Source organism: Platalea leucorodia (assembly GCF_965183815.1).
Source record: "Platalea leucorodia genome assembly, chromosome: 3".
NCBI classification, from domain to species: Eukaryota; Metazoa; Chordata; class Aves; order Pelecaniformes; family Threskiornithidae; genus Platalea; species Platalea leucorodia.
Genome location: NC_138825.1, coordinates 27,479,327 through 27,726,631, shown reverse-complemented (window position 1 = coordinate 27,726,631; position 247,305 = coordinate 27,479,327). Strand labels below are relative to the sequence as shown.

Below are 247,305 nucleotides of genomic sequence, written 5' to 3'. Positions count from 1 at the left end.
ACAGCTGACGGTGGCTCGCCTGTGCTGTAACCCCCAGCGTTCCGCAGGCCCGGCCAGGGAGGAAAAAAGGAAAATGCCACGCGAGTGAGAAAACACTGGCTGATATTCCATAAGTAGAGCCATTCATTTGAGAATCCATTTTCCAGTCAAATCTAGTGGAAAGTGGTAACTCAGATGTACTGGGAATTATATACTCGTTAAATTTTTACAAAAGTATTTAAAAGCATGGTAGGTATAAGTATGTGTGTGTGTATAGATATATAAAAAAATGTTTTACAGGGTAGTTATACGTATATTAATCTGCATTTTAAATTTCTCAGCTATTTCTTAAACTAATTTCTTAGCATCTATTTTCTTAGATGAAAAAAAAATTCTTTTTATGTTGACACAACGTTTTGGAAATAAGATGTTGGGGATACTTTGGCAGGTCTAGACTATGGAGTTGTCTAGATTATTTCATTGGAACTACTTACAGAGTGAATCCTAAACACAGAGAGACTAAAAGTCTAGTCCGCAGTGTTTGTAACTTCATCATATTTCTTTACCTTTTGCCTCAACTGACAAGGCATCAGAAAAAATGGCTTCCTGGCTGCAGGTAAGCCTTAAGCTGTTTGTTCAAGAGGTTGAAAACATATCTTACGTATGGAAGAGATGAAATAGGTTCACTGAGAGCGTCTGGTTTCGACAAGTGAGGAATTTTGTGCTATTTTGTCTCTAAATGACCTGGTGATGGAGCACCTCATACATCACACTGAAGCAACCCCCCTTCAAAGAGAGTAAGGAGTGCGTCATGCCATGCCCTGAGCTGCCAGCGGCAAGTGGCCGGGCTCCTGAATTCCTTCTGAAGCTTGCCACTGAGAAATACTCAGAGGGAAGGTTGGGCAGAGTTCGTGCCGCAGCTGGTTTGAGGAGATGTGCCAGGCTGCCACTGTTCTCCTGGGTCAAGGAGACTTGCGATGCCAGCCTGGTCAGAGCCGCTTTGTCTCTCTGCTAATCGCAGCTTGGAGAAAGGAGGGCAGCACATGCTCGGTTTCTTCCCTCGGAGCGATAAGCAATGCTGACATGAAGAAAACGCCTGGCAGCTGCTTCTGGGCCAGGAGCCAGGATTGCTTTGTGTCTAACCTGCTAGGGAGAGCTTGCAAAAATCCCCTTCCCCAGAGACCCATGGGGGAAGAGGTGCTTTGTTCAGGAGGCTTTGTGCAAGCTGAGCAAGGTTTCATGGCTGAGCGGGTAGCAGGTAACATCAGGCTCATAGTCGTGCCTCAGGGAGGGCAGAAGCAGTCAGGACTGCTGTGAAAACAAGCTGGTTTCAAGCTACCTCGCCTAGTAGCAAGATGGAGGACTAAAAGCATGATGCAAGGGAGAAAACTATTCAAAGGAGCCTGTTGAATGACCATGTTCAGGGACAGTAATTCCCCGACCGGTTAAGAGCCCCACCAGCCTCGCTTTGCCCCCTCCTGCAGCAGTTTGTCAGTGTGACCCCCGTGGTGGCTCGATTCACGTAAGCTGCATAACGCAAGACAAGCAAAGTCTCCTCAAGAACTCTAGCTTTGGTTTGCACCTCATTGTCACCCAAATAACCAAGGAACTTCTTTAAAAAAAAAAAAACACATACCCTAAAGAAATTAATAATGCTAGGCATCAGAAGGAGCCAAAAAACAAATGCCTGCCAGGGACATGGTTGTGAAGATGTTACAAGGATAACAGAAACATCAGCACCATAAACTACATGCAAATTGGTCCTGAACAGAGGGCTAACTGGAAGAAAGTTTATAAAAACAGTGCAGAGCATTGAGGTATGGAACCATTTTGCACAGGGAGTCACAAGAGCAAACTCTTGGTTTAACCATTTTCGAAAGACAGCCTGGTTGGACAGCCCTCCTCCAGCTGACAGCCTTACCGAAATCTTTAAAGCCAGTGAAACATCCTTAGTTCACCACAGCGCTGTTACTCAACTTTTTAAAGCTCATATGTGTCTGTGAATGAAATAAAATAGTTTGATGCAAAAATACACCACAGCAAACCCACAGAAGAAAACTGAGGCCATTCTTCAGCACCACACAGAGCTTTGAGCGTTAGCATTTGCGGAGGCTGTGAGAGGTAGCACGGACCACAGCTTGCCGCCAGAGAAGCAGCTGAGCGCCTTGCTGCTGCTGCTGCCAGCGAGGCCACCATCTCACCTGGAGGTCTGGCCCGAGAGGGGCCGACCCCCTCGGTTCCCGCTGGAGTCCGGACATTTCCCTCTGTCTGCACCTGCTTCTCTGAATACCAGGAAGAAAAATGAAGCTCTTTTTGCATTCGCTCTTTATCCAGCCTTGTTTCATTTGAATAGATTCTGGTGTCGGCTCTAGCAAAATTGTTGTGTGAAAAAACAGGTAAGAAATGCATGCATAAGACAATTTCTTGTACTGTTATGCAGTATATTTTTGAGGGATTTTTTTTTTTTAAGTTTCTTTCTATTTAAGCAATAGCTATATTTAGACAAAGATCAAATCTCAGTGGCTTTACCTGGAATTGCTTCAGGTGTTACAAAATACTTAGAATTTCTTCAGTGGAAGGAGTTTTTGTGAATAGATACAATCCTTCCCCCGCCCTTCATATACATTCTACTTCTGTCTTTCAAGTGGATTTCTCCCAGCATATGAGTGGGATCCGAGGGCACACTTGTTGGATTTGAGAACTGTATGCGGACAAGCACATTTCTTTACCTCCTTTATGCATCATTCTTTTGCTGCTCAGCTCTGCCCCCTTACCTCCTACTTTCCATCAGGCTCCCCCCACTTCTTGTGGCTATGGCTTTCTTTCGATGCAGCATTCCTATTACGGCAATCAGATCTGCACGAGAGAGCTCATAGCCTGTACTCTACTAAAAAGCCAATTTCATCATATAAAGGGAAAGAAATGAATAGCAAGAAAAAAAAAAAAAATCTGTGCGACTTGTGGAATTTCAGCATTCACATTGTGATCTGATTTATCTGACTTACTTGAGGATCCATCTGTTGTGCTGAGATGTTTTCCAGCAGTAATGACTATTGTGAGCCTTTTGTAAGCTTCTTTCAGTTCCCAACAGATTTCTTTCCTGTTTCTGCAAGTACAAACATTGATTTATAACTCTTATTCTTTCAGCGGTGAGCACTACACCCTAGGCACCACAGTAATACAAATAAATACTCATAATGAGCATCTCGGGGGTCAAAGAAAAAATGTGTTTTCTGAACACATTACCCATACCGTGGATAAGGATGGCTGAAACGCTGGCAACTACCCAGAGCAAAACCGTGCTTAAACCCCCACAGTACGTGCTGGTGTAGTTGAGGAGCCACGGGGTCCAGTGGATCAGATTGCCCTTCCCAGGGCAGGCAGCAGCCTCAGCAGTGAATTTAGCAACTTGCCTCTGTTTCCAGCCTCAGGACCTGCAGGTACCTCACATGCCACAACCACAGTAGCCTACCAAGTTACTTGTGTGCGTAAGTGGGGAAAAAGAGAGAGTCATAAATCAGAGTTTTCTCCACCTGTAACCATACGATGCAGTGCAGCCATTTTATCACGTTGTTCCTCAGGAGTGTCCCTGTACACACCACAGTTACAAATGCAAGCCAAACCATAAACTACAGTGCATAAACAAACCTCTTATCTCTACACAATAACTTCCCATCATAGGTAAAACCAGACACCTTCATCCTTGCTATGAAGCCTAACCACTTCTAAGGAAAGAACAGAAAAAAGAACCCAAGAAAGCCACATGTTTCATATCAGAGCAGCGTGAAAGAAAGATTGGGCCAGGAAATTATTTTTATTACCAACTAAGAGCACTTCCATAGTTTAGGCACATAGGATATACCTACATAAAGGGAAATCACCTTTTATATGTCATATTCCTGAAGACAAAAGGATCATAGCTGGTCCAGGACTGGGCAGCAGACTGTATAGCAAATACCATGTTTTTAACGTTTGCTTTAAAACCAACTTTTCCCTCCCTCCTAGCATTAACTGGTAAGTTTGTGGGTTATGTTTAGGTTAGCAGGCATAGCTTTTGGGAAAGGTATCAGTATTGTATCGTTATCCATAGAAATTATAATTTTTTAACAGTATTTTGACTTTGAACACATTCACGGTGAGTTCTAGCAGATCATGGCAGGGCGATTGGAACCGGGTGACCTTTAAGGTCCCTTCCAACCCAAACCATTCTATGAATATTTCATTCTACCATTTTTTCTCCAAAATGGCATATGAATTATATATTTGAGCTAACATGCAACCTCTGAGGAGACCATTAACTCAAACATCCTTGCTGCAATTAGCTTTTGTTTGCTATGGATCAGTTTCAATATTTTCTGTTCAAAGTAGAACACAGTAGTAAGTCTGCCCAATTAAAGGTGAATCCCAGCCAAGATAAAGATCTGTAAGAAAAGCAGATGCCAGGCAAAACCAGGTTTCTTTTTTGTACTGTCCATACCCCACAACACTTCTCGATGATTCCCCATACCCTTTTTCTTCCTTAGGTTGCTCTGCTTGAGACAGCCCTCGGCTGATCAGTTTGTGCTGAAGCTCGCCCAGGGCTTGTCAGCTCTCTGTCTGGGATAAGCGGGAAGCATTAACCCTCAACTTTTAAAAGCATTAACTTCTTTTTTTTTTTTTTGAAGGAAGCATCAGAGTATAGCAGAGTTAACTAGATAGGTGCATAGTTTTTGCCACTGGAAGTCCGCAGCTGGTACTGAACCATTGAAACTACTTAAATAAACAGCAGATTTCCAAATCTGGGTTGTTTTGGTTGTGTTGATTGCTCTCCGCAATGACTTTAAAGGTACCACCTGAAGTCTTGAAAGTGTAATTAGTACCTGAGTGTCCCTTCCTGAGCATCAGGTGAATCACTGATCATCTCCCAGAAAACACTATTTAGGAGTGATTTATTAGGACCCCTCCTGTTACCTTTGTTTAAGGAGCAGAGTAAATTTGGAGGAATCAATGAGCCCTGAAGCATATGCTGCATGTTCTATTTCACTATTTTTATTCCTAAATTAACAGGAAACACCCTAGTGTATACAACGACATGGTTTTGCTGCATCAGATTTATCATGGACATCTGAATGTTAAATTATTAAGGTAGCGGGTATTCAGACTGTCATCTGTGCTCCTGAATACAAACTTCCCTATATCTGGAGCAGCACCAGGCTTACATCTGCTGTGGGCAGGTTTACTATTTCTTGTCCTATGAATTGCACTGCAGAACATATTTCACTGTATATCCTCAGACCCACAGACCTGATAGAAAATTCTTTTTCACTTTAACTAGAGTTTCACTCTGTTATCACTGACAAGAAAGGAAATAGTTTCAAGTTCATTTATCTAAAATTAACTTCAGGCTGTGAGATAAATACACCCTCCAACCTGTCTCGTGTTTCCTAGCTGAGCCCTGGAGGAGTCAGTGAAATGTAGTAACATGCACTGCATGGTTATGGGATATTTTGCTGAGAAGCCAGGAGAGATGTTATTTCAGTGCTATGGCTTTTTGCACAAAAATATTTAACAGGCTCTCCCAAGAAACAGCACTTTTCAGCCACTTTGTGGCAAGCAGAGAAGAGCCCCTGATGGATAATTGCTTTCCTCCTTTCCTCTTACACACTCACCCTTCACCTGCAAGGGCAGCAGCAATGCTAACAACCAGGCCTGCTTTAAGAAAATCCCCATTACTAGCTGCTCTCCGGGTCACTGCAATAGCACCCAGATGGGCCAGGAAAGGTCCACCACAAAAACCTTGTACTTCATGCAGGAAAAAGGAGCAGCTTGATAGCCTCTGTCTTTACTGAAGAGACCCCCGGCATCCCGGGATCTCAAACAGTAACTGAGCTGCATTTGCAGTACCACACAGCAACAGACCACCAAAATGCTATTTTTCAGTGCATTTTTTTAAATTTATTGTTATTATTTTTCACACTTGCCTTCCTCCTGGGCAGGTCCCTTCACCGGCGGACGGGTGCACCATGCCGCTGGCAGCCACCAGAGGATGCCCCCAGGGCACTCGGGCAGCAGCAAACAGGCCAGGTTGGCTCAGGTCAGGTCAGGGCAGAGCCTCCTGGTCCCTCTCCTGGGGCTGCTCCTTTCTCACCTGTGGCGTTGGCACCCACACCCTCACACACCTGCAGGTTAATTTTGCATTGCTTGAGGTTGCCCGAGGTTAATTTTGCATTGCCCTGGCAGGTGGTGAGCCAGTGCAGGACTTTCCCAATAGTTCTGAACCTCTGTGGGGCAGGGGGGGAGCAGGAGGTGATATTTCAAAGCAAGTAAAACTCCTAAAGCACTGGAAAGAGCAAAAGCCCAGCATCCATGCTTGCCTGAAGCGGCTGTGCGGCATAAGGAGGAAGGCCACTGCTGAAGGAGGGGTTTCATCCCTCCTTTTCTGCCTGCTATCGCATGAAAGTGGAGCCGGGCTGCAGGTCCCTCGGCAGACCCTGAGGACCCCAGGAGTGCATCCCAGGCACTGGCTGGTGACAGCGGCCCAAGGGTCCTTCCCCAGCCGCTGGGTCAAATTCCTCCCTGGTGTAAGCTCGCGGGTCTCCTTGGGCAGCCCTGCTTCCCTCCCTGGCCCCGTGATTATCCAGTAAGCTGCTCATGTCAGCTCGCTTTTTACAAAAGCGTCTCTAGATTTCAGGCTGGGGTTTATTTATTGAGTTTCTCTGAACTTTTCCTTTCTCCTTCCCTCCTGCCAAGGCCTGGAGATGGTACAAGCCCTGGAAGTAAATAGAAAATGCCAAGCTTAGGTTTTTTAGATCACTGTAAACTACCCGCTTATCTGCTTCCAGAACACATAAGCCAGGGGATGTCATCTCGGGACAACACAGAAGGATAAGGACTAGAAAGGTGGTTTTGGCTGTAGATATCAATAAATCAGGATCACGTAGGGGAAGTATATTTTTGTATTCAAGCAGCCTTTTTTAATCTTGGAGCCATCTTCCTTTTTCCTCAAAGGATCCATATTCTTCTGGCAACAAAGATCTTTTTGTATCTCTGGGTTTTCACATTCTGCCCAGCAGCCTAAAGCACAAATCTACTAAATAGTAAAGTGAGGGATTATTTCCACTCATCTGTTGACAGACATTTCTCCAAATTGGATCAAATGATTAAAGGTATTAGAATGACGTCTTGCAGATCCAGATCAAATCATTCGAAACCTTGAGACTGTTTCTCCTTTGCTTGGAAGGAACCACCAGAAATAGTTGTAGGTGCTAATTACCCTTTATTCTCACTAATGTGAAATTGTTAATTTGGATCTTTGAATATTTTACTTGCTTGAATCCTAACCAGGGGAGCTTAAGATGGAAGGACCGTGCAGTGGCTCGCTTCCCGCCGTGCCGTTCGGGGTCTCTTCCAACGCCTGAATGGTTCTTCCTCGAGTCGCTTACGCCAAGAAGAGGGGTCCAGGTTGCGAAATCTTCCTACATCTCACATTACGAAGATGGCACTGCTGAAAGTCAAATTCAACCAGAAGAAACGAGTAAAACTAGCGCAGGGACTATGGCTCATGAACTGGTTTTCAGTGTTTGCTGGAATCCTTGTTTTTAGCATGGGGTTGTTCCTCAAAATTGAGCTCCGGAAGCGAAGCGAAGTGATGGACAATTCTGAAAGCCACTTTGTGCCCAATTCTTTGATATTGATGGGTATATTATCCTGCGCCTTCAATGGTTTTGCTGGCAAAATTTGTTACGATTCTCTGGATCCCGCTAAATTTGCCAAGTGGAAGCCTTTGCTGAAACCTTACCTGGCACTATGTTTCTTCTTTAACATACTCATTTTTTTCGTTGCTCTGATTTGCTTTCTCATGCGGGGCTCTCTGGAGAGCACGCTGGCCCAAGGGCTCAAGAACGGCATGAAGTTCTACCGGGACACAGACACCCCCGGAAGATGCTTCATGAAGAAGACCATCGACATGCTCCAAATTGAGTTCAAATGCTGTGGGAACAACGGCTTCAAAGATTGGTTTGAAATTCAGTGGATCAGCAACAGATATCTGGACTTCAGCTCCAAAGAAGTAAAAGAGTAAGTGACTTTGTGGGGTTTGTATCACATAGTATCGTTCTTTGATCAGTATTATATTAAAGAAATGTACATCACAACAGGCACTGTCTGGAGGGGGTTTTGTATTTTCTCTGCTCTTGCTTAATAAGCATCCCAAATGTTCAGCTAGATTGCTTCTTCCCCTGACAAATTCCTCTAACGTTTTCCAGAACATATAATATAAAGCACCAAAATACAAATCTCACTCTTACACAGTGTGATGTAAACAGACTTAAAATATTATTTTTTAATGCCTTTTACCTTTTATAAACCCATTATTACCCCACGCATACCTACTCCCAAAATCAGCAGGAAAGTATCAGAACTTCACTATTCCTAAAGCAGATTTCAATGATGTGACTTATTAAGTTCATAAAAAAAAAAAATCCCTGGGTATATACTGCTGACACCACTTTTAAAACTCCACTTTAGATATTGGCAATTAATCAGTCTCATGGAAACAAACAGAAACAGTAATGCTTTAGCAATAACTAACTCATGTGTTTTAAATTCTTAAGATTTAGAGTTTTATTTTTGTATTCACTCAATGGATTGCTTCAGCACTGTGACACTATTGAGCCATCGACACCCGCTGACATTCCTAGTGTCCCTTGTAGCCAAATGCATTTTATGTTCTCTCCTGTATAAAAACATGTTCACTGTATATACTTGTGCCTAATTTTTATAAACCTCACATGAAAACAGCACTAGTTTCCTCTATACAAGCCAGAACAGGTTGTTGACCAGAAACACTTTAATGGCTCTGATGTCAGTGCCCAAAGAGGCAGTAATCTCAAAATCAGGTTAGGCGCAATAAGCGCAAGTAAAAAATAAACATGAGAACAAATGAACTTTTGAAATAGAAAAATGAGCATTGAAAATAAATACCCACAATGTTTTAAAAAATTAAGCATCGCGGGAAGAGATTGTTATTCAGAGTTCTTTCTTTGGGAATGTCATTCATTACCGTTCATACTCTGTGGTTACACAAAGGGTCTTGTGAAATGGAAGCAATCTGCCTTTTAAATATACTGCCTATGTTAAAAATGTCTGAAGTAGTTTTCAAAAAGCTTTGTGTATCTCTTGGGATCCCTGCCTGACTGTGTAAATGGTATTTCACTCGTGTGTCTCTCTGCATATTGTTTTGACGTGTTGGGTGGTCTGGTTGTTTTTGCAATTCTGAACTAGGACTTTATAGTGAAAACTGTTACAGGCTTAACCTATTGCACTGCGGGGTTATAACAAATACATTCGCCATTTAATAAGGGAGTATTTGCATTGCGAAGGTATGCCCGTGGGTATAACTAACTACTTGGAAACATAGTAAGTTCACCTTGCCAGCATTATATGGAGATTTGCGAGCTGTAACTTAATCCAGCAGCAGTGGAAGGGCAAAGCACAAAGGGAAAACAAGGTTATGTTGTCCTTAATAAATGATGTCTCGTTTGGGACTGAGACTCAGGGCAATTTCTTTGTTCTACTGAGGCAGGAAATAGGGCATTAAAAATCCACAAATGGATGTTAATGAGCGAATTCAAAGCTTGAACTACGCGGTGGTGCACAATCTCTGCTCACATTCCTGGTGGGATATTCTGGCCCCTTTGAAGTCAATAGCAAAATTCTCCTTCATTCCAGGGAAGGTGGGAGTCCGTCCTCCGCAATGTGATTTTTATATTATTTGTAGAGCGAAGGCCTGATCCAATCTCTCTGAAACTGGTGGAGCATTTACACATCAATGGGAATTAGACCCAACTCAGAGCACACTTTACATCTAGAGACAAAACCTCAACTGCATTTGGCATTTAAATATATTTAGGTCATGACTGCAAAGTGGAATTTTGCTTCACCAGGCTGTTGCAATCACTTCTCTCTCTATGACACAACTTTAAAATATCCATATAGAAAGCTACAAGCACCTCTCAGAATTTTGCACCTTTCTAGATCACCGGGGCTCTCCATTCTGTCATTTTCTAAGCAAAATGGCATTTGTTAGAGTTGCAGTCCTCTTATTATAGTCTTTTTTTGCAGTGCCAGTGGAACTATTTGCCTTCTAAATATCTATCATCTAAATATCTCATAAGGCACCAGACTAAATGGGTGTTTATGGAGAGCAACCACAGTCGCAAGTGAATAATAGGTGGGGAGCTCCTGCAAGGACTTCAGAAATTTTTCAACATCCTGTTGCTGAAGCACATCATTGCATGTTTTAATTACTGGCTACCTTCCCAAGCCAAGAACAAATGCACAACCCCTTCCTGGAGCTATCATCATCAAAGAGAAGCTATTAGGTTTGCTGGATCAATGATCTAGCTGGATATGGTGGGTCCTAAGGCTGTTGTGGGTCCTTTTCCAAGCTCAGATCGCCTCCAACATCTCCTTTCCACCCTAACTATGCTGTGATCACTCTTTTCTGACTACCCCTCCTGACATTTCTCTCTGCCATTTGCTTTTCTTAAAAATTAATTTCTTTGAAGAAGTGACCTGAGAGGGCGCGTTTCCATCATGAAGAGTTAATTACAGATTCAGTGTAGCTTTGACATAGAAAAGGATTTCAGAGAGGAAAAACACCCAGAACAAACACTGCTATATAAACAGGGGATGAGGAGAAATGGCACGGCCAGGAGGCACGGTGGAAAATCTGGGTTGCCTTTGCTTTCCTTTCTCGTGCAATTTTGCTCTGGTGTGTCTTTATACGTGTGCGTGTGTATACTCATGCTCCCTTCTGCCCTTGCCCACAGTCGGATCAAAAGCAACGTGGACGGAAGGTACTTGGTGGACGGCGTCCCTTTCAGCTGCTGCAACCCCAGCTCCCCGAGACCCTGCATCCAGTACCAGGTCACCAACAACTCGGCTCACTACAGCTACGACTACCAAACGGAGGAGCTCAACCTCTGGCGTCGTGGCTGCCGTGAAGCCCTCCTGCATTACTACAGCAGCATGATGAGCTCTATGGGTGCCGTTGTCCTCCTCGTCTGGCTTTTTGAGGTAACCCTCTCCCCTCCGCCCCGCTTTTCTGAAGCACCAGCTCCAGAGGGACAGAGCATTTTTCAGCATGGACTTTCGAGTTAAAGGTCAGATCTATTTAAAATAAATCATCCGCCGCCATTCTTTGGCTGAGAAAACATCTAATAGTGAACGGTCGGTCTCTTCTCCCTAGTAACAAGCGATAGGACGAGAGGAAATGGCCTCAAGCTGCGCCAGGGGAGGTTTAGGTTGGATATGAGGAAAAACTTCTTCACCGAAAGGGCAGTCAGGCACTGGAACAGGCTGCCCAGGGAAGTGGTTGAGTCCCCATCCCTGGAGGTATTTAAGACAGGTAGATGTGGTGCTTAGGGACATGGTTTAGTGGTGGACTTGGCAGTGCTGGGTTAACAGTTGGACTCGATGATCTTAAGGGTCTTTTCCAACCTTAAGGATTCTATGATTCTATCTGTGTAACGCCTGAAAGATCCCAGGCTGGAGACACAGCTGGGCAGCATAGGGTGGGTGTTAGATTGCAGCCCCCCCCTTCAGAGCAAGGGGGCAGAGCCTCGAGCATCCGACAGCAGGAGGGAAAAAGGGACTGATTTTCTGCCAAATGCAGGGTGCTGAGCAGGGAAGAGCATGCGAGGGCTCAGCTATGCAGATGCATTAATTTTACGTGTGTCGCCATTAGTGGGGAACGAAAAGAACACAAAGCAGTGCATCAGAAAGAGACGGCAGTAATTTGTGGGACAGAAAGTGCAATTAAGGGGTTTATGTGCTGATGAAAATAAAACCTAGAGCCATGCACATTGTCCAGCTTCAGGGCAGCATTTGGTTTAAGGTCCTTCATCAGCTCCATCAATGGTTTTGGTCACAAGAAGTGGTTTAGGTGAAGCAGATGGATTAATTTTATTTTATTCTGCTTCCCAAAACCACCATGCATATGCAAATAGGTGCAGATACCGCCCAGTGCAGGTGTATGTGGGCACCATAACCTGAAGTGCAGCTTTCCTGCTAAAATACCGTTCATTCGATGCAAGGAACACATGTCCTTCTGCCTCTGGGAGATGGCCAATTTTCTAGCCGGGTTGTTTAATCAATGCTAATACGCAGGGAGCGTGGGCTGGCAGTGGCACGAGGGCCAGCGCGTGAGGTGCAGGATGCAGAGGCAGGGCAGGACGGGATGGCACACGGGGAGGGTGCAGCTCACCGCGACACGGAGTGCAGCAGACCCTTTCTAACCCCCGAAATGCTGCTGTAAATGGCATTGCCTATTTAAAAAAGCCAGCTTTTTTAAAACTTAGATCAACGCAACTTAAAAAAAGATGCATTATATTTTGATACAAGCACTGGGCAACACCCTTTCAGGAGTGAAGATGCTTTTTAGAAAATAAACACCCACCCAAATAATCTATGAACTGGAAAAATAATATCATAAAGTTACTTCGTGTTGTGTTATTTTAAAAGCAACTACTCTGCATGGCTGAGAAAGGTACTACCTCCTTGTAGCACTGTTATTCTGGTAAGAAAAGAAAGAGGAGCTCATGTCTCAGCCCAGATTCAAATGAGTTCTTGAAGAGAGGGGAATTTCAGCTCTATATGAAAATCAGAAGGAAATTCAAAAACTCAAGGGAAAAATGCCCAGAAATACTAAATGCCAGCTGTGAAAAATCACGACTAGGAACCCGTAACATACCTCTGCTCACTTGCAGGAGATTAATGACAGTGATACGTTAACATTAATAGCAGAGATGAAAATACAGTATTTTATTTCTAACTCTCCAAAGTACACCTGGGTAGTATTTTCAATCTGTGGCGTAATGAGAAATACGATCTTCTCTTTTTTTCTTCATCGTTTTCAAAATAAAAGGTGAGATTTTTCTCGGGTAATCAGAGGACTCTCAGGGCAAAGCTTTAAAGAAATATCACAATCCTGGGTTATATTAATTTGCCCTCCTGAATATTTATGACTTGCCTGATATTGTACCATAAAGGGTCCAGATTTGGGTCTCAAACTCCCTCCACTTTTAAGGCAAACTTTGAAGGGAGGAAGCAAGGCAGGAAGCAGAGATTCATTTAGTCTCCCTTGAAATAGAACCACTTTCTTTAAATTGCAGTCAGGGTAGGAAACAATTTTATACCGAGCAGGAGCACAGCAGAGGTCCCGACTGCTGGCCAAGGTAAGATTTCGGACAGGCCAGGGTGCGACCCGGCAGGGAGTCAGCGTGCTGGCTCAGCGCTTCTCGTTTGCCCTTGGACCGGCTTGCTGAGAAGTTACAGAAAAGCGCAAAAGCACAGGAGCGCCCTGGTTCGCTTCGCGCCTGGAGCCGCCGTAAACTCAAGCCAGCAGCACGGCCACGGCGCCTCCCAGCAAAGCCCTTCTGGGGGCCAGGGCCGGACTCTTCCAGCTGGGCTGCTGGTATTGACCTGGGGGAAGTGGGACAGAGCGCGGAGGGAAACACTAATCGCAGCTGGGACTTCGAGCTGTAGAAAAACGTAACGTGCCAAATTGGTGTAGGGACCTCAGGGAAGACCATTTAGGTTTAGCATTTCCATATCAGGTGCAAGGAAGAATGAACCTATTTTGAAGTATTAAAACTTCTATTTGAAAAAAATGCAGTGTGTCATATTTTCTGGAAATATATTATTATCCACATGCTGCTTTTACTAGCAAAAGCTGTAGGCTTCCCAGGAGTGACAACCAGTCAAGAGGGTGACAAAAAAAGATCACACCCTGCTCTAGCTAAGCCGCCTCAGGCTAAACCCAGGCAAACAGATGGGCTTCGCTGCAGAAGGTCAAGCAGAGCAAGCCTGGCTGTCTTCTTGACCTGCCTCAGCCAGCGAAGAGGAAATGGGGGGTTCAAGGGTGCCCTGAATAGGGCATTTCAGAAGGAAGGGAGGGCAGCAGCCAGTTCCCGAGATGCTCCAGATCCTTCACCTGTATAAACACGTGGCTCTCGATAGGTCACAGCTACTGCGATGGCTGAGACCCTGAGATTCGTCTCACATGTGGTGCCTCAGAGGGAGCCCAGCGCTGAGCTGCAGGAGGTGGGAACCCAGGAGAGTGACGAGACACGAGCGGGAGGTGCATTGCGCATCGTGCGCTGGAGAGCAGCCTCTCCGATGCATTCAACATTAGGAGTGAACTCCCGATAACCTTCAAAAGCAGCCCACAAGCAGCCGGGGAACAGGGACCCTGCAGAAAGGCACAGTTTGCTCTGCCAGCGCAGAGCGAGGGGCTGAGCATGCTGTGGTGCAGGGGGATGCACCAGCCCAGCCTGGCCATGCCCAGCCCCAGAGAAACACTGTGGCCTTGTTCTTCCTAACACTTCAAAGTTGCTGTAAAACGGCAAGAGGTTTCATCACAGTTTGTCCTTTGGGCAGGGGAAATCATCCCTCAGTGAGACTGGACTAGCTGTGGGACCCTGATGCCCAGGCCTTCTCTGCTGGATTGTGATTAAGCACGGGTCTACAACTCAGAGCCATAGACTGGTTGAGGTTGGAAGGGACTCTGGAGGTCATTCAGTCCAACCCCTCCTGCTCAAGCAGGGTCACATGGAGCCGGTTGCCCAAGACCATGTCCAGACAGCTTTCGAATACCTCCAAAGAGGGAGACTCCACCACTTCTCTGGGCAACCTGTGCCAGCACTCAGTCACCCTCACAGTGAAAAACTGATTCCTGATGTTCAAACAGCAGCTCCTATGTTTGTGCCCACGGCCTCTTGTCCTGTCACTGGGCACCACCGGAAAGAGCCTGGCTCCATCTTCTTTGTACTCTCCCTTCAGGTATTTGTACACGTTGATGAGATCGCCCTAAGCCTCCTCTTCTTCAGGCTGAGCAGTCCCACTTCTCTCAGCTTTTCATCATAGGAAAGGTGCTCCAGCCCCTTCATCATCTCAGTGGCCCTTCGTTGGACCCTCTCCAGTATGTCCATGTTTCTCTTGTACTGGGGAGCCCAGAACTGGACACAGCACTGCAACTGTGGCCTCACCAGTGCTGAGTAGAGAGGAAGGATCACCTCCCTCGACCTGCCAGCAATGCTTTGTCTAAAGCAGCCCAGGATACCATTAGCCTTCTTTGCCGCAAGGGCACATTGCTGGCTCACGTTCAACTTCGTGTCCACCAAGACCCCCGGGCCCTTTACTGCCAAGCTGCTTTCAGCTGGTCACCGCCCAGCTTGTACTGGTGCATGGGGTTGCTCCTTCCCCGGTGCAGGACTTTGCACTTCTGCTTGTTGAACTTCATGAGGCTCCTGTCAGTCCCTTTCTCTAGCCTGTCTAGGTCCCTCAAAGTATCTCTACAAAGCTGAAGCGTGCTGAGGCATTAACATACATTTTTGAGGCAGCAGACACATCCAGCTGCCTTCCATAATTTTCCTGATAATATGATTTATGTATTGCATGCAGCTCTAAGTGTCCTGACCAGGACTTGCATATGGAGAGATGGGGCTATTGGAAAGCTGCCTGCATTAAAGGGTCTGGATAAATAATTTACAACACAAATTACTTCAGCAAAACTGATAGTCCAAGGCTTTATGCTATCATATAGGAGATACAGACTAATTTGCCAGATGATAGTTGCCTTCAGCTTCCTGGACTCTTCTCATCCAGCAGAGAAGGCAGGCTCAGGTCAGAGGAGGCAAGGAGAGCCTTTACATTTTGCATTGCTTTTAACAAATCTCAACCCCAAGGACTCAAAATCTTTCCGAGCAAGATTTTTAAGAAAATGAGGTCTTAAACTGAGAGAAATTGTCACAGAATCTCATCTGAGGGCAGGTCAGCTGCTCCCTTCTGCACAGGCACCTTCCTTTTTTAAAGCACGACCATATTTAATGACACAGAGCCATCCAGGAAGCCTGTAAGTACGGCTAATTTTGCTATCAAATAGTGGGACTTAGTAAGTCAGTCACAAAAAAAAGCTCCTGCTGACATACAGTGAGGTAGCACAAGTAGAGAGCAACATGGAGGCCATCTTTTGTGTCTAGTCCTATTAATCTTTACCTGCAACAGCCATTAATAGGAAAGCTATTAGTCCTGTGACTGATAGCAGCAAAACTGGGGCTCAGATTGAAAGGAAGATGTAAAGGGCTTTAAATCCCAAGACTAGCGTAATGTGATTTGTCGCTTCTTGTAACCTTTATAGGATAGTGTTTCAACTGATTTAAGTCATCATAGTACTGGGTAGATCCACAACAAAATGAGACTATTTCCAGATTCAAGGCCATTAAAACTTCTTTGAGGACCAAGGTGCTGCAAGTCACATGCTCCTCTGTTGAACAGGATGAAAATTTGCTTTTGGATATGAAACATTTGATGAAGCTTGCTTGTTTGACCAATGTTTTTTGCTTTCTGGTCTTGAGTGAAGGCAAAGAAACATCAACATCTGAAAATTCTGAGGGTAACCAGTGGTTACCCGTTAGTCTTCCAAGAGTTTGGAGACACTGATCGTACACAAGCAGGATGACCAGGGTAGATGATAGGCTAATGAATGGTCCACAGAAGCCCATGCTTGGGCAGTCCCATGAGTCCAAAAGCCAGATGTGAATTTTGCAATTGACCATGCTACATCGCTGAATCCTAACTTCAAATCTGCCCAGCTGCCCAATGCTGTAATCCTGCATGACGGTTTGCAAGCTTGCTCCATCTCTAGTTCAAAAGCCCCAACAGAGAGCAGCACCTTGCAGGTCGGGGGCAGCTCTTCGTGGGCCTCAGCTGTGCCACCAGGTAAGCAACACACAGGGATGCCGACTTCTTTAACCATTAGGGTTTACGAAAACCAGAGGTAATCACTTCCTTGGGAATTTGGATAGGGTAGCAGAGGCATTGTATTTCCCTGACAGAACAAATACTATGAGGTCGTTAACAACAGTAAGTGGTCTTGATATTAGCTTTACCTAGCACATGAAAGACTAAACTAGTCTTTTGCTTCCCTATCCTGACCACCTGCTCTACCACCTCATCAAGCTGGCTCTTCTGGGCACTGCCTTTTCTTTCTTTCTTTCTCTACTTTGCAGATCAATCACTTTTCTTCATAAGCACCATAAGAGGTCAGATTGTTCTCAATGAAGTTAGAAGGCAGGAGACTGGCTAAAAACATTCTCTCTGGAGGCAGGTTTGGGGTGTTGCAGGTGTCAAGGGTGTTACACCAGCATAGTACAATATAAAGAGTCTCAGTCAGGGCTGCTGGGACTGGTAAATATTTTATCAGGAATAGAAATTTGTTTTAGATGGAACCAGTGAGAGATACAGATCACCATCTGCCTTGGCTTCCTTATTTGCACATACCTACATACAAACAAAACCAGAATTTGAAGCAGACAAGCTGATGGCTCAAATCCTAATGTTGCTCTGTTCTGCACAGACGCCAATTCATGAATATCTCCTTGATCAGATCAACGTACTTGCCAAACGTATTAAGGTCAATATGAAGTAAAAATATTGAGAGTTAAAATTAAGTTGATGGTGGCAGAGCACGTTGTTGCACATATAAACGGCTTTATATACATTAGTGCACAGGAGCAGAGGTTTCATTAAAATTGCTCAGGAGGTGCCCACCCTGCGACGGGGTCCGTGGAAAGCCCCCCCTGTGCACATGGCCGCTGAAAGCCACTGTTTCACAGCAGGCAGCATGTACGTCCTTCCCAAGTTGATGCATCCACTCACTGCTTATCCACTGTCACCGCACTCTGATTTCAGACCTCCGCCTTCTCCTTTCCTACTTGAGAAGAGACATTTTCCTCCTGCCAGCTCCCCCCCGCCCCGCTGGCCATCCAAGGGGAAGGCTGCTCAGGATCTCCTCTCCTTTGGAGGATTCCCGCAGCCCTTAAGCTATATCTGTTTGGTGCTTTTGGCATTTTGTTCATGCCACCAGCCCGGGCTGCTGATAGCAGAGGACGGTGGAGACGTGGACAAAGGTATAAAGGTTTGCCTGATGCTCTCTGTTTTTTCCATTGCATGGCACAGATGTCAGTGATGGTTGGCTTGCGTCTTCTGCACACCTCTCTGGAAAGCATCGCAAATCCTGAAGACCCCGAATGTGAAAGCGAAGGCTGGATCCTGGAGAACAGCCTGAAGGACACTATGAAGTCCATGCTGGAGCATTTGAAAAAGATTGGTAAGTTCAATCAGGTGGAAGCAGATGCCGAAGGGGCCGAAGGAGAGGAAGGTGGGAAGACTCCAGCCATCACAACGGTCAGTTGAGCTTCTAATTGATGTGGACTTTTTATCAGAGAGGAATAAAAAAACCTGATATTTGTGAATATCTAAGTTTTAAAGGCTATCTATCAACCATCAGACTACACATTTCTGCGCATGCTGTTTTTGGTATTATGGGAGTATACAACATAGTGCACCTTGGGATAATACCTTTATCCACAAAGCGAGTACACCATATTCATAACTTCTGGGGGAAATGACCCCATTAGGACTTGCAATATTCACATGTTCCCTTATCAGGGATAGTTACTTTAAAAAAAAAAAAAAAAATTGCTGGCATCACACGGCGATCCATTCCATCTTATTTTGAAATTAAAAGCGGGATTTGAAAAGTTAATATTTTTGCTCAGGTTGTTTTATCAGCATTATTTATGTACTTCAACTTTTAAAGACAAACAGATCTGTTTTCTGGAGAGTAACATGTTAGAAGTCAAAGGAAGAAGGATTTCCAGAATTGTATATAATTTAGTATACAGGTATTTTGACAAACTTCTCATATAATGTGATTTTTGTTAATGTGCTAAGCAATGGTATTTTCTGCTGTATTCTTAAGGTTACATAGAACAAAATGCAAACTTATGCTGAAAATTTATGTACTAAGCAAAAATTGTAATTTAAAGAAACAGCACAAGCATCATGAAAACAACATTAAGGTAAGATTTATGGGTTTTGTTTCTCAGGGTTTTTTTCAGCCTGTATAACTTGAATGAGTGTGTTGTAGACTTATGCTTCACCTTGTATTTAAACAAGCAGAAGCTTAGGAGATTCCTCTTGTAGTGGGTAGAATTAACGCTATGAGCATGTGCCAGTTATGGTTATTCTGGACATTTTAAAAAGTATGTAATCCCATAGCTCGCTCCAGAATATTCAAGCCCAACTATTTTTAAGACAAGAAAAAAACAAAAAAACCCAAAACAAAACAGACTGCTTAGAACTGACACTTTAAATGTTTTCCAGGGTCCTAGCAAATGGATACCATTCATCCGCAAATACATCAAGCCTCAAACTTTGAGGCCAGGGAGAAGTAAGTTTAAATCAATCCCCAGTGTGCAAATTTTGCAAGTTTTATTTTTCTTTATCAGTGATTGGGTACCCTTCATTATATCTTTTAAGTCAAAGTGAAGGCACGTTTTGCATATGCTGCGTCTCTCCAAACACGCTGTCATAGCTGCAGGACCCTGGTCGCATAGGCAAAGTTGGAATAAGAAATGGAGTGAGTTTGCTGTGGTGCATGGCCTCTAGTAAGGGAACAGGGCATCATCCTGAGTTTATCTGCAGCTGCCAGGCAAATTCAGCTAAAGGGAAAGAAACCCGAGAGAGAAAGAAACCCCCAAGCCCCTGCACAAACAATGGCAGACAGCTCAGTCCCTCAGCTACGAGCCAGGCACCACACTTATTCTTACCCCGGCTGTGCAAAACCTCTGCTTCTCTGGGGTGTACCTGGGAGAGTTTTCTCAGCGGGTCCCTTCCACCGGGCTGGTGGCCGGTCTTCAAATGAAGCCACGTTTGCAGCTGCCTGACCATTGCAGAGCCCGTTGGCTTTCATTTTTAATCACTTGTGCACTTGCCCCAGCAGCACTCAGCTCCTCCGGCTTTTGTTCAGACTCCCTCTAGGGTGGACAGACCAGTTCACAGCGGGACAGGTAGGGACGTGTCTGTACATCAGGCCGTATCTGTATCTCGGTGGCCAGGCTGTTTCAGGCCATCTGCATGCAAGGTTTGATTTTGATGGGTATTTGTGGCATCCTTTCACTTTTTCAAAGCTGGTCAAAGCTTTTAACTTTAGTTTCAATAATGAATTTAGTGACAATAATGAATTAAAACGTCAACTCCGTTCTTTTGTGCGTAAGACTGACTAGGAAAAGGGGAACTAATGTAAAAGCCAACTTGCTATTCACCACAGCCTATCGTCTATTGCTTTGCTGAGGGACACTCTGCATGGCAGAACTGTACAAACCAGACCAACTCCTTCCTTCTCATAAGACATGGCTACGACCGGCTGCTCCTCTCAGCCGGTCCCTTAGGGAAGAACAGGATTGTGGATGGCGCGCAACGTGGCCACGCATATCAGAGAAGAGCTTCTTGGAGGAGTCAAATACGCATAGGAGCTGCATTACAAGGATTAATTACAGTTTTTCCTTGTGAGGCCTCAGTGTGCTGTGATCTATACTGGTTACTTGACTAGACATCTGATTTTTCAAAGAGATCTAGATTTATTGCTGCCCTAGAAATCAGGCTTAGGCCATTGCTTTAGACAGGACTCTCCAATTATTTGTGGTCTCTATTTTTTTTTTTTCCAGTCTATTGCTAGAGCAACATAACAAATTGTCAAATTATTCTTTCAACACCACATTGGAGAAGCCAGTTCCCAGAGCAAGGGTTTCACGGTATTAGATAGGTAGAGAGACCATCTGAGAATGGTCTATTTATGAAGAACAGTACTGGAATCGGGGTTTCGTACAAATAAGAACAAATAGTGGATATGATAATGCTGTCTAAAATAAAGTCTCCTGGTTAATGAAGATCTTTGTAACATCTTATGATTACTACAGGATTGTAATATGACTGCTTTGTAAAATATTACATGTAATATATCATTCGTCCAATCTTAAATATACTTTCTTGTGACATCGCAAATGCTGTTCTAGATAAAGATATCTCTGCTGCCTGCAAGTGTAAATCTAGGTATTAAAAATTACATTGCAAGTAAAGACCTCTTTAAAGAAAATGTTTAAATATATACGATTTAATACAGATTTCTTTAATTTGCATTACTGCTGACTTTTTGCTTCTGAATTCATTTTTTGGACCCATTTTATGCGTTCCTATAGATGGGAAGCTTTTTCCCCCTCTATGTAATGCTCTGAGAGAAAGGAACCCTTCCTCTTCTCCTGTGCCCAGCTAAGCTCAGGATTTGCAAACAGACCCCCAAATCACTTTCCTTTTCCTAGAAACAGAATTTGCTGGACCATTTTAGTAGTATCCTCTTGTAGCACATAGGAATTGCAACATCTTCATAGGCCTTAGCTTCCAGAAGTGCTCAACAAGTGAAACCACCAGCATCCTCAGGATCTTTGGCGATCAGCTAAACTGTGTGTATAACCTCTTTTTTCCCCACTGAAATCTAACTTGCAACAGACATTCAAAAGAAAGCATTGTTGTTATTTTAAATTTAAGTAGTACAGCTCACGTAGTCAAAGCTGCCTGCAGCAATCCAACAACTCCCAGAGCTGTGCCCTGATTTTCAAACTAATAAACTTCAGAAGGATGGGAGCTTAATTCATACAAACCAGGCCACTTCTTTTTAGGTAACTCCATATGGATTACTGGCTTAAATCCAAGTACACAGATCTGAGAGCCAGCCCAAAGCCTTGAAGTGCCAACTTTTAAGAAATATAGTTTGGTTTTTTTAAAAGAAATGACAGAAAGTGCACTATTTTACTGGTGACATTTATTTGAAGGGGCACAGAACATTCACTAAAGTGCTTTAAAGGAGGAAATATAAACAGGTCCCTTAAAGCTATTAATTCCTAAGTAGCCTTAATACAATTGATAAGATTAGCCTCCATGCATTACATGAGCTTGGACATTTTATAATACCAGCCAAATGCATGTGTGCAGCTTAGCAAAGGGCAAGGGAATGCTATATCGGGCTTGTAGGCACCACGCACTAACTAATGGTCAGGGAAGGTTTTCAAGGCTGATATAGAGAAAAAAGGGTCCCAGCAAAACACTTACTTATTTCCACTTGACTTGTTTGTTATGGAAAAAACCAAACACTGCTCTTGCCATAATCAACATAAAATGGGGACGGATCACAAATGCTTATTAAAAAAAAAAAAATAAAGAGCATTATTAGAGATTAGTTAATTAAGAGATAAGGCCAGAAAAATAGAATGGTGCCATGTGATAACAGCCCCCTGCGGGGAGACGAAGGCTTAGGCAAATTTATTTCTGGTAACAGGAGTGCAGCTATCTCAATGAAATCTGAAGTAATGCGTACGTGTAACTTTTTTTTTTTTTTAAATTATATCAGACCTATAGTGTTCACTGACTGACTGAAACACTGAAGTAGTAAAATACCTCTCTCAAAGCACCCACGTTTGCTGATCCTGCGTCATTTTACAGGTATTACTGAATTTTGACCCAAAGCACATTTGTGAGGTGGGAAAGCTGGAGGAAACCCTGGCCTGGAGCTCAGCTTTGTGGGCACCACCTCTGCAGCACCCTTCCCCGGGGAACGCACCCCCGTTTCGCAGCCTCCCCCTCGGGCGCGGTGCTGGAGGCAGGGCTGAGCCGGGCTCCCACCTCCCACCCCACCGGCCCCTTCCAAAGCAACGCACACAGAACAAGTCTTGCCTGATTAACCTGTTTCTGCTAAAAAAGAAGGATAGTGAGTCAACTACTAAGGTGCATTTCCATAGTTTGTTCTCAAAGCCAATTTTTCCAGAGCAAAGGGTGGTGCAGGAATCAGAGGGGCCAGGGAAACTCGGCAAAACAAGGACCAAAGGGCAGGTCTGCAGCCTGTCATCTGGTGAAGTCACATCGCTTCACGAGGCAAGCAAGCCTCCACGCGTTTTACATCACATTCCCAGGCAAAACAGGGTCAAACATCACAAATCAGAAATGGGGAGACCTGGGCACGTGAAAATCGGTAAGGCACAACACCAGCTGGGGTGGGGGGGCAATGAAAGGAGGAGACCAAAGCGTTGGCTTCCAAGCAGCGAAGTAGAAAGCATTAAGTTTTAGGCGGACAATTCCCCAGACTGACAGTCTTGTTAAGAGGGTGAAAGTGAAGTTTAATTCTTGAAAAAAGACCATAGAAATCCCTTTGAAATACGTGACGATACAGAATTTACCAGCAGCATCAAAGAACCACCATCCCTCCCAGCTGTGCCCCCCTCCCAGCTGGAGCCACACCAACCCGCTCTCCGGCCGGGCAGTAACATCAGCACACGCAAACTGGAAGAAGATCGCTGGCTGCACACATCTGTTCCAAGCCACACATCGTCCCCAAATGCAGGGTTTTCCTTTTAAGAATGGCTTTTTGCCCTCCCGACCGCCCAAGTAACCTGTTCGGAGGGTAGCACTGCCTTAGACACACGCTTTTTCAAATGGGTTTGAGTTTTCCATCTACACACGTGTTTTCTCTGACACGAATAAACTAAGGTTAAAGATGAAGAAAACCACAGGCGGAAAATACAAACAAGGACAAGGTGAATTCACAAGTTCTTATGAATGAATCTTTCATTAATTATAAAAATTAATCAAGAGCAGAAGTAACATTGATTCTGTAATATTGCTGTAGGCATATGTTAAGTAAATTATGACAGCATTTCTTATTTTCATCCCAGAATTTTAAGTGTAATTAGGTCCTAAATTTTACATTTATTCTCTACTTGTCTAAGTTTGTTTTTTTTTAAAAATTTTAGAGTAATATAGAATATTCTTGAGATTAGGTATTGTTAAAAATGGATTAAAATCATTTCAGGAAGCATTTTATTGAGGAATAAACTCACAATGCTGTATCTAGATTTCAAATAGTTACTACCGCAACACGTCCCCAACTCCAGCGGGACAAAATGACTTTCTGTCCCCTTCCTCTTTGCAAGCTGGTGCTCAGCCAGACATGCTGCTCACGCAGGTACGCATTCCCAGTGCCACAAACCCTGCTCAAATATTTCACAGCTAGGTCTCTGCCACTGGTGAAGACTTACAAGTGGGTCCTGAAGCTCTGAGAGCAGGGAACAACCCCATCCTTCTTCCACTACAATCGCTACCACTGCAGCCCTGCCAAACGGCGCGCGCCTCGCTAGTCGTGCCTGGAGCAGGGCTTCCCACCCTGAGCACGCGTTACGCTCCAGTGCAATGAAGCAACCATGTTTGTTCTTGGGTTTGCTGCCTTAGACGGATGCAACACCTTTCGACACCTGCATAACTTTCATTCCACATCAGCCCAACCATTTGAAATGCTACCTGCACTGAAGTGTTTTATTTAAATATCTTGCATATGTCGATATTAACAGTGGTTACGCCCTGGCCTCCCAGCTGAACGCTGTCTGCTTCTGCATGCTCCAAGTGCCACACATGCTGCTATCACATAGCATTTATCTCTCCATTAAATAAAAAAAAACACTCAAAATTTCTTATTTTCAGCTCCATCCTGTTCAAGCTGATAGTAGAGATAGAGGGGAGCTTAAAGCCTGCATTGAGTATACAGAAAAAGAAAATGCAATGCAAAGTACTTTGTTTCAGAGTTCATGCAACCTTCTGAGCATTCAGCTCCTACAGCATTTTATGAATTACCAAAACTTGACATGGAAAGATTTAAAACGCACAGATAAGATGCCTGACTAGTTCAACAGCATTAAATGGATGCCCAACAATGACTGCAAATTTTTTATTCTTCTTCCCAGTGTACTTTGTGCCAAATTGCACATTTGTTTCAAAAGACTCTGATGCAATCATTGCAAGAAAACACAGGCTCTTTAGAGCTGTCTTTATGGGGAACAAATGCTTCCCCTCTATGCAGGCATCTCTGGTTAGAAGACATCAGTGAATTACATCAGTGAACATATTGCTGATCTCCTTGCCTTTGTTATTTTTATATAACCTTTTCTCCAATTTATTAAAACGCTTTAGCATCCTCCATGTTTAAAGTACTGCAAGTGCAGAAATATGTTCCACACATTATTCCTCAAATACGGGGTTGATTTCAAATCAACACCTTGGTTTTATAAGTCACTGAAACGTCTCGCAGGTGTCTACACAGATGCCATCGCTAACCTGAGCTCAGCTGTCCCACCCTGCCCGGGGCTGTCTAGCCAGTCTGCCTTTCCTTCCAGGATCCTACGCAAAGAACAAGCTGGAAAACTTACCACCTCCGAGCTCATGCTGTCTGGAAAGAGACTGCGAAATATATATTCAGAAACTGATGAAAAAGTAACATTTAATCATTGCTGTCATGGAGACGAAGATCAGTACTTGCCATTTCTTAGCTCCTACACCTGGCGCGCTGCAGAAACTCCTCATGCTCTCCCTCTCCTTTTTTCTCTCCAAGAGAAGAGTGTTTGACAAATCTCTCCATCAAGACATAAAGATATAATATTTGGGCATCTAATGTTTGCATGCCAGGAGAGGCGGAAAGGTGGCAGAACCAGCAGGATACTCAGACAAAACATGACACCACCACAGTTAGTGCTGCATCCCCGTGGGTATAAAAAAACCTTTCCAAAAGCCGGTTTGCCATCACCAACCAAGGGGTACATAGGGAGGAGGTGGCAGCCACTGCTCCTGTCCTCTGTGGCGCATAGTCCTGGCCAGATCACTTGGACACACACGTCCCGGTGCCTGTGGGTGTAAGTGTGCAGGTGGATACTATGAACTTAGAAAGTTAAATAAGATCAAATCACCTTCCATAAGGTCTCAAGCTGAAGCAATAAGATATTTAATATGAGGCTTCTACCCATAAATACCTGGGCACTTCTTAGGGCCAGCCGGTGATAAGGTGTACTGAACAGCATCGAAACATTCCCTACGTGATCAGAGGGTTACAACACAGATTCAATGCCTCACATCCACAAGCCCCTGCTTTGTAAACATCTGAACTACTTTACTGTAGCTTATGTTCTTGTCTCAGCCTGTAACATGTTTAACAAAATAAGTATTGATCAGTAGAAGGTAAAAATAATAGTATTGACAAAACTAGCTCAATACCATTACACAAGAGTCACACCTGCATTTGCAATTGGGCACTGAGCTGACCCTCCCAGAACAGAACCAGGAATTGCTGTTTCTCCTGACCATTATGAGCCTTGGAATAAAAGAAAGATAATAATAAAACCCCTCCTCCCTCGTACTGGAAAAAGCTGCCTATCAGTCTGAAGAGTACAGCTCTGTGGGACTTTCAGCCAGGCCTCGGAGAGCTTTCCAGTGGCTGAACTCCCAGAGCCTGGTCTGGGGGCAAGCACTGGCTGGTCAAGAGCCTGAGTCAAGCCTGGGACCCCCAGCCATCCACGTGGCGCGGAGGTCTTCGCTGTCCCTTCCCCAGCGGTTCAAACTGCCACTACAGCAAACCCCCAGACTGCGCGGGCACTGCTGGCTGGCAGCAAGGAGAGGCAGGGAGGCTCCCGCTCCTTCTGGGCATGCCTCCGCGCTCTAGGGCTGCCTGCCGCCTGCGCTCTCACCGCGGTCCCACCAGCCAAGCAGGCAACGCCACTTAGTTATCCCGGGCTGATGGCAATGCCCTTCAGTCAGGCACTGCTGGTTCCCCAAATGAAGAAACAACACTCCAAGCTGAAGACACTTCCTGGTAACTAGAAGTTATCAGCAACTGGAAATTAAGATGTGCTGTCCTCACACACTTGACTTTCATCAGGCACTAAAATGACAGAGACTTTCTTGCCTCAGCAATACCTGTTTGCAATGTTCTTACTGTGGGACTCTTCCCACCTTTGCTTGAACACAGCCCAAAAGGAGAAGCCAACTCTACTCCTTCCCATTCTTCTAAACATTCAAATCCCATAACAAAAAACAAACAAAAAAAAAGGAATTCATGGTAAGGAGGGACATTTCCCTAAAGACAACTTGTCTGTAAGACACCCGATCACTGGTAAGCAACCTTTCCGTGTGCCTGTCCCTATGCCTACGCTGAGGATATGTTGAAGCAGTACCATCTAACCTGAACCAGTTAACCAGAGAAAGCGGACAGTCAGATGGCAACGTGTTAGCTACGTACAGAGGAGCGGTTCGCAGGCTCCCTGGCTGTTGTCACTCCTTGAGCACCTGGAAGCATTCCTGCAGAAGGCAAGCCTTGATTAATAACTGCATCCAGCATTGTTCCCGTGAAGTCTCCAACCTTCTCCACGCGGGGTCAAGCAGGACTCTGGGACACCCACTATAAGGAGCCGAGGAACTGAACAGCTAATGGTAGAGAAGTGGATGCCTCCCTAAGAAAGTGTTGCTTTAATGCCAGTTAAGATACGAAGAGCACCATCCCATTCCCACCAAGACGCAGGATTGGCCAGGTAACCGTCCTGGCTCACCAAAAGCAGAGCAGATTGCAATACAAAAATATGAAGATCAGAAGACCCATAGAAGCCCCACAAAGATCAACGCCATATCTCTTGCTATTATCAGAGATAGCCTCCCTATCCTGGTCATAGACAAAACCAACAACCGTTGCGTTAGTTTAAAGGCCTGTTCCTCTTTTGCTTCTTCGTAAATGAAAGTTGCTGTAAAACCACTTTCTCTGTACAGTAGATGTCTTACTTTAGAAAAACTTTCCATACGATTTCAGACAACATCCTCGTAACCAGTTTGGGGAGATGTAGACTAGACTGCAAGGTGGATAGAAACCTGGCTGGATTTTCAGGCTCAGAGGGCAGCAGTGAACAGTTGCACACCAATGGGTTACAACTGGCATTCCCCAGGGGCTCATATTCCAGCCAAAACTGTTGAATACTGTCATATTTAACTCGACAATCAATAATCTCAACAGTGGGATGGAAATACAGAGCCACTACTTCTTGCCAAAGGCAATTCCTAGAAAGCAGCAGAGAAAGAGAGTCCACGGCAGAAGGGAGGCAGACTGCATACGCAGTTGGATCATAACAGGACTCAACTCTGAAGAGATTCGAGATGCAACTCCCCTTGTGCAATTTAATCTTCCAGAAAGGAAAACAGCTGGGATTTTGTGCTGAAGGTACTTTCGCAGTAAGTCGAGCATCCAGCTTCTCCTTTACACATTCAGGTCACAGAGAAAACGATCATAGTGATGTAGCTTCTAAACAAAACACCAAGTCATTCAGCATAAAATAAAATGCACTTAAATGAGATGCCAGAGCTGGAGCCCGGGAGCTGGTAAGGCTTCACATCAAAAGCAAAAGAACAGAAGGTCTGCGTGGCCACACTTGTAGAGTAAGAAAGAGAGCCTCCTATGGCAGACTGGGGAGAGTAAAGTGTTATCTTGAAGTACAAACAGAGCAAAAAACATTACTGATGTGAACCTCAACCCTCGTCCCTTTATAAAATATAATTTACAATCCTTTAAAAGGACGATTAGACTTTTTGGTAGAGGTCAAGAAAGGTCTAGCTGACTGAAGCAAATGACACTAATAATATAATCATCTTACATTAGCCAGGGAATTGCAGATGTTGCATATCCAGGTATTTGTTAGCTTGTGATTAACAAGGTGACACACTTGAAGGAACAAGCTCAGCAAAATTCTAAAGACAACATTTAAAAAGTACTTACTTAATGTCAACACCAAAAGCAATTACTTGATGCCTTCAGCTTTGTTCTGTTTTCTGTTGTGATGGTTTCTGGTTTGGGGATTTTGTGGGGTTTTGTTGTCATTTTTTTCTCCCCCCCAAACACATAATACATTGTAGATTCTACACGTAATCCGCAAATATTAAAGTTATAGCCAATTTATTACAGATATTATTTCCCTGATACTGAAACAATGTTTTATATATATATATATATATAAATATTTCTACATTAATATAAATACATGCAAACCAAATCAGAAAATAGCAGTCTTGAGTAAAGAATGACTAAACTTGCAAAAAGGATAAGTTGTGTTCTTTGCAATTATTCGTGGTCATAATTTTACCAACCTATTCCAACTCTGATCCCAGAGAAAAATCCTTCTGGCTGTCAATATTTTGCTTTCCACAGAAAAATCTGGCAGTATCGTCAATTATCTTTTTAATATTATTCTTACAGGAAAAGAGAGTTTTTCAGTGCAGTTACACATTATTCGAAACTGTGGCACACAGCTTAAGAAGCAAGACTCTCTGCAAAGGAATAGTAACATCACCAAAAAAGCATGATTTTTAAGTACCATGCACAGAAAACTGTTGATATATCAACCACTTAAGTAGGGGAAGGCAGAGATGAAGCATTAATGTCATTTTTTCCTGCAGCTTCTGTATGTCTCTTTGTAAAAAGTGACAGCAATATATAAATGATTAGAACTATGACAGGTAGTAGAGACAAGAGTAGCCTGTACTGTTTTTAAGAAAAGGAAATCAACGTTGGCCAAGTTTCTTTATTTCATATTTCACATCTTCACTCAATACTGTTACTGAATGTTTGAAAAATTGTCCTGTACACCATGAATATACAAAATTTATCTGAAGCATTAAATCTGTAAAAATAGAAACAATTCAGTCAGACCAAGTGTAACTGAAGACACGGCAGACAGTAAAGGGATTGCTTATCTGGGCTGAAGACGTAGTCAGAAAGTAAGACTTAACTAAAAGAACCACAGATTATTAAGGAGATAGAACTATGTAAATTAAGATTTTGCTAATTTGTCAGAAGATAGGAGAGATAAAGGTAATGGATTTTATTTTAAATCAATAAGCGTAATGTCACTTTTTAGAGACACCTTGGCGGTCTAATTACACACAGCTAGAAAACTCCACTGCCTTCAGGCACCCTCATATCAAGTGCAAATCTGCGCAGTTATAGAATATATTTATAAAATATACTATATGCAAACATCTTTACAGAGCTTTAAATCAAGCCAAAAAGTAAATATACTTGATGGGACAACAGAAAAAAAAAAAAGAAACGATGCAAAAATGTGGGCAGTGTGACTGTGGCCCTTCAAAGCCAGAGGAAAGAATTCAGTTTGTCTGCAACAAAAAGGAGATGGGATTTGCACCTTAAAAGTTTACTGTTAACAAAAATGAAGAAAATATCCTCTGTGCTTCTGCAAATTAACAGAAAATTAGCTTTCATGACATTTTACGTATTGTCGTTATCTTAAAATATCTTCTAAAGCACAATGTCAACCCTTGAATACCAATAACCAATCACATAATTGAAAGTGAAAGGGTTTCCCAGCTAAATTCAAATTACAAACTACATAATTCTAAGGAGTGCAATGCTCTGGAAAAAGCTTTAAATTAAATTATTTTACTTGTAAAGCTAGTGTTAGGGTTTTTTTAGTTAAAAACAACTGGAAGCAAGAAAGCTGCAAGAGTACGAAGGACAAAATTGGTTTTAGATACACCAAGTGAAAGAGTGAATTATCCACTGATGCAGACTGAAACACCCATTTGCTACATTATTCGCTTCCTTATTTCATTCCATTGCAGGTACACACAGCTTAAGTATTAAAATGCAGAATAATAAATAAAACGGCTCAGATTACTAGCAAGGGGCAAAACACAATCCGTAATTGTGCTCTATCTAGTTTCTGTTTCAGCAGTCTTTTTCTCTTGCAGTTTATAAGAAAAATCATAGACAGACTTCCAAAAAGAGTCATTCTTTTTTATCAGAAACTCAAGTTCATTTGCCCAGGTTTATAACCCAAGACATTTCTGTGAAGGAAGCACAGTGCAAATTATATGACTAATAAAACTTGCTTACATAGAAAGAAGTTTACTTGATTAATGTTAACTGGTATCTTTATGAAATACATTGTAAAACAAAGATTAAATAACAGGACTGGGTTTGGTTTTTTTCCCCCCTCAGACTTTTTCTCCTAATCCCTCCTTTGAAAAGCTTACTGAGTTACAAAAATCTTAATAAAGTTCCAGTCTTCAGCAGATAACTATTATAAATGCTGCCAATCGATGCCAACTAGTGTTTGATTTGCTTCTTGTGCGTGTCCAATTTCCTCTGTGATACTGTGCTGCTGCCAGAGTTTTTGAATCTTTTTAAATCGTTCTTTGCACAGATGTAAGGGATTCCCACGTCTGAAAAGGAGATAATACATATCAGGGATGATAAAACACTGCAAACTAAGCACAAACACTCAGGTGCGACATACTAAATATTAGACAGCCCTTATTAAAATATGTTAATATTTAGATAACCCTTTAAGATTATTCTCTTGTCAGAACAAATCAACAGATATTCTCATCGGTAAACTGGAGTGCTACCTTGTCTGGTCCCCCGCCCTTACTGCTCAACAGTTCCCTCCTCCAGCCCTTGGGAATCTCATGTACGTCCACCAAAGTCTGAACGTAGGTTTTCAGCACTCTTTCCATGCTGAATCAGCCCATATTCTATGATTTTGACCAGTTTCAGAAGTAGCAAGCATTAAGAATATCAAGTCCCCAAACTATTCTCACAGGAAGCAGTGACAGGAATTAAGACAAAGAATTACCACATTAAATAAAATCATGTCTTAGTATTTTCACTTGGTATTAAATTAACACAGATTATACAAATAAATACACTATATGCAAATAAAATTTTCAGCCTTAGTTTCTAGGCAACTTCACAGATGCTAAAAAGATTTAAGTTTTTACACCTCAAGACAACTGTTTATAACCTGGGAAAGACCTTCCATTAAATATTTTGAACCTAAAAACACATATTAGCATTAAAATGTTTGAAGATACTAGATGCAACAGCAATGACAAAATATATTACCTATATAATTAAAATAAAAAGGTAACATAGAAAGTGTATTTTACAAACCAGATAGTTTTAAAATTCCTGTCTTTAAAAGATACATTTTTTTAAAATATTTACCTGAGTCCCTGGTCTGTCTCTCCATAGTCATCGAGATAAGGAGGAGGATAAAAGCAGCCCTTTGTTTTCCCAGCTAAAAATAGCACCTGACATTCTCGTACTCTAGAGAGAAAGACAGAGAAGATTTTAGGTATTGATTTTTAGGTGAATAGTTTCTCATATTTTCATAGACACCACTTTTCCAATTCTCACCTACTTTCATTCTGTATAATCTGCATGTACAGATTTTTAAAGGTACTTTTATTTTTTAAAACTGAAGACCTTATTCTCTTCCTGTTATAACTCCTCGGTAGCAGTTAAAAAACAATGTAGTTTTGTGTCGTATTATTTGCAGTCTTTGTAAAATACTCGACACAACCACAACAAGAAAATAAAACAATTTCACTTCTCACTAATCTTTGCCAAAATGAATACAGACATTATCAAGGTATTCACCCTCATTGTTTTGTAATACTTGAGTAGAAATAAACACACAGAGAAAACAAATTCACTTTAAAATTAAATTCAAATTTTGTATGATACCTTATCTTCAAGGCAACAACCTCTGAACCTTACACCAAAGTATAAGGAAGATGAATACACTCTAGTTTTTAGGCAACCCTGTTATTAACAAACCACTGCCTTACAAACCACCCTACAATCACATTTATAGAACTATTCATTTCATGTCCACACACCCCATCTAACCTAACGATGTAAGTAGAGGTGTTCAGTTCCTTACCTAAGGAATATGCCCACTCCAGAACCACAAGTGTATGTATGTGCAGTACAGGCTCCAACATCTTCTCCTTCTAATTCAGTTTGACAACAGTAACTCTGAGAACATAGCATGGTCCCACACACAAGGCACAATGTTGGGGCTCTGCTTTTATCACCACCCGATTTCGGACACCTTTTGTTAAGAAAAAAAAAAACCAACATTGTATCTATTAACTCTAGATGGTAAAAAAGATTCAAAAGTACTTTTGAACATTTATACAGTTAACAGTCATACTGTTGTCGTTCAGTGCAATTTCTATTGCACTGAAATACACGGCAGTTTTGCTGGAAGAGATGACAATCAATACATGCCATTAACTTTATGATTCTACAAACATCTTTCTGAGGCTTTCAGGTTTCCCAGTTCATCAAAAGGAGAAGACGACTTTAGGGGTCCTCACTATAATTGCATACAACTTACGAGAAATTGGATGCTTGGTTAATGAGGCAGCTGTAGTCGTCCGGAAGGTCTATTAATTTGTTGGATTCTCTTGCATAGCTAGAATAAAACAATCAAATTAACCACTCATATTTCAATGAATAATACACAGTGATTTCAAACTCAATCATGTTTTCCTGACTCATCTAAACAGTATCTGGAATAATTAAATTTTTAAAGTTTTCCTCTTCTTTGCCATTCATAGAGTAAAATGGCAGCACATAAAAAAGGAACCCCCAATATCTCTTGGCTAGACCATCTCCAGTTTTCTTAGTTACATTTTTTATGAATTTGAGAAAACACACAGGCAGAAAGTCAGAAAAATGCATGTTACATATATGCTTTTAGCAAAGCCTCATGATGAGGTTACTACAGGTTTAACTGAATATTTGTTCTGCTCCCTTATCAGTTTGCTTTGTATTTTCCTTCTGTCACTAATATTGACTGGAAAACAGTCTGATACAAGTTCAGAAAACTTGTATCCTGAAAAGAATGAAATATTGACACAATGAAGAGGACCTATTTAATAGCAAATATTTATATCTTTAGAAACAACAGTTAAAAGTTAATTTTTTTGCAGATGCTGGACACTAAATTTTAATAATCTTCAGCTCTAGGAATAATACAAATTAGACTGAAATGTAAATGGAGGTTTGTAACAGAAGCAATGTACAAGTACAAGCTGAGAGAAAAAAAATCACTGTTAAGTTAAACAATCTTGGGAAGAGCAGTTAAGAATCAGCAAAAGGAACACATGCAAAAAAATCCCAACAATCTCACATAACAGGAAATCAATTATGCAATCAGAGTACTCTTACTGTATAAGATATTCTGTTAATAGCCTGGTATTTAACAGATGAAGTGATTAATTTTTATTTTTGTCACTTAGCCTTATTGTATGTATGTACAATGTTGAAAGATTGACTTTATGTATTTAGCACAGGAGATTAAAATGCAGGGATATATTTTTAATGACAGCACGGTGAACCTCATGTTCATTTATAATTATCTGGATAATTGATAACCACTATTTTTACCCAACCTTCATAAAGAAAAACACCCCAAACACTTTTCTATGCCCACTAAGCATTAAATGCTTTCTGAATGCAAAATAATTGCTTAGCAAGTAGAAATGTATGAAAAGCAAATTTTATTTTTAGCAACTGCCTCCGTGATGATTTCACTGAAGAATCTGGATTCTTTACAAAGCTCTTCAATGTCTGGTATTTTTAAACAAAGGTCATATATGTCTTTTAGCAACAGCACACCTTTTGAAGCAGAAGGTACAAATCTACTATAGGAAACGTGAGAAGAAATATTATGGCCTCTGATTACTGCAGAGCAGTCTGAAGAAAACTGTAATATTTAACTTTCCCTTTAAAAATCTACTAATTTAAGCAATATTTCACTTTTCTTACAAAATTCAAAAAAACCTCTTTGCTTATGCCCTGACATCGTTGTAATTCAATAAAGCAGAATTGATACTATGTTATTATAAACACCCTTTAGAAAAAAAATATTCGGAGAAAACTGCAACATTAAAGCTTCTCCCCTGTCTCTGCTTAAAATTTCTCCATGTTTACCTGATAGCATGTCTCTTGCCTTCGAGATATCTTTTTACTTCATTGTTACTACACCAACTACAAGAAAGAAAAAAAATGGCTTTTAACTTCAATGGATGATACTTTCAAAAAACAATTAAGCAAAAATTCCAAAGTACATCTATTCAATAATCTCTAAAACCAAAATTATTTCTTTCAAAACACTTGTTTCACAAATGCTTTTCAAAGTCTATTATTCATTCCTATATATGCACTCCTGGGAGAATACTTATATTACTATCTTGTGCAGAATTCCTCATTCTATTTAAACTAAGCATAAAAACATGACTTACCTTTCTATTAACGTGTTCAGAATCTCACTATTTTCTTGAAAAAGGCAAGTGAGGTTGTTTGGCAAGGAAAGATAGCTACATAAGTGTTCAAACTGGTTTGTGCCATTTACTGTAAAAAAAAAAGTATAATTCTCAGAATTGCATTTTTTTAAATGACATTAACTATGATAAATGAAATACAGCCCTACATGGGACAGCTATTTTTCTTTTTTAAACTGTATTCCCCCACACGCAAAACGTGGTATGAAGTATGAAAGTGTTAGTAAAGGCACCAGACAGCTATATTGGAAAACTGCCAGTAATAAGAAGCGCCTTTCCTCAAACTTCCCCCTCTAAGCAAGTTTCAAGCCTGGTCACATAAGAACCACAACAGAGAGTTCAATGGTCTTTACAACTTAGTATGTCTTCATTTTAATATCATCCATTAAATGGCTACTTTGTGCTCCTTGTAGTCCGTGACACAAACTGAGGCAGGTGATCAGTGACAGCATACTAGTGAAGTATACCACAGCCTCAGAAACGCAGAAATTCCAAATGTCTGTAATGCTAAACTCATCAAAAATATTATGTAAGACACAACTGCTACGCTGCCATATTCACGATACTAGTCTATTGGTTTGAGTCGCTAGGCCTCTGCTCTCCCAACTTTCAGGACAAAGAGTGCCAGTACCTCTTCCGTGGCATGGCCTCTTTTGCTCCTGAATGAAGGAGTGAAGAAAATTAAAATGAAAGCTGTGCTCACTTCCCTCTCATGGCTAAGTGATTCCCATTTCGCAACTCCCAGTAAAATACTAGAGAAGAGCTCTGTGGGATCAGTGGGTCTTGGGGCCAGGGATTGGGTAGGGAAAGCAAAACACCCAGTGCTACAGCCACCATCAGGACATCCCTCGGTGACGGGGACCTGCGGTGCCATCCAAGCACCTGGGACTTGAGGATTGTAACAAAGTGAAGCAAAGCCGCCTTCTTCCCCGCTCCTTCAACCAACTCTCTAAAGGCCCATGGACCTACTGTCTGGAAGTACAGCTGCACTTCGTACCTCATCTTTAGAGTATCTGTAACAAAGAACTCAAGTGGTCACCACTGGTCCAGACTATGAATTTGAGAAAACTTGTTACAGAAAGTCGAAGTTCAGAAACAGAGGTTTCTTTTTTTTTTTTTTTTTTTTGACCCAAATGCTTAAGAACTGCTACTGTAAAATGAAAATAATATACATTTTAAACACAATTTGTCAAGAAGCTATGTATCAAGGAAACATTCCACAAGTTCTGTAGCTGTTCTCATGTCAGCTCAGCACCACATATACTTTGTTTTAAACATGGGAATCCTGAAGCAGTGTGAACCTACTTAGCATCATTATAAATAATATCTTCAGATTTACATTCAGTCCCCACATACACAATATGTGAAGGACAGTAGAGTATGTAATAACATTGACTATTTAGGGTGTAATGTAACATCAGTTTATTTGGAGATTTTAATTATTAGTGGATGCTGATTCGAATGAAATCAATGCAAGGAAAAGCAGGTCTCATTTGAAAACAGTAATCAATAGATTTGAAATAATATTTCACTTTTTAACAGAAGAGCATCAGTTTCTGTTTTAGGTAATGTAGAATGGCATTGGACTTGGTATTAAAAAATACAGCTTTAAAAAGGAAACAATTTTTTTTTTTCTTTTTTCATTACGCAGATATGATTCTGCACTGGTAACAAACCCACATTCATTCAATCAGCTTCTTCAGAAAAGAGAGTTCAAATGTAATTTATTTTGTCCATAAACATTTGTATCTTTTGAAAAGCTGATTTAGTACAAGGAAGACAGTACCTTGAATTTCTGGGGGTGCTGGGACTCCATTTAAGTAATGGAAGAACAAAGCAGAACATCTCAGGAAAGGCATGATTCCAGCTTTTAGATTCCTCCACAGGTGCCAGCCTGAGGAAATTTCTTTCAAGGCACTTAAGAGAACACAATAAAAAAGTTTGCTTTTATTTAATCATTTCAGTCAGAGCGCTATATTTAGTAAGTCTTCAGTCATACTTCATATTAAATTACTGACTACAGTTGAAACAAGCATTATGCAAAGTGTTTATTTCAAAGCTAATTCCAAGAAAAACGACTAAATAGAGAATAATAAAAATGTAACCAACTGGGATAGTAAATTAAGGAAAATTTTGCATAGACATTTCAGATCCTAACAAGTTTTCTGTACTCAGACATTGCCAATTCCAGATTCTACACATCTGCAAACTATAAACATTGTTCCAGAGCATAATCTTCACGAGCAGGTACCTTCATGAGCACAGAGGAATTTATAGGAATAGTTATTTGAAAATTGTATCTAGAAGTAGTGGATAACAAACAAGATGCAAGAGTTCCCAAGTTAAAAGCCTCATCTTTGACAGCATTAGTATGTAGAATCTAGTCAGCAGTTGAGTCCAGGAGGGAGAAAATATTATAAATTTTATCAAAAGATCTTCCTTTTACCTTCCTGTACACTGGCAAAGAAATTTATACAGTGTAAGCACAGCTACTTCCTCTTCACTGTTAGTGTTTTCTTGATCCATGCCATTCTCTTCTGAAGAAGAACAAAATAAAAAGCAAGTTACTTCATATATACATGTTTACACAGCGAGAATGTAATTTCTCAAGTTTTGAGAAAAAGGCCAAAACTAAGTGAAACATTCCACTGTACTACAATATGATGTATTGGAAAAAAGTTTTCTGCTGCACATCTTATGTTTTAAGTTTATGCTATTGTCAACTCCGGTGAGCTGTTGGTTTACTTCTTCAATTGATTGGGTTTCTTAATATACTTGCTTGGAGTTCTTTCATTTTGGCATACTATACCTTATCCAGTTCCTCTTGCCAGAAGATACACTGATTCCTTACTTTGCTAACTGCAACTTATTCATCATGCAATGCCTAAGCCAAGTCTCTGCAATAAACACTTCTAGGCACTGTTACGTTAGCTGGAAAGCTAAGGATTCACGACTAGCTATGCTCCAAAAAACCTCCAGCGCTAAGCAATAAAGACGAAAGACTGAACTTTGATGAGTACAATTTATCAGTACTTTCTATGGGCTGAAAGAGAGCACCAGCAATTTTATTTTGCAACTGAAAACTGCATACATTTACCGATAGCACCTTAGTGTTTTCCAAGTGTACATTTGAGGAATCATTTCAACAGAAGTTGAAAGAAAGTGGCTTACCTGTTGATGAGGTAAGTAAAATTTGTATTATGTGTGCCATAGTGACAAGATGAAACAGGTGAAGATCTCCAGTGCCAAGACTAACCCCTGAAAAATCCTGACAATGTATGGCAGGGAAAGAGAGCACCAAGCTTACCTGTAAAAGAAAACAAGAAAGCTGGTATATTTCTTTTCTTTTTGAATCTTCCCATTTTCTCTGCTCATGCTGCAACTATACCCTTTGAAGGCAGCATACCTCATAAGGCTAATTTTGAAGCTAATTAGCCAAATGATTAACTATCAGGAGTTTTTTTGGGTCTGTTTGTTTAGATTTTTTTTTTTTTTTTTGCTATTTTTTGTTTGTGATTTGTTGGGGGGTTGTTTTGGGGGTTTTGTTTTGTTTTTTAACATCCAAAGAGTATACATCCCACCTCACTTTACCCCTTTTTTATTTATAGATAAGAATACTTGAAATGAAAAAAAGGTCTTTAAATTGTATTAAGTAGTGAAAAAATACTAAAAACCTGAGCATTTTGAAAGGTTCCTAACCCAGAGTAAACAGAAAGCTTCCAATGAAGTTTTGACATAGTGCCTACTGGATCAAAACATTATTAATATGTATTATGGAATACTTACCAATAAATGAAACATGTCAATATCAAGTATGCAAGGAAGATTTCCACTTTTTTCATTAGGCACCAGTGCTGAGTATTTTAGAGAGAAAAACAAATTTATTAATTGAACATGAAAAGATTTTAGTGTATTTCAGTTACAAGATGAGAGCCATCTCCTTGGTTTATATGCTTTAAAAGTACTTAAAATACAAATGTACATGTTTTGGCCGGAAAAATGTGAATTCAAGAGTTGGTTAACATTATTGGAAAAGACTCTTGCCTACTTGACTATACTGTATTGAAATGAAACACACCCAAAGTAACTATAACAAAGTAAGTGCTGCCATTCACTACTCCCACAGTGACCTTTTTCTATTTGTTAGGTTTCCAGTGGGAGAAATAAGCTCAAACACCAGTGACTAAACAGAAACACTGATTGTTGTCTGTTGGACAGCTGTTGAAAGGAAACTTTTGCAATCCACTTAACTTTACAAGGTTCCCTAAATTTGCCTCGCATAACTCATTTGCCTTACAGCCTCAAAATGCATTGCTAAAGTGTCTTAAATTCATTATTTTATCTCTAATTAAGAAAGAGCTAGGTATTGGTCTCTCCATCTCTGTAGTATCCACATTCACAGTAACCACAAAGTACTAACTAAAGCACTCCCGCTGACAACAGAAATTCACACACTTAATAAATCCCAAGTAATAGAGTAAACTCCGTCTAAAACCAAACACAAATAAAGTGTCTTGAAAATGTTACAATGTATTTAAAACAACAATCAAGGAACAGTTACAAACTTCTTTACATCAAGCAGTAAAATCTAACTCACAATAAAAGAGTTCAAACTGCAGCTATGAGAATAGTTTTACAATGTAGCCATAAGCATTAAGCTGCCAAGTTTAAAAACGCTACTAAAGTGAAAAATAGCTCATCATAATAACTTAAAAATACTTCAGTTGAAGACTGCTGCCTTGCGGGCCAGAAAATTAACAGCTGAAGATCTGTGACATTTTTGAAGCTATTTCTATTAGCAAACATTTCACCACCACTCAGATTTCAAATGCTTTTACTTTTGTAAGCATATAGCCACACAACTCAACCCAAAAGTCTAAAAAAATGCTTCCATCAAAAATGTGACCAGAGCAAGGGACTTCCAAAACCAAACTTTTATTCGATAAGTTATCTTTATATATAAATAGTTCATAGAATACTGACGGATCAAAGGCTAATAATTTCCTTAGTCCTAGACTTGAAAAATAAGATAACCAACACTTTTCCTTCATAAAAATAGAAGCAGTACAGTTGCTTCTGTCAGCTGGAGGGAAGAAGAGCTCTGAAGAAACACAGGTTCAATTTCAAGAAAACCCAAACCATGCAGAACATCATATACTACAAAGTTCCAGTCAAACATCTAGCAACATTTTCTCTTTTGCTTGACATAGAAAATGGCTCAGTCATTACTGCTACAAACTGATGTCAACTAAATTCTTCCCCATAAAGCTGCCAACTGTTTGCTGAAGTAGGTGGTATCAATTCTACTAGTAATTTCAGTATATGAATACATTTTACAAGTATCCCTGCTCTACTGACTGTAAACATTAAAATGACCCCATTTTATAATACCCTTTCAGAATAGTCCTCTCATGTAATTATTGCATTACGCTGAACTTCAGTCTTTTCACCTGTATCTGCAAATGCTTCAACCTTGGAACATTCTGGCTGTTCTCATTAAAATTCTCAATTAATATATTACATAATAAGTCCTGTCTTATCACAGATCCTACTTCTCAAATGCGGAGAAGTTTGCAGATATATTACAGACCTCTGCAAATATCCTATTTCCTTTCAATACTACATTTATCTTTATTTCCTCCTCTTTAAAGTTCCAGCGTATCACTTTTCTTTTGTGAAGGCCCATGCTTCCTTCTCCTATGCTCTAGCTACCTTTCTAAAAGCAGCAATATAAATGCTGGGAAGAATCAACAGAACTCCTTCACAGCAAAATATCCATGCTTCTCTTGAAACGTATCTTGGAACTGCAGACCAAAAGAAATGTCTTTTTTTTCCCCACGGTATGATGAAATATGTATAGGTACACATGTGAAAATACCAGCTCTTGGTCTATTACTTAAAACCACTATACAAAACAATCTTCTTGTAGTCAAGACTAACAATCATTCTGTAAGCACCCTTCTATATCTGTATCTTTGTAAAAAACAGAATAAGGTGGTAAACTTACCTGCTAAGAGAGTACAAAAGTGACCCTGTACTGCCGAAAGAGATGAAACTGTCCAGTGAGCTGCTGCAAATCTTGTTAATGATGTAAGGCAGTCATCCTTTAAAAACAAAGAAAAAGAGACACCGCCAGTTAACGAAGTTCCTCAACATGAAAAGGTCTTTTAACTTACAGCATTCTTTTCAGGCCCCTCAGCTGCAGTTTATGGGAGCAGTTTCAGTGTCTAAGCACATGACAAAGATATTTATGTTTATGCAAATATACAAGTTCCCTTCAGTATTCTTATTTTGACTGTTACCATGAGAAACCCTGGCCTTACTAAACTATGTATTTATAGGAAAAAAACATAATAGTTTTGCTAGAGATGAGTTTTACATAGATAAATACTCGGATGCTGATTGACTAAACAGTGGGATCCAACAAATAAAACTACCAAATAACCGTTAACTTAAAATTTAGGTATTTTGCATTAAAGAAGCACAATTCCCTCTTTTTCCACTGATTCAGAGAGGAATTGCTACTTGATCCTTACCTGTCGACAAGGTAAATGACCAAATAATGGTTTATCTTCATCAGCTAAAATTCGTTCTGGAAAAAAAACAAAACCCCAAAATATTTCAATGCTCTGAATTTAACTAAATTCTGAAATTCACATATAAAGGAGCAAAATGAATACATTAGTACCTATAGTCTGTATCGTGTAAGCACAGCTTCCCCAGCACATTATAGGTACACGCGGATCTTCTTCATTTGGATGAACCTTCAAGCCTACTTTGTATGTTGCCGTACCAAAAGTTGTCAACATTTCTTTTATGCTCTCAGAATAAGGATTCCTGAAACAAAGAAAACAGTATTACTAATTCACTTTTTCTCCACCAGCAGTATAGTACTTTTAATGATGAGCATTCACCCCAAAGCTGAACACCTGGATTTTTAAAATTTAAGTGAGAACTCCAGTGTCTTTCTTTGGATCTGGCGTTCTGTAACATCTTTTCTGTGAAAGATACGCTCCCAATTATTTTTTGATTATTTGATTGGAGCCAATCTCATTTTTTAGCATTAAGAATATCCAGTCTTCAAAGGTAATATAGTTAAGACTAAATTAAAAGAACTGCGTATGACTGATGGCAAAATCTGTCATCAGCTGGGATAGGTGTCTTGCATTTTTGTGTGCAGCTGGCAGATAAATGTCTGCACCATGTAATGAATTTCATTACTTTCTCCCCAGGTGAAGAAGGGGTAGACTCAAATACAAACATACCATCGTAGCTGAAATTACATATTAACATACTCGCCATTTCATAGTCTTTCTTGATGTTTTACTTGTGGTGCTGAGCTATAATGACGAGTCCTTCATCCAGTTACAAGCAATAGGGAAAGACAGCTTAATCCTGACGTTCAAATTTATACAACAGCAGCGTCTTCTCTACACATCCACACATCACATCCGCCTCTGAAATTCTACTGCATTATTTACTACTTGTGGGTTGGACTTCAATACCATCATAATAATAGGATCAACTTTTCTAATGAAGGCAAAATTCATATTTTTGCCTTAATTAGTGAGACCTTATAGCACAGAAGTCACATTCTATTTTCATGTTACCATTTCATGATGAAGTTTTAATGATTTATTAAGATGTAAATACATACTTCGGCTTGAAATCTGGTCTAAATCCTTCAGGTAATTGTAGCTGATGCATTTTTTCTGAATTACCAGAATTGCCTGTACAAACAAGAAATAATAAAACACCAGTAATTCACATATACATAATTTTTACATTATAAAAAGGTGCAGGAGCACATCACCAGAAACTGAAAATCCAAGCTTCTCTTGCCACTTTTGCCACCATCTGTCAATGCTACTGTGGTAGAACCATAATACTTCGTCTTTTTCCTGAACTGGGTGGTTTAGTTTGGAGAAGAGGAGGCTGAGGGGAGACCTTATCGCTCTCTACAACTACCTGAAAGGGGGTTGTAGCGAGGTGGGGGTCGGTCTCTTCTCCCTAGTAACAAGTGATAGGACGAGAGGAAACGGCCTCAAGCTGCGCCAAGGGAAGTTTAGGTTGGATATGAGGAAAAACTTTTTCACTGAAAGGGTGGTCAGGCACTGGAACAGGCTGCCCAGGGAAGTGGTTGAGTCTCCATCCCTGGAGGTATTTCAAAGACGGGTAGACGTGGCACTTAGGGACATGGTTTAGTGGTGGACTTGGCAGTGCTAGGTTAACGGTTGGACTCGGTGATCTTAAGGGTCTTTTCCAACCTTAACGATTCTGATTTTCACATACAAATATACACGTTTCTTCAGACTTACTTGCAGAGTCTTCGTCTCGAAGTAAATACAGTGCTTTTATCTGCTGAGATATTGTTTTGATCCACTGAGATAGGTTTGGTTGGCCTGAAAAGTCTAACCTGTCCAAAAATATACATAAACAGAATACACACATCAGTTAAGAACAAACTATATACAGAATTAGTATTTCATAGGCATTCCATGTTCTTCTGTTTCTCAACAGGCTCCTTCTCTGTTGCCCACATATTTCTCTATCTTCAGTTCTTTTCCTGCAGGTCCTTCACTGTCCTTTCATACTCTAAATTCCATACTATATGATAACCAAGGAAGGTCCATAAACCAAAATAGGCAGGCAGGCAATCCATTTGAGATTATCAAAACAGAAGATAATAAATATTTTGAAAGGGGTTTTTGGGGTGTGGCTTATTTGGGATTTTGTTTTTACATTTATCAAGGACATTTATAAAGCAAACAGACCTGTTAAACAAAACTCTTGATGGAGGAAGCAGAGGAATAACAGTGTTGCTTAAACATTCACAAAGTGGACAAAGGAATTCACCATTTTCTACATCGTAACTTGTGTGTACTCGTAATCTTTGTTGTCTTCGTTGCTCTTTCGCTTGGACAGCATCAAAATACCTTTAGAAAAGAGCGAGATATTAATGACAAATTATTAAAACATTACTTTAACATATAAATTAATGAATTATCATGAAGATGCTGTTTTGCCTTTTCCCAGATATATGTAAGAGTACTATCTGAAGGAAAAAGCTCTACCCTCTGACTGATGAAGTATTACTAACTGCAGGCTATCCCCATTTTTTTGCAGCCAAAATACCCCAAAAATGCTGAAGTTCATGGAGCTGTCAAAATCACATTTAAGTCTGAACTTTAGCAATTTCCATCTAGGAAAAAAAAGCTGAGGGGGAAAGGTAGACAGAATATTGAAGGATTAAAAAAAAAAATTCTTCAGTTTTTACATAAAATTTTAAGGGAGGTGCCATGAGCATTATCCATGTGCATATTCCATTACAGGCCACAACAGAGCAGCCACTGGAAAAACTGGTGGCTGATCTCCGAATCCTATATGATAAGGAACTGAATTCACTGCGTTGCTAAACATAACTGCTACACCAGAAACCTCTGGGATGGTTTAGAGCGTGCCCGATGACCCAAAAATGGTCTGAATACAGGCTTCTAAGGACATTTCCAGGAGTTAATGGCAACCACACTGGACTGTACATGAGCTACACAAGAAGATGAAGAACACATCTTCAGTGAGCAGTGATATCAAAGACCACAAATGAAACCTGCATGAGGATCATTGCGTGGCTATGGCCACAGAATCTCTGGGAGTTCCTAACAGCCTTCACACACAAGGCAGAATCTGAAACCAGGCACTTCAGGAGCCATGCCAAGGACCAACGCAAGGGCCTAATCAAAAGTCAGAGGCTTGAATTGTTTGCCTTCGTCACACCATTGGCACCACATAGCACTAAGCACGTTTACCCCCCTCCAAAAATCAAAGAATAAAAATAAATGAGAAATGTTATATAAAAAACCTAAGAAGAAGGGATAAAATTGAGTGCATGTTGAAGATGAACTCGAAGTAGGTTGCAGATGTTTCTACTTTAAGTTTACATGATGGAAGAATTAAGAGTGCAAGGAATGCACCGTCATTTAAGACTTCAGTAGAGAGCACAAGAAGCAGCAGGAATATGTCTATTACTAAACTGTAAAAAAAAAAAAAAAACCCAACCAAAAAAACCCAACAAAAACAAAAATCTGAGCTTCAGTGTTCAGATATATGTGCGCCACAGAGGATTATGCATAGGGATAAACAACTAAAGCGAAATGAAAGCTGCCATGTGTGGCTTTGGATTCTTCTTTACCAAGATGACAGATAGTAAATGAAAATTATTTTGCACATGTTTCCAGTAGTTATCATAATGATTTCTACCTTTTGTTCCCCCCAACAGAAAGCTGTTTTAATCGCTTCATGACATTTCTTTTTTAGTTTACTACGTGGTAGTATTTTTGCCATTAAAATTAGTGCCATTAGGCAAACTGATGGCATGACATGTTATTTGGACTAAAAACTTAAATATAGCTTTTTACCTTTGCCAACAATGAGCGTGCATAATATGTCCACAACTACCCGTGTGTGTTCCACATGACAGATCTGGGTGCATGAATAATGGGTCATACTTTTCTGTATTTAAAATAAAACAAAACAACTTTGAAATAAACATTTATCAAAAGACTTAACTGCAGATAAATGTTACCACATTTGTGGTGTTATTAAACTCTATTACAAAAGTATAACTCATTTGATGAAGCATAAAACGTATTGCTAATCCACAACAACTTAAACTGTTTAGATCATTTACAAGTATCATGTCATTTTGTTTTGAGTGTATATACTGTACGTAGACTTCAAACCAAGCTTTCTGAGGTGTTGGGCCCTGGTAAAAGTCCCCAAGATCTACCTGCAGTTTTGGTGGTTCAGTACCATTAAACAATGAGTCTAAGAACATTAATCTTCAGAGTGAGAGTGCAAAATGATTCAGTGTAGAAATTTTCTATGTGTTTACATATACAGAATCCAGAGAAACCTTTGTAGCAATGCCACTGATCACTGTGATCTGTTTCACAAAGTTACCTAAATCCAAGCATGTTTTATTATTGCTAAGAGGCATTTCAGGTCATATAACCTAGAGGAAGGAAATGAGTATCTTGTGCTTTTACAGCACTACATCAACACCTCCTCTCTCTCTAATGTTACGGGCATAGGTTAAGAACAAACACTTCTGATTTTAAAGAGGTTTTAATATTTACAAATAATTTGTCATCAGTGGCTGGCAGAACATTTAGATAATGCTTTGCAGAGATTTTACATTATTTAGAGCACACATTTCTACCTCACGAAAAATATGGGAGTTTTGCCACTGATTACAATGAAGTCTTTCACAGTTAACATAAAAAAAGTGATGCTACTGTCTCAAAAGAAAGCATGCAGTTGTTACAGTGACTCCAACATTCATTAATATTAAAGACAACTACGAAATTTACTTACCAGGGTCTGGAATAATTTTGTTTCTATTTTTAGACAACACAGTTGATCGCTGAATAAATGCTGCCAAGACCATAGCCCTGCTGTCCACTTTAACTTCTTGCTCCTCCTGACACAATATACACATAACAACCTGTCTGTGTTCAGCTACTCTAGTTTGCTCTGGTCCCAAGGCTGTGAGTTTTGCATCTGAAATTACAGGGCTAGAATATTCAAAGAACACCAGTGAGCAAATTATTTGAAAAAAAACCATTACAAATCAGATCATGATTTAAGTGTGATTAATGAGCTTTCTAGCTTTATGACAAATGCTCTCCGACAAAAAATAGTTTTGGCATTTATACAACAATTCCTATGTCCCCAGAAATAGAACATATTTTACAGGAAAAATTCATGCCCTCCCAATAGTATTACCCACTCCAGTTTAACATAGAAACTGTATCTGCAACTCTCCATCACCACCATCCCTTAAGTGCCTGACATAAATTCTGAAAACGCTCTCCACTTCCCCACAAAATCATTAGCATGCTTCAATTTGTATTTCCAGCTACAAGCAGATTTTCTTCCAGATCCTCAACAGACACATAATTAGCTTTTTCCAATTTACTATGGTTAATAGCATAGTCTCTTCCATATTATTAACAATTTACTGGATGATTTTATACAAAAAATTATTTGTCTGTTTATGTTGAGCACTAAGAGGATGGGACAAGGGAGGAATCAATATTTATCCCATCATCTGGACAGAAAGGGGGAGGAAAGCATTCCATTTACTGCTGCTTTTTTGGTCTCAAAAAAAAAAAACTTATGAATAGTTTTCCATCAAGACTAAAAAAAGCACTTCTTTAAGCGGTAACAACAGTGCAATCTGATGTAAAAGTTAAAGGGAAAAAAATTAAATTATATTCCTTTACCTATTTGCATGTAGTCCGGAAGTCGAAGTATCTAGCTCCTCCAAAGTTTGCTGAAACAGTTCTTTGTTTTCATTAATGAAATGCCGTTGCATCTCAGACATCTGGGCCATGATCTTCTCCCTGCGCAGTCTGGCAATCTCAGCTTTTCGCTTCCTTTCAGCTTTGTCTTTATCACGTGAACTCTGAAATTGTATTGTTTGCTCAGTCATATTTAAAATCTTGTTACATCGGACAATGTATTTTAGCTACTGCTATGTGTAACATGTACTAACCTCCAAACAATGAAAATCTCATAAAAAGACAAAAGAAAAGTCTACCAAAAAGTTATTTTGTGCCCTTTTTTTGTCAGTTCATGTTCAGTGCAGATCCAGAAGGGTACCTCTCCCCCTCAACCTTTAACTGTATTTTGTATTTCTCTTCCCTTTGAGCATTCATAAGATAAAAAGGTAAGTGAGTGACAGGTCTCATCTCTAGTGCTGCTCTTCCTCCAAACTAGCTGTATTCCTAAATGCACCACAGTGCTCCAAGGTCTTTGTGTAGTACCTCGAATGTCATGTTGAGCTACACCAATCAGCAGAGCTTATCTGGAATGACCTGCACAGTAAAAATACATAGATACCATTTCTTTTAACAACTTTCCAAGGAGTCTGAAATTATGGGATGAGAAGAATCATTAAACGCTGTGATCAGTACTACAAACAGTTCTAGGGAATGAACTTGCAAAAGATTTGGAGACTACAATATATAAAGCAAAGAAAAATAGTCCAGGGACTCTCCCAATCAGTCTTTCAAACAAATGGGTTTGATCTATAAGCTGTGAGACAGAACTTCAGAAATCACTGATGTTTCCCATCTTTGATTTAGAGCTGCAATTAGAAATATAGCCTTTTGCTAGTCACAACCCAGACCTGTTCCAGATCAGCTAACTGTTATAGCTTGCTTTTACCTCCTCCATAATATTTCCCTCTGTCTCGGCCACAGGACTTGTAGAAGAGCTTTCTCTTAGTTTCTTAATAGTATTAAAAGTCTGAAAGAAAAAAAACAACAATTTGTTTGTGACATGTGAATATAACTGTGTATACTATAATGCTGGCCAGCTAATGCATAATGTTGGATTCCAGAAGAAAAAAAAAGTAGGTACAACAAATCAACATGGGAAATAGGGAAATCATCACAATATAATTAGGAAAGTTTCAAAAATCTTTCTGTGATTTTCAGCAGTTACATAAAATAGATTTACCTTCAATATCCATCTGATCATGTCCTTGTGCACTTCCAGATGAGGTGCATTTTGCAGCGTTTCTAGCATAGCTAGTATACTAGGGGAATTATTGGGTGCATCTCCTGGTCCTGAGGAAAAAAAAAAAATGTGATGACAATCGATTGTACTGTTACCTGACAAACTAATCATTCACTAACATTAAAAACAACACAAAACAAAACCCAACACTCATATGTTCAGCAGCTGAAGAATTCCTTCAACAAATAGGCACAACATGTAACTTTGATTCCCCCCTCCGCAAACATTTTCACAAATACCCTCTAAATCCTGAAAAGTTAGAGGAAATAGTCTTAAAAGTCTTGCTCACTGACTATATTTTCTTACAAGATAAATGCACTGTATGTGCTCCCTGGTTGTTTTCATCTTGGGAGCTGCCATGTAGAACTTCCAATATTCTAAATGGAAGAGTCTTAGCAACTTTCATGTCTTAGCAAAACTAGAGGCACTAGTCAGAAGATGCAAAGAAGAGTCAAGATTAAAAGACCATTTAAGACGTCAACTGCAGTTTTTGCAATTATAGCATCTGATCTTATACAGCATGTTGAGATGCTACGTAAAGATTATTAATAATCAGATTTACTGGGAATTATTCTACTTCTGGATTTCTGCTCTAGAAAAAGTCTTTACTATTGCTACTATCATAGAATCTACACATACGTAAAGCACACACATATAGGCAACGTGGTAAAACGTTGATGGATAAACAAATACACTCTTCTGCTAAATACTGTTTCAGAAGAATGAAATATGGGCTACTGGCATTTTCCGTTATTTAAAGTTTGCTATACATTTGAAAAGAAAGGCATACTTGATATTTTCTGAGTGAAGGTAAATGTTACAACATTCTCCTCACTGAGATTCTCCAGATGTTGTTTTTCTTCTTGTAGTGCCATTCCAAGCAAATGCAAAACCTAGGTAAAATAATTCATATAACCTCTTTATATAGTTTGGGTAATTCATTAAGAGACAAGGAAGTCATACAATAAAATTATATAATAAGAATATATTTTAAGTTATTTCTATATATGTAATTCCAAAGCTACATTACACAGGAGTAACAATGTTTGTTTACAAATTCTTGAAACTTTGCCAGATAAAAAACGCATTATACCACTTGTATCTTTTTGTTTGCTGTCCTGTCTAGTGAGCGAGAGGTCAGCGCTTCTTAGCTTTCTCCCTAGCAATTGCATGTTATTATCACAAATCTTTGGACAGAAGCATGATGTGCACTTTAAATCCTTTTTACATACAAAATTTAACTGACAAAAAGTTAGAATTATTAAACTAAATTTATTTTAACACTCTAGAAACACATTTTAAAATAACGTTAACTTTTAGGTCAGTAAAAAGCTGTAATTTCCTTGAATTTAAAAATTGAAATTACCCTATTTGGCACTAAAATAGTGCATGGCATTTTAAACCTGAAATATTTCAGTCTTGGTGGTGAATTCTGTCATGCTGAATCAATCACTTTTGCCACCTCATACAAATTGCCAGGATGCTCTAGACAAAAAGCATTACTGAACGCCTGGAATCAACACTGAAACGTGTGTAAGGAAAGGATAATCACCAGAAAAATCTGTAGCAGAACTGGAATGCAACAGTCTAAGATAACTAAAGTATCTATAGAAAAAGTGGTAAAACCTCATTTAAGTCTCGAAGGTTTTTATATTTGTTTTAATAAGTAAGTTGATTTTTCCTCAGCCTATCACATCTACCTAACCAGGTCTTATCAGGTATAGGCCACCTCTTCCAGATGCCTCATATCAACCTTTACGTGGTGTTTCCAAGACGAGAACGGTTAACTTGGGAAAGATGCAGTCCAACTGCATGGCACCAGTGAACACAAAGCACTGTTTCTGAGCAAGAGATAGGTCCCTAATGAATCTCACGTTTTGGAGAACACCACAGAGGTACTCATACAGCTGAGCGTGCTTTAGTTCTATTTCAAAAAAATAAAAATAAAATCTTATTCTACATAGTTATTCCAAAGTCTAGCATTCTCACATTACCTAAACGTAGCTACATTCTTCAACTTTTGTTGTGATTTATAATACTGATATATTGTTCAATTTTCAACTTTTTTTTGTGTTATACAGAATTGCTTATGTTAAACTTAGCTATAAAAGGTAATACACACTCAGTAAGACTGAATGTCAAAAAAAAAAATCAATACTCTGTTTCAGAGCTGGGGTTTTATTTCAAAATGTTATCTAAAAATCCATCAATATTTTTAAAAAGTTTGGGTTTGGACACTAAACCAACAGCCCTGACCAATACGAATAGCCTTTTGATGGCAGTTCAGCACTTATCTCTGCACACCCCACAAAACTACCATCATGGACAACAAAATCTACAGTAACCCTCCAGGTTTCTAAAGATCATTATAAATAGTGAGGAACAAACAGCTCGGTTGAGTTTCCCAAAGCTGATACATTTTCAAGTCAGAAAATTCTTTTCTGTACTTTTATGATTTTTACTGAAGTTATTTAACCTGAACTGAAAATAAGCAAAAGGAACATCAAGAAAAAGTAAACGTGCTTTACCTAATATGCAACAACTCAGATAAACTGGTTCTCTACCACAATAAACACTAGTGATTTCAACTGATTCAAGCAGAATTCTTCCCTCTCATGTGCATCCCATTAGAAATTTACCTCTGCCTTCCATTCACTTTTAAAAATAAATTGCATCGGAGGCAGAGCGGTTTCCCTAGTCTTGTATACTGGAAAACACCATTTGTTTCTCAGAGTATTCTGGATATATTAGATATGAAGTAAACAACCCAAATCTATAAACTCATGTTAAAATGCTAAAATATATATTCCTTCCTGTAGCATAAGCATAATTTTAACATACCCTTTGCAGCATGGACTCCGACCAGGCATAGCCATTGTGTTCTACTGCCCACTGCAGTATAGTTCCCATAATGCACAGCATGACATCAGACTGCAGAATATTAACCAGACTTGCAAAAAGTGGGCAGAAAGGAGGAAGAGCTGGTGGTGGAAGTGCTGAAAGGGAAATTTGTGTGTTTGACATGTCAGCATCCCTAAAATTTGCAACACCCATATAAAATGCTTGATTTTCAAACAGCTGAACAGTAAGCCAGGACAGTACACAGTTGCTTGATAAACAGTATTACAGGGAACGGGTTGTAACATTCAACATGGCTTGCGTGTAACAGAAAAGCCAAAGGAATAAGCCTTTCAGAAGGCTGGTCCCATGATGGATCAGATTCCTGTCTATAACCAGGGAGACATATGGGAAACTGCTACATTTTCACCAATTTCTGGCTAGCCCAACAGCAGGATGTTAGTCTAAGTGTCAGGGCAATACAGTTTGATAGGCTCTTCCCTCTTCTCCCATCTTCTCTCAAAGAGAAATACCTGTATCTTCTCTGTTCTGTCTTTTCAGCTTTCTTTGTGCTTCCTCTGCCTGAAATAGAAGACAGATGCCAACATTACTCAAAACCTGTACAAATATAAAACTCAAAAAAGCATTCATACTTTTTATTACACTGTTTCTGTTTTTTCCCCCCTTTTTCCCAGCCTTAAATAAAACAAGAAAGCTTCCACGTCTTTTCAGTTTGTCTTACATTCTACTTGTAAAGTAGGGCCTGCATCTTCAAAATGAATCTTTCAACTTGAGCCAGCCTGGATTCTTTTTCTAGCATAAAACTGTAAGACAAGTCTGAGCTAAAATGGTAATTTCCATAAAGGTAAGTGAAAATACAGACTGTTCAAATACTTTCACTAAAATAAGACCTAACAGAACCCACAGACAAGCTTCTGAAGCCCCACTGATTTCCACAGCTCCGTATAGGGCACAGGATCCCGTGGCACAGAAATCACTGCAAAATCTTAGGCAAATTTTGTCAACATTCTCAAATCAGTTAACTTTTAAAAGTTAACTTCTAACCAGCTGATAATACTTCTTCACAGAGTAAAGCTTTGGAAAAAAATAAACCAAAAAAGACACAAAATAAAAAACAGAAAGTTAAGTTACTAGTTACCTTTGATTGCTCTGCCCTTGAAAAGTGATAGAAATACAGATTGAAGTTCTTGGCACATTCTGGTTTTAGTTCATAGAGCCCTCTGCCTGTTAATCCAGGTTTCCTACAAAAAAAGAAAAATATATAAAAACTTATGTTCATTGGTTATTAACATCTGAGCATAAATGGTTAACTAGAACAGCATTCTAGAAATCAAATAAGTAACAAAATAAAGCCATAGGAAAACACCATGACCCAGCCCCCTTTCTTCTATTCTCTCATTTTCACTAATTTAGATATTCCATTTGTAAAGTTGACATGTTAAAATAAAGGGAAACATACTTGAAGCAGGCTACTTCTTCAATCACACTTTCCATTCCTGTCTCTCTGTTCTCCTATGTTGAGTGAAAAGGCAAGACAGTGTGTTACTGTAGTTCTTGGATTAAACACATTCGAATATCATACAATACTAGATAAGCATGCAAAAAAAATGTAGTACAAAGTAATTTTTCCGGCTCTCAAGAGAACGCTGAAGCACATAACATGAAAATACATTCAAGAATACCATGTCTGCAAGAAGTATTTTTAAAAAATCATGCCATTTTAAGTGCTTAATTTTTACTGTTTTTCCTTATCATAATCAACTTGGATGTAACAGTAACAGAAGAAAACTCTAAGTTAGCTTACTCAGCCTATCTTAGGAATATACAGTCAGTATTTCTGGTTTCTAGGCCTTTAAAATGAAATAAATATAGCAAAGCTAAAAAGACAAGTCACTGAAAAAAGGTAAAACAACCACAAAATGGAGCAGAAGAAATCAACTCAAATATGTAACACTACTTCATACACAAATTACCTTTTAACATTCCCATCCCCTTCCTGCAATACATATTCACAGCAGTTAAAAGGCCAGGGAAAATGTATTTAAGACTGACATGACAATTTAGAACTCTAGCTTAAATCCTAGTTTGCTCTTTCACCCAACCCTAAAATATTTTGTAAAAAATTACAATGCTACGCTAAAATTTGATTTTTAAATTGTTTAAGTTTAAAATACTTAGAACAATGAAAAATATTTCAGAATTTATCATTAAAAATACTACCAATATAGTAAAAGATTAACTTCTGAATTTTGACTGCCTTCAGAAATCATGTTTAAAAGATTACTTCAAAAATATTCTAAAAAAAAAAAAAAAACTTAAGATTTGCTATCCTACAAAACCACTCATACCAGAATTCAGATAAATACTTCTGTCCATGCAAATGAAGCATTTATGTTACACAAGTCATTATACTGTGTCTGATTCCATGTCTTTTCAATTATTGTTAGGCTTTAAAATATAACAGCTCATATTTCTGGATAGCTCTGACAACCCACTTCGATATGTCTATTCAGGGTTTACAAGCAGACTGCAGAGACCGCTGGCCAGATGGCCTGATAAGAAACAGTATTAAAAAGAGAAAAAAGCTGAAGAAGCTCTCAGGCCCCTGCCTCTTTCATATGTTGTTTCTTCTTCTATAGCTCTTTCCTACCTTCTCCATGACAACTATTAATCTGTACTCATGCTAACCTTACTCTTAGCATAATCATGCTGCTCCCATTCCATATTAAGTGGCAGAAACTTGCATAAGAAAAATTTTCAGCAATCAGCCTTATAAAGTTGAAGTTGCCTTTTTTTTTTTTTCCTTCCAAGTTACTTACATCTTCAGGTAATGCCTTTACCAATTCACTGTGAGCCATTGGCCTGATGCTCAACTGATGGATGATCTCTCGTTTGATTTCATCTGTTGCATTTACCTGTCCTATTCCAGGAGTGAATCTTTCGCCTGTAAAAATGAAATATAACTTTTTTTTTTTTAGGATTCTAAACATGTCTGTCTTCTTTTGTAACTTAAAGCAAACGACTGGAAAATAAGTCTCTTCTGTGAAATCTTGTGTTCACCCACCAGTGTTCAAAAATTCATTATGTTAATTTAAGCTAGTTTCAAGGCCTTTCTCCTACGTTTCTCCTAGGAAAGAAGTCATATCTACAGGAAGTTCAAAATAGAACTGAACTTGAGATGATAATGAAAAATGCTCATTCCAGACCATTAAATAGACTAAATTTTAAAATTAAGCAAATGTATTTTGAACTTACCAACAATCATTATAATGAGGTACAGCATCTCTTCTATAAGAGTGTTATTTTGTTGAACAACATCCTGAATTAAAATAAACAAACAAAAAAAGAATTTACATTTTTCAATTAAGGGTAAAAAAATTATTCCATATGCTGAAAATATTTTTTTGATGCTTCAAAACATTGCCTGTTTTCACCCTTAGCACTCCCAAATTAAGCTATGCTGAAATGCAATCACAACTGCCTTAAACTCTTAAACAATGCAAAAATTATGCATCAGTTTCTGACATTTACCAGTTTGACAGGTAAAAATATTTATGCATATTTCAAACTGGTCAAACTAAATTAAAATAGGATAGGTTTTGGTTTTTTATCAACAAATTGCACAGTGTTGGCACAACAGCATCTGGTACACTTTTGAAAACAAAATTGCAGATTTTCTATTGCAGTAGTACATAAAATACCTTGTTAGTATTTTCTGTGCTAAATCTTTTGCCATAGTCTGGAGTACTAAATATCTGGTAAAGTTCAAAGCGACTCAGCATTATCATCAAGAAGTGATTTGGATCCATCATAGACACACCTGTCTATTAAAGAAAAAAATTATAAACAGAAAATAGATTGGGTGTTATTACAGCATGTGTGCGTATTTATATACCATGTTCACAGTACATTCTTTATGAAATCCATTCCTCTTTCTATCCTGGGCATGAAGATTTAATTACTTAAGTTTACTCTCTTAGGACTCCTACAACACAAGTGACAGCACGTTTGAAAAGCAGGATCCTATGTTTTATCAATAATTTCTAATGCCCTTTTAAGTGTAAAATATTCTGGGTTATTCCTTCTATCTCAAATAGTCTAAATAAAATTCAATTAAAGACTTTTGGTTGGTTGGTTTTGTCTTTACAATCCTGTTCCTGCTGGTGCACCTTTTAGAAGGCATAATATCACTTAGTATATAGCGCATAAAGATTTTAAAAACAAATTCCAATCCTCAAAACTGAAGACTTCAGCAAGACTTCCCAAACCTTCTGGGAAAGAACAGTACTAATGTTTCAATGTAGCCACAAACATTTACTTCCATTTCTGAAAACTACCACACAAAGTTTTTTCTGTTTATTAAACAACGTATCTAAGTCAGCCAATTATAAATATTTGTTGTTGGCTTACTATTGCTAATGGGACCATCTTTAAGACAGAATAATTTCCAACAAAACTGAAGGATATCTATCCGAATGGGCAGCTGTAGGTGATCATTAAAAATTAGGGGCAGATCAAGCCTCAAGGAAATATGTCTGAAAACAGAACTCAGGACATATGCGTCATATTGGGTATTGCTAACTCTAGGTAAGATTTGAGGGAATTTCCAAGAAAAGATTTTGCTGTCTAGGTGACCTACACATGCAGAGCTGCAAATTTTAGCTTTCGTCACTCTCAGCGTAGAAGCAATGCATCAGACCTCTCTATGTCAAAGCTAAGTAGACTGCCAGATTTGTAAAATCTCTTCTGAAGGAAAAAAAAAAAATCACAAACTAGTTCCACTTTCTAGCCAGCATTTTAGATGCCAGCTTTGAAGGGAGGGAGAAGAGGCAACACACACATTGAGTACATTACTGAAGACCTGCAGACTCACACAACTGCCAGTATGGCACAATCCATTAGTTAAAATATTACATTCTTGAAGATGTAGCATTACGTATGTGTTACACAGAAACTCCTGCACTTTCCACAGTATATTTAAAAAACAAGGATTACAACAGTATTTCCTTTACAAACTATCCCATAAAGACAGAGATACAATAAAAATATATATATATATATATATATATATATATATATATATATAAAGTCCTTCCACCAAAAAATTACTTTTTTCCTTGCCATTTAAAGGTTCTGATGGAGCTAAGAACAAAAGCACATATATCCTGAAAATGCTTGATAAAAATGCAGACTGATACATGTGGTTACCTGAAGCATTACTATGTCCTTGTCAAACATCTCCCTCCTGCACTTCACATTATGATAGTAATAAATCTGAAACAAAAAAACAAACCACAATAATTAACAAACACCGTATTTAGTCTAACTTATTATTTTCATTTTGGAAAAGTAAACTTTGTTATACAGTATTAGTAAACAAAAAATGAATCCGTGATTTGAAAAAATATACAAATACAGTTGTATGCAAAAAGCATTTTCATAAACCACAAAACAAGCATAGTTGCTGGCTGGGGTGTATTGATCTAACGTCTAGATTGCATATACTTAAAAGGAAAAATATTTTGGACCTCTTTGGGCTACATTTTAATATATCTACTTGTTTAGCCATTAACTGTTTGAAATTCACAGGAGAGAAAGCCTTTGCAGTTGGAGAAATGTTCTTTCTTTGCTGCATGAATTGCTTTGAATTATTTGAGATATAATCTTTCAGGAATTGCCAGTCTCAGAAAAATGTTAATATTGTGACAGAACCATACTTAACCCAAACCCATCCTGGGAGTGAACTCAACAGTACTGCACCCAGCAGCAGCAACGCCACAATCACTGCATGGCATTGACATGTGGGAAAGGTTGATTCTACCACAATTAAGGGAAAATAAAGAGGGTTATCAAGTTTCTACATAGGATTGGGAACAATCTTCAGCATGCTAAACTTTCCTCTAGAGACATACCATTTCTCACCAGAATTACATGGAAGGGAGCTAGGCATGCCTTCCCTCTCTTCCCCATACTAATAATCCCCATAGATGCCCATTCCTATCTTCTGGGAAAATATCCAAAAGGATCTGGCTGAACATGAGCTCTCCATAGCCAAACGGAAGAGAAAGGACTTCCAGACTGTGGCAGCCATATTTCCTAAACTAAACCAGGCTCAACTTCAAGATGCTGACAACCAGGGGAAATTAACACAGAGACTTAGTTCTCCATCAAAAGCTATGCTGATATTTCAGATCTGATGTGTATCTACAGTAATATGGACACTGCTATAACTGTACATAAGTAAAGCTCCTTTGGCTTTAATAATAACAATAAAGGACATCACCTTATAAAGATCCTTTAGGTTAAGAGGCAAGAAGTGTCAGAACATAATATGTTTGAGCAGCTTAATTCAGCCTCCTAGTACACATGCACTGCAATTTTCTAGTGAAGATGGGGGCTTGCAGGAGGGAAAGAAGTTTCTTGCAAATAAATCAGGTTAACACCTCACAGAACTAAATCCTATTTCTGTTGTAATCTATGTCTTGCTGAGAAAATCACTTTAGACGATCACCCTGGTAGGTGGCACTGACACTACAGTACCCGTTTTATAGTTGTTATGCTTGAAACACCTAAAACCTAATTCGTACAACAGAAAGAACATAAGTTTAGAGATGGATGGAGCTAGTCGCCAGAAGTATCAAAGAACTATGCAAGGTAAAACCCAAGAAACACTCAGTTCTAATGCTCCTGTGTGGTCTTCGGATTTCAATTACTTCACAAACATAAATAGTAATAGTACTTCATAAACAGTAATAGTATCTTAATGGTGCATATTTTTATATTTGAGACACTTTTACGTGAAGGTGATGAATGCATTAGCAAAGATGCACAGACCTAATCCTGCACTTCATGCTGCTGTTGGACAGTACACAGTAAAAAGGCTAAGAGTCATTAACTGCATTATACTAAAACTTCTTTACGCACAGAGCACTAAGTTCACTGAGCATTGCAGCAGTCCTGAAACAAAAAAGCAACTTCTGACTAAGAAATCAAAGACCAGTTTAAAAACACAAATATTCAAATTACGTGAGTGCTGATATAAATGCCTACCTTGAATTGCCTTCCATAAGATTTACGTAAGTGAAATTTGAAATCAATACAGAAAGAGGAGGTTTTGTGGTCTGAAATTATCTTGGGGGAGTTAATCAGAAAACAGTGATTCTACAGCTACTATGTACTTACCTGATTAACAAGAGAGAACCCATTTCTTCTCCACATCCCTGCATGCACTTGGGCACATAGGACTAGGCATCGTAGAGGATGTTCTATTAACATAGGCGGGCTTAGTTCACTCTGCATTAAGAAAATGCAATATTTTTATGTATACAGAGAAAATAAAAGAAAATGGGACTGAAATGAAGGAGGATGATATTTGTGATCATTAAAATATTTTGGGAATACAAAAGAGAAGCAAATCCAACACACACATTACAAAAGTCTGATGACCCTATTCACAATCTATCCGATCGTTACCAACCTTACATTCTGTCTTTGCTCCAGAAGTAGTCCACAAGGGCTTTAGTTTATTCTTAAAGACAGGGGGGGTTGTGTTTTAAAACATCAACACTATCAATTTAATAACATTGTAATTTGCTTCCTTTCATTCAAAGGTTAAGTACTACTTCTTCCAAAAGACACTGAGATTTCTTCTCCCAGTTATGCTTTCTCCTCTTTTAACTTATCTTGTTCTTTTTAAATTTCCCTTAAAGAAAGAGCATATCAATAAGACCGTGCAGGAAGCAAGAAACAGCTGGGGAAGAAAATTAGAACCTAGGCCAAGGAGAAGGAATCGGATCCTGCCAGGAGTTCCTAAAACCAGTTTCTACTACAAAAAGAAGGTAATGCATGAAGAACAAACTACAAACCTTAAACCTGAGTCTTACGTTATTTAAGAGAGTGATTGCTTATGCTCCAGTCATGAGTATCTAGGTATTAATCTTTTAAGAGGTAGTTTTATCTACTAAAGACAGTCTCTCTGAACAGAGTTCATAGCAAAAAGGTCCTTTGTTTTATTTAATAATTTCCTACACTTACATGACCAATTTCATATTCAGCATTAATTATATTTAATGAATATGCTACATTTAATTACATACCAGGGGCAGCAGCTCTGGAAACTTATATGCCACTTCAGTTTTACTCAGCAAAACATGCAAGCCTACATAAATACATGAAACAAATACATACATAATATTACACACAGTATTTTATATAATTCAAATAGGACAAAAAAGGTCATCTAATTTACTACTGGACCATTTCCTAGACACAGCTACAACTAAGACTGCAGATTTATCATCCTGGAGCTACACAGCTATCTCCTGAAGACACATATTACAAAGCATACATTTTAGGAGAATTAAAGTTTTCCCATTGTATCTGTATAAAACTTGCAGTACAAGTGAGACTATTGCCTTTCTTTTGACTCTGCCATGTCTCCTCAGCGACAGTCAAGAGTCCTTGGTCTATCAGGACAAGTTATCAACAACAGATACCTCATCCTTTCTATCAGTCCTTAGAGGTTTATAAAATACCTCAGGAACTATAATGAGGCCCCTACAAAATACGTAAGGGTTTTCTGGATTACTTTGTTTTAAAGCTACAAGGATTCAAACACTCAAAGTTATTAACGCTGAGCTGCATAGTATTTTACCTAAGAATTACCTTTTTCACTTCATTACCCATGAATTTATTTTTATCGTGAGACTTTCTGATTCTGTAAACTAAAATTCATCAACCTTTTCGACACAACTGTTGAACAAGATAAGCACAATACAAAGACATAGCTTAATTTTCCAGTGACACATCTGTTTGATAAATCTGTTCTCTAACAGAATGTTGATTAGTTTATTCAATCTGACAGCTAAACATATTTCAAAACAGTAAACTACAGTCCATATTTTATTGCGTTTCTTTTGCATCACTCAAGTGGAAAAAGCAGCAGTAACTACCTACAACACACCCCACTGGCAAATCCAGAGGCATGGGACAATCTCCCCCAGGCCTGAAACGATAACTTCTCCAATACTCGGGAACATTTTGCCTAGATGCTATCAAAGAGCTAGAAAATAGTCAAAATGCATCCTATTCAGGCTTTAAACAACTGTTGTGTGGTTCCTTATGTACACACAAATACAAATCACTTTTATACAACATTTTTCATTTCCTGAAATATTTTTAAACTAGTTCATACCTGCAAGTAAACGAGAAACTGGGAGATGAATGCTAACTTTTTCCTGAGAAACACAGTATCTGATGGTCTCAACTGAATGTCCACACATACTGAGAACAATAGGCTGTTCTCCATCAGTAAAGCCACTATGACACTGCATCAACACGGTCAGGCATTTCTTGTAAGCTTCAATTAACACTTTTTCCTAAAAGAAAGATCACAGTTTACAGAGATTATGAAAAAAGAGAGCTCTGCAAAATAATACAGCCAATGTAAAAAAGTCTGACAGGTTTGGGGTTTTTACCTTTATTAACAGTCCTGCAAAATTAACATAAGGAATCCAACAAAAGGAGCTGAATTAAGGGGGACACAGATTGCGAAATTCATACAGGTATGTCTGATTAGAAAAACACCCACTAGTTGGGTTTGGTGTTTGGTTTTTTTTTGGTAACTTATATTATGGGAACTCTCTGAGCAATGATTATGCTAGGCTAGTAAAACCTGCACATTAACTAACAGTGACAGATTAAAGCCAGCTTGAATGTTCAAATATTCTAGGATCACTTGTTCCACAGCCATATTTTACCATGCTGAAGTTCTGTACTCCTAAAACTTGAAACACTTACGGAGTAGAAACCTGATTTATAATCAGGCAGAGAATCTGGTAGATCCAGGGCCTACTCCTCTATTCCCTCTTCTCTGAAAATTATAACCTGATAGTGTTGTGATGATCACAACTTTCAGATGCATGACAGAACTCTCTGCAATATTTTTTAAAAGGCTTAACCACATTCTTATGACTTGGTCAGTTCAAGCCATAAAAGATGTGTCTAAACACAGAAAAGATTTGCACTTGCTCAGAGAAGATGATCTTGGCTAATGGTGCAGTTATGTGTCTTGCTCAATTGTTACACATTTGTTTGGGTTTTTTTTCCCCCCTTCACATATTCACATGGAAAAACAATTCAGAAGGAACTTACATCTAAAGCACACCAGTCCTGCATCATTGAAATAACAAGTGTTAATTTCATCTGCAGTGTAAATGCTGCTTCCCATTCCGGTTCCATTTCTATGTGTTGTCCTACTTGACGAGTTATTGGATCCATACCCTAGAGCAAAAAGAATTACGTATTTCAACAATATGTAATTGAAATACGTTGACAACATTCGCATAAGTGTGAGACAGTAGCTACCTGTCCTTATAAATATATTGTTACTACAACAGGAAAAAATAAGCTTGGGACCATCTGAAAAGGAATTACACACATCAAAATAACGAGAAAATGAAACAGAAATTGGAAGAGAAGAATACAGGGACAAGAAAGGTTTTGGATATGAGCTCTATTTATTATTAACACCTGCAGAGATTTCAGTATTATGAGCAGTACAACAATGTTTGCATACATACATTATCTGACATACACATTTCGATTTTTAATGTGTTTTCTAAGGATGTACTATTAAATGCAGTTAAGTACTAACTAAAGACTGGGTACTATAGTACCTAATCAGCTTTTGGCATAAGAAGAAAAAAAACCACCATCATCTGAAGATTACAATATACTCAAGAGACTATCATGAGCAGACTAATGAAAGCTAAGTACCGAGAAAGGTATGCTACTGAGGTACTGAAACGTAGGAGTGATTCTGACTTATACCTTACTGATCATACAGTCAATTTGCCCTTGTAAAAGCTGCACCACTTTTAAAACACTCCTCTTAACATAGCACACGAAAAGGCTGGGGAAAAAAAACACAGTTAAGAGGTCTGTTTGTATGTCTATATATTCCTCAATACAAGGAGGAACTCTGCTGACGCTTAAGCAGTTACTGGAGCTCTCGCTATGAGGGAAAGTTGGTTAAGATGGACCAGATTTTGCTCACACGATTAGTTGTGTCTTGTCTGCCTGTATAGCTGCAAAATATGCCCAAAATGACATTTTTCTTTTTGAACCATTCTTCCTTTTTACTGCCCTCTACGACAAACTAAGTAAAAAAAGTTAAGTCAGATGTTATGTTTCAGGAAATATGATGACTCCAAAAGTTATACTGCACAGAGGTGAGTACATTTCCTCCATTTTTATATCATGATAGCTAACTTCCTGCTTTAATACAGTGCAAATTTTGTAATTCACAGATTTACATACCTGCATACATTTGAGTAATTCTAAGAAGGCATCAAAACCCTCTAGGAACTTGTGCCTCAAGTCATCCGACCACTCAGTTGGCTTACTTATCAACACATACCTGGGTACATTAGAAAGATACAAGTGTTAATTTTATGGTTTTTTTTCCTCCCCAATTGATCAAATCAGCACATAATTAATATACTTACTTGAGATCCAAAATAAGGCTCTGAACACGCCTGAATTTGAAAGCCTGCAGAGCAGTGTAACGTTCAAACTGAAACCTGCCTTGGATGTCACGGTGTCTTAAGTGGTCCATAAAAGTTTTGATGATAGTGGTCATGAGATTTTCTTCCGTTATTAGCATTCGAGCCTATGCCAAAGTACATTGAAATTTGCTGTAATTAACAGACACAGCTAACAAGAGTTTCATAATGTGCCACGAAGTTCATAAAATACAGGAATTTTTATCCAAAATAGTTACATCAATAATTAAAATAAAAGCATATTGAAAGCCAATCTTCCAGACATTCACAGAAGAAATAAAAAGTAATCCAGCCAGAAATTATCACAATCCAGATCTCTCTCCAGACCCCTTCTCTACAGAAGTTTGACTACGGTTAGGCTCCTGCTAACCTATATAATTATGACACAAGACGTGTGTTATTATGTATTGTATAATTACTTGTATCTCCCTTTAAGTATGTGTTGTCTTCTCTCATATAATTTAAGTATGAGCCCTTTAGGGCAGTAACAGCTTTTCTGCCTTCTGTTTACAAACTGTGAAGCACTGTGGCGAACGGCGCGTCTTCTGAACTGCTAAGGAACTTCAGAGTGCAAGTTCCACATGGAAATTATGTGAAATGACTTATGATTCCCCTGAAGGGCTACTGCATATATCCATGTGTTGTAGGAAACAAATCAGGAGGCATCGCGAAGTCTGACGAAGATCATCTTCCACACCCAACCTAACCTAACCCAACCCAACCCCACAACAGAGTAGGTGGCACTAAGAAGTTACTGCCATCTCCTACTTGTGAGCTCTTCCAGAACTCCCCCGTTCTGTTGGTTCTCCAAGGTAAATGGGATGAGTCTTGCAGTTTTCGGATCCCCTGAGGATTTTATTAGGTGGCTGGTAGATTCAAAAAGATTGGCTACTCTGATCTACCTCAACAACACTGTGGTTGTTGACTAGAGCTTCTGGGTTCTACAGTTGCTAATGATACTCCAAAATACAGTTTCTAAAATGCTACTGCAGGGGAGAAAAAGAAAAAATATCTAATGGTTAACATTTTCCCCCAGAAAATCACCATCAACACAACCACCCATCCTCCCTCAAACCAAAAAACCTCAGTTACTTGAGAGCTCAAACTCTTAAATTACGGAGATCAGTTTGAAAATGCTACTCGAGGGCAGTGGGGTGGTTTTACATTCTTCAGCTTATTCATTCAGTTAAGAATGAATCCAAATGGCTCTAAATATACAAAAAAATTTTCTTATTTCATATGGGAGGAGCTTATCATAATTACTTTCATGTCATGTCTATTCTATACTGCTACAAAACAGTTTATAAATTTTGTTTTAATTTTTTGTAGGCTTTTGAAATAGAAAATGTGTAAAAGGGACACTGCAATTACTTTCCTCTAAGGAAATGTTTGAAATCCCTTTTAAAGAAAAAACAAAACAAAAAAGGTATTAATACACATATTCCACCACCCCATCTGCCAAAGGAAAAAATAATACCATAGCCATTTGAATAATACCAGTTGGTTAAGTCTAACTGTAAATCTGAATACTGGCAACATTCTTATTGACAGCATCAAAATTAAAAGAAGTAACACAACATCGCCCTGAACCATGGAAACAAAATCCTGAGGTCCTGTTGAATTTCCGCGAATAACATCCATCCCTAAGAAACTGAAAAACAGCTTCGCTCAGCATCGTAACTGCCATGCTACTATTGAATTTTAGAGCTTGATTAAGTAGATTAAATTTGGAAGGATTCAGAAGCATTCATTTTTTTAAAACAATTCTGGCTATGAAAATCAGACTTTTATTTCCCATACAGCTCTAAAGTTTAATTTGTCTAGTTCATAGTGCAAGCAAAGACAGACTTATTTGGAGACTAGAGCAAAAAAAGACATTTCCCAAACAAGCATAAGCTGGTGAAAGACCAGCAGAGTTAGTGAGCTGGGAGAAGTAAGTGCCTGAAGCATTGTAATGAAAATTAACTGGAAGCCTGAAAGAAGGCATCATCTGAGTCTAGAAGTACCAAAGCAAGTAGGGAATATCATGAGACAATTCTTGCTTGCACTTGTGTTGATTGGAAAATTAACATAAAGTGGATCATTTATAAAACTGCACCAGAATGGTATGCTCTGAAACTGTGATATGCAAACCATAATGTAGATTTCTACAAAGAGTAACTGTGGCTCAGTATGAAGAGGAATTTAAATGTTATGTGTGTGTCTCTAAATAAACATTTAAGTACCTTTCTAAAAAAAGTAAAAGAAAAACGTAACAGGAAAAACCAAAAATACCCAGCCCACTCAGGGAAGCCAGACTCAAACTTTGCAATGCTGAACACTTTACCTTCTAAACTCACAGCAATGTATGTAAACTGTCTGACTGCTGTGCAGCAGCAGTGCCATGCATTTCCACAGTAATGTTAAAAGAAATCTGCAGTCTTGATTCAAGAACCTCAAGTTGCTTTTAACAAATAAAGATTTCCTTTTTTGGTCTTTTAGTACTTACAAGAGAAGGCACTGTGAATATCTGTATCGAGAGGTCAGCAATTGAGAACTCTCTGTCGTGGTCATCTTTCATAAAATCACTCTGCAATCGCTCATAGTTCTATTAAGAAGGAGGCAAAAAAAGGCAAGGAGTGCCAACTATCAGTTTTTAAAAGAAAGACAGGCACTACTCACCAGAGTAGGTACAGTGAAGAGTTGGACAGACAGAGCAGCCACCGATACTGCCCGCTCGTGATCATCCTCCATATAATCTCTCTGCAACTGCCGGTAATTCTAAACAACAAGGGGAAATTCACCTCTAATCCACACTGACCTGATTTTTTTTATTTAAACGTCTGCTCTGGGAAACTTTAATGCCATGATAAAGGGAAGAGTAGCTCTTATGGATTATTATATAGATATTTTGTACAAAGAACATGACAACTTAATCTGCTCACACATGAGCTCTGCTCACTCTCATTTTCACAATAAAGGCTAATATTTTATTTTCTACTCAAAAAAGTTATTTGTCTTCAGCAGAGTGAGCAGAATTTTGGAGTCCTGATTTAAAGCATTTCAAATAACTAGTTACTGCAGAAATACTAATCAGCATAACTGAATTTCAGCACTATTTCTGAGTAGTGCTGTAACAGCTTACACCTCAATAATGAGAAGCGATTAGGTCTTAAGAAGTCATAGCCTGCATAGTTGACGGTGAAGACAAAAACATCTGAACTGCTTTAGTTCTGGGGAGCCTGGAAAGCCCATTTTCTTCCCAGGAGATGAGAGGCCATTATAACTAATATTTTGAAGACAGAAATAAAGTAGTCAGCATTTCATTTCAACTTTTCACTTCCAAAAAAAGGAAAAAAATTCTGAATAACAGTTCATTTGAAGCACGGTATACTAACTAAACTCTCTTCGCTAGACAGTTTAAGCATTTAATGGCTCTTTGTAAGAAAGATACTTACTCTTGCAAAGCGGATAGCAAAAAGTTTCTTGCATTTCAAATCCATAAGTAGACTGCTCATGAATAACTGGTGATACACATTTCTAGCTCCTGTCAAGAAAAATGAATGAAATATTGCATGTCACTATTTTCTATCAACATATTATGGAAACATTTAGAAAAATAAACTTTTACAGAATGAGGTAAACGTGCATTTCAGAGGAGAAGCTGCTTTGATTAAGTCTGTCAGGTGGCAACAAAGGACAAAGAAGCATACATAAACCAAAATACTTCAAGTGGCGTTATTTATTACTCCTGTATAAGATAACACTGAGCTGTTGGATGGGAACATAAACCTTCAATATAAGGCAAGTCAGGCAAACAAGAACGGAACTCTGTTCCTCCTCAGGATAAACAGAGGATTTGGATGGCCCAGGGAAAAAAAGAGCACGCTATTATGAGCAGTCTTGGGAACTGCAATAAATTTTGTTAGTTGTGAGCAACTCCGCAAAATAATTAGCTTAGCTATCTCTGAATTTCTAGTCTGTCTGAGCAGCATCCCAGATAATATTATCAATACAAATGAGAAGTGACTGTATGTAGCTTGGAAATACATGCATGTATGTACCATTTCTTTCTGTAGGTCACTTTTGAGTCAAAAGCCATTACACTATTTCCTTAATGCAGAGTAACTATGAAATACATGAAAAAGTAGAGAAATATTGATGTTGAAATAGAAATGCAAAAGTTACTCCTTGCTAACATGAAGGACATTATCCAAACAAAACCTGTATTAAAAATGCTGTAATGGTCCACAAATGTAGTACCCTTCAGATCAAAAACTTTAAAAAAAAAAAAAAAACTTAAAAAAAAAAAAATCTGAGTGCCAGGAATTCATTCACACAAGACAAAGCTATTAGATAAACAAAACCTATAAGAATCATTTTGTCCATACTACATCCACTTTCCACCTTACTTCTTACTACTTTTATTGCTGCTCCAAGAAGTTCCCAAGATAGACCACAGAGAGATGTTACTACTCTCTAGGATATCTGTACCTCAGAATGGAAGAACAACAAAAAATACTGGGAGGAGGGTAGCAATCTTCAAAATACTATATTCGTGTTTAAATAAGGAAAGGACAGATATATTGCATCATTCTCTGCCTTCTCTTTTTGCTTCTCTTTCTTACACCTGGCCTTACATGCCCTTTCAAGGTATCAAATCAGACACAGAATCCATGATGGAAAAGAAATTAACTATCTCCACTTCCTCAAAATACAACTTTCTAACCAATCCCATTATATCAACCAGGCTTTTAAAATTCTAAGGGCTCTAAAATAGCAGAACAGTAGTTTTCAGTGAATATTCTCAGAACACTTAAGAATACCTCATGAACACAAAACCAAGTCAAAGTAGAAAACCTCTGTCCTATCCCTTAAAAAGAGGGACTTTGGCAGATATGATATACATGCTGAGATCCTATAAAGCACACAAACCTCAAATCACTCTATTATTTACTCAGTTTCCTTTAACTATCACTGTCATCCATGTATTCAAGTCAGCCTTAATTTCAGACTACTTTGAAAAATTAGATCTAACACCAACCCCATCTCCAGATGGTCTCCTTATGATCTTGTCTTCAACACAGCTGGAGTGCATCATGAATCATAGAACGGTTTGGGCTGGAAGGGACCTTAAAGATCATCTGGTTCCAACCCCCCTGCCATGGGCAGAGACGCCTTTCAATAGAACAGGTTGCTCAAGGCCCCATCCAATCTGGCCTTGAACACTTGCAGGGACGGGACAGATTATCACAAATCAGGCAATTCTATCTCTAATACACCACAGTGAAAATGACTGAACATTAGCAGATACAGTGAAGGGAAAATTATATGCGTAGCATTGTTTAGTATTTTCCAGAAGTTTGAGGAAACTCACCTTTCCACAATTTAGAATCATACAGCATCAACTTATCTACAAGAGAAGAATTTTCACCATCTGGCCCCTCCTGTAAGCCAACTTGACACAATATTCGACGAAGGCCATCTTAATGAAGAAAAATGATGTAAGTTAGTTATAGCTTAAACACAAACTTGTACATTATTTTTACACACTGGAATTTTCATAAGACAATAGAAGCCATAGGGACCTCTTTTCCTTGACAAGTAACACTGCTCATATTTTGCCAATAGAAACACAAATATTTTATACCTTGGAATTTCACACTAACCTTAGGGAACATTAGGAACCTTGTTAAAATTGCCAAACACAATCATTTGTTTCAAAGTTATCAAATAAAAACGTGCTCTCTTAAAAGTGCTGCTGGCTTACGAATATAAGAAATAATTATACAGCAGGCTAATTTTCTAGGTTATATTTTTCTTGCTTAGAGTCCTATCAAAAGGAAAATATAATTCATATATGAAATGACTCATATACACATATGAGTTTTTTGTTTACACTTACTAGCTGCTATTATTTTAAAGCTTCTCCACGTATTTTTTTCCTAATGGAAAGCAGTAATAATTGTTATATGAACATGTAAGTTATTATATGCTTGCAGACAAGCCTGCATCTGCAACAGAACACAACACAGACACGCTCATATTAACAATGTTCAACCTAGTTTTGCACTGCAGGTAATGCATATTCACTAACACAACTACATGACTTAAACGCATTAGCCCTTATGTCTGCACGCTACTTAGCCATCTTAGCTTCTTAGGTAGAGTTGGCAGTGGCTTAGTGCCACGTATACCATACCATGTGCTGCAAGGTGCAGTTCTATACAGTCTGTGAACCCCTATAGCAGTTGGGGGGGGGGGGGGGGTGTGCCTTGCAGAGTTCAATTCCAACTACTGTTATGAAGGGTAACAAATTAATGGCAACTATTGCGTTGTTTAACAAACAGCAAACAGATGCTTATTCCTGAAGAACTGACATTTGTTAGGAAGGATGTGGTAGTCAAGCTTGTGACAAAGTTCCACAGTAAGGTTTTTCCCTTTAGTCGCTGACAAGAGTTTGACACTCATTTCACAGCAATCATCAAACCTAATTTTGCGGCAGAGAAGACCCCTCCACCTGCCAGTCTCCCTTTGGTCAGGGATATTTAGGTGTAACTACCCAAGCAGTGCAATTCTATCACTCCATATTACAGATGAACGGTAACAGGCTGTTTAAAAGATTGAGCAGAATCTAGATGTTTGGGTTTGTTTGTTACAAAGCTAAGGGAAACCAACTTTTTCAAAAGTGCATTTCACAAAACCAGACTCCAGAGTACATTGCAAGACTGCATCCCAAGGTGTGTAAGGCATTTCAAGTAGTTGAGCACGTAGGTCACAGACAAAACCTATGCATATTGCTTACCATCAAACATTATTTTTGCCCTTCTGAATCATAAAGGACACTGCATTTAATGAAGTGAACTCTGCAGAATTTCAGAAACACCACACACAAATAAAACTATGAATTCAATGCTTTTATCTGTAATTTGATGCTCCATTAACATACCGAAGTTACTTTTTTGCAACTGTAATTTAGTGCTGAAAATTAGTGACATCGGTACCTGGCACAAATGACATGGCACAAAACTGGGCTCAAGGAATATGAGAAAGACAGTGCCTGCCTACATGTTACACTGAAAAGAAAATTTATCTCAGAAATTAAATATCTTCATGTCTCTCCTTTCTATTAATACCTATTATTTGCCAGCAACGCTGGTAAATAGTTGAACAAACTGCCACCATAACTTTTGAAAAGCTTGATTGATGTATCTTTAAAAATTAACTTATACAAACATAAACTACTTATCTTTCAAAAAACATAACATGATATACGGATCTTGCGCCTGAAATCTTAGCTAGTTTTTCAACTGTCTAATAAAACATGCAATCTCTGAAGAAATCTTGCACCTACACAGAACATATATGCAACATTACAGTTGAGAGTGCTTTGCTAATAATTCTTGTTAACATTTACAGATGCATAGAACACAGAAAGTGCATTGGAGACTATATCTACATTTCTACACATCAGCAGTTTGACACATTTTCCTTTTATTTCCCTTCATGCTCCACATCTTCAGAACCTTGTGATTCATCAGGACAAAGGAGGAACCAAGCCAAAATAAACACAGAGCCTTCCCATAAAAATGATACTGTGCATCTTGATTCCTTTGAAGAAACTTCTTTCTAAATATCTGATTAATACTTTGGTCGTTTCTATACTTACCCAAAAACCTCCACACATCCTTGCATTTTCTCTGTTCTACTTAGCAAAAAATCTGAAGCAATCACTTTCATCATCATTCATCAAATTACTTCTGAATAATTTTGTTTTATCAGACAGGTTATTTTCAGCTTACTGCATTCATTTAAAAAGAACTGGGGACTGAAAAATATAGCTTGTTGGCATACAGCATTTGACAGTGATTCTCAGCTTCTGTTCAATAGCAACTCAAAAGAAAACAGTATTCGAAAAGACTAAGTAAGACTGTTAGCACTTTCATAGGGAAGTTAGAACTCAGAACAGCACTCCAATAAGAGAAAACAGAATGAAGTCTGACAACTTATTAACAGCTTTGCCTTATATATCACATATCTGAAATAAGTAGACAATATTGCTTCAGGAATTCAGCTTGCCTCACAAATATTCTCTAACTTATCCCAAAAAAGTTCAAGTTTGCCCACCTGAATATCCAATAACACTGCCAAGCCAAGTTAGGAGCTTCAGACCAAAGCTCTGATGGGCAACAATAGATGAATGCATAACTTGTACTTTCAATGGCTTTGTCTGACGACTGGTATTTCTCTTAAAAAGAAAAGGAAGAAGGAGGTAATGCATATTTAAGTGAGGACTAGCATATATTTCTGTACAGAAACACAACATTCCTGTGATTAACTTCAATAGTTTGTAATATTAATACATATTCTAACACCTACATAGGGAAGAAAAAAAACCCAAAGAAGACTGAACTTTGTTTACCCTGTTAATATTTGAAGGACCTTATTATGCAATATCAACATATTTAGGCCAATCCATTTTCCACTCTTGGCCTCTTACCAATGTACACACCGATCTGCTGCATTTTACTAATAAGCAGTTCCACGCACAACCTAAGACAGCCACGCACATTTGTTCCTCACAACATGACATCTAAGTCACACAGCAGCCCACCAAGGAAAGAAACTGTCCACAGACTATTTTCAATAATACAAATTGAACACACAGAGTTAAAACAAGAAAGAAAGTATTTCTCCTTATCTCTGTGTTAATAACCTTAATAGTTAGACATTACACATAAAACCCATTTGTTCTTTGACTGCATAGGTAGCAAGTTAAAGATATTGTACAACTTTATCTTTAAAGATACATTAATGTTTTCAAAATACCCTAAATAGTTTAAGGCCAGTAACTCTAGTTACAGTATTTGTTTTTCAGTGGTAGCAGTATTATACATAAACTATTTATTTCATGTGATTAAGTACTGCACTGCAGCAGTTAAAGAAAAATTAAATAGAAAATATTATTCCCATGTTCTTACATGGAAGAACCCTGTAATATATAGATATTATGACTATATATATATATAAACATACACACGCAAAATGAAAGTTATTTGTAGTTTCACACTTGGATTCAACCAGTAACAATTTCCATTGCTGTGGCTGTGAAAGGGGCAAACAACTTCATACTACAGGAGAAAAACTAAAATAGTTTAACTTCACTGATCTGAACTGACATGTAATTCTAACAGATTAGATCTGAAGTTCCGGATCAAACTCAGCTTTCTGAATGGAAAAGTTGTCTGGGAACTTCTTTTTAGGAAATGATTTTGGGTGCAAGGTACACCATTGTAGAAAAAACAAACAAACAAAAACAGAGCATAAACCTGTATTTTGATACCTCTACTGTGCGTATTGTAAATAGTATCTCCAACACTTTGTATTATTGAAGAGTCTTTACAGTAACAATATCCCAAAACCGTGTAGCAAAGCCTCTTTTTGCTTAAGATGAGGCAAATAACTACATAATATTACTTACCACTATTACTGATTTTGCTTGATCGCAGTACTGGAAGTCTCCATATCGAACAGACCTACGTCCCTTTAAATTTGTAAAGAAGTAACATTACCACCAGCTTCTAAATAAGAACTTCAAATGCTGTGTTTTACGTTAGCATAAAAGCTACAGTAAAAGTTTCAGACGCACGTTAACTACTCTTGCTTTCATGCTATTTTCATTGTTTTAAATGACTGCATATAGTTACATACTTGAATTCCCAAAATGCACCCTGTACTTTTTAAAAGAAAATAAAATTATACCATATATGCAGTTACCTGTTACACTAAATTTTCTGTGTATAATATTGTTTTTAAGATGTAATCATCACACTTCTTTTATTTAAAATACCAAAACGTTATCTTTCATACTAATGCATCACTCATTAGTTTCACACATTTCAATGCCTTTTAAAAAAGTAGATATGAAAGCTAATTGGTCTTAAACATACAACTAAAGCACTTGGTTTATTTCAAACCTGGAAGGTTTCCATATTATATAAGTCTTCTATACTGTCAATACATACATTAAAATAGATAGTTATTCAATTTATAGTGCATTATAGACAGAATAGCTTATTGAGATTTTAGATCTGGTCTGATGCCAGATCAGTGTTTCAGGCATAACCTTCTCATTTGTTTTACATACATACACACGTGCACATGTATATATGCGTTCATGTGTCTATTTAGAAGTAGGACAGGGATCCACAGTAGGAAAAAATCTCCACAGTAGAAAAAAATCTCCACAGTGCATCCTATAATACACAGCATGTGCTCAGGTCAGCACACATTCAGGGATTAGACAGGAATCTTTTGGTTACTGATATCACAAAAATAGAGTAGTAATAGTAGAAAACCAAAATCTAGTGCAGTATTAAGTAATATGAAGTGGTTGTATTTCCTTTTCCACTGACCTTCTTGAACTACTTTAACAACCCAAACAACACTTTCATTGCCATTTTGGAAGAGACTTTCCTCCCCGATGCCAGCCCCCCCCAAAAAAAGCTGCCCAGGGAAGTGGTTGAGTCCCCATCCCTGGAGGTATTTAAAAGATGCGTAGATGTGGTGCTTAGGGAGATGGTTTAGTGGTGGACTTGGCAGCGTTAGGTTAACGCTTGGACTCGATGACCTCAAAGGTCTTTTCCAACATAAACAATTCTATGAAAACAACATAAAAGGACACTCACTTTCACAGCAACTGCTTACAGGCTCATGGCACAAATAAGATGCAGTTGTCCCTAGAAAGTTTCCCTTTCTAAAAAAAATGCACACAGCCAGAACACAAACACAGCTGGCACAATGCTTCTGAGACCAACATACTAGTTAAAATTATAGTCAGCATATAGTAATTCTGAACTCATTGTTCTATCTAAATGCTGTATGAAATGTTTTACCTCTTCCTGCCATTATCATCTGACAATTATGAAAAAGAAAAGTAAATTAAAAAAAAAAAAACACAAATAGTTCCACAAGCACCGGAACAAAAGCAGCCAATTACAGGTTTTATCCCTCACAGTTGACTGGTGTTACTCGGAGAAGCATTTCCCATGCTCAGAGCACTTTCAGTGGGGCTCTTTCAGTGTCAGCTCCCTGGTGTACAGTAAGGGATGAGATAAAGCTGCTGCCTGCCCTTGACAGAGGAGTGAGAGACATCCTGCTAGCCACACATTCTACCGGAATACAGTTACACTGAAAAGTATATTCAATATTAGGTCTGGTTTGGATTGGCCAATGAGTTAAGTCATTTTAGGGTGGCCTGCCACACAGGGCTCAATCACATTAACCACACTCTTTGGGAAAACAAACTAAGTGAGTGTAGTCATATAAAATAAGCATTAGGGTAAGTATAATTAAAAGTGCTAGCAATTAATTTACTTACATCTCTATCTACTGTTGTAGCAAAACCAATAGCTTCCTTCTGCGTACAGTTGACAGCCTTCTGAAGAGTATAAATGACTTGTTCATAGGTATGGACTTCATCATTAAACAGCATGCAGTAGTAAGTGTCACTCTTCTCACTTCAAAGCAAGGATTGAATTTATATAATTCAAAGTAATGTAATTATGTAATTTAAAAAAAAAAAATCAACTTCTGGTTTAATAAAGTTTTCCACCAAGCAGACAACCCAAGCCTGGGCTTCTTCTCCTATACCGGAACATACCTCAACAATTTATTTGAAAAGGACTGACCACCCCTAACTTCTATAGGAACGTGCATCCTTCCTGCAGAATTAAGTCCAAAATGAACAAAATTTTAAGACAGTACTTAAGTCTGAGTATTGTTTTTGAATATTTATTGATTATGAATTTATAGTTTCCTACTAAGGAAAATACATTTCCTTCCATTGCAGCTGTGCTCAATACATTCCCTCATAGCTTCTTAGAGATTTCACCGGTCTTGGCATTATTTTGCCACACCTGTTTCCCCAACACTGCATAAAGGTTCATTAGACAACAAAAACTTGGCAGTCTCTTAAAAAGCCCAAACTCCACAATCCTCAAAACCACAACTTAAGCTTACATAGATTCAGTGCAACCTTTTGATTCCCATCGTTTATTTACACAGCATTCTTACTCACACAACACAAAGCAAGTTACTAACAAGATGTCACAAATGAATCCATGATAACTATGATGCTACAATACGCTTAAATATTCTGTAATGCTTCAAAATTTGTAGTAAGTGCATGACCAAAATACTTTTGCCATCAGAATTTCAGTAACTTTGATCATAAGAAATTAACCCGCCACTTGTTTTAGGGTATTGTCTTTTGCTAATACTTCCTTTTCAATATTAAGAAAATGAACATGTCACAAAGACATTGTTTCATCACTGCTTTGAAGAGAAATGGGCTGTATAATCACAGAAGTAAAAAATATGAGAAAAAACAAATGTAAAAATTATTTTAGTCCATTGTCTACAAAATATTCCTGACAATTTTAGGAAAGGCAGAAAACATACTTAAAATCAGGATTTGCATTTTCTGTTGTAAATATCTGCAAACCTTTAAAAGGCAGAAGACAAATACTATACTTACATCATTTCTAGGCCAGGCAATTCATTTTCCTTTTCCCATGTTAATATATCTACTGCATATTTAAATGTGATGGCAAAAATATTGTAAGCTCTTGCTACCATATCTTCTGGTAACTGCACAAGAGGATCCTGAAAAATAAATATAAATAGCAATTGAGAAATTAAATGACATTCAAAATAGAAATTGTCAAATTTGCACCTCTCTTTGTCAAAGATTATGTAAGCATCTTTAATGATGTCTTTCCTAAATGACTTTACATTTGAAAGGAATAGAGTCAATAATCATCCTGTTTTCTTTTTCCAGTTCTTCACTAACAATCACCAAAGCAATAATCTAACATTCAATACCTAAATGTTAACTTGCCTCTGATCATTTTCACTTTCACTGTTCCCACTTCTGCACACCTTCTAAGATAGTTCTTCTGAAGAACTTTTAACCTCAGCTGTATTAAAATCTGCTTTTTCCTCAATGCCTTCAAAAACATAATTTGAAATCACTGTATCTTTTGTTCCACTTACCAATATTAGTAAACTGGAGAATACAAACAACTATGCATCTATTGCCTTGTTTTATACATAGCACACATTTAGAGACAGAAGTCTTTTCTATCCAAGCTATCTATACAACATCCAGCACAGCGGGATCGTGATTTATGACGCACGTCTCTTACATGCTGTGGCATATAAATAGTTAAATGCTTAAACGTAACTAGGTATTTCATAACGATCTGCCCATATCTCAGTCTTGTTCAGACAGCTGTTCCCTTTTTCTGTGTGGGCCATGCACCCACTTGTGCCCACTCTGCACTCTCCAGGGTGCCCTCCATTTGACATTTGCAGCAGCCACTATAAACTCATCCTCTTCTCTCTGCCAGAGCAGAATGGTTGCTGCTGCAGGTGGTGGAACTGAAATGAGCAGGGGAAGAAAGAAGAGTACTGCCTCAGTCTGCAAAGTCAAAGGGACTACTTTTTGGAGCAGCAAAGGAGAACCACTGCGAACTCTTAATCAGGTAGTACAGGTACCACTGCCATTTCCTTCCAATCCATTTCAAGGGATTTGTGTGTGAATAGAAAACATTGAAAACCTCTTCTCTGAAAGGATTCTTCTTGTACTATTTCAAGTTTTTGATGTTTGGAAGAACTGGTCCCTCTTCTACAAAGCTGGAAAGGGAACATTGCATTCCCTGCAGGTCACCTGCACATGTACTATACATTGGGTCACCGACTCAATTCATCATTTTATATTTTGAAGTACGTGTAATTGTTCGCCAATTAAAAATTTAACAGTAGCCCAATTTCTGTTTTGGGATTACCTAATATCAAATTCTGTGTTTCACTACATTTTATGTTGTATAAAAATGGCCACAATAATCTTTTCGGAACTTAAGTCTGCATTATCTGCAGGAGGCCCTTGACAGTAAGCAATTCGCCTGTACGACTAAAGTTTACTCACCCACCCCAAGATTCTTTTGGAATATTTGGAAGCTTTACAGGAGCATTAATAATTGCCATTTCTCTTTTTTTGCTTCATTTAAAATTTACCTAGAGTATGGAGAACTATCAGTCACCAAAACCAAAGGCAAATCTCAAGCAGCAGCACTGCCTCCGTTCCCAGCACTTTCAACAAAGACACGTATGTGGGCAAGGCAGAAAACAGACTCCAATAATGCTCAACAAATGATCCTTGATCTACCTCGAACACAACATTGCATAACATAGGAGATCTCAAACCCCACCACTCACAGGGAACAAACACAAAGCCTGCCCAGCACCTTAATTCTTCTATCACTCACACTCGCTGTGTGAGTATCTTTGGACACAGAAGTAGCAGTCCACCCAAGATTTCAGAACGACAGTTTTCTAAGGCTGCCCACTAACGTAAACTGGCATGTAGATCAAGTGGTGAGTCCATGCAGCAGTGCTAGAGTCTTAGGGTTGCATCAGTGATAACAGATTTTAGAAGGACCGCTGTCACTGCAAATACAGTTCCAGTTGCTTCACTTAAACCATCAGATCAGCAAAATTACTACAAAAATTTGCCTTATATTTTCCCTTCAAAAAATCTCACAGAGATTATATTACATAAGAACAGATGCGAGTGGCTAGACCAGAAGTCCAACTAGCCACTTTCATTCCTGAGATCTAATAACAGATACTAAGGGGAGAGCATAAGAAAACGGCAGAATGCTCCTCTGGTCTCCAATAACTTAAGACACTAATATTTTCCCACACCAAAGATGGTATCTGCAATTTTTAAATGGCCATTGATCATTTTTTCACTCCACAAACATGTTAAATTTCCTTTTGAACACATATAAACTTTTATTAACAATGGTGTTTTCTAACAGTTAGTCCAACAGCTTGAATTCATACTGTAAGAAGTAGCATGTCTTTTTGCATTTAATATGTCCAAGTTGTTATGCTATGAGAAATAGTGAAGATATGTTCTCTATTTACCTTCTCCATACCAAACAAGCTTTTACAGACCTCTATCTTATAGCTCCATTATGGTTGTCCTGTAACAGCAAGTTATTTTGATTTAAAAAATCTGTGCACTTTACTTTGGTAAGAATCAGAACATATGTTGCACAGACAGCTTAATTTGGCTTCTTCATGCACATGATTACATACAGATTTTTTTTCATGTGGCAGACTCCCTTCACTTTTCAGAATAAGATGGAAAAACAAAGAAACAGAACTAAAGCTGCAGAGGCGATCAAGAACATATAAAGCAAAGCCTTCAAGGAGAAAATGTCGTTCTAAATAACTCCTTAAGTTAGACAAGACATTAATTTTATTTAACACAGAGTGTGGTTCAAATATTACTATTAAATTTCCTCCCATTTCTCATGCCTGGTATACAAGACTAAAAATAACAATTGAGGTATCATGTTTCAAAACATTGTTAACTGTGTATATATGTGTGTGTATATATATCTTATTCATATGAGGTTATTACCTCTTCTTCTGAAGTCTCTGAAGTGTTAAGTTCATGCTTTTGACAGTAAGGACCTTCTTTCCAAGCTTCTGTATCACCACAGTCACAGAAACCTCCACCACCTGATGTTGTCATCTAAAATTATTTAAAAACAAAACAGTTCATGTGAATATGCATATACACACATGCACATGAAGAAATGAGTACTCATAGCTAAACTACAAAAGCACTGTCACAACACCTGACAGCTTTAGCCAGTACTCTGTTAAAAAAGCACAGTGAAACCATGCCCGTTTCTAGGATGGCTGAAAGCTTATCTACTTCATCAGTCTGCCTATGCCAAAATAAAATAAAATAAAATAAAATAAAAAACCAAAAACAAACAACAAAAAAACCCAACAAAACCTTCAAACACCCCCATTCTGCCCCATCTGAAGGCTGTGGGTTTTTTCTAGTTTTCAGTTTTTCAGAATCTATTACTTGCAATGCCATCTGTACTATTTCAGATTCTCACCTTTTTAATCTGAACAAAGCTAAATCGCTTCATACAGCACTATTACACAGTGAGTAAAAGATATGCTGTTTGCAGAAAAAACTTACAAATTGTCCACATAAGTCTTAATAAGCATAGAAAAAAGTATCTGAAAACTGTAATGATATATTTACACTGTTTTAATAAAATGAATTTTAAAGCTAAGATCACCTCTAATTAGTAAGTGTAATAATACTCTTTTTGAACCACAACTATTAACTGATTCATAGAAAAATTCTTCTTTCACCTATTTTTGGCACACAGCTACATTCTGTACATACAGATACATCCTACAGTATCAACAAAATTAGATGGACATTTGAAACAACAGTTGCTTACACTTTTGGATGTCGCCTAGACTTGTTAATTCACTAAGCTTGCAAACTAAAAGCCTACATACAAGAAGTATGCTGATATCAGCAAATTGGGTTGGGTTTCTTGGGGTAAGTTGTTGTGTTTGGGGTTTTTTTTCCTAAATCCTAGTGCTCAGTGTAACCATGCAGTGATTGGATTTATATTAACAGAAGTGCAGTATTGTCAAAAACAGATTTACAGAAAGGCTGCACTGGTAGTTTTCACCTAGCTTCTTAGTTTAAAAACACACCAAGGCATTCTTGGTTTTGTTTGTAGGTTTTTTTGAACTAATCTGTACTACTAATAGCAATAGATTACTAAAATAAACAGCATCTACAGTTTTAGTCTGCTATTTTAACTTTAGGTTTAAAAACGAACAAAAATCCTCCTATTGTACAGAATTTAACAATTCAGATGTTTAAAAGAAATAAGTTTTAAATAGAAGTGGTTTCTTAATAAAGGTTTTTCATTACCTTTTAAAAATAGTCAAACATCAATGTCAAAGCAAGCCAAAAACAACTCTAATGCTGTAAAATTCACTAAAGGACACATGTTAAAAATAATACACATTTGTAAACTTAACTGTTGTGCATAAAATTTAATTGTTCAATATTTTAAAGCGTTAACTTTCAGAACTTACACTCAGATCAAAACACTCAAGTTCTTGTAAGATTACTGCAGGTGTAATTCCAAATTTTGTGTTCATCCAACATTTTGAAATTATGTATACATTCTTAAAACTTTAAACAAGGAGTTTCATACACATAAAAAATTCTTAATGACTACATCATGTATTCCAGCAGTATTACTAACCCTGTACCGGTGCTCTCTATGAATACTTCCAAGAAAGCACTCCATGCATAACACACAAGTTGGGTCAACTGCACAGTCTCTGAAAACAGCAAAAAAAAACAGGGGCAAGGGGAGGAAGGGAAGGCAGCATTAATCAAATGTTTTTGCCTTTAATTACACATTTTACAACAGGTAATTTTCAAATATCACCCATATGAACCTTCTGACTAATTTATATATATTCTGAAAGAGGAAAGGAATGGCTTCCAAGGAGGGGGAAACAAATGAAGGAGGAAAAAAAAAAACTGTTCTCATAACAGAAGAGGCTTTAAAATATTGTCTGGGTAGCATGTGGATTTCGGCAATATAGCCATTGCCTTCAAGAGGTGAGACAAGTATATAAGCAAGTAAACAGATGAATAACAGAACACAGTACAGACAGGTAAACAGTATAAACCCAAGCAAGTTCTCTCAAGTACAGAGTACAAGCATTAACAAACTCCAGCAATCAGAAAAGACATTTTTTCACTGAACATTGGAAAGAAAGATAGCGCGCAACAGATCAGATCAAACCTCTGCTCCTAAGTTTAGCCCTACGAACTCACTGAAGAGGTCTGAGAACACAATTTCCTCAACCAAGAGATCAGAGACCATAGTAAGGTCCTGTCTACAAGCACTGCTATATTAGAAGTAATGTTTCTAGCAAAAGGGGCTAAACAAATGAATGAGACAATTATGCATTACATTTAAGTGTCTCCCTGAGAAACACTGAAAATGCATGAACCTATGCAATGCAACTGACTTCAAGGCACCTCGAGATTAAGGGAGGCAAGTTTTGCAATGTAAAAATAACTACCAAGAGAATTAATGTCTTATCGTGGTTATTATTAAAATAAGACTTCAGAGAAACAACTTATTTTCTTCAAAAGAAAACACCAGAAATGTTATTACCAAGAATTCTCTTAATTTCATTTCACCAAATAAATTAAACCAGGTAATCACTGAAAGATGATCAGGCAACCATGACTTACTATGCATAAAGTATCATTTTTGCATTAGTTTTCTCCAGAGGAGCCACTAAAGGTGAAAATGTCAAAGAAAAATTATACGAAGCTCTTCTGTTTTAGAATAATTTATGTTCATGGCTTTTTTTAATTTAAAAAATAAAAAATACTTATTGCAACAATATGCCTTCAGTATTGTGTAGATTAGTTGTACAATATTGGGCATCGATTCTTCAGAGCCTTAAACTTGTGGCAATATACTTAGAAACTCAGAAACATTTGCCAAGTAATTTCCCGAACAAATAAGGGTGCTTACACCCAAAGTAGAGGCAGACCTATAAGCTCCACAATTGGACAGAAAAGCCACAGCTTTTAATGTATTTCATGGACTCATAAAACAATTCTTTTCCGTATCCCGCTAAAGTTTAAATTAAACTGTTCTTCATTACCAAAGAAAATTAGGCAAAGAAAATTATGAACGCACAACAGGAAACATTAACAGTTTTTTAATCAAAAGAAGATGAGACTTCATCTTGATAGCAGCAAGAGCAAAAGCATTCCGTATTCACTGCTGACCCTGACTTGAGCAGAAGATCGGACAAGATGGCCTACCAAGACATCCTTTCTAACCTGAATGATATTATGATTCCATTGCTGTATTTAAATCATTTTTCTACTGAAACAAAGACCCTGAGTATGAACAGTACACTCACTCATTCTCTAAATCCTACACCAATGGACTGCATTATTTTATGTTTCCATCGTACTTGACAGTATTCTCAAGGATATACTTACATATTGAGTTGCTAGTCTCAAAAAAACAAGTGTTTAGCAGAAATTTACAGAACTCCCACAGTTTTTATTAGTCCGTATGAAGAGTATTTGATCATCAACATATTACTTATAGGCTGCAATGCAATTTGACTGGAATTAAAATACTAGTTCTGAGGTTTGGTTTTATAGCTCTTTGGGACCAGATTGCATGAAAAGGTACTGAAGAAACTGTGGAAATTCTTTTTATAGCCTCTGATAGTCCTCAGCCTCCCACATTCTAATTCTCTACCCAGATCTCTCCACTTTTTCACAGGTGTGAAGGAAGAACCTAAGAACACCTGAGAGGAGATGGAGTTCTCTTAGTGGCTGAAAGGATCTAAAGTACTCACCAGTTTAATCTCATCCATCTCAAGATAAGAGGTCTCAAAATATTTTCAGAACTGCCTATTCTAACTGATTGTTGAAACAGAAATGCAGAAGAGGCAGCTTGCTGAGTTAAGTATCTCAAGTCCACCCTGAATCAGAACTTCAGCGAGTAAGACCAATAAGGCATCAAGTTTCTAGAAAAGGAGAGCACTAGAGAGTAAAATTCCTCTACAGTCATTCTCTCCTTGTAAATGAAGGGGGTGGAAACCCAGAAAAATAAATCCTCCAAATGAGACAGACATTACCTCCCTCTGTCACCCCGCCAAGTGGGGGTTACGCCTGTTTTAGCATCCAATATATTGGTTTAACAGGTCATGGAAAGGTCTAAAAATACAGGATCAACAGCTGATATTAAACACCTGAATTACATGCACATACACCTGCCCACTTACTTCTGATTAATGCCCTTAAATCACACTGACAGTTCACCCCAACCACTTTCTTAGAATCTTGCATTTCTTTTGCACAGAAAACAATCTACATTATGCTGATTAATATTTTTCCATTTACAAACCGGCAGCGTGTTAATTTTGCCCTAGTCCCACCCCTCATGAAACACTGCAATGTTACTTTAAAAATAAATTTGGGGTATTAACTTTTCATTAGGACAGTACATTCTTATTGAAAAATGTTCCATGACTTCACAAATTATAAATACTTCACAATGCTAAGTTGAACTACCTGCAAGAATACGTAGGCTCTCCCACTTTAAAAACACGGCCACAAAGATGGGAAGGTTTGTTCGCTTGCTCAAGCTTTGGAAAACCAAATGCAGGATCTTCACCACAAAGATACCATTCCATTGGTCCCAGCAAAACGTGTTGTGCCAGCATGTCTTCTCTTTGTGGGGCAGGGTTAGGACCCCTGCAGTAAATTTTTGGTACATAATAGGCCAGATGCTGGTATACTTCTTTCTGAAGGTCATTTGCTTGCAGCCATTTCTTTTAAATTAAAAGGAAAGAGAACACAAATCGTTCATTAATAAAAATACCAAACATAGTTCTATCCATCAAGGTGACTTTTTTTATTTCTAAATCAAAAATCTAAAATGGCATTGAAAAACTAGAAAGCCATGCTTCCTTCTAAGTGCTAAATCTAGATGATCACAGAAGACAGACGTTAGGAAAGGAATAATTTGTTTCCCTGCTTGCAGATTTTATCCTTTTGACATACAAACTTCTTTTAAAAAACACAAGATTTGAGAGACCAAATTCTTAAAAATTTTCCTCTGGGATGCATGACCAGTAGAACATCCCAACATTAGCAGTAATTTTTAGGATAAGGCCCAAACTGTGCTGGTTGCATTTCTTTGGAGTGCAGACTGATGCTGCCAGCTGGGGACACAGAGGAGCAGTGGAAGCCTGGAGTTGGCAAGGAACAGGCAAAGACAAAAAGTACAAGGAGAATGGCAAGTGCAGCATTAGGTAACAGTCCCTCTCATTTAATTTCAACAAATGACCTACAAAAATGAGTGGGTTTTGGTTTCTCCTACCACCAAAATAACTTATCTGAATTACTACTTCAAGTGTGATGTTAGATCCATTAATTCTCTTAGTCAATCAATTGTAAAAAACGATGTTGACAGAGTTTTTAAAAGCCATCAAACTACTGTACCTGCTATAAGCCACTGAAAAACTCGCAGCTCTTTCTAGTTGTTTTTTTTTTTTTCCTTGCATAGACACACAGAGTAAAAAAATCCTCTAGGACAGCATTTGTTTTATTTCTGCCTTGTGGATTACAATTTTATAAAGGTTTAAACTGTAAATTAAGGCTGCAAGGTTTTTATAATAAACAAATAGGAGCAAGCACATACTGCAAGTGTGCACTGATTAAATCCTGTGTTACATAAACAGCCTTAGTATGCCATTTCTCACTGTAAATACGACAACCAGATACCCCCTGGCAACTTCAGCAAAAGAATTCAGAATCAACCTAGAACTGTACATGAAAACCAAGAATTAATTATACCAAAATAAATGGGTTTGGTAAGCAAATGTTACAGCTTGATTTACTCTGAATTATTTATGACTTACTCTTAAGAACTTATGTTTGAGACAACACAGTTGTAGTAAGTTCTTCAGGATACAGACATGTAGAATCAGCAGACCACTTCTGCCATTTAAGAATGGCTGCATTTTTGCTTTTCTTTTTTTTTTTAATATATTTTAGTATTTTTATTTACTAGACTATGTTTTCTAAAGCAGAACTTCATATTAAAAAAAACTTTATTTGTCAGTACAGCTCTTAATAGAATAATATGCATTCCTCACTTCTCTTTCCTTCAGTTTGACTTCTTAAAAATCATCATCAATCTACTAAATCTTTCTGTATTGATCTAGCTTTGGTGGTCAAAGCCCAGATTTTTTTCCAAGGAAGTCCATGGAAAAAACGTTGCCAAAAAGCTGTATGCAACAATTTAGAAGTTTACAGATAACCTCACCATTCCCACCAGGATTCAGAGAATACCACAGAAAAATGAAAAAAAGTAAAGTTTTCATTACTAAAAATTTGATCGTGTTTTTTTTTTTTTTTTTCCTAGCTCATTAGTCTTTTCCTCTCCTTTCATCATTTGTGCCAAATATCTACTACCACCAGGAACTGACCCAATCACAGTGAAACTGACTTAGTCTCTTCCATGATTTCCATTTAATAAGATCATTTTTAGACTATTTTCCAGGGCATATATTCATTATTACGCTTGCATTTTTCTCAGCAAAATACCCTTAATTTCAGCCTTTTAATTCAGCAGTACATTACTAATTTCTATCTAGAAAATACAGAGTGCATATTAGCTACACTACAAGCTCAGACAAATACCTAGCCAGAGAAAATTCTTGTTCCTCGAGTAAATGGCTTTCCCATCCCAAAAACTCTGGGAGCAGTTGCCTGAAAGTTAGGTGTGGCAACACCGATTGTCATCACACCTAAATCTCTTTGTGGAGCCAGTTCTGTATGTGTAACTGTGCATACAGTTTTAAAAATCAGATCCCGGCTAAAAGAATATCAGAAGGAAGTACAGGCTACTAGGACAAGGAAACAGATGTCACTCCAAGAGCTACTAGGAAGGCAACTCAAAATACTTGCTGTGCATCTAAAATTGTTTACTAGAAATATATGCATACATATGTTGCGCTGCCTCTCTAAATCGCTACCTGGGAGGCACCAATCTCCAGTAAAACTACTCAAAACTTGGGGATTTAACAAAAAAATTATTTGGTCCTTTAACAATAATACGTTGTATTTAGGCAAGTTTCCAGTTAGTATTTGCCTGTCTTCTATCCTGAAGTCACACGTAAGAGAACCTAACGTTCTACTCTCCCAAGAGACGTTTTTTATTAAAAGAGAGAAGTATATTCCTCTTCACTTCCCCCTCCCTCAGACTTACTCTCCTGCAGCAATTTTTGACTGCCTTGAGGAAAAAACAAAAAACCAAACAACAAAACAACTCAAAAGCACTGATCAAATAACATCTTATGTAAGTAAATACCCAATGGTCCATCAGGGTTTCTATTAAATCCACATCTAAGTAAGAGACACTAGATGAACAAAACATGTAATACGAATAAGCCACAAAACAACTCCGTTTACTGTTTCAAAAGCTAAAAGATACAATTTATGTTTTTCTTAGCTATACAAACAAATATTTCAATGTAAGCTCATGTTCTGTTACAGAGAATTTATTATTTTGATTGTTGTTCTTTGGAAGTTGTTGCAATGAGAAATTGAAGTGTGAAGTGCTGCAACTATTGCTTTGGGCTGGCATTTATTTTGTTAATACTGGGCTATCAGCAAAGTAATGCTATCAGCAAAGGAGGGAGAAAAACAATGTTAAAACCCAAGTAGGTTGTTTACTTATACAATCAGGCAGTGCCAGCAGCATTTAGCTGCTAGCATGTTGCAGATCTGAGAGTGATAGATCTCAGAATTGTAGCTTGTGCTGGTGATCACAGAGAATAAAAACAAAAAAAGAACTGACTAAGCTGGCACCTGTACCTATAGCAAATTCCTAAACGTGTTCCACTTGGTGCACCATTGCCTTTGGTTTAACTACAGTGTGGCTCAAAAAAAGCATCTGCTACCGACACAAACAAGGTAGTTTGGGCTCGGTATGGGCTACTATATGAAGTGTTTGATGGAATTATTGGGTTTTCTGTTGAGGGGAAGGAAGACTAATCCTGGAGCTAAACTAGCTAGGATATAGCTAACTATGCACATTTGCCCATCTAATCATACCTTTGTCTGCACTGTAGATCCACCACCATAATCTGAGGATAATCTGAATTATAACACTGTCTTTTATTTTCTTTTGGAAAGCAGCCAATGTAATTCTCATTGACATACACACAGACAGCTCTTCGAGGTCTTATCCTACAGACATGCACATCAGCGGTCCCAATATTTTCAACATATATATCCAGTTCCTCAAATGCACGAGTGCCTATAAGATCTGGCACCTACGCCAGAAACGAAAGTTTCTCTGAAAACTTTACCGTCAAGGCTTCACTCCTCTTCCCTTTCAACCACTCTCCATAAAAGCAGGGAAAGTGTATAAACAAGGGTGGGTTACTTCAAATATTACACTGATTTTTACTAATATTTCCTCTACAAGCGCCCCATTCTAATAGCCCGAAGTTTAACTACTGGAAGTTTTTGCCAGAACCGCATCTTAAATACTGGGGTGGAGGGGAAGAATCCCGTAAGGAACCTTCAACACTACAAAGCATGTACGGGGTCAGACATCCACCTACATTAATGAGGGGAGGGGGATCTTCTCACATCGAGGCGTGAGTGCCGGTGGAGAGATGCAAAAAGGCAGCAAACTATGCAGGAGAACTAAACTTCTCAGCCGCTTGGAGAAGGCGAGGAGGCCGCAGGTGAAGGAGGGAGACACGGAGCAGCGGCCCCGCTCCCAGCGCCGGCGCCCGCCCCCGCCAAGCCCCACGAGCGGCGGGGAACGGCGGCCGCCCCCGGCCGGGGGTGACGGCGTCCCGGCGGCCTGCCGGGGAGCCAGCACAACAGGAAAAGCTGGCCGCTCGCTGCCGGTGACTTCGGCTACCGCAACAGCGACGCTGGCGACAAGAGCAGGCTGCGGCCCGAAAGAGGGGCCGCTGCCAGCCCGGGCGGCCCTCATAAGCAGCCCAGGCAGCGACACCCCCTCACGGAGAGCCTGCTCGCCCCCCGCCCCCGGCCACGGCCTCGCCCCGGCCGCAGGAACGGCCCCCGGCCCTCACGGCCCCACCGCCGGCCGGGGAGGCCGGTGCCGCCCGCCGGCCTCGCCAGCCCCCGCTCCTTCCCCCCCCGCCCCAAGCACTTCTCGCCCTTCCGCCCCGGGCCCGCCGCCTCACCACGGCGATCTCCTCGGCGGAGCACTCCAGCAGGCTCTTGTCAATGGCCTGCACCTCCGCCTCCAAGTCCGCCGCCATCTTCTCTCCCCCCCCGCCGCGCCGTCGCCGCCGCCAAGGCACGGACACCCGGAACCGGGCCCAGCCGGCCGCTCTGCCCGGGGAACCCACTTCCGCCCCGCCTCCGCCCGGCACGTCACCGCCCGCCGCGCCGCGCCGCCCGCGGGGCATTCTGGGAGTTGTAGTCTTTCCCCGGCACCTGTCCCGTCCCCTCCCCAGTCTCCCGGGAAACGGCGCCCAGAGCCCGGGGCCGTGCTGCGGGACTCCGCCAGGGCCCAGCCCGGCGGCGGGGAGGGCCGGCGGCTCGGCACCGCGCGCCACGGCCTTCTTCACGCCGTCCTTTTTCCTTCTCCTCTCCTCCAACGCGAAGCGATGCCCAGGACGGGGGGCGTCTTCGGTCTGGCTGGCAAAGCCAGTGGGGTGGCCCCCACGGCTGAAGCCCGCTCGTCCTCACAGGCCCAGCCTGTCAGCGCGGCCCGCGGGCGAGGGGACGGCGAGGGCTCCCCGGGAGGCCCCCCGGCACCCCGCGTGGGTGAAAAGAGAAAAGATCAGTAAATTAGGTGAATCTGGCAAGTACGGCTTTGAGACAAATGTTACTGAATTGCAGAAGCTGTAAACCCTGGCTCCCAGAGGGGCCGCCCACCACCCGAGCTGTAGCGCCGTAGCTCAGCCCCGCTCATTCAGGTAGAGCTCCAGGTCTGCAACTTAAAAAAAAGTCACCACCAACAAAACCAGCAAACAATCATCCCCTGTAACTCTATTTCATTTTACTTATTACAGGCTCTGCTTCTTACGAGGTCTCTCCGAAAACCTGTCGTACCACTGCTGTACCCACGGGCTTGCCTGCGTGTCGGTGCTGCACCACTGTAATTACAGCCTGGCCGAAAACCGAGCAGACGTGTCTAACTTTGTGTGTACGGCCACACGGCACCTGAGCGACTGCGTGAGCCATGCCGAGGGCTTCACACCACACCTTCCTTCGCTTGCTGCGAATTTCTGCGTGGACCTAAGTGTCGTACACAAACTAAGTATTATTTCCACCTCGCACCCTCTGTCAGCCTTCACGGAGATGAGGACCCACCCTGCAGGAACCTACATGAACAAATCCTGCTGAGGAAGTCTTTGCTTCAGACAACTTACACTCCTAAATTTAGACAATGCACAGGAGGGGAATAAACAGGCAGGAAAGACAAACCGAGTTATAATTGCCTGAAATACTAGCTGAAGATGGCCATAAATGTTACCTTTGCCAAACACTACTAACTTACAACAACACTGTGCATTAAAAGTGAATTCCAGTTCACTGCTTATATTCCTTGACAATTTGTAAGCATTCTCATAGTGCATATGCATAGTTGGTTTTTCCCTTTTTTGTCTCATTTCTTTCTTCTCCCTTCCCCTCATTCTCCTCTCAACTAATAATTTAAATATTGAGTTACCCAAGGGAGAAACATTATCTTACATCTGTCCAAGCAGTAACAAATACATCTATGGCCATATGTTAATATAAGAAACAAGGTGGTCTGCGTGCCATTGCCTGGCTACTCTCAAAGAGATTTAACGTTCCCTGCATCAGGGGGCAGCAGCGCACGCTCACATATTAGTCATACTATGTAAGCACTTGTTTCTGAAACCTCAAGGATTTATAAATCATCGCATTTACTTACATACTGTGTTTGGGAGTTCTGGGGAATTGTGAGATGAAGGGAACATACATGTCTGGAAAGACTGATTGCAAGAACTAAAAAAGATGGGTTTATCCAGTGCTGTGAGGGAATCGTAAAAGGATGACCTGTAGAATATTAATTTCACCTCCTAATATTCTAAGAATAAGCTGAATTTCCCTTTGTCTGATTGTACCATTACTATATGCATGGTACATCTTTTTACTGCATTTATTTTTATACCGTTTGCCGCTTTTTGAATAATTGTTCTTAGAACACAGACAATAATTATATATTCCTTAGAAGATCAGTAAAGCCTACGCTGTTTCTCATTCATGCGCTGTTGATGCCTAAGGAATACAGAACATGACGCTTCTTTGGAAGAAGGCAGAGGGTGAAAGAAAGCTGTATGTTTTGATTGTCTCTCCTTCTGGGATGCATGAAGAAAATGTTAGAAAAATCCTGGGGTTTAGTAATGTGAAAGGCATCTTATTTTACCTAGAAAGGTGGGCAACCCAAACAGAAATTAGACTGCAAAGCCATTATTTCAATATGAGCATAACAGCTTCCTGGGTATCATTTTTTACATCTTTGGGTAGAATTTTCCATAACTTTTAGCCTGTGCCATTAACTTCATAAGCAAAGATATTATTCAAATTCAGGAACAATAATTAAGGTTGAGGAGACTGCCTTTATCTTCTGCCAAAAAGCCTAACTCTTCCCAAGTCTATTATCAGATAGAAATTGAAGAAAAGAAATCTAGAGAATTTAATGTTTTAACAGGGTTAATAGTAAACCCTCACTGCATTCCCCGCTCTAGCTGATATATTTCTGGGTCTCACCTTGCTGTCAACACAAAAGATAGCCCGCAGAATGCTACAGACTATGGTTATAAAAGATGCAGATATCATCTATATCTCTCTCACCTCCTGACCTGTCTGTTTAAGCACTGCTTGCCTCTGCCATTAAAAAAAAAAAAAAAAAAAAAAGGCACAAAAAACCCAACCAAACCAAAAACTAAATGGTACTTTGACTGGGGGTCAATTAACAATTAGGTTCCAGTATTTTTAATAACTGCTGCATCCATTAAAAACACAATGTAAATAGGCATAATTGAGCAAATATTAATTATGACAGTGGAGACTGATGGTTCCTTTCTAAAAACTGTTTTAGAAGCTACTAATGAAACGGGATCTTCCACACTAGAAGACTGCCTCTCGATGCAAGTCCAACAGAAGTCACCAGCGGCAGCCAAGCTGAAGCCTAGCTATTTTGAAGGAGAAAGGGCCTCCAGTAAAGCATGCTCCCAAGAGGTGCTCTGCTTGCAGAAATTATTGTCATCTTGGCTGAGTACTGCTTGAATGTGATCACCTTCAGGGCCTGTTGCATTTGTGACTAGGAATGGATGAAATCATAAGGATTGGAGGGAATTTTTAAGTAGCTGGCTTGCTGGCATGTTCGTTGCACCTTAAATGCAGTCAATTTAATATCACTGTATTAATTTGAATGTAAATAGAAAAATATTGCATATCTAGATTACAGGGGTAGATGATGTCTTCTTCATAGACTCAGAAAAATAAAACGCTATGTAATTTTCCCCACATCAATGACGTTTTCTGGCAATCATTATGAAAGTCAAGTCTTGTGAGAAGGATTCAGAAATGTGTTCTATTCTCTGTGAAAGGTTCATCTCCTCGTACAGTTGAAAAAAAATTTAAAAGCATTTATTTCCTTGTCTGCTCTCTAAAACAACGCTACAGTTGTAACTTAATTTCAAAGTTTAACTATTAGAGCAAATGATCAGCATTTTGCTTCATTAAGTTGATATTACGTACCTATATCTAAGATCATCACCTTGCAAAGACATTTGTATCTCTTTAATCTTCCCTAAGTCAGCAACCCTTTCCACCAAATAAAGCATGTGTCTAAGTGTAAGATTCAGGTTTATACTTTCAATAACAGTAATTTTGATAAAACGGTTTGCTTAGCAGATACTGAATGACCAAAGTAGTGATTTTTACATTGCAAATATAATTTTTAAAGCCATTATCATTTACATGGTTTCCTTCCTTTCCTCTTCAGTGCCGGATGAGGTAGGTTTGTAGTCACCATCTTCTACATCGTCTTCAGATAAATTCAGATGGTAATTCTTTTATTTCTGTCCTGCCAATTCCAATGACAAATTATGCTGACCAAAATAGAATTTTGCCTGTGATAATGTTAATTAAAAGATGAATTGTGAATGAGGTGAACAATGACACCCAGTACTTGGTGGATTGATAAGACATAGTTCACTAAGCAAGATATTATTCAGAACAAAAGAGCACACGGTAATCTGCAAACACAGGTTATTTTAGGATTTTGGTTCAGAATTAGAGTATTAAAAATACTATCTGACAAACTGTAGGCGATTCTTTGTTCCTTGGAGGCACTAATGCTATAATATCAGCCCTTTTAGCAATAAATCAGAATAAGCTGATTTCTTTTCCTTGCTTTTTCTTTGCATGATCTTTCTTAGATTATAGGTGTATAACATTCTAAACATGATGTCAAGAAAAAGGATTAAAAAAAGATACTGAAAGCAGAGCATATTGCATAGTAGCAGTGAACAGGAGACATAATGGAAAGCATAAAGATACTGTGGCCATATTCCTGTCTGGTGAATGCTCTCCGCGAGTCTAGCAAAGGCAGTTACATAACTGATTTTTATTGCATTAGGCAACAGCAATATTGCTAAGCAAACCGATCTGCAGAATTAGAAAGCTCCTTCCACAGTGGAAATGAAGAAAAAAGTCGGAGGAAGGGTTCTCACTTAACCCCGTAACAGGGCAGGGCAAGAGGGTGTGCATCTTCATTAATGGATCATGTCAGGGTGACAACATGATTTATTCTCATCACGCAGCATCTTAGAAAAAATACAGTGCAAACTCCATCCGTGATAATTTTGTTGCTTTCTGCAGTGTAACGTGTCAGCAGTCTAGAGCTCAAGCTGGTAAGTTAAAATGCCAGCCTCTGAAAGAGATTTAACGGGAGCTAAGATAATAGCCAGTAATGAGTTGTACAGGGGGAAAAAAATTAACAAGGGACCAGAGGGAAAAAAATACACACAGAGAAAAGTGCCTGACCTCATCTGTTTTCACTGTAAATTCAGAACACTGCTAGTGTATATTTAGGCATAGCGGTTAATACAGAGAGGTCTATGAGCTGGTACCAAGAAAGCCTATGTTTGTGGCGCATGGGTGGTCAGCTTTGACACCTAGGAAGGTGCAGGCACCGCTTGAAACTTTTGCTGTAGCTAACGCCCTTCCCCCCTGCTTATTCACTGATGCCGATGAACGTACAGGCTGATGTTGCAACCTTCCCCTTAGCAGGCCTTGCTTTCGTGTGGTTGACTATTTTTCAAGCTTGAACAAACGTACTTAATTATCCTTGAGGCTTCTGCCTCTGGTGTTTGCGTGCCAAACGAAGGGATAGGAAGGAGGGTATACAAACAGATAGCCGCCCATACGAAGTATAATTGTATACGCTATGCTGCCGTAGGACCAGACTTTTAAAACCCCTGTGTGAAAAAAGAGCAGTCATGGTATTTAGCATCAACTGCAGCGCAAGAAAGTGCATTGTCAAAGTTCAGAGACCTAAACCTGTCATAATGGGTGTAGGATATGGCGAAGTAGGTAGGCTAAGAAGTGCTGCTGCGGCAGAAGAGGACCTACTGAGCCACGACCACTTCGGTGGCTGGGTTGCGGGAGTCCGGGTCTTGAGGAGAAGGAGAGATCTTGCTTTTCCATATTCGCAGCACTAGGTGGCAATACGCTGCACAGGCATGGCAGTGCAGAAGTCCTCTGCTGCTGCTTCCACTCCAGGCCCTCGCCAGCTCCCACTCGCTCCAGTCTGCAACCGGAAGGGTGTGGGCGGTGGGACTGGAGGAGCCATGCGACTTCAGATTTTTTTTTTCTCTCAAATCAGCCTTTAACTGCTTAGTGACTGGTACTTAGGAAAATCCAAGACATTTTTTGAATGAGTCAGGTGTTAGAAGATGAGAAATGTGCTGTGAAATGCGTGGGGGCCATGGATAGGGCCTTGGGTGGTAGGAGAGGCAGGAGAGGGAGAGAAGCAGGAGTGGCCAAGGAGTCGCCGCAGAGGTGGACAGCAGGAGGAGCGCAGCTACAGTCATCCTTTGGCAGAAGAAACTGGAGCAACCTCCTCTAGCAAGGCCCCTGCCTACAGCACCGCAGAGGAGCTTCTGGGTGTCATGAACAGCTGGACGCCATGATGGTGACGCTCAGCAATGTTGCTTGTTCTCGGCTGATAGAGATGAGAACTGATACTGAACCTCTGGAGGAAGAGTTCTTGGTCCCGTCTGAAACCACGTTCATGTGCAGTTACGCAGGGGATGCACAGAGGAAATGGGAACGTACAGCCCACAAGCAAAGGCAGGGTGGATGAAAGATTTATCTGGGAATATGAAAATGCTTTGAACAAGTGAACTAACTCTTCTTCTTTTCCCCTTCACTCGCACGACGGAGCAATTTTAAATTAGAACAGGTTGTAACAGATTTAATTTAGATCACCATGGTGCCTAGTGTAATGGTACAGCGTTTTCTAGTTTATCTTTGTCCCTGATTTTAAAGGGCTAAACAGTTTTTGAATTGTGAATTTGTTATAGAATGTATGCTGCTAGACAGCCCTAACCAATTAGAAATTTTTTTACTGCATTATGATTAATTTTGTTAGGTAAAACTACTGAAATACAACTGAAGGTAGGAATAAAAAGCATTTAAGTGCTGTACAGCCATGATTTACTCTTCAGAGATGCATTTAACGCTGTCTCCAGCAGAACAGCTTCATCCATTTTCCAAACATTCATTTGTTTATTTCAAGATTAGTCTCAGTTATAAACAGACATTAAATCACCTCCAGGCCCTAATACATTGTAATGAAGTATTGTAAACCATGTAGTATGTTGGTTTAAACAATGTAATCAGAGAGCAACAAAACCATTTTCTCCTGGTTCTTGCTGGCTCCCTGACTTCTTCTGTCTGTTCAAAGAAAAGTTCTTTCTAGTCTGTAAATGTCAAGGTCATTCAGAGGTCAAGTTTGTCCTTTTGAGCCGTGGTTCCTTTCAGGTTATTGGCTTTGTTTTATTACTGAAAGGAACCATCCATTTTGGCATATAGAGCAAAGAAGTCATGTAATCCTATTAAATACAAAACCAACATGTACAAATAATGGTGAGGGTTTGACAATCGCACAAAAGCCCCCTTTTTCTGCCCACGGTTAAGCCTGCGCTGAGTAATTAATGGTCCTTCTATGAGCCTGTCTACACTGGGAAAACTGCCTAACTAGTTTTCAAAACACTTGCTCGAAAACTGGTTACAAGCACAGCCGAGAGCCCCTTTTAGGCAAGCTGGCGTCTTTCTACTCCGATGCTCAGGAATGGGAGGGGGACGGAAGCGGCTACCTGTCGCCTTCCATCTCGGAGCAGAAAACGGCACAGAAGGAGACAGACACAATCCTAGGCAGAGGATCCTTGGAAGCAGAGAGACCTGAATTAACAAGTTAGAAGGAGGGAAGCATCTGTAGAGAGTTAAGGATAAAAGGAGGTACTTTAAGTTATTAGGAAATAAACTTGCTTTGTTGGCAGTAGAGAGAAGAAGTGGAAAGCTGGGCACGAAATCTAGCTCATAAAAAATTAACTACAAGTATCTCACCCATTTCCTTACGAAGAATGTTTATGCATAGCGCAAGGTCAGTAGAAGCAAAAATTAGGAAGAGGAAAGAAGGTATAATCAGAGGTTAAAATGGAGCAAAGAAAGTGTAGGATAACTTAAAGGAAACTGTCCTCACAGTGGTATCTACACAGAGGTAACTGAGGGAAAATGCTGAGGATTTTCGTGTTCAATTAATTATGATCAGATGTAAACTATGGGCTTGCAGCGCTGTCAGTTCTACTTGTCACTTTTTTGAGGACAGTCAACTACAGTACGTGAAAACTACTGAAGCTGTGCAAAACCCAGTTTTCATAAACAACATTCATAACATGATTTTCACATCCCTCAGACAAGCATATAGGTTATCACAATCTTAAAATCTCTGTCTGCTGGCAAGGCAAGACATTACCATCCCAGAGTGTATGCAAGCATATGAACCAACTGGATCTATTACTAATAAAAAGAGATGAGCTGATTGAGAGTGCAGATAGCGATTGCAGATAAGATGGAGAACTGCATGAAACGTAGGCAGAAACTGCAGAAGTGAACACCAAACCAGACATACAATTGAAAATAATAAACATTACAGAAGTGGAAATGGGAAGCAGAGAAATCTACATTACCCAGATTGTAAAACAAGCCTTACAGAAAGCCAGACAGTAAAAGTTTCCAGCCTATCATATTGCAAGGTCAGATAGACAACAAAGATGCTCGGAGTTTAATTGTGGAACAGGTCCAAGATCTTCAGATAGCCTTGTAATAGGAAGGGAAAAACACTGGCACACCGCTAGGGAAGGACCTCCACGCAGGACTGATCCTTAAACACAGACTCAAGAGGTTTTTGGCAGACACTTCAGTGAGAACGGCCTCTAATGGTGCAGTCTTAAAACAAGTCTGGAAGAAGCCTCGCTCAACATTGGGTTCGCTCCCTGGGTTGAGCATATTTTAAGAAGGCCACAGGTTCAGTATGAATAATTAGGGCTGAATTTATTTTTTTTGTCCTCCTTTGTTCCCAGCGCATTGCTCAAGTAGTGCAAAGAAAGTGAAATACACCCACAACTCCCCATCTGGGGATTTCCTCAACTGATACACGATCGATGTATAATTAGCTCCTTTGCCTCTCTCTGGGGTGCAGAGGAATTATCAGTGTCTCAATCTTCAGCTATCACTAGCTGCTAGATTAGTCAGCTGGTGTGAGACTCAAAACAAAAAGCCATGGAGCTGTACCTGTCCTCCCGAGGGGGTTTAGAAGAGATGTTTGCACGATAAGAGGGCATATACTCTGTAAAATATATACCCAGAGAAACACAAATGTATGCCTTGTCATTGTTAGAATTTCTGAATAAAATGAAATGGATTCTGCAGACCAACACATCAACTAAAGAAAAAGTCGACTTGAGAAACATCTTTTCCCTCCCTAGATGTGACTCCTCGTATTTCTTCAAGCTTTTCTAGCAAGCTGGTAATGCCGTGGGTACCACAGACTAAGAGATGAACCTTCCAGTCCCTGGGTTATCCAGTCATCACTGGTGGGTTCCCAGGGAGCTCTCAGGTACGGGAGGACAAGTTGGTACTACACATGGCTAGAAGAAAACTTTGGAGGCTTCTATAGGAAAATTTCACACTTTAGTGACCCAGAAGAGAGTCTTTTTTCCCCCCCTCTGAAAATAATCTCATTCCCACTTTGCACTATTAGCGTTTTTCTCAACAGAATGGACCCAAAAGTCTGAGACCTTCAGTCTCACAGACCTAAGCTTGTGTCTGGAGCACCACACAGAGATTGTTTTGGGGACCCTCTGTTTAATTTCCCAACTCCCCTATCTGTTTGGAGAGTCACAGGACATTTAAATGGAATGGAAGTAGTTTCTTCATCTTTAGAAGCAAAATTTGTCCATCAGAAAGCATACTAAAAGACTTCACGTATTTACATATCCCTGGATTTGCTTCTCATCTGCTGCCCTTCAGCTGCTGTTGGCAAAACTGCCACAGCTGTAGAGCAAATTGTTTTTCTCTACTATTAATTTTGTTAACCTGCTTTATAGGGGTCCCTTGCAGTTCCCTGTCTCACTGCAGCTGTACAGTAATTCCATCGCATTTTCTGCTTTCTGTTTTTCAGTGCAGCTCTCACCTTCTCAAGTGTTTTGGGGCCACCAAACAAAAACACTGACACAGAAATGTAAATGTGCTTGTCTTCTACTGTAAGTGCATTTCCATCCCTATAAAAATGTGAAACAATACAGCTTATTTCAATTTGACGATATAAAGTGCCTTACATCACAGTAAACAGAATATACTATATATATAGGATATATAATATGAGTCTAGCCATGTTAGTTAATAGTATTTTTTAAATCATGACAGCTGTATCCTTACAGCTTAAAGGCATATCTGCCCACTGTCACATATGTGAGAAACAAATAAGTAAGACACAGCGAGACCTAGAAGTGACTGGTGTATATGACTACAAAAGACTTGTATAAAAATTCAGGTTACATTTCTGAATGGGAAAGTTCAGAGCAGAAGATGTGGATGGTTGTTTTCTTTTAAACTCCTTCAACAAACCCTACACAGAGTACATTCAACTCTGCATAAAATCAGCAAAATCATTTGCTTCTGTGCTGAGGAATATGAAATAGAAGACTGAGAAACTGCTGAAAGAAGGGTGATACGATGACTGGGATAGGTCTGATCAGAGATGGCCGCCTGAGCAATTTCCACACAGTATGTGGTGTGCTATTGCCAATATCATATCCACTTCTGACGGACAAAATCCTGAAAAAATAATACTGCTGCCATTGCACTGAAATTCACTACATACACTGGAAAACTTTAATCTTGATTTCAGTCACCAGTGTGGACTTGGACGTGTTACACATTGTGGTAGGGAACCACACTGACTTAATCATATCTGTATTTAGATATTGTCCTTCCGTTACAGAAAATTATTTAGATTAACTGCAACTTAAAGTTAAGATGCCAGGCTTCCTTCTACTCTCATCGCACATCTTTTCTATAACTGTTTACCTTTTACCTTTAGAACATTTTTGTATACAGTCAGCTCCATTTTTCCTTTCTGTACGCAAAAGCATGGTTTCTCTCATTCAGCAAACACCTTAGAAATTAGGACATCTCTGTGTAACAAGCCATCCTAAAGCGTCTTTTTGTATATGTCAATTTTACCACGTAACAGATTTTTAAAGCCAAGATAAAACAATTCACAAAGGTTGGTGGGGGCATTCAACAGAAGTCGTAGGAGACGCTACCTTAAATCTGTCACTGTGTTTCACTGGATTTCAAGTTGATGGTGTCTCTGTAAAGGCAGTTTCCATTCAATACTGTAATTGAATTGAATCTTTGTCTGCAAACAGGACTGTGTATTTCTTTGCGGTAGTACAACAGCAGGACATTTAGAATAAGGTGTGTTTCTTCATACAGCAGTTTTCAGCTGTTACCACCGGGAGTGCATACAAAACCAGGAGGATAAAACTTCTTGCATGTCAGTCAAAGCTCCAAACATTTCGAGCTGGGCATAAGACTTACTTGAAAAATACCGGCCTGTCTTTAAGACATAACAAAGTGCAAAGACTTGGGAGACTTGGTTTCATACTTTACCTCTGCAGCTACTTTCCTGGATGATGTTGGACCACCTCTGTTCCCTACTTTAGCCATCTGTAAAATGGGGACAGCATCACTGGCCCCTGATTGCAAGACCCTCTCAGATCTACATATACAAAAAGCTGTAACAGAGTGAGTGGTTTTAAAGTTTAAAATAGCTCAAACCACACCATCAACTTAAAAATCTGGAAATTATTCAAAACATAAAAAGATGAGATTTTCACTGATGTTCATTTTATAAAGATACATGAGTTTTATATGTTTATTCATTCATAATTTATGAACGGATGTAATATAATTTATATAATATCTATAAATTATGCACATTTGTAAATTTATAAATACATATGTCAGTGTATTTTATAAAAACATTTCCTCTTCTCCAGCATGTGAAAAAGCCACACAAACTGGAGCGTTGCTCACTAGGACGTGATCCCACAAGATGGTCCGTGTCACTGTAGCTCTTGCGCACACATGTACATGCCCACAGATTATTCCTGACAGCACGATAGAATAAGCGACTCTTCCAAGAGGAACGGGAACTGACACGAACCAAATGAAGCAAGAACGTCCCCTTTAAAACTCCCAATGTCTCTAGTTCATTTTCCTCTCTAGGGCTCGCACACGGTTGCAAAACAGTAATAGTGTCATTGAAAAAAAATCTCCGAGTCATCACTATTTCTAACTTGCCTATCTGTAACTTCTTTACCAAAACATTCCTAAGGACTTTACAGGCTTTAATTTGTTTCAGAGCATCCCTGCGAAGCGGCATCATATCTCCTGTGTGCCCAATGGCAGGGAGACGCAGGAAGGTCAAGGCCGGGTCCTGCCGAGAGCTGCCCCGAGGAGCCCCCATCCAGCAGCGCCCAGCTCCATCAGTACCAGGCCGGAGCCCCAGGGGCTCGGCAGCTCCCGCAGGCTGTGCCGGAGGAGCCGCTCAGCAACTGACTCATAGACGGGCGGCTCTAAGCTTTGTTAAGAAGTTCCCGAGGTTCAAGTTGAGAGAAAACTACTGCTTGTGGACTTCCAGAGCTGACTGTGGTGCAAACAGCTGTGCAGGTTCACTTTTCCTTTTTTTTTGGTCCACTGCCTGGACCGACCTTCTTAAAGAGCATCTTATCTGCTAGGTGAGATAGCAGCCATGGCTTCGTGACAATTAAAGGCAATTTAAACTGGTACGGCTCCAAATCCCGCTCTTGGGCACACAACCCTGCCTCCTTTTCTGCTACTCATCTGGCTGACTCAGTGAAGCAATTCAGGGGAAAAATTACACAGGGTTTCTGCCAGCACTGGGAGGTGATCTGGCTCACCGGGGAAGCGGTGAGTGTCAGCGATGGGTGCAAACAGGAGGCAAAACCAAGCAGCTGGAGGCAGCAACTTGCAGAGGGGACAGCAGGACCTTAGCCATCGCAATTTACTTTGGTTTTAGCCTTCATGGAAAGAGACCCAGCAGGCAGGGCTTTCACCAGCAGTCTGAGTGACAGCAGCATGCTTTCATACTCTTCTTTCCTCAGCACGTTTTCTGCACCATTCCTTATGCTGTGCAATCAGCAAACCGATCTGGCTGAAAGTGAAGAAGAAAAAAAAAATTACTTCCAGTATTAGTTTTCAAATGGCGGCAGCGCAGTCTGAGATCAGATTAGGCTGCCGGTGAAATCCGTGACTTCAGCTCACGTCTGGGATCAGAGCAGCCGCTTCACTGGACAAGAGGCAACTGGGACCAGCAAGGCTGGGATGCTGCTTGTCTGCCGCAGGCCTGCGCTTCACCCGGGCGGCAGAAGCGGCCAAAGGAAAGTACACAGGAGTTCGCAGTAGCTGGGGTCCTGATGCATTTCGACTAAAAATTATCCAGCTCCATTTCAACCTTGGCCATTTTTCCTAACTTGCAACAGATGAGGTAAGAAGTGACACCAAAGAGCGCAAGCTGTTTTATCCTGGAAGCTCTCGATGTCCTGAGCTTCCCGGGGAGAGGACCTAAGAGGGAGAAACACCATACTTGAACATACATGAAGGCAAGGAGCACCAAGGCGAGAGCGGGGTTGCTAACATTACCTTCAAACAAAGCAGCGATAGAGTTTCTTGAGCACAGGGATAGCCGGATCAATCTCTGAGCAAGCCCATCGCCAACCGTCATTGATTTTTCCTGTGTTCAGGTATGTGGGATGCTGTGGCTACTTCCCTGATGATGCACAGGGAATGTGATCCCAGAAAACACACGTTTGGCTTTTTAAACTTTTCTGACCCTCCTAGTGTCGCTCCTGTAAGGCCCCAGTGTTTCTTATTTATCTAACAGGAAGGAGACAAAAGTAAATGACTGACTAAATCCAAGGGATTCAGATGATACCAAACTAATTTAGAAGGGAAAGAACCAGCAATGTCATGCTGGAAAACTCACAAATGGAAATGAAAAATCAAGTTCACACATTTAACTGGGAGGTGATCAGTAATTACTCCAGAACAACTGATAGCAGAGGGCATATTTGCCATTTCTTGAAATCTCCATAATGACTTTTTTTTTTCCTGGAAAACAAACTTTAGCTAAGCAGATTGTAATCTCAATTACCAATACTATGATCCACATTATGCAGGATGTCAGATTCTGAGACCGAACTAGCTTTTAATCCTAAATCCTATATCAGTACACTATACGGCTCAAAACCTCCATATTAAAGCAAAACTTAGCCTGTCATTGGTTTTGTCCAACCAGCTTGGATAATTAAGGTCTGTTTACTGTTTTTTTTTTTTTAAGATAACATCCACAATTCAAAATTCAATCTGGAAACAGGCATCCAAAACTGAGAAACTGGATGGACATCCGTATTTTGGCTGCTGTGACTTTGACCAGTAAGATACTTGCATAAACGCGATTCATTAAGGAGTCTGAAGGGGGTTTACTTTAATGACTCCAGCTGTTGAACAAAGGTATGTTGCCTTCTACCACAGTCATACTATGTTTGCTTCAGCGTCGTCTTTCTTGGAAAGCCCACAAATTCAAGGCAAAGCCTCCTAATAAAAACGAAGGCGTTTGGGAAGATAATGACACAGCAATCCTGTGTGGGAAAGGAACGAACCAGGAGGATGATCACAGACCTCTGTCACTTCTAAACTTCTCTAATTCTTTCATTTCTAAAGCAGCCCCGCTTAGAAAAAATTAAAATTCATTAATCTCTATCCAAAATCTGACAGAGCGATGGCAGGTACCATAAGACGTTTGCTGCTTGTCGGTTGTTTGCAAGTGGTGGGAGGTTTGGGGAGGCAGCTGAGCCACCCCGCCAGCTTGCTGCTGCTGGCAGCGGGCCCTTCCCGGCCCCGCAGCTCCCCTTGTGCTGCCCCTGGCACCCAGCTGACCTCTCCGGGAGCTCACCAAAATGGCAGGAGATTAACACAGAGAGAGAGGGAACGGTCTTCTGGCTCGGTGAGCTGACCCAGCCCGGCGGGGCAAGCCAGCGGACAGGGAAGAGAGAACAAGGCCTCCCTCTCCCGACAGCAGCCAGCGGGCGGCTGGGCTGGCCAGGACCTCACCCCAGCTCCAGGGCTCCCAGCACTCCCCCACTTGCCAGTTATCACTGCCGAAATGTTGTTCAGCAAAATCATGACAAGCCCGTAGAATTATTCTGAGGTTGAATACTGTAAATAGTAATATGATTTGTTATTCAAAACCGGGAAGCTTGATACTCAAATCCTTGAAGATTAGAAGAAGGATCAGGAAAACTGAGAACATAAACGAAGGCTTCATGCTTTTGATGGAGACCAATTCATAAATGGCAGGATAAGTACAAAGAATGCAGTCTGGCTGTAGCCAGCCCCCCCCAGTTTTCTTGAAATGTTGTCCAAAGCTAATAAATTAGTTTACTTCATTCAGAAGAGCGTTGCGTAGCTAAACTCATTACGGCAGAGTAAGACGGGTCAAGTTTATAGTATGTCAGAAGGCTGCTCGATAATGATTCTTTGTTCAAATTCAAATTATACATTTACTTCTATTTCGAGAGTTACAGCACAAACCTCCACGTTTCGGGTAAATGAAGTAGCACCTAGCCGATTCAATATAGATTTGTTTGTATTGATTCGTTGAACAAGTTGAGACGCCGAGACAAACCTAGAAAGACTGTGTTAAATTCCATTGCTTATTTTCAAAGGTCATTTTGGAAATCACAAGTAATAGGGGCTATTCTGGGTTTCAGACTAGACACAAAAAACAAACAGAGGCAAGGCACATGTTGAGTTGTGGTTTTAATTCTATTTTCAACATAGTTTATATGACTTAGGACTCCAGCAAGCAAACAAGCCAACCATTGAATCCAAAACTCAGCATAGATTTTGCATAGCTCAGCACAGAGAAGTTACAATATCTGAATGGTATTTTTCACTTAAGTAAAAATAAAATTAGAAAATGACTAGCTGGCTGGGGGAAAAAAAAAAAAAAGAACATTTCTCTCAACATTTTAAACAACTGAGACCTTTGCGTATAGTACAAAGGAGTTTAATAGCCAATGGGTGATATCATACTTTTTCACTCTTGCTCTAATCTACACGGTAAATCAAAACAATCTCATAAAAGGCTAAATTATTAAGAACAGTGGTCCAATGGAAGTGTCATGCAACCAGGAAACCAGGATGACCATAAAAAGAAAATGAGGCTGCTGGTAACCATTATAATGTAAGGCTGAATCACAAACGCTAACACCAAAGACCTTTCTCTGTTCCAGTATAAACCTTGAGAGTTCTCTCTTTCTTTCCTCTCTGAAGGCAGAAGTAGGCCCTATAACCACCCCCGTTTCAGTTTCTCTCTTCCCAGCTACGGTTTCTTACAGTAACTTGTCCGTCATTGTCCAGGAGCTTAAACAGAGCACTGCATAAGCCGTATGCATCACATATCTGTCCCTAAGATGCAAAATCCTTCCCTGCAAGGGAACGTTTTGGTGCAATCTAATGCAAATCCTGAGCTCAAGGGAGGCAGGACCAATGAGGTATTTCACGAAAACATTTCTGCAGGATTTAAAAAAAAGAAAAAAAAATTATAATTTAAGACTAGCAGCGTCAAAGATCAGTGACCACAGGAGCAAATTCCTACAAGGCTCGCTGTATCAGAGAATTAACTTCCAAATCAGCCCAAAGCGCAGGAGCCTCCCTGGGGCCGGAGGCACCTTCCCCGCAGAGGGCAGAGCTCCCCGGTGAGAGAGCGCCTCCACCCCCCGCCACCTTCCTCCGCCGCCGCCCCGGCGCTGGGGGAGGCCCGGCCGCGGCCCCCGATCCCCCCCGGCCCGTCCCCGACACGGCTGCCCGGCCCCGCAGGACACCCCCCGGCGGCGGGGGAGACCCCCCTCCTGCCCTCCCTCAGCCCCACGGCGCCAGGGAGACTCCCCCCCCCCAGCCCCCCGGCGGCGGGGAGACCCCCCCTCCTTCCCTCCCTCAGCTCCGCGGCGGCGGGGAGACCCCCCGGCGGCGGGACCCCCCAGCCCCAGGGCTGGCGCGGTGCCGGCCCGCGGCGCCGCTGTCACCCCCCGGCGCCGCCGCCCGGGCGGGAGCGGGAGCGGGAGCCGGCCCCGGCCCCACCGCCCTGCGGCATGCGGCGGCGGCGGCGGGAGCCCGCGGCACCCCCTCGCCCGCCGACCCGCGGGCCCCGGCCGCGCCGCGCCGCGCCGGCGGGAGCCGCTGACAGGTCGCCGCCGGTGGCCCCGGCACCTGCGCTGCGCTCGCCGCCCTGAGAGGAGGGGCTGCCGGCCAGCCCGCGGCGCGGCGGGGCGGCAGGCGGGAGGCGGCGGCGGCGCACGGCCGGCGGCGGGCCCCCGGGGGCGGCGGGCGCCCCTCGCCCTCGCCCCGCCGCGGGGCCGGGCGGCCGCGGCCGCGGCGCCGCCGACACCTTACTTCCTGCTTCGCTACCCAGGGCCAGACCCATCGCGGCGGAGGGATCCCGCCGCCTCCCGCAGCCTCCTCCCCCTTCTGCTTCTGCTTTCCCCCCCGCTCCCTCTCCCCCGCTCCCCTCTCCCTTCTGCAAGAGAATAATTTGACAGCGATTTGCTGACACCGGGATTTTCTTTTTTTCTCTCTCTCTCTCTTTTTTTTTTTTTTTTTTTTTGCATCACGGACTCGGCACAAGGCAGCGCGGCGGGCGGGGGAGGCCGTGCCGGAGGTAAGTGCCGGTGCCCGGAGCCTCCCCCGGCGCGGGGCGGGGGGGCGCGGCGGCCCCCGCCCCGCTCCGCTCCATGTGCCGCCGCCGGGGTGGGTGCCCGCCAGCGGGGCCGGGGCCGGGCCGGGGGGAGTATGTTTCCTGGCGGAGCGATATTTGTTTACAGGATGAGCGCCGTACTGTAAGTGAAGTAGGACCGAGCCCGGGCAGCTCTGTAATAAATTAATATCGCAATTGCTCCCTCCTCGCCGACAGCGACGCGAGCCCCGCGCCCGGCCCCGCCGCTCCCCGCGCCCGGCCCCCGCGCCTGCACTTGTTGCAGACTTCACGCCAGGTAGGCGAATGCTTCGCAAGTTTCATTTTTGCACGAGCTGGGGCTGCGCTGGGGGGGGGGGGGGGGGGGGGAAGGAAGGGAAAAAAAAAAAAAAGTTTGCAGTTTGCAGTTCGCTTTCGCTCTGCAGCGCCGAGTAGGCGAGGCCCTGCCTGCTGCCTCCTCCTCCTCCTCCTCACCGATCGCCGCTCCCCGCCGGCCGCGGGCAGGGCGGGGGGCGCCCGGGGCGGCGGGAGCGGGCGGGGGGCGGGCGCGGCGGCGGGGCGCTGCCCCGTACCTGCCCGGCGCGGGGGGGAGCGGGCCGGTCCCGGGGCGCCCTGCCCTGCCCGGCCGTGCCGTGCCGTGCCGTGCCGTGCCGGCGCGGCGAGGGGAGGGGAGGCGGGGGAGGCCGCGGAAGTTGTCCCAGCGGCGGCAGCCCGCACGGCCCACCAACACGCGTGGCCGGCCCACCCGCGACCCCCCGCCCTCGGCGCCGCCCGGGTATCAGCCGTGGCGACGAGGCGGTGCGGGGCTGGGCGCTGGCGCCCTTGGCCGCGGCCGGGTGGCAGCGCCGGGTGCGAACAACTTCTGCAGAAACGTGGATTGGTGCCGCTTTTCCGCGGGCGAGGAATGCGCGGCGGGTCGGGCGCTGCCGGGCGCAGAGGCGCTTCGTTTTTCCGGCCCCTCAAAATGGGGGGGGGGGGGGGGGGGGGGGGGGAACGAACAAAAACTCTTCGCCAGATGTTTAAATACCAGAGAGGTGATTTGCAAGTAAAATTAATTGGCAGTTAACCAGTTAATAAATGGATAATGCCTACTCATCCTTCTGCTGACTTTACAGAGCGGTTTTCGCATCTGCCAGTCAACTAGCCGGGCTTGACTATTCGAGATGTCAGCTTAGCGGGGTTACTGCCTTTGCCCAGTAAAACGTGACCTGGACTTGCTGTCCCAGTGCGTCAGCACTGGTCGTGATTCCAGTAGTTACTGGTGAGGTTCATAGATTTTTACGGAGTAATATGATAGCAGCAAAATAAATATGATGACCCATAACTAAACTATTGTATGGAAAGCGTTGCAAAGCGCTTAACTGCATGATTAATGATTTAAGCAGGTAATCTCACTAGGGCTGAAGTTTTACATCGTTGACAGCTGTAATTTTGCTGTAAGTGTCTAATGGGAAGAGGGGAGAGTTCACCTGGCAGGCTGGGGCCTGGCCTGCCGGGCTGCCCGCCGGGGCCACCCTGCTGCCTGCACCCGTCCTGCCTGCGGCACCGGCCGGCGAGCTCCCGCGGACCTGCCCCTGCCCTTGCCCAGGGTGCAGCGCCGCGACGAAGTCACCCGTCCCTATAATGTCGGCGTATGCATGAACCGTTCCTGCGTGGGGTATATGCGGCTGTTTGCCGTGATCGCTCATCTACTTGGTGGTCTCGTTTGGATGTTACATTGGATCAGACTGGAGCCATTTCCTTAATAAGACGCATCTGTCTAGAAATAACCCATTTCACTTTGTTACCCGCTGAAGTGATGGGGCGTGATGTTCCCTGCTTGGTTGGTATGTTACCTCTTTTTTCTAAGGCTTGTCCAAGGCACATATTTAACAACAAAAATGCTGCTTCATCGATGCTCCGTGCATGCATATGCAGCATGGCAGTTAAGCTATGCAGCTTTGCTTAAAACAAATAAATATATTTGTTTAGAATTTCAATAAGTGATTTTTCATATGAAGGCACATGCAAATAACCACGTGGGAGACGACCGCTTGAATTCGAATTGCATGGCAGGCCAAAGAGACAGCTGGAGTATCAGCGCTCCTGCATATGAAGAAAATGTGTTGTACGCGTTTTTCTTCTACAACCAATAGTCTGATACACTTTGGAAAAATTAAAGGCTTAGATATACCCTACTCAAAAGTTTTGGTGCAAATAAACGCTCTTATGATCTGTTGTGCTACCATTGATAAGCAGCTTGTGTTTCTGAAGTTGGGAGTCTCCAACGAGGAACCGAGCAGCGTTGCCGGTGTGGCAGTCAAACCAGTGTATCTTGAAAAGCCAAAAAAGCTCAAATACAAGTAATGCGCTTCGCTGTGGAAGTCGTCCTGAGTGAAGAGCGGAGAATCAGCCTCTCGGTGAAACGATAAGGCCAGAGCTTAATCACTCTGCTATCAACGTATGTCCTGCCATTGGCATCCCTCCCCGGCGGGGAGGGATGGGGCCAGAGGGTAGCTAGGTAGGCAGTCCTGCCTCCGCTGTTTACATCACTCCCGCAAGGGCCAACATGAGCGTAAATAAACCGCAGCGTGACTAACCTCTCTACCTAACGTTGACTCATGTTGTATTTGGATAGGCTGAAAACATCTCCATGTCTTATCCATTTAATGTGCTCAACCTCGACTGCTGATCACGTCTCAGAGGATACACCGGTATGCATTTAAGACCATAAAGCGAGTCCTTGTTTCAGGTCTGTTTCGCTTTTGGATAGTGCTCAAGTAGACTAAGTAGAAAAAAGGAATTCCTAGATTTTAAACTCAAAACTCCGTTAGTTCTGGCCATTTTAGTATTTCCAGTGATATAGTGAGGCTTGCCATTATAAATTGAGCTTGTAACTTGACATCTGTCAGGGAGTATGAGAAAAGCATAAGAGTGGTCTTGTAATGTACTCTAGGTTTCCTAAAGCAGTACGATAATATTTTGCTTGAATATTTTAATCTTATTTTAGTTTTTTGTTTCTTCTAATCAAGTGGGGAATATTGCTTAAAAACTTAGTCAGCAAAGTGTTCGAGAAGTTCCCAATTCTGTAATGGGACAGTAATAAACTAAAGAAGGGCTCTGGGATCTGTAATGTCATCAGGAGCTTCTGGTGCTGGAAGGTTGTGTCTCCTTATGATGTGTCAGAATAACTTTAGAGATAAGGCAGTTTCATTTCAGCTTCCTTAGAAATACATTTTTGTTGTTTTTGTTTTTTTTTTCTCTAAAAAAAGGCAAGTAGTGTTTGATAGATACAAAATAATTGTTGATATGGAAACAATTTGTTTCCTCCCCTTGCGTTTTTTTGGGGGCTGCATAGCTTCCAATGAAAAATTACAATCAAAATTACGTTTTTTCTGTCCCTAAAATTGACGGATCCTTTTGCCTCTCCACCTGTAAGATGTAGGTAGAAGCATCTCTAAATGCGTGTATGAATTCTGCCTGGCGTGGCTGCCAAGTGCTTGGTTATTTGAGTAAGGTGAGCAGCACGAGTGGTCACGCCGACTTCCATGGCACTGCTTAGAAGAGCAGAGTTACCGCGCCTGTGAGTATCATCTGTAGGGCGGCGGGTGAGGGGGCTGCACTCGAAACTAAAAAAGTGAAGGCAGCAAATTCCGTAAGTTTTGCTGCATATGAAGTTATAAAACCTCTTCTTAACTTGTCCAGCTCTGAGAAACCTATTATTGTAATCAATTGCGGGGCTGTGAGGGGAAATCAGACCTTCTAAGATAAAGATAAAAATAGCACATTCAAATATATTTTAAGAAAGGCGGCTCTTCCTTCAAAGAGTAGGTCTGAGTGTGGTTCAAAGAAAGGTAGCAACAATTTTATCAGTTTTCGTTTGGTCTTTAACTCTTTGCTTGAAACCAAACAGATGTAAGAGATCCATTGAATTTGCTTTTGAGCAGCGTGCATTTGTGCGCCAAGTTCTCTTGTAGAGCTTGGAGGAGTATTTCCCCTTAGATCTGGAGATGCCGAGAACGGCTCTTGCACCATCATCTCCTTGCTGCTGCCTTTGCCTGTGTGTCTCTAGGTAGCGCGCGGTCCAGCCCGGCCGGGAGGACGAAGTAGGTAACACGGACGGTCAGCGAGTTGTATTGCTGCTGGTTCTTGTTGGATATTGGTTTCTGCGGGCAGAAGGAAGAGTATTTTTGACAGTGGTTTATTTTCTCTCTTTCTGGCTTGGCTGTGTCGGTCCCTGGTGGTGGTGGGTGCAGGCTCACCTGGTCCTGCTTGAAACAGCAGCAGAAAGAAAAAAGACATTGATTTGTGTGGGGAAAAACTGGAAAATGTGCTCAGGTTACAACCTGCTGCCGCAGAAACTAGAAGGTAAATACATCATTTACGTTACTTTCTTCTCGAGAGGATAATGGTTTGGGGAACCCGGGGCATGCTTTTAATGTATGCCCTATTACCATTTAATAGGGATTTTTCTTTTTTTTTAAAGTTTAAACTGGCTATATTACAGTGGGGATGTTGCAGAGTTTTGGAGGAGTTGTGTAGCGTTGGGTATATTTTGAGGTTCTGAGTGAAATGAGTCTTGTGGTTTCAGCTTACTCTGTAACAAAGAGTAATATGTCTCACACAAACAGCCCACCTAAGTTTTCATAGTTGACTGATGATTTGCTCTGGAAAGACCCAAGATGCCGATATGATGCAGACTCAAAAGGTAGTTGATTTTTTAAAAATTTTCTTTTTGGTTTGTCTTTCTCCAATTTACAGTTCAAATTTTGTTAGAATTTCATGTGAATTGCTGATCTTCAGCTTCCCATCCGCCAGTCAGCTGGGCTGGTGTGGGTAGCTTTCCAGGCCCGTGGCCACAAGTGCTGAGTTTCCCTACCCCACCAATTCGACCTTTCTAAAGCAGCCATCCTGTGCCTTATCACAAATTTTCCCCTGTCTTCTTAGTTCAGCAAGAAAATGGTTGCTGTCTTTCCCCTCCCTCCGCTCATCGGCTGCTCATGGTAAGATTTTTGATAGAGCCTGCATTGTGATATGTCCTTGAAGTGCAGTGCTGCAAGGTTTTGTTTTGCTTTGTCTTTTTTTTTTTTTCTCTTCATGTGTACACTTCATTGTATCTATAGCAAAGCAAAATTGCTGTAGATGGTCTTTTTTGATATTCCTTCTTTTTTTTTTTTTCCCTCCATTTGTCAAAAATCTCATGTTCAGTAATGAGGAAAAGCTCAGACTCAGGTACTAAAACCTCCAGCTAACCCTGGAGTGTAAAGACTGCAAACATATGGATTGGGGAAGGATTGCCCCAGCAAAACAGGTGTAAGTTAAATGTTAAATTATCAGCAGCTCTTTTTTAAAAGGTTCCTGATGGTCAGAGGGTTTTGTTCACACTGTCTGGCTAGAACAAGGCTTACCAGGGCTCTTAAAGAACAGGGTCCATTTGAGGTGCAGAATTTATATCGGGTACCTTCTCTTTAAGTGAATATCAAATCCTAAATAACTTCAGCATGGGACTGTGAAAAAAAGTACCCAACCCTGTGAAGCAAGTGGCTATTAAGTTTAAAATTTGACAATGGCTGAAGTTCCCTGTCTCAAAAAAAAAAAGTCATTTGACTCAGTTGGCCATAAAAGATGCTGTACAGATCCATTTTTGTCTTTGTTCTCCACTCCCCCCCTCACCCCATACACTATTTTCATTGATGGGGAAGTTTCATTTCCTTTATTTATATATTTTTAGTGTATGTGTGTTTGGGGTGGTGTGGGGGAGGATAGGAGGGAAGTCTGGGTTCTAGTTTTTATATTTAAAAGAAAAAAAAATAGCTAATGCTGGTATGTTTAGAAATGACCTTAAATACATTCTCCCCTTTAAACCAAAAATTCTGCTGATAAAATAGTGCATATTAAGGAATTGAGGGGTTTTGCAACACTTTTGTGTGGGTAAGAGTCCCGTCTAAGTTCCCGTTGTACTAGCAGAAAAGTGTTTTTCCCAGTATTGTCATGTTTCACATGCCAAATCAGAACTAGAAATGCCTTTTCCTGGAAGGATCTCTATTTACACTTGGAGGGTTATGCCAATTACAGCTATATTAGTAGGGCTTTTTTTTTTTTTTTTTTTTTTTAATGTTACACTTGACCTAAATAGCAACTTCCTTCATTTTCTTAGCAGAACACACACTCCAGTCCTGGCATGTAGTTTTGGACTGGTCAGTAGGGTAAACCCTGCTGTCCTATGGCACAAACGCATATGGGCACTCTTGCAAGAGTATTATCTTAAGTGGGTCCTAATGAAATGAATGCTCTTAGAGCTTTGCATAAGTTGAAACAGCCCTCTGCTCTGCATGCAGAATTGAATACAATTTGTTGGTGAGCAGGAAATATGTTATGAAGTATGCTATTCATATGTCGTAATATTTTTTCCTCAAAGAGATCCCACGTACTTTAATTTTGAATAGAGTTTTTGAATCCTGCAGATTAGGAAATACTGCATTATAAATTTGTGAAAGTTTGGAGGCATAAGATAAGATGCTGTTAATACTCGTTTTGATCAGAGACCAAAGATTATTTACTCCTCTGGACAGTGCAGCGGTGCATGAAGAAGGAGCAGGTAAATGGGGCTTCTTTGGCAAGAGTCTGTAGCTGCTGGCTGTTGGAGTAGGACTGCTGCCGGCAGTGCTGCCTGCTGGACTTGTATCGCCAGCGCTTCGTCTCTGCTGCTACCCTGCGCTCTCTCTGCTGGTGGAGGAGGTGTCCTGGTGGAAGACCCTGTTTGTACGAGAAAAAAAACCCAACCTGACTAGTAAATAGCATCTTGTGTTATTTCAGGAGCAAATTTGCTAGTTATTTGCTCTTTTTATGATGTTAAGGTTTGCATTGTTAGCAACAATAGCAGTGTAGTAAATAAAAAATGGATGCTGACCAGTTTTTAAATGGTTCACATCTGCCACAAGTATGAATACTTAGAAGACCCTACATAGCTAAACTGAGCTTTCTTTTCCCCAAAACGTAGGCTGCCAAAGCCCTGAAATATTTAAGATATTGACTAAGAGTTCTGTAAATATCTTCCCAGTTGCTTCTTTTTGGCCTACCTCTTTTTGTTTTGTTTTGTCCTGAGCATCAAAGCTGGGCTTACCTCGCAGAGGTGGTCTTTGAGTTGGCTACCCCTACTTTGAGCAGGGAGAGGGCTGCCTGTTGCACTGTCTCTGGGGGCTGAAAGCATCACCTTTGCAATGGCTCCTAGGTCGCAGTGGGACTTTAAATAACCATGAGCTCTGTGGCTGTTACCAAAGCTGTGTCTGTTGAGCGCAGGAGGCTGTATTCACCTGAACCGCAAGCTTACGTCATGTGTACCTCAGTGTTGAGCACAGCAGTTTTGTTGCTGCTTGTGTCCCTAATATATTGGGGAGAAAGGGGCGGAAGCAGTTCAGATGTGAACTCGCTGGCTTGCTTTTTGGGATTTTTTGGTTCCTTTTCAAAAGCTTATATTCAATGTTGCGAAGAAACCCCAACGTATTTTGATAAAACAAAAGAAATGGTTAATATTAAGCTACATTGAACAGTGCAGTTCTGCAGGAGCGTTGATACTCCGGCTGTCTCTTTGGCCTGCCGTGCAATTCGAATTCAAGTGAAGGTCTCCCACATGGTTATTTGCATGTGTCCTCCTATCTCTGTTTTGTATCGGCAATTTCAGTATGTGCTTCCAGAATTATTTTTGTTCATTTCCAATCATTCTTCAAAGATAACTGGCAAAAACCAACAGGCTGGTTGTGATTTTACAGCAGTAGAAGGTAGACAACTTTGATCTTCTTGTTAAATGATCTTCTTGTTAAATGAATTTTCATCATGTGTGGGCTGGGCGTGTAGTGTGTTGATTTAGTTTTTATTGATCAGTGTAAAAACGTGAATTCAGCATCACAGCAATGATAATAAACAAGTACTTGCAGTGATATTCTAATGAGTTCCTGGCAAAAATAGGGCAGAAAACCATCTCAGAGATTGACGTGCTTTAGTGGTGAGATGCTGAACCAGGATACTTTATATAAAAGGATTGAGTAAAGCTGTTTGAAGTTCTAACTTTCTTTGGCAACACAATTGCTGCGAGCAGTAGCATGCCAAGCAGGGCAGGATGCAGTCTTTTCTGTAGGCATTTGAGTGTCAGAAATGGCATTCTGGCCTCTGTCCCTCCTGATCACGCCAAGATAACACAGGTTGTAGGAACCAGGCTGTCTCTGAACCCAAGCAGTGAAGCACTAATTACCTTTCAGTCCTCATCCGCAGGAATGCCCTGCGAACCATCCCCATGTGTTTCAATAAGCCTGCATGGCAAAGCATCAGGTACAGAGCGGGGGGAGTGGAGGGAGCTTTCTAAATTAACAGACAATTTTTGTCTGGAAAAGTGAGATTCATATTCATAACTACATTAAACCCGTATTTCTGAGGATGGTGAGGACATACCTCCATTTAAGATGGCAATAATTCCTCTAAGCCAAAATGTTTGCAGAAGCGCAGGCAGGCAGCTTCTCCCTCTTTTTTCCATTGATGCTGTGTGTTTCCAAGACTGGAAGAGGCTTCTCGGTGGTGGTGATGAACAGTAATTCTCTGTATTTTTTCATCAGATAAGCTTGTTTTATGCTGTCAGAGTTCAGTAAATTGGTATCTGAGCTGCATGGCTCATGATGAAAAGTATTGCTGCTGCCTGCATGTGTTTGATAAAAGTAGAAAATGAGAAGCAAAATTTTTCTGAAGTGAGGAAAAGTGGTTTTTTTAGGACTATGAAGTTTTGAAAGAGCTGGTTCATAATGAACTTTAATACTTTTCTAAAGTTGTTGCTATTATAATGAAAAAGTATGAATAAGAGAATATGCCTTGCAGGTAAAACAAAAAAAGGCTTTGCCACTTATATGCTTGAAAACCAAAGATGCATTGCAGAGGATGAATTTTACCCTTCATTTTGCTTGTAGTAAAAAATAAGTCTTTGAAGTTAAAAACAGCTTTAGAGTTAAAGAAATAATACACCTGAAAAGGGAGGTGCACAGAAAAAGACATTGGGTTAAGTGCTGTTTTGTTAATGAAAGGAACATAAGTTAAGCCAAATGTGGCTGCCTGCATAGTAAGGTACTGCTTAACATGAGCGGGGATGATAAAATAATGTCTTAGCAGACTTTTATTTCAACTATTTCCAACTTTCAGAAGAAATTTTAATCTGGATGTTGAATGCACATATATAAACGGTAGACTAATACCACAGAATTATGATAATTTATGAAAGGAGTGATACTTTCATGCTGGAAGTCTGTCAGCATACGATCCCTAGGCTAACTACTTGATCGTTAGTTAAAGTAGGGGTTCATTAAAATAACATGGGCTCATCTGGTTTTAAAGACTAGCTCTCAGCCAGTAGGCGATCGTCCAAAACTAATAAGGTTGCAGCGCAGACGTTATGGCAATGGCAGATAGATTACTACATAAAGCTGGTTGATGGAAAGGCTTCCGTTGGATTAAGTGTGCTCAGTATTGGGCCAAATTTTTCAATTTTTAGTCATCTGTAGCAACGCCTGCTCATATTGTAGTCAGTTGAACTACCTGGGTGACTGTTTGAAAGAAGGTGCAAGGTTGGGTCTGTATATGAATGCGGCTCTTTGCTGTAATTATTTTACTCTGTAATGATTGTATTCTTCTAGTTGAAGAATCGTAATTACAAAGTGGTTGATAGGCTTCAATTAGGTAAAGAAAATCCTTACGTTTAAGCCTCATGCTGTCCTGAGCATAAACAGCTTTTTTTTTCAGGTAGAACTTTTACTTGCAGGTTATTTCTGGAAAATCCATACTGCTAATTATGTAAATTGCAAGAAACGAAAAAAGAGAACAAAAGAGCGGGGCATCTTATTTTAGGCTTCAGCAAATGCAAAGTCATATGTGGCCATTCCAGCTATCTGCATTATGTGCCTGTGTTGTTCTGCTACTGCTTACCAGTAAACCAGATCACTTAAACTGGGCATTTCTCGCAGGTTTTGTACGATCAGATTGCCAAATGTTGGAGCTGGGAAGTTTTTCCAGTAGCAGGGTCAGTTTATGCCCCGTAGAGAGTCCCTTCCTGCAGGGCTCCTTCCTTGCATACACAGAAGTTTCTTGCTGAAAGAAAATGTAGGGATTTTTTTTTTTTTTGGTGTGTTTGTTTTTATGCTGCTGTGTAGGCAAGTCCGTGTTTTTTAGGTCAATCTTGTACAATAGCAGTAAGTTTTTGTACCTGCGCCTATTGCCTATTAAGGCAATAAGAAGCTCTCCTTGAATGAAGGGAAGGCAGATTTCAGCTCTGTCTGCAGATCAGAGAGAGAGGAGAATGGAAGAAGTGGTGTTCGAGTGAATGAACGAACTTTCAAGCTGACTCAGTGATACACGTACAGTATACGCTGTAAAGATTAGTCATCGCTTACTGTAAATCTTTCTTTATGGTGCTTGGCGGGCATGTGCCTCTATCAGGCTGCAGTTAGCGAGCTCTGTAGACTGGGAATGCAGGTAAATGTTATTTCCACAGTATTTTCCCATTGAACAACAACAACAAAACCCAAAGAAACCTGAAGACTTGTAAATTACTGAGCTAAAGGCAAAAGAAATTTTTTAGTTATTTCATGGCGCTGCTATCTTAATCTGTGAAACTAGTAGGAAAGTGAATAAATTATGCAACAACTTTTTTTGTTTTATTATTTAGAAACCTGTACTTACATGTTATTAGTGCTGTTCTGCCCTGTCCTGTGCAGGATGATTTGAATTTTGGGTGGTTTTTTTTTTTCATTAGGTAGGTTTCAAGCTGCATTTGTGTAAAACACCAATTTACATGATGGTAACAGAATAACAATTACAGGGAAGGATATTCATCTGTTGAAAACACTATTTTCGTTTGCCAGGCAGAAACTTCAGGAAAATTACCCTCCAGCTTGAATTTTCTCATACATGTTCTTAAGTTCTAAAATTATTTACTGGCATAATAGGTATGCGTAGCACTTAAAACAAAGTTTGTATTAAGGAGTTACTTTTGGGGAGAAAAAGTGTTTTTTTAATTAAAAAAAAAGTTAATGTTTTTTAAAAATGGTAAAATTATTCTGCAGCCTCTTCTGAGTTACCCAAATTCAGTAGATTTATTTTCTTTTTTGTACTTTCAGACTTTTCTTTCAGTGGTTTCTTCTCTGTTTGACTGAAGTTTATTTTTTTGTTATTTTAGCTGGGCATCTTTTATAATTCTTAGATGCCCTTTCTCTCTGATATTCACCTATTTTGCTTGGCTTGTTTAATCTGTCCTTAGAGAATTGTTAATTTCAGCCATAATCGTACCAAAAAAATCCTTTAGAGTTGTTACAGCAAGATTTTTTTTTTTTTTATAGTTTGTTTAAAATTACTTCCTCCAAAATAAAAAAAAACCCCAAACATCTTGTTGAAGAGTGAGAACCAGACTCTCCTGGCACTGCTGGGTGGGACGGCGCTGAGGCTGCGTGCCTCTACAAGTGGTTTGGCTCGCTGCTCTCCCCGCGATCTGATCCTGTCGTAGGCTTCGAGTCCTCTAAAGAGCAGGAATGAAGGCTGAAAGCTTTATTAAGTTTTTGGGTTATCTCACAGTGTTTATTTGAAATGGAGGCCAAGCAATTTACATATCTCTGTATCTTGGATCTGAAAAAAAGATTATTTTTTTTTTGTTTTCACTAGCCTTTGTGTGGAAATGACATCACAGCTTATGTCAGCCATGCTGAATTCAAAGGTTTTTCTCCTCCCCGTTGGGTTATTAACTGAGTATTAGCTCTACGCTGTGAGTCTTCCCTTGCTGATTATGACACATTGATAACTCCATCGTAAATGCTCTGAATTTTGTATGATGAAGAGAAATAAAGACCTAGTCTAAAGCCTTTCAGAATCGACGGGAACGTAACTTATTTCATTGCTGTGCGTGCGACTGGACCGGGTGACCCCCGAACGCCGTGTTGTTCCCGGGATTGCTGGTGCAGCGTAAGCAAGCGAGGGATGGCGTGTTGCCTTTCTGCAGATCTGGTGAGCAGGTCGGGAGTTTGCGGTGGCACATCGTCGCACGGGTACATCCCCTCGAGCCCTGCAGGTTAAAACCTCCTGCCCTTGTGAGATTGAGTAGGTTTGTGAACTAAAGCTCTTTTAGGTTGTGCCTGTGTGTCCCATGTGCAAAGCTGAGCTCCGTGGCGAGGGCTTTGAGAATGCCTTATCTCCACCAGAAACACCAAGGTTTTGGGGCTGCTCTTCTGGGCTTGAAGCTAGGGCTGCAGCTGTGGCAAAGTGTGAAATGGAGGCCTGGGGGTTTCCTGTGAGAGCCTGAGGAGCTGGGAGGAGGGAAACAGAAATAAAATTAAAGTTGACATTTTGAAAAGTTGGTTGCTGCCTTTTTTAATCATAAAGCAATTTTTAAAGTAAGTCACTTCCCAGAGGAAAAATACATACATTAAGAAGAGAAAAGGGGGAAATGTGATGTAGAATTTATGCATTTGAATGTAGCAGACTTGGTACTGTGATGGTGGTGGTACCAAATGTGCACAGAAACAAAGCAAAAGGATAATGATTGTCCTGACTTTCCTCTTGCTAAATTTCCAGCCATAATGTCCTATAAGCAGAATGTTTTTATTTATCTTTACTATTTTGGGAGGTCTGAGGCAGTGGGGAAGGGACTAATCCCAGTTACTTTAAAAAAAAAAATACAGCGAAACAAACCCTCCCATCGCCACAATGGATGTGGAGAGATTTCCCTTCTCCTCTTGCTGCTCGTCAGCCGTGCTCTGCCCTGGGAGGAAGGCGAGGAGGCCTCCGGGCGCCTTCAGCGGGAAGGCTTGCAGGAACAGCTTTGGATCGGGCTCTTGGCATGCGAAAGCTATGGATATCCATTCACACGCTTTGTATCTTTTTTTTTTTTTTTTTTTTTTTTTTAATCTCTCTTCTGGCTGGGCTCTGTTTCTGTAGCAGTTGTGAAGGAGGGAATGGAAGGGGAGGTGCTGAGGGGTGCCCTGGGAGGGCACGTGTTGGTGTTACCCCGTGTGCATGTGTTTGAGCGGTAGGTGCTCACACACACCCTGGAGGTGGCCTGCTGAAGAACTGGTGAAATTACTTGTCCCTCTTAGAGCTTGCGAGGAGCACTTCATTGCTGTAGTTACTTGTATAGCCATATGCTATTCTTTTTTCTTACATATGTTCTCTGGTAATTGTCAGTAGCGGGTGCCTGCGAGCTCAGGCGGAGTGGTATTTAAAAATCAGACGTGTGATGGGGATAAAGAATTGTGTGAGTTTAGTGCCAGCAAAAAGGCCAGGTTGAAACCATTGGTCTCCAAAGGTCGTGTTCCTCGCAGAGCAACAGCGCGGTTAGTAGCAGTGCTGGTCCTTCAGCTCCACAGTTGACCTGCAGAGGTGTGACCTTCAAGAAGGAGTCAGGAGGTCTGGTTTTGGGTCTGTATATCTGGTTTGGCTGAATCGAGGAAAAAGCACCATCCCTTCTGATGTGCGCACCAGCCTACAGGAGCTATGTTGGACATGTGTTGCACCCCTGCTTGGTGACTTAGGTGGTATGGGCTGGTGGGAGATGTGGCATGAAATCTCTAGTTTGGTAGTCTTCCACTCTTTGACTCCACTTTTCCCTGTATGTTTGTTGAGCATCCTGAGCTGTTCTGGTTGTATAACTGGTTGCCATTGCATTGCATGCATATGTATGAGGTCCCCATTCGTTACTACTGCAATAGTTATTGTTGATCTTGCGTCTCCTTCCATCATCTGAAGAACAACCGCTGAGAGGAAGATGTGGGATACTTGTAGTTGCTCTGGACTTGGAATGATGCAACTGTGTCCACTGAAAATAGTTTTGGGGCGTTGCATGGCCAGAATCCCCCACTATCCCTGATACTGCTGTCTCCTCATCTTCACATCCCCACAAATAGCTCTCTGAATTGCCATTCCTTCTGCCAGTCATTTGGGGAACTTATAGCCGGGTGTAAAAGATTTCTAGGAGACCGACAATTCAGAAGTATCTTATATTTCAAAGTGTCAGGGAAGACATAATGCCCCTACTGTTCTTTTCGTGTGGGGTTTGTTAGGGTGGGTTTTTTTTTTTTTTTTTTCATTTCTGGTAAAGAACTAGTAAAATATAGAGCACATATGGAAATGGCAGACGTTGTTGTTGGGTTTTTGAATTTTTTTTTGTTGTCCTTGTTTCTAAAATTAAGCATACGGGAGTTTGTAAGATCCTGCAAGGAATTCAAACGATATTGCACAGTCATGTGTTCAAGGAATCTTTTTAATCTAGTCACATATACAGTGAACAGATCCAGATTTAAAAAAATATGTTGCAGTAAGGAGAGATGAACTAAATGGGATAAAGACAAAAGACTGCTAAATATCTGTGATTGTACTTACTAAGTTTAGGTTTTGCTGCCGGCATTCTGTTGTGTTTCCTTTTTTTCTGGTTGTCCTTCATGTTCTTCCCTATGTAAGAAAGTAACCTGTGGTATCAGCTGCTCTGCTCTATCCCTTGCAAAATGTTGGTAATTGAAAATTGGATCACGCGACCAAAGTAGGTCCCTCTCTGTGTCAGAAAACTAACAGTCTCTTTTTCATGTGGGTGGGTTATGAATCCATTACACTTGCATCCATGCACATGGGTAGTAAGTTGTTATTCTGCCACTGTGTGTTTCTGTAGTATGTTTCTGAGCTGGGTTGCCGGAGGAGTAGTGATCTCACAGCTTGACCACAAATGTTCTTGGTGATGTTCACAGGGGCAGAGCTGGTTACAGAATTTGGGTCAGCAGGACAGTATCCTGATGAGCTGTCTGGCACAGGACCCTGTAAGACCAGCTAACTGCATTAACTTATGCTAGCTCTTGCTATATATACCATAAAAAAACCCTTTCTTTTTACTTCTGCATCTCCAGAAACTAGACCTTGAACTACTACAAAACTTTTTGAGCTAATTTTGATGGCATGTCCTATACCTTCAGAGCAAGGGCCACTCAAGTCAGACAGACACTGAAGTCAAGTTTACGCTTTGTAACTGAAAAAGATGTACAGCACGTGATATAACTGTATATGATATTCTTTTAATTGTTTCTGACAGTAAATTTAATAAAGAGGTCTTGAGATATATGTATGTATATATACACACACACACACAGAGTGCAGATCTGAAAAGCAACGAACACAGGCATATATGCATTATATTGCAATTGTTTTCCCCTGGGGGTTTTGTTATTGTCGTCCCTTTCACAAACTGTGAACCTGTAATTTTTCATGTGCTGTTCTTTGGCCCTCTCTGCCAGAGAGGCTCAATCTATCATGTTAAAAAAATCAATAAAAAGTCTAGAGGTTTATTTATAAAGTAGAGCATAGAGAGAGGGTGCAAAAATTCCATTAAAATGGCAGTTTAGCGCTAGCTACATCTCTTTGGGACTAAGCTCCAATATTTTAAACTATTAAAATTGTTACAAGAGCGCTTTTAAAGTACCACAAATCACCGTAAAGCTTTCTAGTTGAAACTTGCCTTTATATAGTGCACTAGAATTCAGCTTATATATGTTTTCGGAGTGTCTGATGGTGCCCTGAAACATCATTTTAGCATCCATTTTAGAGCTTTATTATAGTTAATAATCTTACAGGTTTATGCTCAAGTGAAAATGCGTGGATGTAAGAAGTCAAAATTTCTTTTCCTTCAGAAGTGTGAGTGTATGTATGTCTTTGTGCAGATGCAGCTCTGAGCAAATGAATTATTTCTGAGAAGTTTATAGGCTTCTAATGTAATTCATCAGGATTGCCTGGCTTGGCACGTGCTGCTTCATTAGAGGAACTTATGAATTCAGGTGGCTGTGGGTTATTTTATGACATAGCAGTTTTCACCAATGATGTGATGGTCACCTACTCCATATTTCCTATCCAAAGAAATAAATGTGTCCCTCTGCTCATAAATGTGATGCTGAAGAGTTTATGAGATAGTATCTGTATTAAACCTCTCAAATATCAGAAGCAGTGTCTCTGAAGTGTAAGCTTTGCCTCCCCCCAGCATCTTTTTCATTTGTTTTAATAGCTGAAGAAGACTGATTTTGAAACTGTTGAGTTTTAAATACAAATGGCATTGTATGGTTTTGTGTTGTATCATCTTCTATCCTGGGATGATAAGAATTGTTTCTAGTGGAAATGCCCTTTATTTACTTCCAAAATGCCCAGAAGAAAATGGTGAACTCTTATTTGGGCCAAAAGCAGGCTTTTCCATCTCCAGGAGACGGCACGAACAGCCTACATAAATGAACATGATAGAAGGCAAAAGAGAAACTCCAACTCACCAAACATTTGTGTATGGTATAACTATGCGCCCTGTCACAGAATCATATTCATGCATACAACTCAATAACCCAATACATCACTCCCACATTATTCATCCATCAATTTTTCCTTTTCTTACTAATCCACAGCCTAGTTCTAGCTTACTTCTTGCCGTCGCTGCTTGCGTACATTTTCCTCTTTCCTGGCTGTATGAAGTTGGAGTAATGATCCCAGCAAGCTTAAAAAAAGCAAAGCTATTAACATGGCCCTGTCACTGTTAATTAACATTTGAAGTTTCAGAGAAAGGGATCTAGCCTCTGTAATTACTGTGTGGTTAAAAATCTGTGGAAAATTCATACTGGTGCTTGGAAAGTGGAGATGTTAAAGGGAGACCATTAAAGCTTTTCTGTCCATTTTTCTAATCAAAGACAACTAAAATCTATTCTGTAGGCTGCTTCTCAGTGTGAAAAGGAAAGACTTCAGTTGTGTTATACAGGTCTGAGGAGAAATGATAGTTAGCTTCCCTGCTTTTGAAAAAATAAGCAAGTAATGTTAATGAGGATAAAGGAGAAGAGCATTTTTCAGGAAAATGGAGTTTCCTGTGAAGCCCATACAGCTTGGAGTCACCAGCCCATCAGAAGCTGGTGGTTGCAGGTGGGTTAGTTGGGCTTGGCCAAATTGTGATTGCTGCCAGCTGCGGTTGGCTTCCCTGCCCGGCTCTTCTGCCTGCAGCCCCTCCTTCTTCCTGCTCTTCTTCCTCCTCCTGGGCTTGCTGTGGCTTGGGAAGGAGCAAGTTGGCTCCCTCATCTCTTGGTGCTGTGCTGTGCAGTGCTGCTGTGCCCAGACCCATACAAAAAGCTACAAGGTAGGGAGGGAAGCTAGGAGGTGTGGGAAGAGGCAAAGGAGGGAAAGCGACATAGGCCAAAGCATTAGGCTGAGGCCTTTGGAAGACATTTGCTAGGTCAGTGGTGTGGACCAAGATCATTTAGGAAGGGTGATGCCCTTGAAGAGAAACTTGGGTCTCCTCCTCTGGCTATCCCACAGCCCTTGGAGCACTGTGAAAGTTACTCCCTGGCTACACCTCCGTTGGTAGAGCAGCCGTCCACCAAGCTTTTAACGCCCTGTGGTTCAGTCCACTGGTTTCCATCTCTCCCCCTGCTGTCAGCGGTGGGCATGTTCTCGGTCTAGCAGGAGGCCTTTCTGCAGGGTTCTCCCTTGGTTTCTCAGGGGGTCTTTTTGTTCCTTTGTCATCTTATGTGTGTGATGTGGAAGTGTGGGGAAAAGTAGTTTTTTATTAAACACTTCCACTAGCATAGGACTGCTGGGCCCTGCGTATGGCATCCTGTGGTGTGCTGCTGCTCTGAGGGTGTGCTAGGAACGAGTCCTCTCTCGGTAAGAGCTGCTCCTTTGCCCAGCTCCCCATCTTGCAGCAGGCAGGGCTAGATCCTGGGTTGCTGTCACTCCTCGTTTTCCTTCCGTGCCTGCGTTGGTAGCATCTCTGCTCTTGCTGGCAGGACACATGGTGGAGAATGCGGGCGTGTTGGCTGCAGAGAGGCTCGGCAGCGTTGGAGGCCCAAAAACCCACCATCTGTAAGGTACAGTCGTGTTGGAAAGCTGGATGGGTCTGGCAGGGTGCTCAGACAAGCAAAATAGCGTCTTGAGGAAAACCTGATGCTTGTTTCCTTGCCTGCAACATTGATCTTTTGCAGGTAGTGGTAATTTTTTTTCTTTTTTTTTTTTTTGTTGAGCATTGACTGGTTTTGGTGCTGTCCTTGAGGACAGCAGATTTGCAAGGTGTACCAAGCTGGCACTGTGAACAGCCGGCACCTACTTTGTGTAACAGGTAAAATCTGTTGGATTAGAGCTGAACAGCTCTGACTTGGCTCTGGATCATACCCAAAGTAAAGCTGCTCAGGTTTGTCGAAGGGGTAGTTGCTGATTGCTTCAGCTTCTAAAATTTCTTTGGGAAGAGTGCTGCCTTTTGCTGGCTGCCTGCAGGGTTAGTCTGGTCAGACACTTACATTTCACTGCATAGTCTTTGTGTTGGGGTTGGGGCATGGACCAGCTCTTAAAGAAATTGCCCATTCCACCCAGCGAGCGTTTCCTATTACGGTGATTTGGGGCATGGTGGTGTACTCCTTTCCTCGGGGGGGGGGGAGCCTTTTTTGTGGGTTTGCCGTAGGGAGGAGGTGGTGTGTTTTTGATGACCCTCCTGAGATAAACAGGTACCATGTAGCTGCTGGTGGCTGGAAAGGACTATCCTTCTGGAGGTCCGATCCCTTACAGGTTTGTGGTCTTATTTCTGTAATAACTGCTCTCCGAGATGCTTCAAGAAATCACTGTTTAACCTAACTGGTGAAACCATGTGTTTTTGGCTTTAAGGAATTTCCCCACCAAATCTGTTGGTCTTGCCCCTCCTCTGGGTTGTGCATGAACGCCAGCATTGGCCCTCTCCTGCGCCTGGGGTCGAGCCCACAGTAAGCGAGGAAAGGACTCTCTTGCCTCTTCTAATTTTTTTTGGCAGAAGGGAGGAAGTGGTAGATACCAATCTTCCTCTCTCGCACATCCTTCCACTTGCATCTTGCTGGTGGTCACCCAAACTGTCCCCTAGAGATGCTACTCTACCATGACTAATTTCCTGGTGTTTATTTTGAAAATGCAGTCATCAAAGTTGCGCAGATCAGCTGGGCCAAGTTCCAGCCCCTTTTGTATATGAAAACCTAGAAAGCATGCTTCTGGGAAGAGGTGTTTCTTGTGATTTGAAGACAGGGAGGGCAGTAGTGAATGTTGAGGATTTTAATAATTTAATTGGTGTGCCTTGATTTCAAAATCAAGACTTAAGTGCATTGGAAGTAGTAGATGCAAACTCTGCCAGGTACGAAGACTAACCAAGGCTGTAATTGTTAAAAATTTATACTGTTAATTATAATGCCATAAAAGCTCCAAGTCTGATTGGCGAGATGATCCACCTGTGTAATAAACATTACCATGTCTTTCCTCTGCCAGTTATACAAATATTTTTGTTGGTAGTATTTTGTGGACAGCACTACTTATGTGACCGTGTGTGTTAGACATAACTGTTGATTAAACTTCCTTGAAGAAATATTTTAACTAATAGATGTACAAGCATGTGAATTTAGCCAGTTCTTTATGCATTGTTTTCCCAGCTATAAAAATGTTCCAGTTAAGGAAAATATTAACTTTTCTCAGCAAGTAAATACTATTCTAGGGAGACGATTTTGTGTTTTCTGGTGTTGTGTGGTTTTTCTTTGGGGGGTGGGTGTGTGTTTTAAAGAAGAATGCTAACTGAATAAAAAGCCTTGCTTGAAGTATTGGTGATTTGGTAATGTAAGGTCAAATATTTATATTACTCATATTTATTGTGTGCCACTTGTTTGAAAACAAACAAATTCTAATATGCATTTTGTGTATATATACAACTGCAGATGTTGTAAAATACAAAGCACAGACTAGAACGACAAAAGTAAGCTTTAATTGTAGTAGATGCACTGAATTAACTGAGATGCCTGGGGAAGCGAATTTAGAGTCAGGAATTAAGACAGGTCCCTCCTTTATCTGAGCAATTCAAAAGTCAGAAGCCAGCTAGAATTACATTTTTAAGGCTAGTACAGTTTCAATATCTGAAAACCATTTTTGCCAGATTTTGCATTTATTGGCGGAGCTATAAATAAATGCAGAATAATTTTACTGAACTCCATGGAGTTTCTGCAGATCGGCGTCAGCCCAATGGCTCTTGGAGTCTGCCCTCACTTCTTCCTCGGCTGGAAAAGCCAACCTAGTTCTTAAAAACTGTGGGGAAACTGGCTGGGCATTAATTTTGGATAACTGGGTTCTCAGGGGTTTTTTTTGGGGGGGGGAGGGGGTCGTGGTGGTGATTTGTTTTAATTAAAAAAATTTTTTTCAGACAGATGGTTTCCTAGGAGTGCTGGGAGAAATGGTTAACTAAGGAGTTTCCTGTTACCAGTCTTAGTCCCAGCATTTGACTCCATAAAACCAAAATACAGACACCCCCCAGCCTCTCGGAAGCCCACCTGAGCCCTGCAGACAGCCTCCACGCTCCTGAGGCCACCCCAGCCTGAGCATCCCTGAGGGGAGTCTGGAGCACAGAAAACTTCGAGGTTTGGTAAACGAAGTAAGGGGGAAAGTAAAGTTCCCACTGTTTCTGTGTGGGAACTGAGAGAGAAGCGATAGGGCTGGTTGTATGTTAGTCTGAAAAGAGGGTTAGGAAGTTCCTTGGATGGTATGAACCCAGCTTTTTTGCAGGGAACTGCTTTTAGATTGCTTAGCTCTTTAGGAATGGGTTGATGCCGTTTAATCTCAGGGAATAGTGAGTCAGTCAGTTACCCAAAATAACATTTTTGTTAAAGGCTTGCCCCGGTGTAAAATATTTGAAGTTTTTTAAAAAAAAAACCCAAACGAACACCACCTTTTTCTTTTTTTTCCTTCTTTAAAATTGTCTCAAAGATCTGACAGCAAGCTGTGAAATGGTTGTGACACTCACTATCTTGACTTAAGCCTGTATCAAGACTCCACTCCAGGGAGTGCAATCATGCGATAAGCAGACTAGTCAAACACATCTTAATTGCTGCGTTTAGGCACTTCTGGGGCCTTCTCCTAGCAGAGTTTTGCAGGATCGGGACCATGAATTAGCGTCTCCATACACTGCCATTGACCCCTGTCTGAACAGGGTAAAGAAAAAAAAAAAAAAGCATGCTCATAGAGACATAGCAAATAAGAGGGCAGTTCACCTTTTATTTTAACTCCTGGCAGTGCAGGTTTTATTGAATTGCTGTAAAAGAGACTTCGTAAGATGTAAAACGGACTTGTCCCAGCGTCCTCTGATGCTCACAGCACCGAAGTGCTGCGGTGCTTGTCCTGTGTTTCTTGGGTTAAGTAGAGCGGGACAGCAGGAAGCGAGGATGTAAACTGTGCTTACTTCTCAGAAGCAGCAGGAAAATAATGACATCACTGTTTTTTCAAACTTTGAGCAATCTTAAATTTATGTAGCTGTTTTCATCCTATCTATTTCATGAAGAAAAATGTATATATTCCGTAGTGCTTGATGTGGTCGTACTCTTAACTTTTTAACAGTGGTGCTTCATCCAGACATAGTAACTGCTTTGAAATGGTGTTTGTTTTATTGCAGACCTGATTAGTTGGGAGGGAATGGGAATTACAAATTTTAATAACAACAAGTACTGGCAGTGTTTTTTCCCCCTATCTATTTAAACATCTTCTCCTTTCTTTTATTTCTTTTTATGTGAAGTTTGTGCATGTTATCCACTGAAATAGTAGTATATGAGACAGTTGTAATTCAGCATTTTGTGTAGTAATCCATTTCAGCAGATAAAGGGCTGTGAAACTTTTAATAAAAAGTTTAAAAAAAAAAAAAGTTCTAAAAGTTCTGGCTCTGGAATCCCATTTTTTTTTCTTCTGAAATTTTTACTTGTTGGTGTAATTCTTTTCAAGAGGTTCTGCTGCTTTCAGAAAAAAACGATGCTCAATGAATATCATGGGATAATCCAGAAGCCTTTGTAGGATGTGCGCTGACCTACCTAAGAAGCCCAAGAGGGATAATTACAACCTTTCTTAGTCTACGTGTAAATGCACTTTGCAAACGTTTTTCCATGCAAAGAATGTGAACCAGTTACATTTTTGAATCTATACCTATATGGAAAATGGACTGTAAGAGAGATGCCTATTTCAGGCGATTTTTGACAAGTTCCAGATTAAAAAAAAAAATATAGCAAATTATTAGGCATCTTTACTAGGGTGTAAGGAAGATTTATGCTGTAATGAAATATTGCTGCAACCCGATTTAGAACTTGACAAATCTGGTTTTATAGGGCTGAATTATAAGGGATACCTCATTATTTGAGGGGAAAACTTTTTTATTGTTATTTTTGGCACCCTGGTCTCCTCTTTGGTTGGGCTGTGCTCTGTAGGAGCTGCTTTGGGCAAGATGTCTTGGCGGATCCTTTTTCAAGGGAGCTGTGCAGGATGAAGTTGTAATTAAGGATCACATCCTGGCAAGCTTTTCTTACCACATGTGGTCACTGATTTCAAGTTAAATGCCTGCAGTCCTCATTGCTCCTCTGGGTCAGAAATGTAGGTCTTAAGAGCACAGACTTCTGCTTTATTGTCAGATATTCCTTACTGATAGTACATGTCAGATACTGCCTACTGATACTGTATATCAGATACTGTATATATAGTATCAGTAGCTATACAGAATTTAGCTACACCAAAATTACATGTATACAGCTTGCCTTTTTTTTTTTTTTTTTTAATTCCTCTATTTCTTCCTTCTGCATACAGACCTCTTGATTGCCTCTCGCTTTAAACTCAAAGCATGCCCTTGTGCAATGCATTCGGAGGATGACCTGGCATTATGGCTTGCAGCAGACAATAAGCAACATCACAAAAAAACCCATAATTTGCTCAATTTAGGAAGTCTACCCAAAATTTTGGGTAGCAAATACCTCTCTGACCATCTTTTGAGACTGCTTGTGGTATTCTTATGTTGCTGTTCACAGGTTTTCAGTTGAGAAACAAAACTGGAAACAAACTAAGTTTGTGCATTTGGCTAAACTGAAGAGCAAATTTTAGCTGGAAATGGTATTTCTTTATGGGGTAATGAGATTCTTGTGTGCAGGGTTTCTGTTTCCCCCTCTGCCCTGGCATGCAAAGTGATTGATCTTAAGCAAATTACATACACTTGTAACTACAACCATATATGTGCACATATGGGAGCATGTGACGAAGGAAAACAAAAATGCAGGGTTTGAGCTCAGCTGGTAAATCTTTCAGGAACCTTTTCTCCTTGTTCCTGGGAGAGAGACATCTCAACTTCTCCCGATGCCGTCTGTGTGTTACCTGGCCCCGTGGCTCCACAAGTGCTCTTTCTGATGTGCTGTGCCTACCACATCAGAGGAGTAAGGCATTGCCGAATGGCTTAGGTGGTCAGGTATAAGTAACAGATGGAGTGTTTACATTTAGGAGAATCGTACGCTGAATACTTAAAATGACTTACTGCTAAGCACAGCTTTAAAAGTTTAAGAAGCAGTTTGGTGTGAGTTGAATGTGCACTATGTTATGCACTTAGCTTCAACTATAAACCATTTGCTGAGTTTTAGTGACTCTGATGTTTAGTCTTTGCCCCCCCCTGTTTAGACATCAGTGGCCAAGTGTTTTGCCTCTGTATGTAGCCTCAAGTTGCACTTTTTTCTGGTGTAGTCATCAGATCAAATTATTTATAAAATGAGGACATCCTTTTGGACTACATGTGTAAACAGTCTTAAATATGTGCACAGGCAGATTCTTGTCTGTTTATCCACAGTTGAAGCCTAAATATTAATAAATACTAATATTAAATAGTGGGGATTTTCCCCCCACCCCTCAATCTTCATTTAAGTTTTCCCTTTACGGCTCAAATTTCTTCTGTAGATTACCCAAAGAAAAACTTTCACCTTGCCCTTGATCAAGTTGCTAGTTGCAGTATGTCTCTGCTACTGTGATTTATCATGAGTTAGGGTAAGCAAGGGAACTCTTTCAGAGTGGTTCCTACTGGGCAGGTATTCGTGTAATCGAACCCATGGCCGCAATTGCTGGCGCATGCATTTGAGGGTAGGATCTGTCATCTTCAGGCAATATGGTGATTCCAAGTCTGTTAAATTTTGGAGTTAATGGCGAGAGCTGGAAGCCTGCAGCCAGTCCACCAAGCTGCCACTTAAAATTTCCTTTGAGCCAAGTTAGTGTTGGACTTTGCTTATTTGTAAGACATCTCGACAGGCAACGAAGTGCACCTCTTGTAGTAGGGATTTGGGGGCGGTGGGGAGGGACTCTCAAGATCAGAGGTGGCTGGTGTTGCTCAGGTCCCTGCAGCAGGGAGATGCTCTTTTTGCTCTCTCTGCTGCATCTTTTTGCACGTGCTGTGCTGGAGACCTGGGAGGTGCCCATCAGAGCCGCTGCCTTCAGCTGGAAGGGGAGATGGGAAAGCAAGAAGCAAGATACTGTAAAACAAGGGCTGAGAAAGGTGCATCTTAGATAGGTTTTAAAGGTACTGACTGCTGCCAGGGCAACTTAATTTGTGTGTTTGTTTTAGCTTTCTGGCTTCTTTTTTGGGCTCTTTTTAACAAAACTTCAAACATCCTCTTAGCCAATGACAGCAAGGTTTGCAAATCAAAACCAAATCTGAGCATAGCACTACACTTGAGTGAGCTGTGCTAATCTAAGACGAGCTTCTGTTTCCTGCTTAGAGCTTCTCCCCCGTGCTCTCGTTTGGCGCATGTTACAGTACTGCGTGCTGACAGACACCTTTCAGACAAAAATCAGTTGAAGTGTGTGTGGTGGCGACTGCTCCAACCTAGGTATTTCATGTGCTTATTGGCTACCTACTCACGGTTAGGAAGTAGCTGTTTAGAGCCAGGTACACTACAGAGGAGTCCTACGTTTGTGAATTAACATCCAGAATGGAGTGGTCTTGGGTCCTTTTTGTGTGTTCCTATGTATGATCAGGCAAAAAATGTAATCTGCTAATAAAAATAATGCCCGTAAGAAGTCATACAGTTCAAGCAGTGTGTGAGCAGAGTGTTTTAGGTAGTGAATATGTTGAACTGATACAATCCTGAGTAGTCCAGCTCTGCGGTTTGCGTAAAAGCAGCCCCTTAAAGACCCTGTGGTCTTGTCTTCCACCAGCGACTCAATGACTGACTTTCACTTTCCTTACAGTAAGAGAATCGATAGAGAAGAGAATTTGCCATTAGTTCTCTCTCTCTCTCTCTCTACATTTTTCCAGACAGTTTGGCCTCCACAAATTGTACAGCCTCCCTTTTCTCTGCGTGGGAGAGTACAGACTGCTGCTGGAGGCAAGGAGGAGAGATTAACATTCATCTGTTCTCTCCTCACTCTTTTTTCCATCCCGTGGGCATGGGAGACTTATGAATGTGCCGCTTCTTTGGGGAGCGTTTCTACTCATTGCTCTGAGAAGACCACAGAGACACCGGTAAGGTGGTGCGAGTTTCACGTTACTGATTAAATAGGCACATGAAAAAGCCAAGTGCAGTGGTTCCCTGAAGAGGTCAGAGAGGAAGATGGAAGGACTGGCATAAGCCTTAGGTCGCTCACTTGCTCAGCAATCTTCTTTTTCCAGAGTCTATGTGCATTGAGGGCTTAATGCAAAGTCTGCCTTCTCACTTGGGTCTGTCTTGAAAAGTGGTATGAGTTTATTTTGCAAGCGCTCTGTTTTGAGTAGAGATATATAGTATTTTGATTCTTACTCTGTGTTTAATGTTGCGTGTATAGCCAGGAAATCTGATGGGGAATATGGGGAAACAAACGTTTTCGGGGGGGGGGAAGTCTTTGCTCGTGTGGAAGCTAAAGCTGATATTGTACCTGCGTGTACAATCATAGCAGTGGTTGATAAGACTCAAATGCAGGATCAGGAGATTTAGTTTCACTTTGTGGTATCAGCAGGGACAGGAAAGGTCGTGCAAACACACGTTTCCGAATCACCCTGCCGCAAGGGGAGCTCTCAACTGGTGTTGCCCTTCGGTATCCGTTTACCCTTCACAGGAGACAGGTACCGAGGTGGGTGGATGCCATAAGGAGGTGATGTATCTTCTGATATCTGTTTCCTTCTGCGTGAGCACCAGCCTCAGGCTGCCTGTGCGGAACCAGCAATCGCCTCGTTGTCCCAGTGTCTCCTGCTGCTACCAAATTGGAGGATCTCTCTCATTTAACAGCCAGGCATTCTTTCTCCCCATTGCCCCCCATGCTAATGGGGAGTGGTTGATAGTTAGCATTTACTATTTGATGGCTGTGGAAGGTTTGTTCTCAATGAACTGCAATCAGGAGGTCTTGCTCCTTTGGTTAGTGGCCCCTGCAGGAAAGAGGGCAGTAGGCCCCTTCCCATCCTTTCCAGCGCTAGCCACTGCCCAGTGGGGTGTGACAACCCAAGTGCCACCACCATGGTGGCCTGGAGGTGACGGAGCTGCTGGTGCGCATGGTGATTGCGAGGATCGCAGAATCTGAGAAGTCTTCTGGGTGTGCAACCAACATCTTGCGTGAGGCGATGAAGAAGTACAAGTGCAGTATTTTTGGAAGGATATAGTGAGGATTTTACCCAGGGTAGCATGCATATTGCTGAGAGTGGCAGGGAATTTCTATGGAGCTGCTTGTTGAACTTGGGGAAGGATGTTGCTAACAGGCATCAAGTGTGGTGAGGTCAATACAAGAGGAACAAAACCTCCTATTTAGATAAAGGCAGGGGAAGGGGAACAGGGCCACATGTGGGACTGGTTCAGGCTCAACTGGTCTGTGCAGTAGTTTCTGCAGCTCTTCAGAAACATACTATGGGGCTGAGCTTCCTAGCTCAGCCAGGTCTATGGTCATGTTCCAGTCAGGCTTTGGGAAAGCAGGAACAGCACCATCTGTGTCCCTCTTCATTTGAAAAATAAAATAAAATAAAAAAAAAAATCTTGAATGCCAGCCATCTGCCAATATTGCATCCAAACTCTATCCCAGTATCTAGGGGCAGAAGAGGGAGATGGTTTCTGTGGGGAGAGGTGCTGTTCAGAGTGGAAGAGCTGCCTGCACCTGGGGGTGCTGCTGGATCCAGAAACCACCAGAGGAGCACGTGCAGGATGGCTTGGAATCTGTCCAGCCGCTTTCTGTAGTACAACACCAGTCCTGCCCAGAGAGAGGGAATCTGGGTGCCATCCTGCTGACAGAGCCCACAACGCTTGGTTTATGGATCATGAAGAGGAGATTGGAGCGTTTCTGTGAAGTGGATGCAGAGGGATGGGGTGGTTAGGAGCCACCGTATTGATGGCTGAGGCAAAAAGATAGTCATGGCTTTTTCCTTGTAGCCTGGTCATTGGGCGTAATGTTTTGGAAACAGATTACGTTGTGGTTTTCTACAGGCTGGCTATTAAAATAGACGTGCTATCTCGATGGGAACTAACACGAGCCCTCAGCCGGACACAGGAAATGAGCAGGCTCGTTTTTCTTTAATTCTTTTCTTGCACATCTCCCCCAGCAAATGCCCAGCGAGTTTTGATTTGCTTATGAAGCTGCTTTTTCTGAAGTCAACGTGTCATTTTCTCTCTTCCTCTCTATTATAGAAGTTGAGTGCTGCTTCTGTCCTGGTAGCTCTATGTGAATGTGAACACCAGTAAGGCAGTAGAGAGTTAAAAAAAAAAAATCCATTAATTAAAATATTTACATTGGAAGCTGCAAAACATTTACTCTTTGAGTAAAACAAACTTCCCCATTGTTCTTGTATGATTGCTGCAGTTTCTCTGAAAGTAGCCAGGAAGAGGTTGTGCTCTGAGGAATTTTACTGGGTTTGCAGGGGAATAGGAGGGTAGGGATATTCAAGTGGGCTCTTGGTCAGTGGCTCTCTTTTGTTCAAATCTTTCTGTCACATGGACAAAAGATCTCTTCTTCACAGGAAAAAAAAAAAAAAAAAAAAAACCAACAACAAAGAAGAATTAAAAAAACCCCCATAGTGGTGGAAGTATGTTGTCGTATTATTCTGGTAATGCCAAAAATTAAATGATCATCAGTAGAAGATGAGAAAAATGGTATTCACTAGATGAAAGGTTTATTTTTAGCACTTAAAGTGTATGCTAATGTACACTTAAAGAAAGGGGGGAAAAAAGAAGCATCCCAGAGAAGGCAGTTTGGACCCTGGCTCCCAGGCAGCCCTTCTGGCTGGGGACCCCTGTGCTGCTGTCCCCATTTTGCTGGCGGGGAAATGGCAGCGCAGCACGGTGAAGCACCTGTGGTTCCTGCTGGAGTCTGTTGGTATGGCTCGCCACCAAGGAAAACGAAGTGAGGGTGCAAATCAGGGACATCAGACCATTAAAACACCATGTTTTCTTTGCATCTAGTTTTGTAATTTAGGTACAAGGCCATTCTTGGCAGCATCACTACAGGAAAAGTAAGCAAACGTGAAAACTATTTGCTTCAAATCCTTCTATTCCTGCCATATCTCCCCCCAGATAACTAGATTGAAAAATTAAGGGTGGTTTGGTTGGTTTGGTTTGGTTTTTTTTTTTAATAGTATTCTCTCATACAGGGTGCCATTTCACTTTTACACATTTCTGGCCTTTTCCAGTCTGGCACTGGACTAACAGGCTTCTAGGGCTTGTGGGCAGGACGCTGAAAAGGCTAGAAGGGTGTGTGGAGGGGTTGGTTTGTTTGGTTTTTTAGATCCTTGTTTCACATTTTTCACTCTAGGCAGACTCTTAGGCTTTTCACAGTTGCCAGACGGGAGGTCTCTCTTCTGCCCTAGTGACTTGCAGACTGGCTGGATTGCAGGTCATGTCTCCTTTTCTTAACAGTGCCACAGAAAAGTGTTTGTTCAAGCCCGAGTCTATCATGACTGTAAATTTTATTGACCATTCCAAGGTTGCAGCTTTGCTGGTTAGGTGCACGGTACTCCTTCCTCTGATCCCAGGTATGCCAGACTGTGTCATGTTTACCTATATTATAAAAACATCTTTGTTGCATTGAAAGGTTGGTTTGTAAAGGTGTTAAGAAATTAAATGTACTTGTTCAGGGTAGGTGTCATTTAAACTCGTGCGTGAGAGCTTTGTTCCATCCGTTTCTTGCATGCTTCACTATATTTAAGAAAGGCTGACAGTTTCTTGGCCTGGAGAAAAAAGGTGCTGCATACCCAGGTTTGATACACTGATGGAAAATTGTCTCCACGATGTATAACACCGCTGTGATTATTTCTAGCCATTACCATGGTCTCATTTTACAACCATTCACATTATGTAATTTGATGCTCATTTAATTTAATGAGAGGATGCTGCAGACTTATTTATGACTCGGCAGGGCAACCTGTACACTTTGGCCACCTCTGTTATCCTTGCCGAAGGAGGAAGAACGTGTTTCTTACAGAACATGTTACAACATCTTTAATACCTTTATATTCAGGTTTCCCAGATTGCTGCAGATGGGAGGGCGACTTGCCTGGGGTGTAGATTATACTGGAATGGCAGCAGAAGTTTAACTTTTTTTTTTTTTTTTCCCCCCTTGAACTGCTTATTAGCCTTTTGTTGTCAAGTTATCAGGAGGTATTAATGGACTTTTCCTTTTGTTACAGATGGAATTTTATGACTTGCTGGATTCTGAATAGGACGAGATGTGTCTGATAAGGTAAGAGAGGGGGTAAGATAAATATGCTCCTACACAAAACAGTCTCACTGGTTGCTTGTTCGGGTTGAAGACAACTGTTTCTTTCCCTGATAGAACCCTGCAAATAACTGATGTATTTATTTTTAAGTTACATCTGCTTCTGACCCTCCGAGCAGAGACCATCTCTGTTCTGTGCAGCTTCTGTCCTAGTCCTTTCTCCTGGTGAACTGATGTACAAAGTCCAGAAGACAAAAATTGTATGCCTTTCCAGGCATGGGGGTTAGCAAGACAGGTCATACTTATCCTACTATTTTAGCGCTTTTTATAGAGTAACAGGTGAGGTAGAAGAGTTTTTGTTCGGTTTTGAGAGATTGCCTCCCCCCGCCCTGGACATTTGAAAGGTAAAAAGATCTTTGAGGTGTTTTAACTTCTACTCTTTAAAACTTGTTTTTCCTGTTGCAGTATTTTTGAATTTGGGCTGGTTTTATTAGGACAAAGTGTATATGAGTAGAAAACGTCTAGGTTTGAGTTTGAAATGAGTATTTGCTGTCACTAATGTGCTGAAGGAAGCTGTAGGTTTGCTGATGTTTGGTTTTTTTTCAGTAGCAGCATTTTTAAAAGACAGTGTTTAGATAGATACTTTTTTCATTTGGTTTCTGGTTCAGAGGCTTCCACTGGCAGAGAGGAGTAGATGTCTTTTAAAACTTTTAGGTGTTAGGATAACCTTATTCAAACAACAAACAGCCAAACACAATAGTAGTATTACACAGGGATTGTCATTGTCTCTGAACTTATGATCCACCCTGCATCTATCTAGCTCTATCACTTATGTGTTTCATTTTGTCTCCTCTGTCTTCCTGAGTTCTGTCCTGTTTACAGGCCTCGAAAATCCCTATTGTTCTTTTTGTCTGTTGGTTGGAAAATGTAGTGGAAACAGATAAATGATGTCATTGCATGAGGACCAGGACTAAATGACTTTTTACTTGGATTCAGAGATTTAGCTCTTGTAGACACTCTTGAGGTTTTGGTTTTGTTTTGGTTTTTTTTCCATTTCAGTTTTGTTTGCTAAGCAGAGTTACCCTTTGCAGGGTGGCTGCCCAAGCAAGAACCAAAAACTTTGAATGGCTCTTGGCACTGTGTGGAGTATGCAAGAATCAAAGACTTGCTTGCTGCTTAGGTTTTTTTGCAAGTGTTAGGCATTTTGTCCATTCAGACTACCCTCTTTCATGCCACTGTTGAATTGTGTGATGAGTATTTTATTTAATGGCTTACTCTCTACCCAAAGGTGGTCTTGTATGTGTATAGTTGGTAAAAACCAGCTCTTCAGGTGAGAGGTCTTGCAGTGTGCATCGCTGTTACACAAAGCACCTCACATGCATACCTCACTTGTTATGTAAACGAGCTTCTTCACTTGCACGTGTTCAAACCGGTCTACCTATGCTCCAAGAACGGGTAATTAAAATTGCTTTCAGGACTTCTTAGAGCGTGTGCAGCCCGACCTGTGCCGGCGCCCTTCCATGTGCAGGCGGTTCGGCTGCCGTCCCATCATGTGCCCGCCACTGGCATTGCTGCGGCTGGAGGCCATGTGGTGCCCACCACGGCATAACCGCTGGCATGCATATGCTCTCATCGAAAAGCAGCATGGCCAGGATGGGATAGGTGGAAATGCTGGCGTTCAGGCTGGTTTGGTCTAGCGGATTCAGTCAACTGAGGAGAAGTTTATTTGTCTGGTGTCAGTGCAATGCTGGGGACTTCTTTGGCATGCACATGGAACAGCACCTTAGTCATACTCGCTCAACTGCTAGTGTTTTCCTAAGATGTTACTCCTCATGTATTATATAGTATATATATTATATAGTTTAATTTTAAGTACTGTTCTTTTCTGCAGAGTGGATATTGATATACCCGTGTACTGTAACATGGGCAGCTCTTGTGGCACAGCAGCTGGCTGCTGTTGTACCATCTCTCCCAGGGCAAGCTCGCTCTCACCTTTCCTCATAAAACAACCACCAAGCAGGCTCTGTCTCTAGCAAGTTCTGCAGCTTGAGGCCACGACACCTTCTCTCGCCGCGGCTTTATTGCCAGCCCCAGGCACGTACAAATCGTGCGCCAGATCCCCAGCAATCACAGGACTGGCTTTAAAATGAGATACTGGGAGGAAGAAGTAGCACTTTCCACTGGCTCTCGTCGTTCACCTTTAGAAGAAAATATGCTGCCCTTGTTTTGTGTGATGCCTTCTCAGGGTTGAAATTAATCCTGAGCTATGAATGTGTGTATCGCTCTCCTTTCTCTGAGAGGGCTTCGTTTGTCCCTTCCCCAGCATCCTGGGCTGGAGAAGTGCCACTGTCCCACTCCTTGTCCTCCTGTGTTGGAAGAAACGGCTGTCCTGGTCATGCTCCTTCTCAAGGCCACAGTTTTCAGGTGTCCCTTGTTCTTACAACTAGGCCTTACTGTCTTGGCATCAGTATTATTTTATTTATTTGTTTTTAACCTTAAGCTCCCTTTCTGCCTTCTCTCTCCCCATTTACACCTGGGTTTCCATCCTTCCAAGACAGGCATCTTGGATCCTGCCCCAAGCATGCCCTAAGGTCCTGTCTGTGCCTCCTGTCCATGTTTTTCCCTTGGTTGCTTATGGTTTTCATGGATAGTTCCTGACTCATTCCCTGCTGTTTCTTCTTCTTGGGGAGTACTTCGGAAGCACTCGCATGTTTCTTGCTGCTGTTGCAATTAAAGGGGTTGTTATCTTGTGGTCCCATTTAAAGCAACGAGAGATGGTCCAGTCTCTGCAGGGAGTAGTCTTGGTTTAATCCTAGCCATGGTGACTTCCTTGTAATGGCTGGCTTTTGGCACCCATCCTATTGATTATGTGATGGGGTCAAATAAAAAAAATGAATAATAGCTCTTTTAATATGCCTGAAGCCTAATGATGAAATTATGAGACTTGGAGAGTTTGCAGTGATGTTGATAGGTGTCAGACCCCTCGCCCAATATTTTCTTTTCCTTCCCCCATATTTCCCTCTGCGTTTATCTTATTTCCTTCCAAGGAATCTGGGGCCCTTGTGAACTGCAAGGCAAGTTCCACATGAGGTCTGCCCGATAGCTCAGATCATGAATATAAAATTGTTCTATGAGGCCTAATCTATTTTCAGAGGTACGTTTATGAGTTAAAAATTACTTTGATCACTGAAATGGCATTGTGTCATTTTTGGAAGGAAATGACAAGGAAGTAACTGTTATCGGGCCTTTTTTCACCCACTGTTAGCTTAGACCTGATGAATTTCAGCTCCAAGGTCACTTGCCTTAACAGTTCCAAACTAGGTTGCCAATTAATATTGATTATCTGAAAAACAGTAGGTTGATGTATATTCTATTATTAATAGCTGTTAATGCACTTTATAATAGCAATCTGTTTTGCAAACGCTTTCTGGTTGTTCTTTTTTAATGAGTCTTGGCAGTGAAAACCCCAGTTTAACACATGCAGAACTACGGTAACTCCTTCAAGTATTTGTGGTTTTTTTGCATTTTGGGTGTGTTTTTGTTGTTTTTTACTGGAAATAACACTTGATTTTGGGACCAAATTGAGACAAAGTCAGAGAATGATTTCTGTCTAAACTGGTGCATTGTGGTTTCTTCTTGTGTTAGTGCATGTCAGTGCAAAATTCTTGCATCACTGCTAGATGAGTTTTAATAACTTCCTTTGACATTGCCTATGAATATTTTTGTCTCCACAGAAGCCATCTTAGAAAAATCTTTCAAAATAAGAAAGCTAATTTGAATAAAACAGTAACAGGTAATTTGAGTTCCTTTTCTTGTGCTGTTTAGCTGTTTTGTCACAATATGTGGAAAGTACCTGGAACACACAGGGAGAAAAATGGGAAATCTCTCATGCATAAGGAAAAGCCTCTAGACAACAAGGGGGGGGGGGGGAGAAAATATCTACGTAAATGTAGACATCAAGGTAATGCTTCTTCCTTTTCTTTTTCTTCCAGAAAATTTGAATATTTGCACAATCTGATGTTGCAAGTTGTAAATGCTTAATTCTTCTAAAAGAATAAATTACTTCAGTGCCTGAATGTGTAGATAACTGTCAGCTTCAAAGGATCAAGTGAGTTGGAAGGAATGTCTGGAGAACTCGGTATAGGCAGATACCAGGTGGAATATAGAAAGCAGGGGAATGAATACATTCAACTAATATAACAGAGGCTTAGATGTAAGTTTATATATAAATTAAGACTAATCATGTTACGAAAAGTGAATTTCTGTGGTTCTGCTTTTAATGTAAAGGTGGAATACTCACTTCCCTCTCCCCATCTCTGTCACCCTGGGTTTCCCAAGCTGCTTGTTATAAGGGCTGCTTATATAAAAATTGAGATGGAAAATTACCCTATTTAATACTTTTCAAACTACCCTTACAAAAAAAGGCCACCTTTTGCTGTGGAATATCCTCCTTGTGAACTGGCTGGTTCTGTAAGATGTATGTAACTTTGCACTCTTGACTAAGCAATTAAGAGAAACTGAAATCGGTACTGTAAAATGTACATTAAAGCTATAGGGCTAAGATGGAAAGAGCCATTTCAGCTTTTGCTTGAGAAGTGAACTGATCTGAAGTTCCCCTCGGAGTACGTAAAGCACAAACAACAAGATGGGGTGTAGTTTAGCACTGCAGTCTCTGGGGTGCATGTTGCCCGTCTTTCAACCCACCCCAGTCAGTGAGCCAATGCAGGGTACTAAACCTGGCAAAACTACTAGCTCTGACTTCACCTTAGGTTTATTTTTCTGACCCAGGTTCTCTGGCCTCCAATGGACACACAGGCGCAAGGGGGGTGTCAGGGCAGACCCTGGGGGTTGCAGCTGCCCCTTTCAGGTGGGCGCCTGCCAGAGCAGGTCAGCAGGGAGACGTGGGCATGGCTGCTGCTCATCACTGAGCCTACCGCCCTGGCTGGACGCACCCTTCTTTCTTCCTTCTCTGATGTTGGTGGTGTGACTGGAGCTCAGAGGCATGGTGTGGGGAGCAGGTGACTCTCTACCTGGTGAGCGTGCAGGGTACCAGCTCTGCGGCTGCGGGGCGGCCGCCAATTTCAGTGCTTGAAAATAGCGCTGGCAGCCAGGAACTTCTAACTGCAGCTCTGCTAATGACTAGTGTTGTGGTTTTGGGCAACTCCCTTGGTCGCCTTTGAGTCAGCTCCCCTGTCAGTAAAAAGGGGATGATGCTCCTTGGTAACTTACTGTTGCAATGATTAATTATTGTGCTTCAGATGTCAAGGTCCTGCCATGTATTGTTACCATTGGTATGGAGAGGCCTCTCAGCTTTTGTTGAGAAACCCTGGCTCCAAGAACACAGGTGATGGGGGCTGTTTTGTTTTTTTTTCCTGTTAACTTATGAAACAGATCAGATTGACTCTCAGTACCAAAGTGCTAACCACCACTACCAACCATTTGAGTCTTGCCCCCCTCTCCTCCCCTTTTCTTTCCTCTCTGCAACTCCCTTCTTCACTGTCCACTCTTCATATCAAACCTTTCCTAAATGAATTAAAGACAGGGTGCCATATAGAGTTAAAAGGGAAATTTTAGTTGAGGCTGTAGGTGAAATCCTAGCAGTGAGGCTAAGGGTTTGCCGCTGGTGTAGCGAGATAGAGAAATGTTCTGCTTTTTTCTCTGAAACCCATTCCGCATGGAGGCTGTGCAGTTTTCAGGCTGTGGCTTGGTTGCCAACCTGAGACATGCCAGTAACTTGTTGTTTTTGTTTTGTTTTGTTTTTTAAAAATGTAGTCTAAAAATAATGTTGGGGAGAGCCCAGTGAGTGAAAAGTTGCAAAATTCACATATGAGATTAAACTTGACTTAAAACCCCCTAGATGATTTAAATCAAAGGCAGATATTAGTTAAGGTACCCAGACAGAGCTCTGAGAACAGCAGAAGCTTGTTTGCTGTTCGTCTCCCTCAAAAAATGTGCTCTCTGGGTTCATGATTGACTCCCAGCTTGCAAGTGGTAATGTCCTCCTCCTCTTGAAAGAGCTGATGTGTTAAGGAGCTGAGGGCCCTCCCTAGTCCATCCGTTTGGGTGGTGGGGTTGTATGGGGCAGGCAGCTGTCACTGTTCCTGCTGGGTGGGTGCCCATCTGCAGCCCAAGCAGCAAAGTCAACTGTGAGTCTTGTTTACTCTCTGGTTGTCCTCTTGATGCTCAGCCAGTGCGCCTTGAAATTACAGGGGCTACTCATGACTTGTAGACTTCATAAACTCCAAGAAATGGGCTTTAGTATTAGAAAACATATTCTGTGAAATACATTCATAGACTTCTGTCCCCAGAATGAGCCTCTGGTATCTGTTCATCCTGTCTTACTAGCGCAGGTCATGAACTCTCACTTGGTAATTTCTACAGTGAGTCCATAACTTCTGTTGTTACTTTACAGAGAGCCCGCTCCTGGCTATAAATGACAGAAGGAGACATGTCCCAGTTGTAAATTACAATAATTTTCCTCCGGAAGAATTTTAGTCAATTCTGTTCTCTACTATAGAAAATCTTATGTGTTTTGTTCACAGTTGCACTAGTAGTATGGAGAACTTTTTTGTTTCTCCTTATCCATGGTGGGATGTAATGTAGTGCATTGCCCGGGTGTTTTTGTTTAATACAAGTTGCTATGAGTTAAAAAGTAGAGAGAGGAAGATCTGGGTATCATAAGCTTTGGTCCTCAGATCTGCCATGAGTGATTCTACTTGGAAGTCACTTCATGTTCCTCATTTAGCCACACAAAAATTTGTGTCTCCAGCACCAATTAACAGTAGCTAGAGCAGCAGAACGGTGCATCGCAGTCTGCCCTGGAACTCTGGGAAAAGCCTTGAATACCCTGAACTGAGGCTGTGGAGCACTTTGAAGACAAATGAACTTTGACTTTAATATTCTGAGGGTGCGTAGGGAGCAGCTGGTGCTTCTGAAGAGATGTGATCCAAGAGCCGTACTGGTTGGGGTTACCTAAATGCAGAGGTCTGTATTTCTGAATGGATAGCATTGCTGCAAAGGGGGGGGGAGGTAGATGCCAGAGGAATTGTACAGGGTTTTAGTCAGCTGGGTAAGACAGAAAGTGGTTCTTGTGGACACTGCATTTTGCAAGCGTGCTGTCGATGAGTTTCTGAGCGTACTACACATCATATCAATCAACTGTAATTAGGTATAGTCAGGCAGAGGAGATTAATACTGAACTCTTCAAAACTTTTTCCTCTGCCTGGCAGCATCTTTTTGGGGCCTAGTTTTGGCTAATGGATTCTTTATCTTGGTAGAGACATTTAGCCATTTTGTCAGTAAGTCACTGATAACCATTATCCTCTTTGATAAGCCAAATATGCAGACTTCTAAAACTCTCAATATAAGATCTATTTTTCTGAATCTTTAGTTGTTATTGTGGTATTTTCTTTTCTGAAGTGAATAGACCAGAAAAGCATGTTGGCCTTGCCGTTATTGTTCTTTAGATACAAAATAATGTTCTTATCCGTCCAGAGGCTATGTTTCCTTGCTTAGCTGCAGATTTGTGCAGGAAGTTTAGCGTCTAGATTGTGTCTGCCGTGACCCCCAGTCTTTTTTACAGGATCATTGCCTTCCCGAATGCAATTCCCCAAGGGTAACTCTCATAGTTCTTTTTTTATTCCTAGGAGTTTGTAACTTTGTGTTATTGCTGTATTAAAACCAGCTGTTGTGCAGATAAACTATACCTAGCAAAAAATATACTTTACCAGAAAGTAACCTGATGCGGTTTTTGCTTACCGTTGCTCCAGGTTTCATGTTCTGTGCAGATGACAAGAAGTGATTTCATATTTTCTTTCAAATCCCTGGTAATGGCAATGGACAGCATCCCATCAGGCCCCCAAAATACCAAAGAAAAAAATATGAGAGGAAGTGGGGTACGTGGTGTCATTAGAGATAACACAGGATTTTGAATCCCTAAGTTGAACTTCTTGTACTTTGCAATTTGGGTTTGTGTGAACATAATTACAGCTTTGAATTCTTTCTTTTAAGTATTGAATGTATGTGGGGGAGTAGTTGTTTTGTTTTTGCTAAGTAACATTTTTCTAGAGAATTGTATTCATACCACTTGTGTTTTTTTTTTGAAGGTAAAATTTAATGTTGATACTTTTTTTGGTCTAGTTCTTATATGAGATTAAGTACCAGACAGTCGCACATTTACCATCAACTAATAGTCAAAAGGTACAGTCTCGCAAAGACTTGGCTAAAACTAAACGAATAGCTCTCGATTTCCTGTGGGTGGGTTTTTTTGCGTGTGTGCACTGCTTACCAATAAGGAATACAGCAGCTTTCCTATTCTGAGGTAGCTATGTTGCCAACTTTTGTACTGTTGAAGTAATTTTGTTAAACAGGAGGAGGAAAGAAAGTTCATAAATTGTCAAAAGGAATTTGTCTACAAAGTGTGCCAACAGGGTTGGGTCTGTTTTTCCTCCTCCATTTTATCAGGAGGGAAAAAAGCTTGTTGCTTTAGTACTTCATTAGCCTTTTGCTTTCAGATGCTGAGCCTTAACAGTATGCTGCTTTGATGATTTATTATAGCAGTTGCCTGTGAGTATAGTATTTGAACATACCTCTCGGAGATTAAAAAGGTCAAGACCTTTACTTCTGTAGGGGTGTTGTACACACCCTCATTTTATGTGTCTCACTCTGCCCATTTCTGAAGTGACTCGAGTAATCTGCTTAGGGCAGCGTGGGAAGCCTGTGGGAACTGGAGTAATGGTACCCTCCCACCAAAGCCATCTTCAGATGGTCAGGGAATACTCTACGTTTGGTCTGTCGTAAGTTCAGATGAATTTTAACTCTAATAAATAGTAGTGGTGTCACTTTGATCCTGTGCATTGCTAGTTTGAAAACTTGAGTGTTTTTCGAACGATTGTATGCTTTTTCTTAAGCAAAGGAAAAGTGTACGCTCTCTGGCCCTTCTCCTAGTCTGTGCTATTAAAAACAGAGAGGCAAATGAGTAGACTTGACTGTGTCCCACTTAAACTTCCTCTGGATTTCTTGAATAGACAACTTGGAAGAAAAAATTATCTCCTATCCTTTTCCTCTCTGCTTTCTTCTGCTGGCTTTCAGCTTAAAATATCATCACCTTTTGTAGCCTTAAGAGGGGGTGATGACGAAGTCTCCACTAGAAGTGTTCTCTGAAGTTGAACTAGTTACACCATCAGTCCCACTAACAAAACTCCATTGAAGCAGAGCTTTTTGACACAGTGCTAGGAAGATATCCAACAAGCTTTTACTGATTGAAAAACATGAAAAATGTGCTTGGGATGTAGCTGTGCAGCTTGCTGTGGAACTTTTTTCTTTGATCTTTTGAATGGACCATGCTGCCTAGAAAACTTCCTATTTCTACCAAGAGAGGCTGTTGGCGAGCCATCGAGGGGTGCCTGCATTATCTCTCTAGCAATTGATAAATGTGTGCTCCATGTGTCACTTACTTGGAGAGACCAGCTGTTCCTCAGTTCTGGTCGGAGCCAGATGAGGGTGTGTTCTTATTTCTTCAGTTTCCAGACATGGTGTGAGGGAACGAAAGGGATGAGATGGCATGTTCCGAGTACCCTAGTGGAGTCTTGAGATGCTTTGTGGCTCTGACTACTTGAGACACAAAAGGAGGTAAAAACTGTTGTTTAATTTAGATTTCAGCAGGTCCTTAACGGTCATCTGTAGGATAATCTGAAGTTTGTTCAGTGGTTTCTGGTGAGACCTGTTATTGCATGAGGTTTGAGTAAAAGTAGCAATGGCCACTGTTCAGCAAAACCATAGCTGACAGTGGTTAATGACAAGGTATTCTCTTGCATTGTTAAAGTACCTGTATTAAAACAAGAAAGAGGGCTGTGTTGTGTCCAGATGTCGTGTTGATGGATCCTGGTGCAAGAATCAAAACAAGTAATGCTCTTTAAGCACTAGTGAGTCGCATACAGTTAGGAGCTCCTGTGCTGTCCGTCATGCAAGGCAAGTTCACATTTGCTTAGCCTGCCTTCTTTTCATACATGATTTTGGTTTTCACTGCTGATTAAATTTGAGGTTATTATTTCCTTATTTTTTCAGATGTTGCTGTAATATTAAAGTGTTAATCCTTTTCTGGTTGCTTGTTCTGTTTCATATATGCTTATATTTACTTCTTATTAAAGAAATACTATTATACAATTACATAAAAGTGTATCTGAAGAATGGTTGAAAGAGAGAGACTGACCTTCTTTGTTCTTTTTCTCCTGTTTAAAACAAATTGAGACTGATGCGATATTTTACTAGCAGTCTCTTATTTATCCAGGGAAATTAGTTTTAAAGACCAGACCCTGAGAGTATTCTTTTCATTTGGAAGGGGTTAATATCAGCGTTTCACGTTCAGCCAGTGTGGCTGGTGTCTGGGACACAGAGGCGCAGCCATACAGGTTGCTGTTGGTGGGAATGTTGTTTGTGTAAGTAGTTTCCCTAGCAGGTGACGAACTTCTTCCGTAATGATTTAATTACTTAATCTCAGGAAATCCTTGGGGGGGGAAAAAAGGTGTCTGGGAAGTTCTGCCAGAGACTGACATAGGTGTGGTAATAGGGGAGGGAAGGGATGACTTCTTCTGAAGTTAGATGCGGGGCAGGAAGTGCTGGAGCAAGCGTTGGCCAGAAATGCTGAAATACAGAATGAATTTGGGGAGGCGGGACATGAGTTCTTCTGGTGGTTAGCCCAACAGCAAGTTACTTTAGCCTGAGCGTGCCTCTGAGTTTCCACCTGTGTGAGATGAATTATAATATGTGCCTCAGAAGTACTGTGAAGGTGCTAAATTAATGCTTTCAGTGGAAGATCACAGGATGCTTTGAATAAAGCTTTACAAAGTGCACAGTGTTCTTACACACAAACTATTTGGTATTAATAGTATCTCTTAAATGACAAGGAAAATGCAATGTGCCAGATTTGTGAAGCTGGAGAAATGTTTGCTCGTTATTTTGAAAGAGCTGGAAAGTGCAGATGGAGAAGGAAGGATTGAAATGTAGGTATGGAGGAAAAAAATTCCATAGACTGTCATCGTGGATGTGGTTTTGAAATCCTTCATCTTGTTGCCTCGTGTCTGTAAATCAGCTTTGTAGGTGGCTGAGCGTTTCTGAGCAGGGTGAGAGGCAAGAGAGTGTTCACCAATGCAGAGCAATGCACGGCGGAGGAAGCTGCTGCTCAGACTCTTGAGTTGAAGAAAATGTGACAAACCAGGAACTGCTATAGTCCTTTTCTTAAATAGGAAATACATGCAACCACAAAAGACAAGTGCAGAGCTAAGTGACTGGCTGGAACCTATATTAGAAATCTGAAGTTACAAGAAACGGTCTCTCGGCCTACTTTGCCGTTTGGATCATACTTCAAAATCTGAAACAAAGGCCAATATGCAACCTGCCAGCAGAATAACAATAAGCGGCATTTTAAGCTGCGTGCCCACAGTAGGGTTGTCCTTTTCAAGTGATGCCTTTATCTTCTCCACTCGGTGTCACCGAGACGCAGGCGCTCTTCGTAGTTGGGGGGGATCTTTGCTGTCCTGTCTGAGCTGTCCCCAGCTTCGGAGTGTCTCTGTCTCCCTTGCCCAAGCTCCGCTTCTCCTCTGCCACAGGCTTGATGTGGGCTTACAAAAATCGCTTGGTTCGCTTGAAGCCAGCTCACAGAGGATGGGAAAGATTCACGTCGTCTCGGATGGCTGGAGCTTCTTGCTGTATTTCGGTTATTTTAGTTGGTAACAGTGAGGTGTGAACTTCCTGTGGGCAGGTGAGAAGTGAAAGCCCTGCCTCTCCCTTGCCTGGGATACTAGCACGCTCAGAAATGAGGAAACTGCTACCCTTTAACTTCGTGATGGAGGTCAAAACACCCAAAAAAGACTCCAAACCCCTCTTATTCAGAGAAGCGAGTCCTCAGCTTGGCTATTTTAGAAATGGCTACAGGATGATCGGGGTGTTCTTCTGATGGGCAAGTTGTCTGTCCTTTGTTAGTTCTGACCAGTGAAACATCTTACTTTTAAATGAGCTCTGGTAGATATGTTCTTAGCTAATCAGTTAAATATTCTAGGGAAGGCTTTGTGGCTAGTAATTAATTCTGGTAATTAATTCTGCTGTTGAACTAGGGTTCCACAAATGGCTGCACTGGTTTTACTTAAGCAATGCTAACCTGAGGAGATGTGTTGAAACTTTTTTGACCTTTGTTAAAGAGTTAAAGCTCTATTAAACTTTAGCCTAGGAAAAGAACACCTTTAGGTCTACATTATGGTGTTTCCATCCCCTAAATAAATCCACATCGGCAAAGCACCACTAGCTACTTGGGTCTGGCGTCCGACCCCTGCTTTTTAAGGGAATCCTCTCATACAGGCTGTGGCATCCACTGACATGCAGCTCTGTTGTGACGATGGGTTTGGACTCTTCTGCCCCTGCTCCTCTTTATGCGTGCTACTTTTCCAGCACACCATTGCAGTGTTGGTGTCATTTGCCTAAAAGATAAAGTTATCTTACTCTAGCAAAGTAAAGTAATACAACTAAATTGGTACTTTTGTCTATAAATATTACTGCTATTTAATAATGATAGGAATTCTCCTTTTGAGCTGAAAGCACAAGAAGCACTATGTTCTGACAAGTTGTTCTGACTCAACTTAGACCATAGTTTTTTTTAATAGTCATTAAATGCTTTATTGCATATAAAAAAACAAAAACATTTTTGTATTGGAAGAATGAGTATCTGATATGACAGCACAGAGCAAAAGTTTATTATGCATATGCAGTTGAAATAAGTTAACTTGTTTAAACTGTATTGTAGACACAGTGCTCCTGCATTTGAAAAAGTTTCATGACTCCATATAACCATATCAACATGTTTCCATAGTTAATTTCCAGCCTACAATTGTATTATCTTTTGTCTAATGGAACATCATCATATTAAGTAAACTAATAACCATAATGTTAATGTTGCTGATGCTTTATTAGATACTACATTAAAAAAAAAAAAAGAAAACAACAAACTGCAATCCTGCATTCACTTAACCAGGATATGTTTTTAACTCATGAAGCTTTTCTGTGAGGGGAAAGGGAAGGTTACATTTAAAAATACGGTATCCAATGCTCAAAATGGACCATATACAACAGTACGCCATAGCATTGCTTGTGAGGGCATTAAATATACACCCAGTGCTCTTCAGCACTTTTCTGCAAAGAGGAACACATTTTATACCGGAACTTCTGTCGCATTTATATATGTCTACGTGTATGAAACAAATAGAGAAATAATGGCAGTGAGTATAAATGGGTGATGAGGCAATGTGATTATTTGGAAAGGAAAGGGAGAAGTAACTACAAGCCTTTAGTTGGTAGAACTGAGAAAACTTTATTTCAAGATCACTGATAACTATACTGACAAAGTTATTTCTTCTTAAATTTGAAAGTGCCACCAAAAATGAGGAGTATGGCAAATAATGACATGTCCTTTGTCACACGGGGGATTAATTTCCTTTTAGTATGGACTTGCTTGAGTTGTATGAATGTTAGCCCAGACCAGTCCATTGCTGTACGTTATGCAGAGGGCAGGGCTTGCTACATCCTGGAGAGCAGTCTACATTGGAAGGGACCTGGGGTGATGGTAAAAAGCTAACAAAATACAGAGTCCTTGCACCGCTGCTGAAAGAATGGATACGGTCTTCGGATGCAAAAGCCAAACGTGTCCTGTGGGCGTATATAGTATTTTATCAGTGTGTGGTGGCACAGGATCATTACTGGAGTACGGAGTCCAGTGCTTACGTGCCTGCTTTAGGAAAAAAATGCTTTAAAAAGGAAAAAAAGGCTTTAGAGAGCTGAGAGATCAATTACAGTTGGAAAACCTGTTTTACCATTAGATTTTATTTATTTATTTAAATAAAAAGCCTAGCATGCTTACTTTAAGTGAAGTGGCTGAGTTGTATTTTGCAAATATCTGTGGAGGAAAGAAAATACAAAGCTCTTCAGTTTAGTAGGAGGAGGTGTAATGAAATTGAATGGCTGAAAGGTGAAACCAGATGAATCTAGGCTAGTTGTAACACACAAATTATTAAATAGGATAAATGACTCACTGAAGTGACTCCCTTTGGATGTGATGGATTCTTGATCACTTGCTTGTGAGTTAGAACTACATGTTTTTAGCAAGGGAGACTATTGCTGATATGTATATGTTCTGGACTTTCACAGGTACTATATCTGCACGTAGGTCTGTGGCACACCATGGACAGGTGATTGCAATGATCTGTTCTGCTTTCTGGGACTCAGAGGTGGATAGAGACCACCTGATGCTGTGAAATGATGTACCAGCTAAGTCTGGCGTTTGTGCTCGTATTTATTCTCGGTACCATCTCTAGTAGGCTGGTGAGGTTTTCTGTTTTGTTGTTTCTTTTCTCTCTTTGACAAATCTGCTGGGTTTTGATTCATGACTCAAAAGGGAGAAAACAGAATTTAAGTCCTGCCTACCCATCCATGTGGAGGGGGGCATCTGTAGTTAGAGCAGGGAGAGTTCTGAGGGGCTTTTGTTTGGGGTTTTTTCAGTAGTTGGGGGTTGGTTGGGTTTGGTTTGGTTGGTTGTGGTTTTTTTTTTTTTTTAGTTTTTTTGTTTGTTTGTTTTTGTTTTTTGGTTTTTAGGAAGATGAAAGGAGTCAGACAAATGAAGTTTTGCATCCATGCAGGTATCCTGCTGGAGTAAAGAACAGTACAAGTAGAATAGAGAGGAAAATGAACTTATGATCAAGGGTTTTATGCAATTTTTCCTTGGTCTTTTGGGGAAATAGGTGAATTTGCATGGGTCATGGAGAATGAAAAGCTAATGCACTAGGGACCCTCCGCTGTTAGGTATGTTTTCCAGATTCATTCCATATCAGTAGCAACTGGATTATTTTTTTTTTTTTGTCTGGTGACTGTTTGTTTACCCATATAAAATAAAGTTTGTCTTAATCTAATTTCAAATAGAGGCATGTTTCCATCACCGTGTCAAACTTCTGGCACACTTTTTGCAGTATGCGTTGTGCTGCGTTTCCACAGAGAGGCAGAGGTCACATTAGTTGAGTTGCTTGCCTGCCTCTGGATTTGCCTCTTTGGGTCGGAGCAGGGGACGCAAGGTAGAGCTGTGCAACGCTGCTGCACCTGGGCAGTGGACCCAAGTTGGCAATTTGATATTATTTACAGGGGTGAAAATAAAATTCATATGTGCAATTTAATGACTTAAAAACAAATGAATTGCACTTCTACACAAGCATTGCCACTGTGGGGACAAGTCTCTATCTAAATTGTGTTGGCCGGGAGACCTTTTGTGGAGAACGAAGTGTTGTGTTTTAATAAAAATTCAGTGTACTTGTTGCATTTGCGATGTTATGGCAGAGCTCTGTTTCACTGAGTATGGGGAGTTCTGTGAGGATGGCGGAGAAAATGCCACTGCCTTTGCTTCTGACACGTATTGAGCCTGAATTATTTATGGTACTTCATTGCAAATGGAGTGTTCTGTAGTATATTTGTAAATAATGAATTCTTTATGACAGGACATCTGTGTCTGCGGATCCTGTGTCACAGAACTGGTTTTCTAAATACACTTTATGATAAGCCCTTTTCCCAGGCTGCCCTGTAATAAAGTACTTTTATATTCCTGCTATATCTGTTATCCATTTTGACTCTGACTCGTAAATGATATATAGATAGATACGCATGTAAAAGCTTGTGCTGTTTGTTCTGAGTTGATACTGTGTTAAGTTCATTTTATAAGAAGAAGTAGGCAACTTTATATATAAAGCATTATGATTTTCGCACTGTGTAAAATCAGGTTAGTGGAAGATTTATGTGCCATATAAATTAAGTTTGCTTCTTGTAACTTTCCTGAAGAATACATATTTTTGTAAGATGGTAGGGCTGGGTTTTTTGTTTCGTGTGGTGTTTTTTTTTTATTTTATTTTTTTTTATTTTTTAAGTAATAAGAACTAGTTTCTCGTTATGCCACTGGTTTGTGGAGGTAATGAAAATGCTAAGTGCAGTGTGCAATTCAGAATGGCCATACAAGAAATGGGGGATGATTCCCTGTTTGGCCCAGTACATGACTTTGGGGCTAACCTCTTCTCTTGCTTGTCTGTGCAGTTTGAGTAGGACTCACTTGAAGGCTTGGTTTGTGTAGGACCCTCCTACAGTGCAGGACACTTAGAGAGCCAGAGAAGTTTCACTAGAGTCATTGGCAACACTGAGTGTAAACTGCCTACCCTCTGCAAAATGTTAATGCTGCCCTTCAAGCATCCCTAGTTACTTCTTGCCACAGGGTTGTGGAAGAGGCTGCTTTACCTGCTCCTGCCTGCGATCTCCCACGTGAGCACGGGGAGCGTTTCTGTGGCACAGGAGAAGCTGCCACCTTGGGGGACCGCGGCTTCGTGGCCCACCAGTGGGTGGCTGAAGGGGCCACCCTTGCCTGTGCTGACCAACCCGCTTCCGCAGCCATCTGGTGAACCAAGTCGCTGAAAGGATCCGAGCTGGAAAAATAATTTTCCAGGAGGAAAAGGCTAGTTTGTCACCCAGCCCATTTCAGCAACCTATTTTTCTGTGTGGTCCATGTCTGGATCCTGCTTGATAGGTGAGGGGGCAGCTGGCTGGGGTCAAGGCTGGGAGCTCTGTGGGGCAGATCAGCAGCAGAGCCCTGGCGAGGTGGGAGGCTGGCTGGCCCGGTTGCTGGCCAGCATGGTCCGCAGGCGTGTTTGGAGTGACTGTGGAGGGAGCAGCGCTGTTACCATCTTAGCCATGTTTGCGGAGTCGATGCAGTACATTGGTTATGGTGCCATGTGGATGAGAAATGTGCTGAGAGGGAAAAATGCTTTAATTCTTGTATACTAAAGAAAGAAAAAAAAGTGCTATATTTTTCTTTTGCAAAGAGTATGGGGGAGTCTTGCATTAAATCACCTCCTGCATACCGTCCCTCGGTACGTGGTGCCCAGGCAGCAGCGTGCCAGTCTGGTGCCCTGCCCTCCTCCTCTTTCCCACCCATCACTTCTCTTCCCCTTCCCGCCCCCCCCCCCCGTAATTACTTGCAGGAACTTAGTACCAGTTACCAGTTGTCAGTCACTCAGTTTTGCAGCTAATGTACGACTAAGCCTTTTTAATTCCTTCAAAAAGAGAAAGAAGTTAATGCTGGATGCCCGCCTGCCCCTGCACGGCTGCTGCAGTTGCCTAGCAGCCGGCGGGAGGCACTGGGAGGAGCGGCTCGCCCCTCCTTGAATCATCTGCCGAGAGAAACGAGAAGACAGTTATTACTGGTTAGGTTCGTTAACATCTTTTTTTTTTCTGTCTCTCCTGCACACACACACACACACTTGCCTCTGCTCAGCAGTTTCTCACGAGCTCTGAAATGGAGTCTCCTACATTCAAGCAACCCTTGCTGCTCACACGAAATAACGCAGTAACCATCGCAGGCGACTGTGAGGTCTCAGTCCCCACCGTCGCAAATGTACTGCATAGATATTTTACCATCTCTTGAAAGAGTGGGATTGGTTAGACCTTCAGCTGACGAGGTCGTGGTTTTGCACATTGGCCTCTTATTTAAGTTTTTTCCGTTTTTAGTTGCAGGGTGCTTGGTGCTTCTCATTGCTTTTCCTCACAGGCTCTGATGGAGTAGCTCTGCTCAATCTTCCTGCAGTAGGAAGGATTCCTTCCTTTCAGCCGAAAGTTGTGGCCCCTTCTGTTACCAGGACTGGTAGAAAAAGATACATGCCTCTGCCTTTGCCACACTGGTGCAGGGTGGTTGAGATGTTGGGTGGAGGGTGGGCTGCAACCAAGGGAGGCTGAGGAGTGTTGGGTTGCTTTGAGGCTGCCCCAGGGAACAAAAACACCCTGAGGGTGGCCGAGGGTGATGGTGTCTGTTAAACTGCTAGAGCAGCTTTGTTGCACGTGGGGGATAAAGGCGCGGGTCTCCAAAAGAGGATGGGTACCAACATGTCATTTGTAGAACTTCAGCTTTGTTCCCGAGGGTTTTCTGTAAATTTGAGCTGGAGAAAAAGGATGAAGAATGCCTCTAACTCCTGGTATATCCAATTAACTAACTCACTGCTTATCTCGCCGTGGTTTTAAGTGCCAGTGTAATGTACTGTTTTGGAGCAGGGACTGTCCTCAAAGTGATACAGCTGTGAAGTGTCCAGTGTAGTGGGATCCTTCCTTGCATCCTTCTCCTCTAAGGATGTTTATTTCTGACAGGCGCCTCTGACTTCAGTGGAAGTCAGCGATGCAAACAGAGAAGCTGCTGGCTCTAACAGTCAAATGTCAGCCGGTTTCATGTGTCATTATACTTTTCATTTTAAGGCAGGTTCCTAGACAGCCATGAATCTAGAGTTGGAGGAAGGAGCACATGATTTATATGAAGAAATATAGTGGCTAGTGCTTGGATTTTCTTTTTAAAAGGCTAATTGTGTTAATTTGCTTGAGACACAATTATCTCAATGGGATTGATTTGTTTAATTAACTCGGGCTGCCTGCAGGTTAAATAGTGAGTATAAATAGAAGGACAGTGGGGAATGCATCACTAATGTTTGTATTGCAGAAGGATTGACTCATATGTAAATGAAGTGCTGCAAGCCTGCCAGGCTAACCTAGTTCTGGGGTGGTTTCTAGATACAAAAATCTCTCATGCTGTCATGCATAACACGGGGCTCGTACACTCAGGAATAAGTTGGTGAAGAGTGTACACTGTAGTACTAATAGCAAAAATACCTTGCTCCTGTTGTAAATACCTTGCGTATAAGCGCTTTTGTGAACACTGCAAAGGGATGGTGTCTGGAGGAGGTGGTTTGTGCTGGACCACTGCGATGGCACTGCCCTGATGCAGCCCAGCAGCTTCTTTGCTGTCAGTCCTCTCGTGAGAAATCAGTGCAGTTTCTTGTTCCAAACATTGCAAAGACCACTTTTGAACAGAGGGCGCATCTAGCATCCTTAGTCTGAAGCCTCATAGCAAAGCTTTGTATGTTCCCTTGTTCCCGGCTTCCTCTGCCTTACTGTGTGGACATAGCACTCCGCACTTCTGCAGAGGATTAGGTATCTCAATGGACCAGTTCTGCAGTGTGTGTGTGTCCTTTGCCTACTGTTTGCGAGGGCAGTACCTGGTACTTTAACGTGGCCTTCGTCCTAAGGTGGACAGTTATGTTGAAGTCCCAAACGGGAAATTCTGAGCCTTTTCTGTTAGTGTTCAGTCCTGTACCATGAAAATCTTACATCCTGCAAATACAGAGAGGACAGGCGGGTGTTTCTGATCTTTCCCCTACCTAAAGTAACTTTATTCATTGTCATGAGCTATATAAAACTGTAGTCTTTCTCTGAATCTTTGCAAGGTCTTTGTCATAGCTTGTAGCAAAATATTGTGCAACCTGAGCGCTGAATAAAAACAAAATAAAAAAAAAGAACAACAGAGCACCACCACAGAACCAAACCAACTAAACAAACACACATTTCCTTTTAGCAGCTTTAAGTGTATTACTGTTTCAAAGATGCCCTTGCTTCTGCACGAGGAGAGTTTATTAGGAGTACTGCAGTCTTTCACAATTCTTTTTTTATATCCTTGATAATTTATCCATCTCCCGTTAGCGTGGTTGCTTCAAACTTCTCCATCTCTTTCTGTACAGAAATCTGTCTTTGTCCTGAGTTATTCTCGTCCCCATTTTCTGAACCTTTTACTATATCTGTTATCTCCAGAAGAGATCAGATGATAAGAGCTGAACACGGCACTCTGATGGAGAGCACGCTTCTGATTTATGCTGTGGCACAACAGTGTTGTTGGTCTTATCCTTTAGATAATCATGTGAATGCTTTCGTCTTTAAAATGGAAAAAAAAGACTATTTCTAAGTTGTATCTTTGCATATCTAGCAGTGTTTTTCATTTATTTGCTGAAGACTCGATTCAAATATTGAGTTACTCCAGAACTGCTAAACCCAACAATGAGTTTTGAGTGCTTCGCATTTTTCATTTAAATGCACTTTGCTTTTTATTGATCTGCAGTGGATTTAATTTGCCCCTTGGCCTGGCCTTGCGTGGTTCATCTGGAATTCTTTCCAGTCTTCTCTGGTTTTGACCAACTGTAAATAATTTTGTCATCTGTGGATTTTAGCCGTTCAGGTTTTTGGGGGGAGGGGAGAGGTGGTGTTGCCTTCATGTCTTTCCAGTTCATTCAAGAATACATGAAACATTGGTATCCACAGTATAGAGCTGAGGGCATCTCTCCCTTGAGCTTTTTTTTGCCTTATTGAAAGCTGTTTCTTTTGTTCTCATGTATTTTCTGTGTCTCTCTGCTGCTTTCTAATCTGCATAAATGCTTTCCCTAATAAACCTCAATTTTCTTAGTAGCGTAAAAGGATTTTGTCAAATATTGTTTGCAAGTCCAATTCCCAGCCTTTTTAAATACATACTTATGTTGACAAGCCAAAAATACTCATGAACAGCAAAGAGAAAAGTATGGAAGTGTGTATCTGTTGGAGAAGCTAACCTTGAAAAATTATAGCCTGTCAGAAATATTTGAATTACGTGCATCAAGTCTATATCTCTTCTACCTTCAGGACACTGTTGCCTTTGTTTGCATTGCTCGTTGTTACATCTTAATCCTTCATTTAGGATCAGTCCATTTGGAATGCAGAGAACTGTGTTTTTTCAAACTATTTCCAGTGACAGTAACTGTCCTGCCTTATTACTTGCCTACCTGAAGGAGGTGCTTTGGGTTTATTGAGGGGGGTTTTGGTTCTCGTAGCAGGTCCCTCCGCTTTTCCACCCCTGCAGTCTGCTGAGAAAGTTCCTTTTCCGTACATGTCACTTGAAGCCAGGACATCTATATGTGTTTTTAGACTGCTTATAAAAATATTGGAGCCCTAGCAGAAATGTCATACTTCTTCCATCTTGCTGTCAGCCCACTGAGTGCTGTTACTCTGTTGTCAAGATAGAGACTTCAGCCCTTCTGGTATTTAACATAGAAGCTGTTTTGCCCTAGCTTGTAAATGTCTCTCTCCTGCCTGTAAAGAGGGGTTTACCAGGCCTTTGACTAGAACTAAGTTTACTGAGTAATTCCAGTTTATCTTTTTCAAGTAAATACTACAAAGGCAAGTGGTAGGGAGCCTTTGTAGCTCGCATCAGTGATCTCCCAGCATCTGGGGTTGTTAAGAGGGGTTTGATTCCCTTTTGTAGCATCCCATTCTGCTTGTATTAGTGTAAGACGGCAATATCTGAGGGTGACTTGAGATCTGTTGAAGGAAACATTACAAAGAAACTTTCTTAAAGTTTCTTTGAAGCTCAGGAGTTAAGTAATAGCAACTTTTCTTCCCAAGCTGCAATTTCTGGCCCAGTTATGTAGAGGGCTTCATTGATGTAAACCAATTTTGGTTCTGCCTTAAAACCGCTGTGGGAAAAGGTCTTTGTACAAGGTTTGCTTTTTGTTTGTTTTTTTAATCTGTTGCAGTATTGAAATATTAAATAACTTAATACTGCAAGAGCTTATTCTTTCCAGTCCATAGCTTTCCCTGAGAAAAAGCGAATATGCCTCCTCAGAGGCACTTTGAAGATGATGCTACACAGACATGCAGGGATGCGCACACACGTGTGCACACACAACCAAACGGCACCGAGTTCAACTTTGAAAGCCTGGGGTGGTGAGGGGGTAAGGAGGTGGAGGTGAGACACCACGCTGGTCTGTTTGGAGACTAAGACTGTGTATTTAACTTCAGAAATCATGAAGTGCCATGCTTTTGTAATGTACTTATTTTGTGTGTTCAACAGTGTGCTCAGACACATAAAAAGATATTTTTCCAGTGCGTATTATTTCTAAATTACAGATCTCTCACACACGAAAGACACAGCATGCTTTTCTACAAAATTACAAGAAAGTTTTTTCCAAACTCCACAGACTGGTTAACTAGAGCAGTTCTTGGCATTTTGTTCCTGTATGTTGTCTTGAATCGGGAAAACATATCGCCGAGATCGGTGTGTTTAATGGCCTTGCAGATTTCTTAAAGGTAGGTTCAGAAATTTGTGCAGTACATTATAGTAGATTAGCATAGGCCAGGTAAGGAAACTGATTATGAAAGGCATGTTAGGCACTTCAGAGGAAGTTAAAGTAGAAATCATTATTTCTCTTGAGTAGACCCTTAAAGGAGTGCAAACTGAGTAATGCAGCTGGATGGAGAACCAGGTTGCATGTGCTGCTGGGACTGCTTGGGACAAGGCAGTACCGGTATGACAAATAGCAAAGGGACCTGGAGATGGACTAAAGAGTATGTTGATTTGAATTCTGGGTTTATTTTTTAAAAGTCCTCCAGGATGGTGTGAAACTGTCAAGAACTATCAGGAATGTGAATGAAAAACTAAAAAGACATCAGGTAGAGAAAAACTGTCAGAGAACAAGGATGGTCTGGAAAAGGTTCAAGCAAAATGCTTTTGGTTTTCAATATAACAAAAGCTGTATGTTGCTGCTCTTGAAGTAAGGCATGCAAAGCCCCAGCTGTCTTTTTACTGCAGAAATGCCTTTGTTCCTATGTGGTATTTTAGAAAGCCACATCTTCAAGTAAAATTGAATTTGACTTGCTTTTGTCTTTATATTGTTGACACTGAGTTACCTGCTTATTGGATACGTGCTTGTCATGCAGGCTATCTAAGATGCCACCAAGGGATGGTATCCTTGAAGGATGTTTTCCATGTGGTCCTAAAAATAATACATTCTGAAATGGAAAATGCATTTCTCCATATTATTTTATAAGATTTAAATCTTTTTTTCCCCATTGCCCTCACTGAAGTGTAGAAAATAGGTTGACTGAAAGGCTGACTATCAAATTAAATTTGTGCATGTTTTAAATAACTTTTCACATTGAATCTCTTGAGGTTTTTATCCCTGTATCTGCAGAAATGTCAGTGAAATTTATCTCAGTCCAAGATTTTACCAGGGCAAAATATCAAAAAATGCATGCATTCATTTCCTTCATCCTCTGTTTTCCAGTTCTACACCAAGTTGTGCCTCTTCTCCCTTCCCTTGGGTGCTTTTTCCTAGTGCTCCTTGCTCATATGAGTTTAGGCTTGGGATACACAGGCACATCTGCTTCCATCAGCCAGCTGTTACACTCCTGTGTGCGTGTATGGATTTCTGTTTGCCACAAATCAACTTGTTTATCATGGCTGGTTTGTAGAGACTGGAGGAGCTTCTTAGCACTACATAATAGTCTGTGCAAGGGGAGGTGGTTACAGTTAGGAATAACTAGTTCATAAAGTAGGACGAAGCTGTTTTTGCAGGAAAACTTGCTCTATTTTGCATCTGTTTCTTTCGAGTGATGAGTGGAAAAAAAAAATCATGATTTTTGCTCTTAATTCTGTGAATTCCTGTAATGTTCAGAAAAAATGTGAATAGAATTTACAAGATTATTGCAAGATTATGCAATGGTCCCATATCTGTGAGCAGTTCAGGGAAAAAAAGTCACTGCTACTTGTACTGTCACTTAAATATAATATGAGAGAGAGACACTTCCCTCCCCTGCTTCCTGCCTCCTTTTATGTTCTTTGCAATGTGAATATACTAACATCTATTTGAAAGTTATTTTTGTCACCTAGGCCTTCTCCTTCACATGTACCTCAGAAACAATGCGTGCATCTCGGGCGCCGTGTGTTTGTTTAATCTAAGGAAGAGTAAAACTCGTTCAGATGACTGCAAAAGCAGGAACAGTTGTTAGGCTGAGAAGAAGATGGCATGCATTTGTTTATCTCACCTTTAAGGTGTTTTGTAATCACTTTTTCCCAGATCTGAAAGATAATTTCCTAGGAGATAAGATGCAAATACTGTGTGAGTTATACTCACATCAGTCACCTTGTGCTACAACAAAGGAAGAGAAAGAAAATGGATAGTGGTCCTTGTTCTGCAGTGTGTTGAAGGCCCTTGACTTGCCCTGAGGCAAATAAACAAAATGGACAGAAACAATAGAGTAGAAATTCTTCTTTTTTTTTTTTTTTTTTCCCCTTCCCTCAGCTCCTCACCACTTCTGGTTTTGCATAGATGTGATGGAACTGTTGTTTTCGAGTGTTAAATAATATACATACTTATATAAGAACAAGCTCTATCCCTTTTTTGTGGGAGTGGTACTGTGTGTTAGGATTTTTTTTTTTTTTTTTTCAGACACACGACAGCAGCTCTAAGGGCTGCTGAGATTCTCGCAAAATTTCTTCCTTACGGTGCCGTCCAGTGGAAAAGGCCGGCTGCTCAGTGGCTTGTATGTGGTGCGGGAGGTGCAGCTCGGGCATTTGCTACGTGCCGTTCGGCTTTTGCTACCACGGTGGTCTAATAGCACACGCGGCACTTTGGTACGTTCAGCAGTCGTTCTAATTTAGGTGGTTTGGTGTGGGTGGGCAGCTCTATGTGTTTGGGGGGTTTTCAGCTGGTTGGGTGGGTTTGGTGTGTTTTAGTGTTAAATACAATTCCAGAGGTGTCTCTCTTGTGGTTCTGCAGCATAACAGCAGAAAAGTATTGGATCTTCGATGTTTGCCTTGCAGAAAGTTTCCCCTCCTCTGTGTTTTGTACCATTGCACCTGCCTCATTGCAGTGTGCTTTCTTGTAACCTTGTCTTTGTTAGCAATGCGTTGTAGCCTATCTACAAACCAAATTATGTCTGATCCCTAAAAAGCTGATACTGGTTAGTTATGAAAAAGGTTTAACTGAACTTATTGCTGTTGCAGTTTATATTATAAGCTGCAGAACACAGCAGTATCAATAATGGGCTGTTCTGAGATGTCCTAAGTTTAGGCTCCTGACCTGATCAGCTGATTTCATTAGGCTCCTGACTTCATTAGGCCCCTTTGTAATCAGTAGAGACGGAGTGTCTTTTCTTTAGGGCAGCTCAGCAGGAACTGAATTTTGGTGCTCTGGCTCACCTTTTCTGGAAACTTTCTTTTTTTCTTTTGCCTTTTCTTTTATTGGCTGTATAGGAAACCTGCAGAGAGGAGCCAACCAAGTTGGCGGTGGTATCAGTTGCACAGCTGCACCCACAGTTGTCAAGTAGGATGTCTTTGGAGGGCGATAACAAAGGCACTGGTCTGAAGTCCTCTTTAATTGGTTTGCCCAGTGCAAAATACTTTTTACAGCCTTGAAGGAATGCTTACATCTTAAAGAAATATATATACCTGCTTTTCTTGCTTTTCTAAATGCAGCAGGCCTTTGTGAATTGATAGAGATACAAGATCAGCTCCTGAATCTCCTCACTGTTGAGACCAAAAGACAAGTTGAAACTACCTGTAGTCAAATGGGTTGCAGAAAGTAACATGCATCCCTCTGTTCCTTTCAGTGAAGTGCTTGCTAGTGTATGAGCATCTGTATACAGACAGATCCCTCCCGTGCCCCTAACAGCTGTTGATAAGCATTTTCTATGATATTAGAAACTGCTTCAAAACATTCTGCGGAATGGAAGCCCAAAATGTTCTTGTAGGTATTTCTTTCCTAAGTGAACTGACAAGCCAGAGAGGAGAAGAGCATTTGAGAGAGCATGCGAGTGTTTGACACAACCTCGTGAATTGGAAAAGATGGAAAATTTTGTATCTGGCACGATTTGGAAAAGTGCTGTTAAACCAGACAATTTATTTTGTTTCCATTTTAAAAATGAAATGAAAAATTGCTGTAGGAGTTTTTTTCCCTGTGGTGTTACATTTTTGATTAAAAGCGTAACAACTTGGACAGGGCTGGTAGCTGGCTGGTGAAAGCTTAGTCTGTACGAGGCCATCCTTGTAGGGAAAGGTTAGGAGAAATAACGTGGTGCGAGTCTGTGTGACCCCTTTTACTGAAAAAGCAGGTCTGCTCTTTATTGCTGGGGTTGGTTGTTTATAGCTGTAAACTATAAACCGAGGGGGAGGAGGATGCGGGTGGTGTAACTTCATCCTCCGCTGTTGTCATCTGAGGAGTGTATGGCGCCGTCTGCGGGGGGCTGCGCCTTAACCCCATCACCAAACTGAATTTGGTGGCAAATTTGAGGGGTTTGCTGCTCGAACGTGCAAGGCCAGTCCTTGGTGAACCTGCCCTAGTTTTAGGGAGACGTTTCAGCCATCGTTAGGAGACCTTAATTGCATGTTGCCTGCTTGTGTACGCTAGTTTCTCCCACAGATGCATTTTTCCACTTGTCTCCTCTGCTCCTCCCGTTCACCTCCAGTATGCTGCTCCAGCTGCAAGCAGTGCAAAGGGGGCTGCCCGGGCAGACCCCAGCCTTGCCTCTTAGGGCTCTTCTTCGCTCTGTCCGAAATCGGTAAATGTGGACTCGCTCAGCAGAAAAGACAGATTTCTGTCTCCAGTGGTCACTTCTTGGTTTTGAGGGTGGAGAGGATGGGTTTAACTTTGTATTTTGATGGAATGTATATTTAAATTACTATTAAAAGGATATCTTAGGAAAAGTGTTTATATATTTATGGAAAAAAGAGCTATTTTAGATATCTCTTTGAGGTAAATGTACTTGTCAAAGAATTTGAGTCATGTGGTCTTCCTGAATGTATCTGACATGATCGTTATTCACTTGTACCATTTGTTTCCTGTCTCATTATATAAGTTAGCAAACCACTCTAGGGTTACCTTAACTTTTTATTTGCATTAGAAATTGCACCATGAAAAACGTTCTCATTGGGTTGCCTGCTGCTGAGCCAAGAGCTGTAAATAAAGTGGTTTCTGATTGAAATACAGGAGAACCACAGAACCATTATAATTAATATACCCTCTGGTTTTTCTCTTTCTCTCTCTCTTTTTTTTTTTAATATTACCACATATCTTTTTTTTTTTTTATGAAGTAAACCAAGTTTCTCTTCCTCCTAGTTACGCTTAACTTGAAATAGTCACTTCTTACTGAACCGAGTACTCCAGACCTCTGACATTTATAGCCTTCTGCAGGTGTGCCTACCTCTGATGCTGTTAGTGTTTCTGTATGCTTTTCTGGGTAAGTAAACGGTGCTAGGAAGAATACCTGAGGCTGCTTTTTTGCCCCCCTTTTTTTTTTTTGATTATAGAATTCACTTACGGATAAGAACACTTTTAGATAGGAGTAAGGAAAAGGTATTTTGTGGGAAAGCATCTGTGTGAGCATCTTGTGATCTGCAGGCAGATGTTACTGAGAAGTGGTTTGCTGTTTTTGACTGGGAGGGTGGGCACATTTTGCCACTCGTGTTTTAATGGAATACTCCATCTGCTGTCTAGCCAAATCACTTTCTGAACATGAAAGTTTTGTGCCAAATGTAACATTAAATCAAGAGAAAAGAGGTGGGGTGTTTTCTTCAGTACGCCGTAAATGTTAAAACCCAATGTGTCTTAGAGGGTGGGTAAATCCAGATCTTTTTGTGTATCTGGTTCTTTGCTTATTTTAAAACAGCAAATACGTGTAATTCCAGTTGGTTGTTAATTTGGAAACACACAGGGAAGTATTCTTTTTATCTGTAAACACCCGTTTTGTTGGTTTTTTAGTTAACTAATTTGATATTATTTGATTTATTCATAGAGTTCTTGTCACAGACTGTCTAATGTGTTAGATTCCTGCCTCTTGTGATGAATGTTATTTTTACCCTTTTTGCAAAGGCTGGTGCTATGCCACTAAATAGATTTAATTTTTTTTTCCTCTCAGTGTTAAGGAGATGCAGCAAGTATGTCATCCATTCTTAAGATTCAGAATTCATAATACTCATGCATTTTGCTCTAATCATCTGCAGTTATAACTTTTAATTTTCTGATTCTGTTTATTGATGTGATACTTCTTTGTTCAGATATGACAGTCATGAATCATTCGGCAAGTTATTTGATTCACATGGATGATTTTTCTTTTTCTTTTTTTTCTTTTTCTTTTTTTTTTTTTTTTTTTAAAAGCACCCGGCGGGGAGGGAGAGAACTCTTTCCTGACTACTTCACCAGACTTAGGAGTAGGAGCTATGAGGATCATTCCTTCCCCCTGCTTATTAGAAACAAATCAGATGCTAACAGCCCTGTCAGGCCAGAACTGGCCATCTATGGTGGCCCTTTAGGCATGCGAATGGAGTCAAAAGCCTGAATTGTGTCAGGATTTTCCATCTTATCTAAAGTATTTCAGTTTAGGACTTTCCAAAAGACATGAACCCACTGGAAATTGTGACATTCTCAAGTCCAGAGCAAGTTCCTTCTGATACTAGCCCGATACTCAGGAGACAGTTTGTCCATTTGAGGATGTGGCTAAAACGAAAATAGAAATGATCCTACTGTCTTGCTAGAGATTTTATTTTTATTAAGCATCATCTTGTTGTTAAGAGCCTATAAGAAGCTGAGAAATAGAAGGGAGATCTGGAAGAAGTAGGTGATGGTGATTTAAAGTATCTGAAAATGTTCAGGTAACATCAACCAGAAGCCTCTCGCTGACTCAGTGTCCTGTGCTTGGGGGCATAAAAAATGTGCCAGTGTCTTGCTTGTGTGAAAGATCTGTAACTTGGACAGCAGACCAGTAAAGTCATGTCCACAGTTATGCTACCATTTTTTCCCCAGGTTAAATGGACTGTGTTACCCCCTAAAGAAGTAAAAATAGTCATCAATTACAGGTGGTACAGTGAAGCTGTCTGTTACCAGTGGAGAAGTTGCACAGACTGCACTTGCTGTTCTTTGCGCTTTGAAAAGGATGAAGACCTAGGAGCATTCCTAAGTCTCATCTTCCTCAACAAACTCATCAGAAGCCTCAAACTAGAGAGGTCTGAGGTCTACCCATCTCAGGATTTAATGTCTTAAGTAGTCCTATGTTGTGCAGAGAAAAATTACTAATAATGTATGTCTTACTATAAGAAATATTTTTTCAGTTCAGGACTTCATAGTTCAGACTAGTGAATAAATAATCAGAATCTGATCTTCAAGTTCTCCTGACAGGAAGGGGCATATCTACTGGAAATAAGGATGTAATTGTTTATCAGATGGATCTCCAGGACCATGGTTTGTAATTGTACCCTGGTTTGCTGGTGAACATAGAGACAGGCATCACCAGCTGCCTCAGCGCTGCCTGCATTTAGTTGTGCACAAAGAGTACGAGAGAGATGTTTTTCCTCTTATGCAAACACAGAAAAATTGACTCAATTCATCATCAGCTCCTGATGCATTTGTGGCCTGCAATAGGTCATGTCTGGAGGGAGAGCACTCCAAAAGACATTTGAATGGAAGAGCAGCCTCTGGGTTGTGGCTTCTGCTGGTGGCTTCACCAGGGACAAAAAGAGAAGGCTGGAGCTGGCTAGAAGTAAGGCACAGCAGACTGGCACTCCTCCGTTTTCAACAGTTGTTTGCATTTTGCAAAACCACTGTAATAGTATCTGAGAAAAGACTGTTATCTTATCTGTGTGTCAGTGGGCTGGCTCAAGAGAAGGTCTCTCAGGAATGATGGCTCAGACTTGCAGGGCTTCAGAAAGTGTCAAAAAGTTTTTGATAATTCAATCATAGGTCTCCCTGTAATGGAAGACAACTTTATACCATTCCTCTTTCTGGCAAGCGCAGGAGATCTCAAAGGAACCGGGCATTACGGATGGTCAATTCAGACCATTTCAGCCTTGCAGAACTCAGTGCCTGGAGTTAATGAGATTACAGCTGAAACTTTCAGTGCACAAAGGAATTTCAGTCCACTATTGAATCTAGACCTGGGTAAAACTCGTATGCAGAAGATGAAAAGAGAGATGCAGCTTTTGAGATAGCTAGGGATTACTGGAAAATATACCAGCAGGACAGTATGGGATAACATAGACTTATCCGAGTCCTGCATTACCAGAGATATTAATGCAGGGGAAGGTGAGGTAAAGAATGCCTTAAGGTTTTTCTGTAAGATGGGCTTCCTCTAGGCCAATGCCTTGCAGGAAAACTAAAATAAAAATCAGATCTATAGCAGGGATCTCAATATTTAAAAAATAAAATAAAAAAAATTAAGCTTGCTGCAACTCTTCACTTTTCAAAGATAATCTTTAGACATTCATGTTGTTACATTATCTGGTACAGCATCTGATGCACAGACTTTTTTCTGTAGCTTGCATTTGCAGTCCAGGAATGCTAAGAACATGGCAGAAAACGGTACTCTTTCGATTACCTTTTGTCTCATGCAGTTACTTCTTATCCAGAAGGCTTGTCTCCGAATCTTCCATAAGGACAATTTGATTTAAAAAAAAAAATTTTTTTTTTTTAGGTAGGTCCATTGCTTATTAAAAAAGAAAGCATTGTTTTGCACAAGCCAAAATCACATTACTGTTGTTCTGGCCTGATTCTTGGCATCTGAAGGGAAACAAATGTTTGTACATTAGATACTTGGAGGCAACTTTAAATCATATATGCAGTGCCTTCATTATATATTATCCGTCCTTCTTATAGTCTTTTAACTGAAGCATGGTAGTTAGAATTCTCCATTACAAGATAAAGGAACAAATGGAAGGTGGTACAAACATTGGAGAAAATCCTTCAGTAATATTGTGGCCCTCCCCATGAGGTCTCTGCTTGAGATCTTTGTCAGATGAGGCTGCTGCTTGAACACTTACTTACCTTATGGTCATGCAGGTTGACGCTTTCCTCCGTTTGGGTGTAGTCTTGGGGGAAGGCTGTTTTGGAATGCCCCAGTGCTCTGCTGGGTTCGGTCACCGTATGCCTACTGTCAGCCTTGCTGTTGGTAAGGGCGAGTCCTGACTCCCAGATAGCACAGTGCAGTGCATGCCACCTGCATACTTTTTTTAAGAGAATTCTTTCCATCTTTTATTTTGTGTTTTGGTAACATTGTATCCATTTTCATACAACTATCCAACTCATTATTCAAATAATTTCTAAGAAGGTGCCTTTCTTGTGTGACTTGCATCAATGCTAAAAAAGCCCTCAACCAAACCACAAACAAACAAGATAGAGCCCCTCCGCCCCCAACCGCACCACTCTAAAGAGAAAGTTTTGCAGCCTGCACCTAAGTTAAGGACCATGAGGTTTGACCAAGAGGAATAACGGTGTTTCCTTCACATAAATGCTAGTGTTGTGCCATGGGAGCTAAGTGCGGGGAAGTAAGGGCAAGGCTTAGCATCTCTTCAGGCCACGCAGTAGTGACACCAGCTTTCTCTTACAAGTGTGCCACTATGCTTTCTGAGTGGGAATATTTTTCATCATGGGAGGGGTTTTTGGAGACTTGTGCCCCTGCTAGGCTGCACACTCCACCTTCTCTTGTGTCTGGCTATGTTGAAGCTTTGGGGAGATCTTTAGCTGCTGATTCTGGGTAAGAGGCTGAAGCACTGCTTGCTCAGGTTTGGCTGGTACTGCATGAGCTGCTTTTGCTTCTGACTTTCTCAGTGTGTTTGCAATGTCTCTCACCTTTCACTTCTGTTGCAGTTGGTTTTACCTCCTGTTTTAATTGTGTTTTTCAAATCAACTCAGAATCTCTCCGCACTCCCCTTCTACAGCCCCATATTTGCTGTTATTTGCGGTGATGAGGACTGTTAGAAATGGCGTTATCGGTTGCATATTTCAGACTTGAAGAAGTCCACAGACAGAACTAAAAATACCTGAGGTTCGTGGCATCATCACTTTTCAATCCTCTGGTTACGTTGCTTGTAGCCACTGTTCCTTGGGCAGTTCCCAAGGATGCATCAGTGGGGAGGTTAGCATCCATCCTGCTCCGAGCTACGAATTACTTTTCCAGTCAGATTCTCAGGTGGATACTCCAGAGAGGCTTGAATCTGCTGTAAGTGAAAAGTGAACAGAAGGGAAACCACGGTGTGTCAGCACCACCATCTTCTTTCCAGAATCTTGTGATAAATCAGATAACACTGTTCTGAGAACTGCTTGCTTACTAATTATTGAAATCACATTACCTTTTCTTTGTGTCTGTAATTAGCATTTCAGCTTGAGTCTAGTGCTTGATGATAAATGAGCCTTGTATGCCATAGGTTCAGTAAATGATGAAAAACTGAAGTCTGTGTTTGCTTACTCTCTTCGTCCATAAAACAAACAAAACTGAGCTGATCTCTAAGTAGAAATGGTGTCAGAAATGATGTGGTCTGCAGGAGGAGGCTGTTTTTATTTCTCCGTTTCCTCATCGGGTGACTCACAGTACATGTAAACAATGCAATAAATAAATACTCTGATAAGTCCAACCTTAGCTAAGATAACCATAGAAAATCCTTTTATGTGTTTCTAAATCAGAGGATAAAAATGCATCTCTTAGAAACTGGTAGGAGAATTATAGAGTAAGTCTTTAAAAGCATGATCTGGAGCAGCCTAGATTTCCAGATAGCACACTCTGAAACTGAATATCCGCATAAAACAATTGATGAAAAATGTTGATGTAAAAATGTTGTGTATCCACTTGAGATAACAGTCTTCTAGAGGGAGAGAGTAGGCTGAAAAGCTAAGACAAGCTCTATAAAGTGGTACTGAGGTTCTGTCTGCTGTGCTGGCTTGTGGAGTTTGAGACTCAGAACTTCAGATATGTGGGCATCTGAACAACACCATGTCTGAATGCAAGACTTTTATCTGAGCAGAACTTATGCCAGGCGTGTGATCTAGTTTGTTTAAAGATATGAGCTTGTTCTGAAGATGTTGGATGTCTTTTGCAGACTGTTCGGAGAGATAATTCATAGAGGCTTCTCTGGATGACAGAAAAAGGGAAATCACAGATTTTAGCAGAAGTCTGACGTCTCGAGAAACCAGCGAGCAGACTGTGGAAGGTTATTCCAGAGGAGAACCTCCACGGCTCCAGTAAACAGGACTTTAGAATATGTCCAGTGCTACCTCCTAGCAACCAAAACTTTTATGAGGTTCAGTTGGCACACATCCACTTGCTTGGAGGGCAATTATGCATAATTCATGCTAGATTCAGATCACTGTGACCTCAGACAAAATGGGGACTTGAAACGAGAGGTGATCCTTGGGCTCCCTGTTGTAGAGCCCCCAGTTCCTTCACCTTCATGCAAAGCACCGTGCCAGGATGCCAGTTGGGTCAGGGGGAAATGCAGGCAGAGCCTTTTTGTTCTTGAATTGTCTGTGACAATAATTCAAGCTCTATCTGTGACAGCTGAAAATGGTATGAAATGGTCAGGCGTACATTGCTTTCAGATGGAAGTGTGATGCTTGGTAACATTCCAGTAATTCTGAAGCATGACTTGGTCGACTGGTCTGTAAGGTAGAGCCATAGATGACAAGCAAGCTTATCACCTTCTTCAAAGTGTTTCCTACTTACAATTCATTCCCAGGAGAAGATCCTATGGTGGTGTACTGTGCCTGCTATAGGGAAGGCTTTCTCCCTGGCGCTTGTTAGGCACTCTCTGGAAACTCCTTTCTATTTTTCTGCTAAGGAACAAGCTGGCAATTTTGTCAGAAATAAAGCTTTAGACGTTGATTTATTTAAAAGGCCCTTTCCTTAAGGTGTTCTTCTCTCCGCTCCCCCCCCCCCCCCCCCAGTCGTCCACAAAATTAAAAAAACAAAACCAAACCACCACCGCTCCCACCCCAGAAAACTACTGGCCAAATAATTCTCCTTAGCCTACCTGGGAAGGGAAACATTAGCCTAATCTGTGTTTCTCTGTTTATATTTCTCTCAGGTAAGTGTTAAGGAGGATGAACTTGCTCCTTGCAGAATGATACGCGTTTACTTTGCCACTTCTATATCAATAAAGTACTTCTGTCAGGTGTCCTGTGTGCTTTGTCACAAGTGGGCAAAATTGGAGAGAGCGTTGTGCTGCTGGAGCTGTGTTTAATGTGGACAGTCCCTTGAAAGCAAAGTTAGAGGGGCTGGGAGCATGCATGCTCCAAAATTTAGCCGGCCTTCTAAGAGAAATCGTAAAAGCCAGTTCTCAGAGCTTCAGAGGCTGTGTATCTATACCTGTAGGGTAATTAGGAAAAATGTTCATAGCTTAGCTAGGAGACCTTTGGGGAGCATTGTTATTTTTGCAAGTATTAAATGCAAAATCTGAATTTGTTATGAAAATGCATCCATAAGTTGTGCTTAGCCATTCTCCCTTGCCTGCAAGCTGAAGGCACCATGGTATTAAAAAGCATAGTCCTTTCCCCTTTTCTGTGCTACTTCTGGTTACGTGGAATACTAGGAAAGGAAACCGAGGATCGGCAAATACTACCTACTCTACAGGGAAGTCTGTACAAGGGAAAAGATTTCTATAGGGATGGCTAAGAGCTTTGAATGTAATGAAGAAGAAAATACTCAGTGGAGCTAATACTTGTGGGGAATAAATTCTTCACAGAAAGCTGAGAAAGCTGCTGAGTGTCAATGTTCCTCTGAAAATGGTAAAAGTAATTGTAAAAGCTGAATGGCGTGGCATTCAATTATGTAAGGAACCAAAGGGGCTAAAAAAATAATAACCTGGTATATCAGAAAGCAATTTAAAATATAAGCTAGGGGAAAATGGAATATTTCTGTCACAATAAGATGAATTCCACCACTGGCTGCATTGATTTCGTGTCTCAAGTTTTGTTCCAAACAGATCTGTAACTATGGAGGGGAGGGAGGGGGGGAAAAAAGGCATACTTTTGTTCCCTCGACCTCCCAGGCCAGCCCGTTCCCTTTCTCAGCGAGAATGGTGAGAAAGATTTGGATAAACATACAAACAGGACTCTAAGAATTTAATTAGCTCTGTTGGTCATTCAATCTCCAGTTGTCTGATTTAATTGTCCCTTTCAGAGGGATCATTTGAAGCAGAGCTCCATAAGCTCTGTGAATGTCAGTAAACTAAGCTTGTTAGTGTACAGTGTGAAGGCCAAAGCTGAATTCTTGTGGGTATTCACAGCCTTCAATAAATAGCGCGGCGGTGCCGAGGAGGAATCGTTCCTTACGCCCACTTGCCCTTAAGATGTTTCCCTTCAATTCAGAAATGAATATTCAGTTGAAAAGTTATTATACATCTTGTGTCTTTCAAAATATTCTTGGCACTGCATAGGAGTCTGTCTGCAGAGAGGTGGGATGGCTTTTTTTTTTTTTTCCTCCTACCTTCTGCGCGGAGGATCTGGAACCAAGCAGTAGCTGTTAGACTTTTAGGTTTGTCTGCTTGTTTGTTTGGGGTAGGGTTTTTTTTGGCCTGGCAGTGCTGTTTCCTTAGCTGTGGAGCTCCTGCTCCATCTTCTCGGGGCAGGGATGACACATTAGCATGGCACGAGAGGTCCAAGCGTTAGGTTGTCGGGATCTTGACAGATCTTGCTGTGAAGTGTTCCAGTTTGGCAGAGTTGAGAACAGTTAGGGCTAAAGCTTGTTATGGGGAGTGCCTGCTTGAAGATTTTTTTTTTTTTTGAGTTATTGGGGCATTTCTTTTAGGAGAGTGGCTGTTTTCCAGTAATTTTGTGAAGGCAAAGAATAGTTTGAGGGTTTTTCAAGGAAGCAGGGTTGTTTATTAACGTCATTTTTGGCGATGATTTTGTTTGAACAGTTTCAGTCACCTCATAGTTTAAGGCACTGATATTTTGCAAGAGTGTAGGCTTACGGTATTAAGAATAATGAAAAGAAGGGCTGGCTGAAATGTGTTGCAGGAGAACTCCTTGTACTGAATGATTGGATGATAAAGTGCCAGAGGAAATTGCTTGTAGATAAACGAAAGCAATGTGTGCGGGAAGAGAAGGAGGGTCACAACGCGGTGTATGCTGTGATGACTGCTGCACCAGGTGTTACTGCTCTGGAAGGGGCCTTTGTGGTTGTCCTGTAAAAATGGCAGCGTAACAATCGGTAAAACGAGTGTCAGTACTCGGTAGTGAAGGAACAGAAAACAAAACAGAAAGCATAAATGTGCCGTTGCGTAAATGTGTGGTGCTCCCCTGTCTTCAATACCCTGTGGAGCTCTGGTCCTCCATGTCTTCCACCTCACCTCCCCCCAGTCCACAAAATGTTGTAAAGAAGAAAAATCCAAAGTATAGGGTGATAAAGAGCCACCAAGAGTCCGCAGTCTGGAAGGTACTTGACGTGGAAGAGACCCACAAAAATTATGAATGTCATGGAGAAGGGGATGGGGAGTGAGGGTCCACTGTCCTTCCCAGATGAGCGTGAAGCGAGCATGTGAGAGCTGTGAAGGGGAAGATGATGGTTCCTCAAGCAGCTCTGGGGCTGTCAGGCTTGTACTGCCGGCCAGGATGCTATCCGAATTCAATAAGGAGAGGACAAGGAACAGTTGTGTGGCAAGAGGTATAGGTCATGGACCTGAGGGAAGAGAGCTGAGTGAGGCAGAGGAGAGGAGACGAGACTGGCTGGGTTCCTGAGGCGTGGTGCCTGGCATGACAGAGGAGAAGAAAATGCATCTTGGAAAGGGACTCAGTTTTGGAGAAAGGACTGGCTTAGGGAAAGAAGAGAAAGGAAAGAAGCAGATGAGCACGGGAGTTGCAGGAATGGGCAGGCAAACCTCTGCCTGCCCAAAGACGCTTGGGGATGGAGACAGGATTGTCAGAGAGACTCTGAGGTTCTACTGTTGGCAAATACCTCTCCAACTCAGATGAGCGTTTTGCTAGCATGCCTTCCCCTGCCGGGTGACAGCCTGTCACTGCCATAATTTTACTGTATTCAACTCGACTGGTCTGCGTAGAGGCTGTATTAGACTGACAGAAGAACTATTCTAACTTTTAGACAATACCGTGTAATGGCATATCCTTTCTAAATGACACCACACAGATAAGATATTAAGCCAACCTCTTTCAGATAAAACACCAGAATGAAAGTATGCTTTTATAACTTCATTTTAGCCTTGTTTTACATAAATGCACTTCATGAGAAAACTGTAAACTGTATTTATTTTTTTTTCCGTCCAAAAAAAACTCCTGTCTAGCTTAGTACAGATGATGGATTTGCTCCAAAGATAAATTAAACTGCTGTAGAGAGGAGGCTGTGTTGGATCCCCAATTAATTTGCTGCGGTTGTTTGAAGTTATGTGATGAAAGATGAAGGAATTGCAAGAAATAGGATTTTCTGCTGGATGGGACAAGCTGAGCCCTGCCTGAGGAAACTGGATTATATTCTGGCCAGCGCCATAGAGCAGCCACCTGATGCAGTCGCTTGAGGCAGGCATCTCCTGGGTAGTCACCAGTTACGCCTATGGTAGCCTCTTCTAGTGCGATCACCCGTTTGCTCTGTGTGACTCAGGCATCTGACCAGTAGCTCAAGTCAAGACTGCTTTAAACGTAATCTAGCGTTGTACCATATCTGTTATCTGAAGTGCTGAACCCTACGTGTGAAAAACTAATAGATTTTTTGAATTTGTCATCTATCTGTGCCATAGCATCTCATCTGTAAGGTGTCATTTGTCTAAGAGATTTGCTGTGGAAATAAATGTAATGCAATATTCCTGAAGTGCTTCAAAGATGTAGAAATGAGCATATAAAAATAATCTTGCGTGCATGAAGAATCCTGTCCTAAGAAGAGAGTTTGAATTTCTAGAGTTTCTTCAAGAAATACGGTGCAACCAGAAAGCTGAACATGGACCAGAGAAGGGCAACAAAATCACGAAGTTGATGGTTAAGAGAGGACTTCCAGCATGTGGGGAGAGACTGTGCTCTGATGTAGTTGTGTTAAGTGAACCAAATTAACGGCACATGATCGATGGTGATAGTTCTGTTGCTTTCAACTTTTTTGTTGCTGGTTTTGCCAGTTGGTATTACAGTCTTTGGTGTTGCTTGTTTAATACATGTACTCTGTTGTTCTTATGTTTCTTATCCCAGGTGGCTTACTTTCCCCTTTTTTGCTCCAAAAATAACTAAATACTGTTTAACTATGACCAACCAATGTAGATAACAGGCTGCTCTCGGTCACCCTTGTTGTAGTAGAAATAATGACAAATACGGTAGAGAAAACTCTTGAGTTTCACTGATTTAAAGCAGGTGAGGCTTATTCATTTCATGGGAAGGTTATCAGCTGGTGTTTGTGAAATCCCAAATGACCTTTTTTTTTTTTTTTTTTTGGTAATCTCTCAGAATGACATTTTGGATGCTCTTATGATGATCTATAGGAAGTCTGAGTTCCCAATTTTAACACTTCAGTTAAGTTCTTAATGTCAAATGATACAAAAGTCCATCCCATTAAAGTAAATATAGCTATTCTAGAAGGGTATATGTCTAACATTTTGCTTTACTTCGGTAGAGGATATGTGTATCCCTGTCTTTGATCTGTATTTTTCTTTTAATATCTAAAATCTGTCGTGCAGCTGTAGCGTTGTCCTTGGAAGCACGTGGCCTGTGCCAGGCACGCTTGACCAGCCCGTGGAGCACGGGCATGGCTTTCCTTGGTCTCACTGCACGGCTTTTCATGGTTGTTGAGTGGGGCATCTTTATCAGCCAGCCAAAGGTTCTCCTCGTCCTAACCTGCTGTTAGGCCTCAGAGCAGTAGTAGAAGTTTGGGAAGGGGATCAGCATCTTGGAGCATGATGTAGTCACAGTGGAGACTGAAAGACCTCTGGGAAGTGGCTTTTTACGGCGACCTGCAGCCAAGGGGAGCTGAAGTGTTGCAACAAAAATGCTTCTCCCAAGCTGCTGCCGCAGCCTCATGCCGCAGGTAGCGTAACCGGTACTGGTGTTTGTGCCATCGCTCCTAGAGCAGCACTGTGTCTTTCTGCTTCTCCTTAAATCTGCTCTATGAAGGTTCCTGCAGGACTAATGCAGCCTTCATCTAGAAATCTTCCTCTCGTGTGTTGCAGTAACTTGCAGGTAGGTGGAAACTTTGAGTTTCTGAACGGTAAGGTGGCTGGAGAAAATCCCCGTTCTTTGGTGTGTTGCCTCGAGTTTTCTGCCATCCTCCATTTTATCCCTGGAAAAATACCTAGTTTAACTTTCAGTGTGAAGCTTTGCTAATCAATACGTTACAAGCGTGGTAAAGTTCAAGAAATTGCCTCCATTACTATCTTGAGATGAGAAATTGATTTAGCTGCATTCTCTCTCTGCTAATTCATCTGTGCTTTATGTTCCCATGAAAGGTATTATGTGCTCCTTATTTTCCAGTAGTGTCATCAATCCTAATGAAGAGAGAAGAACAAAAATTTATATTGCGTGTATGGGATAGCCGATATCTGACTTAGCTCTTAATTTGTAAATGTTGCTGTAGGCTTCACTTCTCAGCTTCTCCTTACTGTTCTTTGGTTATATGCAAAATCTAGGGGCTGGAATGGGAGCAAAACTGAAGAATATGGCAAAGGAATATACAGTTAGATTGCTTTTTAATCTAAACCTCAAAAAATGAGATGCTGTTTAAAATTTAATGAAAGGAATTAAAAACTCATTTGTGAATTTTCTGTACTTTTGCAGTGTTTGGTCCTGTGTTAGTTACATTGGGACTGTTTTCAGTATTTATCAGCCACCAGTTCACTACCTCTGGCTCTAAAATGCCCAACGTTTTATTCTTTAACTATGGTATTACATATGAGAGCTTTGCACTTACCTGCTAGTTTACATATGACTGCATATGAGTGGTATTGTAGCTCTGATGATGAAGGTGGTATAGTCGGAAAAGCAGCCAAAACAAGTAAGAAAGAGGAAAGGGTTTTCCAGGGCATTCCTGTTGTTGCTTTTCCCAGTGTCCATCGGTCCGGCCTCTGTAGGAAGCTGCCAGGGATGGTTTGTCTGCAGAATACTTTGGCATTTTTAGGTTTAATACTAGTGTTCATTGTTCCAGAGCAGATAAATGAAAAAGAAAGCAAAACTCTATACTGTGACTTTGGTCACTAGTCATGATGTAGCAGGGTTTTTTAAAATGAAATTTAAACGTCTTGGCAGGTTCTAAATAGCTGTATTAAACTGGGGGGGGGGGAGGGGGAGAATGTTCTCTTTTTTGGCTCCACTGGTGTTAACCTTGGCTTTTCATTGTGTCTCTGAGTATTTCCTGTGACAAACACAAAGCGATGGTATACACCTGTCAGTCATCTGGAAGATTCAATATGCCTGTTACAGACGTAAAGGTGTTAAATACCAGTTTAAAAAACAAGTTAGATAAAGCGTTAAGTACATGTGGGCTTATTAAAACCTGCCTTATTTCAACAAAGAGGCAAATTCATGGGGTTTGTTGAGGAAAGCCGTCAGCAGATAGGATGCAAGCGGGTAACGAACAGTTTGCTTTCGGGACGTTTGTAGCATTTCAGCTCACATTTGTAGCAAGACATGGATGTGCACAGGTGTTAGGTACTGGGACTCAACGCAAGAATGTTGTAAGCAAAAACTCACTTGGATCCAAGAAAATCCATGTGTCCCTGTGCGATGCTACCAGCATTTACCGTCAGCTGAGGTGTTGTGTCAAAGAAAGACATTTTGGGCAGGTCAGACTTTGTGAGGAGCTCCACTGTCTCCCGTGGTGCCTGTTCTGATGGAGCAGGTTGGTGTCTGGATTGTGCTGTGGACCTGTCTGTTTCCTGTGGCCCTGGGGGAAGGTGAAGGGGGAGGCAGAGGCTGGCGTTGGGCAGGGCAAGGGAGCTGCTGGGGTTCGTCTCCCCCACCTTGCTGGTGGGCTAAGGGAGGGCCCTCGTTCTGCGCAAGGAACTGCTGGGCTTGGGGGGCGGCTTCATGCTGTATGTGGTAGTGTCACAGTGCTTGGGACCTGTTAGCAGAGATTTTTTTTAAAGAATAAGTTAAACAAGTGAATCTAGCGTGAAGGTGAGAGGAGGAAAAATGCTGATCAAGGTCACTGAGGTTATCTGTGCTCTTTTCCCACAAGCAGTCACTTCTTAAGCCTGGAACGACTTTCCAAAACCTGTCAGGGCTTGATGTGAATGAAGAGTTTCCTATTGACATCAGTGAGCTGTGAATCACACCTTAATCTTCCAGGCTTGTTTCATAGAAGGGGACCTCGAGGATCATCTGGTCCAACTTTTCTTGGCAAAAGCACAGTCTAGACAAGACGGTCCAGTACCCTGTCCAGCCGAATCTTAAAACTGTCCAATGTTGGGGAATCCACCACTTCCCTGGGGAGATTATTCCAATGGCTGATTGTCCTTATTGTGAAAAATTTTCCTCTTGTGTCCAATCAGAATCTCCCCAGGAGCAACTTGTACCCATTACTCCTCGTCTCTTCCATGTGACTCCTTGTAAAAAGGGAGTCTCCATCTTTGTAGCCACCCTTTAAATACTGGAACATGGTGATAAAGTCTCCCTTAAGCCGCCTTTTCTCAAGGCTGAACAAACCCATTTCTCTCAGCCTTTTGTCATGTGGCAGGCTTCCCAGTCCTTTGATCATCTTTGTGGCCCTTCTCTGGACTCTCCTCAGCCTGTCCACTTCTTTTTTGTATAGCAGGGACCAAAACTGTACACAGTATTCCAGGTGTGGCCTGACAAGCACTGAGTAGAATGGGATAATGATGACTTTTTCTCTGCTGGTGATGCCCTCGTTGATGCAACCCAGCATCCTGTTGGCTTTCTTTGCTGCAGCGGCACACTGCTCACTCATACTGAGCTTGTTGTCCACCGGGACCCCCAGGTCCATTTCCACAGAGCTGCTCCCCAGCTGGGTAGATCCCAGCCTGTGCTGCACTCCTGGATTATGTTTTCCCAGGTGCAAGACCTTACATTTGTCTGTGTTCAACTTCATAAGGTTCTTGTTAGCCCACTTTTCCAGCCTACCCAGGTTTTCCTGCAGGGTGGCTCTCCCTTCCGAAGTGTCCACTTCCCCACTCACTTTGGTATCATCAGCAAACTTCATCAGGGTACATCCCTGGGGGACCCCATTTGTGACAGGTTGCCAGTTTGAAAAGGAGCTGTTTACCAGCACCCTCTGGGTGCGGCCTGTCAGCCAGTTCCCCACCCACCGCACAGACCACTTGTCTACACCGTACCACATCAGTTTCTCTAGGAGGAGGATGTGGGAAACCATATCGAAAGCCTTGGAGAAATCCAGGTAGACAATGTCCGCTGCTCGCCCCATGTGAACTGAGCAGGTTACTTTGTCGTAGAAGGCGAGCAGGTTTGTCAAGCACGATTTGCCCTTGGTGAATCCATACTGGCTTTTCCCAATCACGTGCCTCATTTGACTTGTGGTAACCCCCAGGAGGATTTGTTCCATAACTTTCCCAGGGACTGAAGTAAGACTGATGGGCCTATAATTTCCTGGGTCCTCCTTTAAGACTTTCTTGTAGAGGGGGGGTGACGTTAGCCTTCTTCCAGTCTTCTGGGATGTCTCCTGATCTCTACGACTTCTCAAGATTATAGAGAGCAGCCTTGCAGTGACATCAGCCAGCTCTCTTAACACCCTTGGGTGTTCAGGGCCTTCCCTAAAAGCTGTTTTGGCAGCAGCACCTACAAAAACAAATGTCTTGTTTTCATGTAAATAATTTAAGATGCCTTGTGTAGATATCTGTTCTGCACTGGGTGACAACCTGATTGTATCTCCTGCACCTTTGACTTTCATTAATCCCTCCCTTCCTGATTGCTATACCTTCTCTTGTTTGTGTGATGCTTGTCATGTAGGTTGCAGGCTCTGGGCCAGTAAATCTCCTCTCCGTGAGAGCATCCAGCCTGTCTTTGGGTTTTGTCAAAGCAGTGTAAGATGCTGTGAAATCTTTACGGTCTCTGCAGTAGAGGCACAATCTTGTTTTATTCATTGCATCAACACAACCCATTCCTCATTTTGCAGTAGGCGCCAAGCTGAGTAAGAAGAAGGGATGAATTTACTTGTATTTCAGTCTGTAATTTGAAGGATTGTGGATGTATCAGTCCCAGAGATTTGACAATGAACCAGTCTCTCGCTATTGATATGGGCAAGAGGTTCTTGGTTGTTCTTTAAGGGAGTTACAGTGCTGATAAATGTCCTCTGCAGTAGTGACTTGAAGAACAGAGTAGCATGGAGATACTATATTGAATAGAAGTTTGTATCTAGTTGTGTTACAATAGGAAGCTCATTCTTGCAGGTCTGCTCATGGTTTGGGGCAGGTTGGTGATATTTTATAAGATAATCATGTGGGGGGAAAAACTAATTTCCATTCTTTTGCTTTATGTTTAGATACATCACTTTGAGATCACAGAATGAAAGCAGCATGAAATGTTATGGCAAGGACAGCACAGCAAGATACAGGAGTCTCACAAACCCTCAAAAATCAGGTAATGTTGCAGCATCATATGTCCACTTTCTATGAGGCTGGCTTGTTTAATAAGGCTCAATAAGGCTCAATGCTTTTTGACTGTTTTCCAAAGTCTGGGCTTCTGAGTCTCTGTGGCTTTATTGATGGACTTCTGACATATGACTAGTTGTGTGTTGGCTTTGTGTCCATTATTTTATGTACCACAATAGGTATGATGCAGGAGATGCCCATACATTTAAATCTTTCTTAAAAGACTACCTTGACTGTATTGTCTCATACAAGCAAAATAGATATTACCTTAATAAGAAAGAAAAAAGAGGAAAGAAAAAAAAAAAAAAGTGGCCATGGTGGTCAGTTCTGCATAGCCATCGGATTTTACTTGGCTCCATTGCTAGGTACCAACATGATGTATTTTAGAGGGATTGACTTTTCCAAGGGTCCTGCAGCTGCATTTCTGAAAACTGTCTCCTTTGGGGGAGACACTGGGCTCAAAATAGCTGTTCCCTCTCTACTGAAAGCTTAGCCATATGCTATTTTCCACATACTACTACTTCTGCCTGTTTTTTTTAATTGTTTATCTGTCTCAGGATGTTTCCCTCTTGCCTGTTTTTGCAAATCCTAGCATATGTTTTCTGACTGTTTCACAGCATTTACAGTTACAGAAAAAGGCAATCACATTACAAGCTTCACAGTGTAAACACTGTAGAGGTCAGGAAGAAACTGGTTAAGTGCATTATAAGGATGCTGACCTTATACTAAAATTGTATGCTTATGGCTGTGGTCACACCAATAGCCAATGGATTGATGTTTGAGTGGAAAGGCATAAAAATTTCCACTTCTCCCCCAAATCAACAGCAGTGACCAGAGGTGGTAACGTAGCCACATATGATAAGTGGGCAAGGTCTAACCTCTCTGTCCCAAGATCTTCATGGCAGAGTCTTGTCATGTCTGCAGAACTAGGATCTTGCTGGGGAAAAACAAGTCACTCAGTTCAGTATAGTAGTAAACTAAAATATGAAATTGAGGGCAATTTTGATAATAGGACATGTTTATTTTCCAGGAAGCATTTGAGAGTATTGCCCTTCATGTAAGACTCAGCAGAAGGCACTGCAATTTATTTCATCTAAGCAGTCAGTAAACCCAGATTGGCTGAAGAGATTTCAAATAGAGTTTCATAGACAGCTTCAGCCTTGATCAAATACACAGTAATATATTGGTGAATAATCAAAAAATCATTGTGTTTATCACAGGTGATCAGCCCCTTTAATTAATGCTGTCTTCTGTACACTTTTTAGTCACTTTGTCGTGGAATATGCAATTCAAGTGCCCTTCTGGCCTTAGTCAAGGTTTGTATTTTATTTTTAATCAGTATTGTGAGATCACATCATTTTGTATTTGTCATTTTTATGAAGTAATGTAATACCTGCTTCAGTCACAGTTCTCCAAACCCTTCAAAGTACCTCGAAACTGTAACACCAATTCACTGACAGCAAAGATAATCAGATTTGTTGAAGCAACCTTCGTTTCTTTGGGACTCATGGAACTGTATCTCCCTTAGACTAAATTGAGTTAATGGCTTTATTTAGAAATCAGCCTTCTCTTCTTGAATAACCAGAATTCTGTTAGTTTGGGGAAAAAAAGTTTTCATTAAATTACCAGTGCTTCAGAATGCGTTTTCTTCTTGTAACTTAGATCAAAAGGAGAGGAAAATGTTTCTGCTTGCTTGTCTTCCTTTCTCCTCCCCCTTTTCTAGAGGCTTTCCTGAGATGATCAACTGTTGGTTTTGCTGTTGGTTTTTTTTGTTGCCTCTTTTTTAAACTTCATTGAAGTAGAGAAATTGCTCGGTTCCCCTCCCAATGCTGTCGTTGCTCTCCCCTCCCCCAAGTCCAATGTGTTCTTTATTAAGAGAGACTAGAATGTCCTAATTCAGTTTGAGTGGAAATGGGAACAGCTTAAATGAGCAGCCACATGAGACTCAGCAGCCTTTCCAACTGCACTGCAGAAGGAGCTCAGCTGCAAAGGGAATGATAATTTTTGAAGGATTTGTGCAACTGTTGAAGAATTACCAGCATTAATATTAAAAAGCAGCTAATCTGTTTTTTCCCCTTCCATTTTAAGAGTGTATAGCTTTCTTACTATGCTTGCTATAAAATCAGTGTACTAAATATTTTGCTTCCTTTCCATCCTCTTTTCACTTTTGCAATTATTTTATTTGCTTATGTTCTCATATACTGAAGTGGGTTTGTTGGTGGTGGTTTTGCCTAACAACGCCAACCTTGGTGTTTGTATGCAGATATGGGCATGGATTTGAGATCTCTGCCATTCAAAGAAAGCCAAAATTGAAGTGCAGTAGAAAACATAGAAGCAGTTGTATCCAGGATTGGGATGAAAAGCTTTTCAGCCCTATAAGCGTTTGTCCTTGAGATAGCTATAGAAAACTATTGTTGGTCCTTAAATTCATATTGCTATTTCGATGTTCTAACCAAAATAGCCATGATTCTGATACCTTTTGACCCTTGTTTTCAGTATCTGCCTCTACTGCTGTATCAGATGTCTTCAGGGTTTCTACAGATACTTTTTTTTAAAAAAAAAAAAAGTAGATCTTTGAGTTATCTTGTCACCTCTCTTTCCCCTTTTCTCTCTGCTAGTTCACGCAACCACCTTGGTTGGCGTTAGAAATTATTCATTCTGTTTCAGTACTGTGCTGCTTTTTTCACGTACTTATTTCCTGTGCCAAAAAAAAAAAACTGGAGCTGGGGCTTGAACTGTGGCTACACGAAGAGTTACGGAGGCAAACCTGGTATCTAAACAGCCTGCAAGAGCGCAGGGGTTTCTGAAATATGCCACTCTTCCTCTCCCAATTCTGTGCTTCTCAGACATCCAGCATTACCGCAGCCATCATATCTGAAGATGTAGGGGTAGTGCCAGCTTCGCTCCTGAGAGCTGGGTTTGAGTAATGCAGGTGCATCCGTTCTTAGGTAGCGCTCTCTTGGTTTTTAAAGCCGCTCTTGTTGGTGGGTTCTTAGTGGTGGTCGTACATTGGTAGTGCCCAGTGGAAAACTGTGCCCATCTGTGCTGTTGGTTAAAGGCTGGGTTATAGTCAGCCCGTGTGGCAGGGGCTGCTGGTAGCATCAGCGTTGGCAGAATGGAGGCTATCAGGGAAGGAACTGCTGTGTATTCCTGTGACTGTCCTAAAGGAAATCAGAGAGCAAGGTGATGTGAATGGTGGCTGTCTTGATTTAGGAATAGCTTAGCAGAAGATCTCACAGTTCTGAATAACAAAACAGGCCAATAAAAACATTCTCATAAAAAAGGCTAAAAATTGGCTAGATAAATCGTGTTTTGTTTCTATTGAAGCTGGGGGGGGGGGGGGGGATTGAAAGGAAGGAAGGGAACAGAGAACTTCTGGGTTGGGATTTCACCTTATCCACAGTTAAAAATGAAGCTTATATTCTAATAGCAAAAAGACAGCCACTTGAGAAAGCCCTGTCTCAGCCTGTGTGACTGAAGGGCGGTAAGGTATAATTAAAATATGTCTGCAGTGTTGGGAAAACACATAGCAGTGACACATTTCTGTAAGCAGGCATGCCTTAAGTGTTACAAAAAACAGTTTAGATTGCTAAGAGCGGTGGTTAAACTTGCTTTAACTGACGTGTTACCATCCCGGAGGGAGGGACATGAGGAGGGATGGTGCCCCAGCAAATGAGCATCTGCTGATACGGTTGCTTGCGAGTAGCTGCAGGTCCTCTGTCCTGCAGAACCTGGTTGAACATGGAGGTCTTTTTTGCATCTGCCATCTTATCCAGATGTCTTCTTTTCAGGCTAACTAGTAATTAATCTATAAAAGCATGTAGATTTTTGCTTAAAGTGACAGCTGAAAAACTTGAAATAAGTTGGACAAACCATAGGATCCAATTCCCTTTTGATACACAGCCATGCAACCTACTGAGACAGCTTAGGTCACTGCTGTAATAACTTTATGGCTTTTTAATGGGTCTGCTTTCTTCAGCATCTGCTCTCCTACAGTCTTTTGTCATCCCTCTCCTTTAACTCAGTTCTGAAACTGGCACTAGCTGGCATTCAGTCCTGGGTTTGCAGCCCACACCCAGCCCAACTTTCATGCACCGGCTTACGTGGAGTGGATGTCTTGCTCTGAAATTCGTGTGGATTCAGGCAGTTCGACAGTGTGACTGTGGCTTGATCTGTTGTTTACTAGAGTTGAAAAATTCTGCAGGTTTCAGCTTCTGTGGTATGTGATGGAGCTAGGAGTGGTTTTTTTATATGTTATAACTACCATCTCCTTGATATTTCACTGCCTGTTGTCTTCTCTAAGTTCTTCTGACTCTCCAGTGATACAGTTTATGAAGGAGGGCAATCAGATTTCCTTTATTGAAGACTGATAATGTTGGAATATTCTTCCATTTCATGTTTAGCAGAATTAAGTTATGGCATGCTTCCAGGAGAGACTACTACTGGTATTGCTTTACAGTTGCTTGTGTTTGACGAGGGAGGCAGTTGGAGTGTGTAAAGGCATTTCAGCCAGCTTGGCATGTCCCTGGCTTTCGGTCTGGAGAATGGAGCTGTGCAAGTTGCAGGGGACCACGCTGAAATGATGAGAAAAGAGTTGGAGCGAAACCTTGTCTCTGTTGAAATCAATTGAACTCCCATTAGTTTGAGTCCAGATTCCATCCATAAACTTAAGTAGGGTATTTCTCTTTCTAGGCAGTCTGCAGAAATGTTTCTGTCCTTTTGCATTTGTTTTCATGTTTCTTTGTAATGATTGCGTAATTGGGATATATCTGTAATGTCAGAAATGTAATAGGTTAAGTAGCATAAATGACTGTTGGGAAGAGATGAAACACAGAACTGCAGAACCATTGTTGCTTTAAAACTCCTGCTGCTTTTAGTTGGTTGATTTAACCATTTAGTAGTTAGAGTTGTTGTTGTGATAAATTGCAGTGAGGGGTGTTTAGGCACAGTGCTAAAGAAAAAGGAGAAAAAGCACCATTTTCTTCCTGTCGTTGAAAGAAATAGAAATCATTCAGTACGCTGCCAGTGGCTTCTCAGATGGCCAGAGACTCACTTTGGTGCCCCTAAAGCCTTAATGATGTTGTGTACAGCACTGAAATACTCTTGTTAGATTTTAATCCGACAAGAAATGTACACTGTTAGCATTTTGTTAAAGCTGATCACAAATGCTCAGTATCTACAGCATCACACCCTTGAATTTAAGCCTGCTCAAGTGCTGAAAAAAAATCTGGTATCTAAGGGACTGGTTTATTACTGATTATGCTTTTATCAATGTGCCTATCTATTTTTTTCCTATGTTACCTGAAGGTAGAATAACAATGCTTTTTAAACATTTGCACTTTTTTCCCTCCAGATCAGTGATGCTTTTGAAAGGAATATTTTCATCTTTCTTTTTTCTTTTGGGTGGTGGTTTTCTGGGGGGGAGAGGGGGGTTATGTTTGAAAACAATACAAATTTGTTTCAAATGTCATTCTCATAGTGACTTAACTTTGCAGTTCTTTTGTGACTTGATCGGTATTTTAATATAATATTCCATTATAATTTTTTCAGAGTTTTACAAATGTTTCTGTGTAACTGTGATGATAACTCTGTAATCTACCTAACAGACAGAAGTATGTCCCACCTCCCAAACTGGAGGTGAGTTGAGGATACTGGAGCTGCTGGAGAGGAAATTTCTATGAGTTTTTTGGTTTGGTTTTGTTTTGTGCTGAGAGGGGAAGAGAGAGGTTTCTGCTAATGCCTCGGGTATAAAACCTTCTTGACTGTTTTCCAGGACCCTGAGAACTGTGACAGGTAACCCCCAGGTGAAAGGGTGCAGTAAGCGGAATTTGGTGCATGCCCAAGGGTTGACATTTTTTCTGGTGACCACAAAAGTAGCTGTGCCTGCTGGTACAGGCAGTAGCATCTGCCACTGTAGTGCTCCTGCCTGTGGGAAGAGTAGGGGGTCAGGGGCCTGGGTGGCCACTTGATTCATTTTTATACCAAAATCATGTTGTTTGCTGCCTTAAGAATAAGTGCTCTTACTGTCCTTACTCCTGAAATTCTCACAGTCTTTTAATTGTCTCCTGGAGCCATTTATTCTCACTTACTGGTTTGTATCACTTATTTCTTGTCCTTTGACTAACACTTGTCACTTCAAACTTTAAAAAGAAGGACCAAAACTAAGGAACTTGGTGTAAATTACAACACTGTTAATAGGTGAAATGCGTCATACCTCCTATACAAAAGGTGTATCGACAGATCCAATAGTGCCGTTTTCATGGGAAGATGTGTTCAGAGCATCTCGGCTGAGCTTTCTTAACTTGGCAGGCATAAGAGGAGATGCATATTCCTGTGTAGGATCCCTCTCTTCCTCTAAAAGTTGATGGCCTTTCAGTGTGAAATATCACACAGTGTTTATTTTTATGCCCTTTGAATGTTTCGTGGAGGCTTTGTTTAGTTTCCCTTCATGATTTTTAATAGGAAGTCTTTGAAGTTGGGTTGTGGCTGAAAAATCTTGTTGGCAGCCTGACCATTCATTGTTGACTCCTATCTTTTTTTTAATTGTGCATCTATAAAAATCTGGAAGGGAGTGTGTTCGGAGAAACTATGAAGCAATGTATATTTCTGGAAAGGGGAAATAAACTTGCAATTATTCTCAGCCATTATTTGTCACGTGAAAATGTTCCATGCTAATGGCTGCAGATGGTTTACACAAAAACTGCGCACACTGAAAGCCCTCTTCATTGGGAGCTATGGTTTTCTGTCATACATTATGCTAGAACGGAAGAGATTTTTTTTCTGCCTGCAGCTATGTATTACCCTTATTTGCTGTTGCTAGCACAGACCTCGTTAATATGCATCTGGCAATGGTTAACATTTTCTCCATCAGTGACTTCACATTTATCCATCTAGATCAAGGATTCTCCTAAGTTTAAAAAGGTAAGGACATTAGTACGCAGGAGTCTTTGGTGGAAAGCATTACGTTTAGAAAGGCAGATGTGAAGGAGGTAGAGTGAAGGTTGTGCTCTTGTTAAAGTTCGGAATCAGCTTCTATGGTAAAACGTATTTATGTGTGCATAGGCATTTTGTACCTCTGTGCATGTGTGTGATTGTAGACACAGTGATCGCTTCATACTGTGGAACAGTAAAACAACCCTATAACGTGTCTATGTATTTTGTTTTATTCATCAAAAACAGTACAGACATCTGTAAAGTGTTACTCTGAATTACAGTTTATACAGTAAAAATGATAAAAGGTTGCGTTGGGTATCAATTAGTCTGTTAAAATAATGCAAAGCAAAGAAGAAAGGGTGAGAGGGTAGAACGGAAGTTGGAGTTGAGCACTCCTGATGTAAGGTGAGTGATCAGAAGATTTCCATGGACTGGTTTGGTCTTAGCATTAATCAGATTCCGCATAGATGTAGCAAACAAATCTACGTGCACAGATGCAGTTGGGTGACTATGCTCAGGATTTTTTTTTTATCGTCACAGCAATGAGCGTTAGTGTTGCATCTTATTCTTCAGTGACACTTTATTTTCATACCGCCAGTGGACACCACCTGTAGATATCCTGGAAGCTGTGAGAAGCTGTGGAAGGCTCTGTGCAAATCCCGGATTGCAATTGACTTTTCTATATGTCCTTTTAGATGCTGATATCTGAGTACGGTCAGCTTTGTTCAGAGCTATGGTTTTCTTTCACCTGCCTTTTCAGGCCTTTGTGGAGGCACCTGTGGTGTCCGCAGTACTTGATTTTGTGTTATAAAATGAGCGTGTTGCTTTTGACAAGAAAGCTGTAACACTGGGAAGGTGACTTGGCTTGATAGTCAACTGTCTGGCTAAAACTAATCATGAGAGAGCAGTACGTGGCCGGCTAAAACTGCTTGAATGTTCATGTACTTTAGGGGAAAAAACAGTTTTGAAGAATAAGCCTTTATTGGTTTGGCAGACTGATTTTGTCAGAGCACTAGAGAAGAGGCAGGATAATGGGATGAGATGAAGTAATCTAACTGCTCTGGAATAGCCCAGCTGCTACTATTTTGTATCTGATTATGCATTTCAAACTAGGAGATTTTACAGTTTCCTTTGAGGGAATAACAATAACAGTTTATGCAAAGAGCCAGCACTTACCTTGTCTTTCTCTTACTCCGCAGGTGCCTGGCACGCTGAACCTATTGATCTGTGGAGGATTTGCGCTGTGGTCCATTTATTGAAGATGTGAAGCAACGTCAAGTCTGAGATTGGAATTACTGACAGACTGGAGGAAATCTTAGTCCTTGTGATGCACATGGACATGCTGAATTATAAGTAATTCTAGCTTCTTTTCCCCTCCCCTTCCTTCCCCTCACTCAGCTATCTCAGGGTTCATAGAGATTTCAATGGTTCGCGTGCCTGTAAGTTTGGAACAGAAGTGACCAAAAATGGGGGACCAGCAATTGTATAAAACTAACCATACTGCCAACAGCAATGAGAACTTGTACTACCAACAACACCAAATGAACTCCCTTCCATCTCTAAATCATAGCTATGGGACATCTGTTATGGATGCTCCCCAGGCGTCCCCTCTCTCTCCACAGTTTCCCCAAGATTCAAGAGACAGTATAGCTTTGCCAGTAGGTTCAAAAAGCCTTGGGTCAATGGATACATCTAGACAAACCAGTTGGACACATTCTGGCTCAGGAAACCATGTCCCAGCGAGGAACAACTTGAACAATCAAAGCGCAATGTGGAGCCCCCTTGGGCAGGGGGAGTCCCATGACGGATACCAATATTCTTACTCTCAACCCAGTGAAAATCGATCGCAAAAAATTACCAGTGGGGTCCTGCATAAATTGGACTCCTTTACACAAGTATTTGCTAACCAAAATCTGAGAATTCAAGTCAACAACATGGCTCAGGTTTTGCACACGGAGTCTTCAATGGTGGATAATTCTGGTGACAGCGCGCTCAGGCAGCTGCTGTCCCAGAAGCCAGCGGTTGAGCAACAGCCTGTAACTTCCAGTGTACAAAGATATCAACCAGTGCCACAGCAAACGCACCAGAATTTTGCAAGCACACAACAAAAGCAACAAATGCAAGTCATGCAGCCCCAACAGTTGTACTATGACTACCAGCAGTATTTATCGCAAATGCAGATGCATTCTGCGTTTCAGCAAGGACAGACGCATGTTCAACAAATGCAGTCCCAGCAGCTCTTACCGCAACAGATGCAGCACTTGCAGCAGACTCAATACTACGCTCAGCCGCAGCAGGGGCATCAGCGGCTCTCGATACAGGAGATCCAGCAGCAGCAGCAACAGCCAACTCGGCAGCAGCAGCAGCGGCAGTGTCCGATGCAAATAGCTCAGTATTACCAAACGCAACCTGTCATGCAGCAGTTACAGCAACAGCAGCAACAGATGCAATTGCCGCTTCCTCCATATCACAGGGAACCCGATCCAAAGACTATGCATGAACCACACCAGTACCCTCAGGATCCAAGTCATCCTGTGCAGCTTATCCAGTTGGGAGCAGTGCCTCAGTATTGCTACCAAGATCCACACGAACAGTACAGGCACTTGTACCCACAGAGTTTACTGCAGCAGCAGCAGCAAGATCAGCAGAAGCAATATCCGAGTGAGAGCAGAGCGCTGTCTCTGAACTCCCACGTTGGCCTCACTCCACCAGAGACTACGGAGGATCCCGCACGGCAGGAGATTAATTCTGTAGGTAATGCTGTCCCTCACCGAACTCTTTTGCCACCCTCAGGAGTTCATCTGAACAACAAAAGCTCTCAGCAAGACTCTCCCAGTGCTGCATGGCCTCAGGTAGGTAATATTTTAGATCCATGCTCAGCCAAATTGGTTTTGCAGAAGAGTAGCAAGGTGTGGAAACGAAACGGTTGCAGGAGAGCCGGAAGGTTAGGCTGTGAGCGGTGGGCGTCGCTGGGATGTTTTGGGGAACTTTGTTAACAGACCTCCTGTCTACATGGCTTGGCTTGGCTTCGGGCCAGGCTGGCAGCAGCACAGAGCTGCTGCTGCTGCGGGGCTGCTGCTTCCCTTGCAAGAGGCTTTGGGAAGTTCTGCCTCGGTTTCTGGGGAGGAGGGACCCAGTTACAACAAAGCACTCCTGCTAATTTTTCAACACCTGAGGGCTCAATTGTTCAGGAAGAGTTAGTCAACTCCCTCTTTCACAAGTAATACTTCTGGGTCAGAGCAAAGGCTTCAAGCAGCAGGTGAGTGTAAGAAAACTTGCACTAGCCATGCTCACAGAGGCACTGATTTGGTAGAGATGTGTAAGGTTCTCAACTCAGAGGCTTTTAATATTAATAAAATCATATGGAAAATGCAACCATAATGCTGTGAGGACCTTCATTTATGCATTAATATCTCCTGAAAAATTCTTTTCTCTTTTTTCCCCCCTCTTTTCCCCTGTCCTCCTTTGATAGCAGGTGCAACTGTCAGATGGCAGACTGCAGCCGCTGTCCCCAGAACAAAGGTATTTTTTAAAAGATTTTTTTTTTCTTTTTAATTTAAATATGAAAAATACAAAGGAGTGCTGCTGTTTAGAGGGAGGGGAACACACTCTGGGTAGGTAATAGTTGTTGTTCTTCTAGAAACGTCTTTAGTTTTGTGCTTTGTGAATTTGTGTGATTTCCACCCTACCCCCCAGCAATAAAATCAAATAAATGTTTTGTCTTTCAAAAAAAGAAAGGGGGGGGGGGGGGAAAGGGAGCAGTTATCTCTGTGTTGCATTTGTAAGAGAAGAGGCGATGTGTGGTTTGGATTTTGTATCTTTGGCAGCAGGGATATTCTGTTTTTCTTAGTCTCACCTCTGAAGGGCTGAGGTGTCCTCCACCATGGTTGTCTACCATAAGTAGAGGCATTGTGTCCAAGTACTTGTTAACTGCTGTCATGAGTGGGGAAATGTAGGTGTGTCATGATAGAGCTTGTGGGTTCTCAGACTCTTCCATGCCGAGGGCCAAGTTTTGATGAGCGTGTCCTACTCAGAACTTCCCTTCTCCCCATCTTGGGAGCAGCTGTTCTAGGTTATTGCCTGTGTATTCCACAGCACTCACCCTGTGCTTAGTTGTGGCTTCATAACCATCTAGCTGTAAAATTTTATTGACTTCCTTGACTAAAAAGCTTCCTCTGCAACAAAGGGAACATGCCAAACTAATGTCTCTTCTTCTGTTCCATGCTAAAAAAATGAAAATAAAATCAGTGGCCAGAACAGAGAAACACTTCCTGAGAGAGCTGATGCGAAGAACAAGCTAATGTGTTCAATATGCTTGAAGGAATTTAAGAGTTTGCCTGCTCTAAATGGTCACATGAGGTCACACGGAGGAGTAAGAGCATCTCCTAACTTCAAACAGGTAGCAGTTTGTTTTACTTCAGTATTTGGTGCTCTCCTTTCTCTGCTGATGTTTGCTTGCTTTGCCATGCTTTGCTTTGCTGTCAAAACTTGTTCTTCTCGGCGCTGTTTTGTTATGTCATACCCTGTGTGAGTAGAAATGCACATAATTCTGCTAGTTTGTAGGCCAGAAGTCTTGCTTGAAAGTCAGAGGCAGTGGTGGAGGACAGAACAGCGTTTGTCCTTCTGTTTTTCTGCACATTACGAAAACGCCCTACAAAGTTGTGTCAGGAGCATGTAAATTTTTTTCCCCTCGTGTTTGTTTATTGTATTAGAAATATCAGGAACATCAAGTCTTCCTTATTTTCATTTGGACTACTTGGGTGACTAAGGGATGTTTATTGGAAGCCTTCCCAGGCTTTAATCGAAGGAGCAGGATTGTTGAATCTTTGACAGCTTTCTTCCCAAGTGTTTTAGTTCTATAGGTATCAACAAATACCAAACCGAAAATGTGGGTTTGAATTGTTCTGCATAAAAATAACTTGCCCCGTCAGTCAGTCTTTCTCCGTCCTGGTATTTTAGAAATTCTGTCCTAACGGGGAATACCACAGGAAGGCAAAGAGCTACCAGAGTTACACCATCTGTGTCTTTGTTTTTAGGTGGGTGATGGAGAATTCCGTCTTTATGGTGATAAAAAGAGCACACGTTTATCTCCCCTCCTGCAAGTTATCTTGTAAAGATGCTTAATGTGGTTATTTATCACCGAGGCTGAATCCTATGTAGGAGTCATAAGTAATCTGCCAGCTTCGTTCAAGGCAAATAAAGAGTCCAAGAAGCAACGCTGTTGTGTGTTTTGTAACCCTGGCCACTTCTTTTCAGCCACGGTGCATACGTTGCGTAGTGTATCGATCCAAAAGTAGCCCTCCCTCACTCGGGCTGAAAGCCTTTAATTGTCTGTACAGGATGAAGGAGAGAAACCACCACAGCAGCCGCTGCCTAAAGAGGTGGATAGCCTCGCGCCCATCGTCATGCCAGTGTCTGTCCCTGTAAAGCTTCTGTCACCTGAGCCCAGCACGCAGCCCTCTGCCAGCACTGCCACAGTCAAAGACAAGCCTGCCAACTCTGTGTCAGATGATGAGATGCCCGTTCTCGTGAAGATGACTTACTCTCCACCGTGCAGTCCAAAAGTGGCCAACCCCTGCTCATCCTCTGTGAGTGCTGTGTTTCTTGCCACTAACTGTGCTGTGCTTGTCAAATCCCTTTGCTTATAGTGCTGCTACTTTCTAAAATGTCCATATTTTAGAATATTTTCTGGAATCTTAATGATGCCTAATAAACAAAAAAGCATCATGGCATTTCTTCCTCAGTCATTTGAAAATACTAATTTTCCCTTTGCTGGGGAATCGAGACCTCAGTTGAAAATAAATCATTTGAAATTGGAATGTGAAATTCTTGTATCCCACTAGAACAAAGGGATTTAGTATCTTTTTACTGTTTTTGTTTTTTCCTTTTCAGGCTGCTTTGTTTCTATGTTATTGCTTAAATTCAGCAGTTTTATTTCTTCCTGTTTTTTAAAGTCAGATATATGTGCTTCTCATTTCAGCCAAAGATAGGAGGGCACTGTGCAGTACTTACAGTGTGTGCTCTAAGCCAGTATGAAGCTTGCCGACTCGAGTTTTGCAATGAAGTCATTTTTCCCTTTCTCTCAGCATGCATCAGATCTAAGGGTTAATCACTGGGAATTCTGATATAGGGAAAAATAGCTATGCTTAGTGCTTTCATTTCGCTCATAAAACTGAAATTGTCAGGCAGCACAAGGAATTGATGAGTACTTGAATGAGATGTGAGAATTCTCTTTATTGTTTTCCTGAAAGAGTCCTGGAGCAAGCAGTGCTTATTCCGTGTTTCAGTGTAGGAATAGATTTTGCTCGTTCCTTCAAATCCGTGCTTGCAGACTGCGCCATGATAAGAGATTACTGGGGAGTATAAGTACTGTATGGTGTTATCTGTGTAATGCAGAGAAATACCCTTGTGATTTTTTTTTTTTTTTTACCTTCTCCTCATGAGGCTGATGGCCAAAGGAGAGGACAGCATATACCATCGTGGGTGATTCCTTATAATATTTGTGTATTTATCACCCCTTTCCTGACCCTTCAACTCAGACATAGGCACTAATTTTAAATATATATAAAATCTTTTACCTTCTTCCTTTCAGACAGAGGTTTTACACATAAACTTCCACTTTACTCTGGAAGCCAGTATCTGACAATACTTAGCTTGTAACTCAGCGGTACGTTTTTTCTTTTCTATTTCTAGTTTCTGGAGAGAAAAGGGACAGTCTTTTCTGAATCCTTGAGCTCTGAGTGGGAGATCTTCTCTAGAGACATCAGAGTAGGTGGCTTGGGCTTGTGTGTTTCTGCAACGTATGTAAAGTGACTGTGATTAAATCTGCCAGTGTTTGGCTAAATGCGCATTCATTCACTCAAAATTAGGCTTGCAGTCTTTGTTATTGCCCAAGCAAACTAAACTCGATCAGTTTCCTCTCTGGATCCTATCTTTTATATAAGCAGTAGCATTGGAAACATTCAAACATCAAAAGATCTACAGTTCCCTCTTCTTCTGTAAAGAGATTGTGCCATTGGAGACTCTTTTTTTTTAATAGCAAAGAACTGGAGCTGGGTTGCATTTATTTATACTGTGCTTTGAGCTGTCCAGAAAAGCTCCCACAAAGCTCATGGAATCAGTGAAATCGAACAGCAGAAGGAAACTCAATATTCAGCAAGGCTCCAGGACAGTGAGCTGAAGCTAGCAGTCGAGGGAGGTTTATCAGGATCTACCCAGAGTGGCTCTATCAAGGTGCAGCAGCAGGGCCCACAAGGATGCATTCAGTCTTGGATAATGGGAATCAGTTCCTGGAGCTTCAGAATAGTATTGAGGTGGTTCTGCATTGAGAGCCCATGGGCATTGCAATCTCCTTTAATACTCCCTGTGATTTTTATTTTTTTTTTTTAAAGTAGTGTTGGCATACCCACACTGAGGCTAAGGTATACTGTAGGTGAAGCAGCATAGGAGATGGAGGTGTATAGGACTTCTAAGTTGTTGTCTTGGTTAGTTTGCTAGTGAGAAAGGAGCACCAGCTCTGTCACATTTAAAGAGCAGAACAAAACGAGCCCTTAATCAAAGACTTGGATCTGGCCTTCAGGGTTTTGGGTTTTTTTTTTTTTAGGTTTTTGTTTGTTTGTTTTTTTCCTTGAGTTTAGGGTTTTTTTCCCCTTTCTCCTTTTTGAACATTAAATGTTCACCATTGTAATGGACTGTGTCTGTGGTTACAGGTAACCCTCACCCTTTCACTGTTCTGAATGTCCGTTCTGAACAAAATTCTCTGTAAAGCTGCATGTTTTCCTGCAAAAGGAAGACTTTTCCAAAACTTAATTTTTTTTGAGAGAGAGAAAAAATCTCAACAGCTGTTGGAGAGGATACAGCCATGATCTAACAGAGAGGACAGGACCTCTGTAATCAAAAACATTTCCACAAGCTGGAACGTATTAACATAAGGGATAAAGGGTGACAGTGCTAATGCTCTTTTAACATGATTTTTATTGGGTGAATGTGATTCTCAAGAACCACCCATGGTGTAAAGATGTATGTTGTCTAAACATACATTGTAGTAATTTACTTTATGTAGTAGTAGCATTTAGCAGATGATGCAGACATTCTGGAGTAACGCTATCTGTCAAAAATTTTCTTCCGCTTTCCAAGTTTATCCTAAAGAAGATCTACAATCTGAACACCTGAAAGCAGAATATTTAATACTGTGTTCATCTACTAGCTTCTCTGTGTTCTTAAAGCACAGCCTGAGAACCCGTTTCTTCCCACCTCACCCCCGCTCCCCAGAAATCCAGATTCCAGGTTTGCATAAATTCTGTGCCTTCTGCTTCTGTGGACTCAGGGATTTATTATTAAATGATTTTTAACATTCAAATTCCAGAATTCTAGGCATGTTACAGTGTGTGAATTTCCCAGATGGTCATCTACTACCCTTTTTCCTCCAAGGAAAGAGGAGAGAGTTAAGTTCAAGATTTGTTGCAGCTGGGCTGTACTCAAGCTGATGGGAATGCAGTGATAAGAGGCAAAGAATTTGAATTTATTACATTTTTCTTCCTTTCCTGCTGCTGAGTACTGCAGTAATTTCACTGAGCTCATGTGTCCTTCCTAGTCAAACAAAATAAATGCATTGGAAAACATCTCCTATAAAGTATCTAATAAACTGTGACTGCGTAATGAAGTAATTCCCTGTGTGTGTTCAGTGCAAATAGAAGTGCCCAGGGTGTTCGGGTGGAGCTGAAGAAGGGTGTGGGAGACTCATGGCCTGGGAGGGCTGTTCCCTGCTCCTTCAGAAGCTGGCAGCAGCCTCTCCATGTCTGTGCCTGTGGCTCAGCCCTACCTTGACCCAGAGGGCTTGCTGAGGGAGGTGAGGGCAATTTGTCCTGATTTTTCTCACTCCCCTGAGGTTTCTGTGTAGCACCAGGTACTGTACTGACCAGGCTTATTACGGTGGTACCTGAATCACTGCCTGGTGGTAACAGCTTTTCTGTGGCTGTTGCCCTAAGCTGTAGGGGATTGTGTGCAAACCGCATTTAAGCATGCCTAAAGACTAAAGTTCTGCGTGTTTTCATTCAGGAAATTAGCAAAAAATCTCATCAAAGTGCTGTAAAATTGGAAGAAAACTTCAAACCATTGCAGGACAAGAAGAAGTATCGGCACAGACCCGAACCTCTCTTCATACCTCCTCCTTCCTTCAACTTCAGCATGTCCCACTCCGGTGCCACCCTGTACCAGAGCCAGCTTCGCTCTCCCCGTGTCCTCGGAGATCACCTGCTAGACCGGACGCATGAGCTCCCCCCCTACACTCCGCCACCGATGCTTAGTCCAGTTCGGCAAGGGTCTGGTCTCTTCAGCAGTGTTATCACGTCATCTCATAGCACCTCGCATACTCAGCTGCCACTTACTCCGCTGACACCTACTCCACGGGTGCTCCTGTGTCGGTCTAGTAAGTGTTACATTTACAGAGTGGCAGTATGTAGTAAATACCACTGCCCTCTCTTCTGGTGTTACCACATTGACGATTTTTACACGTGCATGGCTGGTTCTGCTACTTCACAGGAAAAGTCCATCCTTATCAGGCTTTTTGCCTTGGATTTTGTAGAGGGGGTGTTAAAGCATGAAGTGAGTAGAGGAGCCTACCCAGTGAGTAAGGCTGTGATCTTTCAGTGTGGTCCGCCTCAAGAAAGGGCCACCGTGCCTCTCGTTACACCTGGGCCTTCTGAAGTGGAGGGAAAAGACCTGGTTTGAGACGTGGGGTTCCTTTTAAGTATTTGTTGTTCAGTGCTTCACAAGAAAAAGTGTCTGATCATACATGATCGGGGCAGTAGAAACCTCTGTGAGTTAGGACATTTCTGTTACCTATAACAATTTAGACTGTCTCTATCTAAATATTGATAAAGTGTAATTTTTACTTAACAGACTGGAGTAACATTGATGTTAATAGGGAGGTGGCAATGCAGCCTGGGAGGTGGAGCGTCAGCAGTGATACAGTTGTTACCAAAATACCCTTTTAAACTCAAACTCCTATCTCTGTTTCAGATAGTATTGATGGAAGTGTCATTCCGGTGACGCCTGGGCCTGGAGAACAGACTGTTGAACCGTAAGAAAAACAATATTGGTTTTGTCACTGCTTTTGTAGACTGGCTTCAGCCGGTGTGGCCTGAAGTCTTTTGAACTGGGCAGGTAGCGTTCAACTACCTGAAATTATGTTGGGCTGGATGCGTTTAAGGTTGCTCTGGATGGTGGCTGAGGACATTGGGAGCAAAGTGGCTGTGGGAGATGTAGATGATGTGGCTCAAAAATGCTAGGGGAGGCTTGGTGGGAGCCACTGAAGGTGAAAAAAGGGTTAGTGATGGCTGGGAGGAGGGCCGTGGGGAGAACATACGCTGATCCAGTACTCTGGCTTTTATATATATTAACTGTGAAGCTTTGGAGAGGTGTTACCTGGTAGGTTCCGCGGGGCAGACTGCAGATAGGATTGTCCCACAGCAGTAACGTCTCTTTCTGCTCTCTGCTGAAGAGTGCCCTTCTCTATGGAACAGAAAGTTATTGTTTCCAGCGTCTAGCCTCTTTGCTAGTCAGCACGTGTATAGGCTAGCTTGGGTTGTCCGTAAGGTGTGATGTCTCAGTATAGTTTGAATCGTGTATTGAAATTTTGGGTCCCCCCAAGAGATAGATCAGCTCTCTCTAATATTCAAAGTCCTTATCCTACTGAGAGTAAAGCATTGCGTAAAGCAATCTGACACAATTTCCTGCCACTCCAGTGTAATACAAGTTTTGTTAGAAACAAAATGAACACTAATGTGACTTCCGTTTTTTTTCTGCACGTTGTGTAGTTGCATACTTATTTCTTTATTTGCCTTTATAGACGTATCAATATCGGGTCCAGGTTCCAGGCTGATATTCCTGAGCTGCAGGACAGATTGCTAATGGAGAAAGATGTGCACAAGGCTACTTTGGTTTGGAAACCATGGCCAGAACTAGAAAACAAAGTCTTCCAACAAAGAGGTACGATGATTTGCCATTTTAGAAATCCATACGTCACTCTGTGCCTATTGAAGAAATTCACATTGATTTCTCATGTGTATACTGTACAAAATGTTCAAGAGAGTATTAATGACTGAGAATGCAGAGCAAGAGACCAGAAGTGCATGTTACAGATTCAGAGTAACAACATTATATAGCGGTACTTCAAGTGAAGTCTGGATGAACTGTTTCCTGGTAGCCAAGGGGGAAAGATCTTTGCTGGGAAGTGTTTTTTTGGGTGCTGCACTGCCTGGTAAGGGCAGAGATCACAGATGAGAGGCAGCTGATGGCTCCTGGGCCTGTCCTGTGACCATAACTGAGAGGAAATGTGATGGGCTCAGTGGCTTCTACCACTCCTGAGCAGCGTTTGTTCCTGCTTCCGGCACAATTAATTTCTGTTTCTCTACCCTGGCTGGAGCCTTCTTGGCGCAGCAACATCACTGGCCTGTGCAAGCCACTGCCTCACAGCCAAATCTCTGGCTGTGCAGTAGCCTGTCCCGCCCCAAGGGTGCATCCTGCAGATCCTGTCACATCCCCTCCTCAGTGAGTGATCCTAAAACCAGGAGATGAGGTGCTGGGGGGAGAGAGTATGAAAGCTGTTGCCCTGAGCTGCATTGTCTTTGAGTGGCATTAGAGAATCCTTGGCTCTGGATGTTTGACTGACAGGCTACTGTATTAGCAGTAAAATGTTGACTTGTTTCTGACAGTGGAAGACCTTTTAAATATGAGCTGTTCCAGTGTGTTACCTGGTGGAGGAACTAACTCAGAATACGCTTTGCACTCTCTCTTTGAGGCGAAAGGAGATATTATGGTAAGATAAGAAGCTGAAAGGGGAGATATGATCCTCTTCTGCAGATGAATTAGCATGCTTTATTAAATGGATTTAGATACGGTTATATAAAAAAGACATTTCTGATTGATTAGCAGTGATGCTTTAAACATCCTGTAACATTTTTGGGGAATGACTTTTCCCTTTCATTCTTTAATAAATTTAAATTTCAAAGCAGTGCCTCTCTGAAGGCTTACTGTATATTTCATATAGATAAGATTACTTAGTTTATAGCCTTGGGGCTTTGAATGTCTCCCAGTGCTTGCTCCAGCCCTGATATTTCACAAGCTTTACATTTGGTCATAGAGAGCTTAGTCCTCTTCTAGCCCTTATAAAAACCCTTTTTTGTAGCAGCAATCACATCTACTTATTTGTTCAGAACTGTGAGGTAATTGCACACGGTTCTCATATAAATAATGCATTTCAAATATTTGCATTAGTTTAGTGATGGGAATGTTATTAACTAGGGCAAAACATCCATTTTGCCCAGTGTTAGGGAAAGACAAGGCCCTGCACCAGTTCCTGGAAAGCCAATTTAAAACAAAATGCAACGGAAGACAGGGCTGGAATGAATTTCACAGGGTTGTCTAATACACTGTTCTTTAGCTCGCGTCCCAGTTTCCTTAGGCTCTGTTAGCTGTATCTGGGGGGTCTGAGACAGGTGACTGAACTTACTGTCAGGATGTGAAATTTGCTATACAGGGGAGTCTGCATTGTCACGGGAAAAATTTTAGGGATCCACAAATCATCTGTCTCTCTGATCCAAAGGAGGATTAACTATACTTGCTGTCATTCCTGACAGATGTTGGCCTAAACAGATATTCTAAAATATTTCACGCTATAAATATTAATGCTATCAAACCAACCATTAAATATTAGTATTAATTAACACTATCAAATCAAACAGTATAAACATATTTGTATGTGGCAAGCAGACGGGAGGGAATAGCTGGAAGGTGCTAAGTAATAGCTACATTTGGGCTAATTAAGGCAGGACAGGTGTGCATTAGGTGCTCTTCTGTGAGGTACAGTGTTAATGGGCCTTGGAGTAATTTGGTGTGATTTTGTATGACAGAAAAGAAAAAAGAGAGCAAATTAATTCATATCCGTGTACCAAATAGTCTTCTAAATGCAGTTGTACGCAGCAGCTGACTGCGTTTGCTAATTCTGTTTTCCCCTGCTTTTTCATTTAGGTTGCTCTCGAGAAGCTGCTGTTGAGAAAGCCAGTGAGATTGAAGTGTCATCCTTTGGCCAATTACCACTACGCCGGTAGGTCTCCTTGCGATCTCTGTGTCCGCTGGTTTGTGGAGTCCAAGGCTGGCATCCCAGGCTGGAGCATGGGATCACGCTGCATTCTCTGCCGTCTGCTGCAGGGACGGCAGCCTCTAATAGAGCGGTGATGTGGACAGTGCCGGGTCGTACTTCCAGAGCCTTCTGTTACAAGTTTGGCAGTTTTTCACCTGACTGACGATGTACAGAAACTTTGCATCCCCATTGCTGTGTAGGGTTCTACAGATTTAAAACTGCCTTGAGTAATTTTTTTTCCGTCTTTTAAATTAAACTTTAATTTGTTGATCTCCTTTTAAAATTGCTGCTATTCGTAGATTCTAATTTGCTAGCAGTAAGGTCTTCATTTTCTGGTATGTAAATGTCTGCCATTGTGCCTTCCTTTTCTGAGGTGATGGTGCATGATAAATGAATACGATAATCATGGGCATCCTTCCAAAGAGGCAGTGCTGTAACTCTCGCTGGTGTCTTAGTACTGAATATCAAGCCTCTCTTTGCATGGATCTAGCTGAAAAAAACCAGGTCTGGGGTGGTGACTTCTTTAACAAACACAGCAAGAACTGCATTTTGGTGATGAAGCAGAAGTGCCCTGTGAAATGCACAAGGTGGTGTTAAGCCATTGGACTTAAGTCATGTCACCTAAGCATAGGTGGCAAATGTCTCTCCTCTGCAGCCCTCCATGTTATTACTTCATAGTGGCTAACAACTGCTTGAGCACACAGAATAGGGTTTTACATAAGAGATTTAAGAGTTTATCTCCAGTTTAGGCTCAATAGGAAAGAAGCCAAGAATCTTCTGGTGGTCAGTCAATCACAATGTCCAGGGTCATATACTCATTTCCAGTTACAGCCGTTGTGCCACAGAAGGATAGAAGCAAGCTACTTCCTGGCTGTAGCAGCTCACTGGAAAGATTCCCAAGTAACAAGGACTCTTTTGTAAAGCAACTCCTTAACCCCTTGGCCTGAGAACAAGAACAGAAACATGTTTGATGGCAGCTGATAATGAGAGTGAATAAATGTGAAGATCAGGTTTTCAGTCTTGGCTGGGAGAGATGCCTGGTGCCTTTGGTAACAGCTCTGTTGCAGTCCAAAGGGTGGAAAGGGGGTGGATGGAGAAGGAGGACGTCAGCCAGGAACTTTGACCAGAGTCTTTTGTCTGAAGAGATGACACCAAATCATACGTGTGAGACAGTCCAGGGCATGAGAGCAGGAGGATGAGGAGATACCCCAGCAGCCTCATCCTCAGTGAGCGATCTAATTAGCAGAGCAGATAAGAAATTTCTGCCTGTGTGGTAGAGGAGGTGGAGCAGTCTTCACTGAAGCAACTTCACACTAGTTTCGGAAAGCATTTTATTGTGATGCAGGGAGGAACCAGGAGAGACTGTTTTGTTTAATCTTTCACGTGAGATGACACTGATCCTTGTTAACTAGCACTGAGACCTGTGGACATCAGCGTATCCCCATTTCTTAAGCAGGAAAGGAAGTTTGATTCTGCTTAACGCAACATGAAACAAAATCTCACCAGTCTGGATTTAAGTACCATAAAATAACAAGACAAAGCATTACTTACTAATGCTCTCGAATGCAACGCGTGATTGCAACTTATATTGATAGCCACGTTCTAGCACCGTGCAGCAGCTCTTGAATAATAGTTTACTTGTGGTTGATAATAAGGCATATGGGAATTTCTCACAATCTAGTGCATGAATAGCTTAATATAACTTCAAGTGGCATTTGTTTGGGTTAACTCTTTGGGCTTTCTGCTCCGTACTCAGAAATCACAGCGCTCAGGCACCACCACATTTAAGGGCAGAACAGACCAAAACAGAGCATGGCACTGACTCGTGAGAATTAACTGATACCACAAACAATAAATATCAAAACTCATCCTTAGTATTGCCCTCGAATGAGGGTACAAGCAAATAGCTCACCTCTGAAACCTGTTGGCTCAAGAGGGAGGGAAGTTGTAAAACTTGAGGCTTTTCTGTTGTGTGCCAGAAGAGCTGGGCATGCTGACCCGGGGCTGCTTGGAAGAACACCCTAATCTCTCTGTCCGGATGCTTTGCCATCTGTCAGGATGGTGTTTTAGGGAAGAGGGAGGGAACATGTATCTAATACAAGAGGAGCGCTGTCGCAGACACTTGAATTGTTTTCATTCGAACAGCGGAATTTCTCAGGTCTGAAGTTCTCCTGCAGTGAGAATGCAGAGATGGTCTCTGTAGTAATGTGCTTCAGACAGCCTGAAAACTTCTTGTAACGTACTCTGATAGGGTATGGGTCGGACCCAGCATATGCTGCAGGTAATGGATTTGAGCCACCTCTCAGGGGGGCTCCCTGGGTGTAGGTGTAGCCCCCTTGAAACCCACATTGGGCCCAAAGTCCCCAAATTTGTAGATTATATTTATTGTCAGTTAATCAGTGCAAAAACAATATGGCAGATAAAACAAAATGTAGACTAAATGTTTAAACATAAAGATCAGCTTTAAAATTCGATCTGTATTCCAAAGTCCAAAATTCTTTCTTGCTGCATTGCAGATATCTCTCTATACACGTTCTCTATATCTCCCTCAAGCTAACAAGAGCAAAAGCGGTTTCCCAGCAACCAGAGTTAAAAACAGCTTTTCTTCTGTTTCTTTTCCTACACAGGATTTATTCTATTAATTAGGTTACTTCCAATTAACCTGCATAATCTTATAAGGGTCTCTGCTAATACCACAGCTATCGGGGAAACTCTGTAAGGCCTGAATCCTCCATAGGTGTGCAATAAAATTAGTTCATGGGAGTGATTCCCACCCACCCCCCCCCAAGGGTGGGGTAGAGGTAGGAGAGCATGACTAGAGAGGTTTGCTGAAAACTAAAATCTCTCCTTTGGTGGTGCCATGATTTTTAAAGTTATACTTCGGCTTAGTAGAGCAGGCTCCTGGACTGAATCAGGGCATTTACCCCTGCCCAAAGGGAGGGTAAATGCAAATGACTGGCACGTTGTGTAAGAAGGGAATGGTGCTGGTTCAGGGTGGGAAAGGTGGCAAGGCAGTGTGTCAGCAAAAAGATCTTTGGGTGATAACGGAATAAATAAAACTCGTGGCTTGAAGCCAGTGCCTTTCTCTGACGCTTAAGAGAGCTTTGGTGTAAATCTCTGTGGAAATAACTAATGCATGCTTATATCCAGTACTGGAAAAGCCTGCAGAAAACAGGTTGCAGAAAAGTTCATTTTGTAGTTTTCAGCATATGACGGAGCGGGTGAGATACCTGCTCTAAGCTTGTGAGCCTGGGAGTTGAAATTGAAAAGCAAAACATTTGCAGTTAATTAAAAAATCTATATATATATTTTTATAGCCATAAGTAACCTGTAGAGTTCAATATCATGCATGGTGCCAAACACAAGTTAATTGAATTCAGTGCAGAGGCAAGCATTTCTATGGAGAATGGTAACATTGACAGGAATATTAGGGATTTCTTTTGATAAAAGTTTCAGATGTTTCAGACACTCAGACTGAAGTAGAATCTTTATAGCGTAAGTCATTTCAAAGGCATCCGCTTTATGGCTTCTTGCATATCCTTCCTTTGGTGTATGTAATGCTACCCACTCTCACAAACAGGACACTGCTTTGATGCAGTAGAGCAATCCCGTGTTCCTTCTGTTTGACTCATACTGAGGAAGCACAAATTCATTTCAATTTAAATGTTGATTTCACATTTTCGTGGGCAGTTAGACTGGTGAAGCAAACACAGAATAACAGTACTTGAAAGTTTTATGTACAGCTTCCATTAAATGATCAGAAAGCACTTTGCGTGTATTGCACATGGCTACAATCTCTATCTACTTGTGAACTCTGTCACAGAGCATTTGAGTGTCTCACCTCAAGCCATGCAAGTGAAGAGCTGCAAAAGGACCTTGTAAGAGTTACTGTCTGGAGAACAAAATGATAGATGAACTTCTGTGTAGCTGAATGTAAAGTGGCATATAGGGGAATAAGCAATACAAGCTTTACATATAAAATTGAGCTCTGTGGTGATACTTCTCAATTAGAGTGAGACCTTGGGATTATAATGCTAGTTCTATGAAAGCATCAGCTCTGTATTTTACAGCAGCTAAAAAAGCCCCAAGTCAAACTTCAAGAGCATAGATAACATGGCGATGTCACTGTGCAAGTCTGTAGACTGCTTATATGTTGACTATTATATGCTTTTCTGGTCCCTTCATCTCTAAAGGAATGTTTTAGTACTGAAAAAGGTTCAGAGAGGGACAGCAGTAATGACCAAAGGTGTGGGAGTGACAGAAAGGACATGCAGTCCTGAACAGCGTGGAGATAATGGTCAAGATTTAAGAGCGAAGGGTCATCCAGCGAAGCTTCTGGGGGCCAGGAAGCAAAGAAAAGGAGGTGGTTCTTCATGCGGAGGGTCTACTGATCTGTGAAACTCCTTGGCAAAGGATGTTTTGGGTGCAAGAAGTTTAATTGGTTGAAAGGAAGAGTGGGTCAGCACTTACAAGGATGGTTACTAAATAAGCAAATTGCAACAGACTCAGGAAATCCCCTGTGCCGAAAGCGGTCAGAGGTTAAGAAAAATTAGGGAGAGGCATTGTATTTGCTTGCCGTGATCTTACTGTTTCCTAGGCAACTGCTTGTGACCGCTGCTGGAAACCGAATCCGGGTTAGGTGGACTCGAGGTCTGAGTCAATACAGCCATACTTGTATTTGGGTAGCAGCAATCGCTAGCGTGCGCTTGAGGTTTCCCAGTTTTTGTTTCAGCTACTACATCAATATAAAGGCAGCGGGTTTTTGTCATTTATAATGAATTCACTCTTTTTTTTTTTTAAGGCTCTGACAAATGGACGCATCAAGAAAGGAGGCTGTTCAAAGAGGCATTGTCCACCTACAGCAAAGATTTCATATTTGTACAGAAAATGGTAAGGTTATTTCTGTTCTGTCAATTGTTTTTTCCATTTGCTGCATTCTGTTCCCCTTCGTTTTCCCTCCAGTGCCAGACAAGCTTATTGCAGGCATAGAGCCAGCAGTGGTTACAAGAACGCCGTTGGGAGTGGTATATTCCATTTGGTGTACCTATGCATGCAACTGCAGCACCAGTAAAAAACAGCTAAAAATAAATGAATAAAATCTGTTCCTTTTGTTGTTATATGTAGAAGTTTCCACACCTGGAATCCAAGTCACGGCATTCCATGTGTGGGACAGGTATGGTGCTCTGCTGTCATCTTGGTGTTTTCTGGCAGTTCGTTAAAAGGTACCTGAGTCACTGGCATGGAGCCGTGCCCCAGAAAGGGCTGAAAAACCCTGTTAATAAAGAGAGAACGTGTTTGGACATGTTTGGGCTTAATTTTCATGTTCTGCCACAAAGCAGAAAAGACAAGGTGTATGTACACATCTCAGGGCAGAATACCTTATTTGTTAGCTCAAATGTTGAAAAAACATTTGGGTTTATGGGAACCAAGTCTTAATTGCTAGATCTCTCAGGAGTGTTGTACACTTCAGCTACAAAAGCATATTCTTGGTCATTTTCTGACTAGAGTCTAGGGAATCCCAGAGAAATGTACTGAAGCTGAAATAATCAACACAAATTTAACTGAAAAATAATAACTAAAAAAAAAGTTATTCTATAAGAGTATTCCTGTTGTAGTCAAACTGTCTTTTTTTTCTCCATTTGAATGTTTGAGAAATAAAGCCTGCCTCTTGGAATATATTAAAATCGTGTTTAATGAAAGCAAAAAATTGAGATTGGACTATTTCTGCACTTACTTAACTACAGGTTAAGTCTAAGACGGTTGCACAATGTGTGGAATACTACTATACCTGGAAGAAAATCCTGCGTTTGGGACGGAAACATAGAACACGTTTAGAGAAAAAAAGAGAGGAATGCCTGGTAAGCCTGTAAAAGAATATGAGAAAGTTTTTAACGCTTGATAATTTTTGTTTGTCCTGTTTTGAGGAGGAGGTTGATCTAGATGACATAGGTCTCTTCCAACTGAAATTATTCCATAATTCTAAGTTATGTTCTGTATGAGCGTTCTGTGACCTCAGCTACAGCAAGATTTTGTGTTCCTGGACTGTAATGGGATAAAAGTGTTTTGACTAGTGCATTATCTAACTCTAGTCCAGCAATTACGGCTTTTGCTGCTGATGAAGCAGGTAAACCTCTGTAAATTATTCCTGTGCCTGTGCATACTCCTAAAGGCTGCTCTAATATTCTAGTACGAATACTGCTTACGCAGGCTGGCAATGCAATTCTTTGTGTGCGAGGTCTGTATTACCAGTAGTCTGAGTAGTCTTAAGAGATGTGTGGGGTTTTGGTTTTTTTGGGGTTTTGTTTTTGGGTTTTTTTGGGGTTTTTTTTTGTTTTTTTTTTTTTTTAAATAAGTCCTTTAACTTGACTATGAATACAGTGTACATTGCCATTCTAACAGCTAGGGGAGAGTATTGCACCTTGGCATCGGTAGATTCTTGGAGCCACAGCTGTGTAATGCGGATGGAGGGTGTTTTGAGCACTGCAGTGAAGCTTCACGAGCTGTAGCTTGGCCGTTAAGGGGTGGTAGTTCCAGCAAGACCAGAAGTTCATTCAGGATGGGAAAAAATACTGAAACCTGGAAGCAGACTTGACTAAGCAGCATCTGCTGTTCCAGTACTGTCTATGTCCTGCTATCCAGTACTGTCTGTCTTTGACCGTATTTCTAGTATTTCTTAAATGCACTGTCTATTTCAGACAAGTGGAGAAGAGGAAGTGTTAGAGGAAGATGAGGACATTGAAGAAGACAGAAAGGAAGAAAGGGAAATGCAGAAATCTCCTGACCCACCAGCTATCCCGCTTGTTGGACCTATAGATCTGCCTGCCCTTCAGAGTCTTTCACTTTCTTCATCCTCCTTCATCTGTGAAATGCCAAACTGTGGCGCTGTACGTGTGTTTGGTATCTTTAATAGCAGGGAGGGTTGTATGCTAGTGAATTGTGATTTTTGGAAATCGGGGTTTTAGGCTATTCCTGGCCAGTGATCTCTCCTGAATATCTCTGGACAAACCATTTTGCCTGCTTTTAATTCCCACCTCACAAAATATAGGCAATATGCTGATCTGTACATAAAATTAAATCCTGAGATGTTGTATCAATACTATACGGTAACAGCTCTGACTACCTTTTCGTTATACAGCTCTAACAATAGGATAGCTCACTGGTTTGTTTTATTATGACTAAGTTTCTTTAACTCTAGTGGGATATAGCTGAGAGCAAGCAGCATTTGACCAAGTAGACTGAGTGTATTAGACATGTACAGTTGTTCTATTGTAATACGCATTCAGCATACTTCTGTCTGCAGTTCCTGTTCCAATGCAGTATTTTTCGTTTTTTTTCTTGTTTGTTTTTTTTTTTTCTTTTTCTTCCCTCTACCCTACTCCCCATCAGGTGTTCAGTTCCCGACAAGCGCTAAACGGCCATGCTCGCATTCATGGAGGTACGAATCAGGTGACAAAAACACGATGCACCATTCCAGGCACTAAGCAGAAATCTGGTACGCAGAGCGGATACTGCTCCATCAAGAGTTCACCTGCCCACAGCACCACAAGCGGTGAGACCGACCCAACAACAATTTTTCCTTGCAAGGAGTGTGGCAAGTAAGTGAACATGACTGTCTGCAGTATCGCATCACATTTGCCTATTTGTATTCTAGATGAATAGTGTTGTGACAAACTCTTTATTTTGCTCCGATGGTCTCAAAAGAACAGTTCCCCCTTAGATGACATGTCCTCTTACCAGAACCTTCAGGGGTTGGTTTGCACGACGTTTCGGATGCTTCCTCTGCGGTATTTACTCCAATTTTCCTGAATCCGTTTACCTGCTAGAATTTCTACATCTGGCAGCCCAGCTTCCTGCTTCGTCACAGACTTGCATGTGACAGTGGGCAGCTTTCTCTGTGTTTCTGTGCTTGAGTTCGTACATCCTAATGTGGGATTCCTTCAGTTTTTCCCTGTTGTGCAAGATCGTTGTGAAACTAAGTACAGGAAGAATTAGGATGTGCATAGATACTGAAGCAACTGTGGGAGCTACAAAATACCTCCGGCAGAGTCGGAGTGGGCCATTTTGATACTGTCAGGATGTATAAATCTGGTAGTCTGTCCCTGAAATTCTCACCATGGCATTGCAGACTTCGCCGACTTCTATTTCAGGACAAGGAAGCAAATGTACTGATAGGTTGTTGAGTCTTTTTTGGCTCGCTTCATCGAAAGCAATAATGCGTTTTTATCTGATTTTTTTTTTTTTTTCCCCCTTTAAAATTTAGGGTCTTTTTCAAAATCAAAAGCCGCAATGCTCATATGAAGACTCACAGACAACAAGAAGAACAGCAAAGGCAGAAGGCTCAGAAAGCTGCTGTGGCAGCAGAAATGGCAGCCGCTATTGCGAGAACTACTGGGCCAGTTGGGCATAGTTTGATCCCTCTGGATCACATGAGTTTGGTTAAACACGTTGAAAATGTTGGTGACATTGACGATGATGTTGTTCAGGAGCTGGGTGATGTCATGGAAGAGAATGAAGTCATGGATGCTGACCTTTTATTGGATGATGAAGATGCAGATCTACTGCAGGATGATGCTGAGTTGTAAATAAAGCTGTTTGATGGACAGCTGCTGAGCACACCCTGAATGGATCAATCAGGAAACCTGGACTGCTCGTTTTTTCCCCACTGACTGTAAACTACCTGTTGAAAATGATAATTCTTTTATCCAGGTCTAGAAAAAAAAAGAAATCTGCTTTTTTCCCTTTTTTTAATTAATTTGTGTTTTTGGGGGGAAAAAATAAATAATTGGTACAAATATTCTTATAAGGTGTTTTTATCTGAGCTCATTTTGCTGATAACTTCCAAGGCCACTAATTACAGAAGTTCATGGTTCTGCTCTCACTTCTCTCCAGACGATCCCGGTAGGATCTTTAGTCTTTAACTCTTCCAAGTTTCATTTTAGCCCAATTACAAGAACGATCTTCACAAACTTCTGATGGAACTTTTTTTTTTTTTTTTTGCCTGTACTGGATCACTTCCAGCATCTTCTAGAGACTAAATGTCATCTCTGTTAAGGAGATGATTACATTCTTTGTCTTCGTGCTGTCATTTTAAGGGAGGTGGAGGGGAAAAAAAAAAAAATCTGATTTAACTGTGAAATAATTACAGGAGTGACTGTGTCATCTGTAGTATCGCAGTACTTTCTCAGTTCTGTCTTGCCTTAATGCATACGTGTTAGGCAGTTTGTAAAAGCATTGGTTACACTGTACATTTTAGAGCTTCCATTTTAGCAAGGTTTTGATCTGCTGATTTTAAAATTACCTAATTCAAGGGTTGAAGAAAGAAGGTGATTGTACTGTGGTTCGCATCATCTGATGGGAACACTGAATCAGGAACACCGCCTTGGTAATCAGATTGCACTGGAAATATATTTTGCTGTGACAATAAATCACACTGTTGAATAGCCATCTCTGGTTTTAGGAGAGCGGATGCTCAAGCAATGCAGGAGCTTGCTCTCTCACCAGGCAAATACAGGGAGACGTTCTTGCCCGTGGAAGAGAGATTGATGGAGTATATGCCTTCAGCACGTTAGTTATTCCTCGTAGGCGTGAAATGTTATTCTTGTTTCAGTCCTCCTCATTACATCAAATTCAAATGTTGTTTATTTAGTAAAACGCACTCCAAAGGTGAGTTGACACTGCTGTTTAATTACCATTTCTCCTCCCTTAGGTTCAGATCTACATGCTGGATGTCTTAACACCATTTATATACATCTAGATTTGGTTCTCGAAGTAAACAGGATCTCAAAAGAATTGTACCTTGCAGAATTAAAGAATTAAGGAAGAATCAGAGTTAGGTTGAGTGGACCTTTAATTGTAGAATACAAATACCGATTTTAGAGCTTTCACAGGTAGCAGCACTGATTTTTCTTGTGAATTTTGCACAGTAGAAGAATATTGCTAACTCTATAAAATATTTTATAAGACTGATTTCAGATCTTCCAGATTTCAGGGTTGTTTGGGTTTTTTTTATGGGTTGCATTTTGGTTTTTGGGGGTTTTTTGCCGCATTCCTAACATCTTAAGCAGAATCTGAGAGATGGTGGATCTTATTTTCTACTGTCTTTCTTCCTTGTATAACTATGCAAAATGAGGGTAAACCATGGCACTTTTGTATAGGAGTACCGGACCACACAAGTTCAAAACCAGTGGGACTCATTGGCAGAGAGGTGCCTTCTCTGTCAAAGCCAAATGCGTGAAGCCAAATGACCTGAAGTTTCTACTTAGGGTCGAATGTTCTGATACTAAAGAACAACCCTTCAGGAGAATGGAAATCACTTCTCAGTTTCAGGTTAGTGAAGTTCCTGCGTACGTGGTTTGTTTCAGTGTTTTTTGGGGTTGTTCCAGGGTTTTTTGGTTGTTTTTTTTTTTTTTTTTTTTAGTTGGTTTTGACCAGCGGGTGGAATTTCACTCCCTCTGCTGCATAAGGGATGATGTTCTCAATTACTTTACCTGGGAGTTTCAGGAAATCAGGCAGCAGCCGCCTTTTCTTTCCCGAACTGCCAGGCAGCGCGCTCCCCAGCAGTTCCCGTCCGTGCTGTGACGTGTTACTTTTACAGGGGCCGTGCAACCCAGGTTGTTCAGCTGTATGCTGCCAGCTAGATCCACTGGTAATAAATTTGGGAGATTGTGCAAGCCTTAGTGGTTTGCAAAGTGGAGGCTTTTGTGAGCGGTAACTTGAGTTGGCTTTTAGGAGCCTATGTTAGAAAAACCCGGCAGTCTCCTCTTTCTCTTCCAAACTTGTATCATTTTGAACTTTTAAGGACCTTTGTGAGAAAGGCTGCTACACTGGAAAATGGAAACATGTTTTCAGGTTCCCCTGTTAATGGTGGGAAACAATTAGAGTGTTTAAGCAAAATGATAATTTAAGCCAGTGAGAGTTCTGCTCGAAGAATTAGAGTGAAATACAGTCAAAACTTGTGGGCTTGATTCTGAAGAGCAGCCCTATATTAAAGAATCTGCAGTGGAACTTTTCTAGCAACAATGGGACAGGTACCTGTGCTACACCTAGTATATATAAATATATATACACATATATATGCCTGGTTCTGTAACATTAATTGGGTGCTGTTTTATTGTACAGCCAAGAAGATAATAGAACAATGATAACCAAAGAAGTTATTCATAAAGGAAAAAAGAAGCGCACATCTCTTAAGCAGTACACAATATAGGTCTCAAACATTGACTTCATTAAGTGTTGCATTGGCTGATGTTAAACAGATGCTGTTCTGCCTATTTGTACATAAGTCGGACATAGTTTTATGTCAGAAAAGTTGTTTTCTTGCTGATGGTTGATGATGGAAAACTGTTCACTATTGAACTTAGTCCTCTTTGATAAAACCTGTACATACAGAAAACATATTTTATGAGAAAAATCTTATTTTCAGTATTTAACTGTTATTTTGTTAGAAGATGGTTGTAAATATTTTAGGTGCTTTAGTGTAAAAAGCAGACTGTAATTTTAGGTGGCAGAGGAAGTAACAAAATAAAAAAATATACATTTGTGATCTATGCTGGTTTCAGGTTCCTGCTGTTAGCATTTGACTTGCACACAGCTTCATTTTAGGTTACTGCCTACCTGCATGTGTGTATTAGGATGGCTCAGCGGCATGAATTATACTTATTTCCCCCCTCCCCTTTAAATATTTGGTACTGATCAGAACCTGTGTTATAATATTAACTGCTATTTATATGTGTAAAAAGAAAGGGGTTTATATGACATTTCCAGTCATTTTTATACTTTGGTAAAATACAGTTGGCTGGCTTTTGCTAACAGGTTGTATACTTTTTTTGAAGTATTTTTAAGGGGGGGAGAAGTTTGAAAACTAAGTTCATGTGTAATTGTTTTTCAAAGGATTCCTGAATTGTTCCAGGCAAAAAAAAAAAAAAAAAAAAAAGTCATGTATTCACCTCTACGCAGTAGTGGACATCAGTATTCTTGGTAAGAACGAGTTGTGGTAAAAAGTGTTCTCAGAAAGGGGAATAAAGCTGAAGAAGCCTCCTCTCACCCTCAGAAAAAAAAAAAAAAAAAAAATCCATCACCTGCCCTGCCTCGGGGTCGGAGAAATGAGCAATTCCCGCTTTCTTCCCTCCGTCAGTGAAGGAGGGAAACGTTTTTCTCCTGGAAAACGGGACGGGAGAGCGTGTGTGAGGGGAACGGGGGGGGGGGGGGGGGGGTGATCGTTGGGCGGGAAACGGTTTGGGCGGGCGCGGGGAGAGCCGTTACAGTGAGGCTCCTTCCCTGAGGCAACGCTCGGGGGAGGCGGGGACGGGGGTGGGGAGACGAGTTGGGAGCTCGTATGGCGCCGTCCGGCGCCATACGAGCTCCCAACTCGTCTCCCCACCCCCCAGCGCTGGCCTGCCCGACGGTTCCGCAGTGCCTCCGCCTCAGCGGGGGTGCTTGCTCCGCCGTGGCGCTGAGGGCGCTCTTCGATCGTCTGGGACCTTTGGGGAGGCGGCGGATGAGGCCGCTCTTCTCCTTCCGGGCCCCGCGCTATGCTCGGCGGGTTGGGGGCGGAGACAAGATGGCGGCGGGGTGCCTGTGGCGGCGGCTGTGTCAGGTGGGGTGTTGTGTGGCGGGAGAGGGGACGGGTGAAGGCCGTTCTCCTCCTCCTCTTCCTTTCCTTCGGCATCTTCACGCCTGAGGGGAGAGGGAGCACGGCTGAGGGCCTGTGCTCGGCGCTGTGCAAACCCCGGCATCGCGTCCCCGGTACGAGGTGTATCGGAGCCGGCCTTCCCTCCTCGCTGGGCTCCCGTGGGCTGGGAAGGGTTGGGGTTTTACAGCGTGGGGCTGTGTCTCTGCCCGCCGTCGTCGGCATAGCGGGTCCTCAAAACTCTTTTCTGCAGCCCTGTGTTCGTGGTGGTTACTCTGGGTGTAAGGGGTGATGAAGAGTGGATGACTTGGATTTGGAGGTCATGTGCCAAGCCGGTTTCTAGTCTTAAAGTTTCAAATCTTGAAGTTAAAACGTGAAAAAAATAGGAAAACTTTTTACACTATGTATGTTTTCTGCTGGTTTTGACTTCTAAAGAGCGAGTGCTTTCTCTCAAGTTGGGAAAATACAATGTTGGGGGTTTCCTATTAATTTTCTGAAGTCCTAAACTCTTCTTCTCTTATGTGCTGTGTTCTGGACATTCCAGGCATCTGTCTTCTGAGTACTTCAGAATGGCTCAGCCAAACAAAATGAAAGCTGTTTTGCATTAGGAGAGGAGTAATTTTGTTTTGTGCAAGGCCTTGGTTCACGCAGGAAATTGAATTCTGTTATGTTGCAGTCCAGGTGTCTTTTCCACCTTCTATGATGGCCATTAGCAAGAGTGCATCAAGTATATTTGAATCAGAGCGCGAAGGAAGCTGATAAAATACACTTTACTGCCTGCTGAATGCCGTCTTTGCTACCTGGGGTACTCAACATATCATTTTGTCAAAATTTGTACAGAGCACCTTTAATTTTATTTTACAAAAACTTTCGACTCAATGCATACCTGCATAATTAGTAACAAAAGGAGACGGCATGCGGTGGGAATAATATGCACAATCATAGAATATTGTAAAGGCTGCAGAGCTTAGTATGTGGGATAGAACTCTATTGTCTCATCATGTTTTGTTTTGTTCATCTTTATTACACAGACTGAATTTTTTGTATCCAAAAAGCACACAACACAATATGCTATGACTGTACTTATCTTTGCATGCAAATAATAATTCCATATTACAAGGTCAAGCAGTTAGAAGTAAAAGAATACATAGCAGTGACTGCATACACACAAAAATCCCAAACCAGATACAACTTTTGGTTACCATTCCGGTCAGTTGTCTTAGATTTGTCATCTGGGGTCAGGTTCTGTGCCATATACTTGTACACACAGTTAAAGCCCTGCACTGAATACAGTCTTTTATGCTCATGGCCTATCTGTTCCCTGAAGTGGTGGCAGGTGATGATGTTAGTGTACTTCATATTCATGTTGAATGAAAGGGAGGCAGTATTCTGACTTCAGAGAGAGAGAATTGAGGTGCAAAGATCAAAATAACTTTATCCTTTAATGTATTCCTTTAATTTTAGGTATTAAGGCTCAAGTAGTTCCCAACATGAACTTTGAAACGTTCTGAATGGTCATCAACTACCGTGGCAAACTTTCAGTGCTCCTAAAGGTGCTGACTGTGTCATGCATTGAAGAATGTAACACCAGTGCTGGTCTCTGAACACCTGGATTTGAAAGGCTTGCCTAAGGAGAGACTTTCAGCTGTGCTCTCCAAACAACAGTCAGCTTTGTAAACAGGAAACTCTCCTGCCTCTTCCTGCAGTCATCTTCCTTCTCGGATGCAGAATTTGTAGGATAAATAGCGAATGAGGTGGAATTACTTCAGAAAATAGCTTTATTCACTGCTGATCTATAATTAATACCTAATGCATACTGGAGAAGGTTAGGGATCTAATAGCATCATATAGTTAGCTATGCATATCTGTGAGCGACTACATTAAGATGACTTGGAAAAGTATAAATTCTGGCTGTTTTCTGATGTTTTGATTATACAGTCACCTACATAACTGATGTGTGGGGTATCTGTCATCTCTCTTAAAGCTATGATTCTAGCACCTGTTAAATGAGAGTATCCAGGGGCTGGATAAGTAGCTAATTTTGCTTAAGCATTCTGCTGCAGCCCTGAGTTTCTCTTAAGCAAGTGAGAGTTCTGGTTCCTTTCCCTTCCCCCCCCCCCGCCCCCCCCAAGTAGTCTATAACTTTGCCAAATTGAGAGTTAGCAGAAGGAAGCTAGAAGCCACATAATGTTCAGAAGGGAGTGATTTTTCTGGTATGAAAGACAGTAATGGTACATCTTGATTAACAGTTGTATTCCCTTTTTAACACAGAAAAAATCAGGTTATCTTTTAAATATGGTTCATTTACTTGTTAGAAGTATTTCTATTTAAATGTTATCTTGAAAAGAACAAGTGTTCAAAATCATGAGGAACTTTTTGCTGAAAAAATGGGAAATTTCAATTTAAATTCAGAGGTTGAATTTTTGCGTTTATAGGATACTGTTTTCAATTGCTTTTACAACAGCAAGTCCTGCTTAGGCTTGTCTCTTGATGAAACTAATAGATATTGTACTATGAAAGTAAAACTGAAAAGAAAATATTATCATACATAGAAATAATACCTGTTGCCACGCAAAATACATTTTTCTGCTAAAAAAAGTGCTTTGTGATTGCTATTCAGGTGCCTGGTTAATAACGGGTTCCCTTTTTTTAGGTACTATTGTATACTAAAATACATTTCCATGCTCCTGTGTTCTCTGATAGAGCAAACTTTCTAGTTTGGCAAATCAATGCCTAGGAATGTGTTATGCTCTGGTGTGCAAAAACGTAACCTTTAATAAACCTGTATTAACTGGCTACTTCCCGGTTTGGGAAAAATAACCAACATTTAACCTATTTGTTTACACAGGGATCAGCTTTTCCTGTCAATTATGCAAGCAGAATTATGCAAAAGCAGTGTTTTCTTCTGTGAGTATAAAAGGCACTCCTCCTTTCCACTTCTCTTCTACGCTCCCTAAAAAATCCAACTTTAACAACTTATTTTATGCTTTCCCCATTACCACATTGGTAGACACTCCAACTTGATGGGAGTACGGCTGGCTGGATCCCATGTTCATACACAGGAGCCTAAGACTAATCCTTTGGTAAGTGTTTCTTAGGATGTATTTTGTATATTGCCTTAGTAACAAAGAGGGTGTACAGAAAAACTTGAATTCCTGTATTGCATTTTTTTAAGTTCTGTGTTAATGATGTCAAATTTGCCATAGAGAAAGAAACAATTTAGGTAATTGGAATTTGAGATTTTTTTTTTTTCCAGCAAGATTTCTGTAGGTTACATTTGCCTCTTAGTCACTTTCCTTCTTCTCTCTGCAGCTATAACTCTATGAAATATCAGCTTTTTTTTGGCCACATTCAGTTCAGCACCTGCAGCAGCTTAGCCAGCCTAAGGCCTTTGTCTCTGGCTGGGAAGCTGAGATACCAGGGCTGATGAGGTGGGAAGTTCATGAAGGCATGTGGTGCATATCTTGCTTTTAGCATCTAAATGCCTTGATTTTGACTAGGACTTCAGAAACGTGCTCAATCTGTATAATGGTATTCTCACACCACTATTTAAAATACAAATATTGCTGCTCCAGACTGCTTTAACAACAAGTTTCATTCTTGCCTTTGCTAGTGTTGTCCCCCTTATATTTATCTGGCACTCCCTTTCCTGGTCAAGAAATTTTACCTAGATGTTCAGAAGTTAGGTATCTCTTCACACTTTTGCCTTCCCTGATAAGAGTGAGAACTGCCAATCAAGGTAATACTGTCAGCCTCTTGCAGGTAAATTAAAATAAGCAGGTAACAGCGTGGGTTTTTTTTTTTTCCTCTTTTACAAATGGAGCGCACAGGCTAAGAAATGATGCAGTGCATGCATTAATTAAGGAGAACATAGAGTGGTAACTCTTGTCCTTTCTTTAAAAATGCAGGTATCTATTTCAGATGAGCCAGAAACACTGTACAAGAGATTGTGCCTTTTAGTTAAAGGCCACGATAAAGCTGTGTTGGACAGCTATGAATATTTTGCAGTGCTTGCAGCTAAAGAACTTGGCATCTCTGTTGAAAAAGTGTAAGTAACTGATCTGACACCACATCACTCTACAGGTGTTTCTTATGTCACCTGCTGTAATTCAGGTTCTATGCTTAGAAGTATTTTCTTTTTTTTTCGGAAGAAACAGGTGTAATCTGACATTTTTTCTGAGATTATAAATCTAACGCTTCTTAGATGGCAGCACAGCGATGAGAAAGCAGCAGCAGTTCTACATTCAGCACTGCCGTAGTAGAAGTGTATTTTAACTCCATGAAGGATATTGACAGTACTCTTAAGTACAGTCGTCAGTGCTCTAGCTTCCCTGAACTAATGCTGGTTAATACCTAAGTATTAACCGTGCCTATGTGGGTTAATAATAAACTGTACCAGTGTTTAATACTTCCTTGTAGATCTTCTAATGTCAAATCAGAACAGGGATTTCAGTATAATCTTTCAGATAATTTTTATTAGCATCCTTTATATAAAATGAAATTTTCTTTTTGTGCTTTGTTCAGACATAAACCTCCAAAGAAGATAGAACGATTGACACTTCTAAAATCTGTACACATTTACAAGAAGCACAGAGTTCAGTATGAAATGAGAACACATTACATGTGTTTGGAGGTAAGAAGGATGTTTAAAAAAAAAAAAAAAAAAGGATGTTCTAGGTGCACAATTCAAAGATGTTAATAGATGTTAGTTCAGGAGAGAACATAAACTTCCTGTTTAGGACACTCCAACTTGATGGGAGTACGGGAGATGGGGGTTGGGGAGAAGGGTGCAGGGAACAGCAGAAAACAGCTGACCTAGGTACTTCAAATGTAACACGTTATTCTGAATGTACAGCCTACCTAATTTTTGTATTAAAAGGTTGATTTTTGACCATCACCTTAACAGCTGAAAGAATGATTAAAAAATAAGGTAGAATTGAGTTATCTTTATCTGTTTTATGCTCTTGGTTTCCAAGAATCAGTGGGATAGGAGCTTTCTCAGGAAGGGAAGAAGATGCAGCTAAATCGTTGTCATTAGCAGTCACTTAAGGGCTCTCTTCTTTGCGAGTTTGTCTGATGTGTTTGAACACGCATACTTTTGCCCTACGCAACATCATGTGGCAAACTAAAACAGCGTGGGGGGGAATACAAGAAAGGAAGCGTATACAAACCACTAGCTTTGTGGCTGATGACACAGACTTCTGTAGGGTTTAGAATGCAGCTGTGGTTGACTTTCTTAGAAGAAAGGTTTACTGCCAGCATTTTGCGGCTCCTGGGTGTCTTACTGTATATTTGCACAGTGCTTAGCAAAATGGGACTTTGCTTGAAGTCCCCAGACATTAGTGCAGTACAAATGGCTGCCCACAGACCATAAGTGCTATTTTTGCCATCCAGGAGAAACTAAAAAATCAATAATTCAATGGAATTCTGGAGTTGCTGGATTTATAACAAGCTTGAACTTTGAGAATGTACAAAAGCTGGTAATTCTTGCGTAACCTGTAGTTAATTTCATCTGATAACCTGCAGTGTTAAGATCCACCACTTCCATCATAATCAATGCATGTGATCACGGGCAGTGTGTGGGGTTCTGTGGAGTGAAAGAACTACTTTATGCTTGCATGAGGGTTGCGTACAGTTCAGCTGCCTCTGTTCAGTGTTGTGGAAGCTGCCTTCCTGTAAGATGTTTGGTCCCATAGCAAGAACTAGAGAAACTAGGGCAAACTCTTTGTATTCTGTTTGAAGTATTAATAATAGTAGTTCATTAAAAAAACACTACTTCTCTTTTAGTTGAAACACCTAACAAGCAGTACTGCTGCAGTTTACTTGGAGTATGTTCAACGAAACTTACCTGAAGGGGTTGCCATGGAAGTAAAAAAGGTAAGTTTCCATCTCACATTATTAACTGTTATGAGACTAAGTCCTGATGAAAGTACCAATAACTACTGAAGTCTTTGGAAAGTGAGCAGAGGAAACGTGTAGTTTGGAAGGGACGTTTTCCAAAGTACTAAATGGTAAAGAGGCTGCATTGTCTTAAAAACGCCACTAGGTGGCATTTTTAAACTGACGGATACCTCAAACCAGACTAAATAAAGCAAAGCAGTTAGATGTTAACTAGTTGGTATAATAAATGGTTGCTTTGCTTTCCTTTTAGACTAAGATAGAGAAAATACCTGAACACATTCAGGAACCAGTTTGGGATACGCTACCTCAAATGGAAGAAACTGAAGTCAAATCGTGAACTCACCAGGTACTTGGCTCCATTAGTGCTGAAATTAGTTGCTCCTATCAACCTAATTTACTGAGACAGTCTACTGTTAAATAAAAGTTCTCTTACAAAGTAATTATATAAACTCTTGTTTCATCAAGTTATTCTTGATCATAAGAAGATCTGGAAGGTCTGGAGAAGAGGAGGCTGAGGGGAGACCTTATTGCTCTCTACAAATACCTGAAAGGAGGTTGTAGCGAGGTGGGGGTCGGTCTCTTCTCCCAAGTAACAAGTGATAGGATGAGAGGAAAGAGCCTCAAGCTGCGCCAGGGGAAGTTTAGGTTGGATATGAGGAAAAACTTCTTCACCGAAAGGGTAGTCAGGCACTGGAACAGGCTGCCCAGGGAAGTGGTTGAGTCTCCATCCTTGGAGGTATTTAAAAGACGGGTAGATGTGGTGCTCGAGGACATGGTTTAGTGGTGGACTAGGCAGTGCTAGGTTAACGGTTGGACTCGATGATCTTAAGGGTCTTTTCCAACCTTAACGATTCTGTGATTCTATAACTCCAGCACATGTAGACTGAACAGCTATAAAGTGAAGATGTTTGACTGTAGTCTGTGATCAAGAACTATGGTCGTCTGTAATATGTTTGTAGAAAGATAAAATTTATTTTTATTTTTATATATATACGTGTGTGTGTGTGTGTGTGTGTATATATATAAATTCTCAATCTCTTTTTCACACTGAATGGCTTCTGAATTCTGAAATACTTGCAAAATCCATTTCATGTTTGTGTAATGTTTAATGTTATGGATGCCAGATTGTTACACATTTTTTGCTATAGCTCTTCTGCAGTAACTGAATCCCAGGTGTACATACAGCTTGCATATTAACTTGTAGTAAGTCAAAAAACCACAATCTTGGACACTGAGGCATATTGAGACTTTTCTAGGCTCGTATCGTTCCAATAGCCTCATTTTCAGTCTTAGTAACTGCTTGCTAACAGAAGAACACAGTGATCCCACTACAGAGCTGAGACTTCCACAGGCTTACGTCTCTAACTTAAATGAAGTGCTTGTAGAACCATGTTGCAAAGCAAATGGATACTAAAAAGTGTCATTGTGGAAGGACAAACAGTGCATTAAGTGTTTTAGTTCACTACAGGGAAAGGCATGGCCTTTTTCTATACCGGCTGGGTCGGTTACTGTGTAAACCCAGTCTAGCTGGACACTACTTATGCTCAGAGGGGAAAAGGTACCAATGGCAAAAGAGTGCACAACTGCTTTGAAGGTTAGTTCACTGTGAATCAAAGGAGATAATACTAAGTGCAAAGCCGTCATTGCCTTTACCCTCAGGTTGCATTAAGCACTTCTACCTTTACTAGGCTAGCAGGAAGGATACAGCTGCAAGAATCTGCTTCAGTATTAAGGGAGTGGCTTTGATTTGACTGCTATCGAAAGAATTTACAGAAGGAATAGCCAGCTGGGTCACAGGACAAGGCAACCAGAGAGGCTGGATCATACTTACCAAGAGCACTCAAAGCTTTATGCAGTCACAAAAGAAAAGAAGCCCAGTGTTGTTATCAGACAGAAATGGACAATCTTAATGGGAAATAGCTGACAGACAAGAAAGCAAGTTTGTGTTTGAAGTTTGTCTACATCTTCTAGCTGTAGAGATGCCCGAAGCTGTTTTAGGAGGGGTATTTCAAGACAGTCAATATAGCTGGCGTCACTCGTGATAGAAAGGAAGCTGCCTGGGCACTTTCTACAATATGCCTCAGAACAAGAAAAAAAAAAAAGGGAAGATAATCAAAGCCCTTATGGGAAGATACACTGCCTAGTTCTCCCTTCAAGGTGTTTGCTTTCCTCTATTTCAAGCTATTCTTCCTTTCTCTCATTCCTAGTATTCTGTCATAATAGCATTTCTTAAAGTCATGTCAGACACTATATAATGTGAAGGAAGAAACTGTGAGCTGACCTAGATAAGTAAAGGTGGTGCTTCAGAGGAACAGCCTCTTTCAAGTCTGTATTATATTTTCTTCAAATTTGCCATGCTTCCGTGCTCTAGGTTTGCATAAGCCACCTGCCAAGTTCAAGCTGTATATAGTATCGAAATGCGACTGTGCTCAATACTAAGTCTTTCCACATCTTGGGTTGATGCATGGTAAGATTAAGGGGTTGTCTTTTATTGTTTTTGGTGTTCTACTCTCAGCCTGCAGTTTTTGGCTAAATGGCCAGTCAGCATGGCTTTTCAGTTGGCTCCGAGTTTTAGTTATCAGACCTAAGTAGGAACGGACTTAGGAGGCAGCTGCAGAAAGTATTAACCCATGTAGGCAACCCCCTGGCGGAAGGGATACTTGATCTTGGGAAAGGTATATTATTAGAGAATTTCTTGCTTCTAGCATCATCGTATGTTGGGGAAAGCCACTGTACGTGTAAAGTGATCTCTGGACCTTAACTGTCTTGACAGAGCCGTAGCTAACTGCCATCACAGATCATCTCCACCCTGAAAAAGCAGAATGACCTGTGCAGAGTCTGACTGTTACAGACCAGTATTTACTAGCGCTGCCGTCTACTAACCTTAGTAGGCCACACTTCTCATCCTTATTTTTCCCTGTATGAAACTTCTTCCCTTTTAAGACTTGATCCTTTCCTGCTTCGTCTGTCCTCCCCTTCATGTTTAAGGGTTTCCTAAGGCATAATATCATTGCCTCTAGTTATGCATTTGCATAACACCCTAACTGTGCAATACACTCTGATCATCTTTTTCCATCCAGTAATGTGGCTTCTGACTTTGACAGCATGTTCCTGATCCTCACTTATAAAACTTCGGATAAACTATTTTGTTGGATAAACTATTTCCAGCTTTACTTCTTTTCCCATTCTTTTATCACATGTTTCTCCAGTTTTGCTTTCTGCCACCTTTCTTAGCAAGTGCCAACAGCAATACTCCAGTCATTGCTTTAGGTCTTGTCTCAAGTCATCTGTCTGCCTACTGACCATCTCGTCTCATTTTCAATCAGAAAATTTTTAGTTGAATTTTAGAGGAAGTTAATAAAAATGCCGTGTTTCATACCACTTAATATCAGTATTTGAGCATGCTGTATTGTGTTCCTATGAGTGAGACATCCAAAGCTTAAATGATACCTGTCTGAAGGGCCCATTTTTGCATTTATACAGTAAAATTGGCCAGAATCACCAATTTTGTGCCCTGAAATAAAGGCAAGGTATGCCACGCAGGATGTTCCCTGCATCACAGGAAAGCGTTCATACCTTCCTAGAACTCCAGTTTGAATCGGAAAGAGTCAAACCACTGTCAGTATCACTGTATGTGTAAACTAGTACTTCCCCCTTAGGGAGAGAGGGAGAGGTTTTCAGATGTGGAACTGAAGTAAATCCTTAGGATCAGTTCAATATCGCTGCCTTTTTTATAAAGGAAAGATGGATGAAAAGACTTGACAGCATGCAGTAGCAAAGCTTGACTTCAATATCCAGTAGCCTGCAGTCTCAGCCTATAATCGGGACACAGATTCTTAATCCTGCTGCTCTCGCCCCGGCTCATACTTCATTAGTCCCACCTAGCAAACAAGTTTAACCCAAGTCAGTCATTCAGAGGAGATTTTAAAATGTTTGGTTAAGCTAATGCTCTGTCTTTCTAGATGGAGTTTTACTATATAGGAACTTAGACACCAATAAACCTTCAACCTTATGTTGAAAAATAAACCAAGAGGTAATTACCTGTGCTTTCCCTCCCCCCAGTTCAGGTTTCCCTGTAATCTGTGTGTGGCATTCAAGGATAGACATTGCTATCCTGAAATCCAATCAGGTTCCTTCTACCTCTTTGCACATAGCTGTGTTCAGTTCTAGCCTGCTGGTATACTCTCACGGAGCACTTTGGAACATCTTTAATAGAAAAGAACTGAAAATACTCAAGAACAGACCCATGAGCAAATATTTGATAAAGTTTTCCCTTATTTGTAAGCTAAGGCAGACAACCCAAACTATTTGCATTCACAGAAAGAAAATGGTGCTTTTCTGAATACAATTCCTCGCTGTTAGAAGACTGCTTTATGACCATCCTCAAGCTTGTATGGGTAGATGTCTGTCAGTATGAGAAAACACTTTCCCAAGAGTCACAGAAGATAGATGCCAATGTAAAGCTGTTACAGAAACCCACAGAGTGGTAGCAAATACTAAGAAAAGTATCATGAAGGCAGTTGCCAGATGAGACAGTGAACTTCTTCATTCCATCGGTGGTTAGACTGTCTCAAGCTAAGTAGGAGCTGTGCTAAATATTGGCACTGAAGATAGACAAGTTTTTGAGTCCATTCAGTCTTTAAAATCCTTGGTAACTGCCAGTAAGCTGGAGGTGGATTTCCTTCTGCAAATACTTTGTGACTAACAGCTGCTAGCCTACTTTAGGTGTCAGAAAATATACAGACCAATATATTATGTAAATAATATATAACAGCTGTTTAAAATTTTCAGGTTTGTAGAATGATCTAAACCTAAATCCAGAGCATTCACTTACGTTACTTTTCTTTGAGCCATTTGAAAATTTAAAACCATTTAAAAATTGTCAGGAAGGCTCTGCTCAAAGGCAGTTGTGGCAGAATCCTATTACTTATGGATTAAAGATATTTTAAAAACAGTCTAAACTACCCGGCATTTCCAAGATACCCAGGGTTCATTTGCCATATGACTGTATCTTTCAGTACAAAAAAAAAATTGTGAACAGTAATTTCTGTAGCATTTAGTAAGGTATTTAAAGATGCAGTCAGAATTTATTCTCAGCATGTCATCGAAGTGCTCTAGAGCATGTATTTCCCTTTATTATACATGTCAGGGGTCATCAGTCATGCCTGGAATGTTACTTCAATTTTGGTTTCTACAGTTAGTCTTAATCATACCACCACCACAACTTAATTGGCATGTTAGCTTTAATATGACTATACAGCAAGCTTCTTGCTTTAGAAGCCTTTCCGGCCAGTCTCTGCATTTCATGTGCCAGGAAATTAATTATTGTCTATCTGTTATTCCAGGGAGCACTGGAAATAAAGCAAGTCCAAGGGAAAGTCATTTACCCAGGAAGTCGTGACATGAGAAAGTTTTGCTCTTTGTGTAATATAAAGCTGTAGTTAAAACAGCTTCAAGTCTGCTACTGCCTTAGATCAAACTGCACTAAAACAGGCAGAGTCTAGTATTTGTCCCTTCAGATTAGAAATTGGGGAATAGAACCTCACATGCTGATCAGGGCTTTTCCTAGCAAGCGCCATTAGGAAATGCCACCCTTCCTCTGGTTTCCACGCTTCTGCAGCCACAAAAATAGCACAACTGCCTTTCAAAAATAACTTTCTATCATAAAAGTTGGGGGGATTTCTTGCTCCTATTTAAACAGTTCATCCTCAGGTTTCCCTTTGACGAGTTGGCTGTGGTCTTCTCGAGTTCAGGGGGTTTTCTGCGCAAAAACCAGTATTCACTCTTGTCCATTTGTGTGGTAAAAAGTGGAAGCTGCACTTCTGACAGTCATTCATAAGCCAACCATGATAAATCACTAAGGCCCTCAGAGGACTGAGTGTATGACAGCGTATCAGTGCACCAGGGAACGGGCGTACCACTGTATGGCCACATATACTCGGTACCTCAATTGACCCAGTTTTTTCAAGCTAGAGGAATTGGAGAGGTATTTAATTTACAGGAAGCATATTAAAAAAAAACCCTTCTAATGCAAGGAATTTATTTGTTCAGGTCGGTGCACACAGCACACGTAACGTTTCTCTTCTATAACATTTTTCTACATACTTTTGTGCGGTAAGGGGACAGCATTATGGGATTTGGGGTTTTGCTTCCCTCTGAAAAAGAAGTTGCTGTCTCACTGTTCAGTCCGAAGTTCCTAGTTCTCTTAACAAGAAGTACCTTTCTTTGGAAATGCTCTTTATTGAATTACAAGAAACACGATTGATAAAAAGTACACGTTTTCTTCTTTCTACTTAAATAAAATGTCACTTGATAGTATCAAAAAGCATGCAATCAGTGTATCGCATCTGCTGACGCAAGGTCTTTCATACATCAGCACATTATTATCGCTCATCTTTCATTCCCTCCTGCCATGTAAACATTAACTCTTCTTTGCTTCAGTATTAGAATATGTTTCCTGTTCAAGATAATAGGTTTTATGTTAGTTACTGAAAATATTTGTAGGGTTTTTTCCCTAAGCCATTAGAGTACAAAAGTTTCACCTTTTGCTTAGAGAAAGTTAAAATATCTACGTTATGAAGACACGGTGACATCATAACTGAGTAATGTCAACAAGACTCCAAACATGTACAGCAACGTCAGATACCTAGAACTGATTAGAGCCCCTTTAGCCTGTGGCAGTCATGTTGCTAAGAAATTAAAGAGCAGCAGGTTTAGTTTGCCATCAAAAATCAAATGCTGTGATGAAACTTTCAGACCAAAACAATCATTCTGTATTATCCAAGAGGGAACATAAAAAAATAAAACCAATGTTCTATGCATAGATTAGTTCAGTAACTAGTTGGCAGAAAAATGAATTCTAGTATTTTAAACAGGATCAATGTTCATCTGACCAGTTCTTCCCTAACATCAGCACCCACTCAAAAGCAGAGAGAGTCATAATGCTGATTTCTTTCCTCTTTTCTCTAGCATCGCATTCAAATCTATAGCTCTGCTTCACTTTCAAACGTTTAATAACGTCCCAGTGCAGGGTATCAAGGGTTGGAAAACCTGGCCTTATATGCTCCCTCCAAACCATTTGCAACAAACTGGGCGTGGATGTACTGCAGAACTAGCTTGAAACACTGAAAAGAACGTATCCATTTTTCTGGGTGTCCACAGAAGGTTTAGGGCTATGTCTTCATCCCCTTCTTTCACGTTCGGTTTCCCATTTCTGGCATATAAGCTGGAATGCACGTGTCTACCAGATTGTCAGCTAAGCTATCTACTGTATTATATATGCTTCTACGTAAATGCTGGTGGGTTTGGGGTTTTTAAGCTAATGTTGCCACAAACAGCACATAGATTCAGGCAGCTTATGCGGTTAGTGTACTTTGCATCTTTCTAAAATGCTTCCCCCCCACCCCCTGACTAAAATTTTAAGAGACGCAATCTTATTCTCCTTATTCTGTATTTTTTCAGTGTGTAAGCTTGGTAGTTCTTTAAAGAATACTAAGTTCATTGTATTTTTTACATTAACAATACATTATAGTAACCACAGTGTAAGGAATTACAGTGTCAGTAAACATATCAGCCATTTTCTTGCCAAAACAATTGCGGCTTGATTTTCAACACCATCACTTGAAATACAGCTCACACTGGTGAAGAGGGAAAAAAAAAAAAAAAAAGCAGTGGCAAAGCAGTTTCTAAACTTAGTTTCCATCAGCAAATAAGAATATTAGCCTAGATATGGCTATTTGGGAACAGACATTTAATACAAAAGCACCCAGCAGTTTTGTTCTTGGCTAAATTAGTTTTGCTTAAGAACAAACAAACAAGCCACTTGCATATGTAAGTAAAAAATATTTGCCTGAATAACTTTTTGTTGATCATTCATGCTAGAGAAAGAAGGATAAAGAAGTTTTAAAAATCTGTCATCTTAAATATGGCCATGCTCTTGTGTTACCCTGGCCATGCTCTGCTCTTTCAATAGGTCAGCATACCACCTCCAGTTAGCTTCAAAGGGTGACTGTGTTACCCTTTAGAAGATAATAGCATGATTCTTTCACCAAAAATACCATGCCACATCCTGAAAGCCCTGCAGCTGAACTGGCCGGCTGAAATAGCCGACTCCAGAGGTACTCGTGTTCTTGTGCAGAGAACTTTTAGTTTTGTTCAGTAGCCTGTAAGTAGAAAGCTTGGGGTTTTTTTGTGATAAAAATTTCATTTTAGATTTTAAGTCAGCAGCCGCCAAACACTGTATTTGGTCATGGCTCTGCTTTTGGATTTTCACTGATATTTATTTTCTTGTTATTCTCTACCTTTATGCAAACAGCACATCGAGGCAACAGCGGGGTACTTGGTGTAGGTGCCAGCTGTTACCAGGAAAGGAGCGATGTATAGAAACAGGAGACAGAGAAGATTAAGCAAGGATAGATTGAGATGAAGGAAGAAATGAACTCCTCTCTTACCCTTCACATGGCTTCAAGCCACTATCTTAAGAGTTACGCATCTTTATTATATGCCACAAAACAGCATATAGTAAATAAGTCAGCATTCACCTGTATAAGCTATATATGCTACAGTCCATGGTGTAACTTCCACTGCCTAAGTAACTTACGGCAAAATGATTTCAAGTTTAACTCTCCATTTGTGCATCTGGATGGGAAAAGAGTGGAATCAATACATTTATTCCAATAAAAAATATACTCTAAAATGAAAAAAATGGCATCTCACAAGGGAAAAGGCAAAAGTAGAAATAGAAAAGCAGGGATGAAGGAAAGCATGAATGCAGTCAGTAAGCTAGCAACGCAGAATCCATTATGTTTAGATTAGCAGAGTTCTCTAAAATAAAGGAAGCGGCTTTTATAAACCCTGTGTCTCTGGAACATGTCATGCAGATAAAAGTGCTGAAGATACACAGGTAGCAGCAGCAGACTTCTGCTGACAGGGTTTAATCGTGGCTGCTGACAGAATTAGGTCAGCAGAACAGATTAGAAATAATTCAAGCTTTTTGCCTTAGTTTTCTTTCCAATATTATTGCCCAAATCAAAGACGCTAGTGCATAGGAAATCTGTAAAAAGAGCATTGCTGGTGATAGGTTATTATGCTAACAAGTAGAGGCTCTAGTGTAAGTTATGTGATTTCACTTCAGAAATGCAAGTTCAGCTAGCAACTTGGTTTAAAATCTGTAATTCAAGGGGGTGATTAGCAACTGTGTTTCATTTAGACCAGTTGTGGACGAGCTGTGGAGAGAGCCTCTGGGGAACCAGGTTTGGCGCTCCCCGCTGCGTTTCCCTTTCCCCGCTGCCTGCTTAGGCTGTAAAGCCCCGCGCCGCCTGAGGCGAGGGCCCCTCCTCCGCCTGCTGCTCCCACGGGCGAGGACGAGACTTCTAGAGCACCAGGCGGGCTCTGCCGCGCGCACACCCGCCGCCCCGCTCGGAAGCGGCCCAGAAGGGGTGGCAGCACCCAGCGGCTGCGCCGCCTGCCCGGGTTACGTGCGTCCCCGCTGCTGAGGCGCCGGCCGGCGGCAGCCAGCCTAGCGTGGAGCTCTCGCTGCTGACGAGAGGGACCCGGGTCACGGCTCTGGGCTTGGTGGTGCCGGCGCGCCGCAGATAGTGTGCTTCCCTCTCCGGGGAAAACAGTGCCTTAACACGGGCCCATCTGTGCAAGCCCGTGTCACGGCACTAAGCACTGCCCAAGCCTACCGAGCCCCTATGTCAGCTTGCCTGCCGTTGTCTCATGCAAGAAAGGCTTCAACACAGGTTGCAGAGGTTAACCTGTAGCTGTTACTCGTTGGGCCCCTGATACCAAACAGAAAGGACTTCCATTACGTCCTCCTCCTCTTGACGGCCTTGGGAAAAACGTGTTGCGTCCGGCCTGTAAGTTGGAAACATTAAAAAAATATTTTGTTGTTGTTGCTACATGTTCTCTGAGGAAGAGAGCTCTAATTTAAGCAAAGGATTATCATACCGCACCGGGTGGCTACGTGCTTTCCGCTCCCACGGGATATCAAGGTCGGTGCTGCTCTAATGCCTGTGCCTCACCACAGCGAGGCTGAGGTGTTCATCTCCTGGGGAGCACGTCTTCTAAGACACATTTGTGAATGGCAGCACGATGTTTTAAGTAGTTAAACAGTTTAATCCTAAACACCAAATGCTACCCAAGCAGGATCCTTCTCACACAAGGTGTGGGGAGGAGGGAGGAAGGAGTCGAGCAGAAAGGGGGCAGCAGTCCCAGGAGTAGAATCGGTTTCAGGGGCGAAATTCAAGTCAGGATGAAGGGACGTGGGGTGACGGTAGATGTTAAGCTACAGGCCTAAATCTTGTAAACTGGTAGGAAAACTTCCCCGTTATTGTCAAAAGAAGTGTGAATAAATGATGACAGAAGCAAATGCTGGCATTCAGAGCATCACAAAAGAACAAGATTAATGCATTTTTTAATTCATAAGGCACCATTAAAAAACAGAACGAAACTCAACTAAGTAGTGTGAAATATGACTGTAGCCAGAATTTTTGAAAGAGTGTACAAACAACACTTAAATCCAAGCTATATCCTTACTACCGCTACCACCAAGTTCCTGTAATTTCCCCTTTTTGTTTTTATTTTAACACATACATGAATGCACAACTGTTCGCTGCCTTGGCACCTGTGCCCAAATTCAGCCCCCCAAAGGTCCTGAGCCCTGAGGGTTCAGCTCCAACCAAAGACCCCTGCTCTTCCTGCCGTCTCCCAGTGCCGAACTTTAGAAGTCAATATGCCACGATTATTGCAGCGTACAAATAAACCTCCTTTTCCACGCTTCCGACAGAGGTAGGATTGATTGGCAATATTTTTCCTCTTACAGAGCATGGCTGCCAGCTCCGCAAAACAACCTGGTAGTCGGAAAGAGTTTGTTTTAGTCCGTGTTGTTACGGAACGCGTTGGCTTTGGCAGAGCCTGCTAAGGGAACGTCTGCTGCTGGGCCGCAGCTGCCTGCCGCTGGCGTGTGTCTGCTGGGGGCTGCTCCCTAAACCGGGCCAGCAGTCCTCTGGATTAAGACACCTTGCCCCGCAGCAGAAGGGTTTATCCGTAAAGGCAGCCAGCGGTACCGGTTTTACCCAACAGGCAGGCGGGGGTACTGACACCACGCAGGAGGAACTCCCGGAGGCTCCTCTGGACCTGAAGCGCGGGTAAGGTGCTGGCTTGCTCCAGCCAAATCCGCGGGCGCCCTCAAGTCAAGGTGGGCTGCCTGGAAGCTGCATCACCAGCCGCTAAAACGTTATCCCCTGCCTCCATCCCATCTGGAGTTACCTTGCTTTCGCTTGGTTCTGGTACTCTCTTCTCCAGGAGACAAACTGGGACCTACTGCGCACGTTGTACAGGAGGGAAGGCTGCGGAGTCCGGCATCGTCGCCCCCCGTGCGGCCCCTGCCGGCTGAGGGTCAGGGGAGTTCCTGCGAGGTTGTACAGACGCGCGGGGATGTACGGAACAGAAAGAACTTCAAAGAGCTGGGTTTGCCTTTAGTTTCTTATTTGACACAATGTAAGGTGGTTTCTGGGGCACGGTGTATCTTTGTGCACGCTAAAGCATTAAACCGCACGTTCAGAGCAGCGTTTGGTATGGTTCGGCAGTCAGACGTTAGAAGATCCAGAATGTAGCGTGATTTCATTTGGAGCTTTTGATTTTTACCTTTTAGATTAAAGCAGTCTGAACGTTAAGCACTTCTGTTGGGCCTCTTCCTCCCCCCCCCCCCGGCCTCATTGTAGAGGTTTTTCCAGACACCGTGCAGCTTGTAGCAGAGCGCAGCGGATCAGGGGTCGGTTTGGGAAGAGGCTGCGCTCGGAGCGCTCCCCGCCGCACAGGGAGGATCGGGCCCTTGGGCAGGCGAGGGCGCAGCGCGGTTACCGCCGCTTCGGTGTCGGCGCGGGGATCGGCAGCAGCGCGGCGCTGCCTATAGCGCCGTGAGAATTAAAACCGGTTTCCGTGGCGTGAGGGAGGCCCGGCGCCGCCCCGCGCCGCCCGCTTCCAGCGCAGGAGCTGGGCGCAGCCCTGGCTCGTGCAGGTGCCCCGCGCCGGCCCAGTCGCATCCCCCGGCGCGCGCGGGGAGCGCGCGGGGCGAACAGCGCGCGGCGGCGCCTCTCCTGCCGCTCCGCCCGCCGCTCCCGTCTCGCCGGGATTCGCAGGGCGCCCGGGGGAGGACGAGCCGCGGCTGGGGCCGCGCCCGGGCCTCGCAGGGGAAGCCCGGCGCTGGGAGCCCGGGGAAGGGGGACGGTGGCTCCCCGCAGGGAACGCCTCCGCCGCCTCCGGCAAACGCGGGCCGACGCCCGGCCCGTGCCCGGGAACTCGCCCGCGGCCTCCCCTTCCAGCCGCCCCACGGCCAGACCTTCCCCAGAGGCGGCCCGAACCACCTGCCGGCGGCGCGACGCCCTCCCGCCATCACCGGGAGCCCCGGCCCGGCCCCGCCGTACGGCAGCGCGACGGCGGCGCGTTACGAGCGTGCCGTAAAGCGCGGTGGAGCGCCCCACGCGGCTGGGCGCCGGTGGCGGCATGGGGAAGCGGCGGGGCGGGCGGGAGCTGCTGCGCAGCCTGAGCAAGAAGCAGAAGCGGCACCTGAGGGAGTTCGGGGAGGAGCACCCCTTCTACGACAAGTGAGTGCCGGGCTGGGCCGCTCCTCTCCCGCGGGACCGGCTGCCCCGGGGCTCCAGGCCCGCATGGCCCCGCTCGGCCCCAGCCGGCCTGGGCAGCGGCTGCTCCCTCCGGTGCCTCCCTGGCCCCCCCGGGGCAGGGGGGGTGTTGCAGCTGCAGCTTGCGCTGCCGCCTGTGGGCTGGAGAGCTCGAAAGCCGAAAGAAAGGCTCGGGTTTGCTTGCGGCAAACGCCGCACCGCCGGCAGCCCGGGGCTGCCCCGAGCAGGGGGAGGGCGGAGGAGCGTGGGCTCGGCTCCTGCTCGGACAGTCGCTCGTCCCTTGGCTTGTGGGGCTCCAGCTTGCCCACGGCTCCTTCCACGCCCCTCTCTGGGCTGGCCGAGGCCGCGGCGGTGCGGCAGCGAAGGCCTGGTGTGACAGGAGCCGCGGCTTCCCCCGCGGGGTGCCCGTCCTCAGAAGGGTACCTGCTGCGGCAGCCCCGTGCGAAGGTGCGAGGAACGGGCGCCCAGCCCAGACGCTGCGCGATTCGCTGCTGCTGTAAGGGCTTAGAAGCCTGCGAGGAAGGCAGCGTCGGGTCGCCGCTTCAGTTTACCGCGACGTGCCTTTAGCAGCAGGCAGATGGTGCTCGGGGCTGGTTTGTGTGGGCACCGCGGGGCCCTCCCGGCTGCGGCGCCTGGGACGGGAGGCAGAGCCCTGGCCGGCCGGGGAGCGCTGCCCTGTGCCTCGCCCTGGCCAGCGACGCTCCGTCCCGCTCAAGGCCCCGCGTAGTTTTGAAAGAGTTGAGGTTAGTTTAAGCTCAGCTTGTACGGTGCCTTGTTTGCAGAACTGCAGTCCCAACACTGGTTTTCCTGTAGTAGATGTATCTCTTCCCCACTTCATAGATCAATATTTAGTGCTAGAGATAGGCTCTTGCTCTGGTTAACTTTGTTGTACAAGCTACCCATGTAGTTAGATTCCTTTTAACACCTCATCTTCTGGTTAAAGCCAGACTCTGCTTTAAAACGTTTCACTTCTTGATCAGTTACAGTGCTTGGGCGCTTAGGCATCACATACGGAGCGTAGCATCCCCTGAGAGGGTGACCTCTCGGGATAAGGGCCGAGTCTGTTTTCTTGGGGAGAATTGTATGGTGCTTTGGTTTTAAGCTTTCTTTTAACTTCTCTAAGTCTCATGTAACTCATTAATTCCTTCTCCCCTTCATCTCTTTCATCCTGTGTATAACATCATTGATGGAGTAAGATATTTCAGTGCTTTCTTTTCAGGGTTTCTGGAAGATCAGAAGCAACTCAAATCTGTGAACTGGTAATATATTTTTATTTCTTCCTTACTTTCATTTTTGAGTAGTTCAGTGAAGCGAAACACGTAGCATTGCATGTTACCAAGTTATTCAGGCTGATTAAGTTGTTCCCTTTAGAAAACCTGTGTTTAGGAGAAAAAAACAAATGTAATTTTTCTGTGGCTCTGTAGTGTTCTCTACAGTGTCTAACTCGAAACTGTAATACCGTGAGAGGGCAGAAGCAGCAGGAAATAACATAGCTCTTATTGGGTTTTTTTGCATATTACTTAGTCACAGTGAAAAGTAAATCGTGCTTTAATTTGTTTTAATAATGTTAATAAACTTAGCGTGGTACGAGTTAGGAGATGTTTCGTTCTCTGTTGAATGAAGAAGTATGCTGATGCTTATTCCTCTTCCTCAGATTGCCAGTGCTTTACTTTTCCTTCAGTCAGGATTTGTTAACCTCCTTTATTATCAGATTAATGAAAGACTTCAAAGTTTCAGTGTGGAAAAAGTAATTATTCTGATTCATTTGTTTCTTTTAGCATTTGTGCACTAATATCATATTTACTGATTTTTCCTCTTTGGGCTGAAAGGAGCTAAAAAGAAGTAGATGGTGCTGTGCTTATACTCCTGGTTTCACTATAATTTTGGCTGTAACCTGGCACACTGGCATTGGGTTGTGTGAGCCCAGGGCTCTGAGTCTGGCTTGTTTGAAGCTTAGAGCTTTACAGCTGAGACAAACGGACTGTTGTCAACTGACAGCTATTTTACTTACCTTCTTGAAAGCCAGGAGCATTTTCAGTGTGCTCTGTCCCTTGCATGTGTGCCCTTCTACAATTTTTGCTCTATGTGTGGTTTTCTTAAGAAAATCCAGTGCCGGTTCGGTGAATGCCTTGTCTGTGGAGATCAAATGTCCTCACTCAGCTGAGACTGAAAGAACCAAATTTTGTGATGCTCTAAGTCAAATCAGTGCAGAATGAGGCACTTCGGCCTAAGTCTACCAAGATGCTTTCAGAATCTAAATGGAGGTGTCCTGCATAACGATTTGCATAAAATGGCGATTTCTGAAAAACTCCCATTGCATCTGCATAAGGGTAGGATGGGGGAGGGCGAACATAACATGGGAACTAGAGGTGAGGGTATTTGCCAGCTGCCTAATAGAGTTACCGTTGTTGCTCTTACACTTGTGTTTTCCCTTCCAGTCTGAGACTTCTGATAAATCAAGTGCAGAAAGCGATTCAGAGACTGAAGAGGAACAGTTCTCTGTATATCATAAGCTCCTGGCTACCCTGAAGACCTCTCCTGAGTCTGAGAGTGAGGAAGAGGAAGATGAAAGTGAGTCAGAAGAAGCTGGGGAAAGTGAGACAGAAATGGACAGCGAAGGGTCCCAGGAGACCGGAGAAGCAGATGGAGATAAAGAAGACAAGAATGACGTACCAGACCAGGAAGAAGGTAGTTTGTCTTTTCCCATGCTTTGGTAAACATTGTCTCAATTAGAAAGTTTAAATAATATATGTTTTTAGCCAGGATCCTGGTGTAGACTGGCGCGTTGGCTGGGTGCTCTTCTGGCTTGGAGACTCTGTTGCTCCATTGCCTCTGTGTGGGTGGGAGCAGCAGCTGCTGAAGGATTTAGCAGGGGAGAGGGTGGCTGTGCTCATTTTCCGGCAGACAGCCCGCTGCTGCTTCCTCAGATGTTGTTTGTGCGGCAGCACAGAGGAAATCCACATGGAGCAGCATACCAGGGGTTCTCACCCACTCATGGGAGATGCAAGCTGTTCTCTCACACAGCATCTGGCTTGGCTGCTGCCACCGAGAGGAGGGAAAGGTTTGCCTCGTAGCAGAGGAAAGAATATGTAAATTGGAAGGAAACCTCCTTTCCCTTATGACGAGGCATCCTCATTCATGAAGTCTGTAAAGAAATTCTGGGAGAGAGGAGTCAACTTTTTATTATTTTCAGTTATTTGGTGTCTTTAGAAACTAAAACTTATATTCCCCGGATAGGTTATTTCTTTAATTTTCTCTGGGGAAGCATACATTGTATGTTATGTAACACTTGGCTTGCTAGCCAAAAGTCATCTTTACTGTAGAATACAAAGCCTGCTTTTATCTTTTTGGATAGAGTATTGAAAGAAAAAGAACTGGTAACTCAAAGGGAACAACCTAGCCAGCAAGAGGTAGCTATAGACAGCAACTTTCCCAGGAGAATATAACCCGTTTCTCTCTCTAACAAGCTACAGCTACAGATGCAGCAGAGCAGACGCTGGGCCAGGAGCAGGCTGATGGCGCGGATACCTCTTGTGACCCGAGTCATGGAGTAATTGAGGAGTTTACTGATGTGAAACATGAATCTGAATTTAGCTTGGAAACCAATTTCATGGAAGAGGAGAGTGGAGATTGCAATGCAGATAAGAGAGAGAGCAATTCTTCACCAGCCTTTTCAGAAGGTAAACCGCAGCATGTTTGCGTTTAGTGATCTGCCTCTAGAGGAGTATCCGTAAAGATGTGTGAATTATCAGACGCCCTAATGATACGCTGTATAGCTTCTGCCTTCTTCCGCTACATTATTCACTGTATTGCCCACACGTGAGCTGGTTACATAAGGGATGCAGACGTGTAGCTGAACCGTTTGTTTTCTGTAGCCCCTGTGGGCTGGGATCTGTGCGTAGTTTCTGTTAGGACCGATAAAGCTTGAAATATCAGGAACTAAAAATGTGCGTGGAGGGGGTTATCTTGTTCCGTTGCTTTAATAGTAGTTTAAAATGCTAGTGTCATATGAAGGGCCCTGCAAGCCTGCACGTGACTGGAAGATATTCTTGGCACAGACAGGGCAGGAGATAATCACAAAGCTGACCTGTGAGGGCATCCTTCACGACTCAGTGGAGTTAGAGGTGAGATCCTGGGAAGCTTGGGGCAGCCACGGTAATTTAGACAAATGCTCAGGGCTCTCTGAATTTTGAAGGTTATGCCGAGGAGTCTGACCGCACCAGGATCAGGATGGCACGAGGTGTCAGTGGAGCATCTTTGTGGTATCTTTTAAGGGTGTAGCCCAGAATCTCGGCGCCACGGTGCGCTGATGGGTGCAACCTGAGCTTCAGTGTTGGAGTCGTCCCACCACGTGTAATACAGATAACTGCGCGCACGGGTGTGCGATCGTTCGGTGGTATGCCACGCATTGGCACTTGCAGAGCTTCTATTCGTATTTCATGCTCTGTGGGTTTAATATCAGATGGCATAGTTTGAGAGAGTGAAATATGTTTGTAGCATCCCTAGTGATGCTGGCTTGTCATCGTGGAGCAGCAGCTGACATTAGATCTGGGAGGCAGCCTAGTTGATACATGAAATGTGTGGAAGCATCAAAGGGCCATGTGATAGAAAAAACAGCTCGTTCTTGTTACCATGAGAATATTACTTAGGCTGCTGGCATTGCATTTTAATGAGAACTGTAGCTCTCCAACTGCATGCTAAGTATCTTAACAGCTTTGTTCAACGTATAAATGATGCACTACTTTTCAGTGGGTTCCTGTAGCTTGGAAGTGGCTTTATAATCTGTTACAGAAAATGAGTCATGTAAGATAGCAGAAAGGGGATGGATTTCTACTCTGGTCCTGGGGTCACCGGAATTCCTGCAAATACTTCACATTATTCCCTCTACTTTATCTGACAAACACTGGAATCGGTAAAACTCAACTGAAGAGAGAACCTGTATTACAGTTAAATGATATCCTGTTCATTTGCGTTGCTGGGAAGATATTCTCAACAGTTTCATAATTAGCAGATGTCTTGACTTTTGCCTGGATAACTTATATGTGGGCTAGATATCCTTTGGCAAGCGCTAGTGTTCTCTAATTAGCTTTCTTTATGCGGTGAGTGCTGCTGTGCTGCAAGCAGTGTACAGAGCTTGGTTTTCAAAATAAGCTTTGCATGTGACTTGTGCGTGCCAGTGTCTTTGAATATAATACGATTTTACAGTTCCTTGCCTCTCCTTTCCTTTCCAAGAAGAAATGCTGATTAGATAAATCAGACTTTTTGCTCACTTCAGGCAATTTTTGCCTCCCTTCCCCAAAACCCTGCTTTATCACAAACTGTATTCATACCACTGGCCAAAGATGCAAAGCTCTGGGCAGAACTGTTTCTAAATTAAGAAGGGCAGTAAGTTCACTGGGGTCTTTACTACAGACGGCCTATTTCACCTGCAAGGGGTGGATGTGTCAGAGCCCAAGGCAGAAAATTGCCACCATGTTTTCTACTACATATTCCTTTCCTGTCCAACATTTGTTTTGTGATTGAAAGTTCTAGTACTTCCATAAGTGCTGCTGCCTTTTTTTTTTTTTTTTTTTAAAAGCAATCTGTCAAATCTGTTCTCTCTGTTCTTGTAGAGAGAATTTGACATCTTTTCTCTCATCTCCAAGTGCTTTGAAATAACTAGTTTTAACTGTGGTGTTGGCCAGCATGGAAACTGTTGGTGTCATTTGAAAATCCATTCTGAAACTTTATTCCAGTATTAGCTACAATAGTTCTCAGGATATTTTTCGTTGTTGTTATAAATAGATCCATTTAAACAGCACATGGACAAAGAATTTGAAGAAAAAGAAGTAGAAAAAATGCCTACGCTTCCTAAAACTTCAAGTCAAAGCAAGGTAACAGCGTTCTGTAGCCATACAGAGTTCCTAAAGATGCCTAGATTAAAATAACACTTTTTTAATACAGGTGAAGTAGATTCATAATTGTTCTTATTAGCTGTTGGCACTAGAATTGTCAAGGTTTTGTCACTGTGTTGTTGCTGAAGTGTTTTCTTCTTCACTTAGTGCCGAGCGAGTGTTGAAATCTAAAGTCTGCTGTTAAATAGGCATATGGCGACACATCTGAAAAACATAGCTTCAGAGTTTGATCTGTAGTCCCAAACCCACAGGTTTAGTACTCTTGGCACTGGGTAGGAACAGGACTGGTTTCCAAGTGGTAACAGCACAACGTGCTCTGCAACTGAACTGGTGAGGTGACCATGACCAGCCTCAAAAGTACTCGTGATGCACTTTCACGTTCTTGCTTCAAGATGGCTGCATCTCTGTACACGTTTACAAGCTAGTAAAGGGGAATTTAATACTTAATACTGGAAATGATAGGTGAATTACAGCACCAGAAAACCACCTCGTTGCTTGAGCGAGAATAGTGGTTTTCAAAATACTCATTTTTAGACAAACCTTTGCTTCCTAACTTTTTCGCATCTGATTTTGTTTTGGAGGGTTGCCTTGCATTCTGGTCAGCCATATGCTGGGTGACATTCATTGGAAGATATCCAATGGTTAGTCAGTCAGAGAGAAAGCTGCGATTTTTAAATTTTATTTTATTTTTTTCTTTTTTTTGGAATATGGTGGCCAAAAATACCAGTGCCACCTGAAGCAATGCATGATATATCTTTGCTTAACTTAGTGTAGCTACTTTACAGAGATCGATAGGGACAACTTGCAGAAGGCTTAGAGTTTTCCCCTACAGCGCTGATAGCTTTTGCCCTCGAAATCAGACTGACTCCCAACAAGATTGCATTTAGCGACTGATTCACAACGTCTGGGTTTAGTCACTAATGGGGTTTTGTTTTCATCTTTAAACAAAGTACGTACCTCAGTGCGGCTGATCTATAAGCGTAGTCGGACTCCAGGGTTCTCATCTTGTCCCTGGTTTGTGCCACTGATTTGCTGGGTGGGATAGGCAGAAATGATCCTTCCTCTTCCTCGGTTTTCTCCTCTGTAAAATGAGGACAGTTATAGACACATCACTGCAAAATACATTCAGATCTACTGAGCTCAAGTTTGTTATTATTTACCCTGGTAGACTCTAAGGAAGAGATTGTGCATTGAAAAAAAGGTTTCGACTTTGTATTATGAAAAGATATTTCTCAAATTTCATGAACTTGATTAAACTGCCAACTGTGGTGATGTGCTTTTAAGTGTACTAAGTTTGGTACATATGACTCCTCTTTGTTTGTTTGTTTGGTTTCAGTGGCCAAGGCTGGGCCAACTAACTTTTTCTTCCACTTTGGAGAAACATAAAACTTTGAAAGCAGACAAAGAAGTTGATGTGAAACAGCTTTATCTTCACAAGCCTTTAGAATCCACTTGGCCAAAAGTGAATAAACAATTTCTGTCCTCAGTGAACAAACCAAGCGATCCCTTTTTTACCCCGTTACAAAGAGAGCTGTTCTGTATCATGAATACGTACCGGGACTTGTTCTATCCAGAAAGAAATGCTTTAACAAATGGAGAAGAAATCCGACACGCTTACTGCTTGCATGCTTTGAACCATATTCTGAAGGCAAATGCCCAGGTGCTCAGTAACAATGCCAAACGAAGAGACCAGAAGCCAGGGACTGACAATGATGACTACAGGGATCAGGGGCTCACTAGACCTAAGGTAAGAGAGCTTCGTTAGTGTGATTCCCCCATCCCCACCCGGGCTGTCTGGTCAGGCTGCGTAAACATCCTGGCACATTATCCAGAAGTGTTTCTGTTGCTGCGCTCTCAGGTGACACGTTCCTGGGCCTGGGCCTTTCCACATCCCTTTATCGTGTCTGGAAGTTGTCTGCCGTGGTCACGGCAAATACCCTGCGAGACGCAGGCAGCACGGGGTTGTCGGTCAGCCTGTTTCTGTGCTGAGCCATGCGTTTGACTTCTCTTTGTCTTTGTCCCCCTGTCACTACAGACTGACACGTCACCTTTTCCTGCTTCCATTTCTAAATCTACCGGTACAGAAAGGTGCCTCCGCATTGGTTTTCAGTGTTAGTGCAGGTAGTGTAGGCTGTCACCCAGTGTGGGATGTCCCAGAAAATTTTTTTGTCCTTAGGCGCTTGTAAGGACTTGCCTGCATGGAAAGGTCTTTCTGTACCTGGGAGACCTCAGAGAATCCCAGTCCCGTCATCAAGGCCACCTGTCATAGTTGGTGGAGCAGGCTTCAAACCAAGGCTCCCTGGATTCACAGCATCTTCTAGTTGATAGCCAGGTGGATTCAGCTAGGGCTAGCCTGTCACTGGTGGTGCCAGTTACCCGTTGCACAGTTCCAAAGTTTGGTTTCAGCGTTTGCTGCACATCTGGCAAAAGCCTTTGGTTGCTGTGTGGACTCCCCAGTTAGGTATTTATGTTTCAGAGTGCTGTGCAGAGGCTATTGCCAGCCATCCAGGAGCCAGCCATTGACCCTGTCTGGGTGTTGTGGGAGTTCTTGCCTGCTTGGGGGGTAGGGAGAACAGGAGAATGTGCTTAGTTTTCAGTTCCCCTGTTATGGTACCCTGGGTGTGAGGTGGGGAACCAAGCTGAGCCAGTACCTGTTCATAAGCACACTGAACTCATGGTTCCCCACTGAGGTGGGGAACCAAACTGGGCCAGTACCTGTTCATGAGCAGACTGTGTCCCAGCGCATCCTCCCTCCTTGCTACGTGTCAGAATTGGTTTGATTGCTGGGATGGCCCATGACGGCAGATCTAAGTCAAAAAAAACCATACAGTTAACTGTGAATGTTCATGGTTTATGGGTTATTCTGTTGTAACTACGCAGGTACTGATGATAGTGCCCTTCAGGGAATGTGCTTTGCGAATTGTGCATATTTTCATCAGTCTTCTTGAAGTGAATGACAAAAGAAAAATAGATGTAAGTAATAAAAAGCGCTTCAAAGGGGAGTTTGGCTCTGACCCAGAAGAGAAGCCCCCCAACCTGAAAAGACCTGAAGATTATGAAGCCGTCTTTGCTGGCAACATTGATGACCACTTCAGAATTGGTAATGACCTACTGAACAGATGATTTTTAGCTTGTAAAGAACTAAGAAGTAACAAGTTCTTCCTAAATGTCTAGGAGCTATCAGGGCTGGAAGTTCTGGTGAGACTCTAGGCTCTCTGGTATTCATGCTGGTTTTGCACTGGCAACCCGGATTTTTCTGAAAATCTTTCTTGCCTTGCCAGAACTTAAAAAGGAAGAGAAAATACAAAAGTAGTGATTTTCACATCAGGTTCGGAATCACTTAAAATGCAATGATTGCTTTATTGTAGCAGGGCTGCCCACACCTCATTTTAAAGAGGATAGCCTTGATTATGCAGCAAAGTCTTTCATGTTATTAAAAAAAAATTTTTGGGCTTTAATCAGCCTATTCACAAAGTCTCTTCTAATCAGTAATGGTTGGAACAAAATTAAAGCTCAGTGCTGAGCGAAGCAGTTTTCTGCTGTGCCGCCCATGGCTTTCATGGAAGCAGAGGGGTAGCCAGCAAATAGGACTGTTGGACAAGCAGCAAATCTGAGACTGTTTCATAATATTGTAATCTCATGCTGTTTCAGTAACTCAGTATGCGGAGAATTAGCTAGTGGCATGGTTCCTGGAGCTGCCATGATGAGTAGGCAGTTTTTCTAACTTAACTTGACAGATCAGAGGCTTTTGAAATTATTGCCCCTTGAAAGATAAATTGGCATCCCGAGAGATTTAATGATACAGTGGAAGATGCAAGCAGGTCCCACTCAGTCTTTCTTCCTTCCCCAGTGAATATCTCTCTGGCTGAGAGCATCTCACTTTCAGTAGCGTAATAATTTTCCTTTCAGTCCTCTCCCATACCACAGTCTGCTTGATCTACTTACTAAGTGGGAAGAAATGCTTGAAGAAACTTTCAGTGCTGTTACTTGCAGAAGCAAATCACAGAAGCAGAATAATTATTCTTTCTTACTGTGCCTCACACCCTGTTACTTCTGCACAAAGATGTAATTTAAAGCACATTGGTTATGCCTTACTAAAACAACCCGTATACATTTTTAAACAGAAAAAGACATGATGTTGTTAAACTGTGTATATGCTGTGACAAGTGGTATCTTCTTCCTGGAAATTCAACCAATTGTGCCTGCCTTTTTTTTTTTTTTTCCATTTTTATCGTTGGGTTAAAGTAGATAGCGGGAGGCGTCCCTGTTGCTGGCCGTGTGAAATTCTCGCACGTGCCTTCAGCTGTGCCCGGGATAGCTGGCTTCACGCAGAGAGGGAGAGAAGTTGCAGAGACACCTTTGTTGGGCAGACTGTAGTGGGTGGTTTGAATATGGTCCGGACTACCTGGATTTTTTAGATCCGAAAACTGTGGGTCCTAGCAATGTTGCCATGTAGTTACGACACAGGTAACAAACTCCTTTGATTCCTTCCTTTTCCTTTCTTTAACATGAGGGGTGATGCATAAGCTAGGTCGGCACGTACACCGCAACACGCGGTGCGAGAAGCAGTGCCAGGGAAGGTGCAAGACTGGCGACTCTGTCAGTCATCGTAACATGAAGAACCTTTTCATTTGCGTTTTAGTAGCAATTCTTGTGGCCCTGTGAATAAAGGCAGTTTATAGTCAAGAGGTCCACACTGAATCTTTTACGACAGATTAAGGTAAAAGTTACTATACTACCTAATGGTGGAGACCAAAGTCTAGGATTTAGGGAGAAAGTAGTTAATAATTTCTGCTTCTTTTTTTTTTTTCCTTAAGTTCTTCAGCCCCCTCATCCCCCTTTTTTAGCAGAAAATCACAAAAAATATGTTTCAGTTAAAAAATGTTGTCTAGGCTCTGAAAAAGCTGGAAAAAAGTACTACTGAAAGAGTTTGCCAAACTTCATGAAAATCTGCCAAATGCTTGTCAAATGGGAGCGGGGGGGTAAGCACTTTTCAGGGAAAGAAGAGTTTGAGGCAGATTGGTTTTGTCCAGCTATAATCATTATTATGTGTTAAGGGAGAGGAAATGTAGGAGGTGCTGTTGCAGAGCCTGCTGGAAGAAAATGGTTGATACTTGACCTTCACTAAGAAATTGCTGTTGGTTGTTGTCGGACAGGAGTTGCGATTCTTCAGAAGAGTATGAGACTCTATGCACCATTTTACTCATCGGATATCATCATTGCCTCTCCCCTGGGTATGAGGACTATTATTGGCGCAGAGGGGGAGAAGAAGAGAGATTTTGATTTTCTATCATCAATAGAAATTCTCATAATTGATCAAGCAGATATTTACCTGATGCAGAATTGGGAACACGTTCTGGTGCGTTTTCCGTATGTATTCATTTTTGTGTTGTACTGTGTCTCGTTAGTCTGATATAACTTAGTTTTGGCAGTGAGCAGTGTTGCTAGTTTTTACTGACTTGATTCCAGATGTGTACGCTTGTTCCTTTTTCTCCCTCCACCCTGATATTTTCCTTATGCTAAGAATATTCTTTCTACAGATTTTGGTAGTATTCAGCACCTCTTCTCTATAAATCTTAGTATTTGGTGCTTTAGTGGCGTATTTCATCAGACAGTTTTTTGGACAGTTTTAATTATCTTGCAGGATGAGATAATGATGATGCCTTTAATCACATCTGGGAGAAAATATGCCTGCTGTCTGACTGCTCAGTGTCTCAGATTGCAGCCGTGTGAGGAATCTGTACAACCTAAATCAGGTTCCTCCAGAAAGCAGTAGGAGCTGGTGCTTGTCTCCACTGACTGTAGGGATACCAAGCATTAGTCACGTCCAAAGTTAAACAGTATGAAGATTTTCCTGTATGTGTAATGAAAATACTGCTCTGGGATTGTGGCTTGCATGCAGTAGTACCCATGCTTTTTGGCTTTTGGTTAATAGACGTTTTCAAGGTTGAAAGGTTGGATTTTTTCCCCACATAGAAACACCTTTGAGATACCTGGGCCGTGCATTTTGACAGCATGATGTTACTGTACGTTTTGAATGAGCCCAGACTGTGTCTTGTTTCCTGGGGAGTCCCAGGAAAGGCACGTCAGCCTACACGCTATCCAGAGCAGCAGTCCTGGGGACCGTTTCCTGGTTTTCCCTTTGGGCGCGACTGCCTGCCGTGCAGCGGCAGCGATGCCAGTCCTAGGCATCATTCAGTGAGGCCAAAATGAAGCGAATTTCTTCACGTGCACCCAGACTCTCCCTGAACGCGATGGGAACTGCACTTGGGCTTCTTTTAGCTCAGAAACCTTGGGCCCATTGACGTTAATACAAACAAACAACTCCATTAGACTCGCCTCGTGGGAGAAGATTGGAAGCAAAGGTTATTGTTACTGATGGTAGCTTTCAGTTCTGTGGCATGAAATCAAGTAAATTACTCTTGCTATGGTCAATAAATTCCAGACAGTTGTGCCTTGGGAGATCACTGCTGTTTTATATTCTGTGCCGTCTTGCTCGTCCCTGCCCACTTTCTCGCTGCGGTTAAGGCTCGTGCAGCTTGGGTGCAGGGGTGTCAGTCAGTAGCGATGTGTTTCCATCTCTCTGTGTAGCACCTGATGAAGCACATTAACCTGCTGCCCCTGGATTCCCACGGGGTAGACTTTTCCCGAGTGCGGATGCTGAATCTCAATAACTGGTCCAAGTACTACCGCCAGACGCTGCTCTTCAGCGCTCTTCAGGATCCCCAGATTAACTTTGTCTTCAACAAACACTGCTTCAATTACATGGGGCAGGTGAGTTCACAGAGGAGCTGAAAGCCTTCTTTTAAATGCTGGCTTAAGGGAGGGGGAGAGGAACAGAAAACCCAACGCGTGGAAAAATTCCATAACTCAGTTGTAGAAAGACTGTCTGTATGCCAGTCATTTCCATTACCCAAGTATTTCGGTCTGAGTCTTTGTGACGCTGCATGACAATTTCTAATGCTGTGCCAGAGGCGTGAAGAACTACTCTTCTTGCGATGATATATTTGATCCTTTTCTTTCATGGGTAGCTGTTTCATGTCAGAAATCAGACTTTGTTTTTTCTTAATTTGACACATGCAAGTTATCTTGTTTTATTTGTTTTCTTGTTAAATGGAGGGTTCACCTGCTTCCTTTCCCCCCTCCCCCCCCCCCCCCCCACTGTATAAGAAACACAAACTGCTATTACTTTGAAAGAAACAGGAAAAGTAAAAACCTTAGTTGTTCATCTCAAGTCTATGGAAGTCAGAGCATAAGCAGTGGTCATGCATATTTAACAGATCTGCTGTGTGTATACGTGAATGTAGTTTTGTATTAGAGCTTTCTTAAAAAGAGGCTTGCGCACTGCTTGCAGATGTGAGTTATCAGCAGAAAGCTGTCTGGAGCGTGGCTGCCTTTGAAATGCTGCTTCCCTAACGTCCTACTTTCTTCTCGCAGGTGGCCGTCCGCAACGTACCGCTCAGTGGCTCCATTAGCCACGTTGTGGTCCAGCTTCCTCATGTTTTTCGGAGGCTAGACGCTGAAAATTTAACTTCTGTAATCGATACAAGGTACTCCGTGTTCCAGGCTATTTTGCTGTGCCTTAATGACTGCAATTTCAGATTTAGTTGCGCATACCGTTCCCTGCAGAGCACAAAGTGATTTCCTCACAGAAGTACGCCTTCGTTAGTCTTCCGATGCAGGCTAGGCTCTGCACAGGTGGAGGGGAATACTGAACTTCTTGCCAAAGGCACTGGAGAATAAAGTCTGGGAAAGGAATACCAGTCTCTACCGTAACTGTGTAGTATTGATAAAGCCTTTGCCTTTTGTCTTCTACACATGTGGAAATCCTATGAAGTTAAAGAAGGAAAAATGTAGTCAAAATCTTCTGTAGTCTCTTCTGTCTGATGATATTCCTGTTTGAGGTCGTATCAGTATTGGAAAGCTAAATGTTAACTCTGGTTAAAACGTATTTATTTTCTTAACTCAGGTTTCAGTTTTTCATCGATAAAGTTTTGCCCGAGTACCGCGATGCCATCATGTCACACACGCTCATTTATGTTCCATCCTATTTTGACTACGTGCGTCTTCGAAATTACTTCAAGAAAGAGGACCTGAATTTTACTCACATTTGTGAATACACTAAAAAGGCTGGCGTCTGCAGAGCAAGACGGTTCTTTCTCAAGGGAGAGAAGCAGTTTTTATTGTTCACTGAGCGCTTCCACTTTTACAAAAGGTGAATTGTGAACCGAGTTTTCCTTTGAGTTGCATGTGTGCTGTTTTGGAAGTAGAGTCTGACCTTAATCATAGATGGGCTATATTGCTTTTTTTAATCTGTTGGATCTCCCTGAGGACTTCTTTGACTTGAAGTAAGACCTTTTCAGTTTGCTTTAAAATTTTTGCACATTGTCAGCAGTCCTTGCAGAGACTCCAGTACTTTGGTATGTGCGGGGCTTTATTCAGGAAGGTAAGTGGTGCCAGTTTCCACTGATGTCAGGACAGGATGATATAGCCTGCAAAATTGGATTCGTTGTGCCTTTTACTTGTGTTCATCTGTGCCACAATAATTACATAAAATTCTGGAACAGGGTAGGTAATTGGTTCAATAATGCAATACAGCAAGCTGAGGCCACCTGGAAAATTTGCTGCGTCCTGACTGGAGCTGTTTAGAAGTTCCTAATGCCACATTTTCTTCTATTAGCAGAAGATGTTTTGGCAAATATGAAAAATTTCATGAGGCTCAGTCTGATCAAGCTTTACTGTCTTAACACCCAAGCCAAAGAGGCTGAATACTGCAGAATTTGGTGGTCTGTGCTTTAGAGGAAGTCACAGTGCCTGGCAGTGTTAGACCTGCCCTCCCCCTGCCCCTAATTCCACATCTGTGTTAAGTTTAGCCTTCATGACACAGGGTTTGTAGAGTTGAGCTACAACCGATGTGCATTGAAGTTGATGGAAATTGGAAGAACGGAGATAGGATTGATGTTTTACCATTCACGCTTTGTAAAAACTGGCAAGAAAGTTACTTTTTTGTTTTTTTCCTACTACAGGTATACGATAAAAGGCATTAGGAACCTCATTTTTTATGAGTTACCAACCTACGCCCACTTCTACAGTGAGATTTGTAATATGATGAAGGCCACGGACAACGGAGTGGATGCTACTTGGACCTGTACTGTGCTGTACTCCAAGTATGATGCTCAGAAATTGGCTGCGGTGGTTGGCATAGATCGCACAGCTCAAATGCTACAGTCCAAGAAAAACGTGCACCTCTTTGTTACAGGAGAAAATGAATAAGTGATATTGCAGACTAGATGACTAGAAGGACCTGGATTTTACTCCTAATGCACTTTTTAATATTGCTTTTTAAAAAAGTATTAAACTTTTTACTCCCTTTTACTAAATATTCTGTGGAAATTGTTCATATAGTATTAAAATTTATGTTTCAGTACTCTGTCCAACAAGAAAGGATGTCATTCAGGAAAGCAGGGTTGGATGTTTCTTCTGTATAGAAATAAAATCAATCTAAAACTACGCTTCTTGTATATTGAAAAACTCGCTGGTATACTCCAAATAACTTTTGATTGGATTGCTTCACTTCATTTTCAGGCATAGCAAACTCACGTTCTTTTATCAAAGGCAACTTTTTCCTTTAATCTAGGGGAAGAAACGTGCCCAAGTATTTAATGCCGTCACCATTCTGCCAAGGCTATGTAAGGGAGGTGCAGGCGAAGCCTCTTCAAGAGAAGCGCGTTGCTGAATGGGAGTTGAACTGGCTTCAACTCGACAGTTGTGAGAATCCGTGAATGTGCTGGGGTAGGAGCTATGGGCTTGCATTTTTTCCTGAGTGACCTAAGTATCTCTGCCTCCTATTTCCAACAGCCCTCTGGCCGGTCAGTTTTACCAGGGATAAGTTTTTCCAAAGGAAACCAGATTTGCACTTGGTCGGCAGATGAGCCGAGGCCTGCCTAGCCCCAGGATAGGCCAAGCACTGTTGTGGAGCGCCAAACCAGGTGGTGCAGCTGTAAATGCCTGTGGTCTCCTCTCGCACGCCATGGGTGGGCCTTTGGTTGGTTTTTTTCTTTTGCTCTTAGTGGTTGCTTATGGTCATGGTGCTGCCTCTTCTTTCTTTTCTTCTCCTTCAGGAAGCTAAGCCTAACTTAAAAGGAGCTAAAAGTAGAGAGATCAGTTTTTGTAAACGTGCTAGGACTGCGGGAAGACGGTTCTGTGGAGGGGCAGGCGAGCCCAAACGCAAGAAGGAAGCATCCATCCTGTGATAAGCTTTGAGGGAATTCTTGTCTGGGAGGCTTAAGTAAACATACTAAAGTGAAATAAACTCCTTGAGTAAATGCATAGGCACATAATTTTAGCCAATTCTTTATCATATTATTCATTCCTGTATTTCTCAGAGGCTGTGAACTCAGGTCGTAATTGAAGTCCTGAAATCATTTAGTAGACATGCAAATCCAGGCAGTTTCTTGCCTTGCATTTTAAGTAATGATTTCTGTTAATTTTACGTACCTCTGCCATAGCACACGAGGATTAGGAGCCAGCCACAGCCACGTTCTCCTTGTGAACATCTGTCTGCTGTACAGCAGAGATGGCAGTAGCGGAAAACAAGGATTTTTCTTGTATGGCCTGGGCTCAATGTAGGAGAATTGTGGCTGTGCATATGAAAACAAGCACACAGAAGAGGATTAAGGAATTTTCTTTGGACACCGGATGCACTTAGCAGAGGTGAATAGCTGACCTCTGAGGAAGCTCAAGTGGGATAGCGACTTAGGGAGATAACACGATGCAGCGCAGCTGCTGTTTAAAGAAGCAGCAGGAGTTTTGTGCCAGAGCCGTAACTGTGCCCCTGTTGAAATTAATAGCAGAGTGCCTTGATGGGAGTAGGGCCAAATTGTAGTCAAACCCTCATCGTTTTTATATCGGCTATCTGGGTTTGTTCTTAAGGCAAACATACTTTGAAATTTGAAATGTGTATACCAATGTTACGTTTTCAATGTTGATTACTAATTGTAACGCGCTGTTTTCCAAAGTAGTGTATAAATGCCTCTTTGCTGCCTTCAGTTAGTGCTCTGGGACACAGGCACCAAGTTGATGTGTGATTGCCCTTAGAGAGCTCACACGTTGTTCCCACGCCTCGGGCGCTGGCCCACTTGATAGCAGAATTGCGGTGAACTGGGGAGAGGATTTGGTCTTGTTTAAAACTTTTCCTTTGCCCCATTTTTATCTTATTTTAACCAATTCCCTGGTGCAGTTCACGGCAGGGCTCTGCAAAGTGGTTTGTCCCGGAGTGGGCCCGAAGACGGGGAGTTACCGGGAGATGGCGAGCGCTGAGGTCAGAGTTTGGCCCAGCCTGGGTGCGTGTTTGCGGATACCAATGCTTCGCTTGCTGGGGCAACTGCTGGCTGCAAATGAGTTACTTAAGAACCCGGCTTATACAGCATTTTCCTGATGATCACGTGGCGTTCAGAGAGGTGGCTGAACCTAATGCATTCTTTTGGGTACTCTTAGTCAATTTTAGAAATGGAATATGTACATCTGGGGTTTTGGGTTGTTTTTTTTTTTTTTTTTTTAATTGTTCAACACTTCTAAAAAGTTCAAATTCTGACACAAATGGAACAAGAGACGTTAGTAAATACAATATTTTACCTTTTTTTACTTGACAGCATGCAATCTGGGCATGACAAGTTTTTTGCAACTTTTTCACAAGAGTGCCCCAACGATGAGTGAGTACTCGTCTTGAGGAAACAAATTTGAAACAAAATCCTGTTCATTTTGGTGTCAGCACCATACCTTTAAGGGGGTGGTGATGTTTCTTAAGAATCCTTTTTTGTCGACGTTTCAAGAGAGTCTCTGAGTACTGAAAATGAATCCTGTATTCTTTTTATTTGTGAAAGGCATTGTAACGCCGCGTATGAGTTGACTGCCTGGCATCAGGCAGGCGGCTTTCCAGTCAGCGGCTGCTAACGGGCGGTAGTGCTGCAGCAGTAGCAGCTAGCTTTTGGGAATTCAAACCCAAGGGTAAAAATAAACTGGGATTAAGATGTTAAACAAGAATTCCTTTTCAGCATCTGCCATCTCTCAGGAAATCCTAGTAACTGATGATGAAGAGAAAGACATACCCGTCTCTATAGGAAGACTGTTCTTCCAGCTAATGAGCTGATGTAGTAATGGCTCCTTTTTTCCCTAGTAAAACCTAATCAGGATAATAGGTTTGTTATGGTTTGTTGCTCCTTTCAAAGATGACAAACAGGCAATGTATTTTTTTTTTTCCCCGAAAATGTGTTTGCAGGATGAGAGCCAGCCTTCTGCTGGTGACTGTATTAACGTGGAGGAGGGAGGGATAGGTGACTTGGGGACAGTCTGTCTCCGGCGCTGGGGAGCTGCCTCCCGTAAGGAGGCAGGTTGTTAGTTTTGCAGCAGTCATTGGGAGACACGGGACGAATCACGTGAGCGAGAAACTGGAGCATTCTTGTTAACAACAGCAGAATTAACAATTACTTTACAGTTGTGCTGTCACAGGCTGCCAGGATTTCTCAGCTCCGCGTTAGTCACGCTCCCGTGGCCTCAGCCCCAGGAGCTCCTCTCCAGGGTCTGGGGTTGTTTTGGACTTGGTAGCCACGCGGGTCTGATGAGACAGTTTGCTTTGCAGGGGGGGTTCGGAAAGCCTGTCCACAAAAGCCTATGTGGATGTACGAGGGGGCTGTGCAAAGAGGGAGAGGGGTGAGAGCAAGTGGAGGACGGCAGTCCCTCCCAGCACAGAGCCTGCCGGCCTGCCCCACCGCTGTCCTGCCCGGCCGAGGGCTCCTCTCCTCGCCATATTGGCCAGTTCAGAGACCTCCTGCAGGTCCTATACTGGGAAGGAAGCAGGTGCCCCAGGGAAGGTCACTGGGATGAGGCTTCATCTTTTCCCCTCCCCAGAGATGCCAGGAGACCCTTAATCCCATAGAGAGGGTGGAGGTGCTGCTGCTACGCCGGCAGGCGCCGA

General features: G+C 41.7%; 4 protein-coding genes across 17 annotated transcripts; 3 read left to right on the top strand and 1 right to left on the bottom strand.

The window, feature by feature from the left end:
- Positions 1-7,453: 7,453 nt before the first annotated feature.
- Positions 7,454-18,216, top strand: PRPH2 (peripherin 2; the record flags this gene model as incomplete). The annotated part of the gene is made up of 3 exons (XM_082305999.1): positions 7,454-8,034; positions 10,791-11,037; positions 17,980-18,216. 3 exons carry the CDS (start codon positions 7,454-7,456, stop codon positions 18,214-18,216), a joined length of 1,065 nt encoding a protein of 354 aa, XP_082162125.1.
- A 10,543-nt stretch (positions 18,217-28,759) lies between these two features.
- On the bottom strand, positions 28,760-87,704 carry UBR2 (ubiquitin protein ligase E3 component n-recognin 2). 3 transcript variants are annotated; one of them, XM_082307558.1, is made up of 47 exons: positions 87,552-87,704; positions 82,888-83,147; positions 80,024-80,102; positions 78,346-78,459; positions 75,388-75,515; positions 74,230-74,368; positions 72,331-72,393; positions 70,977-71,097; positions 68,227-68,334; positions 66,308-66,396; positions 65,532-65,630; positions 62,814-62,977; positions 62,626-62,725; positions 61,459-61,587; positions 60,500-60,683; positions 59,403-59,464; positions 58,489-58,599; positions 56,515-56,580; positions 55,008-55,130; positions 54,562-54,625; positions 54,126-54,250; positions 52,766-52,818; positions 52,445-52,547; positions 51,819-51,867; positions 51,289-51,443; positions 49,238-49,340; positions 48,388-48,497; positions 48,094-48,174; positions 47,148-47,329; positions 46,237-46,436; positions 45,279-45,372; positions 43,638-43,799; positions 43,182-43,279; positions 42,521-42,593; positions 41,552-41,700; positions 41,400-41,455; positions 40,871-40,967; positions 38,650-38,717; positions 38,035-38,170; positions 37,310-37,400; positions 36,650-36,780; positions 34,825-34,933; positions 34,514-34,570; positions 32,913-32,990; positions 32,454-32,624; positions 31,733-31,834; positions 28,760-30,948 (listed from the first exon to the last, which is right to left on the bottom strand). In XM_082307558.1, the coding sequence occupies exons 1-47, from the start codon at positions 87,627-87,629 to the stop codon at positions 30,807-30,809; spliced, it is 5,256 nt and encodes a 1,751-aa protein (XP_082163684.1). In that variant the 5' UTR covers positions 87,630-87,704; the 3' UTR covers positions 28,760-30,806. The 3 variants fall into 3 exon arrangements, with proteins under 3 accessions (XP_082163684.1, XP_082163683.1, XP_082163685.1); XM_082307557.1 differs by lacking the exon at positions 65,532-65,630 and adding an exon at positions 65,359-65,457; XM_082307559.1 differs by lacking the exons at positions 65,532-65,630; positions 87,552-87,704 and adding exons at positions 65,359-65,457; positions 86,955-87,324.
- Positions 87,705-104,576: 16,872 nt separating this feature from the next.
- Positions 104,577-205,954, top strand: TRERF1 (transcriptional regulating factor 1). 4 transcript variants are annotated; one of them, XM_082307718.1, is made up of 18 exons: positions 104,577-104,728; positions 104,892-105,059; positions 134,172-134,224; positions 177,083-177,180; positions 185,324-186,976; positions 187,600-187,646; positions 188,373-188,523; positions 189,464-189,712; positions 193,182-193,551; positions 194,145-194,205; positions 194,974-195,113; positions 195,839-195,942; positions 197,154-197,229; positions 202,067-202,155; positions 203,010-203,123; positions 203,961-204,149; positions 204,652-204,860; positions 205,526-205,954. In XM_082307718.1, the coding sequence occupies exons 5-18, from the start codon at positions 185,591-185,593 to the stop codon at positions 205,845-205,847; spliced, it is 3,507 nt and encodes a 1,168-aa protein (XP_082163844.1). In that variant the 5' UTR covers positions 104,577-104,728; positions 104,892-105,059; positions 134,172-134,224; positions 177,083-177,180; positions 185,324-185,590; the 3' UTR covers positions 205,848-205,954. The 4 variants fall into 4 exon arrangements, with proteins under 4 accessions (XP_082163844.1, XP_082163842.1, XP_082163843.1 ...); XM_082307716.1 differs by having other exon boundaries at positions 187,597-187,646; XM_082307717.1 differs by lacking the exon at positions 104,892-105,059 and having other exon boundaries at positions 187,597-187,646.
- Positions 205,955-209,676: 3,722 nt separating this feature from the next.
- UTP25 (UTP25 small subunit processome component) lies at positions 209,677-243,791 on the top strand. 9 transcript variants are annotated; one of them, XM_082307561.1, is made up of 12 exons: positions 228,294-228,402; positions 229,658-229,697; positions 230,877-231,126; positions 231,906-232,118; positions 234,223-234,311; positions 235,669-236,079; positions 237,213-237,432; positions 239,489-239,691; positions 240,924-241,106; positions 241,770-241,882; positions 242,302-242,547; positions 243,359-243,791. In XM_082307561.1, the coding sequence occupies exons 1-12, from the start codon at positions 228,302-228,304 to the stop codon at positions 243,603-243,605; spliced, it is 2,316 nt and encodes a 771-aa protein (XP_082163687.1). In that variant the 5' UTR covers positions 228,294-228,301; the 3' UTR covers positions 243,606-243,791. The 9 variants fall into 9 exon arrangements, with proteins under 9 accessions (XP_082163693.1, XP_082163695.1, XP_082163694.1 ...); XM_082307567.1 differs by lacking the exons at positions 228,294-228,402; positions 231,906-232,118; positions 234,223-234,311; ... (5 more) ...; positions 242,302-242,547; positions 243,359-243,791 and adding exons at positions 209,677-209,860; positions 212,742-212,800; positions 212,904-212,976; ... (2 more) ...; positions 215,681-215,770; positions 216,045-216,140 and having other exon boundaries at positions 230,877-230,920; XM_082307563.1 differs by lacking the exons at positions 241,770-241,882; positions 242,302-242,547; positions 243,359-243,791 and having other exon boundaries at positions 239,489-239,702; positions 240,924-241,060.
- The last annotated feature ends 3,514 nt before the right edge of the window (positions 243,792-247,305 follow it).

What these genes read in the sequence shown, in the direction of transcription:
- TRERF1 (XM_082307717.1), top strand. Translation starts at nt 185,591, where the DNA reads ATGGGGGACCAGCAATTGTATAAAACTAACCATACTGCCAACAGCAAT. An exon ending in CATCTCCTAACTTCAAACAG is followed by an intron (nt 188,524 to 189,463) that starts GTAGCAGTTTGT and finishes TTGTCTGTACAG; the next exon opens with GATGAAGGAGAGAAACCACC. An exon ending in TCATATTTGTACAGAAAATG is followed by an intron (nt 202,156 to 203,009) that starts GTAAGGTTATTT and finishes ACTTAACTACAG; the next exon opens with GTTAAGTCTAAGACGGTTGC.
- UBR2 (XM_082307558.1), bottom strand. Translation starts at nt 87,629, where the DNA reads ATGGCGGCGGACTTGGAGGCGGAGGTGCAGGCCATTGACAAGAGCCTG. An exon ending in TTGCTATCCGCTTTGCAAGA is followed by an intron (nt 65,631 to 66,307) that starts GTAAGTATCTTT and finishes CTTGTTGTTTAG; the next exon opens with AATTACCGGCAGTTGCAGAG. An exon ending in TTTACTTACCTCATCAACAG is followed by an intron (nt 37,401 to 38,034) that starts GTAAGCCACTTT and finishes GTTCTTCTTCAG; the next exon opens with AAGAGAATGGCATGGATCAA.
- UTP25 (XM_082307561.1), top strand. Translation starts at nt 228,302, where the DNA reads ATGGGGAAGCGGCGGGGCGGGCGGGAGCTGCTGCGCAGCCTGAGCAAG. An exon ending in TGATGACCACTTCAGAATTG is followed by an intron (nt 237,433 to 239,488) that starts GTAATGACCTAC and finishes GTTGTCGGACAG; the next exon opens with GAGTTGCGATTCTTCAGAAG. An exon ending in ACTTCTGTAATCGATACAAG is followed by an intron (nt 241,883 to 242,301) that starts GTACTCCGTGTT and finishes TTCTTAACTCAG; the next exon opens with GTTTCAGTTTTTCATCGATA.